At 38.3% G+C, this 256483-nt stretch overlaps 9 protein-coding genes and 1 non-coding gene across 44 annotated transcripts; 4 read left to right on the forward strand and 6 right to left on the reverse strand.

Moving 5' to 3' along the window:
- Nucleotides 1-1081: 1081 nt before the first annotated feature.
- On the forward strand, nucleotides 1082-1163 carry TRNAS-UGA (transfer RNA serine (anticodon UGA)). The gene has a single exon. It is a non-coding gene; the product is annotated as a tRNA-Ser (tRNA).
- A 5218-nt stretch (nucleotides 1164-6381) lies between these two features.
- On the reverse strand, nucleotides 6382-19763 carry DNAJC12 (DnaJ heat shock protein family (Hsp40) member C12). Of its 8 annotated transcripts, none has more exons than XM_048946007.1 (7): nucleotides 19633-19763; nucleotides 17421-17503; nucleotides 15224-15329; nucleotides 12557-12635; nucleotides 10576-10715; nucleotides 9401-9599; nucleotides 6382-7502 (listed from the first exon to the last, which is right to left on the reverse strand). In XM_048946007.1, the coding sequence occupies exons 3-7, from the start codon at nucleotides 15299-15301 to the stop codon at nucleotides 7408-7410; spliced, it is 591 nt and encodes a 196-aa protein (XP_048801964.1). In that variant the 5' UTR covers nucleotides 15302-15329; nucleotides 17421-17503; nucleotides 19633-19763; the 3' UTR covers nucleotides 6382-7407. The 8 variants fall into 8 exon arrangements, with proteins under 8 accessions (XP_048801964.1, XP_048801958.1, XP_048801960.1 ...); XM_048946001.1 differs by having other exon boundaries at nucleotides 15224-15838; XM_048946003.1 differs by lacking the exon at nucleotides 19633-19763 and adding an exon at nucleotides 19380-19606 and having other exon boundaries at nucleotides 15224-15838.
- Nucleotides 19764-20027: 264 nt separating this feature from the next.
- SIRT1 (sirtuin 1) lies at nucleotides 20028-41571 on the forward strand. Its single transcript, XM_048945716.1, has 9 exons — nucleotides 20028-20487; nucleotides 22536-22652; nucleotides 24033-24274; nucleotides 25444-25596; nucleotides 28403-28550; nucleotides 31448-31527; nucleotides 35723-35909; nucleotides 37607-38167; nucleotides 39483-41571. Exons 1-9 carry the CDS (start codon nucleotides 20028-20030, stop codon nucleotides 39800-39802), a joined length of 2268 nt encoding a protein of 755 aa, XP_048801673.1. The 3' UTR covers nucleotides 39803-41571.
- A 4759-nt stretch (nucleotides 41572-46330) lies between these two features.
- On the reverse strand, nucleotides 46331-77816 carry HERC4 (HECT and RLD domain containing E3 ubiquitin protein ligase 4). Of its 5 annotated transcripts, none has more exons than XM_048945224.1 (26): nucleotides 77644-77816; nucleotides 76780-76885; nucleotides 75249-75535; nucleotides 72716-72875; nucleotides 71635-71711; nucleotides 69613-69834; nucleotides 68161-68252; nucleotides 65625-65755; nucleotides 64424-64584; nucleotides 63955-64031; nucleotides 61644-61768; nucleotides 61060-61119; nucleotides 60427-60538; nucleotides 59899-60088; nucleotides 59142-59314; nucleotides 57663-57779; nucleotides 55453-55476; nucleotides 54871-54969; nucleotides 54006-54173; nucleotides 53739-53882; nucleotides 52785-52951; nucleotides 51930-51996; nucleotides 51607-51689; nucleotides 49288-49471; nucleotides 48587-48689; nucleotides 46331-47744 (listed from the first exon to the last, which is right to left on the reverse strand). In XM_048945224.1, exons 3-26 carry the CDS (start codon nucleotides 75472-75474, stop codon nucleotides 47536-47538), a joined length of 3171 nt encoding a protein of 1056 aa, XP_048801181.1. In that variant the 5' UTR covers nucleotides 75475-75535; nucleotides 76780-76885; nucleotides 77644-77816; the 3' UTR covers nucleotides 46331-47535. The 5 variants fall into 5 exon arrangements, with proteins under 5 accessions (XP_048801181.1, XP_048801179.1, XP_048801180.1 ...); XM_048945222.1 differs by having other exon boundaries at nucleotides 76730-76885; XM_048945223.1 differs by lacking the exon at nucleotides 77644-77816 and adding an exon at nucleotides 77004-77509 and having other exon boundaries at nucleotides 76730-76885.
- A 3131-nt stretch (nucleotides 77817-80947) lies between these two features.
- On the forward strand, nucleotides 80948-147042 carry MYPN (myopalladin). 5 transcript variants are annotated; one of them, XM_048943752.1, is made up of 21 exons: nucleotides 80948-81529; nucleotides 105009-105923; nucleotides 115585-115760; nucleotides 117382-117433; nucleotides 118990-119137; nucleotides 120546-120617; nucleotides 120821-120962; nucleotides 121898-121921; nucleotides 124013-124129; nucleotides 124883-125252; nucleotides 127320-127904; nucleotides 127975-128019; nucleotides 129650-129797; nucleotides 137284-137505; nucleotides 138010-138159; nucleotides 139365-139444; nucleotides 139917-140046; nucleotides 141455-141662; nucleotides 142336-142519; nucleotides 144714-144847; nucleotides 146354-147042. In XM_048943752.1, the coding sequence occupies exons 2-21, from the start codon at nucleotides 105010-105012 to the stop codon at nucleotides 146521-146523; spliced, it is 4071 nt and encodes a 1356-aa protein (XP_048799709.1). In that variant the 5' UTR covers nucleotides 80948-81529; nucleotide 105009; the 3' UTR covers nucleotides 146524-147042. The 5 variants fall into 5 exon arrangements, with proteins under 5 accessions (XP_048799709.1, XP_048799708.1, XP_048799711.1 ...); XM_048943751.1 differs by lacking the exon at nucleotides 80948-81529 and adding an exon at nucleotides 94469-94730; XM_048943753.1 differs by lacking the exon at nucleotides 80948-81529 and adding an exon at nucleotides 94472-94730 and having other exon boundaries at nucleotides 142354-142519.
- Nucleotides 147043-157001: 9959 nt separating this feature from the next.
- Nucleotides 157002-157457, reverse strand: ATOH7 (atonal bHLH transcription factor 7). The gene has a single exon (XM_048945874.1). The coding sequence runs from the start codon at nucleotides 157455-157457 to the stop codon at nucleotides 157002-157004; it is 456 nt and encodes a 151-aa protein (XP_048801831.1).
- Nucleotides 157458-169179: 11722 nt separating this feature from the next.
- On the reverse strand, nucleotides 169180-188560 carry PBLD (phenazine biosynthesis like protein domain containing). Its single transcript, XM_048943764.1, has 9 exons — nucleotides 188374-188560; nucleotides 186378-186477; nucleotides 185149-185247; nucleotides 184643-184752; nucleotides 184465-184494; nucleotides 183870-183958; nucleotides 182566-182744; nucleotides 180238-180300; nucleotides 169180-173622 (listed from the first exon to the last, which is right to left on the reverse strand). The coding sequence occupies exons 1-9, from the start codon at nucleotides 188455-188457 to the stop codon at nucleotides 173510-173512; spliced, it is 867 nt and encodes a 288-aa protein (XP_048799721.1). The 5' UTR covers nucleotides 188458-188560; the 3' UTR covers nucleotides 169180-173509.
- A 223-nt stretch (nucleotides 188561-188783) lies between these two features.
- On the forward strand, nucleotides 188784-195525 carry HNRNPH3 (heterogeneous nuclear ribonucleoprotein H3). 8 transcript variants are annotated; one of them, XM_048943758.1, is made up of 10 exons: nucleotides 188784-188896; nucleotides 190123-190258; nucleotides 190761-190899; nucleotides 191428-191615; nucleotides 191983-192069; nucleotides 192275-192390; nucleotides 193308-193443; nucleotides 193669-193749; nucleotides 193833-193919; nucleotides 194217-195525. In XM_048943758.1, the coding sequence occupies exons 2-10, from the start codon at nucleotides 190141-190143 to the stop codon at nucleotides 194291-194293; spliced, it is 1029 nt and encodes a 342-aa protein (XP_048799715.1). In that variant the 5' UTR covers nucleotides 188784-188896; nucleotides 190123-190140; the 3' UTR covers nucleotides 194294-195525. The 8 variants fall into 8 exon arrangements, with proteins under 8 accessions (XP_048799715.1, XP_048799718.1, XP_048799716.1 ...); XM_048943761.1 differs by lacking the exon at nucleotides 188784-188896 and adding an exon at nucleotides 189126-189274 and having other exon boundaries at nucleotides 191428-191570; XM_048943759.1 differs by lacking the exon at nucleotides 188784-188896 and adding an exon at nucleotides 189128-189285.
- A 1612-nt stretch (nucleotides 195526-197137) lies between these two features.
- Nucleotides 197138-236805, reverse strand: LOC125693540 (DNA replication ATP-dependent helicase/nuclease DNA2). Of its 11 annotated transcripts, none has more exons than XM_048945623.1 (38): nucleotides 236708-236804; nucleotides 236328-236500; nucleotides 235808-235991; nucleotides 233905-234050; nucleotides 233411-233536; nucleotides 232723-232942; nucleotides 232087-232204; nucleotides 231607-231772; nucleotides 230623-230817; nucleotides 229582-229812; nucleotides 229093-229209; nucleotides 228893-229002; nucleotides 227552-227661; nucleotides 226309-226533; nucleotides 225605-225798; nucleotides 225417-225506; nucleotides 225104-225296; nucleotides 224553-224642; nucleotides 223493-223675; nucleotides 223203-223351; nucleotides 222523-222551; nucleotides 219403-219576; nucleotides 218872-218989; nucleotides 217725-217826; nucleotides 216399-216522; nucleotides 214322-214383; nucleotides 213748-213813; nucleotides 212166-212235; nucleotides 210927-211028; nucleotides 210111-210227; nucleotides 209341-209508; nucleotides 207950-208047; nucleotides 203913-204032; nucleotides 201994-202123; nucleotides 201280-201374; nucleotides 200292-200340; nucleotides 199483-199560; nucleotides 197138-198748 (listed from the first exon to the last, which is right to left on the reverse strand). In XM_048945623.1, the coding sequence occupies exons 2-38, from the start codon at nucleotides 236492-236494 to the stop codon at nucleotides 198605-198607; spliced, it is 4860 nt and encodes a 1619-aa protein (XP_048801580.1). In that variant the 5' UTR covers nucleotides 236495-236500; nucleotides 236708-236804; the 3' UTR covers nucleotides 197138-198604. The 11 variants fall into 11 exon arrangements, with proteins under 11 accessions (XP_048801580.1, XP_048801576.1, XP_048801577.1 ...); XM_048945619.1 differs by having other exon boundaries at nucleotides 236328-236497; nucleotides 236708-236776; XM_048945620.1 differs by lacking the exon at nucleotides 236708-236804 and having other exon boundaries at nucleotides 212166-212232; nucleotides 236328-236635.
- Nucleotides 236806-238707: 1902 nt separating this feature from the next.
- SLC25A16 (solute carrier family 25 member 16) lies at nucleotides 238708-255438 on the reverse strand. Of its 3 annotated transcripts, none has more exons than XM_048945753.1 (9): nucleotides 255323-255438; nucleotides 254340-254432; nucleotides 251973-252106; nucleotides 250223-250286; nucleotides 244769-244890; nucleotides 244182-244248; nucleotides 243238-243400; nucleotides 242274-242342; nucleotides 238708-240626 (listed from the first exon to the last, which is right to left on the reverse strand). In XM_048945753.1, the coding sequence occupies exons 1-9, from the start codon at nucleotides 255414-255416 to the stop codon at nucleotides 240470-240472; spliced, it is 963 nt and encodes a 320-aa protein (XP_048801710.1). In that variant the 5' UTR covers nucleotides 255417-255438; the 3' UTR covers nucleotides 238708-240469. The 3 variants fall into 3 exon arrangements, 2 of the variants coding, with proteins under 2 accessions (XP_048801710.1, XP_048801711.1); XM_048945754.1 differs by lacking the exon at nucleotides 255323-255438 and adding an exon at nucleotides 254637-255262 and having other exon boundaries at nucleotides 238712-240626; XR_007377178.1 differs by having other exon boundaries at nucleotides 240573-240626; nucleotides 242274-242671.
- Between the last annotated feature and the right edge of the window lie 1045 nt (nucleotides 255439-256483).

Below are 256483 nucleotides of genomic sequence, written 5' to 3' on the forward strand. Positions count from 1 at the left end.
GAAACAAGGGTTATCATAACGCTGAACTAGTGAGCAGGATGGAGGATACAAAGAACCATCCATACGTTCATACTTATAAAGTATGCTTCATTCTCTAAAACTCACTGAACAGCAAGAACACAAACTCAAGATTGAAAAGAAGCTTGGGATTACTTTTTTTTTAAACATACCCAGACTAACTAAAAATGACGCTCAGAGTCACAGGTAACTGACAACAGTACAAAATAAAACAGACTCCTAATAGCTGCTGTCAAATGCATAAAGATAGAAATTCAAGAACTGCAGCTTTCTAACTGTATTAACTCAAATTCAAATGATAAAAAGCATTTACTACGTACTGCTAAAGTAAAACAAGATCACTGAGTTCTTTAGTACTATGAAACAGTTGTGCTTCCCCATGTTCAGCTCTCCTGCATAACCCCCCGCTCAGGTTCCATAGAAAGGCCTTAAAAGCTAACAGGATGAGCCTATTTTAAGATCTGTATAAACTTTCCCCAGTACCAAAAGTATTGCTGGCTTAACAGATTTTTTTAGATCAGTAACTCATACAAAATAAAACGGGCCAGGGTGGAATTACACCCAGTACCACTTTGGCCGCGGTTTAAAAAGTCATATGATAGAGCGCTTTTTTTAATACCTCAAAGAACAGAATTAGCAAAAAACAGAAAATGGTATAAAATAATCACAGTACAAAAGCACATGCTGATACATATGCAGTTCATAGGCTCTCTGCTGAATTCAGAGCGCTGCTCCCGAGCACGCCTGATTTTCAGGAGCAAACAGAGCCTCTTGTCGCAGACTGAATAAGCCAGCGGCACGGAAACCGATGCTTATTTTCCCGAGATTTATTTAAAATAACCGAATCCGCCGCCAAATGTAGCGTGGGCAGAGCGAGGGCGGCATGGCTCCGCCGAAAGCCGAAGCAGGTCGGCCACTGCCGGCTGCACGGCTCGGCCGCTCCGCTTAGGGCGGGGCGCCGAGATGCGGCAGCTCCCATTGGCATGCCGGCACGCTCGGGGAGGGGAGAACCGCAGCAGGAAGACTCGATAAGGATGTGTGCGCGGGGGCTGTGCTACGAGGAGCAGCGATGGCCGAGTGGTTAAGGCGTTGGACTTGAAATCCAATGGGGTCTCCCCGCGCAGGTTCGAACCCTGCTCGCTGCGGTCCGGACGGGCTTTGCTTTTCTTAGGTCATTTTGTTATCTTTGTCTCTTGTAGCTTCTTTCGCTGCTGAACGTGAGTTTATTCTCCTGCAACTCCTTCGGTAGTGATTTCGGAGCACTCCTTTGCTTTTATCAAAACAAAACCAAAAAAACCCAGAAAGCATTATGTCACAAGGCACATTTCCAACATGAGAACAAAAACCACCTGTGAAAAACACCAGCAGAGGAGGGGGGGCACTGAGCTCTCCCCCCACGGCTCATCACAGCGTGGTCCTCTGTGGCCAGAAGAGGCAGTGCCCTAGTGCAGAGCTGGGGTTGTTCTCCTGCACCGTGTCCTACAGCTGACAAAAATAAGTAAGCATTTCCCAGCAGCAAACTGCTCTATACCGAATGTATTTCCTTCATCGCACTTCCTTTTTTCATGAAGGAAGCTGGGCTGATTGCTCCCACATTTCCAGTGCAAGGGAATAAATACAGTGTCATCTCTTCTTATCATTTATAGCTTTCTGCTCATGTGCACATACAATTTTAATAGTGAGTTTCAAATAACAAAGAAGAAACACAAAAATTCCTTTTCATTTAGAAGAGCTGATTTTGTTTAATTCTTCAAGGATGTAAACTCTCTTTTGTTGGTGTTTTTTAACTTGAAGATCACACATCCTGCTAATCTGGAACAGATGTGAGAAGCTCTGTTTTGTGTAATGATGTTCTGGGTAACATTACAAAATAATAAAAAGCTTTAAAAGGAGTCAAGAAGTGAAACACATTGGGTGGGCTGTTTTCTTCTCCACTACAACTCTGAAATTTTTCCCAGACTTTTTTTAGTGACTACTTTAAAAAATCTCATTTCCAAAATGCATATTTTATTGTTTTATAGATCTAAAGACAAAGCACCAACCCAATAATTACTTATCAGAAAGATCTCATCTTCACTATGTCATTCCACTGGAACTTTGCTTGTGATAGAAGCATCAAATGCCAAATCAAAGGGTTATCTTAAATTTTAAATGGCAAAATAAGAAGTCAGTGTGTCAGAAAAGCAGTGCAAATCTCCTGCTTGAAACTGATTTTCCCTAAATTTCGCAGTTGAAAAAAAAAAAAAAAAAAAAAATCAACAAGCAGGAGCAAACACTCAAGTTATTTCCCACCCACACTCTTCACTGAGACTTATGAAATTGTTCCCATCAAGACCCCGTAGGGGAAGAGCCATATGGTTTCAGTTGCAGTTACTTTTTGTAAGGGTATGGTTGTTTTCAGTAATTACAGAAGAAAGAAATTGAGGACTGTCAAACAGACTACTAAGGCTATATGCATATCAGCAGCACTAGAATCTTGGGTTCACATCTCTCCTTTGTTTCCCTTTTCAAAACTCAACAATAAGAGAGTGAGAAAAAGCAGAACTGAATCCAGTGCTGGAGTCCAGGCCTCAAAAGCTACACATGAGCATAGCAACATGCTGTTCTATGTGTCTACAACTCTGCACAATTTTCTGCCTCAAACCTGGCTCAGGGTACATCTAGCAGAGGAATGCTTACGATATCCAAGCTCCTTTTTGTCATGAGCTATCCATCCTGAAGCAAGGAATTTTGTCCTTTGGAAGTAATAGGTCAAGCATAGTCACAGGAGCCCAGGAAAAGACTCAGATATGTCGGAAGTGAGTACAGGTAGCAGAGTACCAAACTCACCAAAGTGTAAGCAGCTGGAACAATCCATTTCTCCTCTGCACTTTACCACACATGATCCAGCTCCCCTTCCCCTGTGTATCATTCGCACATTGTTGTTAGATCAGAAAGGAGGAGAGCTGGCAGTCAGATACCAAGCAGAAATCTGGAGGCACCATAGAAATCAATTGCTAGAAAAGCACCAGCTCTGATAGTCCTGATAAGTCTAGTTTCTGTAGGGGCTGAAATCTGAGTCAAACTACATTTCCTTAGAAGTACTGCAGCCTTTTGGTGCAAAGTCCTTAGATATGTTCAGAGAAGCAGCTTTGACAAAGCAGCATGCAAATCTTTTTATCAAACATGCTGAAAACTACACTGCACGTCAAGAATAAAAATCATCTGAACACTGACAGCAAATCCCCTATTTTAGAAGTAATCCTTCTCATTTGCTGCCACACCAAAAGAAGGGAGCAAGAGCAAAACATTGAGAAGAAAAAAAGCAGTTTTCTGCAACTTCCACCACCTGTGACAGGTTGTGATATACACCAGTGACCTGAGACTCATAAAGCTTCTCAGTCTCCATGCTGTGCAGCATTGTAATTATTCAGACACAATCCTTTCAAAGCTGGGACAAGCAGAAAAGATCATAAGAGTCTTATTTTCATTAACATGAAAGGAAGAAACAAGTATAGCAAAGGTAAAAGAGCAAACATACACAATGCACACGTCAAAGTAGAGGCTTGGTGACTCATAGCTGCAGGACAAGCACATACACTGAGCTGCAGTAAAAAAACAGCATAAACTAACCGATAAGCATCATCTCATCTGGCAGGGACAGAAGCTGATGGCTTACAAGTTGCTTTATCTTTTGCTGTATAATTTCACCAGTTTTATAACAGCTTTGCTGCTTACCTTCCCAACAGTGGTTTCTTATTTCAGGATATTAAAGTGTATGATAGCAATGTTTGTGGTCAGGAAATTAAAGGTAGACAATATCTGTTTTAATCATCAGGATACTTCTATTACATAGCTTATGAACTGTATTATTTTTTTTTATTATTTTTTTTTTTTCCTGCCTTTCTGAAGAATAAAACAGCCATTCAGGAAGTGACCTTACCTATCATCCAGCTGTACTCAACTTGAGCTTTTTAAGTCCTATATTATTTGTATTCATCAACATTTTAATTCTTACATTGCCACTTAGGAAACATTAGCAAAATACTTAGCAAAACAAGAAGTTTGAGAAGGACTAGAATACTCTGTCTTACATAGTCAGAAATTGCACAAATCCAGGAGATACAGGAATTTGAAATATATTAATTTTTATAGTACAAGACACACCAAGTCAGATTCCCCAGACATCCAGCAGTTTCAGGGCTCTTTTTTACCTATGCAAACAATTCATAAGAAGAGCTAAACAGGAAAGTAGGACCTCGTCCTCCAGTCCTTGCATGTGGCCGCCCCCTCCCCAGTTTGTGGCTTACAGCTCCTAATCATCACACACCACCTGTGGCTGTTGCTGGCATTTCACAGCTGTCACCTGCTGAATTCTTCCTTTGGCCACTAAAAAGCCACTGACAGCTAGCTGTTATAATTACACCTTTTCAAAGCTCAAAGTGACACAGCATACATCCCCTCCATCAGTTTATGTCTAAGCATGAGTCTTAGCCAAGTAGGTTATGTGCCTACCAGTGCAGAGGCCAAGGCATTACCATTATCACAAGCAACATTACATAGGCCAGTGCATCTTCCCATGCTACTAGCAACCAGGCTTCAAAACCCAACTAGATATATAATTGAAAAAAAATAAACACCTTCTGTTTGAGAAGGGGTATGGGTAAGGTCCCAGTTCATCAAGCACTGAGTAATTTGTCAGGTGCCCACTGTTTTCCTTTTTATAATGAGGGAGAACGAGGGTGCCCAGTCATTCCAATTAACTGTTCTTGCTGGCCAGCAGGTGACGTCCCACCACTACTGCTCCAGAGCAGAAACAAGCTGCACAGATTCCTCCTGTTTTCCAGTACTACTGGGCTTGCTAGGCATAACACCCAGACGCAATGGAAAGCACAGCAGTAACAGCAGGGCAGCAAGGTCCTGGTCTGCAGCAAGTGAGGATACGCTCAAATGCAACAGCTGTAGTCACAGAAATAAAGAAAAGAAGCTGCTTACCCTTGGAAAGCCCCAAGTACGCAGGGATCTCCATCAAGATACCTTCACCTCCATTGCCAACCCTTAAATGAAGGTTGGGAAGGGGTGGCTCCTGGCTCCAGCCCTTCCAGTCATTCAGCTGCACTGCATGCACCTGAGCTCCCCCGGGTTGGCCCTGCCTTCCCACAAGGTGCTCAACCATAGTTCAAGTTGTGACTTAGCATTTCTGCTACAATAGGAGCAGGTTAATCCAGTTCTAGTTGAAACACAAAAGAATTGGAACTTTTCAAATATACAAGTAAGTGTAAGAAATGTCTGTATCAGCATACTGGAGTATCAGTTAATAATCTGACTTCTTCATTAGGGTAAAATATAAGATTATTGGTCTCTAGCAGGTATGTTACAAAATGCGCAGCTCAGAGTCTTCCTAATATCTGCAACTATTCATTTATAACAAATATCCAAGGGTGTTTTGGCAAAACAGACCACTTTGAATGACATGAGAAACAGTTTTATTGTTCAAAGACCTCCTATATGCTCTCAAGACAGTTAGGTGCCAAATCATCCACTAAAGCACCCTCTGCAAGTGAAATGGGGAGGAAAGGCTGATCCCAAGTAGGCCAGTTAGTTGTATTTCCATCTTTTCAGAAAGGAGAGAAAATTAAATTACTTCGTATTCTTTACATGGACTAGTTATTCTGTTCCTCTCCTTTCACCTTATTTATTGTCCTTCCATGATAAAATGGATTAAAAGTCTTTGTTGAGCAGATACCTTTCCATAGAGAGAAAAGTAAATATGTAATAATATTTAGCAGATATTACAAAGAATTATCACTATCATCTGTTTTCAGCTGCAAAACACACAAGGGAAAAAAACACAATAATTTCGTATAAGCAGGATGATGCATTGTAAAAATAGCTGTCACTACTGATGTCAAAGTAGGATCAATGTAGCTGTAACAATAGAACACCATTACTTTGAGCTTTTATAAACAAGTTGGTGCAAGCACTACTGGAGTTACCACTGGTGTCAGCTCCTGTAAAGAAAACTGACATAATAACAACAATACAAACGTATCTAATGGTACATACACATTATCTGTGTTGCAGTGGCAGGTACTGACATTACAGCTTGTTGCGAATAAACACCAAACAGGAGCATGACAGGACAGTCAGCACATCATATTACTGGCACAACAAGGCCAAATGTGTTTCTTGAGGAAGAACAGATGTCATACAGTTGTCTCCATGTTGAGAAAAGGCCGCAATTCTTAGATCAGAATTTCCACAGAGATTACCAGTATTCATAACTGAACTCCTTTAAGTGTTTCCCTGCTGATGGGACAAGTAATAAGAAATTCAAGAGAGATCTGTGAGGAGCAGAGTATTTCATTAAAAAAAAAAAAAAAAAAGAGAATCCTTTCTGTATGCATGTAGTTTTATTTGTTGCTGTCAGAATCACTTGCCCACACAAAAAACACAATGTCAATTAGCTGATGTATCAGTCAGGATTACAAAAAAAGGAAGCAAATGCAAAATACACACACAGAATTTGAGAAGTCACTCAACATTTCAAAAACTTATCACATAAGATTTTAAACATATTAATGCAGGCTGGCCTGATTCTTCATACTTAGGGTCATATCAGGATTTTGTACGCTGTTTGTGAGGCCACCCAAGGGAAGAAAGTAACTATTACACTAGGACAATGCTGGCATACATACTAGAGGTATCAGATTTCCACCACCAAATCTTAACAAGAAGAGTTTCTGTCCAATAAAGCAAGGCTCTGGAATTGCCTTCTAAAACAAGCATTTGGTGCAAAAAGCTTACCTATTATGATAGAATGAAAGTGATTTTTGAGAGTACTTGATCCACTACAGTCACCTGCTGGATAATAACAAGGTTCTTACTTTATTTATATTGCAAAATTACAACTGTCCAACAAGTTAGGCTTGTAATAGTATTGTGAATGCATGCATTACAAATCACTGCAGTAAGTACAATGCAATAGAAAACCAAAGTACATAGTTTAGAACCAAGCAGTTTTAAATTCATTGTCATACAGCTTTTGGTAGATTGTCATTTAATATAGTAATATCTTGGAATCTAGCATTGACTTTTGGTTCCGCTGAGAATACAATTACTATTACTACACAGTATTTAAAAACACAAGAAACAACATACAAAAAATTAGATAGCTACACCAAATCACTCTACATTAATACTGAAAAGGGCTCTGCTTACTGAACCTTATTAAAACAGACCTCTGCCTGTAATACTCATAGAATGTGTGTTAACAGATACAGACGTTACATTTATTCAGACAACATTCAAAGCACAATGAATGAATACAAAATACAAATAACTTCAAACTACTGCAAAAAATACTGAATTGTTGATTAGATGACCTCACACTCCTGTGTATTATGCATTTTAGATTTCATAGTTTCTGAATTTCCTCAGAAGATCTGATGGGGCATCCCCTGACCAGCGGAAACGTAAGTGCCAGTAGTTTGCCTCTGAAAATCCTGGGGGGGGGAACAAAGAGAGAGAAAGGCAAATAAATTATTACAAACCTATAATACTAAGTTGTTTGAAATAACAAGTTAATCTTCCCCCCAAAAGCAAGTCAAAAATTAATCACTTTCAAGTGTTCTTTACTAACAGGGACCAATCTCTGCATTCTTGGCACCATTTGAACAAGAACCAAAGCAAACACCAAATTTCAATATATATATATATTGAAATTATATATATATATATATATATATATATATCAGCTGGAAAGAGTCCAAGGGAGAACAGTAAGAATTATGAGAACTCTAAAAAGCAGAACTTAGAATGAAAGAGTGAACAAAAAAATCACTTGCTTAATCTGAAGGAGGAGACAGAAAAGGTGACAGGATTAGTCTCCAAGCATGTGATAGGCAGCAGCTTGAAGGGAAGGTGTACTGACTCTTTCTACACACAGGGGAGCCGAGGAGTTTTTCAGCCCTTACCTACATATTTTATTTCAGGCCCAGAACTTCATTTTTATGCTCTATTAGTTTTGAATACTAAAACGTGATTTTCCTACATCAGGAAGCTGAAACCTCTTACTAGACTTACTGTTCAATTATTTCATTCAGGTTGAAATGTACACGTTGAGCTGTGGTCTGTAACTCCTCTGCACTAGCAGACAAATCAAATCTATCTCCATTTAAAATGAGCATCCAATATTAAAAATTTTCCTGGGTGGATCCAAAGAAAGTTATCAGCATGCTAACATCAGGTATGAACACAGTTGTACATATGGGCTCTGAAAAATAAATACATTCTGATGGCCACATTCATCAACACATGTATGTGCCTACTGGATGCACTAAGTAGGCATTTCATGGGTTTGATTTTTTCACCTTCAAATCTATGAAGAACATAAAAACTTCAAAAATTGTAAGAAAGAAGATGCCTTCAAAGAAAGCTTACTATCACAAGGAACAAGGTGACACTTTGCTTACTTTGAAATGTAATTACTTTACAAAAGTCTACAAAGCTGATTTAATTACCTAAATTAACAAGCAGTATAATGTTATAAGTTATTTTTTAGTTACATTTCACCAACATTTGTTTGTAGAACTTTATTTTCTGCATTCTATAAACACTTAAGCTAACTTTCGTTTCCTCCCAGTTTATTTTAATTCCCTGTTCAGTCAAACTGAGAAGAAACGACAGAAATGTTTAATAATATTTCTCTAATAATAATATATATATAACATTATGAAATTGCTAAAGTATGAAACAGAACAGAGGGCAGCCTTTGTGGTAAGTTAAATTTGGTTCAGATCTACTAACTTAAAAATAGATAGGAAATACTAACTGGCCAGATGATAGTTTTTGAAATGCATCACTTATTCTGGTGTGTGCACTATTTAAAAAAGAAATACAAAAGAAACCTTCAAGCCTAAACTTTTAATCCTCATTAGCTCATTAGATACAAACTATGCATAAGTATTGAATGCTGGGTTTAAAGAAAAAAAAAGAAAAAAAATAAAGCAATCTAAATGTTTTATGTAATATGATTTAAAGTTTTGCCGTTTGTTTCTTGTTTGTTTGGTTGTTGTTTTTCTTTAATCATTGAAAATAATTTATTATTTTTACCCACTTCAATCTAGAAGGAAATGTGAGTTTTTCATTTTGATTTAAAAATGACTAACATTGGTTTTACTATCTAGCAGGCAAAGAGAAACTGGGGGCAGGGAGGGAGAAAGGCCTGAAACCTTCAAAAACAAGAAAAAAAAATCCTAACAGCTGTAACAAAATCCCAATCCAAACCCACATTAAAAAAAGCTTCCAGATGTGTTATTCTGGAGAATTCTTCATGACTAGAAGCCTCAGTTTCAGGACAGTGCTGCCTTTGCAGTCTGCTGTAACTGCTGGTTTTACTTACTTGGGGAGTCTGGATTCTTTGAAGACTGTGGTTTTACATCAGGAATTGCAACATCTTGCTCTCTGTTCCCATCAGACAATCCATCTTCATTGTTTTCAGTTTTCTGGGTCCAAATCTCATTAGTTAAGTTGTTGCTATTGTTCAAGTCAGGAGCTTCCAGCATTTGATCCTTCTTATTTTGGACAGCCCAGTGCATTGACTACAGAAATGCAGAGGAAAAAAAATAATGTACCAATTTTTATGCTTTTAAAAAAATTTGATTTTTTCTTCCCTACATTGTAATAAATAGTCAAATACAGTACTTACTAGAGAAGCTTGCAGGTGAACAGGAGAAGGAAACATGGTAACGCACTACAAACAGCATTTGAAAGGATAGCTTGTGCCAGGCAAAGACAAAGAACAATACCTAGATGTATGCCACATGACTTGAGATGCTTAAGAGGGCTTGAGTGACTTCTATTTCCATTTTCAAAGCTGCCTTTGACTGCAGTGTCCCTTTTGAAAGCAAGACAATTTTGAAAGCTTTTACTATTGAAGTCTGCATTATGACTCCTGTTTGGAACTGAGCTATGCTTGGTGAGATATTTCCATCAAATATTTAAACTCAGGCATGATGGTTCAGCTAAGGAGGTTCTCAAACATCAACAGTAAGTAGAATTGAGGCAGGCAGGATTGAAAAGGGAAACATTCATTCACCTGTCTATATTTAGTGCTAGTGGTGCAATGGTGATGAGGAGATAGTTGCACTAGACAATCTCATAGGTCGTTTCCAACCTTGCGATTCTATGATTCTATGATATATATGACCATGTGGATTTGTAACAACCATGCAGAAAGTAATCAAACATCGTGGAATTAGAACCTAGTAGAAACACACCAATAAAATTAGCAGGGAAATCAATCCTCAGAACATCTATTTCTAAGTTGTAAGGTGTAGATAATAGACAGGAAACTGGCAATCTGAAGAATTTACTGTAAAACTAACAGTCTAAAACCAGACTATGAATGGTCTTCTATAGCTCTCCAACATTGTCTGAGTTTCCTCAGAAATCATTCTGCACTATCCCAAAAACCCACCACTGGAGAGCTGTGGCAGCTCACCCTCCCCCACTGGAGGATTTCTCCTGGGTCAACCCAACCTCCTCTCTGTGTGCTCAGACATAGACAACACCAACCGTTTTCACAGAGCTGCTCAAAGCCTCCCACTGCTGGAAAGGAATGGTGATTTTGCTTCTCCTCCAGTAATCATAGCGTGCTCGACTCTCTTCATTAATAAGAACCTCCTTAGCTTGCTGCAGCTTCTGGAAATTCTCCACTAGAAAACAACCCAAAAAGATGCTAAAGCCAATACTTGTTTTCAGTGAAATCAATTCAGGTCTACCAGCAGCACAAGGTTAATTGACAAGCAAAACCAACAAGCACATAGAGGAATCTAAATATAGTGGAAAATAATTAAACTGTGCATTTAAATAGTTAGCTTTTCCACATATGCCAAAACGTTATCTTGAATACCTGACTGCACAAATGAGAGCTCTCACTTTCCCCCACAGGATAATTTTTCATTAAATGATTACTAAGGATGCAGTTACATATTTGTATCTGTAGAAAAGTTATAAAGATTTAGATTTATCTAAGAACCACCTGTGTTACAGTGATCTATTACTATTCGTTACTATTCTGTTATTATTCATATATTCGAGTTTACAAATTAGATTTCTTTTGAAATATAAAGCCCAATCAAAATTGGTAAGCTTAAATCAAACAACAGACGACATGTTGAGAAGGCAGTTCTGCAGTTTCCTTTTCTAGTGCCACAAGTTTTCAATAAAGTTATTTTAATTACTCTTTACTGAGCTTAGTTAAGCTGATGAAATATCAAACCATAAACTTTCATCAGCAATGTGAAAAGGCATTTAACAGAAACACAGAATGTTTGGGTCAATGCAGCACAAAATACTTCTTGATAAAACCTTTTAACGTTTGGCACTTGGCCTCCCCTGAGTTACTAAGCTTCACTGACTTTAGAGGGAGCTGTGGGACTATGACCGTGGAAGTTTCTTGTTACTGCATGAGCCAGAATTTGGTGCAAAGTCTCTTACACTGATTCCGTTGGCACTTGTGTTAATCAGTAAATCAAATACTAGTGATGAGGTTATAGTTAACAGGTGGCAGATTGTCTCTCAAACTCCAGATCTCAAGAGGTTCCTTCTCAGAGAATACTAAAGTGAGACATCCTACCTATTTTGCCTTTCAACCTCCCCTTGCCAACTCACTGAAACAGGATGACACATCAAGAGGGAAAGGCAGTGTGGCTGAGAGCTCTGCTGGAGGCAGCGGGCAGGAGCCTCCCGTAACAGCCTCTGCATTCACAGCTCTGCTGTCCCAGGGGAGTGTTTATAGTTAAACAATTAGGAAGGATACAAATGAAAAGCTTTGTGCATTAACCAAAATGAAAAGTATACTTAATTATTCTACAATTTTTAATTGGGACCATAATTATGATCAGAACAGTTGCAAGAATAGAAACTCAGACAAAGATGAGCACAGATTAGAGCTGTCTTTTTGGTTATAAATGGGTAAAATTGTCTCCAAATAACTCAGGTGCTGCTTCGACGTCACAGGTATAGCTTGGATATGATGAACTGTGTGCTTAATTGAGACATTAGCTGATGTTCTGCAAACAGATGGCTACTCACGTGGTGTTAGCTTCTCTTTATTTCCAATAATTAAATTACACTAAAAGAAACTGAAGTACGTTTAATATGATCCTGATTATCTTGTTCCTGGACACAAATTAACTACTTGACGTAAGTGTGACATTTGAATGCCACTGGGCTTGGAAGCAGTCCAACTTCATAGGTCTAGGAAGGCTACATGCCATAAACAATTTCTGGATTCCTACCATGGGAATAAATTATTAAAGAAAGAAATCCTAGAAATAAAAAACTAATGACTTACTCTTACCACCTATGAGTGTGCAAACGTTGGAACAGAATATTAAAGCCTGCTATTTAAAGACAATACGCTCAATACACATGACAATTAAAACATATTGGGCAAAATAATATTTAGTAAAATTTCAAGGTTGAATTTAATATCTTAGTCATTTTAGTTATCTCGGATAAAGATTATTTTTAAACAGAGAAAAATACATACCTGCTTTGGGGTTTCCTGGGTGTTTGTCAGGATGACATTCAAGGGCCCTAATCTTAAATTCTGCAAGAATTTGCTCAACCTAAACAGGATATCAGATTTGAAGTGAGTAAACACACAGAAAATATGTTCAAATTTGCTCTTTGAAATGGGTTGGAGAACAACAAAGAATGTTGAAAGATTCTTTTCCTATTTACAAACTTTTAATACAGACAAAATAGGCAACAACCACCATCTGTCAGTGACACTAATTTCATTATCCACACTCATCCTTGCTTTTGTTTCAGTGAAACTTGGTCATCCAATATAGTGAGTTAGCTTTAAGAAAAACATGTAAAGATCACATGTGCATATTAAACTTAGCCAGAACCACATGGGTTATCTAGCTCACATACCACAAAGCTAGACAAAGAACAGATCACAGTCTTCCTGTCAAGTTAATTTTCTGGGTGAAGGCTGGTGTGGAATAGAATACATTTGTAATCAACATATAAATATTGACACATATTACTTTAAATTAACTACAAGTTCCTACATTTTATAACGTCATAAGGTATCATAACCTCTGGAAAAGCAAAGAGAGATTAAGAGCTAATAAAACACAGGAAACCACAGTAGCTGGGGTTAGGCTTTGATTTTCAAATCTTCAGATTTTCATAGTATCTTGTTTCTTCCTATAATTCAGAAGCCAACATTTCTTTATTCCATTCTATATTTCAAGCTTAGATAAGAATTCATCCTAAGATATCAGTTAGCTGTTATTTTTTCTATGCTGGAGAAGTTGTTCACATAAATTCAGCATCCTTCAAACTCTGATGTCCATATAAAATTTAAATGAAATATTTTAAAACTAAGTTACAACATCATTTTTTTTGTGAAACAAAATTACATGTCACTTAACTAGCTGGCCAAATTTAGTGGTCATACACTGGGAAAAGTTTGTGTAATTTTTATACAAAAATACATTCAATTTACATTAAAAAAAAAATCAATGATATATTTTACCAAAAAAGTTATCTTATGCCTACTAGAATAACACAGTTCATGAATGAAGGATGTGGAACAAATATCACCTCAGCCTCTCCAATACGAAGAAGCTATGAGCCCAATTCTGCAAGAAACCAAGAATGAACACTTTTTTTTTTTTTTTTTTTTTAATATAGAGAAATGCTGTCAAAATACTTGATGCTATTTGTGTTTAAATTGATCCAGGTCAGATCAGCACAGGGCATAAAAATACTATGAGTGTGCAAGAGTAAATTCACTTCTGTACAGGCCTAAAGAAGGGTGCATAGAAGCCTGTACTGCTACCAATACTGGATGCATACAGAAATCAGTGTGATTGCAAAATACCTGCCCTGCTTCAAATTTCTGTAAATGCTAGTAGTCATGTACGGCGTGCTGAGAGAAGGAATCACTGCACTCAGTCAACCCGTTACCTCAGTTCGCGCTCCCACGTCCAAAACAGTGCTGTCATATCTCCTGTTTGTCTCAATAAATAGTACTTGACAGATTATTTTTTTAGGACCCACTGGCAATTATTCCACCTTTTGAATTTCATTTTGAAGCAATCTGAAAAATCACTGTCACATGTGCATGAACTGTCCATTAATTAGTAAGCCCGTAAGGTAGGAGACGAGAAATAGCATTTGCAAAACAAGCCAAGATATGGACTTTAACACTGCCCTCTGCTGGGATGTCACATTAGAAGTTCTCTCAGGGAAAGCTTTAAATTACCCTCTGCAACAGACCTAAGGTGCTTACTAATTGGCTTTCAGTGACATCAATTTTACCAGCATTTGACCACTACGACAGTAAAAAGCATCTGATTAAATTTACTGAGCAAAATATAGCTTTTATTTACCCTGAATTTACCATTCATTACAGCAGAGTAATCAAAACTCCCTTTTCAAAATCTGAACCTAATTCCAGCAGCTAGATTAAAAAATAATAGCATACCACTAAGTCAAACTATCCAAAAACATTACATGGGCATATTTAGGAAGAAGAGCATTTAAGTACAAATCATACAACTGCTTACATACCTACAGTATGCATCTGCCAACAGCAAAAAAAATTTTAAAACAAGTTGTAAGTCATTAAAATTATCATTAAAAACCATTAATATGACAAATGAAAAAGATGCACTTTCTGTTTTTCTTCCCAATAATGAATACAGTTTTCAAAAATAAAAAAGGGACAAGAAAGGCATATACTTGGGAAACTCAATAGCATCATCAGTCACTGACAACTCTGAACTTTCAGTTAGTTGCACATAGTTAGCTTCTTCATCTTTTAAAACTGCAAATGTATTCCAAAATGTTATTTGCACGTTGGCAAATCTATGCACTTGGCTCACAATTTAAAACCATACCACATGTTGAACTAAATTATTTAATAAGCCGTAGTTTCACATATATCTGTAATACAATACTGTATAAGACATTTTTAATGTGAGCCTCATTCTAAAATCTGAACATTGGCATATAGATCAGAAAAATTCCCCTTGCAAAGGGAATCCTGAAAAGAGAGAAGTGGCAAGAAGGAAGGTTTGCAGTACATTTCAAATAGTTCTACCTTTAGAGATTAATAATTTCAAATCCCCCCGATAGATACACAAGGACATTCAAAATGTTATTAACCTGGAAGGGAGGTGGGAAAGGCTCTTACCGTAGATAGTTCATCACATCCGAGCAAGTTGTAGTAATCTTCCAACTCATCCAGTCTGCAGTTCAAAATTGCATCCATCTGGGCTGGTCCAGCAGGCTTTTTCAAGCTTAGGCACAGCGGGTTTAAAATATAATATCAATACCCAGCTCACAAATAGGTTTAAATGTAGCCTGGGGAAACAGGCGATTTCCACACAGGTCTGCAGCTCTCTCCAGCGCTTTTTAATACAGAGAGCTGACACACATGAATTGTCTTGAATTCTCTGCCTGCCATTGGTCCCTGCAGGATGCCAATCCGCTTGCACAAACCTGCCGATGGCAGTGCTCCCTGGGATTTGTAGTCACCCAAGTCATTCCAACATCAAACTCGGGGTCTCCTCCAAAATGAATTTTGGATTCTCAGTAAAATCTAGCTGTATTTGAGATATGGATTCTGCAGATAGCCAGTTAAAGTCAGTTTCACTGACTTTATGCTCTTATGCACCAGGGCCTATATATTCTAAAAGATATATTCTGCTTTATTTCTAAGTGATTGCTTCCAGAATAATGATGACTGGGCTGCACACTTCTGTGAATGAAGTCCCAACCTTGCCAAATCTTCTGGTTCCGTCAGTTCCTTCAACAGAAAAGGTAAGTCCTTGTGTGTGAATGATAACTAGCTATCCTTCTACAACTATTATTCAAAAACAAACAGTTCATTGCTTTTGTACAGTTGCATGTCTGTCAAAATCAAGCCTATGAAAAGACAGCATAAAAAGATAATAGACTGTCTACTATGAAAAGAAACAGAAGTTCCCAGTTATTTCAAATTGCACCTTAGAGGCTTGTATCATGCGTACACCTGCTTTGTAAAACTCATTTGACTTTGAAATGAAATACATTTTAATTTGAACTATAATTAGTGATGAAGGTCTAAGTCCAACAAAGCCTACATTCATGTTTAACTGTATTCTCCAATGATCTACTGATTTTAAAAGGTGATACCTAGGGGTAACAGCAACCACATGATGAAACCTTTCCTCTGGAGCCTAAGAAGCTATATTTTTACTTTCCATGTTCAAGAGCTTTGTAAAGCAAGATGTTTAAAGTCATAAAATACTGCTGATTCTTTAAACTAACACTACTATTGCCTTGAATATTCATATAATCTTAGATGCAGTAACCTAGGAGGGTCTACGCAAAATAGATACATGGGGTATGATCGAAGCTATCACAGTGCCAAGTGAAGCAGTGAAGGACCTAGTGGCCATTCAGAAACATTCATAAAACATGGAATACATAACCCCCACATTTATAATTGCTGTGGTTTACTCTATGTTACTGTTACACATAACGTTAATCTTCTGAAATTATCTATGTAATCATCTGCTACTTCAGGGCTGTATTGTCTGGAAGTTCTTGGTTTAGTGTATGTTCAGATAGCCTGTTAAGATTATAAAATACATAAAAAGCACATGAAAGAAAGAAGTAGCAGTACCAAGCAGCAAACCGTGAGCCTCAGTGAAACTATTTAAACTAATTAGAAAACATCGGCGTATTTCTCAGAGTATATAAAACAACTGAGTTTTTTCAACAAAGTGAAAGAATGAACAATTACAAAGTTCTCCCTCTTCTCCACTCCTGACTAATGAATCACAAAAGTATAATAAAGAAAGGAAAGTGTTCTAGCAAGAGATCGTGTAAATATTTAAATAGATAGTACTTTGGGGGAGGACAAAAAACAAACAGTTGTTCCACATCCCCAGCAGCACTCCTGACATATTGTTCTTGGCCAAGTATTTATTGCGTGTTTGCATAAGGTGAAAGGGAAGGATCTTTTTAACCCCTCTTCCCTGCAGTTTCAGTGGGCTTTTTTGTGCCACAAAGCGAACTGCAGATCCAAGAGCAGGATTCAACTGACAAAATCCTGAGCCTTGAAAGCTTTTTGTTCACAGGGAGTTTTCCCATCTATACTCTGTTCAGACGGAATGAACAAGGACTCCAATTCAAACCACAGCAGCGGGCATACTTGTTTTCCCTCCTCCCAGGAATTTCCAGTGCTTGGGATACAAACAAAAGGTTTGAGCGTGGAAGCTGCAAAATACTAATAGAGCAGAGTAGCATAGTGAATTGCTGCTCTTTACCAGAACTACTCATGGAGCATCATCAAAAAAGGAGAGGAAGAGAAGCCATGGATAAAAAAAATATATGAAGATTACCTTCAGGAGATAAGTGTTGTTTGAAAGGGTGTCACAGCACAGGAGATGGCACAGTGTATGTGTATTCACCTGTTTTGGTTAGCCTAGCCCAGAATGTACAAACAGTACAGAAAGTGAAGAAATCTCATACTTGTCCTCTGTACCCAGCCACTAACAAAATGTTTGTGTTCATTCCCAACACGTAATCAACAACGTTGCTTGCTTAGAGTCAGAAGCAAAATCAAATCCTGTCTCAGCGTAACAGAAGGCTTGCCATCCACTTGTTGGTCCAAAATGGCTATTTAAATATAACAAGGGAAATCTGTATTTCAATTTATTCCCATATAATCTATCAAATCTTCTAGTACCAGTTCTCAAACAACTTGAGTTGTTTTGCTTCTGAAGGACAGAGCACACAGAATTCAAGGCACAACATAACTTATTTAAGTTCTGCATGCTCCACTTTTGGATGGTCACACGTACTCAGAGATGCAGGATCAGAAGAGGACCCAAGCACTGCCAAACTGACTTCCCAATTTAGGGGCAACTACTGCAACATCATCATTGCATGCATAAATGCTCACAAGGTTAGAGTCAGCTTAGGATCCTCGATTCATTTCCTCAACACTTTCACAGAAAGCTCTGTATCATCCATCTGTGTCAGTTATATGGTGTCTTCCTTAGAACACAGTCTTCACATAAATAAGCATCCAAACACCATTACTAAAGTAACACCTCTCTTTTTATGCCTCAAAATCTGATTCTTGTCTGAACTTCAACACTGAAAAAGAACGCTTTAGCACAAATTCACAGACAACGATAGAAATGTTCTAATTCACATCTTGTTACTTCTTGTTTTGATACATGTGAAGCATGAGAAATGTTACGTGCAACTTAACCAGAAGTATAGATTTAATACAGCTGATGCTATCAAGGTCTGCAAGGCAGAAATTCTACTTGACTAATATTGGTCTTGCCACCAAACTTAAGGATTTGGTTGTATTGAAGTTACTAAGGCTATTATGTAAGTAGTTGGTGATATTAAGCAGTAATATTAAACAAAAAAATACTGAAATCTATATCCATGAAGTTTAGATCAGTATTGCTGTGCCAGTAGGTAATAAAACCAAAGCACATGCAAAAAGAGACAGGCAACATTTCTCTTTTAAAAAACAGATTTTGTTATTGTTGTAAGCAAACTCTGACTCCTATCAGCTCAGAACAACTAAACAAATGAGAGGATGCTGTAAAGCCAATTCAGCCACCGCTTCGCACAGCTGCCAGAGGTTGTTTTAATTCATCGCTGTAGAAGAGAAAGTGTAACACAACTGTATTACACGTTTCTGTGCCTATCTATACAGCAAGAAATACGAGCAAAAGAAACATAAACATTCTTGAATATCTTCCACACTGATACTTCCACTGGAACTCTGCAAAGCACAAGAAACTGAGCAGCACGTATGTCCTCCAGGGGGCTGCTCTCAGTTTCTTTCGTTTCACTTCTAAACAAAAACACTATGCAAAACCCTACCGATCGTGTTAGAACTGTGCCCAGTGCAACATTTTGCCCTCTGAAAGTCTACAGATACAAGAAAATAACGTGTCTGTCCACTACTGCATCTTGCAAGATGCATTAACGATACACGCAAGTGCCAGTCACACCTACCCTCATAGTCGATACCCTCCCACAGCAGAAAAGAAAGGCAAGACAAGAAAAAAACGAATTCACACTAACATGAAGTTTAACATCTAATAGCAGGGCCCAGGCCAACAAACAGCCCCGGCTAACTTGTGCGTGCAGCACCAGCGCTGATGGGAACCAGCGGCTGTGGGTAACGGTACGGCCAGGACAGCGGGGGAGTTCTGTCCGGGCGGAACCTCGGGCGGGAGATGGCAGCCTAAGGAAACCCGAGTGTGTGGCTCGGGCAGAAACGGCTCACAGTTCAGCATCTACCATTAACGCGGCAGAAGACTCCTCACCAACTCTGCCACGAGCTTTGTGCGTCCCGTCTGGGACGAGCAACGTGAAAACGCCTGAGCTCGCGAGGCCAGCAAAGTGCATTTGCTACGCGCAGCCCGGGGCAGGGAGCAGCAACTGTTCGTCAGCGCTGCGTTTTACAGCCGCCTTAGACAACGCTGCGGAGAAGCCCAGAGTTTTCCCACCCCTCCGCGGCACCGGCACCGCCATTTGCCAGCAACACCCCCGCCGGCGAAACGCGCTCCCGCGACGAACCGGGGCGGGCCTCCACCGCCGGAGAAGATGACGGCCGCCCGTTCCGGCTGAGCGGAACGAGGCACCGACTCCACCCCGGCCCCGCAGCGCTCCCCGTGGCCGCCCAGGCAGCGCGGCCACGTGACCAGAACACCAGGCTGCGCGAGGGCCGAGCCGGCGCCGGCCGCCACGTGACCAGAGCCGCGCTCCCCCTCCGCCTCCCCGCTCACGTGACCCCGTTTGTTGTTGTTGCGGCCTCCGCGGGGCGGGCGCCCGCGTGGGCGGTGGCGCGGTCACGTGCCGGGTTTAAATCGCTCCCTGGGGGTGGGGGAGGGGGCCGCGGCGGCGGCGCTGCTGCGCGCTGCGCCGGGCGGGAGGGAAGGAGGGAGGGGGGCGGCGGCGGTTGCTTCTCCAAGATGGCGGACGGGGAGGCTCCGCTCCTCCGGCCCCGCGACGGCGGCGGCCCCGGCGCCGCGGGCGAGAGCGCCGAGCCCGCGCCCAAGCGCCAGCGCCCGAACTCAGAAGACGGCGTATGCGGCCGGGGCGCGCCGCTCGCCCGCCGCCCGGACCGGGGCGCGGAGCCGCCTCCCGCCGCCGCCGCGACGGAACCTCTGGGCGAGGCGGCGGCCGTCAGCGTCGATGGCGACGTCCGGGCGCGGGAGGAGGACGGCGCGACGACGGAGGGCCAGAGCGGCGCGGACAATAGGGCCGCGCAGCGGGGCCTGGCCCGGGCGGAGCCGCCTCCGCAGCCGCGGCAGCGGGGCCGGGGGGAGGGAGAGGAGGCGGCGCCCGGCGAAGACGCGGCGGAGGCGGCCATTGGCTGCGAGCGGGCGCAGCGTTCAAACGGGGCGGCCGGAGCGCCGGCCCCGCAGCCCGGTGAGGACCCGACCCCATCCCCCGTCCCGCCACGGGGCGGCCGTCGGCCGCGGTGCCCCGGGCCTCTCCCGCTCCGATCGGGGCTCGTCACGGCGGCGGTATTCGTGCTGGGCCTCGGGGCGAGATCGCCTCGGCGCTCGCTGCTGAGATCGTCCGTGGCGGCGGCGGCGCGCTATTAGAAATGACAGCCGTAAGCCCCGTCTCCTGACAGCGGTTACTTTCTGAAAACTTTTCTGGAAGGGACAGGAGCGGTCGTGCGGACCGGTTCTTTAGGGAGCCTCGAGTTAGTCTTAGGCTTCAGCAGCTGAAGCGCAAAGTGCTGCACCGTCAGGGAGCTGGCTTTGCAGGTGGGTTTGCAGCAGGGCTTGGGCGGTACCGGCGCTGAGCTCGGTCTGCTGTGTTGGGACCGACAGGCTGGGAGGCTTTGGGGTTTTTAAGGTAGTGCTTTGGAAAGTCCTTTAAAGGTATAAGGTACTGTGCTTTGCCTGGGAAGTGATCTCTATTATAACGCCTTATGTGGAGGCTATTCCTCAAGTTGCTCCAATCCTCAGGCGTGTTTTGGTTTGTATTGGCTATTTCTGGCACGAAGTCCTTTTATTCCTTTGAGGAATCAAGACAACTCCTTGGAGAGTGTTACAATTTAAACTGCTACTTTAGGCTATCGCGTTTTATAAATCTATGATGATGTGACCTGTATGTGATGAGTCTTCAATGACACAGACTTTGACTCTTCACATAGCAGACACAGTGGTTGTTGTAGTAAAGCGTAGTGTGCTGATGTGTGTTTCTCTTATTCATAAAGTTTTTCTGTGTAAGATGCTCACTGACTTCATGTGTTACAAAACAGAAGTGTCATGCTTCAAATATGTAAAATCTTAATAAGACATGATGTCAGAAGGGCACCTGTGCTCTCAGGAGACAGCAAGCGTAGAAAGCAAATGACTGGCCTCCTCCTCTTTTCAATTTAATCAGAATCATTTCTGCAATTTACTTATCCAATCAATTAAACAAATTGGACAACACAGCCTCTGAATAAAAATGTTTTTCTTTAAGAGTAAAGGTGAGGTGACCTAGCTTCAGTACTGCACAGGAGTTCAGTCACTGGTGTTGGGAAGTGATGGCGGTGATTCTTCGCTCCAGAGACTAAGACATTTTCATTTGCTTATAGATTTTCAACAAATTAATATACATGCTGTGCCTATTAATAAAAAGATAATTAAAAAAAAAAAAATAGTAGCCCATATTGTAACAAACTGCTCAGAACAAAACACGGATTTTCACCTTAAACGTTACCTTGGTATCGCATGCCGTGAAACGAGTATCCCGTTCCTCTCCACAGTCCTTATTCTGGGCATGTGATGAAGTTAGATTGGGTTACTCTGGCTTAGGGCCACAAGCAGAGTGCTCAAAGGCAAACCCATCTGCAAGGTACAATGGTGATAAACTTAGTGAAGGTGGTTCAAGGTAGTACGTTTTTCTGTCATAAATGAAATACCCCGTACGTGTGTGTGTGGCCAGCTACTGCAAGTCAGAGGCAACAGCACAGCAAAATTCTCTATTTCTGTCCAGCTGTGTCTTTGTGTGTGTGTTTAAATGCTGGGCTCTTACAACCCCATTGCAGATTGTTCTGTAAGTTGTGGGACATTGATTTTGCCCAATTTCACAGTAAGAGCTGAGTGAAGTGAGAACCATAGGAGAAAATAGGAGAAAATAACGGTAATCTAAAAACGCTTCACTCATTTTGAAGGTACAAATAACCTCAGTAACCAACACTTGATACAGTCACGTCAACGTCAGCCCACTGATACCAGTATTAACACAGAAATTCTGCAGTAAATCAGAGGCCTGAAAATGTACTAATAAGCTAAAAAAAATTAAAAAAAAAAAACAAAAACCAACAACAACTAAGTGGTGAAACTGACTATTTGTATGTGATTGAAGTTGAATGCAATGAATTATAACTTTAGGTTTTGTTATGCATTTAAATATGCATTAACTGTGCTGCTTGGCTCAAGCTTTGTAACTTCCATTGTTGTGCTGTCTTGCAGATAACTTCCTTTTAAGCGATGAAATCATAGCCAATGGTTTCCACTCCTGTGATAGTGATGAAGATGACAGAGCTTCACATGCAAGTTCTAGTGACTGGACCCCAAGACCACGTATAGGTAGAACCCTATGCAATTACTCTCAGATGCTGCTTGCCTCTTGCAAACACTTGCTTCGTTCTTCCTAGTCTTAAGTTTTTTTGAAAATTGTTAGAAGAAATATCAATTATTTATTTTTCAGTAATTATTTCCTGTATCCTGTATAATATTTAAGCATCTTTAAACTGTATTTCAAGAAAGGATAGTCAACAGATTTGTTTTTCTGTAGAAATACTGCCATAATCCATATTAATATATATTATATACATATATATATAGTATATACATAAGCTCAATAATTAAATAAATGAAACTGGCATATTTCTTACCCATTTACATAGTATTACTCTTACTTTAAAGATGTTGAAGCTCATTGTTGTATGATTTTAGCCATATTAATCTGTAGGGCTCGCTGTCCCATGTCACACAACCATTTGGGTGTTAACTAGTCTGCAGATCAGTCTGTAGCATAGGTGTTGGGTAAAAAGCTTTCACCTCACTCAGAGCAATGTACGCTGCTGGAGTGACTGGTGACTTGAGTAGGATGGGCTTCCAGGGCCCAGCGTGGCTGGGACTTCAAGTCTTGTCTTTTACATAAATGTGATAAACCACAGCCATCGCATTGCCAGCACTGATAAAGCATAGCGGCAAGAAAATACAGTATGGCAGCACAGTGCTCCACTTAAAACCTGACCCAGTCTTTACCAATCTCCTCATTACAGGTTCACTGTCAGTACCTTTTAGGTCAATGCATTTGGTGATGGTTGTTTTTCTATGCAATGTAGCTACTTTTAGTTTGGATCCTCTTAGTGTGGCTTCTTAAGATGTACATATTTTTCTTCTGCTGTTCCATTCTTGAGTGCTTCTGGAGAGATTGATGGCTATGATCATCTCTGAAGTCATTAGTTTTAGATGACTAATAGAGCAATAAAAAAACCTCTGGATTGGTAGGCCCTATTTGTCTTTAGTATACATTATAATATGTATATGTATGTGTGTACCCTATGAAACATTGGAAAAACACCAATTAAGCCATTAAGTGGAGAAACATTGTGAAGATCTTGTTGCTAAACGTGTATTTTTAATAAAATAAAACTTATTTAATAAAGATAAATAATTGATATTTCTTCTAACAATTTTCAAAAAAAACTTAAGACTAGGAAGAACTTGCTATGAACTGTGACTTCTACTCTGACTTTTCAAAAAATGCACTGTGGGTTAACATAAAATAATCATAAAACCCTCCCTATGCTATCATTTCCTAATGTAGACCAAGATATATGGGGTTTTTGATGCAAGGAATGAAACCGCTTTAATAAAATGAAGCAGCAAGCATTAATAGATGGAATGATGGTTATACTTGTCTTAGTCAATTTCTGTTTTGTTTTTCAATTTTCTCAGGTCCTTACACTTTTGTTCAGCAGCATCTCATGTTAGGTACAGACCCACGGACAATTCTGAAAGACCTGCTCCCAGAAACGATCCCTCCACCCGAACTGGACGATATGACGCTGTGGCAAATCGTCATAAACATTCTTTCAGAGCCGCCAAAAAGAAAAAAACGAAAAGATATCAATACTATTGATGATGCAGTGAAACTGTTACAGGAGTGCAAAAAAATCATGGTCTTGACAGGAGCTGGGGTACGTATTGCCACAATGACAGTGTGACGGTATAGAGTTGGTTAATTCTTATCCAGAGCTTCATGGCACACGGACCATCTGACAGTGGCAGTATTTGTAAGCAAATAATTGGGAAGAGGAGGTACAGCTGTCCTAGATGATGCACGCTGCACGACTGGAGCTTAAACTGGAAATGACAACATCTCTCTTCTGACAAGAAACTATTCTTAGACGTTTAAACTCTTAAATGATTGCTTCTACGCAGAGTAATTATGAAATAAAATCACATCTACCTATTCCAGAATATTTTCTATCCTAGTCTTTTTTTTTTTTTTTTTATTACAGAGCCAATGACTTTAAGTCTCAGTGAATTTCATAAAAGTCTAATGGAACCAGAGGGAGTAAAAGAAGTAAAAGGGGAGAGGCTAGGTTCTAATAAGAGTACAATTTAATTTTGGTAGACGGGCTTTTATGTCTAAGGTGCTACACTATGATGATAAGACTACTCATTTTCACTAAACAAAACCTTGAATTGTCATGAATTTGCAGCTTTGCACCTGTGTATGAGATACAGTATGAAAGTCGGTAATTATTTACCTCAGTGGGTTGCACACAGAGGTATAACGCTATTCAGAAAAGATGGCTAATCCAACTCAGACCAGCTTTGCAGAAAAGCACTGCTCTTTCTGTTATCCAATGTTCTTCCTATAATTGCTATGCCTGTTTTCCCTCCTCTTGTTACAGCATTCTAGGGTAGCGTGGGACAATAAATTAGCCCTTATTGACTGTTAGAGCAGGGCACAGCTAGTTTATCAGAGGTGTCTTATCATCAGAAGTGAGATTCTATTTTGTTACTGCATTAGCATGTTAAAGGAGCAAAAAAATGAACAACTCTTTGTGCACTTCTTACAAGACTTTCAGTACTAAAAGTTCTCGTGTTCTGTTACTGCCTGTGGGGATTGTGCTGAAGCTTTTCTGGACCAGGTTATCAAGTTGTGTTTCTGTGCTGTATCTCCTGCTTGTGATTTGGAAATTGGTTTGATCAACACAGAACACAACCTGGTTTTGTTCTCAGTGTATGTGAGCGCATGGAGATACGGTTTCCCAAACAGTATCATTGTAGCTCTTGTTATCATAGTAGCTGTTACAGCCCAGTACGTAGTATTGCTTATTGCAAAAATATATTTCAGGTGTCTGTGTCTTGTGGAATACCTGACTTTAGATCAAGAGACGGCATCTATGCACGCCTTGCTGTAGACTTCCCAGACCTTCCAGATCCTCAAGCAATGTTTGATATAGAATACTTCAGAAAGGATCCCAGGCCATTTTTTAAGTTTGCAAAGGTATGGTTTTCCTATTGATCTTATCTTGGTCAGTAAATAAAAAGACTTCAGATGCGTAAATGAGATTTTGCACAGCTGTGTTAACAAAAGGGTATCTGTCTCGCTTTCAACAAGATGGTGTTTAATGAGACACTTAATTCAGTGGCATAATGACTCTCCCCTTGGCAGGCCTTTGCAAACTATTATATCCTCAAAGATGATACTTTAGTCATTGTGTGCAACCACGTATTAAACTTATTAAAAAGACTTTGCAATATTTTATTCTTTTTGAAGCCTTCTTTGGCTGTTCCTGTTTGTAACTCTATATGCAACCGTTCTCTAATTCAAGGGAGGATAAATAATATTTATTTAAATATAAATATTTATTTATATATAAATAATATTTTGTCATAATTTTAAAAGTCTTTGAAATTCTTAGCTGCAGTTACATTCACTGAAAAATAGAATGAGAACTTTTTGAAAGCACACAAGTAATGTGGAAAGCTAAATTTGAATTTGATGTGTTGTAGCATGCTGTTTCATGTCACTCTGCATGGTCACATCTTATTGCTTTATGGTTAGGAGGAGTGAAGCAGTTTCATGCACTGATAAGTTTGATCCTGTTTCAGATTTTGATGTAGCTGACACGAGGATCTGCATTTTAAAAAAATAAGTCTTTTTTGTAGGGACTGTGTTCTGTGTTCATTTCTTAAAAGGGAGGATGGAGCAGTTTTCTGAGAGGTATTTGCAATGCTAAGCAGATCAATTAAAAATGCCTCAGAGACAAGTAGGAAATATAAATCAAAGAAGTATTTTTACAGGACCTGTAAGGTCTCCTGAGAATCCATCCATACACTTGCTGTTTCCTCCTTTTGCTCACAGTTTGTACTACTGCTCTATTATTGATCCAGAGCTTGGAAAAGAAACATGGATGCATTCCTGAGTTGCTTGGCTTTCTTGAAAGCACTCTATCCAAATTCTAACGTATTTTGGTGTCCATCAGTATATACATTACTTTGACTTTTTAATATAGGAGGAAGGGAAGGGGAACCAACTGCCTACATGGACATTTTACCAGAGCAGTTCAAATTTAATTTGGCTGATATTTTTTACTGACATTAATTTCATCTGGTATTGAAAGCAAACAACAGCAGCAGCAACAACAACAGCAACAACAACAACAAAAACCACACAAAACCCTGAAACACAATAGTGACTCTGAAAGCTATTTGCTCTGTCAGAGCAGTGGCTAATTTACTCAGCCAACATACTTGGACCCAGAAATTCATTTTTCACTTTAGTACATACATTTTAAGGCACTGTTACTGTACCTGGGCTTTGCCCTATTTTCAAGGTACTTTTCAACGAGCACTGTTGGCTTTGCCTCATTTCCTGTCTCTTCTTACATCTGTGCCAAGAGATCCACCCTTTATCACTGTTTATATGCGTATTTCTAGTTCTCTAGTCAGTCTTACTTTTCTCACTGTTAGTGCTTTAAACTCATTTTGCTTCCTGCTTCATTGATTCCTCTGTACAAGTGCCTGTTTCCACTTGTTCAGTGTGAAGTCTGTCCTTTATTTCCTATAATTAGGATGGATCCTCTGGATCCCATATTAATCTGTAGGGTTAGTGGTGGCAGAGCATGTCTTGCTTTTTCAGACTAAGATACAAAGTCTCTTAGGATCATATTACCATCTGCTGGTAATTGTGTAACAGCCTAGTCAGAATCTAGGTGATACAATTTAAATCCAAAGACCTGTGTAATCTTCAGAAATTAGAACAACTTGAAATATTTGGAGTGAAAACAAGTACTTCCAAAAATTCTCTTTTGGTTGTGAATGGCTCACTGTTGTGCTCAACTTTTTGGTTCAGCTTTCAGTATCTACTAGTAAAGGTAGGCAGCCCCTGCTTCTTGCTTACTTTCTGTACAAAGGCGTGGGTTTCCCAGGTGAGAGTACAGCGCAGTTGCTGTTCAGTGGCAAAAGAGTGACAGGAGAGCAGAGGGCCTGGAATTCAAGCTTCTCAAGTGGTGCTCCTGAGCAAGAGGGTGCTGCTGTTTCTAGCCTCCTTGTCACAGCAACTAGAGTACTGCCTGGTTGGTCAGTTCTAGGCAGAGGTTCTTTGCATGAAGTGTTTTTTCTTCTGCCAAGCTCCTTTATTCACTGAGGAGATGTCAAATCATTCCATAAAAGGGTGCACATTCCTTTCTATATATGCCTTAAAAATGCCTGCCTCCTCTTCCTCAATTTAGCAGAAATGCTGAGCACCTGTCTGGGCCAGTGGAATTGCTCTTCTAAGCCATTTGGTTTTGCCTTAATGCTGTTGTAACTGGACAAATTGGCAAAGCTGGTCTCAGTGCTCCCTGCCTTCTGCTTTATGTCCAATTTGTACTTCTGTTTGGTAGCTAATGAGAGCCCAGGAATGGCTGCCAGTACAGTTGATGAATAAAAACTGCTCATTTTTAACCAAAAGACCAAAATCCAAGTTCCTCATGAATTTTTTTTTTTTGTCTGACTGCAATAAAATAATGTCTCTAATAAAAATACGAGGAAGAAGAGGAAGAAAACTGTTCATGTTTTATTGTTCTCAAAACCAGAGACGACCTAGACCTTGTTCTTGTGCTGCCTGAAGAACAAAGTACCAGCTACTGCAATGAGCAGTTCATCCTGGTATGAGAAGTTCAGCTGATGAAAGAAGAGTTGGAACTGAAAGGAAAGGGCAAAATGCAAAGGGAATGATTATGAAGAATGAGTACATAATTGCTGCATTTGGAATAAAGATGCTGTGTATTCATATACACTTTCTAATATACTTTTGAATTCCATAGGAAATCTATCCAGGCCAATTCCAGCCATCTCTCTGCCACAAGTTCATAGCTTTGATGGATAAAGAAGGAAAATTGCTTCGTAACTATACTCAGAACATAGACACATTGGAACAGGTTGCAGGAATCCAAAGGATAATTCAGTGTCATGGTCAGTAATTTTAGTTTCCCTTTTCTTATTTCTTATGAGTAGGAACAATGCTTACTAATGTATGTGACAAGGTAATTGCTAGTGGCATTGATATTTTCCTTAAACTGGTATTTCTCAGAAACAAATATTCTGCTTTTAAAGTGGTGTTTAGAATACTAGGTAAAATTACTACTGATAGCTTAACTAAAGAAAACACTGCAGAGAGAGGCTGAGAAGCATTTTCTTGAGATGTATCCAGTAAGACCTGATTCCATATTTGTAGCCAGTGCTCTCATGTTTGGGTTATTTCACGAAATGCAGTAATCTTTCTTTAATTTGAACTTACAGATTTAGTGAAGTTTGGAGTTCCTTTTAAAAATGTTTCTTGGTATGTTCTACTGTGCTTCTTAAATTTAACAGGAGATTGAATGGAAACCTGTGTCCCCAAATCAGTGGGAAGATGAGGGACCAGACAAGGATAAGCTTGGCCAAGGCACGTCTATTTCAGGAGCCCCTGCTGCTTACATGACTGTACTTTACAACTTGAAAATGTTGCCCTTCTTTCCCCCCTTTCTTTCTTTTTTTCTGAGTTAGTTCAAGCATTTAAAGCAAAAGTGTTTGTAGCAGAAATACTACTTTCATAAGTAAGGCATGCTAAGTGGTGGTCTTTGTGCATCAGTGGCAAGCTTAGACCTTAGCCTTTGTTGTGTAATTGGTGGTACTTTATATTCATGCATGAGAACACAGTGTGGAAATTGTCTGATAACTAAATAGATTTAGCTGCTGATTACTTAGAATACCTGTCACTTCCGAGGCTTACCTCAGCTACATCTTATTGTGGATTACCCAGTTGTTGAAATTAACATCATTTTGTTACATTTGGGTGCCAAACATTCTCTAATTATTATGCCAAATTAAATGGAACCTCTTAGGTAATTGTTTGATGTGCTTACCATTTCCAAAGACTTGCAAATGTCAAGTTGAAAGGCCAAGGATATGTTTTTAAGGAAAGAAGGCTTAGAGTTCTAAGGTTCTAGAGTTCTTTTATCAAATAAATTGCTTAAAAGCAATGTTTGTGAGACCTGCCAACGCTGGTGTCAGCAGCAGAACTGGAACTGAAGAAGTTAACCTCTGAGTTAAGAGCAATAACCCTTGGTCTCCCATTAAGAATACAGAGGGCTGCTGCCCTAGCAAGGGGCAGGAACAAATATCAGGAAAGAAGGAAGTATCACCAGATACTTTCCCAACAATCCTAACATCGAGCTAGGGAAGCAATGGTTCCTTTTGCCTGTAACAGAGCCACTGTTGAAGCTGGTACTGTTACCACGATATGCCAAGTGATCTTTGGATTAAGTGATACCCCGTTCTTTTGTCTCAGCTGTTAGCAGTGTGGCAATGGCAGCCTGGTACCAGAGATGGCAATCTGCCCACTGATTACAGCTTTCTTACAGAGTTCCACTTTTCCAGGGATCAGACTCATCTTCCTCATCTACAGAGCTTAACTCAATGGTGGATTTGTCAATCTTCTTCATTTAGAGAGAGTAAATGCAATGCTCTGTCATAGTAACCAAAGAGAACAGAATAGAATCCACCCCACAGAATAACTCAAATCTCACTCTAGTTTTCATATGTATTCAGCATATAATGCGTTTTCTTTTGGATGTCATTCCTAATTAGGTATTTAGCACAAAATTCTTTTTTAGCTGTGTTTTTGCACACACACAAATGTTTTTTTTTTTCAGTTGAATGATACAGTAATTAGATTTCAGACCAGCTTTAGTGTATATGCTGTATCAGTTTATTTTCAAATAAAAAAAATATTTTTTAATTGGTTTCTGAGGCTTTTGGAAGTTAGCAAAGGTTATTTTGAGCCCACTAACTATCCACACTAGAGTTACTCTGCTTAATGCTAGCTAATTGTCTAATGGTAGTGGTTAAAGCGAAACTGAAAGTAGCTATTTAAGGGTGTCCGTTTGTTGTCTAGCTGTGAGAGCTTGACATATTCCACTGCAAGGTCAGAGATCCCCAGATTATTTTTTTAAGCCTTGTTTCATAGCTGGGACAAATCTGACAATTCCTTACTTCACTCTTCAACGTTCTGTCAACTTCTAGCAGTACTCCTTGCACGGGTGCAAGGCCTTGACAGGTAAACGTGTGCACCAAAAGGCCACTCTCGTTTTCCACAATTTCCCTCTGTTAACATGTGTTAGCCAACAGATAAGGTTTGCCTTCAGACAATGAAGACAGGAGTGCTCTGCCAGATGTCAGGCATCACCTCAGCTGTGTTAGAACAGGGCCGCAAGAGCTCCAGAGAGCAATTTTACACAATGTTGCCAAACAAAGAACACGGTAGCCAAGCTGAATACTAAGTTCAGAGTGCTACTCTAATGGAAACAATATAGCTGTAACTATTGACAGTTACTGAGAGGAGCATACTGCGGCTCAGTTGCCTATAATTGTAGTCCTAGTTAATGCATTTTCATTACTTAATGCGTTTCATAGTTACTTTGCTCTTTGAAAGCCAGCTGAGATTGGTGTGGGTTCATGTCCTGCTGCTGATGAGGCAGGGCTGACACCAGTTCTATTAATTGTGTAAAGATGGAAAGTAGGGGAATGATCCAATGGATTTAGTGTTTTCATACATTCAATATATTCTCCTCCTAAAACAGAATTTCTCCTGGCTAACATCTACAACTAGCTTTAGTACCACAGGAATCTCCTCTTAATTTTTAAATTACTTTTTAATGACTTCTTTTGGTGGATTTTGTTTTGGTTTTGTTTTGTTGTTTTGGTGTTGGTTGGTTGGTTGGTTGGTTAGCACTGCTATTTAACAGTCTTTGTGTCGTAACATCTTTGGCAAAAAGACCAAATCTGAAAGTCTTCACTTCTATCATATTTTTCCCCCCCCTCCCCCCCAGGTTCCTTTGCGACAGCTTCCTGCCTGATCTGTAAATACAAAGTTGATTGTGAAGTTGTTCGAGGAGATATTTTCAATCAGGTAAAAACTTACTTTAAATCACTGCAGCTTTCTAATAAGCAACTTGATAACAAAACAAAGCATTGCTTAAAAGGTCTGCATTTTTAAAAGGCATATGATTAAAAAAAACCCTTTCCTTGTTTCCTACATGCCTATCTATCTATTTTAGCATTTGCTCTTGTATTTAAAAAACGTACTCAGGTACTACACTGTAAAAATAAGGTAAAGTGAAAGAAGTAGAAACCAAAACCATTGGAGTCTATTTCTAATGGCAGTTCTCAGAAGAGCAGAAATCAACATGGTAAGTAAAAGTTGGATTTATACCTGCCTTAGGGTAATCTGAGCTCTGAGTCACACTGTGAAAGTATTTCTAGCTATTTATAACATTGGTTGCTCTTAAAGCATTTACCTGCATTCAAAATGTTGAAATTGTAGATGATGCATGGAGAAAAGTGCTAATATAAAGCAGCCTCTGAGCATGTAGGATAAGTGAGATGACTGATTAGCACTTTCAAGAACTGCCAGACTATTCTATGTTCTGATTTCCTCACATTTGGATATGAAGTGATTCATGGCCGAGCCCAGAGTTAGTTCTGCTCCATCAGAGTAGAATAACCTTTGCCTTAATCAGACCCGCTTTGCTTTTATTCTATGTCTTTTGACAGAGACAATTACCTGATAAAAATGTTGTCTATACAAATGAAAAGGCACTGTTTTTCTGTATTTGCATGTTTTTCAATAAATACTTGATTCCGCAATTAAAATTTAAATGAGAAACATAGAGAAACATCTTTGAAGCGTTACATCTGACATATTTTATGAAAGGCTGTCACTGAATTCTGTGTTTGACTTCAAGTTTTATGAAGTGTGAATATCAGAAGATACTTTGTAATATTGAGTACCTACGAGGTCTGTTCTACTCTATGCACGTTATTGTTGAGAATTGTACCTTACAATGTTGCTGCTTCTTTAAAGCAAGTTAGTTGGGATTTGGGCTTTGTTTTTCTTTTCCTTCTAAACACATTCCTAAGCATGGTTTAGTTTTCTGTTTTGATTGTTAGTGGAAGCATTCCTTCTAACAACACTTCAGTCAGCACTTTTGTATGTTGAACTGAACTTGTGTCCTAACGGCATGTCCCTGCTCATGGCCAGTAGTGGGAGCATAGGGATGGGAAAGAGAAGCCTGCACAACAGTACTTCTGAACAAAGAGGTGGTTGCTCAGGAAAGAAACACTCAATCTATCAGTCCTAATCTTACAGTGCTGTACAGGCAGCAGCACCAGTTCCAGCTATGCGCAATGAGAAGATGTTACAAAAAAAGGATGCTCACCTGTATCTGAAGATTCAGGCTCACAAGAAAACCCCACAAAGGAGAGATCTCCAAAAAGATCTTCCTTGGTGGCAGTCAGCCCTTAAGTGAGGGCTAGGAGAGGTGCAGCCAGGCTCCACCCCTTCTGGTCACACAGCTGAATTGCCTTCACCTGTGCTCCTAGGGCTGACAGGGTCCTTTCCTTCCCCCAGGTGCTCAGTCAGTGGTTCAGGCCATGACTCAGCAGTTCCAAGACTTCAGACAGGTATATTTTTCCAGAGCAGGCTGTAGCTGTAATACTGTTATTTCACAAAATGAATACAGTTATTGCTGAATGTATGTGTGTGTATCTACATATATATAACAGGAAATAGCACCATTGGAACAAAGAGTATCCTTCAAAAAAAAAAAGTTCAATTTACCATCGTTATCTCTGCTTCAAAAATCAGTGCCATGCAGTTGGTTTTTCTGTTGTTCTCCAGAATGAATTAATTTCTTAGTTATCAAAAGAAACTGGTTCTGTACTTACGAAATAAAACACTGCCAAATTCCAACAGCTCTGTTTTCTAGAAATGGTCTGGGGAGTTAGTCCCAATAGGAAGCTGTATTCTCTGCTGTCCTCCACTGCTTGGAAGTTCAGTTATATGTGACCCCAGGTCCTGTTTTCCATAGAAGAGATTAGCTTTCCTTTGCTCTGCTCCTTCCTTTGACAGTTTGAAGTGCTTCACAACAAAGTAAGTCTATTTAGCATCTTCCTGGCAGGATTTCCTTTCAGCATACCAGAGATGGATACTTAAAAAACCACCAGTTCCTCACTGTTTTGGTTTTTTTTTGCCAGCTCCAAGGCAGCATGCTACTTACCTGCAGCACGATTCCATTTCTAGGTTGCTGTACACAGACATCCTGCTACACAAGATGAGGCAGTGTCTATAAATCCCACAGAAAAAAAACACTTCTGAGTAAAACTGTTTTTGATTATTTTCAAAAATGCCAATTTCACTGTACTTTTGACTACTTTAAGCAGTTTCAAGAAACAGCAAAGGCATCTCAGATTTAGGATGAAAGGCCCACAGAAACATGCACCTGTTCTTGGATGTTCTTAAATCGACACAATCTTTACTGATCTTGTTTTTGATACATCCACAGCTAATGAGGAATTCTCATTCTATTTCATGAGACAAATACAGCAGCAGAGGTGGTGTGGTTCTGGGCTGTGCTGCCCATGGAGGGAGGGAGGATCCCAGGCAGCTGAGCGGCCAGCTATCTAGCCTTAACTTCTTGGTATCAATTTCAGCTCTTGGAATAGATCTCCCCCTTACTGATGACCTTTCTGAGGATTAGCAAAGGAGCTGGTGAGTAGTGTAGTGCTGAAACCTATTTGTGGGCCCCTTTACAGAAACTCATGTGATTTGGACAGGGACAGCAGTTGCTGTACGCAGATCCATTTAATAACGGTATTGGACTTCCTGTGGGAGATGATGGAAACAATTACTATCAGTGTCTTTTTAAACTAAATCAGAAGTTAGAGATGTTTGCTTCCTTCCTAATACAGAACAAACATTTATTTCCTAGATCTTCCAATTTAAAATGCACATGCATTACTTCCTTCGGCAGAAGAATTCGCAGGGTAAAAAGCATCAGAAAAGTTCCAGATGTTGGTGTGTTGTCAGCTTTCTTTCTAATATCTAAAGATCCAAGGAAAAAAGCTCAAGGTTTTGTGGGTTTCTTTTTTTCCCCTACTCTGTTTTGGGGGATTATTTAGTTGGTTGGGCTGTTAACTCCTTGCCCTGGATAAGGTGATGAAGATTTTCCCTATACCGCTTTCTAGTTCTTGTGCTGTATCACTTCTTTCTTTGAAGAAATCTCCCTAGTAGAAATATAAGATTACATTATTCAAAGACTTGAATTTTGGAAAAGGTTCTTTCACACCATAGAAGCAGCCTTTTACCTGTGATGCTTTCTCCTAGGGAAAGCATTGTCTTTGGTCCTACAACAGTCATAACAAAAAACAGCAGTTACACATTTGTGTTTTTTGTTTTTTTACATTTTCCTATAATAATAGATCTCATACATCACTTCACGCTTATACAAAGCACTAGTTTGCTTGTCATTACTGCTATAGGACTGCAGCTAAGTTTGGCTCCTTGGATTTATTCTGGGGTATTTTACTTTGGAGACTACAGCTGAGAAAATAATTTGCTCAGTAGTAAAGTCCTGTCTGTCTGTTCTTGCATCATCCACCTGTTTGCTTTTCTTCTCCCTGAAAAAGTGTTACGTTGAAAGAGGTCAAAAAACCCTGTGGTTTCATGAGGAAAAGGACTCTGCTTCTCCACAAACATAACTAGCATCTACTTTTGTTCTGTTAGTGGAGGAATTTGAAATTTTAAAATGGAGACCAGGCAAAAGATCTTTCCATGTTCTTTTTCTGTATGCTTTTTGCTGGACACCTGCTACACACTTTATGCAACCAAGAAAAAGCAGAGAGGTAGTGCTCTATAACGTAATGTTTGAGTAGGAAGGAGTACAGCAGATTGAGGAATGGAAACTGATAGCAAAACCGAAGCTTTTGTTCTGATTATACCAAAAAATTATATTCCTCTCCACCAGGAGGTGATTACACATCAGTGTTGAGTGTGACATCTAGACTCTGGCTTAGTTGCTAGCTAAGAGCAGAGGTGTAGACTTTCATTGTTTCTCCATTTTGGTGTAAAAGGACTCCTTCATTCCCGCTGTAGTTCTGTGTACAGACTAGAGTAAGAAATGTATTCAGATGTACATCCACAGAAAAAATTAAATGAGAAAATGTCACTGAAATTTGTCTCATGCCAGAGTAAGTCACTGTGAATTGCTAAAATCTGAGGCTTTTGAGGTTGCAGCCACAATAGTGATATACGCTGTTCTATGCAGGTAGTTCCTAGATGTCCTCGCTGTCCACCTGATGAACCACTTGCTATCATGAAGCCTGACATAGTGTTCTTCGGAGAGAACTTACCTGAGCAGTTCCATCGTGCCATGAAGTATGACAAAAATGAAGTTGATCTCCTTATCGTCATTGGGTCTTCACTGAAAGTAAGACCAGTAGCATTGATTCCAAGTAAGTGACTGACTGGAAATTTCTTCTTTCAAAAAAACTGGATGAAATTAAAATTCTCAGTTAAGAGTTCCAGTTCTGAGTGCTTTTTCTACGCCCAAGGCAGAGTAGACATCTCAAAGTTACGAATTTATAATCCATAGAACTACTTTGCTAAAAGTTAAACTTTATGTTCATAATATGCTTTTGGAATTCTAAGATTTAGTCCGGTCTTGTTCAACATCTTCATCAATGACCTTGATGAGGGGATAATGGCCACCCTCAGCAAGTTTGCTGATGATACGAAGTTGGGAGGATTGGCTGACACGCCTGAAGGCTGTGCTGCCATTCAGCAAGACCTGGATAGGCTGGAGAGCTGGGCAGAAAAAAACTGGATGAGGTTTAACAAAAGCAAGTGTAGAGTCTTGCATCTGGGGAGGAATAATTGCATGCACCAGTACAGGTTAGGGGATGACCTGCTGGAGGGGAGCTCTGCAGAGAGGGACCTGGGTGTCCTGGTGGATGACAGGTTGGCCATGAGCCAGCAGTGTGCCCTTGTGGCCAAGAGGGCCAATGGCTTACTGGGGTGCATTAAAAAGAGCGTGGCCAGCAGGTCGAGGGAGGTGATCCTCCTCCTCTACTCTGCCCTGGTGAGGCCTCATCTGGAGTACTGCGTCCAGTTCTGGGCTCCCCAGTACAAAAAAGACAGGGATCTCTTGGAAAGAGTCCAGCGGAGGGCCACGAAGATGGTGAAGGGCCTGGAGCATCTCCCCTATGAGGAAAGGCTGAGTGAACTGGGTCTGTTCAGCCTTGAGAAAAGGAGACTGATCCAGGTTTATAAATATCTAAGGTGTGGGGGGCAGAATGGCGAGGCCGGACTCTTTTCAGTGGTGAGTGGAGACAGGACAAGGGGAAACGGCCGGAAACTGCAGCATAGGAAGTTCCGCACAAACATGCGCAAGAACTTCTTTACAGTGAGGTGACGGAGCACTGGAACAGGCTGCCCAGGGAGGTGGTGGAGTCTCCTTCTCTGGAGATGTTCAAGACCTGCCTGGATGCCTACCTGTGCTACCTGCTGTAGGGAACCTGCTTTGGCAGGGGGGTTGGACTCGATGATCTCTGGAGGTCCCTTCCAACCCCTACAATTCTGTGATTCTGTGAAAGTAATTGTCTTTTGAAAGATAAACGTAGTATCAAAAAAATGGAACAGCTACATCAGATGTCTGAGCAGTAATTGAAGTCAGTACTTTATGCTAAATGATACAGAGTGGGCATTAGATAGTGTATGACCATTTGGATCCTTAGTTCTTAAAGGTGATAAGAAAAACCAGCTGTGCTATTGCTAAATAAGTCCTTTAGAAGGGCTGAGAAAATACAATTGCGGGTTAATAATTTGCCTATTAAGTGCACAACTTAACTCGTACTTTTTTAACATGCAAGCCTGAGAAAGGCCTGCACCAACCACCTGCTGCTCACGGGGGACAGTGCCACATCCAGCACTTCTATAGAAAAACACCTTTTACTGCAAGAAACGGGGAAATCTAGATAGACTACACAGCCATGGCACCTCACACTGCCACTTCAGCTTTATTACATTTAAGAGTTACTTGTATTCCAGATCTGTCTGAAGACATCTCTCAGAAATGAAGGTTTTTTTGGCAGATCTTTGGCAAAAAATAAAACCAAAATGCCTGTCTTCAAACTGTCTTTTCTATGTTTAGGTTCCATCCCCCATGAAGTGCCTCAGATCTTAATTAATAGGGAACCTCTGCCTCATCTACACTTTGATGTGGAGCTTCTTGGAGACTGTGACGTTATTATTAATGAATTATGTCAAAGGCTAGGTAGTGAATATACAAAACTTTGCTACAACTCAGTAAAACTTTCAGAAATAACAGAAAAGCCTCCACGAATGCACAAAGAGCTCGAAATGCACTCATCTGAGCTACCACCTACACCCTTAAACATTTCTGAAGACTCTGGTTCACCACAACAAATGACTCCACCAGATACTTCAGTGGTGCCCTCAGAACATGCAGCTGAATGTAAGGTAGAAAACTGTGATCCTGCCTCTGAAAATAAAGGGACCTGCACCGAGGAAAAGCTTCAAGACACACAAGCATCCTCTGAAAACCCTGAAAATACTACTAGTGAATTAATGAACTCTGAAACAATGAAGGAAAATGGAACCAACAATGGAGAAAGCAAAGAAAAAAATGAAATAGTGAAGAAGTGCTGGGTAAATAGATCTGCAAAAGAACAGATTAGCAAAAGGTTGGATGGTAAGTGTTAACTTATTTCATTCTCTTGCACTTCAGTGTTTATTCTAGACTTACTTTAAAGCAATAAATAAGTTGCCCTTGAGGGAATCAGTGTTTTTTGGTGGTTATTTCTGCTCAGAAAAGTATCTACGTTTTTCATTGTCACGCAGAGTTTATTTCTTCTGAAGAAGCCAATAGGAAAACTTTCTGTAATTCAGAATAGATTTTATAATCAGTGATTACTGAATAGTTTTAAACGGAGACAGGGGAGGTTTAGGTTAGATATTAGGAGGAAGTTTTTCATACAGAGGGTGGTGATGCACTGGAACAGGTTGCCCAAGGAGGTTGTGGATGCCCCATCCCTGGAGGCTTTCAAGGCCAGGCTGGATGTGGCTCTGGGCAGCCTGGTCTGGTGGTTGGCGACCCTGCACATAGAATCACAGAATGGCCAGGGTTGGAAGGGATCTCAAGGATCATGAATCTCCAGCCTCTCAGATAGCAGGGGGTTGAAACTAGATGATCGCTGTGGTCCTTTTCAACCCAAGCCATTCTACGATTAGAAACTCCCTAGAAAGATCAGAGTTTAAGAGGCAGAAACTAAGTAGCAAAAATAAACCCGCCTTTCTTACATTTTCTAATGAATTTCCAGTAAAACTGTACTGATCTTGGGATTTTAAAGCACCGTGTCCCAACTCAGTCAGACAACCATTTTGTAGGACTGAGGGACAAAGTCACAAAAAGATTTGAAAAGCAAATCACACGGTTGGAGCCAGGCACATTCCAAAGGAAACATCAGACTTTCCAAAGAAGCCTTCCGTGTGCAGTCTGTTAATTGATGGAACAAGTAATTGCGCTAGAAAGTCAGTGAGGATGGAGAACCAGAAAGTTACAATTTCCCTAAAGCAAAGTCAAGTACTCTGTGTGGTGGGTTCCAATTCTGTGGTACAACCAATACACCGCATTCTTGCTGTGAATACGTTTATCAACAAAAAGCTCTAAACATTAGAGTTTAAATGCTACATCAGAGGGAGGGAGGAGAGGGAACGTTTAGCTTCCCAGTAAAGCATTTGTTAAATGTTGTTCCTAACAACACATTGGAGTAGAAATTTCTAGTGTAATTTGTCATGTTAGCTTAACTTTTGAAAATGCATCTGTGCAGGTACTTTTTAACCAGAAGTCTGCAAGATCTTGTCTGAATAATTTCAGCTTTTTGTTTCTGCTGGGCACCCTGCTCTAGTTGCCCCTGCTTGAACAGGGGCATTGGACCAGGTGACCTCCAGATCTCCCCTCCTACCCCAACCATTCTGTGATACTGACTTGCTAAATTCTGTTTCAGGTACTCAGTATCTGTTTTTACCACCAAATCGCTATATTTTCCACGGAGCTGAGGTATACTCAGATTCTGAAGACGATCTGATATCTTCTAGCTCTTGTGGGAGTAGTAGTGAGAGCGGCTCGTGTCGCAGTCAGAGCTTAGATGTGGAGGACGAGAGCGAGATTGAAGAGTTTTACAATGGCATAGAGGATGAGGATGCTCCGGAAAGGGAAGAGGAAGCTGCATTTGGGGAAGATGGGGTTGAACAAGATGCAGCTGATGAATCAGCTTACACAAATGAAGCTGCAGGGAACGATCATCCAACAAGCAACAAGTTGTAAAGCGATCACTGGTTACAGGAATTTTCCACCAGCATTAGGAGCTTTGGCATGTCAGGACGAATGTTTACGTCTGGATTTAGAGCAAGGAAACCATAAGGATGTGGTGTTTATAAACAACTGAAACAGATTTTCATGCTTAGTTTTTTACCTTTTTCAATAAAATTCTCTTACTGCACACTCAACACTAACTTTTTTTTTTTTTAAGGTACTAGGAATATCTAAGCAATTATTACTATGTTCACTTTTAAGTCATCTGTCTGATCAGGCATCCATGTATATAATACCTATTTTGCATAATAAATTTCAGCTTATATTATTTTTAAACAGTTTTGAAAAAGCCATTGGAATGTTAAACTAATATAAAGGGAACAGCTAATTTAGACCAAAGAATGGTATTATCACACTTCTTGCTTTGTAACAGTTTGGTTTATTTAAAATTTTTACGCTTCTGCTAAACCTTTCGTTCTCGCATAGCCTATCATTAAACACTGGCATTTTCTAAGACTGACTGGCAGCTAATTTTTTGCTTTAACAGTTAGTTTGTATGTTTGAGACATACGTAAATGTGAGTAGATAGTTAAAAATGGAAACAAGACAGTAAGCACTTGAAAAATCCTAATCTTTTTTAGACTGATAAGAAGTGCTGTGAAAATGCTTCAGTTACTGAGCTTAATACTTCCTGTGGACATGAAGCTATGTTGACATTGGCTCCTTAGCAATGATAATACTGGAACACCAGTATTTTAAACAAAATGGATTCCCGATGGTAGAAGTTTTTCACATTGTATACAAAATGTCAAATATAGTGCAGCTTGCATTAACAGTAGTATTTGATCAATTGCCGAGGCTGCAACACAGAGGCTTGGCTGAGTACACAATAATGTTCCTACCAGCACGTGAGAAGGCACGGAAACCAAATCTCTTCCTGCAACACTTAAGAGGTAACAGAATCAGAAGAAACTTGCTCAGAGAGCAACAGCCTGTGCTGCTATTGCTGTGTGGGTGAAATACAGATTAATCACCTCACCTGGAGATGTGCTGCTTTGAGTGATGTCCCAGCTGGGGAATGTGACTTTCCACTTGCTAGCTCCAACGTGCATCTTAGAAGCAAAGCAGCTATTCCAATTATCACACTGCGTATTAAAGTGCTAAGCTGCCTTAAAACTGGATGTTGCAAATTTTCAAGTGCAGATTGTTTCCAAGCCTTTAGAATTATTTTGTAAAATTGCACAGTGCAGTAGTAAATGAGTCAGCATTTTTTATATAAACCACTTTTTCAACATTGGCCCATATGAACTCTACGATGTAGATTATTCATATACTTTGCTTTAATATTTATTACATTTTGGAGATGTATAGTAGCTGTTCTTTGAACATAAGATACATCACTTAATGAATATTTAAGAACAGCTTTCTGTATTCATCTAAAAATGTTGGCATGTTGTCTCATTGTCCAAATTTAATACAGCTCTTATTTGGCTACACTAAAGAATGCAATATGTTTAGTTTTCACTTGCATGTTACAATGTATTAGTTTGTGCTATAGGAGATATTTTAAATTGAAATACTTTGTTTTAAATTATTTTTACAGTGAGGATTGTTTTCTGCTCTTTTATATTGTATATAGTGTCTTTTATGTAATCTACTGGCATACGTTTTGTAGAAGACTGTTTAAAATGACCGGCTATCTTCCTGCAACTTTTGAAATACAAAACCAGTGTTTTATACTTGTACACTCTGTTCTAAAGTCTATTAAAATCATCATTTGATTTTTGGTTTCTGTTAATTTCTAGTTAGCTCCTAAGAACTTAACAAAAGATGCCCTATGAAGTTTTAAGTGAGATCCTGGGTACTATGCAATAAATTGCCTTTTCTGTCTACCCCCTATGGGTGCAAAGCCCCAGTAAAGCTACACTGGTGCAGCAACATCTGGAACGACAATGTAGTTTTGTCCTTCAGAAAACTACTTCTCTTCTTTTAAACCCTATGCTGCATTTAGATGTATTCACTGAGCAGTCCTGCTTGTTCCTACATAGTAAGGAGTTCTGAACTAACTACAATGACGTGAGAGTCAAAATAGTACCTTTAAAATAGTCACCCTGCGATTAGCATTTTTGAGATGACACTTGGGCTGCTACAACTTCCTAGGAAAAGTACTGTATGATGGCACACACAGAGCTCACTGTCAAGATGCAAGGCCCAAGGAGCAGCAAGTGAACACACAGGAAGGCAGATAAAATGAAGCAAACCGTTACACATACTGTAATTGTGCAACTTACTGCCACACAACACTGGGAGCTCAAAGTGCCCTGCAAGAGGAATGGAGTAATTCGGGTGGGACAGGGGGGTTCCCAGACAGAGGTCATCCTTTGGGCTCTCCCTGAAGCACCTGGACCACTTCACATGGAGACAGCTTTCAGTCCAGGGCAACCCAGTAGCAGCTCCCCAGCGCTGCTGGGCACTGTACCGACCGGTACTGACAGAACCAACACCACAGGGCACACGTGAGCACGGCTTTCTTGGCCTCGGGGCTGGTGGGTGCACGCACACGACCACGCATCTTTCAAGGACTGAATTTCTTAGCAGACACAAACCGCCGCTCTGTGACAAGGCACCGTCAGTTCCTTCACTCCTTAACCCTGCAGCCTCAGCACAGCCCCAGCGCCGCACAGCACAGAGTAGCGACAAACTGCCCTTAAGCCACAGATATTCCTGAAAGCTGCAACTAAAGAGCTCTGAAACGACACACAGCCATCTCTCACTGCTGTTTTATCCCGTCTCTACTACTCCTAACACCTGGAGGCTACAAGCACAAACTGCGGCCAAAGGAAAGCGGCTCTGCCACACTTCATGGGCGGCTGAGGAAGAGCCCCCGCGTCACCCACAACAGCGCTCCGCTTCCCACTTACCGCATCCGCAGCGGCCCCGGGACCCGGCGGGACGGACCGCCCAGCGCCGCGAGCCAAGAAGCGGCCCCAAGAGCCGCCCCCAACACGCCCAGCTATGCTGCGTTTAAATACAGGCTCCTGAAAGGGAGGCATCCAGGGCAGCCCAGGGACACGAGGCTGCCTAACGGGAGGCTTCTCGCCAGCAAAGTGTTCGAAGGCTCCCGCGAGTAGCGGCAGTCCCTTCCCGCTCCTCCCTCGGGCCGCACCCCTCGCCCTCTCCCTGTACCTACCGCCAGCTGAAGCCCCGCACCTCGCTGTGCGCTGCAACATCCGTACCAGCCGGCGGCACCTCAGGCTCCCAGAGCCGCAGCGTGCAGCTCCCAGAGTACTCGAGCACTGGTTAGGAAGCGCACATAGGTAGCTTCTGTGTGGAATTAAGGCACAAACAAATGAGTTTCAGCCCTACAGTCTGGCTAATTGTTTCCGTAGCAGGCTGGGGTTTAGTACAGCCCACCACCTCTGCTCCAACAGCAAGGCTGGGCTATCTGCTCAAGGGGGAAGGAAACTCACTTCCAGCCTTTGGAGTCAAATCCTTCTGGCTCACACTGCATTTTCTCCTCACTGGAAGTCCCACATACCCATGCACACTGTGAGTACCCGCAGAGAGCAGCTCTGCCCGCAGGCTGGCCCCACCACAAGTCTTGCAGAGAATAACAGTACTCCAATACTGCACACACCCAACTACACCAAATGTTATCGGCCCTATGGCTCACATCCCTGACAAGGTACAGAGCCTTCATTTTCTTTCTTAATACTCCTGAAACTGGTGAAAAAAAATAACAACAACAACAAAAATTAAAAAGCTTTTAAAACCAGCTTACATTCCTGACATCAACAACACACTATTCTGCAGATTTGCAGAAGACCCATACAGTATCTCAAAGCTGAAAGACAGGCCATATACAGCAATTATGGCTGCTGGTGTTACTTTATCAATCCGTAAGAATGTATGTAGTCCAGCAAAACACGGGTGGATTTCTTGGAGGCTCCAGTGTGTAGCATTACAGGACACTGTTACCCAGTCAATCTGGTTTCAGACCATTAGAGGTCTAGGGAAGGTTCTTAAAGCTTATTTCTTCAAACCCGACTAACACTGAACTGAACAGCACGTTCGAAGACAAGATAGCAGCCTCATGATTAGTTCACCCCACTCCAGACTGAGCCACCAACTGAGAAACACCCACTGGTAAGCAGTAGAGACCATCTCTTGTTAGGAGACACAAATATTTTGTTCTTCCACCAACAAACGAGCAATGACAGCTCTGCAGTACATAGTGGTTGCACAAGGAGAAAGCCAGAGCCATCCATGTGGTGCCCACCATATACTACTTCAGCATGATAAAAACTGTGTTATTACAGGAAAGCTTTCACTCTGTATTCATCCTAACTGCAGAAGATGATATGCCTTTAAATAATGAGTTTTGTTTTACAGCTGTTTGTATCTGATGGTACCACACTGCATTCACTCCTGGATAAACCAAGTTTACCGCAACGCAGAGCAGTGCAATGAACTGGAATCCTTCATAGGAGCATAAAAAACCCTTTAGTGGAATTCTGCACCTTGGTGTTTTACATTAGTAACAATGTTAGCAATAGCAACTACTACAAAGTGCTTAACTGGAGCTCAGTTTTAATAGTTGCACTGTCTCAGAGCAACAGCCCTTCGATTTTCCCCTGGAAAACAATGCACAAGTTTCTGCAATACAGGCAAATAAAAGTCCATGTAGTTCTGCCACACAGCTGCAATCTGCAGTTCTGTGCCTGTGACAGGTGCAGTAAATCCACTGCTATGACAAAAACAAACCTTCCTTCAGTAAACATAATGGAGATGGATACAGCTAACCATTCTCCAACAGTAATTATGAACGCTCATCAGAATACTAATCCTGTTATCAAAACTGCTTTAGAGATTTTTAATTATTGTAAAACATTCCCACTGGAGCCCAAAACACTCCTTTCCCCCAGTTGTTCACACAATCCTTTTGAAAGCCTACAGGTTTTCCCTGATTAATGAGAAATGTGAGAAGGAGGAAGGTGTCTTTCTTCCATAACATTGTGGCAATTTTACCTAAGCAGGAAGTTGATTTTTTTTTTCTTCCTCACATGACACACAGCATTCAATACTGTATGGAAAATGCCACTTGATCCAAGTAGGAGAGAAAACACTTCAGCCACCTCCTTTTGTTAACCAGAGGAAACAAGTAAGCATTTAGCTTTGGCTTAAGTCCTCCACACAGCTGTTATGACCATTAGCAGACCTAAGGACAAGGTAAGGACCAACACCTGTGTGACAGAAGTAACATAATGACTAGTCACTGTTCTAGTACTGCATAAAAGTCTTTTACCTTGCATAATGTTTGGTAACAGAGCACCTGTTTCACTGCACTGAATGAGCTAACACCTGCACCATAGTCAGGAGTGTTTAGCAGTTATTATCCTGTTCTGTAGGATCCAACTCCATTTCTTGCAGAGGTGGACACAATCAAGGCTGAAAGTGCAAAAACGTTTCAGGTTAGTGCAGTCTCAAGGAACATGATTCTCATCCTGCTCTGTCAGTGGGCTTCCTTCCACGTGAAATTTAGCCAATCATTCAATCCCACGAGGCTTATCAATTCTACTGAAGTTCTAAGAGAGCACATCTGCCTTTCTGATACTGGAGAAACATGTACTACTTGTCATAGTGATTTTAGTAAACGTTAACTACAATGCCAAGATGCAGGACATCTAAAGTTTCCTAGCACATCCTCAGTGGAGCAAGTGGCCAGTAATGTTAATAAATGAACATTCAATAATTGGATTGAATTCTGTCTCCAACTATCTCATCTACAGAATAAGGCTGTTGCTTATCTCTCAGATTAGTAAGATAAAGAATTCAATACAGCAGAATGACCTTTAGGGAACTAAAAAGCAAATAGTGCTGGATTTACATGATATGCATTAGAATCAGACCTGCACAACTGAACAGAAAAATAATGCACATGTCAACTGGGTACACTGAGTGAAGGAAGGGTCCCATGGACATCAGGGATATAAACAGCATTTACTCATGTAATGATAAACAGGGGAAAATGAGACAGCTTGATGTTTGTCACTTCCTAATTTCCAAGTACTTGCCTTCACAAGTTTGGTGCTCTATAATCTCAGAAGTTTTAATATTACCTGGTAAAATGAAGGCATAATGTACTTTTTTTTTTTCCTCCTTTCTCCCACGCAAAATAAGCTTAAGCTGCTGCAGCATTGGTCAGATTCTCATATCTCACAACAGGGAGAACTTGCCAGCCAAGTAACACATGTTGGAAAAGATGAGATATAAAGGCTGCACGTAAAGAAATTATTAGAGGTTACATTGCATGAGAATGCTTTAAGAACAGTTATGGAAAGAATGCTCTTACCTGCACTGACTGCTTTGTATATCTACATCTAATGACAAGTTCAACCATTTATCCTAATGAATCAATTTCTCTACTTTTAAAGTGAGAACCTGGCACTCTTGATTTACTGCACAGATGTTACCTTTTCATTGAATGCATCATTGATGCATGATGCAAGCATCCATACACATCAGTCAACAAAGGTTTTCATTCAAGACTTTTATTATAGCTTGAATTTTTTGTCACTGCATTTAAAAATCTAAAAAAAATAAATATTTGTTTCACAGCTGCAAGTCACATCATATGCATTAACACCACAAAATCTGGAATTTAACCAGAGAAGGAAAGTCAACTCCAAAAGTGTCCAGCTAAGCACAGTTGTCTCATGGTATTTATACTAAAAATAAAATCTTAAGAAAAGGGGAAAAGGGTGTTAAAGAGTTATTTCAAATGCATTTATCTGGAAAAAAGTGAAAATTGTATTAGAAACCATAAACTACACTTTCAGCATTTAAAAATAAATGTTTAACCTCTTGACAGCAACAACTGTCGGGAGCATCTTTTTCTTTTAAGCTGCATTCTTGACACATGGCTGCAGAGGTTCCCAGTGATAAATTAACCTCCTTTATAATTGCGTCCACTTACACAATCAGTCCTTAAAAATAAAGCAATGTTTTAAGTCAGCTCGTCCATCCATGTATTAAAAATGCCATTGTATGCAGGTTTTTGATGCGTTTTCATTGTTGGCTTTTTTTTTTTAATCAGCATTAAAGTGACTGCTTCATGGAACTTGTTGGATTGTACACTGTGAAGATGAATGTCTTTCAAACAATAGTTTTCATTATTAAGGTTCTTAAAACAAACCAGAAAAATATATCTTCAGAAATCAGAGTAGTCACTCTTTTTGTTAAAAGCCATAAAATAAGCTCATATTTAATTACAAGCAATAGAAACCATACTGCTATTGGAACATAATTATTTTATCACAAAAATTTATTATTTACAAAATGAAAAGTAACCAAGTGAATTTATCAGGGAAAGACTTAAATATTCTTACTAACTGATTTGAAAAACTTAAGCAAGTCTCTCATGCACTCACGCCAAATTGTCTGCATAAGATGAAGTGTTAATTCATGTTAGTGAAACTTGACTCCCACTCACAATACTCTCATTTTATTGCAAGATGAGAAAATCAACATGGTTTTGTACAAGAGTTATTAAGACAGTTCCTCATTTTTGTCCCCCCTTTCTTTTTTTTTTGGCTCCAATGAATAACCATACCACTTAACATTTTGCAAATAATCAATTATATTATCATCTCCATCATTTAATCCACTGAATTTACCACCACAAAAAAGACACAAGAAGTTAGTTTAATGATCCCACTTTACACAGATCTCTCTCATTTCTGAAGTTATACTAAACTGAAACCTTCATAGTGATCTATAGCCTGGATCAGCTTAGATTTTAGCGTTTCTTTATCTGTGTATTTTGGAAGATCAAGAAGATTAAAGCAAGTGTGAGCTACCGGAAGATAACCTTCTCCACCTCCTGTTGGCTGGATGACTAGTTTAAGACACTTCATTCCAAGGATTGGAATACGATCACTGCCTGTCAGAAACACTGCCAAGAAAAAAAACAAAAACAAAAACAAAGTCCTGAAAGTGGTTTAAGATAAAACACTGTGTATTCCACATAGGCTGTTCTAGTCCTTATTTACATTTCTCAATTATTCCAGCTGTACTCAGCTTTTCATGCTGAAATCGTTCAGATAAACTTGAAAACAAGAGATGTCTTAGCCTGATCTCCTTCCTGCAAAGTGAAGCCTCCACCATAACCTAACATGTTGTACACAAAGGAAAACTTTTCATTTTCACATATGAAACAATCTTGCGCCCTTGAGGGGACATAACAAGTGCCCTTGATAGTCAAGATCAGAATTGGTAACTTAAAATTCATTAGCTGTACCTTTAGTGTACTTCTGAGCACCCTGGATTAGTTCGTTCAGTATGACAGTGATTCTCAACATCAGCTCATTCACAAGAGGTTTCCCTTGTCTTAACCTGTGTACTTTCCCTCACATCAGTATCTTTAGGTACTGACAATCAGTTATAACTTCGCTATTCCACCTATTTACAATGAAAAAAACTAGAGAATGTGAACCTGGTGTCAAATCACAGGGAAAAAATTTGATCAGCAGACAGATGCCATCAGTAGCTCACACTGTTGGGCAATTATTTTAAATGCTGCTTCGGCCTATGTCATCTTATAAACCTCCATTACCCAAAACTTTTCAGGACAGCTCCAGGAAAGTCATAGACAAGCTTATAACCAATTGCTTCTACTCTGATTATTTTTCCCCTCCATATGGAGTTAATCACACTGTTACTGTTCTTATTGCCAGAACCTGAAATCAGCGATCCTGTTCAGTTAGAAGGTTTTGCGAAGTACTGTTGAATACTTACACAAAAACTGTTTTTTCTTCTCCAAAGGCAACTGATGAAAAACCTCCCAGAATATTTTAATTGTAGGATGGTCTGCCCAGTATTCTCCTTTGTATTCCGTATTCTAAAATGAGCAAGAAATTCAGTTACTTCTCAGTATGATAATGTCACAATAAAGCATAAAGAATTGTGACAAGGGATACTGCACTGAAAGTGACACACCGCCATTTCCTTGGATCAAATTTCTGCAGCTCTTCAGACTTCAAATATATGGACAAACGGATCTATCTCAAAGCAGTCTCAATTCCAGGGAAGTTGTAACAATAGCTCACAGTGAGTTTCAGTAAGCAGGAGTATCTACTTATATCAGCAGTATGCATTTTGTTCACTTTTCCCTTTCTAACTTAAATTTACGACTGCCTTTAGGTTCTATGCAATTTTTCTTCCTCTTTGATCCCCCCAACTCTGATTTCCTTCAGAAATTAGATGAGAAAACTTTAAAAAGGAAAATGAATAGTATCTTAATGCCTTTGTTCACTGACAACTTAAAACGAGAAGATTCTCAGTTATGCAGTCTATCCAGTAAAGGCTGGCCCTGACATACCACATGCTAACAGAGCAAACAGAGCTTAAAATGATACTTTGAGATTACTCTTGCACCTTGAAATTTAAAAAAATATATATGAAACAAAGAGCCAACTATGTTGTTTGTTTGTTTTTACCTTCTCCAGTTCTTTCCAATCATAATTTGTGTTCCCAATTACCATTGATTGCAACTCGCTGGGCTGGAAGAGCTGAAGAACTTTACCTCCACATACTTTGTGGAAGCCTTCATGGAATGCACTGAATAAGGAAGCTACTGATTTATTGAAGATGTAATCCACATATGCATCTACAAAATCTTGCCTGCACAAAGGAAAAATAATTACGTTGAGAGGAGAGGAAAACAAAAGTATGTGTCACTCTTCTATTTTCATAGAATAGCCATTTCAGTACAGAAAACTTCATGGGAAGTTGAGCAAAAAGGATCTTAGGCTACTATGTTCTGTGCTCCACGTTAGAGCCACAGAGAAGATGACCTGAATGAAAACAGCACATAAATGTACATTTTTGTCCAACATGGAGCCTGTAATGTACAAGACAAAACCAAGAATGTTTTCGTTACTGATTTCAGACATCACTGCATGCCTCACAGTGAACTGGACTGAATGGCAACACACTCAAAGGCTTGGAGTTGTACATAGTGTTCTGAAGCCAACTTAGTGCCAAAATTTGTGTATTTTGGCTTTGCTCTGTTTTTATTATAAAGCGTTACCATACGTGCACTGAAGATGAAAATAAATTTCAAGCAGACATTTGAGTCCTACACACTAAAAAAAAAAAAAGAATCAGGAAAAAGAAGTTAGGATGCTGAGAAACACGCTGTCTTATCTATGCCTCAGTACAAGGAGTTCTCTCCTCTTACTGCAAACACCATCTTCAACAGAAGCTAGTAGTTAAAATCTCCTGATACAATATTGATTATAATTTCATTTATTTATTAAAGGATCCTAGTTAATGCTGTTAGCTCCTGCATTGGCACAGTGACTCCACTTATTTGAATAACATCACTAATCCTTTAAAGAAAGATCAAAGCATTTTGAAGATACACTATTAAGTTGTAGAATGTATCTTCCCTAATTTAGGCACACTGTGGAATATTAACAGTGGACAGAAAACTGACAGTAGTAAACTGATTAACATAATTATACTCTGCAATAGCATTTTTCAAACTGAATTTAAAAAGTCATAGAATATTTGGGCCCTGAGAAAAAAAGATTTCTTCAGACAACCATAGCATTACATTCCATGGACACTCTAAACCTTTTCTCATATTTCAACTCTAATCTTACTGTCACTTTGTGACAGGAAAAAAACACACCTGCAGAACTTAGAAAATATCATGTTTAAGATGAAGCACCATAAATCCTCAACTATCAGCCAAAGATTAAAGAGAGAAAAGCTGACCAGTGTAAGAAGTGACTGCAAGCATCATAGATGCTTACTGTGCTTGTTTGCTTTTCCCTTCAGTTGAAGCTGCTCAGTCTTGCCACTACACTTGGAGCTCTGAACCAACGTTTTTCTCTCCCAGTAATGAGAAGTCAGGAGGATGAAAGCACTCACCGCACAGAGTTTGTGATACCTTCAATCTTCTCTCATTGCTTTTCATCTACAAGGGACTTAGCTACTCAGAAAACACTGCCCCAAAACATACCCGAAGGTTCTTTTTCTCCCTTCCTATGACATACAGCCTAGGTATGTTTTGTTCTCACACAGTATGCCCTTTCCATTTGGTTCTCCCTTCACTCAAGGAGAAGTGAAAGCTCATAGAAGACACAAAGATTAAAACACTGATGAAAATACATGAAGAGAATGACCAACAAGGGACAGGAAAGTGATAATATTCCGCAGAAATATTAGTACCACAGAATACCAGAAATATTCTATCTATCCTCCAAGAGCAGAAGGGGAACACAGGGTGGGAGAAGTGGCTTTTATAAAACAGAATTAACAGAATCCAGGAAAGAAGGATAAAACCACACCCCACATACTCATTAGACAGTGACACTAAAAATAACAGACTAATGTATCTGTTCTACAAAGCGAATACTTCCCTGAAATGGTATTTCACGTACCAAGAGTTGTCACGTAACAGCATTTAAGTTGATGTTTTCACTGTGACTCAGTAACTTTCTGCAGAACCATTTCTGGCCTTCTGAAGTGAAGATAGTGTATTCATATGGGCACTAAAGAGTTTCAAAATACTTCTGAGGCCAAAGTGAAAAAGATATTGCTTACTGAGCCACCTTAGACGTCAAGTCCCTAACTACAACAGTTATTTACTGTTCTTTATAATACACATTAAAACAGCTTGGAAAAACAGCAGTAGCTTTGCCTCCCATCACTAGCATAGCAACTTGGCAAAGGATCTCTATAGCAGCCCAGTTGTGCTCCCAAAACAGACAGCAACATCGAACTACACTGTGATCCATAACACTCACCTATTTTGTTTGACTACAGGAATGTCAGCACCATTAGGAACAAGTTCTTTAATTTCTGTTGTACCAAAATTTTCCACAGTGATCTATTTAAAACAAAAATAGTATTAATTTTATTTTCTGTGTAGAGGACTTCTTCCCACCCCTTCGCTAACAGTATAGTGAGTGGCAGACAGATCTTAGAATGTTAAGCACAGAATGCTACAATTCATGACCATCAGCAGCCAATGCTTCTGCTCAGACAATCCATCAGATGAAGCTGTAATACACAGTACAAGCTTTACCAGTAGAACAAATCAAAGCTTCCAACATAATGAGAAACTTACAGTAAAATTAAGACAAAATGCCTCTTCTATGTCATCCTCTGGATAGTCCAGTAATTGCTGCATTCCCCTGAAAAACAAATTACGAAGTACTTGTACCAGTGAGAAGAGAACAAAAAATTTCTACTATTATATGCTGACTTGCAGGGCAGTGCTAGGAAATTCAAGCAAATCACATTGCTTTCAAAAGCACAGAATGCAAAGCTTTAAATAAACAATGGTTTGGTTTTCCTATTACTTGTACTGTTGTTTCTTTTTATTCTCTCAGGAATTAAGAGAAGACTCATACCCCAATGTCTAGCTTCAGTGCAGGGAAGGAATTCCAAGACAGAGGTGCTAAGTCCTAATTAATCACTGATGGTGTTTCCCATTATTACGTTCAATTCCTCCTAGACCTATGAAAACCTTTTGCATTCACAACACTGAAGCAATCCAACACCAACTCCACCACACCACCTGAAAACCCTACCTGTTCAAGTGCAGTTATTTAGCATGCACTCTGCTAAATATTCAGCATGCCTCTGAAATAAGTGAAAATGTCTCCTCCTCAGACTAGGCAAAATATACAGAACTAAAATTATGTTCACACTTATTTTATAAAATTAATAGCAGAATCTCAAAACTTTCAACTTCCAAAGATTCTTGTAGGACAATACAGCACAGGAGAGATGAATATCAAAACCAAACACTTAGAGAAGCAGCTGCTTAACAATAGCACACATCTGAAATGGCATGATAGCTACAAGTTACTCTAAGATGTTTATCCTGTGTGAATAGCATGCACTTTCTTTAAACCTTCAAAGTAAAGCGTTGAACTCAAAACTAATTCCTAATCTCACTCATTTTTTTCTTGCTTACCTGCCAACATCTGGCATCAACTCTTTTAAATCGTCCAGGGATGGCTTCTTATTCAACAGCTTTTTATACAAAGCCAAAGGGAAGTGAAGGTCTACAATAGTAAAATTATATATTGCTAGCCCACAGACAACACCAATCAAATGAAACAAGTCACTGTCTTCAAAGGTCTAAGAACAAAAAACAGACAAAATATTTTAAAACAAGTTATTTTAATCATTTATAGTCCAGAAAAGAGGTATGGATATTAAAAAAAACAACTGAGATGCAACATGTTTTGTATTCTCAGTGATGCATGCTGCTGAAGCTACCATCTAAAGATTCCATTTTTGTTGGTGACTTACTATGACAGTACTCAGTCCTTAAATACATTTTAATTTAAATTAATGGGGAAGGAGAGGCGAGGAGCTTACTGTTAACTTCCTTGGACTAAACAGTTAAGGCTTGGAACACAACTGTGAAAACGTTAATATCCAGATATAAGTGACATAAGCGAGTGCTAACCGGAGTTAGTTAGCATGTTCCTCTGAAAGAGGACTAAAAAGTCAATAATTGAAACTTCCTAGCAAGTACAAACAGGTGACTACCAAAAAGCAGGCCCATAAATGTGAATGAACGCAGAAAAGGAAGGTTTGACATGCCGCATCAATTTTCTCTACCATTCTGATTCTGCTTTTGGAGTCAGCTGGCACATCTTCCTACCAAAGTCACCTCAACCACAGACAAATGGTGAGGAGTAAAGCAAGGAATCAGGTTGGAAAAAAGAAAAAAAAAAAAAGAAAAGAAAAGAAAAGAAAGGAACGCTTTGATCTAGCAATGGCAAAAATTACACTTTTTTAAGATTTCTTCCTTCAGCTTCTCCTCTCAAAATAAAACTACCGCAAATTCCTATGTCCATACATAATTAACAAAATACTTAAACTGAAAGAAAATTAATGACTGTTGATCGCACCCTACCTTATCAGAGAACCAGATCAGCCTGGACTCTTCATAATACCTGAACATTCCGTATTTGGGATCTAGCAACTCCCTCATTATGAGCAGAAAAAATTCTTTGCGAACACCCCCAACATCAACAGCTTCTTCCCCTACAAAAATAACCTGAAACACATTTCAATTAGCGCAGAATTAAAAATGGAACATGAAACAGTGTTTGTCCAAAATATATTCTTAATTACTAGCACGTCAGTGAAAGACACTCAGATCAGTATGTACTGGCAGTACCTTCAATGGCTTCTTGTAGTCTACACTCTTTGTTTTCCTTAGGACTTCCACAGCATCTCCTACAATATTGTCTCTCCTCACCATTAATATCAGGCATGGGTTAACAGATTCAAATACTGGCAGAAAAAGAGAAGACAAATTCTGCCTGTGAGCTTGATCAACAGCCATCTGGGAGGGAGAAAAAAAAAAAAGTACAATGTAACTGTCAGTAGGTAGCATAAGATTCCTATAAACACTAAACATCAATCACTCTCATCTGAAAGAGTTCAGAAGACATCAGTGTGAGGGCTTTCTTCCTATTTCTTTAACCTCAGACAATATTTTCCCTTGACTTATTAGTCTCATCAACACTAATACACTTAAGAATGACACAGAATACAGCTTCTGACATTCGAGGTAAAATATTTTGGACAAGAAAAGGAAGCAAATAGGAAAAAATATATAGCACCTCCCTCCTTCCAGTAAAACAAAAAATGCATTTCATTTAACAGGCAAACGAAGCCTAAGATGTTTAATATAAATCTGGCATGAAAGAGCTTTTAAAAAGTTATTTTAATTTTTGCTTGGTTTTGTTTGTACCTTATTACTATGGGCTAACATGTGAAAGAATACATCCAGTTAATGAAAGGGGAAGAAGTTCAATGGATGTTTATATAATTATTAATTTTATGTCAGTGAGATTCCTACCAGCTTCAGTCATATACATACTTAGAGGAAAACAACAGATCCCTTACTTTCATGAAGAAGAGGATCGAGTTGGCAGAGTGGGGAACAAATGCAAACAAAGAAGAAAAAAGGGACACCAACCCTCCAAAGCCTCCAACTAAACCCAAAATAAATTACATCTTTAAAAACTGACTCATACCTGCATCTGCATGACTGCATCTGTTTGCAGAAGAGTTGTCTTTGCCTGGGCATCAAAAACAAATGGGTACGTGCAAATGGTAACAGGCATGTCTGTTAACTAGAATGAGAAGAACCATGTCATCATTCTGTTTATTGAAGAAAACCCACAACAGCAGTTAAAAAAGCAATTACATTTATATTCATTTAATACATCTCTTTTACTGAAAAGAGAAATAAACCTTTACTCATTGTCAACAGAGGACCTGAAGTATCTCAGAAAAAGTTAAGTAGATGTTCAATAGTTCAGTATCTCAGCCAAGAGAAGACCCACCCCCACTTTACACGTTTTAATTTCACTCCTTTTAAGTTCACTCCTTTTGTTACAGCCAGTAAATATCACCAAACAACTCTTTGTTTTCAAACTCAGCTCTGAATTTGCAACAGAAAGAATTACATACTTCTGCCCCATAAAAACCTTTTCAGTTTACAATCCAAACAAGTTAAAGCTTTACTCCTAACGGAACACATCCTACAATCCTTGGCACTCCTGTTTGTGATTTCCTTACATTCCAAAAAGAAACCAGATTGCAACCCATCTTACCTCAGTTAATCCATGGTTGACATCCTATGACAGCATTTGCACAAAGGCAGCAATAATTAAGATGAAAAAGCAGCATTAGTGTCTGCATTCATTATTCATCTCTGATGTAGAATTATTTAGCTGTAGCTTCCCCCCAAAAAGAATGTTTACTGAAAAACTGATAAGCATTGTAAACATTTTAATTAATCTACCAAATACAACTATGCCTTTCAACACCCTGTATGTGTTTTTAAAAGGGAGCATTAGAACCTTTTAAATGATTACTCCCACACATTAATCAATGACATTTGCTTTCACATATATTTTCATTCTGAAGTGATTACAGCATGCCACATTAAATTCAAAACATTTTAAATGAGTAAAAATTTAAAGATAACAAAAAAATTGGTCATTAAATTTCAAGAATTATTTAGAACTACAATACTGCATGTAAGAAAATCAACTGACTTCTGCAATTTGAAACAGGCCAATAGACATTGCTAGCACTGTTAGAGACATTCAGAACTAGTTAGGTAACTCTGCTAAGGAACCAAGTCATGCACCTGGTGGATAAATAAATAAATGTGAAATGTGATTATACACAAGTCTCTGAAGTGCAGCATGTAGACACCTACAGCACAGACAAAGTGATGGCCAAAATATCACCTCTGTAAAACGTGCTCCCCTCGTATCCCTAATTCCTAAAGGAAACACTTTTTGCAGTCCATTTCTCACAGGAAGATTTATGCAATGCTTACTCCTGTTGCTGTATTTATTCCTAAAACACTTTTTCCCTCAACTCCTTTAAGGATGCTATTCAGTAACTTCAACATTGCCCAATTTCTCTTTTGTTGAAAGCACAGCATTTTTTTTTTTCCTCTTAAGTTCTTGAAGAAGTCTTACATTTTTGTCTGTTACTTTTCCTTCCACACTTCACTCAAGGAACTGAGCAAACAGCCTTGTCTCAAGATACAGCAATAAAAAAATGACAGTGGCAAAAGAAATTCTGATTCATTACTAGTGGTTCAATAGGCAAGTAGGGCTTCTTATTGTAAAGATACTGCTCAAATCTTGTGATTTGACTGGCAAATGCAGCTTTAAACTTTAAAATAAATCCATTTTCCAGCTCTCATTTTCCTGCATCTCAGAATTCTTTTCTCTGATCATGACAAATACAATTCCAGTTTCTTTAGATCTATTTAGATAGCTGTGAAAGTCACCATCTTTCTAATTCTCTGTACCCTTCACCACCATACTCTTCTCTTATTCCAAATATACAATCCGCCTCTACTTGCAAGACCTTGCAATATTTACCTACACCTTCTGTATCTCATTTAATATATTACCTCTGTCAGAAACCAACACTAGCCTACATCAAGCACGAGTTATTTTTCTGAAAAGCCTGGCTGACACAAAGTTCTGCGATGGCTACAATATCAACTTATTTCCTTACACTCCACAATTTTCCTGCTGTTGCTATTTTACTTTGCAGTTTTATATTCTTTAGTAGACAAGCTATCACTTGCTTTGTATTCATCCAATACAAAGCAAAAGTAGGCCTCCCCTTTCCAGGACCTTCTACATACCACAGCAGAAGAAATACATTCATGTAGATGGAACAAGTTGATTAACATTCTCCATTCTTTCAAAACTGAAGTCAACGAACTGTTTGACAAAATCTTATCCAAGTGATTGTTTCTGCCCATTTACTTCCACTCTTCTATTTACAGATCCAAGAAATAATTATTTCACTTCTTATCACTACACAGCAATAAACAGAAAATTATATTCGTCATCTGTTACCTGTAACTCCCTACTCTGTTTCCTGACTTAGTTTTACAGAACACTTTCAGCTTTAAGTTTTGATTATTCTGACCAAACGTAGCTCACACAGTACCTCAGGTTACTTGAGATGCTGACCTACCAAGAGTTATCACTTCCCTAACTTTTTTGATACGGCAAACCTTACCAGACAGCTTTTTGAGTCACCTTTTAGCTAATGCATTAAAATGTTCAACGTTGTCAGTCCTAAGAAAGATGTGTTTCTTGCAGGGTATCAATTTAACACTTCCTTAACTAGTACCTGACGTAAGTTGAGTCATTCATTATCAGGGTCTGTCACCGTACTTGTATGAAAACAAATTGTCCATATTTAGAGAATCTACAGGCTTCCATAAAAAGACAAAACCAGGTGGAAAAGGAAGATAAAATTAAAGCAAAATAAGCCTTACCATTCCAAATACCTGCTGTTGGACCCAGTTGACGTAGTCATTTCTGATATCTATCAAATCTTGTATTTCATGAATGTAAAATCTGTCATACTGGATAACTTGTCCTCTTTCATTTACCTGAAGAAATTAAAGTTTATCACTTTGCATCATCTTTTTAAAAAGGATTCTCTCTTCTTTATTTTTCAAGCATTTGTTATGCCAGCTACAGATACCCAGCCACTAAAAAGTTTTAGAAAAACAACAATGCCTACAAACAAACAAAAACAGCAGCAAAGATAAAGAAACATGGATTATTCACAATTCCATCCAAGGAGCAAAGAAAAGTAACTAAGCAGACAATACTGCAAAAAACAGTGCTGCAATTCCGACACATCAAGAGATCACACAGAAATAGCATTTGCTTGTGCACAAGTTTAAGAGCTACAATGCAAGAATTTCAGTCTTACTAATAAACACTATTTCAGTTACCTGGGATGCGAGGAACAATTTCTATTAAAAAATACTAAGCTCAAAAAAGTAAGAGACAGAAAGACCCTTACACAAAGCGTAATTCTAACCCCCAGCCTTCCCAGGAAATGCACTAAATTTGCTTTTCAGAATGACAGGTAAGCACCATTAATTATCAAAACAGAAAGACAGGATTTCTTCCTTATAAATGGATAATCTGTGTTCCTTCTCTTAAACAACCACCAAAGAAACCCAATCCCCCCAAATAAGCCCCCCCTCCCCCCCAAAAGGAAATAGCCATAAAAAACAGATAGTAAATTCATGAAATATCCTAGATATGTTTTCTTCTCATTCTCTTCCTCTTACTTTAGCCCACATCTGGTAATTGTTAAGAATTTGTCCATACACCTACCTTGCTGCCCAGCTGTTCATAACTCTATTTCTACATTGTTACTACATATTAATCAAAGTTGGGCTTCAAAAAACCAAGAATTTGGAAGAGGCGATGAGGAGGGGGAACTTCAGCAGCAGTTACACACAACAGTTTCTCAGGCTTGTGATGTTTAGTCAGGTTACTCTGAATCATTTGGGCTATTTTTGTTCAAAGCACAAAAATTCATTAATTTTCATGTATTAAATTAAGATACTAACACCCTGAGTAAACACATCAGAGAAGAAATATGTGCCCTAGTAAAACTGCTTAAACCTACCTCAAAATGCAACGTACTCTTACCTTCCAATTTTGACCTTATTCACTATCATTTCTAAAGAAAATTCTTTCCAACGTGCCCTCACAGAAGCAATTGCTTGGGTCAGTCACATGAAAATAGATAACTCCATCCCCATGTCAGATTGGAATCCAGAATTCTAATATTTTTTAGGTCCAAAACAAACAACTACAGATTCTTCTGTAGATGTCAAGTTTAAATATTTAGAACTGTTTAGTTGTTTAACTTTCAACAACTACACAGCACACAATGTTGACAAAAAACAAACAGATAAAGCAGTCGGTTTAAATTGACATAAACATACCCTGTGCAGTATTTCTAGAACTCTGAAAGCTGTGTGTAGAAAGTTTGTAAATATTCTTCTTTCAGCTGGAGGAATGCCAATCTTATACAACTTCAAGAGGTGGACCACAACATCCTTGTAGAGTTCCACTATTTTGAGGAACAACGGAGGTTCAAGTACAGACCACCAATTTTCTGTCAACAAATGACAAAACAAATATAGTACTTTCCACTGCAACATTGCATTGTTTTTTTAAATCAAAAGAACCTTTCTTATTTGAAAATGTACTTATCAGTTACCAAAAACTGTAAGAAGAGGTGAGCAGAGACAGAACAACATAGTACCGATGTTTTATTACACATTCAGCTCTGTACAGAGCAAGATTTAGAGAAACATCAGTCTTCCAACTTTAAAATGGTTCTGGTGTATAAACTCCATGCCCTTCTCATACACCTTCTCTGCCCACCCTGTTCTGGGATTTAAAACAACGCACGAGCTATTAGCAGCTGAGCACACAACAAGCATTATTAAAATGGGGAAGCTCTGAAGAACAAAAAGAGATGCTCAACAAACTTCTGTGTGCAGAAGTTAGGATAGCTGTTTTCTTTAGTATTATGCAAATTTAACCCTTAGCTTCCTGATTGAAAAATTCAACAGAACTGTGAATAACCAGGATGTTGTTGAGACCATGTCTTCACTGATTAAATTTCTACACGTTTTTATTCCTGTATCCTTTAAGAGTTTAAAAAAAAAAAAAAAAAAAAATTCAATTTCTTACCAAGAACTTTTAAAGGAGCTTTTTCTAATTTCAGAATTGCTGTTCCAAATGGAATAGCTAATGTTGTGAAATTGTTTGCATCACTCATCAACGGGCACTCTGGTAGAGTGAGATACAGCCTTAAAGCTTCAACATCTGGTAAGGAGCTGCTCAATTTTGGAATAAGATTCTTTTCCAAACTAGCTGCCACCTACAGAGCATAATAAAATTCAGTTTACTTTAATACATTTGTACATTTCAACAAAATTTCACCTAAATAAAAAGTAAACTAGAAAATAACAATCAAGGGTTTAAGTTTGAGCTACATTACAATATTTAATTTACTGTCTTGGTTCTGGATTTTAAAATACAGACGTACAGTATGTTGGTGTTACCTTCTGGCACAACACAGAACAGTTTTTATGTATCTGCAGTTTAAATATTATCGTGTAAAGAACACAATTAAATGTGTCCAAGCAAGCATAACAATAGTATTTCTAGATAGGTGTAAAGATGTTTCCAAACATAAAGAAAATATGCAGCACAAACCTGTTGTGATATATGAGCGTGGTCAGGCTGTATAAGTTTGTGAAATAGTAGTCTAGCAGCATTCATATCAACCCCTGAGAATCTAACGCTGGTTTTGTAATGATCGTCATTGCTATGGCAAGGAGAGAAAAATACAGACAAAGACTGAATCCTGTATTCTCAGCACTTACAAGTTTTCCACCTTGATTTCTTAGCTTTGTTTACTGTGGAACTTAAGTTTTATTGATCACAGTATCAGACTTCCATCATACAACCTTCAAAGCAATAAAAAAAAAAAAAACATTCTAACTGCCAGGCAATCATGGAAAAAAACACCAAGATCTAGAGCAGGCTGTACAATATATTCCTTTAAAATCATATGCGACTTGCAGCTGCTAAGTAATGAGTTTTGCTGGTTAACAGGGCAGCAGCCAGGTGGCATGCACTTCTAAGAACTGCTAGCAGACACTCTGCATTTGGGCCAGCTGATAAACTATCTGTAATAAAGGAGCTAGAAAGTTAAAGCAAAAGCATCTGATTAATATTAAGATAAAGAAACTGAGTGAAGGTGTTATTGTTGAAACAACAGACACTAGGAAGTTGGTCACAAACTCTTCTGTTCACAGGAATAGTTGTTTAAAAGCTGAAACTTACCTCAAAGCCAAAAAGCTCCCATTCAGGCATCCAGCTGAGGAGAACGTACCATCAATTTCACTGAAAGTTTTCATATGAAAGAAGTTACATTTCTTTTTCTTTTCTACAAAATAGCATTTTCTATTAAAAACTGTATTTAATCTCTAGAGTTACATTGTACATAAAATCTAATTCTGAGTATAATCTGACATTTAACATCATATAAAATCTTCATTTAAAGACAACGTTCAAATAATGCTAAAAACAAAGCAAGAAGTTCCAGTTCTTTTTCCTTTGCACACTCCTCTTGAAAAGTAATGAAAATAATCTTTGCATTATGCTCAAATTCCTTTACACACACTGTCATTCTTCAATGCACAACTAAATATTTAAATCTTGCATTAAGCTCAGGTGACTAAGTTGTGCCAGGTGAGACATGGACCAAAGGAGCTAAATTACCTTATGTCAACGAAAGCACAGCAAATACTCTGCACATAATAAAAGTCAGTAATTAAAAAAACCTTTGCTATGTATGTTCAAACCCACATTCACACCCAAATCAAGTAAAATTATGAAAGACAACTTTTTTCCTCAACAAAGCTTACTTAGCTATCTCTACAGGAAGCCTTCCAGATGGGAAAGTCAGCAATCTTTGAATAAATGCTTCATTCACAGTCCAGATCTGCTTCAAAAGGTCAGGATACCTGAAGTCATCTGGTGGCACCATGTTCTGAAGTTTAAAGAACACAAAGAATCAGGCACATAAAGCTGATTTCCAGGAAATCAGTCCTGTGGTTAAGCTCTCTTTCTCTTCACTGACCGACCATTTACTTACCCAAAGTATTACTGTGAAATAAGCTAACAGATAAAATTACTGTATTCTAGTAGTTCTGTACTTGCCATGAAAACAGAGTAAGCTATCATAAACTAAAACTACTCAGATTAATGTGTTAATCCACACCACAGGATATCTCATGGCAAACATACAAACACTCTTAAAAGACGAACACAAAAAAAGGCTGTAGGCAAGAATGGCAGACATCTGCTTACTATCATCCACTTAATTCACTGCCAGGCCATGAGCATACAGAAGAGGATCCATTCAAACTTTGGGTAGCTGCCCTCCCACCCCACATCCAGACTCCTCTGAGAATGAATCATGTTTCTTTGTTGAACATTACAGAACTTGCATTCTGATGTGCTGCTCATACTGAATGAACTACAGTGAGATTTCTAATAGAAAAGGGAAACAAACAAGAAAATCATTCTGAGTAGGAGAACTGGTCCAGAGAGGGGGGGCAAACAGCACCAAAACTAAAATAAAACTAGTAAAAACATTTCTCTTGAGGATGCAGGCTGACAAACACAGCTGACTTGGTACAATGATGACTAGCTGTTGCCAAAAATCAGTATCCTGATCCCATCCTCCAGGATCTTGCTGTTTCCCTGTCCAGCAGAAATATCATTTAGCCACATAATGAAACAACTGAGGGAACTGACCTGTCCAAAAATTAACTTGAATAAAAGATCAAGCAGGCCTGGCTGAGACCCCTTAGCTGGCAAGGGCACACAGGTCCCAGCAGTACAGTACTCATGTAACTTTGAAAGAATTCAGTGCAAATTGACAAACTAAGAAGTACTAAAAGGGATGTTTTTGCAGCACCAAGTTCCATCTATTGCTAATGCTTCTTGTACAGCACAATAACTGCATTCATAGAGTCCACCTCTATTAGTCAGAATCTACTTCAGCAATTATGAAACTTGCACAGTAGAATCTTTTTTGAGAAAATAATTTTAATAGAGAAGTTTTGAGCCTTTTCTACCACACCTGCTTAACACCTGTTAAACAAACTTCTATCCCACACAGTAACAGTTATCAAAACTCAATCAGAACTGGAAAACGGGAGAAAAACTTAATTCTTCACAATCATGACAGGCTGTAGGAATAAAAGGTTACTGTAAGCCTGACCTATACTCAGTTTTGCTTGACAAACAAACATGTTTTCTCCTAAAACCTTAATGTTTCCCTTCACTGCCTAATCAGTTGTTTTTCTGTTTGGTTTTGTTTTCCCTCCACATTTCCAACTCATGTTGCTTCATTAAATCCTAGTCAAAAATCTAAATCTAGGCTACTATTCAGAAATATCCCCTATACAAATCCAGACATCTCTCTTCCCAAGCCATTGTCTAATAGTGCTTCCTTTCCATCATACTCCCACCTTGCCATTCCCCCCTCCAACACACACAATAGAATTTACAGAGACCAATTCTTATTCTCTTAAAGAAAGGTACTGTTTCAACACTAGCACAAAATTATCAATACAGACAGCCACCATTTATCATTTTTAGCTCCACTTGTTTCCTCATCACTGTAGAATGCTATATTGATCACAGAGCAGAACACAGCATAGCTGCAGTCAGGACTGAGGGTGGGTGGGGAGGAAGAGCTCAAGTATTCACTCACCTTTTACTTTCCGAAAGGAAAAGGTGATTTTGAGCACTGAAACAGGTTGTCTCGGAGAAGTTATGCAGTCTCCTCCTTGGAAATATTCAAAAGCCACCTAACCTGGCCCTAGACAACCTGCTCAGACAGGCCCTGCTTGAGCAGGGGGGTTAGATCAGAGGAACCCAGAGTTCCCTTTCAGCCTCAACTATTCTGTGATTCCATTAAAAGGAAAGAAAGGCACACATTCACCACTCAGCAAAAAGCTTGTGCCAAAATGCCTTACTGACAGCTAACACACAAACTTTATCCAAGTCTTCACTGCTGAACTGCTGCAATGTCTTGTGCTTCCACGCTATAAAATATTACAATGTAGTTCTGCATCTTCAATATCAAAGTCTCCTTAAGGGCATCAGAAAAAAATGAAGCTGAGTTTTAAATATTTTCATTCTAAAGTATATTTAATTTGTTACCTGTGGATAAAAGTAGTGTGCAAAACTTTGGTCCCCACCAGAGAAAATTCTTTTCACGCAATAATACTGCTCACTGTCTGCAATAACAATAAAACACAGGCAACTGAAAAAGTGAATCTGAGAAATACTCAAGATGCTGCAATAAATGCATTCAGTTGTGAATCAGTTCATTCGTTACATAACTTCAGTGTCAGTAGTTCTTCACAATGCAACCATTAAAGCCATCTTTGACAGAGGTAAGCAACAAGAGCTGTAAGCTAATGTTCTAGTGCTAACAAGGCACCTAACCCAATACCACATTTAAGCAATTTTTGCAAGTACTTCTCTTGAAGTCCATTTCTGCAGTGAGAACAGAGCACAGTGAAAACAAACTGCAGGGAAGGAAACAATTATAGTCTGATCTCAAGATCTGCAAAACACTTACTAAGGAACGCAAGTCCAAAAAGTAAATATGCCAGGTGTTGCTTACCTGCAGGGATCAGGCACTGAGTACTGTAAGGAAGCCAGTTTCCTTTTACTGTGAAGGGACTTTTCCTATTACTGGTTGTTCCTGTACCTAATTGCCCGTTACCTCCAAGTCCAAAAGAGTAAATTCTTCCAGACGAAGGAACAAATGCAGTAGTGTGCTGCCTAAGGGAAACAGAATTCAGTAACAAAACTCTCAGCATCACAACGTGCTTTGCACAGGACAACCTAAGAATTTTGTTAAACAGTATCTGAAAGGACCTGTGAACACTTCACATCTCTATTGGCAATGCACCATCACTGACAACACTGTCAACAGTTGTTCTGGAAATGTTCCAGGAATAATGGAGATGCCAGGTTTTGCCTTGAAGCCTGCAAACAGTCTGATCCTTTGAGCATCTCTCTGGATGTTCAAAAATGTTTAGTTTGTACCAGATTGGCTGCATCCCACCCTGCCCCTGGCTGGATGGGGCTCTGAGCTCCTGATGGAGCTGTAGGTGTCCCAGTTCACTGCAGGGGAGTTGGGCCAGACAGCCTTGAATGATCCAATGATTGTACAGTTCCTCATCCCAACACTAGTTTCCTGCTCTCCTATGCACTTAGGAACAATCAGTATCGAGTTGACCAAATGAAAAAGGTCCAATTTGTTATGAGGAAAGGATTGCATAATACACTTTTTTTTTTTTTAAATCCAAATAACAAAATATGCTTATCTCATCAAGAATTGCTAGAATTAAGTGTTTTGGACAAGGACATTTTCATCTGTGTTGACAGTTTTTCCCATTTCTTGGGTGCTATCATAATATGAATACCACAGAAAGCATTATGAACTGAAGGGTAATTCAGTTTTATGGATCATTCGCATCATGAGCTATGCTCCCAAATCTTATGCTTATCCTCACCAAAGAGCACGTACCTCCCCAGACACCCTCTTTAACAGGGAATAATTAAATGACAGCAATAAGCAAGCACATGATTATTAACATTTTCAATTCAGATAATGAGAGTTCTCAAATAATGAAACTTTCATACTGGTTCTAGTGAATGTTTTTAAAACCTCATTGCAGCATCTATCTTTCACTAGAGACTATCTTCCACAAAAGAAAGGTTAAAGAAAAAAACCATCTTGTATTAGAATTTACACAAAGTATTACACAAAACGAGTGTTTATAAGATTCACAGTGCTTGTGCAAAACAGACCTTACCTGCCACAAGTTATCTGTGTGACAAGACTTCCCATCAGTTCAAAAACTTTCCTTGGGTTTATCTCGTGGCTGGTAGAGTTGTGTCCCAACTGACCATAGCCTCCAGCTCCAAATGTAAAAACCCCACCTTCCTAAACAAATAAATTACGTGGATTAAAATAATAATATGTCTTGGAACAAGAAAATTGTAAGAAAAAGGAGTTTAATAAATCACCTTGTCTGATAATTTTGGAACTGTGGGGAAAGGACAGAAAATAGATTTGCACAAGAGGTCCCTGAGTCACAGAAAGATCACAAGGTTATTACTATCATGAAAATGCAGCATTGCTATCACAGCTATTACCTTATTTGTGTTAAATCTCAGCCTTGTAATTTCACATTAGTATGCAGCAGTTCTGGCATTAACTTGTGTTACTACAGGCACTAACCCTCATCCTTTCCTCCTTTCCAGATTTCATAATGACTGTGACGGCAATATAAACTCATACTATTAAAAAGTGTAGTTTGGATTTTAAACACTGAATGAAATTTTTAAAACAATGATTAAATAGGAAGCTGCCCTCCTCGGAAAGACAATGCAGAGTGAGCAGCATGACTGAGACAGTTAACTTCATTATTTGAAAAGACAAAACAGAAATTTTCAATGCTGTTGTAAGGCAAGTCAATTTTTAGAAGTGTTTTTGATTAATTTATCACAAAATTAACCAAAAACTTAAATAAATGAATATTAAATCAGAAACATTTTCTAAAGTTATACAACTTACCTTACAACAACTTTAAAACTTTCCATTTTGACATGCTTTGAAATTGTAAAGCTGTTTCTTACTCTGCAACAGATTGGACCTCTGCTGGAAATCATCATTAAAATGGCAGCGTCCGCTAAGAAAAACCAACAGGTTCATTAACTGAATCAGAATAACAAATAGTGACAGGTTTTTCTGTATTTCAGAAGGGCTTGAGAAAAGGTCACACACATACAGAGTACCATCTACAAAAGTCAAGACCCCTGGCTCTTCAAGGCCTGTCATGCAAAGGGAAATGGATTCATATAGGTAACAAACGTGTAGAATTTACAGTAAATCCAATATTTTGAGTCTATCAGCTTTAAAACAAGCCTGAAGTAAACTTCTGTACATAAAAAAGGGGAAAAAAAGTTATAATGCAAGTTATAAATTGCTGTTTTCTTTACATTCCCTATTTCCATTGCCTTGTACGATACATAAATATCAATTTTAGAAATGCAAAGTTGCCACATCTTTTCCAGTCAAAAGAAGAGAATATTTCATAACACAAATTCTTTGTGAACAGTTTATTTTTCCCTTCACTTCAGAAACATCAGCTTATGTAAAGTATATAAGATATGGCCACACTTAAGCAGACCATATTCTTCAAAACTCTTCATTTGTTGCAGTGCAAAAATTGAAACACACACATACATTCTCCAAAAGTAAATACTGATCTTCTCCTTCAAAAATAAGACATTTTAAATTGTTAATTCAAAAATTCCAACACCTCTTACAACATCCTGAATACAGACTCGGAAAATAAATGCTTTGTCACTTGTCCAAATCTTCATCAGTCAGAATTTTCTACTAATGCAAGTCCAAAATATTCCGTTTATAAATCGGTACATTTTATCTAAATGCTGAAATTGAACTCAAGTATCAGAACACAGACAGAAAGGCACGGGAGTCAAGCACTTAGAAAAAGATATACACGTACTACTTTACCCACCACAAAGTAAGGCTACATATCACTTGATGCTTGAAATGCACTGCCCAACACTAAGATGAAGCAAAGCTCCACCATTACTTTTCATGTCTCTCCTTGAAGTTGCCACACCTCAAACAAACACGAGACTCCAAATTATGTGTTTAGCCCAGTGATGCACACAGCAGCTTGGTACATCTAAGCTCTCACTTTTGATTCCTGCATCTCTGCATGAACAGAATACTTTTTTTTTTTTTTTTTTTTACCCCCACCCCTCCCTTATCACCACCCTCCACACTGGCCTTGAAATCAATGGCTGATTTTACATAGACCCTCACACTGAAATGCTTTCTAGAGGATTAGGTACATTTCCAATTTCTTAAGTACTTAAGTAGAAAAATGCAATTCAATATGACAACTCTTTAAAAAACCACATACTGTCAACCCCCCTGGGCACGGAGCTTCAATTCAATATTAACCTGATCTGACTGGCGATAAAAGCAATAATGCTGGAGGTGTTACATTTCAAAAGCAGCTAATCTCTTTAGCATACACTAATGTAAATACCTGCACAATTTTAATAATGCAACACACACTGCCTTATCAGAAATACTCTATTTTGTATGCTCACCTTTACCGTGTCTGACAAGATTTTAAAACTACAGATTTTCTGCATTTTTTCCCCAATTATTTAACCATTCTTCCAGTGCTTCCTTGCTTTCATCCAATTAACACTGAAGAAGTTTTATTTGTTATTTCCTAGTCAGGTAGCATTTTCTCTTTAAAATACTGAAAATGAAAGCATAAGCATTTTTAAGAGTTGTACCTTTGTAAGGGCAGCAGTATGATCTTCTCCACAACATATATGAACAACCTTCTGAGTTCTCAGTGACTTCAGCAGGGTAGGAACATACCTGTCTGAGAGGTTTAATACAGCAATGGATTGTTTATTATGAAAACAAAAATCAAAAGACAATTTCACCCATTCATTCTTACTCTGTTTCAAACAAAGAAGTGTTTTAGATTTGTTAACAAGATACAATTGCTGTGGCTGAACCTATACATCTTTGAGGTGGTAACACCACTACAGAAAAAAAAAAACAGAATTACTATATTGAGTTATTTTGTAGCAAATATCCTCATTTTCACATGATTGACCATATGTTAACAAGCAAATAATGAAATACAGAGCAGCGCATCATGCCTGCCATTGACCAGGACAACAGAAAAGAGATGACATGTTTTGAGTAGTTTATGTGCTTCACTATTTTATAGCATTCCATTATGTATCAATCTCTTATAGTTCAATTCTATTAAATGACTAATAGCATGGAACATGGAGTAGTCAGCAGGTATAACTAACTTCCATCCGAGGTGGCAACAGAGTCATCGAGCTGCACAATGTTTCTAAATGTTAATATTAGCATCTATAAAGCTGTCAGATACACAAAGATGTCTGGAAAAAGACCCTATCTAAACATAAGCAAAAAAAGCAGTTAATTTTGTGTAGAAGAAACCGAACTTTCCCACAAAAAAATGACTTCACCAGAAAATCACAGAAAGTCTGCGTAAATCTGTTATTACATAAATATGGCCACATTTAAAGCATGAATTCAAATGTGTTTCTTAATTACAATTTATTTTTCTGATTTTAGAGGGTGTTGGGAACAATGGACCAGTGAAAGAACATCAAATCACTGAACTAGCTACAGATTCTGTAGCTAACTGTATACTGAGGGAACCTGACAGCATATACTCCTGCGCCTTGGTACTGTAATATAGAGTAACAGAACTGCAAGAGAAACCAATTTTTGTCTAACCTAACTGCTTTTTGAAGTTGTTAATGAGTATCACCACCCTAATAGAGGAAATTCTGCAAACGGTTAGCTGAAAAATCACAAACTGTTCACCACAAGTGGCCTGAGAAAGGACAATATCCACATAATGGTAATAAACAATGAAGACATCTAATAGCTGGTACACAGAAAGCCACTCTGAAAGCCTAAGTCACAAAGAAAAATCTCACAGGAAGAGAACACAAGCCAAGCAGACTGGAATTTCAACATAATGCTGCCAGAATTTTCACTACAAAATAGCCATTGGAGCAAGGAAAAAAAAAAAAGCCTAACTCTGTCCTCCTTATGTAATCTTGCACAACATTGGCACCATCAAATGTACTCAACAAAGTTTGTTTTGTCCACTACTATTTTAGGAATACCGGTAGCTTCATATTCACAAACCAGGACTTTAAGCATGATGCTTTGCAATGACTACTCACCATTATCATCATTAAGACCCAGCTGTCCAAATTTGTTGCGTCCCCATCCAAAGATGGCTCCAGAAAGAGTTAATACAAAACTGTGAGCTCCTCCTGCTGCAATCTGTGCAAAAGGGATTCCCAGCAGAGATTTAATCACATGTGGGGAGTTTTGTTTTTTATACTCGTAACCTAAGCCCAGCTGGCCATATTTATTTTGTCCCCAGGAAAACACTTCACTTCCTGTTCAAATAAGAAAAGAAATACAGTCAATGTAATTTAATTATATAAGATTTATTTACTTCAAGAAAATGTAAAAGCTAAGTCAGACACTTACTTTCAACTATTTTTCTGTTTGAAAATGCACGCAAATCACTGAACACTTTTGAAGCAAAGCGTTCTCTTGTTCAACCCAAATATTTAAACAACGTTTCCAACCCTCAGCGCTTTTCTCAACATTCCAGCTGCAGCAGTGACAGATAAACGGTGCTCAGTTATCAGGAACCAAGACGCTCCTCCATGGAGAGTTCCATCACCACACACACTCTAATGCAGAGAACTTGCCAAAGCTGCATGCCAAACATGCAAAGGCTTCCTATTTCCAATCGCAAGCCTCACTTAAGCTTTCCATACAGTAGCAGACTTCTTTTTCACATGCAAATATTTTAAAACATTGTATTAAATATATAACTGATGAAGAATAAAGTAATTTGATGCCTTAAAACGTTAAAAACATATAATTTTATTTTCACGAAACACAAGTCAGAGAGCTATTTATGAATTCATTATCCCCAAAAGAAAATAATTTAATGAACAACCAGTGTTCATTATCATTAGGATGAACACCTAATAGCAAAGATATGGTACACCTTAGCTAACAGGCTGATTTTCAAACAGTAACATTACCTGTGTCCCTTCTATCTCCATTTTTTCCAACAAAGTGTTCATCAAGATACCAAACATTCAGGTCTATCTCTTGAAATGCAGGCCATTTTGTTTATGCTGTATTTATTTTATACACACATATATATATATGTCTAATTTAAAATACATTATATAGACATATACACAGAAATATAGAAATATTTTAAAATATATTTCATACATATATAACTCAGACAAAGGGTTAACTTTATATCTCAGAATATATCCTTTATATCCTCAAAATAAAGGAATGTCACTAGATTATACAGAGCAAAGCTACCAGAACAGCACAGAAATCAATACAAGTCCATGAACAATTACACAGAGAATCAAGGCACAGGTAGTCAGTATAAATTAATGCAAATTTAAAGAGATCAGCATACAATGAATACCCCTCCTGTCCACTTTATGCAGCTGAAATTTTACTTACACGAAACAGAAACACTGTCAAACACTACCATCCTTCAGTAATCTGCCCTCTTCTCCCCGCCTTAACACCATGGATTTCCACAATGAGCATTAACTCTGTCCAGCAGCCACTTGTTTCAGAGTTTTTGGACACAACTCTCATTTGTCACAATAAAAACAAACAAGAAGTAGATTTAAATTCATGTTTGTCTTTATTGGCAGTTACATTTAATAGATGCTGTGGTGCTGTGACACAAGTGAAGCCAACTAAGTATATTCACAGACCCAGAAAAGTTTTGAGAAAACATTTAACTATCCAAAATGTGGGTTATCATAGAAAATTAAATATTAACTTTAGAATCACCAACAAAAACCAACATTTACAATAGAAAAGCAGATGGCATTAAGTGCCTGCGAGCCTTGATAACTGTAGTTTACAGGCTAAAACAAAAGACCAGTGACAAAGCAGAATGCTAGCAGGGTGAAAATGAAGTGAGGTAAGAGAAAGGAAAGAAAAAAAATAATTAAAAAAGAAAATTACGTGAAAGCAAGACAATAAATAAAAAAGCACAAGAAAAAAAAGAAAATAATCAACACTGCCTCAGTTTATACATTTGCTCTTGAAATTTAAGTCTAAGTGAAACAGAACATTGAAAACCTTAGAACTACCAGGTAAGAAATTATATATAGCTCCAGAAGAATCTTGCTTACCTTTTGAGAGTGCAAGTGAGTGATAATAACCACAAGCAACTTGCACAATTTGTATCTCTGATAAGCTTTTAATATTTCTATTGGGGTAAGAAAACAGAGAAGGAATTAAGCTGCTAGATCGTGGTATGAAATAACAAGTCACATTAAAGGATAAAATCATCAAATGTGTCCTTTTCACTGTAATAATGTACATGAAACTAACTTAAATGCTCTAAAATCTATTTAGTTACATCTTAAGTCAAAACATCTTCTTTGCCAACATCTTCAGTGATTGTCTTATTTTCAAGTTAATCAATTCAGTAAGAAAACAAATGAAAGATTAGGGAGGTGTATGTACTTTAGAGATGCTAGAAGGAGATGCCATTGCTGAATGGAGGCAATGAATAAAAGAAGCAAGAAGAGACTCTCCTTTTTTAGTTCTCAAAATGAAAGTAGTTTTACAACATATTACTCTTTCCTGAAATTAATGTTAGCTGTAAAGGCTGAATTACATTCTAAAACTTGAATACTATTTTTTTAATCTCTAACATCAACTTCAAATTTGCTTACAAGCAAGTAGGCATCACACAATATAATCAAGAAGCAGCAAATACATACATTAAGCTACAGTAAATCTAGTACACTTTCATTTTGATGAGAGAAATGGGAACTCCTGAAAGGCCCGGGGACTTGTAAATTTGATACAGAATTGAATAACCTTTAAATTTGTTATTCCTATCTTCCACACTTACACAAGTCACAAACAGTCACGGCCAAGTTAAGAATTACTCATGTTCTAAAGAATTGTCACTCAGGTTTTTATCTATGTTGAAAAATAACAAGCATGTTACTTTTCCAGTGTAACTTCCACTCCTAGCAGATGACTATTTATAAACTACCTTAGCAAACCCACTGCACACTTCTCACCTAAACTGACTATTTGAGAAAGGAAATAAACAGTCTGAGGCAGCAAGCATAACAGCTAAAACACATTTCCTAATGAGTGTTCTTAATTATAACAGAATAGTCTGACTAGTGAAATTTAAGTACACTTTTTCAATGAAAATAACTTTACTATATATATATATATATTGGTTTTAACCTGGGCACTCTGATGCATTCTTCTGTTCCAGGCAAGCCAAGCTGTCCATCAGTAGCCAGACCCCAAGCATATACCTGACCCTTGTCATTTAATGCAAGAGTGTGGGCTTCTCCACATGATACAGCTACAATATTTTGGGCATCCAGGGCACCAACGTGCTCTAAGAAAATAAGAAAAGAAGTCAGTAATAAAAGAAAAGCAATTAACAAGCTAATGCTATCCACAACAGTTAGAGTCATTTATCTCCTAGATGTCCATTGAAATGACACCAAAGCAAGCCTAGAATTCTGCCAAAATAGCCTTATCTTACAATTATAAACATGCTTTCTAGGAGAAGTTAAGCTTGCCACTCAAACAAGAGCTCTTGCAATTAACCTGGCACGATCACATACAAAACCGCACAAACCCTGCAGATTTTGTTTTTCAATGTCTTCTTCTAACCTTGCTATCTGAGAACGAATAACAACATTCACTGTCAAATGACAACACATGTAGACTTCTGTACGTGGGAAAACACCTCAACACAGCAAGTTGAATTCACCTATTCATTATAAACAAAAAGGAGCTGCAAAACAAGGCAGGACCAATTAAAGACTGAAGCTACTGATTTTGCAATTAGCTGCACAATGTCCTCTTTATAAAGCAAAACACTGTAGAAACAGATCCTAAAGCTTAATTTTTCTAGACGTACAATTCTCACCTGTGAAAAGCAAACACTAAAGTACCTGTGATTTTTTTTCCTGTACACAGTTCCCTCCTTGAAAAATCTTATGCCCAGTCTTCAAACGCGTGAATTCTACTACTGATCAAGAATCACAATAAAAACTCCTGTGTATCATCAATGTAGCACAGAAACAGCCTAGTGCAGCCTAATTCAGTTCCAAAATGGTAGTTAATGGTATCTGCAACGTGACAGACACTCAGCTTACAAAATAAAATTTAAAAAGGCAGCAAAAAATCACTCAATACTGCTACCAGCTGGTGTTATTAAAGAGGTTGCCAGCCCAGTTTAGCTCATAAGGGTCTTGACAGCTCTGCCAGTAGAAGAGGTAACGTTCACACTTTCTAGTTCAGGCAACACCGTGTACATTAGGGCAGACCATCCTTACCAGCTGCTAACCTAGCCAGCCTGACTTTGCTAACTAACATGGTTTTATGAATAATTCATAGAACCTCTGTGACCAGTAGAGCTCTGAGGGAAGGCAAGAGGTAAGAGAGAGCTAAATAGCACCGCTGGTGACACTGGTGGCAAAGACAAGCAGCGACAAAAGTATCTTTGTACAGCAGAAATACACCCAGAAGAGCATGCACCCATTTGTAAAGGCACTGAGCCTCTCTAGAATGCTCAATTAGTTACCCCATTATATTTTTTAAGGGTTAAAAGACAATTCCAGCATCATTTTCAAAGTGTGACAAGTATTCAGAACAAGTTTGACAAGTTGAGTTTCTATTCCTATTCACAAAACAGAGTTTATGAGTTTATCAGTTTTAACACCCGTTTACTGTTTCCCAACTGAAGTCCAAATTAGTCCTAAGTTACACATCAACTACATGAAAAATCTTCATTTGGCATCAAATTCAAAACTCTGAACAAAGAATGACTAGAATATTGCATAATAGAGAGGTACTATCTTTCTTGTTTCCATATGAACAGTTTGTATCAATTATTGTGCCAAGTAACTTGCAAAACTCCTTCACAGCTATCAGAATAAACTCTTACTAAGGCTTTTCAGTTTGCTTACAAGATGCTTATTACAGAAGCACTGTCAGATGCACTGTTCCATCTCTCTCAGTAGCATGCAGATATGACTCACATGCACAGCTCTGAGGGGAGCCCATGTGCACACTCCTCTGCAGTCCCTACAAGATGTTTGCCAGCTCTGCTATAGAACCGCACCAGGGAGAACCAAAAACTCATAGTAACATAGAAAAAAGGAAAAAAGCCCCTTTAAGTTTTACACTGCATCCTTTAGATTCTTCCAAATTCTATTGCTCTAGCAACGCATTTGTACAGAAGTTTTTCATCTGTTTCTGTTTTTTAAGAAAAGAAGTATTAAATCACACTGCTTTAATCAGACGTGCTCCATACAATACACTGCAGTATTAAAAACACACAACGTGCTTCTCAACTGTGGTATGCCAGATATTCATTTCCAGCACGTTCCAGTAGCCAAACCCATCCATACGGGACAACACTAATCCATGTACTGAAGAAGGTCATCTCCCCTTAGGCTTACAGCCACTCAGTGAGTCTTCTACAGCCTTAGGTAAAGCAATTCCACACTGAAAACACTGAAACTACTGAACACACTGAAAGCTAGCTGAACTGGCAAAAATACGGGGACACAGCCACGCAAACCAAGCAAAGGGATGTTTTTTCTGTTAAAAACATGACCGATCTTGGAAGAACTACTGTGCATACAATTCAGCACACACACAAGCACTGACAGCCTTGGGCTTGATGCAGCATCACAAAGAGAAAAAACACACACAAATACAGGTATGCTCTGTAATTCATTTCTTCTCAACTTACCGGGTCTTTTCCTGGCTTTTTCATGCCCTAGTTGTCCTAGGTCATTGCAACCACATGTATAAACAGTCCCATCATCCAGGACAAAAACAGTGTGTCTTAGTCCACACCCCACATCTCTGATCCTTTTATTTAAGAAAAAGTCACTTTTTCTGGGTTCTAAAACAATCTCTTCATCAATTCCACCCAGTCCAAGTTGTCCAAACGACGCATTTCCCCAGCACAACATTTTTATGCTCTTGATTGCTGATCTTCCAGCTTCACTTTTCTAGAATTTTCTTTACGCGCAGCTGTTCAAAAAAGGGAAAATGGACAGCTTTTCAGTATTGTGCCTAGGTAGCACATAATCCACAAGTACACACAAATAATACAAAATATTTGTGTTAACCTCAGTAAGATCCTTTACTGGTCACTTCAAATTTCAGTTTTAAAATATGCAGGGAGTTATCAAAGTTTATTTCAAAATTTTAAATATTATCCTCTGTGGCACTTCTATAACTACTTATTCTAAACTATTCAAATTACAGTCACTGCCATTTCTAGGCAGTGGAGGTGACCTCAAACATCTTCTAAGCTACTTCTAAGTACAGGTTAGTTTATTAACCCGGGGAGCTGCCTGGTTCCAGAAAGCTCTCTGCATGGCTTTGAAAAGATCCCCAAAAACAACACTTGACTCACAGCTCGGAAAAAAAAACAACACCATAGTCAGCTCTGATCAATGCAGTTACACAACATAAAGAATAAAACACGTCAATCATTATATTTAAACAACTGTGAGTCAACCGAACTTACAATTCTAAAGAAGAAACAGCTCAAACAGAAGTCCCAATTTCGCAATAAAATTAATACAGGGCCACAGCTTCACGGTTACTTCTGCAGTAGAAGGAGGCCACACATACAAACTCATTCATGCCAGCTCTCATTGCTAGCATGACTGGGTTGCAAGTATTTGTTTCTGTGCTGACAAACTTTGTGCCTGTCTGCACAAGATACAAAAATTACTCTTCCCTTACATTTTCAGTATTCTGGATTAAGACCTCAGAATGACTTTTTCACTACTACTTTTGCTATACTCCCACAACATCAGTTTCCCCACGTTTTCAGAGAAGTTTAGGAATCAGTGCAACACAGTGTAAAATCACTTCAAGTTTTCATCAACAGTGAGAAAACAGCATCAATAGCACGACCCGCAATACAACGCACAACCAATGCACTCTATCATATATTCTGCAGGATCATGTATATATCGCTTCAGTGTAAACTCGCTCAAACAAGCCAGACATCAGCTAGCACCGGAGTGTTATGTAAGCCAATGGCATGACTCCTGGCAGCATAGCTATTGGTGAACTAGGGTGAACTATTTTCCTTTGCAGAAGTCAACACAAAGTAAGCAAAATGCCTCTTGTTATGATCTCGCAAAAACAAAAACAAACATGCAAACAAATCCCAACCAAACAGCTTAAAATACATTGTGCTCTGTTTACCTATCTCGGGAGGTGACGCATGATCAAATATTTCCCTAGCTATATCCTACCACGTTCAGAAGGGAACACTGAATGGGAGAAGTCTTCAGTTAAGATACAGCCACACAACAGCAACTTTCACATGTCCGTAAGAGCGACTGCAGCACGAGCTTCAACCTGCAACACAAGTGAGGAAAAGGTGTACGGATGTAGCGCTTCAAGGCTCCCACGGGCAAGATTTACCTTCAGTCAGGAAAAAATGAAATTCCTGCTCTCTATCCAAGCAGCTACGTACTTCCACACACGACTCGTTCGTTTAGTGTTAGAGCCAGAACCAAACCGGCGCTGTACTTTAACCTCACTCCCAGCAGCGCTGCTTCCCTGGCCGCGGGCACCGCTCGCGTTGTCAGCCGCAGGGTTCTACTATGCGTGACGTCAAGGCCCGTCACACGCCGCCACCGAACAGACGGCGAGGGTAAGGCACGGCTCGTTTCCCTCTGGCAGCGGGGCACAGAAGGCTCTGGACGCTTCCCGCACGCACGGGCGCCCCACGCAACTCCGCTCGACACGGGCACCGCCGTTCTCCCGCCGCCCCGCCCGGCTGCCCTAACGGGAAACGGCCCTAACGGCTCCGCTCCTAAGCACGGCGCGGCAGCCCGCCTCGCAGCGGCCCTCCGAGAGCGATCCCGCCGTGGGAGAGAAGGCGGCAGCGGCACACCGGGTCCTTCTCCCGCTGCGACGGGGCCGCGACGGGGCCGCGCCCGGCTCCTCGAGCGGCTCCTCGAGCAGCTCCCCGGCGCCGCACAGCCGCCCCGCCCCGCCCCGGCTCCGCAGCCACCTCCCACCCACCGGCCCCGGCCGCTTTCCCCGCGGCCGAAGGGCGGCTCCTCGGAGCGGCGGCCCGGCAGCGCGCGTCACGACGCGACGGAACTCACCGACGGCCGGACGGGGCTCCCCCGTTCTTCGCGAGGCCGCGCGCCGCGGCTCCCGGCCCGACCGCCTCGGACTCCCACCGACCGCTCCCCACAGACCACCGCGAGGGCGTGAACGGCCCCGGCGCGGAGCGCTGACAGGGCCCGACCGGCGCCGCCGCGCAGGCGCGAGATCCGCGGGCGGGGCCGCGGCGCGTCCGCTCTACCGCCCCCCTTCGCCCCGGCCGCGCGCTCGGGGGCGGCGGCGCTGCGTGACGTCACCGGGCCGCCGCGCGGAGGGGCGTTGAATGGCCGCGCCCTGCGTCGCGTTGCTGTGGTGCCGCCGCCGGGAAGGGCGGGGCGCGTGCGGCTGCGAGGAGTGTGAGCGAGAGGGCGGGAAGCCGTGGGGGCAGACGAGCGATGTAGTGAGGGGGTCGCCACGCCCCCGTCGGCTCCGTAGAGCGCCGGGCGTCGGCGGTGCTTCCGGCGGGGGTCCCGGCGAGGAGTGGAGAGCGCGGGTTCGGCGTGCTCGGTTCCTGACATCCGAAACGTGCCTCCGGTCTCTGTGCTCTGTTACGGAAGCTGCGTTTCACAAATGGAAACGAACGCAGTTCTCTGAGTTGCGCGTTCGGTTTCCGAGCTCCTCTCGGCGTCGCGTTAAAGCACTCGTTTGCGCTGAGCGCGTATCTCCAGTGAAGCAACAAAATGCCGATTAGCACAGGAGACAGCTTGCTTAGCCTGTTTTTTCCCTGAGAATTTGCTTACGTCGGGAGGACGGCTCGCTGCGGTTCGTGCAACGGGGTGGGGAATAGAAGCGGACCCGAGGGATGGGTCGGGAAGGCGACGGGCTTGGCGTTGCTTTGCCCTCTAACACAGTATTCTTAAAAACGAAAGCAAATGGGATATCGTGGCCCAGCCGTCACGTATCCCTTTGTATATCTGTACAGGCGAGGCTCCATAGGACTGCTGAGGACTTGTGGCTCTAATTGTGTCACTGAGGATCCAAAGCAGAAATGTTCTGTTCTTACACGGAGAAAACAAGATAGGAATGTCTGCTACGCAACCAAGTGATGCGGCACTTTGCAGCGTGGCAAATACACAGATGTATTGCTTGAAGGAGAGATGCAAGTGATTTGCCTCCATCCGTTTTGCATACAGAAATAGAAAGTTAGCAGTGGCTGCCATACATACCAAGTAGAGGATGACATTTTATTCATTACCTTCTACACTTCCTTTTATGCAGAGACAAGCAGGACAGTAACTGAGTAATCGCACTGCAGAGTAGACTTTAAATGTTAGCAGTCGCTGTGCAATGTGCCCTCTGGCCAGCATGTGGGGATATGTCCACGTGCTTGAAGATAACAGTGATATTCCCTGTGCAATTTTTACATAGGAAAGTATTTTTATTTAACTGGCCTTACAAATCAGAAACATGTGAAGCATGAAACAGCGTAGAATGTTATCCAACAAATCTCACCTCCTTTGTGTAACAGACATAGCTATTTTATTTAAAAGAATTACTTCAGTTTTATATTGCTGCAAAATAAGTAAATAAAGTGTGCCTTGAACTAAAGTACAAATGTATTTTGACTCCACTTGCTACCTAGCTTGAGAACTTCTCTGTCAGATGACCCTCATCCTTCCTATCTTAGTGCCCTGAGAAAGTTTCTTCCTTTGTGGGACTAAAGATGCAGAAGCAGTGGGGGAAAGGGAGTGCCACATCACTGTTTGGACCCCCTGCACTCAATACAACCAGTTCAGCATTCACCAAATGGCCAGTGTAGTTCCGCAGCAGCACCAAAGAGAACCACATGCTCTCGTGGGTGACCATGCTTGCATCTCAGCATTCTCAATATCCTTGCAGTACTTGTAGAAAACAGTATTCTGCAGTGATGCAAAATCCAGTGAATACAAGAAATGTAAATACAGTTGACTTCAGGAAAGTGATTTAGTTCTCATAAATGCTTCATTATAGAGGGCTAGCTATGACAGTTGCAGTCTTATTGATGGTCACGACAAGTAGGAGACTCTTTGCCATTATTAAAATAGTAATGCTTGGTTACTGCCTGGTGATTGCTGTCAGCACAATTGTTTTTTTAATTTGTATTCCAGTTAAACGCCTATTTAGACAACACAAAAATGAAAAAAAAAATCATACATGCTAACTATCCTTATTGTTAGTACATTCGGTGTGCATTTGGTATTCATGTTAGTATGCATCCAGTAGAGCATACTTTGCTCTAATACTGAGAAATACTCAGTTAATACATGTGTTTCTGATGCTACTGTGTAAAACTCTCTGAATGGCGAATATAGGGATGAATTCTCTTCCCTCTGTCTCCGTTTTCTCCCAGCAGCAGTCAGTACGTACTTTTTAAACATTAATTCCTCACTTCAAACCCCCTCCCCCTTTTTTTTTAATACTCTGATATGTCACAGACAACAAAAAATAGAAACATGTGTCCAGAGCAGCTGATAACATGAAATTAGAGGTGTCAGCTTTTTGCAGTGAGAAATTGCTAACCTTTGCGATAAGCCTTTGTTTAGTGGTGTGTTCTTGATTAAGACAAAGGAAAGGCTTTAGAAAGCAAATGGCATTACAGACAAGGCAGTGACAAACCTTTTTATGTGATTTCAGTTTTTCTGTGTTATCCTCACATTTTTCACAATGTCAATATTGGATGTTAGTGAATTAATGAATGTGCCTATGCTCTGCTGCTTTACAGCTGAGCACGTGGTATTTCTCTGCCTGCCCACCCTCCACATTGTAGTGATTCTTGCTAGCTCATATGTAAATGTTCTTATCACTAAGACCAATTATTTGGTAACTGATGGCAAAATAGTGGGGAAAAAAATGAATTTTCTGACACGTTTTTGAATGTTTTTGAATCACTACATAGATGCTAAATATGAAAGATTGCAAGCTCTTTGTCTAACCTGAGGCATGTAATTAAGGGAGCTGTTAATGAGAAGCAGAGGAGTCATACCTCCAAGTAGACAAGAACAAAAGGCTACATTACCCTTCATGCCTCCAGGCCACAAAATATAGCTAAAATGAAGCTACTCATAGGATGACAGATGTACAGAAAATGGAAAAGCAGTGAAGGACAACCATGGATGCTGGACAGGAAGACCACACCGAAGGGAACCTGACCTTTGCATGAGGTATGCAGTTCTTGTGCTCACAAACTTCTAAGCAGATCCAATATCCCCAAGCCCACACAAAGAACAGCTGGGACTCAGAGCAACTACCCAGTTTCCTTGGCAGTGTGGCAAAAGCCACAGAAGTGCCAGGTCATTTGCAGGCTGGGGCTGAAGATGCTGAATATTTTCAAGCATCCCACACAGAGAGGGTTAGGAGTACAGTCCCTCCTGCATGTGACCCATTCTCCTCCTATTGCTGAGATATTTCACACTATTACATTAAATTTTCTAGTATATAACAACAATAGAACAGCAGGCTAGAAGCTGAATGAACACCAGGAAATTTCCATGTTGTCTTTTGTTTGTTTTTATATTTGTTTGTTTAAGTTGGATGCTGACACACCAATTCCCATGTCATTAAACTGGGCTTTTGGTCAGGCTGGAATACTGAACTTTGATTTTTAAGGTAAACTCCTCCAGAAATACAAAGATAATATTTGAGCCAGTTCAGCCCTGCAGACACCGAATTGAGGACACACTGAACCTCAGCTTACAAAATAGCAGCTCCAAGTGGTGCCACATGTAGCTGATTCTGACATGACACTGTGTCTTTGCATGGCAGGATGATGAAGCACCCTAAAATTAGCCGTCTTACTATTTCGTAAAGAGCAAGCAGAAAGGTAGCAGGCTGCACTGAGGAGAACAAAGAGGCACAGGAGAGGACCAGAACTGACTCCCATGCACAGACAGGTCCCACCACTTCATGGTGAGCACTCTTGGCTTCTTTGCAAATTTCCATCTTGGACTGTTTAGTGTAATTCCTTTTCCTAAGCACAGGGTGACCTTACTGTGAAAGAAGAGTGATTGTGCAAATGGTGGGGGGATCTATTCTCTCAGTGGGCTTGGGAAACAGTTGGGAGGAAAATTTGTGATGAAAACAACAGTGATGATCCGTTTTCCTTTAGGGGGAGAAGGGGGACAGAACTGGCATGTAATTCACAGAATTAAGCTTCTTGTTCATGGAATAGAACTGATAATAGGAGGAAAAAATAGTACTGTTATGGGATCCAGAAATATCATGATAAAGCTCCCCCTCTCTGCTGAGCCAGACTGATAGTTTCCAGACATTCAGCTCTATTTCCACCCCATTTCTTGGGCTTTGCAATGAGTAAGCTTTGAGAGAAATAAACTGTAAGGCAGTGGGAAGATGGGTGTGGACGTGTTTGGGTATGAGAGTAAAGGAAAAGGTTCCAGAACAACAATGAAATTTGCAGATGAGGAGCAAAAAGAAACTGTAAGGAAACATTTGAATACCAGAGGGCACAATAGGCAAAATAACTAATGGATGCTAAGGCTGATTGCGGGGAGAGAAGAAAGCGTGATTCCCTAGGAAGGAGAGGACTCAGCCACCAGTTCTGTGCAATAGACTATGTGGCTCCGTGACTACATGAGAGTCAGGACGTGCTTTTTTCTCTATTCCTATGATAGGACACTGTGGAAGACTAGACGGGAATGAAATAATTGACTGTGAGACACAAAATGTGACCAGAAATGCTTCTGCTGGTAGTTCTCTCTCACAAATATGGGACTGTTTTGTGACAGAGATATTTCTGTTTGGTAAAGATGGTTAGATAGTACTGTTTGCAGCTTTCATAATTTAATTCGGGATGAGACTAATGATTTCACAGGTATTACTGAAACCCAGAGGGACACGATACTTTAAGATCTATTTTGGTGCAGTTAGCAAATGATATTTGGTACAGCATGGACTGTGCCATTGGTATCAACTTCAGTATAGGAGATCTCTGTTCAAAAGTGGATTAAATATTTACTGTGGATTAAGACTCTTGGATAGGTGGAAAATTAGATTTTTCTTGCACAGTTTATGAAGGGCCTCCAGAGAAATTATATGAGAGCAGTCAGAGACTGGAGTGCTTGGAAGAACATAACTCTGAATTTCCTACAATATAAGTCTGAATATTAGCATTGGAAATAGAAGAATTGCAAAAAAAGTTGATAGGATTTTGGGGAGAGAAGCATAGTAAGCTGCACAAGATCAACAATCAAATCCTTGTAACTACATGAAAAAATGTTGCTTCCCAGTGCACAATTTGCATGCAGAAAAATTTTATGGCTGCTCATGTTCCTGGAGATCTTGCATCCCCATAATTAACAAGCTACCATTTAGAAAAGGAAAATTGCCACAAACAAGGTTTTGTTTCTATTTAACAACACTGGAGTTGTGCAAGATGCTGACCATTTTGCTGTTGATTTTTTAATGAGCGATTTAGAGACTTATCTCCAGAAAATTGTGGGATAATGTTCTTAGAAGACTGTTCCTTTGTTTATTTGGTCTGCCAGCACAGGAAAAATGGCTTCAGTTTAAAACTTCAAGCTTGTAAGAGGAGGCCAAAGCAACTATATATCATTTTCAAGCAGAAATAGTAGAGCAGTCACCTGTGCCAAACCTCCATTGCATTTAGCTGGCATTTTTTTCTTGGATAAGGAGGGTGGTATCAGTGACTCATCACCCTTGTCTGATTGACGAAGGCTTTCTTGTCATTAATGTCAGCAAGCCACTAGGGCACCACAAATTATGATCATTGATCCCAGAGAGAAATGATTATTTGAGGGGTACTGGATAATCCCCACTTAACACAGACATATTTACTTATTTCCATAAAGGAATAATACACAGCTATTTCTATATCTTCTAGGCAGGGCTCTGGAACAGCAAAATGACCCTTAAACACACATAGATATCAATCTGAGAGTACTCCTAGGGCTTGGATCTCTGGAGATGCAAGAGAGATTGATTGTTCCTGAGTCTCCCTTAGGAAAAGGCACAGCATTTCCACACCATCAAACTGAGACACAGCAGCTTCTCTACGCCCCATGACCCAGTGGAGACATCCACCACCATACAGATCGCCAGCATGAAACTCCAATTTCATCACAAAAGACTTCCACATTTTTTATCTTGTAAATTTGTAAAGTTTTTTGCTTCTAGACTTGTAAAGCTTTTAGCTTGCAAACATGTACAAAATATTGTGACCAGTGTGACAAAACTTTTGCAGATACAAGCAATTCAGCGCAAGGAATACTGCATGTTGATAAGCTTGCAGCAGTTTCAGCCAGGTAAACACTCTTCAACAAACAATATAAATTTACAAATTAAATTCTTCTCAATGTAACAATATATATATTTTTTTTCTTTATCTTTTTTCCTTATTAACTTCATGCTTATTTGGCCTGGTAGATAAGTGGTTGCTTTGTAATAAATAAACCATTTTTTGTATAAAGAAAACACTTTTCCTAAGAAGTAAATGACATATGATCTTTATATTTTTCCTGGCCTCTCGTTCAAGCTTGAGCCTCTAAATAGCTCCTCACCATTATAAATATGCTTGGGTTATCTTCTGAGTTTATAATAACCATAAGCATTAAAATAGTTTGTTTGTAACTCTAATAATCCCTACTGGCTTCCCTGCAGAATTATAATAGACATGAACCTAGAAGCATTTTGTTTATGAGCACTACAACTAATCATAATTTCCAGTGAGTTATAACAGCAAAGAGCTATTGTTCAAGATTGCAGTATCTGCTCATTTTCAGGGCAAACTGATGGCTGAGGTTTAGTTTGGAATATTTAACAGAAATAGATAAAATTCTGAAGTTTTCACTTTTGCATTTGTTCCTGTGTGCCATTAGCATGACAGCTGATTTTAGCTGGATACAGAGCTCACTATTTGCCCCAGTAACAATTAGGCAGATACTGTTTTTATATTAATTTTCCCAATGTTTTCTAACAAAACCACAAGCTGTTTGACAAAATTTTACATTTACATATTTTAAACTGAAATTTCAAGTATAAGAAATATACAGGTTTATATTCCTTCTGTGCAAAGTCAAAAACTTGAACGTACTTCTCACAAATTCTGTCCATGACAATACAATACCAGCAGATCCTTCTGCTTTACAACAAATATGTGAGAAAATTGAAAATATATGTTTTAAACTATTTTATGACAGCATAGGCTTTGTCTTCATATCCTGTCTTTGAATTTGCAAACTAGTAAATATTTCTCCACAAATCTATGTTTTCCTGATTTAACATTAAGCACATACTTTAAGAGTGTGTCTAAAATTTTGCTCAAACATCAAGTTTCCACAGTCCCACACCATTAATTAAGCATACTGTAAAAGATTTTTTTGTGCTTTAAAAGCTTTCACTAATTAGATTAAATGAAAAACACTCACCATAATATTTGCATTTTCTTTCTCAGTGTCAGTTTGGAGTTTTCCAATATTCTGTGTTTTCTAAAACAAAAGGAAGTAAGACATTTTTTAAGAAAGCATATTCAAATCCATGATAGACAGAAAGAAAATTCCTTTTTATAACCTGTGTGATAACACATGGCATTACTACATGTCACAGAGGTACCAGCTGGTCAAAGTAGGCTTGTAAATGCATGGTTTATCAGACTAACAGAGGTGATATGTCTTTTGACTCCTTTTACTGAATAAATTGATATTTTGACTGTTCAGAGACTAGACAGTTCTAGAGACTAGCACAAGAAATAGGAAAGGTATTTTCCCTCTCTTGCTCTTTCTCTCATGCCTTGTATTGCTCTTAAAACAATGAAAAGATCACAGTTGGCTCAGGAAACAATCTTCACAGCCAGTCTGTATGGACAGAATGGTCAGCACCTCATGCTGTTGCTTTACTTTAGTAATTTTCTGGATCACAATCCTTACTTTGGTAAGTGAGCTTACATTACCTGAGTCTCACTTGTTCTTTACCAAGACAGAGTGATTCAAATACTGCTGGTGTTCAATATGCTGATCCTATCAAATGACTTGAGTTCTCACATCTACCCATTCCGTAAGTTCATTTGTGATTTACCAAAAAAAAAAAACAAAAAAAACCCAAAACAACAGTTTTTGTAATTAATTCTGTCAGTAATACTGAATCCTAAGAAAAAAAATTTTGAAGTTTCACTAGCATCTGTAGATGTAATTTTTGCAATGCATCTTCATATAAATGTTCACAAATTATCTTATAATGGCAGTGAGTTTAAAATTGCAATGAAGAAAGCAACATTTAAAGTGGGAAGATGACTCAGTGGCCTGGGGAAAAGGAGTTCCAGACAGATGAGGCAGCATAAGGGGCAAGAGTGCCAGAATAACTGGGAGGGGCAGGTAAATTGATCTCAACTGAGTATAATAAGGTGACACTTCAAAATGCTGGTAAAATATTAACTATTTCTGCTAGCAGTCACCTAATGAGATTCAGAACCTGAGAATTCTAACCAAGATGTGTTTTTATTAAAAAATGACTCTGCTTTAATAGGAAGGGGGGAAAATTTAGAAGCCTTAGAAATTCTACAGAAGTTGTTTCTTTCCCTTGTCCGTACAGTCAGATAGCGGGGCAGTGTCACTGCTTTTGAATGCTATACACAAGGGATCAAGTAATAGCATTCATCCCACTAGCTACAGCAAGGCAATTCCATGCCCCTAACCCCACTCACTACTACTGCCATACTTTTCTGCTGCCACCGTGTGTCTACATCATAGCTTCCATGTGAAGTGTGGATATGGTATCTCCCCCCAGCTGTAGGACTTTAGACAGGACTGTTTGGCAATTCATTCTGTGACATCATTCTAATACACTATACGAAGTCTTTCCACTGAGTTTGTTTCAGTAATATTTTAGCAAACTCTCATTTAAAAAAAAAAAAAATTCCTGGTATCTGATTTATGCTTATAAAGCTCTCTGCTTTAGTTAGTTCCCTTAGCCATATCACTGGTCAGTCATGGTGCTGTCCTCCAAATTGATCAACTCTGGCCTACCTGCCTGCCATAAACTGCCATAAACATTGCTGATAAACCACTGAAACTCTCATCTGCATGTGCTTGGGAAGCAAGGCGTCTCTGGAAATTATTTTTTAAGATGCAGACTATCTAGAGTGCCCTCTCCTTTTCTCCTTTTCTCTTCTGGCAATGAGCCTTTAGCTAGGGTACCAAGTTACTGAATGTTTCATCCTATTAAGCATTTGCCTAGAGCTGATTTTCTCTGCAAGTTTGTTGTCTGTAACAGGTGCCAAAACCTCTAGTGTTCACCAGACATTAATTCTGGTTTGAGTTCCTCTAAAATTCTGAGGATCTTGATCTGCACTACCATTAGGCTGAGCTGCCTCTGCTTCCTACCTGTTTGTTTTGTAGATAATTTGCTGTGGGCCTTAGGGCCTCTAACATAAAACAAATAAATACATTGGAAAGCGTTCTATCTAGTTACAGAAAAAGACATGGAACATACTTGTATTTTATATAAATTGTGTATGTATTACAGGTGCAGACAGAAGGCAAAAGCTGGAGTGTTTTTTCTCATTACCATGCAACTCACATTAATAGGCTTCCACAAATAATGGCAACGCTTACTTGGCTCTTTTTTGTTAGAAGCATTTATAGTTTCTTAGTGAAGCCTCTCAGTTCTTCAAGGATTTTGGAATTTATTTGTAAGAGGCCTGGATGAAATTCTGTGCGATGCCATTTAAGAGATATATAGTGATATATGAATAAAGACTGCACTGTCAACTGTTGTTAGACAAATGCATTATTGGCAATGTGGTTACAAATACACCTCAGTAGACTGACTCTTAATCCAATTTTAAAAATACAGTCCATAATGCATTGTTGTGCTAATCTTAACCCAAAGTCAAAAGGCATTCATGTGTATGACCCTGTCACCAGACAACATTACGCAGTTAACAAAGGCAGACACTGTAGATGTCATGTCTGCTTAATTTCAACCATAGAAATAGCTGCTATGGAAATTATTTAAAATTATTCACAGTACAAAAGGAGAAAAAGCTCAAATATTCAAAATATTAAGTTTACAATGCATACTTCACTTTAGTTAACCATCCTATGTTTCCTTTTCCTTCAGACTCAGATAACAAAATATCTCCACTATTTTTATCAGTTCTAGTGACAGTCTGTTCAGTTGGTATTTAACATGGCTATAAACAACCTTATTGGTATTTTTGGATGTTTATGTCCTAGATAAAGGTAAAGAAGCTAATGGAAATGGATAGATCCGTAGCTGCTAGTGTCTAAATATGTTTTAACTGAAGATCAGATTAGATGAGCTGCAAAAAGGGGAAACAAAACTTCGAAAAGAACAGCAAAAGTGAAAGCAGTGTTTGGCTTAGTGCCTTCTCTTACATATAATCTGAAGAAGACAAGTCCAGACCATTGTTGTGTCAGCTATACAAGATCTGGCAAACTTGTCCCTGCACCAGACGTGATCTAGGAGAGAGTAGGAATGCAAATCTTGCAAAGCACATTAGTGCCCCAAGTTAGCTGAAGACAGCAGACAGTTATTGTCAGATACCCTTCTCTGGTTTGTTTTGGACTAGACACGCCTTGCAATCAGGACAGTGAAACCTTACAGTGTCAGAATAGGTCCTGTAGTCTCTGAAGATGCTGGGACTATCACACCACCTATAAATTTCACACCTTTCAGTCAAGCTTTTTTTGCCATCATTGTCAAGGGTTTTTTTGGCATCTATATCAAATCAAGCTTCCTGATGTTTTGCTTGCCCAAAGAAAGTCATGAATTAAACAGCGTACCCCCTTGATATTTTTTTCAGCAATTAAATCCAGTTTTTGGGGTTTTAAATTTTAGTCCAATGACTTCTGATCTCTTTCTCTAATGATCACTAGGCATAGTCTCCCCTAAGTCACTAGATTTTGTAGGTAAGAGTCCTCATCAGTATTATTTCCATTTCTTTTCTGTTTTTTTTTTCCTTTGTTTTTTATTTTTCCTCCACTTTTTTTAAAGCAGTCTCACATAACAGGTTTTATCAAACTTTTGATTCTTTGGGCGACTGTCAGCCTCTATGTATCAGTACTTGTTGTATGCTCTACAGATCATTTGGTCTTGTAGCAGTGAGCCTGGTCGAGAATGAAGTTTGATGTGAGCCAAAACCTGTATCAGATCGTGGTAACTTCAAGGAGAGCTTGTGCACTTTATATTTGAATCACAAACAATCCACATTAAAATTTGAATGCTTTCAAATTAAAGAGCACGAGTGCTTGTAGAATGTTATTGAGATATTCTGACTTAAAAATAGAAATTCCCTCACAAAAGGAAGAACGTAGGAGAGCTCAGTAAGATATTAACTACACAGGAAATCGTAAAATGTGAACAGTTTTATCTCAATTTTTTGGTGTTATATATTATAAAAGATAGTATTGTACAAAGGACAGCAGTGCACAAGAAAGAAAAAATAATTTGAACTGTAGACTTGGTGTTCTTTTGTTTTTGAGGCAGAGAATCCAAGTTAAAGAGACACTTTCAAAATTGTGTACAAGTATTACTTTTTTTAAATGAAAAAGGTGTGTTACAAATCCCCGTTTACAATCATCACCCATAATGGAAATTATTTCTTGCTGGGAATTATCTCTATTATTTTCTTTATTGTTCTGGGGATTATCTCTGTTATTTTATGGAAATACTGATAACATCTTTCAGCTGTACCATTCCTACTGTATTTTTTATTTATGGACTCATTTTGAAGGGACAGAGATGAGGGAATGTTTCAACGCTAATATTTGAGCCTTCTGCAGAAAGGAACTACCATTTCTTTCATCATTCTGATACGTTTCCACTTCTAAAATTCGAATCTGATTTGGAATCACACAATACCTGGCAGGCTTATGCTAAGATATGCACTGCATGATGATATGAATAGGAAATATCCAACTGACATTGTTTGACACAAGGCTTGCAAATCACTTACGAGTTTTCTTCCTTTATGTACCCTTAGGTACCTTCTCAGTAGCTGTGGTTGATTCTTAAGCAAAACTATACCAATTCACAACAGTAATAATGTAATAAAAGGCAAACAAAAAAACATACAAAGCACATAGCACAAGAAAAGATACTGCCCTTTCATGTCAATTCCTCATCCTTTCTGTGCTTAACAAGCATCTTATCCACTACCATATACACCAAATGGTGTAGTAGCACGCTTTATGCACAGTCAATGCTGTTTGTTTTTTAACTTCTAAAACATACCCACAACGTTCCCTTGATCATTTTTATACCCAAAAAAGATGCATTTTTAAACCTCTGTGAAAACAGGATTCTTGAAATTAATTCAATGTTGTTTCATTAGTGTCTGGTTGGGAAAAGTAGATTGTTTCTGGTTTACTGTAAAGGAATTGTGAGAAATTCCTGTGAGAAATTGAAAGTGAGTATTGTGAGAAATACTATCGAACGGCCATTAGCTCACATGCTAGAGATGAAGGCATTTATAAAAATTTAGGTAGATCATCAGATAGGCTTTATGGGAATAAAAACAGAAATAGGTAAAGCATTTAATTTGTAAGATGGCTGTATAAGCACTGTCTTCCTGCTCTGTATAATTGAATGTCACAGGTTCATGGGCAATTGTCTGCACAGTCTGCTGCTGTATCAAATACTGAGTGTTTACCATCCTTCACTTAGAAAAACCCACAATAAAACTTGTGAGTTAAATGTGTTTTCTTGGTCTTCTCTCAAAACATTTTGTTATGTATGAAAATAGAAAACAAAAGTATAATATCATAGTTTCTTTTGAATGTATTTTCTTTTGTAAACTGAGCTTTTGAAACCCAAATTGTATCTACAGGCAGTATTTGATTTTAAAAAGCATATATTATGTTCCTCTAAATCAACAGCAAATTGATGCTGTTTTGTATATCACCTTTATCAGCTTAATGGCAAGAATCAGTGTTAAAATGCATACTTCCATGGACTCATGACAGCATGGTGAGAAGTTTTTATGACATACATGATACACCTTTTCTTCATAACAATTCAATAGATGTGAACCTTTGTCAGCTTCAGAGAGGCTGTGGGCCATGACTTTGCTGACAATCCAAACATGGATCTGTCATTTCTACCATTTGTGTATCAGTTCCTGGTTTCCACACATAACTGGAGGATTTTTATCAACTCCCAGTTATACAGAAAATGCAGACATTCACAATAATATCTAGTCTCATTCTCAAGTGTCCTTTTAGAGCAAAGAAAGTGCCCGCTGCTGCTTGTAGTACAGAAGTCTACTTGCTCTTCACAGTGCAGAAGCAGCACCAAACCACCATCTTCTTTTGTTGTTATTTTTGTGCCAGTGCAAACGTGTAGGCTTTATCAACTATCTCTGGATCTGCCTCAGCACTCTTGCCTGTCCCTTGCAGAGGCAGACGTGGCAACAACAATCTGTACTTGCCCATTGGCCAACACTGAGTACAAAATCACAACCTGTGACATACCTCTATCTTTAACCATACTGCAAATTCTTTTTGATCCTTATTGGTTTAAGAATTAAGCCAAGAGATTGTAATAGATAAAAATTATCCTGCAGACACTGGTCACACTTTCTAATTCTCCAGAATAAGTATACTGAGCGCTGATATGTTCTTCTGAAATAATAACAGAACAAAGGTGAGAGGATATTAGAATGAGCTGTCATTACCAGAGACACTGCCACGTGGCACTCACAAACTACTCTTGTAAGCAAAGACACCGAAGTATATCCAGGCCCTTGACGATGATAGGTATTTAACTTAAACACTGGACAGGCTGTGAGGACCAGCACGGTTCTGGGTATACAGGGGAGTGGTAGGCAGAGGTTGCTCACAGTGATTGATCAGTTCCAGAAGGAAGCGTAATTGTAGCGCACTCTGTGACTTGTGGTTTTGAGATCTCTTTGTGACTTTGAAGTTTGTCCAGCAGTTTTTCATCGCTGGCTTCTGTGAGAAGTAGCAAACTAATCAGGGATGTCCAGTAATGTATGTCTGAAAGCTTGCTGCCACCCTGCAGCTGTCAGCACTACTTCCAGCACTAACCCCTAAAGCCAAAATAAAGCTTTGTAGATGTGTAACTGTGAAATTGAGGTAGCAAGAAGCAGATAATTTCTTAGTACAAACTAATTTGGCAAATATATACTATGTGCTAGGTAGATGATACTGTCTTATCTGTGGTTTAACAGTGACCCTGGAATTATTGCAACCTTATGCCCCAAAGAAGTGCTTGTGTGCTTCTGTTACACTGGAACAACAAGCTAAGCCCTGCTGCTTCTCTGAGCTGTTTCAAAAAATGATTGCTGTTGGAAAGGACAATGACTTCTTCAGATGCTTTTCTTTTTTACTTTCCAAAGCTCTAATATTCTCTCATACCATGTTCCAAGAGGTACTTCCCAGTCACAGCTGTATTTGCAGGCTTACTGTCAGACCAGATAATATGCGTGGTATTAAGGGATGTTTTCAGGTGGCCACCAAAAGAAAGTGTAAGCCCTTTACGTAATTTTGGGCAGTCCACACAGATATCTACAAGTTGTCTTCAGCTGAATAATGTGTAACCCATCTCTTTTTTCAGTGAATGGTTCAGCACATGCTATTAATAGGATTGTAGTAACTCCCATCATAATATCTAGAAAATCAAGTATTTTCCAATAATGATAAATGCTGAGGGTTTACAAGTACTGTCTGATAATCCTACTGTGGAATTACAGTCAGCCAGCTACATACCAAGTTCTGCTTCAAGACTCACTCCTTGTACTTGTAAAGGTACTTTGGGCTTTGACAGACAAGATCTGGTGAGAAGTAGTGCTCACATATTTTGTTCTAGAACACTAAGCCTAATGGTAGAGAGACAAATGTTCCCTTCCTCCAAAAGACAAAACGACATAAAGCTGGAAGTCATGTTATCTTCAAGTGCCACAGTATGACTTTTAGTACTCGGTAGACAAAGGCCGCAGCTGCTTGTCCTCTAAAAGCAGTCTCTAAGGTACAGAAATATTTTCATGGACTCTGTGCTGTTATTTGCAAACCGAAATTTTCTTATGTGACTTTCTGAAGATGATGGCTCTGTAGTGACCTGCACATTTAGCACATACCCTGATATCTTCTGCTTCCTGGAAGTTTTACCCTTGTACTGCCTGGTGTTAGTCGCTCAATTTTAAGGTTTCTCAGTGCTGTACTTTCTGCATAACCCTTAGTTAATTTGTTGTACAGATTGTTAAATACTTTTGAAATTCTAGCACCTTACATAAAATTCTCTCAAAGTGAAATATTTTTGTGGTGTTGTGGGGTTTTTTTGTGTGTGCGGTTGTTTGGGTTTTTTTTAATCAGATTGAATAGCTACTTTGAATTGTTTAATTTTGTGTATCATACACAAACACCAGCTCACAGCTCCACAGGACTCCCTGCACATTTTGTAATAATTCTGTCTTAGCCCAGGTCCATATGGATTTACAATCATTTTATCAGGTATGCCAAACTTTATTTTTGAGCTTCAGACTTTGTAGCTTTCATGTACAGATAATTTAATGTTCAAGCCACAGTAGTATGCAGTACTGTATCCACGTGCAGTTCCTGTCAGCACTCTGTGGATCACATCTACTATTACAGACATTATAAAAGAATACATTAGGTCTGTGATCCACGTATAGCGTTACCTTAGACATCACTGAACCCATAAAATGTCTATCTTGTCCCCAAAAGAAGATCTGACTTCAGCTATGCAATTCTTCCATATCCCTGAAGAAACCACATCACGGGATGAGGTTCACAAGCTGTTCTGACAGTGGTATTTACAAAAAGAGAGGAACAAAAGATAACCACCTGCAGTGCACCAAGGAAAATTTTCAGAAGAGAACTGCCTTTACCTCTGATTTTTCATATTGCTACACCTCATAAAACACCTCTCCGAAGAACCACGGGAGAATCCCTTTTCTGGCAAAAGAGCTCACTTGGTAACGCTCACTTGGGAGAACGAGGGAAGATCAGACAGCCTGTTAGTTACATCACTAGTTGTCAAAATGGCTATAATTCAACTCTTCATAATATGTGCACATCATTTTATTAATATTTTAAAACTAGTGTTGTAATGAGAATTTTCAGTATTATATCAACAAGCAAGCAGCATTTTTTGTAAGCTGAATGATGTAAAATTTCAGATTCTGTTATTGCTGCTGCTGCTGCTGTCTAAGATGATCAGTAAAAAAGAAAAAGTACTCTGCATTTTCCTTTTGATGTGGCAGGTGTTAGTCACTCATGGTTTTAACTGGTAGCTCAGTTTTGTAAACTATATTCTTTGTACTGCTTAAAACATTTTGAAATTCTTCCACATCTCTGTTTCATTTAAAGCCAAGTTTCATTTGTCTTCTTTAATTACTTTTCCCTCAGGAGTTTATTTCTGTGCACTCAATAACAAGTTTAGAAACAGTATTTTTAGGATTTGTAGTTATAGGCCATCCTCAAGGAATTCTGCATAGTTGTTCTACGTGTTTATTAAATTAAACACTTAAAGAAGTCAGAAATATTCTACTATTAAATCACATTTGCTGAGTTTGCATGTGGAGTTGCAGAACTTTTATATTGTAACTCACTAATGTGTTTCCCAGTGACAATAATGTTCAAGTTCTGATCAAATTGTAAAGACAGCAGCAGTAATAAATAATCCTAAAAGGCTGAAGTATAAACCAGATGACAAGTGCCTCTTGCATGCATCTGCAAAACGTACGTAAGCATCTGTAGGGTCTGTTTCATGGGTGAGGAGAAGGCACTCGGTGCCCATAGGTGCTGTCGGAGCAGTGGATTCCCTGTGCTCAATATTCTCCTGTCCAATGAGGTGGAATGCTCTGCAGGCACATGGTTTACGCTGCTCAAAATAACTTGGGACCTGCAACTGACAAATGCTATTGCTCCGGTGGTGACAGGTTGTCCAGCTTCTTACAGCCATCCTCATAACAACGAAGGTTAACTTCTTTCACTGTATGGACTCCTAGCTGTTTGTGTTCCTGAGGACTGGAAGAATTCCCTTGCTTCCTTACCTTTAATCTCACACTCGTGGATAATTGTCATCGCTACTAACTGCCAGCATTGGGCAGCAACACCTGGAGGAATTTAAAAAGGTAATGCTTCAACTTTAGATTGGTCTGCATTTTGATTTTGCAGCACAGGTGCAGAGGGGTTTGATGAGCATGTATCTTTAAATGCTAGTTATTGCTGATAAGACATATACAGGGAACAAATCATTTTTAAACTGACGGACTTAAATTACGCTGAGACGTGTGTATTACAGTGAAAGAGAAACAATGTTCTGCAGCATTATAAAGGGCTTGAATAGCATTGGTGGGGTTCTCAAAATCCCTTGGAGCCAGTCTGACTCCTCCAGAGTCAACGGAAGATAATAGTGACCTGAAAAGTTCATTGCCGGGACAGTATTCTTCTTTCAGCCTTTTTTCCTTCCACTCTCTGAAATGTTTACAATCTGCTGTTCAGCCTTAAACTGAGATGCCATAACATGGGTTTCCTTCTTAAACAAAATAAAACCTAATTTAGCATGACCCCCATAGTGAAATACTTTATTTATTTATTTATTTATTTATTTATTTCTCTATTTATTTATTTATTTTGTCCTGTAAAATGACCCCGCTGGCTATATTTAGTGCTGGGAGATCTGCTCTCTGGATTAATGTACACAACAGCTGCAGAAACAGTCCTGCTAGAAGGGCATAGCTCTCCCCCTTGAGCTCTGACTATCTCTCCTGCACTCTTTTTCTCTCTCAGAGAGTATTTGACTGTCAGTAGCAAATGTTTGGCTCAATATATTGCAACATTAAGCAGTAATCAGAAGCCCATCTTGAGTTTTACAAAATAATATGCCAACAATGGAGAAGACAGCAGATTAGCTCCAGTTTACGCCAGCAGAAAATTATACAAATCATGTTAACGATACTGGTTACTTTATCAACAGTTTTGTTTTGGTCATGAGGTTTACATTTGTGAAGACGCTGTAAGGGTTTAAGAGCGGAAACAAAATCAGCAAGTGTTAATGGAACAATTTCACAAATGTCAGCACTGCTCTTCTCCCACTCCTATATCCCCTGAAGGTTTCTAAGGTCAGAGTATTTCCTTCTTAATTTTTCTGGGTTTCTTTGTAGGCCTTTTTTTTATTTTCTGAAAAGGCTACAAAATTGAACAATAAGAAGCATGTTAGTTCCCACAGCTGAGCAGTATGAAAGCAGTATATTTGACTACATTTATAGTCAATTGAGGAGATAGGTTTTATATTTGGTGGACTATCATGGAGAAAGAAATGCATTCTGTGCTGTTTTGCTACTCGTATTCATTCTCTGGAGATTTTACAATATGTCTTACTGTGCTACTGCAGAAGCTGTTTCTTATCAACAGCTACTAAGAATTTGATATCTAGTTGTGTTTGTAAATAAATATAAGATTAAGGTGACTTGTTAAAAATGTACACAGAACTATAAGAGCAGATGGACAGTACACCCTAAATTGGCATCAAATTAACTGGCCAAAAAAAAGTTTACTTTGGTGTACTTGTTTTCATAAACAATAATATTCTATGAGTATGGGCAAATTATTCCACTTAAGTCTCATTTAAAGCATAATAGTTTATAATTATGATTGAAAAGTGGAAGTTTTTATGTTACAGTGCTCTGACTGGTGAAAAAACATAAAAGGACAGAACAGCAGATAAAAAATACAATGACAGTTTGAAAAAAAAAAAAAAGGCACACAACTGGGCCTTGTTAGAAAAACTACAACCGGATTTCTTTTGTGCCTCATTTAGGACTTCAGTTCCCTTTTTCACTAGGAGCCAATATCTATATGAAAACTGAATGGCATCCTAAAAACAAAACAGCCAATAGATTTGAAATCACCAGACAAATAGATGTGCAAAGGCACATGTATTTTGTTTGCATACCATTGCTTTTCAGGGCTTTTCTTTGTCCAGTTTGTGCTTATTCAGGCTGGCTACACAAGCAATCATTTGTCTTGTCTTCAGATACATGTGCACAATTCCTTTGACATCAGTGCTGCTTACACGCATGGGTAGAATAGAGAAATCTGCTCAGCATTTAAGATGTGCAAATTCTCATTACATTCATCTTACGGAGTGTTGTATTTTGTCAGAGTAGAGTGAGGCTATGCAGTACTCAAATCACTTATTAACTATCAGAGCCAAAATAAAACTGGGGGCAGTAGCCCTCAGCCTCATGCATTTCTGGATTTTTGCACTGCTTACACATATTGATAGCAGGAATAATAGAAATGACCTAGTTTAAATCATTGGGGTCACTGTCCATGAAAGTGGATTTGCAGTTTTAGCCATGAAAGGCTTGCAGTGTGACTGTCTGGACCCGGATAAAAGAATACTGTCGCCTGTTTGTTGTATTTTCCATTGTGGACCTTTGCAAGCACATTCAGCACCAAACTATGGACTTCTGCTCTGTCTTTTTGGGCCTGTTGTACAGACCGTTTCTCACATGGGCAATCTCTGAAGGAATCTGGGTTGCATACTTAATAAAAACTTGTCCTGTATTACTGGCATTTGAAGTACCACAATCAGAGCTTGTCCTAGCAGCTGTGGCCCTGCCTTCACAGGTCAGTGGGAGAGGAAGATCCCAGGCAGTCCTCAAAGACTACCTTCATCTCTTTTTCTTTTCAACCTTCTAATTTAAAAATCAGATGCAGTTTCTTTCAGTTTCAACTTGACTTTGCATGGAGTCTAACAAAGGTATTGTTTAACTTTGTATCAGGTAGATTCACTAAGGAGCAAGAGAATTTGAGGCATTGTTTAAAAATGGATCTATGTTCTCATTATGAGTATATATATATATATGTTCTCATCTATGAATATATATACATATATATATACAAACATATTTGTGATCAGAGTAAAAAAAACAATGTTTCTTTCATTATGATAGTATGAAGGAAATGTTGACAAAGTTAGAAGTCTTTGCCTGTGCTTTTTATGTGAAGAAGAGATGGTTATTTTACTGTGCAGAGTGCCCACTGCTGCAGCACTGAGGTCACGGGTCAGGTGAAAAAGTATTCAAGGGCACGAGTCCAAGTGCACATAGGCCTATTGGAGTGTCTTCTGCAGAATTATTTGGAGGTGGGATTAGGGTTAGGTTATCTCATCTCATTTCTAAGTTGATAAATTCCATTTTTTTCTGTTGTGAGCTGTGCAATTATGCTATCAGTAAGAAAAGGAAGAGAAATTAGGGACAAAATACAACACATTTCACCTCTCACTTTTCTAGCACTATTTGCTTGCAAAACAAGTGCTCATAAGTCTTATCAGAAGTTTCCTAAAGCAAAATGAGTGCTTGTAAGGCTCCAACATCTGAACGTTTTGAGTTGCATTCAAATGTCTATGAATGAAATATTGAACTTCTCCAAACAGAAAAGAAGAGCTGTGTTAAAGGAGACCAACATCACTACAAAAAACATCAAGGTAGATTCTCCACTAAAGTAATCTAGAATCTTAAATATTCCAAGCTACAAATCACTTGGATTTGGTTTGATATTATTTATGTCATGTTCATAAAAAAAATCACACTGCATTATATGTGACTATATTAACATTTAATTATTTATATTGTTTAATATAGATTACTTATAAGTGCATTTAGATGGTTATTCAATTCTGTATTCTTCAGCTCCCGAGCCATTAAATATTAAAAATAATAAAATTTTCCCTGAATTCTAGAGAATGGATGCTCGATTGCTACCTTTTTTCCTCTCTTTAGCTATATATAGGTAGCACTTCTCAAAGTTTAAAGATTTAAATTTGTAAAGAATTTTGCACATTACCCAAGAAACAATTAAAACAATTGATTGGCATTTACAAAGAGAGGGGCTGTGAGGCTGGGGTGGGTAATTCTGTTCAAAGCTGCTTCAGGTAAATCCTGGGCAGCTTAAGTGAAGTCAGTCCAGATTTGTGCTGCAACGTATCAAGGGAGAAGCTGGCCTATCCAAAGTGCTATTTACAGAAGGGAGCCTGACCCTGCTCCTTTATTGAGCAGAATCAGTAGTACCAATACATCAGCTATAACTAAACATTCTTTAAACCGTCGATATTTACATGAAAGCCAAGTGCAGCAATGCGTGAAGATATTTGTTAACACCACACCTGTTAGCAAATTAATGTTACAATGAGCAGTATAAAGCCACCAGCCTCTTTCAACTTGAGATCAGATGAAGCTTTAAGATCTGGAAATTATTAAATGGAAGAAAAAATATTCTTTGAATATTAAGGAATATTAAGAATATACAGGCTGTTCAGAAATACACATGAAGTAGAATATTTCTGAAACACAGACCTGTAGCATGCTTGTTTTCAGGTGTTTTTATTTTTGTCAGAAGCTTAGGCATAGATCTCTCTTCATTTTCCATTATGTAACTACAACCCCTTCACTTACTTGATTCATTACAAGGAATGGAATGCAAAAGTACTAATGTGTCTAAAACAGAAAAGTAAATCACCTTCTTGTACACAGCTTTCTAAATGCAGTGATTAAAAGTACCTTATTCTCACATCCCCAAACACACACGACTGCTAATCTTGTTCCACTCCTCAGTTCCAGCCTAACCTTTTATATTGTAGAGTCTCTATCTGTCCTCCAGCAGCTATCATCGCACATCAACAGACAGCAACCGGAAATGGTGACAAAGGCAACAGCCAAGTGAGAAGCATGAGGGGAACAGGCTTTATACGTGGGCAGATAGTGACAGGACAAGGGGGAACAGCTTTATCTAAAAAAAAAAAAAGGAGATTTAGGTTAGATATTAGGAGGAAATTCTTCACTCAGAGGACAATGAGGCACTGGCAGTGCTGCCCAGAGCTGTGGGTATGCCATCTCTGGAGGTGCACAGTGCCACAGATGGGGCCCTGGGCAGCCTGAGCTGCTGGGGGGCAGCCAGCCCACGGCAGGGGCTGGGTGGGCTTTGAGGTTCCTTCCAACCATTCCATTCTGCAGCTCTATGATTTAATGATAAGTGAAGGAGTGTTTGAAAAGGACATCTTTAGGGCAGTAAGCATTCAATACCATTTCTAGCCAAACAAACTACAGGACATGCACTCAGATATACCTGTGATTCCTTTCAGTTTTGCTTAGATTTCAGTACCACCATTTTCTTAGGAAAAAGCTTCAATTCTTTTAGTGATGACTCAGCAATAGGAAATGAAAGGGTACAGCATTCCACTGCACAAGTTCCCTGGAGTGATTTTCCTGCCTTCCATACAATGATTTTCTAGTTAAACTATTGCCTAAATAATCTTTGGAATCTAATTCTACCTCTGTGCGTATTTTATCTCAAAGACCACTTGGCTAATAAAAGAACTGCTGTAAATGTTCTGTGTAGGCTCATAGAAAATCCGAAAGCTTATGCAGTTAGTTTTCTCATGGAATCTGATTTAGTGAACCGCAGAAGTAGACACAGCCAGTTTATGCAGTCAGTTTTGTTCATGACATTCTCCAAGGCCTTTCAAGGTGCCCAGTGTCACGGCTGTAAGTGTCCTGGAAAAGCAAAAGAAGCTGCCCCCTGTGTATTTGTTTACTGCTATAGGTAATGAACCAGTTAAAACTGGAGAACTGCTGACTGCTGAAGTCAGTCATCCCATTTTCAATCCTAAGTTATTCATAACTATTATTCACTACTATTCAAAACTAAACATTGCAATTCCTCCCCTTGATAGCAGTTCATAAATAGAGACATTTTTCCAGTTTGCAAAATTCTTAGAGCTTTCATTGACACTACAGATTATTGCTTACTCTATTTGTACTAATGTCTGTCCTCCCTACTGATGATTCTTTACAGCTCAAGATAGATACTTGCAGTTATGGTGTACTTGTTGTTTGCCCTGTGATATTGCAGACTCATGCCATGCACTGACTCACTCCTAGCAATCTGTGCCACTGCTGGGGGAGTATGGGATGATTTTTATGTAGTCACAAAGGCACTTTTGTCTCAAAGCCCAATTAGGAAAAATTAAAGAGAAGGCTCGGGGCATATTGAGGCCAGTTCACATCAAAACATAAAAACATCAAAATCTAAACAATACAAACAGTCCAGGAAAGAGAAAGACTGGATTCAAGCCCAAGTCTTAACTTTGGAGCTTAAATACCTATTTTGACTATATAAGGTCTTATTCTTGTATTAATCAAACCTGTAATACCATAGTTTTCTTCTGGTTATATATTTTTGCTCACTGGAAAGACAGTTCACATATGTATTTTAGAAAATATATTGAATTTGGCCTTATTGCTATCTGGCCCCCAGACCTTGTCAGGCTGTATGCTTGGCTCATTTCAAACAAAGCCAGTTTCCATCAACTGTGAAATCTGAATGGCCTCAGCCTACCCAGTGCTTCTTTCCACCATCAGACTTCTGTAGTGCTTGAAGAGAATAACTCCTTTTGGGGTGGGAAGAAAAGGACAGAAACTGGGCATCTTGTATGGCATGCTTGTAACTGGATTGTCCGTCAGTCTCACAGCAACATTAGAAATATCACATCATTCAAAATGTCTTAAAACTTCAGGTAGCAAAGCACTGCTTTAAGGTGCTAATTTGACTAGTACCCAACTTCTCCCTTACTAAAAATAGAATTTAAAATTGTCTTCTACACAAGCTGAAAATAGAGTTAGTTATATTCTGACTCTGAGTGAGCTAAAAAACAAAACAAAAAAACAAAAAACCCCCACAAAACCTACCACCAAGACTCTCTAAGCACTAAGAATTTGGCATCAGATTTGTTTTCATCAATATCTTGCTTCCCACCACCAGAAAGAACAATCTGCTCTTTTCTACCCCTGTTCCAATGGATATAAGGAAGTTGTTCCAGCTGATTTCATGGAGAACTGTTTGTTTTCTTCCACTCATATCTGCTCAGCTGTCCTCAGATGGGCAGAGACAAGTTTGAAACAGTGATTTGTTCATTTACTTCCTACATGTCCTCTCAGAACTGTGACAGACAAACAGACAAATGATTTTGCTCTGCCACATATGGCTGCACAGTCTAGCCTGGTCACGTGAACAGAAGATGCTTTGTCCAATTGTATTACAACTAGTCAAAACGAGCCATCAGTGTAGGGAGGTTTTTGTTTGATCACTTTCATTTCCTTTATCATTTTATATTTTCGTCAGCTACAAGCATTCACAATTTTGTTATTTTGCAGTAATTTACATGTCTTTTCCCTCCTTTGGCTATCAGACACTTGCTTATTCACTATTCTTTTTCACAATCTTGAATTATAAAACTATTTTTCCAAACCAAAGACACCTGCTTTGAGATTGTCTCCCTATGCCGCAGTAACAGTCCTTAAGAAAATTAGCAGAAACTATTTCATGTTTCAGTGCATTGTTCAAAAGATGAATAGGAGACATACAAGACTCAAAACCAAGTCTCAACTGTACGGAGCAAACAGTTGCTTTACTATGGCTAAGTGCAGAAAAGCTGCACTGTGCTTAACAACCTCTGCTGAAATAGACATAACCCCTACATGAAAAATTAATTAAAGCAATATCTTTACAGCAGAGGAAAATGAAAGCCTGTGTAGACAGATGATTTTTATAAACTCAATCAATAATATCAATGCAGAAGTTTTTTACTTGATTTCAGCAGGTTTTGATCACACATTTGCATTTCCTCTGTAGACTTTCCACTGTTCTCTAAGGAACTGCATAGCCCTTCCTCAGCTCTAATGACATTTACAGACTCTGGAGATCAAAGTACAACATGCCATTCTGAAATGTTTCAGCCAAGAAAACTAGCAAGCTAAATTTTGCAATTACATTATACCTCTTCAGCCTCATAAAATACAACCTTCAGCTGCAGCATCTAAAAGTACACAAAGATACCTACAGCTAGATGTTCCCATTCAGCCACTGCCATGCATAGAGGTTAGTGCAGAGCTGTGTCCTTCCAGAGGAATGTAGAGTGTACTTCCTATGACACTCACCTACAAGTACACGCTGCTCTCTTTTTTTTTCAGGCTAAAACAGCTGTATGGTGCAGAGAAAAGAGCTGGCTATGACTGTTTCTTTCCCTCTGTTTTTAAGTAGAAGGCAGCACATGGGAAGCAGTTTGAAAGCCAATTTGGTCCTTCATCACAGCTAAGCTCTATGTCTGCAGTTCATTCATGTGCAAGCAAGGTTTGCCTCCCAAGCTATGAACTCTTTACATTAGAAGGTATTTAAACACTTCAGAGCTGAAACCATAGATTTAGCTTTGACCTTTACAGTACGGAGTGTGCAATCAGCATATAAACAACGTAATATAGCCCTTTAAAAACATTCAGCTACAGTAAGGTTGCACAGCTGTTTAAGAAGTAAAAGCTGAGCAAGCAAAAGTGGTGCCCATAGAACTGGAACTGTATGCCTTAGGGAAACCTCTTTGTTCTCCGATGAGGTTATGTTACATACTCTATCCAGTCATGAAGCAGCTTATAGCATTACCTCACGTGGCTTTCCCAAATCAATGTTCTCTTATGCACCACAGCTTCACTTCACCACTGTGTCAGATAATCTAACACCAAGCATTTGATCAGTATTGCAGACCCTGGCTCAGTTGCAAGAGTGAGGCAGGTGTTGCTTTACAGCTGGAATTTGCACTGGGGACCAGATGTGTTATTTAGAAGTATATAATTTATACAGTATTTGAATTGTAGTTTTTCCTATAGGCACAAACTTATCAATATGATCAGGTGCCTTTATTGTCTTACTGAGTTTGATTGTTTCATATTACCAAAACAATGAAATCAATACAAACTAAAATGTTAAATATTTACATAGGAGATAGAACTTCATCACAACAAATTGTGCATCAGCCAGAGGGATTTAGGTCTCAAAACACACATCAGAATACAATAGCTTTATGATCATTCACTGATGAAGTGTATCTATTTACACAAGAAGTGTAACTAGAATATTTGCACAAGAAGTGTAAATAGAAGCTTTCCTTTTTATAAATAAGGAAAGGCTATTTTTCATTGTCCTGGAACAGATACTATATTAGTACAAGATGTTACAATCTCATTTGCTTTTCACCATTCCTTTTCCAGGGAGAACTGTTCCTCTAACAGAGCAGAAAGCCTTTTACAGCAGAGATACCTTTATTACTTCTCTTTCACTGGCAGCTTAGGTTGTCACATAAGGCTATGACTGGAAATGGCTGAGGAAGTGCATACACAATTCCATTTCTTGATGCCACTACAGCAACAGAACCTGCAGTGTGACAAAGCAGATACCTTGGAGTAGGAGTATTAGAAAGCACCACAGCAAGGCTTGCCAGGCCATAGATGAAGAGATCCTGAAAGAGATATTGTGCACTGCCCATGTTCTGAGAGACAGATTCTGCAAAAACTCATGCATTTGTTTCAGCTTTTTGAGATGTCAGCTCTGAAAGGTTGTGAACATATTTATTTTTCTCCATATTTAAGCCACCTTAAGATTAGCACATTAATAAGATATCTGAATCACTCTACATTTAAAATAGCTCTTATATAAATAAGAAGTATAATATGCAGAAGAACTGAATTAGGTACTAAAAGGAATAACTTAGCTTTACTTATCAGGAATGCAGGTTAAAAATGGACTTCATCTTCTCATCTGTGGTACATTTTTTTTCAAAATCTGATGATTTTGAAAAGGATGACCTAAGATAATGATTTTAAAAACCCATGGTACAAATTATGTTTGTATTGAATAATGACAAAATTCTCTACTTTACTTGAAATAGATAGCTTATTAGAAACAATGTTTAATTTAAGAAGGCATAGGACATTTAACATCATTATTGTTTCCTATAATGCAATATGTTTAAGAATTTTAAATGAAAAATTGTCATTATAGAATATATTTGTTCCTCTCTCCCCTCCGTCTTCCTTCCCCTCATCCCTCAAACGTTTTTTGAGGATTCATTTACTTACTACTTCAATGTCTTTAAAGCTAAAATTAAACTTAATTTAAAAGTACTGTTGTTCCTCCACAACTCTCAGTCCTTGAAATAGCCAGCCATTTAATCTATCTGATGAGGTTGTTTCTAAGCTCACACATCAGCAATGTGAAAGATTTGGCACTGAAACTTAGTCAATAACTCTATAATTGAAGTTTTGCCTGGAACAGCGTATAAATTATCAAGCAATACAATAGCAATTCAAGGCTACCATGGTAGAAAGTTATAAATGATGAATTCCTCTGTGCAAAGGTGATAGTATCTGGCAGCACGTACTGAAACAGGGCTTTAAAACAAGGCCAGTTAATATCTAGCAAACAGTTGCACTTTGAAAACGTGTTCTGCTTTTCAGATTCTGTGCGATCGACAAATTTGCTATTGTTAAGGTGGTCCTATTTGTCCTTTTTATTGGCAGCATGCAAGACGACAGTTTAGAATCCTCAACTTCAATATCTCAACTTCTGAGAGAAAGTTATTTAGCTGAAACTAAACATCAAGGGAACAGTGAAAGAAGCAGATCAGAACCAACTTCACATAACTTCCTCTACGGCAACAGCTCTGGTGATTCAGATGAGGTAGCTGCCCAAGATGACCTTCCAGATCTCTCTGCCTTTTTGAGTCAAGAAGAGTTAAATGAAAGTGTAAACCTAGCAAGACAAGCTATTGATCAGAATCCACTGGAAGCTAAACAGGATGAGCTTCATCTCCCAGATCAACTGAAAAACACTGGAAAAAACAGACAAATGGCCCACTCTACAGCTTTAAAAACGTCAGACAATGGCCTGCCTGCAAACTTTTGCCAGGACCGTGCCACAGATATAAAAGGTTCCAAAGGGAGCCCTCAAGATCTAAAGAAACACCTTCCTTCTGAATCAGAATCAAAGAAGGAATTCCTAAACAAGGCAGCAGATTTTATTGAGGAACTTTCTTCACTTTTCAAAGCTCACAACTCTGAAAGAATAAGACCCCGAACCTGCAAAAATTACAGGAGCAAAATTGATTCTAAGAGCAAGTCTGCTCAAAAAGCTAGCTCTAGTCTCTCCGGTACATCAGAAAACAGAGAGAGGCTTTCCATTCCGCTACCTCTAGACTTGGAAAACAAATCAGAGGAAACATTTGAGAAAATAGATGGTCAACTAGCAGAAAACTTGGAATCTATCAACCAACTGACAAGTGCGGAACTAAAAACAGAGTTAGAATCTGCATATTCTGATGAGCCTATTGGACAGCCACCACGCTTCACTCAAAAACTGAAGAGCAGGGAAGTTCCTGAAGGAACCAAAGTGCAATTGGACTGCATTGTAGTAGGAATCCCCACACCTGAAGTCAGGTAAACACATTCTGCGTAAACATATTGTCATTTTGTATATCTGTAACAGTAGGTGTATGCCTTATTCTTTTCAGATATTTTAATGCATATATTCCAGGAATCTGTAGCAGAAGTCCCTTAATCTTCATTATTAAAATTGATTACAATGAAGAAATGCGTTCTTTAAATCATAACAAAGAATAGTTACATTTTAAAGTGATGCATTCTTGGGCATATTATTTTCTTAGAGTTTAATAGAACTGTTTTTAAATATTGTATTTTCACAATAGAAAGAAATACTAACTTCTGAGTGAGAAGTTAACAGAAAAGGCTGATCGTGTAAACTGGCTAATAAAAACACCACTAACTGATCTGAGATCAAGTGCTTTAGTCTGGAAGAGGGTAGACTGGACAATAGGAAGAAGTTCTTTACCATGCGGGTGGTGAGACAATGGAACAGTTACCCAGAGGGGTCTTGGGGCCACCTCCCTGGAGGCATCCAAGCCCAGTCTGGATGGAGCTGTGAGCGACTTGGTCTAGTGGACGTGTCCCTGCCTATAGCAGGGGGTTGGAAATACATGATCTCAGAGATCCCTTATAATCCAAATCATTCTATGGTTCTGTGAGCAAACAGTTTCCTATATGTCAAAGCCTTCCATAAACGAACAGAAAAGAAAGAAATGCAACTGAGTTATTATACAACTATCAGCATCTCAGTTCTAAGTCAGATTCTAACAAAATTCTGCCATGAGCTCAGAAAAATCAGATCTATTCTATCAAGAGCAGGACGCATTAATTGACACTTATCCATATCGGATGACTAGCCTGCTAAATCTGACCACTTAGTTTTCACCTTTATCTATGAGAATTTTGAAGGTTAAATAGGTAACATTTGCAGAGATCACTTAAGGTGAAAGGAAGTGTGAAAGAGCTGCATTTTACTCATCAATGTCATAAATGAAATGAGAAATAGATTACTATGCATTTTAAAGTTACCTTGAAAATTCTCAGTCTCGGTGTTTTGAAATCTGAATTTGTTCTCATAGAGATAATTAGCCAAATTTACCCCTCAGTGACATTGGTGGAATCACATTTCCTTTGCTGGGACTATACATACAACATTAAGGAAAATTCTATCCACTTTCTAGAGAAGCACAATACTTATTTGCAAGCTAGTGTCTGCAGTATCAGAAATAGATTCCTTTATGGGCATTCTAGAGTTGTGTCATTTTTCTAAACACTGAAAAGAACTGTTTGTGTTCAGCATGTAATTAAGGGGCTGTGAGTTTCACAGATGGCCCACATTCTCCAATTGTCAGCTCATTACAACAGTCCTTGTCTTCCTAATATACTCAGACAACTCTGGATACAGCACTGCTGCAGTCAGCACTATTATCGTCTTTCCCACCAAACTAATATGCAACATTATCAAATGAAAAATATTTGATTTTACAAAGATGGAAGCTCCAAAGATTTCTGCAGTAAACAATCCTTGTCTTTCACTCTCTTGGTTTTCTGGCACATCAGATACTATTTTTCAGAAGAAAGAATATTTTACAACACATTATTGAACTGTGACTAACATCATTCTACCCCACTAATGCCTTCATAAAAATTATGTAGGTTCCCAGTACCTAACACAACTTTGACACATGGTACCACATAGTTTCTCTTGCCCATGACAGTAATAGGAAAGACTCAATGGTTTGGTTTTAAAAAGAGGTATCTGAGCTGAAGTTGAAGAAATAACTTGTTTGGGAAGAATACACTTTCCATCCAAAGTGACTGCTGAAACGAACCTTTTGAGGCATACTTATGGCGGAGTTCATGCATTCAGCCCTTAAGTACATAGAGTAGTCTGATCAAAGAAGAAAACGGTGCCAGAAAATAGACAGGAAATATAATTCCCTAGATATTAGCTTGCCTTTCTGGATACATCAATTATAAAGGCTTTGAGACTTATCTGTCTGAGCACTTGCCTTGACAAATCTTTTTGATATTAAAAATGCCTCTAGGATCCATGGACATAAGCAACAATTTCTTTTTCTTCTCTCATTCATAACTTATAATACAAAGAGAATAAAGAAAATTTTCTCTTATGCATATAAACCTGTATACAAACCCAATCCAGTTTTTTTTTGTATTTAAAGGTGAACACCAGTTTATTTGTTTATGGCCACATGCTTTGATGCACAGTATTAGTGAGTGTTTCTCCAGAAAGCCACAAAATCATCCTTTCCAAAGGATGTTATACCCATGCCTTTGACACATACATAAAAATGAAAAGGTATTCATGCCTTCTAAGTTTGGGTGTTAAACAAGTATCTGAATTAGAAGCTGACACTATAAAGTTACTGAAACCTCACAAGGGCAAATCAAAGAATCCAAGAACAGTGACTGATCCTATGGAGTACCCATGTACCTGCAGAATGCCTACCCTAACTCAGGGACCATTCAATTCCATGGAATTGAATTTTTGTCCCATCAGAGCAAAAGGTTTTCCATTGAAATTTGTTTCAATGTTTAATTTTATTTTAAATAATAATCTACATAAGTGCATAACAGTCAATATGGGAGCTGTTACATTTTCATAGAACAGGTATCTGTCAGAGTTGTCCAAGGATAAAACACTGCTGTCACGCATTGGACTTCTCCATCACAAGTGTGTACATGGTTTACTGGCTCTTGCTTGTAAGAAGGGTAGGGTTTTTGAAGAACGGAGAACAGAAGGGAAGGAATACCTTCCTAGGGACATGGACACACAGACAAGTTACTGGAGAATACAAAGCATTTATCTACCAGTTGCATTAACTGCTCCACTGAATGCTCCTACTGTGAAGTGACAGAAGGGAAGGTACCTTGCATTCAGTGCAGCATGTTAGGGCATGAGGGTTTGAGTGTGTGACAAAAAACAGAGGTTACTTTGGAACTACCCACTCACATGCTGAAATCCCAAGGCCAAGGTAAATAGAGACATGGAGAAAAAAATCCCATAGAGAAGGCAAGTCCCAAGCAGCCAAGCTCAAGAAAAACATCAGGCTTCACTTCACAGTTTCATAATTCAAACTAAGAAATTAAAGATTTACCACAAAAGGGTGCAAGTATAAACGGTCCCTTTTTGTCTGTGTATGTATGCATGTGTTGTCAGCTGGGAGAAAGCTGGGAATGTTAGCTGATCATAATCATCTGTTATCAAGATTTGTCCTGTTCATCCAAGATTCTTTCAACTCCACCCATGCGTAGGAGTTACGCAAAGAATGAGTGTAAAAAAGTCATTTGCATGAGTAATACATATTCATGTGCTTTCCCTCATCATAGCCTTTTTAATCACTGCCACAAGAGGAAAACACAAAATGTAACAAATTCTGGGGTATGTGTTCCATTAATCACCAAGACTCTGAATGCACGTTTCTTCACTAAAAATAGTGCTCATCTTTAATCTGCTGTGTAGAGCTCCCAAAACAGTGATGAAAGCATCTCGTTGGCCATAGCTGTGGAATTTGTGGAGCTGTGCTCACAGCTGGCAACTGCCCTGCTTTTGGAGTTACAGTTTTCTGAGGTTTGTGGTGAATTAGTTTGGTATGCATGAAGCTGTGCAAGAAGAGAAGAATTCCAATAGATAGATAGCCAGATAGCCAGACAGACACAAAAATCATTAGACTGAGGAATTCAGTAGTTAGCAAGGTGGCAAATTGATGAGAGAAAGCTAAACGGTGGCTGTTTCTGAAGTATGATTTCTTCTTTCCTCCATCTAGCTGAAGGCCCACAAATAAACAAGTATTCCTTGGACACTTCTGCTATTTCATATTTGCTTGCTTCCTGGGACTTACACTGGACTTCTGAATCACAAAAATGAATCCCAAGTTACTCATAAAGCTTGTAACATTTACACTTATAATGTTGTAGTGGTATTTTGGGAACCCAGAGCAGTGTGAAACAAGAAGATTCAGCGAGTTCTACGATGTTATTTCTCAGTCACCACTTGTAGAAATCATGTAGTTAAACTGTAATGGTAATTATGAGGGAGGAAATCAGAGAGAGGAGATTTAGAGAGAAGCTGATCACAAGAATGGGTAGGACTAGAAAGTATAATGAACATTCAGATATCACATTTGAAAGCACAACAGTACAAAACCAAGTGGATGACATAAAAACTGTAAGTTCCTTTCAGGATGGATCAGGGTCAAAATATCATTGGCAGTGATAGAGCAGTATAACTTACAGGCTTGGTGGGCAGCTAACTAGTGCATAAGAGCTCACGAAGGGGCAGAAAATTGGATGGAGGAGCAAGAGGAGAAACTGGAAACTGACAGAAGTACCTCTGTACAGAAAGCTAAAACCTTCCTGAATTAATCCAGATAGACACATCCAATTACTTTTAAGATAACTCAGCTTAATCTAATGAGCTATTATGGTAGAGGAAGCCTGTTGAGACTTCTTTCTAGATAGATAGTCTCAATTAAATGTTAGCCTTTTTCAGTATCATCAATTGAATGCAGTGACACAGAAGAGACTAAGAAAGACTGATACTATGGTATAAGGGCCTGCAGCTGGCGCAAACATTAGTTCACATCTAAAGAGCACTACTACAATTACTGTTAGATTACTGACTATAATGCAGGTAAGGAATAAGTATTTAAGAGTCATGCATAGCATATTTGCTCCTTCCCATGCTTCCTTGTATAGCTCTGTTTCTTTATGAGTAATGATAGGTATGATAGTCACCTCTTTCCATGAGGCAAGCACTCCTTATTTTCTCAAGCTCAGAGGTGCCTACATTTTTCCAAACTGTTTGGCACATCACTCTTAGGTTAATTTTATTTATGAATCACACTGCATGGCATACACAGCCATCCTGGAAGCGTCATGAGGATTTAAAGTTCTAAAAACAGGCTGTATGTCATAAGGTTTCCATGAAAGCATTCTTTAACGTAGGCATACAAAGCTTAAAAAGTGTATTTTAGTGCCGCTTTGTTTGAGACTAGATCTGTAACCAGTCGCTGATTTTTAAGATTCTGGAGTCACATCAGATTGACTAATTTTTTTTTCCTGGCTGCCAAATGAAACCATTTATCTGTTTTAATGCTCAAAACCTAGACAGCCGAACTTCTCTTACACAGAACTCCAATCAAGTAGATGGACTAATACTTAGGATGACTTTGGCACAGCAGATGACACTGCTTGTGCTTCATGTGAATCTGTGTTGTATGATGAAGCTATCGCTACAATTTGCAGCAGGAATGAAATGCCAGTGACAGAGAATATTGCTACTTCAGTCATGCCACGTATTTCAATGTCAGAGCTCCCTTCGTAACCGACATTTAATTGCTACCATGCACAACATTTTTAATCATAAGAATAAAATAAAAACGTTAATAAGCAAGGAATACAAATGGCCACACCAAAGGTTTACCTAAGGTCTAGTTTTATAGGAGCAAATTGTTATTTACATCTAAGAACTGAAAGCAAATAACATAGTCAGCACACAATCAAATTGAAAATAATTTCACACTGTGAAGATAGTATCTAAAAAACACACTGCATAGGAGAACTAAATCCAGATTTGAAACAGAAACTAAATGCTGAAGTTTTAAACAACTTTCATTGCAAATTTTGGAATCAAAGGGAAAAAATAAGTTTTAAAAAATAAATCATTCTTCATCATTTGCATGAGTCTACTGAAGGAATATTCTACTTATATGCTACTAACATAACTGCAGAAAATAGCTTACATGATGCGCTTAATTTTGTTTAGAATTTGCCTCACAAAGTCATGCACTACAGACTTATCTTTACACTAACACAGCTGGAGAAGCTCATCAGGAAGAACACAAAGTTCTTACACGTTACTGATGATTGTACTGCAGCATTGTGTGTGTTTTACATTATGGGTCTTGATTGAGGAACAACGTTTGGGTGGACACAAAAATATAATATTATTTTAGTATGTAAGTTATTTTAATGTTCTGGAAAGATGCTGCTAAAATGAAATCATGTTGTATAACATGGATATTCTCTTAGATAGTTTTTCATATCTGCTAAAATTAACATGCTAAAACAAGACTACATTGTAAGGAAGAGGTATGAGGTAGGTATATAAAAAGACACGAGTAAGCGCCATGACTCAGCTCCCAAACATACACAGTTGCCTACATGAATTACCTTTCTAAAAGTCTGCTTGTACATCCAAGCACACAATATGTGCTTGCAGTAACTCAACTGTGTATGAGCATTAAGTTTTCTCTTCTGAAAACATAAACATTGCCAATTATCACCAATTGCAAATCTTAAATCATGTTATATACAGAATTTTAAAAAAACCCTTTGAGACTCACAGGAATCCTATATGATTTCCTAGTCTGGAATCTAAAAATGGCACTAATCAATTTCAAAGTATCTGGTTAATCAGCTCTCTGGTGCATATTACTGCATTTCTCCCTTGGGATTGCTAAAAATTTCCTCTACTTACTCACAGCTGCAGAGTTATTCTTTTATCCCAGGCATTAGAAGTTTGTGTTCTGAATGACAAGGGCCCTGCATTTCATCTCCACTATGAACTGTTACGTCTGTATCTACAAGTTTGAAAGGGCATCACAGAACAGATAAGCAAAGGTAATACTCCTGGGGAGCTAGTCAAGAAGAAAGCTTTATCTAATTACTCATAGGACAAAGACTGCAGCTGTAGCCACCTGACTGTCCCACCCCTTCTTTTACGGTTACTTGCAGGTATCAGAAGTGGGTTAGAAGAGAATTTGTATAATTCAGTTATCCTAGATCTGCATGTCCAGTGCTCTTGTGCAAACCCATTTTCATCGGGCCAGACCAGGGACAGATGCGACCACAAATACATTGGAACCTGTCATTCTTTCTTCACTGAGAGGCTTCCAGGAAAGAAGCGAACATTAACATTTTAAAGTAATGCTGCCAGTACCTGCAAGAGCTTGTCTATCAGAGCTCTATAGGCTCAAATGGAAGAGAACTGGATAACCTTGGCTGAAGTTCTCTGTGTAAAGCAGCACCAGTTTCACTTTGGTAAAACCCTGCAAGGAGGATGTGGATATATTTTATTGTAGTAAATCTGTACTTCAGCTGTGAAATGTCATGAAAGAGAGATAGGGCATTTCACACCCTACTGGCATTTTCTTTTAACATGGTGATATTTACTACATATCTGCCTGCTGCTAGTCAGAAACATCAATTTCACAAAAATTGTTTTATTAGAAGAACTTTCATTTCTCATTACAGTGGAAGCTTGTAAAAGAAGATAAGCAGGCAAATGTAAACACAAAACAAGGCTTTTAAGTTTTAGATCTATCTATCTATAGTGGATTGCCTTTCTAAAAGGGAAAATTGTGTCAAGCAGTATAATTCATTCTACAGTTCAGGAGATTCCCACCATAGCAGGTGGACATGCACAGTTTCCAGGCTGTCAGTGAACTGTACAGCTACAGATTACAGTAGCATGCAACTTGAGGTGGACTGGGGAATACCCTGCCTACTTTAAGAAAGCCATGCTGGGCAGCTGATATTGATGGTGCACAAATAGTACAGTACACTTCTTATCTAATCACTATTTAAGTTCCAGTTCTGTACTCCTTTATACCTCACAATCCTTTTGAGGCTCCTTTTTCCGATTGCAAAATATGCTTCTATTAAGTACTGGCTTTCCACACTATGGACTTCCTTATAGCTTTTTTCTTTTATCCCCAGCATATTCATTTGGGGTTTTCTCCATGCACAATTTGCATCACAAACTGCCATAAAAAGTTGTTTCCAAGAGGTGAATGCAACTAACTGGTTAGACAGACTCGTGTTTTTTATATACTTAAGGCAGAATTGTACCAAAACAATTTACAGTATGAGCTTGAAAGTGGGAAATATTACAATTTAGTAATCAAAATATCCTTAGTCTTTCTTCAACAAATCCTATTTGGTGCAGCATATAACAGTAAATGCATTTCTCATTGCTTTGATAGCATCTCAGAGGGGCTTTTTAAGTTTAGCTACTTATTTAAAAACAGCTGTATCACTGAACATCATCCCAACATTTTAACTTTGGATTTCTATACATAGTACTACACCTTCTCTATAAAACCTAGGTTGTCCTATAGAATTTGAGTCTGGTTCTGCAAATCCACATGGTTTTTCTCCTTTTGTTATGTATTTTTCATTTTATCAAGCAATAATCACAGAATCACAGAATTGTAGGGGTTGGAAGGGACCTCCAGGGATCATTGTGTCCAATCCCCCTGCCAAAGCAGGTTCCCTACAGCAGGTCGCACAGGTAGGCATCCAGGCAGGTCTTGAACATCTCCAGAGAAGGAGACTCCACCACCTCCCTGGGCAGCCTGTTCCAGTGCTCCGTCACCTCACTGTAAAGAAGTTCTTGCGCATGTTTGTGCGGAACTTCCTATGCTGCAGTTTCCGGCCGTTTCCCCTTGTCCTGTCTCCACTCACCACTGAAAAGAGTCCAGCCTCGCCATTCTGCCCCCCACACCTTAGATATTTATAGACCTGGATCAGGTCCCCTCTCAGTCTCCTTTTCTCAAGGCTGAACAGACCCAGTTCACTCAGCCTTTCTTCATAGGGGAGATGCTCCAGGCCCTTCACCATCTTTGTGGCCCTCCGCTGGACTCTTTCCAAGAGATCCCTGTCTTTTTTGTACTGGGGAGCCCAGAACTGGACGCAGTGCTCCAGATGAGGCCTCACCAGGGCAGAGTAGAGGGGGAGGATCACTGACTGTTCTCCGCTGCTGTTAGTTCTCAAAAATTGAGCTGATGGTTTCTGTCATGAACACATCTCAATGAACTGTCTGTTCGGGGGCTGCTTTTTCTTTTCCTTGGGCTCCTACATTTGCTGAAACCAGCCTTCTGAAAACTGAGGGAATTAAGAGCACTTAGGAAAGTCTTAGATGAGAATGTGAAGTCTCTAAAGGACCCAAAACACTTGCGGATATTTAGCTGGGTTTCAAAGAGAAATAGAGCAATGTCATGCAGAAAAGAATTCAGGATCCAGATTTCTTACTGCTGTTGCCCTGTAAGGAAGTATCACCATATTTTAATAAATCACTTCTCTTTCTGTATTTATGTGTGGGGGTTTTTTTTGTTTTTGTTTTTTTTACCAAAAGCAGATTTTCTTACTTTTTCACAAAATGAAGAGTAATATGAAATTTCCTGTAAGTCACGTTCTGAGACAACATGAACTTTGGAATCAAAAATTCAAAGGAAATTTGTTTCTTTAAGGATTATTTTGTGGGGTTTTTTTGTTTGTTTGTTTGTTTGTTTTTTGCTACACTTTAAGCTACAGCACAGATCTAAATGCACCTTAAGAGAATTCAGAGCTGGACTGATAGTGTTCCAACCTCATAGCTTCATTTTCTTCCACCCTACTATTCTATAAATCAGGAAAAATACATCCCTTATATAAACTAGTTTGTTAGTATGTTTAAAATACTGCAAAGAAAGGAGCTCTATTATTTGCTGTACCTGAATATTGTGGAAGCCGTAAATATTTTATTTCTATGACTGTTGATCCAGCTTGTCTGCAATATTCTGCTTGGACCTTCAGGCTAAAAACTACCCATTTTATCATCAGAAAGACTTCCAGCGTTGTCATTCTTGTTGTCAAGTTGCTTTTACTGATAAAACCAAATTTATTTATTTATTTATGTATTACCTTGCAGGTGGTACTGTGAAGGCAAGGAGCTTGAAAATTCACCAGACATTCAAATTATCCAGACAGGTGATCGACACTCACTGGTAATTGTTGAAGCTTTTGAGGAGGATACAGGACGTTACTCGTGCTTTGCTTCAAATATCTATGGAACAGACTCCACATCTGCAGAGATTTACATAGAAGGTAACATTATAAGTTGTTTCAGAAATGAAGTAATACAGAAATTTCAGTTTCTGAAATAAGTAATACAGAATTAAGATAAAATTATGCATTTTGTATGTTACGTGCTCATTAGATTTATCACAAAAATACACAGAAGTCATTTCAGTCACTACTAACATACTTAGCATCTCTGTAAAACATCTTTCATATAATTGATTGCTCTTTACTTATGATTTTATTATGTTGCTTCCCAGAGATTTTACATATTTCATTGCAAGATCAAAGTCTAAAAACATTGAAATTCCAATATCAACAGATGTTTTTTGCACGTGGTTACTCTAAATAAAAGAAATCTCAACTTTGTGTGTAATTTTAATCAGCCCCTTTTCCCTACAGTCATTATTGTAGATTGAATATAGGTTAGCTCGTCAGAGCTGGTCTTTTTCCACAAGAAAAATTTTCAAGTAGCTCAATCCTAACTTATTATTGGGATGCTGTAACCAAAATGATAAAGTACACAGCAGCAATTGGATCTTTTACCTGCACAATAGATGCTGTAAACAAAACAAAATATATCTCTGCATATAAGTCTATTTTTTTTCTCCCCTCCTTTTTCTACCTAGCATTTTTTCCTACCTTTCCTAAGAAAGGTCTATAAGTTATCTCTTTATAACACCTTTTTGGTAAGGTTTTAGATTGTATCCATCACCACATTAAGAGGATTGCAAATTTAAAATAAGCATGTAGAATTTTCCTTTTTTTTTTTTTCCTCAGACAGATGAATATATTAGTATGTGACATCACTGACAACAGTGTGACCATTCATAAATTAAAGCACCTACCCTACTTAATACAAGAGTACTTTCACTCTATCATTATTCTTTGTTCACTTCTCTAATCTGACAGCAAAAGGACGAATCCTTTTTTAGTATCAGCACTGCCCCAACATTAAAGAGAGATGTCTGTGCTTGGCAGAGGTTTCTTAGTCCTTAACACTGGGGCCAAGGCCTGCTTTTATCTAACTCAGTGGATGCTGGGTGGAACACATGGCAGATGGAGGCGCTTATTAGCAGAAGCCACTGAGAAAATGACAATTCCAAAGTCAGTGAAGACTGAATTAGAAGTGTAACATGTCTCAAGAAGACAACTGTTAGTAAACCGTGCTGATATCTTCTCTTGACTGTGCTACAAGGCACCAATGTATGAACAATAGTTGTGATCCCAGGTGTGTTTTTTTCCCCCTCCTTTTCTTCTAACAGGTGCTTGAGAAAAGCAGCTCTTATTTGATCCACAATGGCAATTAAAGACTAATATAGTAGTGGCATTTTAAATAGATCCTGAGGAGTACTCAGGTATGCATTCACTCACAGATGCTGTTTTGCTTATTTCAATTGATCCTCATTCTAAATCTGTTTTATGTCAACAGCAGTTCTGCATCTTGTACTCTATGTAATGAACAGCATGGTTCACATCCACTGCAACATGATCTTGCATTTTGGCATACCTCTGTAATAAATATTGATACAGCATTCTTTAAATACTCTATGGGAATTCTTAATACTGGTTTGTATGATTCTTAGACAAAATTCTCCAAAAACCACACCACTAAGTGGTTTTTTTTTTTCTTTCTGGGTTTTCATAGGAGCCTCTTCTTCTGACTCTGAAGGTGAAACCATCAGAGACGAAATGGATCAGTAAGTTTTATTTGGGCTTAGTTTGGTGTCAGATGTAATCTAATATCTGGGAAATTGTTTTCTAATTTTTCCTAAACAAAATCCATTCCCTGTGCATTTAGAACCTGATCCAATGCTGTTAGTCTTTCAAAAATCAAAGTTTTTCTGTTAACTGGAAATGGAATCAGGCAGGTGAATAGCCAAAATAGTCACTATTTTAAACTCCTTCGTATGCACCAATTCAATATAAAATGCAACCAATGCTTTATGAAAAGCAAACTTCAATTAGATAGACTTATGCACTCTGTTTTTCCTCCATAATTTATCAAGAATAAAGTATTCATTTTAAATCAAATACAAAACATTGCAGTATGATTGAACTACTTCATAGCCTGACATAAAGCAAATCTTGTCTTAGGTGATTTTTATCTCAAAGTCATAAAATATACCAGATTGGATTGATTTATGGACTGTGATAAGCTTAGAGGTTTCATATAAAACTTAAGATTAAGAAAATCTCACAGGTTTGGGGATCAACTGCTAAGTTTTTCCGTTGTTCTAGCTTAGAGCTTTCCAAGTGTCTCAGGAATAGCAGTTTTTCCTCAATTAACTCGTTAGTGATTAATATAGTATTGATCCTGATCCTAATTCTGATCATCATCCTGATTACTTGACAGCATCTCTTGAGTCTGCTAATATCATTAAATCTTGAAGTAACATCACATTCTTCATTACTTAAGAAAAAACAAGAATGCTGTTCTGACATTGTACACAGACGTCCTCAAACAGTAGAATTCTGAAAGATCAGGTATAGGTATAATCAAGGTGTCTTATTTTTGCTTAGTTTCCAGCTCTTACCACATGCATCTGAATACCTATAATATCTCAGACTGCCTCCTGGGGTTTGAAGGCTGGCTTTCCTGAAGGGATTTGTGGTGCATTGCAGATCAGCCAGCACATAATTCAAAATGAGATTTTTTTTATTTTTATTTTTTTTTAATCTTAGTTCTCTGCATCATTTTACTTCACCAGAAAAATAAAAAGTCAAAATTTTTACTTCCCTGTAGGAACAGACAGAAGAAGTGAATAGTTGTCAACCCGTACAGTAACTCTGAATGATTTGTTGGTCAGAAAACACACCCCTCTCATTTGGTTGGGGTTTTTTTGTTTGTTTTTTAAAACTTTTCAAAGGATTATTGAATCTGTATCTAAGTGGACCACAGTATTTTCATTACCTTATGAGCCCAGATCTGCATACAAACTTAGTGAGCAGTGCAAGAGAAACTGCCATCACCCTTTCATGCTACTCAGAGCAGTTAATAGCAGTTTTCAAGCTACAGCTGGGCTAACTCAGGCCATTTTATTACATTTGGAGTATCAGAGCAAGACAAGCGATTAAAGTATCAAGATATGCAGGCTGATTCTTCCAAAATGAAGTCTACCTGGTTGTACATACTAGAACTCAATCTCAGAAGTGCCGTCAGGGTTGACGCATAGCTAGTACAGACATAACCAAAGGAAATGCACGTAGCTCTAGCTTCCAGTTAAAAAATTTCTTTCTGGTTAATATTACACAGCAACCTAAAGCCAGCTGACACCTCCATGAAGGTAGCACCTCCTGCTACCAGAGCTGCAACCAAGCCTCTAGAAACTTCCAAGGCATCATCTACTGCGGTCCAGCCTTTGTCGGCACCTGTCCAGACTGTGTCTGTGCCAGTTAATCAGGTAGGAGAGACAATATATTTCATTTCCAGAATCAAAAGCAAGCTCTTAAAGTGGTGCTTAATCCACAGCCTGAGGCTCAGAATCTCAACATTTTCCAGTTTTTGCTTCACTGGTGCACTTCAGCTTTGAAACTTGCAGCCATTTAGTAACTGCATATGCAGACGAGATGTCCGGGCTGCCAGCTAACCTTTACCACCTGGCAAAGGGAAGGGAACCTTTCATCCCTGGGTACAGGCATCTCTGCAGCAGTGAGCAGAAGGAGCAGCTGCTGCTAGCTCAGCCAGCCGCAGAAGCCTGTGTGCACTCCAGCAGGTCAGACACTGCATGCCACGAAGGGCACTTGGAAGCATAAGTCAGCTCACTGGCGTCTTCACATTGCAGACTGACTCAATCACTTTCAATACCAGCAGCCTTTTTTCCTCTCCCTCTCTCACAGCAGTTTCTCATTAATGTTAGCATGCAGTTCCGGACCTTTTCATTCCACGCTTTCAGAATAATCATAACAGATTTCTTCCTTAATAGGAAAGAACAGTGATATTTATTTAAAAATGAAACTTATTTAAAAGTTGTTGAAAAGTTAATGAGAAATTTCCTCTATATTGCCTTTGCAACATTTACAGCCTAGAAATAGGTGGCAATTACTAAAGAGATGGTACAGATGAAGCAATGCGGTTTTACTTTTGACTGCAAAGAAAACAGAACTAAGCCTTTGTGATGCATTTTGACAGAGGTATCCTAACTAAGAAATAATTATAATTTCTAAAACTTATTACCACATTCAAGCTTCCTGGCCTGTAAGACACCATGTGTAAAATTTGGCTGTGTTCACTTGAGATGCTGAATCCCTAATTCTGGTGTTCCGGGGCAACTTTTATTTCAATTAAAAAAAGAAATTCTGCTAATCAAGTTATATAACTAAGTTTTCCAATAGTCAGCAATGGAGCAACATTTATTCACTGCATTGTAAGCTTTGCTCTGGAATTCGCTCACCAAAATCTCTTTTTGTATCATTCCATGAGCATAAAGCACATTTCATACTCCTCAACGACCATACAGTATTCACCTATCAATCTGACACTCACTTAAGTTTCTTCCTCCTTTCAGAACCTACATTTTCCATGTTTCTAGTATACAGCATCTGAATAATTCTCTCATCTAGGATTTAGTAATAGCAATGCTTTGTAAAATTGATGTATTGCTCACTACTCAATCCCAGAAATTATTTAAACTAGAATAAAATTCTTACAGGAAGCCCTCTTCATCTAAAATTCAAGGGGGGGTTGGGGGGGTGCCTGAGCCTTTCCATTTTCAAATTATTTAATTAGATTGTAAAGGATGTGTCACATCTCTCCTACATATGGAAAAATCTTTTTTCCCCAAACATCATGTGGTATTTTGCAATCTACAGGCTGAAAGCCCCACTAACTATTTGCAAGGATTGGATGGAAGACCTATAGTTGCTGCTCCTGTGTTTACAAAGGTAACTTGTTTCATGACATATTTCATTAAGAGATAAATTAACTGTATAGAGAGGACTTTTCAGCTGTGAAAGGAAATACAGGAATTATGCATTTCTTAAGGCATTCAAGCACTCAAGTCATTATATGAAACCTTACTGAAATCAGTATTACTTGTAGTCCAATAAAACGTGTACTGACTGTGTGTATTCATTTCCTTTGTTAGATGTTACAGGATATTTCAGCTTCTGAGGGGCAGCTTGTAGTCTTTGAATGTCGGGTGAAAGGAGCGCCTTCCCCAAAGGTTGAATGGTATAGAGAAGGAACACTGATAGAAGATTCTCCAGATTTTCGGATATTACAGAAAAGTAGGTTTCTTATAGGCAAGCAACAAAACTGTTAACATAGGAACACTGGGTTTCTTACTACAGTGCTAAGAGCCTTATAAGCCATATTTACAGCAATAAATGTGGGTCCCAGAAGCCAAAACTGTGGATGAATTGAACTGCTGACAGGTAGTATCTGTCTCAGATTCCCTAAACTACTGCATTGTTTTGCCTTCTGCTTTGATCTCCCTTATACTATAAAGTCCTTTTCTAACTCAGCCTCAATTCTGCTGTTTCTTTTTCTTTCTGCACCATTTATGTAGAGTTCTGTTGCCTATGAAGAGCCTCATCTTTTACTTAAGTGCCACTACATTAGTGCTTGCAGACAGAGGATTGCTTACTTCTCCACAAAAGTAATGTGATGAACCCATTAGCATTCTCACATGTACCTCTTTGCACACAATACATGGTTGGTTATAAGTATATACTTCTATTTCCCTTTTCTAATACAGCTGAAATGTCTGTGGCTTTCACATAAGTCATTAGAATGCTGAATTTGCTAAAACTCAGTAGAACAATCCTTAAATATCACACTAAATCAAAACTAAATGAAAGGCTGTTTTATCACAACTTGATTTCATGTGTGTAATAGCTTCAGAAATCATCAACACACACTGAAGTAAAACTAATAATGCAAAAATCTCCTTCTTGCAGAATTTATTTTCTGTTTGTAAGTGCTCAAAGGTGTTCATAATGTACCAAGGATTTGACATACTGTTGAGTAGAAGGCTTAACTGTCTCTGCCACCCCCTAAACAGAACATTGCTCCAAAGGGAATACTCTGTTATACAGGGGAGATCAGGTTGTAGAGTTAGCGTTCAAGAAAATATATATATATATATATATATATATATATATATATATATAGGCAAAAGAAAATATACTTGATGTACTAATTCTGTTATTCTTCCCTTTAGAACCACGATCTATGGCTGAACCAGGTGAGTATCATCAAGAAGGTCACACTTTATTCACTGTATATCACTATGGTGATTTAACCTCACAAAATATTAAATAATTAAACTCTATAATGTAATTAAAGCAATTTCTTAATTTACTTACATCCAATAGCTACTAGTGAGATATATTTAACTACAGAATGTTTTGTAAACATAGAACTTGAATTAATTACATCACTTTTGAAGAAAATAATGTTTCCATTCTGGTTTGACCCAGTTCTGTCCTAGGGCCTAACCATTACATGTTTACATGCTGAGGATTAACAACATTAATGTATGAGGGTCCCCTACATCTGAGGTTAAGAAGTACACCAAATGATGTAGGTCTGCACTATTTTTATCTACTTCACCAGTTGGGGATATTGCATCAGATGTTTAGCCATGTCAGCCATTCCCTTTGCTCCCTACCACGGTAATCCGAGAGTATCACATCAGGTGTTCCACCCCTGATATCAGCAAATCCTAAAAAAGTGACTGGATTTGCTCACTTTAAGGGTCAGAGCAGAGCACAGACTACTCTGCTTGATTTGAGCAAAGGAGTCTTATAGATTTTGATTACTTCTCCATAAAATAGTCAGCTTCTCTGTTATATTTTTCACTATTAAAAATAAAGTAGCCTCTCTTGAGACAAAAAAATTACCAATCATGGAATACAGGCTTGGGTAACTTTTCTCCTTGCCATATTAAAATATTTTTACCCCCAAAAAGTCTTGAAATAGACTCTTGTGAAATTTATAGGATCATCCCTCTCTCTGCAATGTCTGTGCCTCTTAGATTTAGGAATGAATAAATTGAACTTCTACCAGAACCTACTGATGCCATTCCTTTACCGTCCAGTGGCATCACTGCTGAGTAATGTGAAGCAGTTTTTAGTGGGTAACCAGTTGGGTGCAGTTGTCACTGCCTCATCACCTGCTGCTCATTCAGAAGGAATCTGGATTTCCATGCATGCAGTGGTTGGCAAATCCAAGTACTATAAACTAGATACTATAATGCCTTAAACTAGTTCTTATAATCCTACTACTATAATAAACTATTATTCCTCTGTAGTTGTAAGCAGATAACCTCTTCTCTGCTACTAGATTCTCCTTAGGGATGACATGAAAATCACATTTAAGCATGGTACAGTCTTCTGCAGAAATACTCATAAAATATTAATCCTGTGAAGCTTAAGGAACATTTCTTGCAAAATGGTAGCAAAGTAGTCACTGACTAAAGAAAAAAATGCTATCAGTCCATGTTTTGGCACCCTTTAGATGCTACCCTCCCTCCCCTTCCCAGCTGCCTGAAGAAAAGATGTAATAATCAAAGCATCAGGGGTCGAAAGAGACCTCTGGAGATCATCTAGTTCATTTGCTTTATCATATGTATTTACCAGCTGGTACTGCTGCCTGGATGTCAGATACTGCCTTGGATGTCAGATACTGCTCAGGCAGTAATCCCTGATTGACTATTCAGGACATGATTTGATTTTTGTGACAAAATTTTTCACTCACATTTTTCACTCCCACAAGAGCTTTCTTCACAGAAAAGAAAAAAAGCAACTTTCTAAAAGCACAGTCACCTCTATCTGCAAATCTTCACTAGTACTTTTGAAAAATGCTGGCCTTAAAGTATGTCTCACTTTTCTTCATCTCACAGAGTGACTCTACTTGGATTTTCCCAGTTAATTATACCTAATCTTTCCATTTGCATACATATATATATATTTTTTTTAATTACTAGTGAAGAGAGTGCATGATATTTCTCCAAATTCAATTTTAAGTTATTCACAGAGAAAGTCTACTTTACATGATTAGGAGGACATTCTCCAATGTTTTCCAAACATTGCTGCCACCTGTTCTCCACTTTTGTTGGGCATGCTGGAGCACAGAGCGTACCAGTTGCTACAGACAATGCTGATAACAGCTGCTGCACACAAAGGCTGCCAAAACTGATAAAAAAGGTGAAACAAAAAAATCAAACTGAAAAAGGTGGAAAACATTACTGTAATGTCGCCTCTGGTAATCAAAGCTTTGTGTTTGTTCACTGTATGCTCATTACAAGTAATAATATTGCTCCGATGTTTTGCAGAGGAAATTTGTACTCTGGTTATTGCTGAAGTATTTTCAGAAGATTCTGGCAGCTTCACCTGTACTGCAAGCAATAAGTATGGCACAGTATCTAGTATAGCTCAGCTAACCGTCAAAGGTAAGAAATTGCTTTAGTTATTTGCTTGCTAGTGAATATGAGCAGGGCACACTGTTGCACTGTGTGGTCCAAGGAGCATATCCAGATCAGAAATACAGAATGCTACATCTTTTCAAAGAGTCTTTCCCCAGTTAGAAATGTGAAGCAAATAGGAATGTTAGGAAATGAATGCCCCACAACCCTTCCCACAGCAGGGCTTTTGCTAACTTTAAGATCTGTGCAATAGCCATTTCTGGAATCTGAAGGGCTGTCTGGTTGGCTGTTTCAAATGTCCTTTAGCGCTGAGCCAAAGGAGGAAATTCCCAAACAGATTCTTTTATGCTGCCAACGGGATTCATGCTGTCAAGGCACTAAGCAGATAAGCAAGCAAAGAACCAGTACAAAAAACAAATAACACAGCACACTTGACTCTAGTTCAACTCAAGGCCTGTGAAAGTACTCTTCACAACTAATGAGTTAGAGAATTCTGTGAAAAGAAAGTTTGTATTTCAAAGACACTGGTGGAAATCACAGGGATGTGGCTGTAGAACACTACTGGATTTTCCAAACTAGGGCTCTGGCAGCTCCTCCTGCCTCTTCCCCCTTCCCAATATTTCTTTAAGGGAGTTCATTGTTAAAGGAATAAGGTCAAATTACTCTTTCCAACAGCTGGCAAAAACATTAGAGTGAGTTTTTCCAATTTTAAATTCCCTAATTTCAGTTCACCATAATTTATGGTATTTATCATGAAAAGTTTGGTATTTATTATTTCAGCACCTGAAGACAGTAATAATGCTGCTGCCCTTCACACAATGAGCTCAATCAACTCAATAGCTGTTGAAAATCAATCGCCCCCACATAATCCTTCCCAGCGTGTGGTAAATGAAAACCCCAAACCTAAACTTGAAGGTGTTCTTGTGAACCACAATGAACCCAGATCGAGTTCCAAGATAGGCCTCCGTGTGCACTTCAAGCTGCCTGAAGATGATAAAGGAAGTGAATCGCCACCAGAAGACGGACTTGGCACTACAAACAAAACCAGACCCAGCTATTCTCATGACAAGATAAACGGACAGCCAGTGAAAATACCAGAGCCAACATCACCATCCAAGGAACCCCCTCCAGTACTGGCTAAACCAAAGCTGTAAGTAAAAGGTATTCTAAGCCTCAGGAGCATCACTGATATTATTTAATATCTGCATTATCAAGTGTCTATTCATAGACCAAGAGATTGTTGCACTAAGGCACAAGACTCAAACATGGAACAAGCAATATCACACAGTGCTAATCTAATTAACTGTACTCTCAGAAAACATGTTCTAAAGAGATGTATATCCCTCTTGAGAAAAGCGTTCTCCAAATTTATAGAAAATACTTACCCCTTTAAGATTTATTTAATTCTACACTGTTTTCAGCTGCAAACAACAGATAACATTGCTTCTGTGCAGGCAAAATAGAAACAGGCTTTTCAGATATATCTCACTCAATTCTCAGTATGCAGTTTTGCCAAAAGCATTCATTTTCAGTCTTGCCCGCAGTTTGGGCAGGCAACTAGCTAGCAATCAGAGTCCCAAAGGCCATGCCTCATGACTGTGTCTTACAAACGTAACTTTCCTTAAAAAAAGAAAAAAGAAAAAAAAAAAAAAAAAAAGATAAAATACTTAGTGTGTGGTAATGTGAAATCAACTGAACTAAAAAGCACCCGCATGATTAGTGCACTGAGTCCAAGGGAAAAAATTTTAAACAGCTGCGTAATTCTCTTAGAGAAAAATCTCTGGAACATACACTGCAGTGTATTAAGAATCCTTTCAGCATTTTTAGAACCTCCAAAATCTAGCTTACCAAAGAGCACACTTCTTAAACAGAGAGAAGCTTAACTAAAGGCTAGGGAAGGAGTTTATAAAGTAATTCACCGATGCTCTTAAGCAGGGATGTAATTTCATAGGATGAAACATTGCAAGCAAGAAAATAACTTAACAAGTGACAGAGGAAGAACCTGGAGCAGAATTTTTTTATTATTGTTATTATTTTTGAAACCCAGCCTCACGGTCCTATTGACTTGCAGAGCTACAGTGTGTTTAAGAGGTGAGCAGAAGCAGTGTTTATGTTGGCCACAACTTGCATCTCTGCTTTCATAAACCATGATTTCTCTCAGGAAAAACCCACAAACTGTAACAAAGGAGTGCGTTCATATGCAGATGTATGTGAAGGAGACAAAAAAAAAAAAGTCAGGATTGCACAACTTCTTTCTAGTTTTGGAAGCTTGAAATTCCTGTCTTAACCAGAATTTAATGTGATTTTTGTTTAGTAAATTATAGAAACAGTAATTTCTTAAAGTAAAAAGTTTGGTTAACTTACTTGGTTTGGCAGTGCCATTTAGTTGCTGCTTCTATATTTTTCACTTTTTGAACTATTTACTCAATACTGGACAACACATTACACGATCAGTTTCTTTTAAATTTTTTTTGGGGTTTTTTGGAAGGGTAAAAGCTAGAATATTTTCTGTATGCTGTATTTCCATGTATATTTTACATTGTGGTTTATTTTATTAAGTATTTTTTTCTTAGTTGCAAAGTAGAAAAGCCTTGAATACAATATGCAGTAGATAGTATCTAAGAAATAACAATTGCATGAGCATTCTCTAATTGATCACTACTGCCTATCATCAAGTGTCAGTGTGAATTATCACAAAGCCTTATCAGCTAAAATACTGTTCTCAGAACTCACGTGAGCAGGAAACGAATAACTGCATGCAATTTCTGGCTTGCAAATTCTCATTCCAACAAACCCAGTCCTACTTTTTTTTTTTTTTTTTTTTTTTTTTTTAAACACAAGCAAAGATGTACTAAGGTAATACACAGCAGAACTGGACGATAAATATTAATATTAAATATTTTCAGGTAAAGTCTTTAATTATATTTTATATGTTGAAGTGCAAAAACCATCTTCAGCCAAATAATTTTCAAAGCACTTCGATCACTGTCCTAGCAAGGAACAAGGAGGAAGGAAAGTATAGAATCCAACTAGCATAACATTCTTCTTGTACTGTTAGAGAATGCCATTTAGCAACTTGCCCTAACTGTTATTCTATCACAGGATATAGTCTTTTCTCTTGCAGTTCACATACAGAAACATCAGAAACATAGCCAGTACATTCAAAGTTTTCACCCCGAGATATGACTAATCTTGCTCATCTTTGTTTTGTATGCAGCGATCTGACCCAGTTAAAACAGCTTCACAACCAGGTCTTGCTTGAGCAACAGCAAGTGCATCAGACATCTACAAGAGATTTGTCATTCAACACGACTTCATTGAATTCTGCTACTTCACTCAATCAACAGTCCACCTCAACCACGTACAAGCAAAGCAAAGCCTCTGTTTCACAAGCGTTCAGCTATACCCGACCTAAGCAGTTCCTACCATCGCAGACCACACCACCTATCATTTCCTCTTCTAGCTCCTCAGTAACAATATTCAGCAGCGTCTCTCAAGGAATGCAAAGAACAAATAGCAGGGAAAATATCACAGGAAATCCTCCACCTGCACAATCGAGGTCATCAGGAGGATTTACAGGCAAAAGTGAACAGTCTTCACCAAGCCCTAAAGAATCTACGGTCCCATTAACACTGTCTACATCCAGTGTAAAACAGGTTCAACCACAAAGCGTGACTCCTGCTCCTGTCTCCCCAACTGGCTGGATTCAGAATCCAGTAGCTTTCCTTAGCGCTGTGCTTCCTTCACTTCCTTCCCCACCATCAACCAATGCTATGGGGCTGCCCAGAAGCACACCAGTCACGTAAGTAGTATTAACTGTACGTGCAGAAGCAGAGACATTAAGGAAAACTAAGATGCATTTCTGTTTGAAGGTTCAGTGAAGAGCTTCCTGAAACGCGGGTCATTCATAAAATAGAGTGAGTGACATATATTCTCATTATTTCTTCTAACCTTTACATTCAGTTAAGAAGAGAGAAGTTTCTATAAAAATAAGCTTATATATTTTATTTATCTTCTCTTCAAAGCAAGATAAATTCAAGCTATAGAGAATTTTCAAGTAGATGCCTACAACAGTATGGGGGCTCAGTCAGAGATTAATAGGACTATTCTACTGGGGAAAAAAAGATTTAATGAGCTTGCAGGTTAAGTCACTGTAAGACTATTTGCCTACATCAGCTACAAAAGCATTCTTACGTATTGCAAGCACTGCGTGTTAGCACTATTGTAAGCACAACTTTTAAAAGGTACCTGGCAACATGCAATTTCCTACACATGGTAGATCTAAAGGAATAACTTATGGAAAATTATTTTTCTGGTTGCAATACTTCCTGTATTTAAGACCTCATTGAAAATCTCAGAAGAATTAATGGTTTGCACAGATATATTTTAACTGACAGCCAGCATGATTTCTTGACAAAATGACAATAGCACCATACAAGCAAATCAGGGTACTGATATGCTAGAAAGATTGTGGCCTTTACAGTTCCTTTCTCACATACAGAGTTAAAATTACTATCCTTTTTGCAGAGACTGAGTTCTGTGTTAGCATGGTTAGCATCTGTACAACTCTATTCTTACAACTCCAAATCCCGTACAAAGCGAGCAATATCTCCCACTTTACTAACGGTACACTTCCAGTTAGTGATAACCATCAGTAAGCACAGACTCCTACTTATCTTACTGATAATGCATCCATGGATCTGCAGTTACAACAGAAAATGCGCCGCCATATACACAGCATTCACCACCTTCTGTGCCAGGAAATCCTGGCTTCAAATCATTGTTGCATCCCTGCTCCATCACTTCCTAATTGCTCAGCACAGGTAGGTCATCAGAATCACTCTGTGGCACATACTTGGAATCTTTTATGCAGAACAATCCACAGGGAGATACTTTGCACAGCAATTGTCAGTCATGCCTTTTACCTAGAGCTGTTATTAAGATCTTAACTACTGGAAATCTAGAACTTTGTACTCTAGTATCATGTGACTGCTGTGTTTCAGTTCTTAAACGATAGTCTAGAGATTGCTATTTTCAGACCTCACCAAAAGAAAACATGCTACATCTACAAAATCAAAAAGAACTGCTTTATATGTGTGTCATAAAAAAGTGAGAGAAATGAAGGAAAGTGATAGAAAGTAAGTCATCACTGAAGATGTGAGATAAAAGTCAATATGAAATTGTACTAACTTACCAAATTATTGCATGATATAGGAAAACCTACTAGTTGTATAATCATGGCATTAATCCATTGCAACATTGTTCCAGGATACATCAAAACAGAACCTAGAGTTTTATTATAATACTGTAACGTTTATTCTCTTTAAAATGTATTTCATTCTTGATAGCATTAATCAGAATGAGAAACACCACAAGAATAGTACCCCCCCCCTCCCCCCCCCCTCCCCCCCCCTCCCCCCCCCCCAAAAAAAAAATTGTATATTATGCTTTGGCTTATATGGCTTATATTCAGATAACTGAATCTTAATATATCATGCAGGTGAATATATGTGTATTAGTATGCATATAAGAATGTTCTTTTAATAGCTCAACCCAGGGAGTAACAAAGAAAAATCCAAAGCCTTTGCAGTTACCAACAGATGAATCTATTCGGGAAAATAAAGCTGCACTTGTGAAGGACCTGGAAAGAAAACTACATTTCAGAGATGATACTAATCAACAAAGTAGCCAGCAGGTAAGAAAATCAAGCATTACAAAGTAATTTTTTCTTGTGAACTTTGTATGTAATGCAACTTGTGGCATAAATGGTGTTTACACAATTAAAGCTGCTATACTACTTTGCCAAGTAAGCTTTTGTGGTAAGTAGTGTTTTGGAACAGCAAAGTGAAGCTTTAAGAGGGAAATACGAGGGGATGCAGCTCTAGAGGTTTTAGTTTGTGACATTTTAGCATTTTTCATTTTGATCATCTCTATTAGAGAGTGGTAGGAATGCAAAACTCTTCTTCTCACAGAAGCACATTGGATTTCATTTTTCTACTTTGAGTTGTTAAAGCTCAAGGAAGTACTAATCAGTTCATTCTTAACTGGAAGCAATAAATGCGCCAGTCTGGGCAGTGTCTATAAAATAACAAAAATTAAAAATGAAATAATATTTTGAGGTTAAGATCACGATAAGTCAGGTTCATTCACCCTTGTAGAGTGTGCTAAGTACTTCCAGATAGCTGGTGTGGCCAGAAGCGATTACTGTTCTCACCTCAGCAGTGGAGTCCTCCATAGTCATCCCACCAGCACAGACTTAACATAGCAAGTAATGGTTTATCCTGATCTGTCATCAGTAAGGTAACTTTTCACATTTATTAGCCCTTCTGACAAGGAACATCCAAAGATAAGCAAAAAGCCATGGAACTTCTGGAATAAGTTATCCTCTCTGAACAACTGCAGTGTAATACCTGTTTTGGGTGGATTTTTTTAGCTTCGAGTAAAACAACTGGCAAGCACTGTGTTTTGCAGATGAATCACGAGTGTTACAATTTGTACTTGCTCTGGTACTAAGAGAAATTATATGGAAAGCTACTGTGAAATACTGATCGGTCTTTCAAGTTAACTGCATGATAATCTCTTCAGAAACAGTGATGACCACTAATGTCAAAGCTATCTGCTGACACAGAAGTTATTTATATACTTACTATTCCAAATGACACCAAACAAAAAACTTAATTCCAAAATCCCTGAAACGCTGAAAAAGTTTGTCTAATTTTTCTCCTCAGTGAAAGCAGTGATTATTTAAAGAGACTAGTTGTGTAGCATTGTTCAAAATTCCTACTGCTTTGCCATTTATAAAACAATCAACAATATGAGAATCACATCTTATAGAGCTGGATTTGCATTCATTTTGTTCTGTTTTTACTTCTTGTAGTTAAATTTTAAACTGAGACATTTTCATCTCATGTGTTACATGTTTGCATTAAATTGATTGTTATGATGCGAGAAAAGAACCTTATTCACTTTCTATTAAGTACAAGTGCAACTCTACTCTGTTTAAGAGATGATGGAGTTAAACATCCACTAAGAATCCTCAACTGTTGGCTTCCTTGTATCTTCTACATGCAATTTCAAAATCTCCTTCTTATAAAAAGTGTCCTATAGCATTACCTTTAGTATAACACCAAAATTCAATAGCAGCATTTGACCTCATTGACAGTATCTGCAGAGCACGTAGAGATCACCCAGAATAAAAATGCAGATGACCATGTGTGTCTTAAGGTAAAGGTATTTTTTCTGTATTACTGTATAAATTGCAGTAAAGAATGAGTGATTTACATACTGATGCTCTATTTATTATCTATCATTGCCTTCCATGCGAAGTGTTTAGCTTACAAGTCAAGATTTTCCTATGTGTCAGCATTATACACTCAGCATGGTATCTAATAATCCAGGTGTACTCCTTTTGTTTCATCCAGTACATCATTCATCACCACCACCAAAGAAATCCAGAATCAGGATGTAGTTGGTAATCTTGCTGATGTTGCATAAAACAGATTAGTCTTCAGATTTGTACAGCTATGGTAGTCAGGCAGAAATACAAATATGATTTTGCTAAGATTCTAACCTGCAGTTTTGATGAAGCACATCAATAACAAGCTGTCGTTTTTACTAGAAAAAAAAAACACCATACTTGTGACTTATGTGGATGGTAGCATATTATACTGCCAGGTAAAAATTTGTACAATTAGGAATGTTGAGAAAAAAAAGTGTGGTTCAGTTATTCTAAACATCCAAAATCACATTTGCTCAGTTCTTTCAAACAGAAGATACACTATTTGAGTATCAGTTTTATCCAATTGCAGCAAGACACAGGAGACTTAACTCAGTTTCTTCCTTGATCTGAGGACAGTCAAGTTTACAGCTTTTAACCCCCAGAAGGACAGCCTAACTTCTTGCCAGTGGGTACAGCATTATTTCAGGCTGTAGCCCAGACAATTCTTCACTAGCAGGATAGAAATCTAGAAATTCCACCTTTCAGAACAGCTTCCTGACAAGGATACTTAAGTCTGTCTCTCAGCTTTTACAGCTCAGTAACAAAAACAAAACAAAAAGTTTCAGACAGTGTGGAACAGGCCCTCACTTAGTGGGGCATTTCAGCTTAATGGTTAGGGTTGTCTAAGGAAGCTGCTAGAATTCTTCCAGTTTCTGCTGGAGAAAAAAAAGACAGATACAAAGAGGGACATGAGAGAAAGAGGACTCTCCTGCCTAGGAACTAGGACAAACACCTGGATTCTTCTCCTTGCTCCAGTGGTTATTTCAGTATTTATGCACAAAGAGAGCAATAACTTCCCCGTCCATTCATCTCTACCTCCATAATGCCTTAATAGAACGGAGCTTAGAGGTTCCTCTTGGGAACCAAGTTTGAAACAAAACATCCAAGACTCATAAGATCAGTGAGCATCCAGGCCACTGTGCTATTTGATGAGCAAGGAGCACAGCCACTATTACGTGCACTTCCCCAAATTTTCACTCTAGTCCATTGAGCCTTTCACCTTCCTTGCAAATAAGGTATCTTCACAACATTCAATCGGAATATACCACGTAAAAACAAGACTAAGCATGGGAAGAAAGGGGCAGACAATTTTAGGACATTTTGGCAAATTGAAAAAAATATATAGATCTGTAATGAAAAGTGATCATTCTAAATGGCTAAAGACATTTAGTCTTCACACAAGTGGGACAAAAAGAGGAAATTATGCTTTGTGGACAAATCCTAGAAATGAATGACATTATCTCCTTTAAAATTTGCTACACAAGTAATATACAATAGAAAACGGAGGTAAAATAAACCTCAGCATTCTGTACAATGATAAAATTAAAGGAATCAGTTGTGCAAAAATAAAGACTAAAGTATTATGCCTCTTTTAAACCATTTTTTCCCCAGAAAAAGAATATTAAGTTGTGCCCACATATCTATGTCATTTCCTGTGAAGAACATCACATGGCACTGCTCTTTGGTGTGTTATGTAAGACCCAGACTGCCTTACTTTTAGGGCAAAGAGTAAAGCTATAGCTGTTTAGAAAATAATGCCGTTATTCCCAGCCACCATATGTATATTCTTTACTTCTGCTAATGAATACTTCACAATTAATTTGAGAGTTGAATGTATACAGGGTTTGTCCAAAAATTTTTATATCATTAAATAGCATGGCCTCTAAAACTGTATGCAGAACCTAGTTGATCACACAGACCACATCACCACTAACACTACAACACAGAATCATTTCCTTGTAGTTCCCATACTAAGTCAGCATCAGAAAGGTCTCAAGAATCACAAAGAAGTCTGTTCCTTGGAGCATAATAATTATACTTAATTCAAGCATTCCAAAAATCCTGCTCAAAAATATACCCATCATATACTGAAGACAGCAAATGCAGGTAATTTTGGACTATAGGTGGGAATTAAGTCTCATGGAATCCTTACTGAAGCTTGTTTGCTCTAAACTAGAAATGAAAAGGGATTTAAGAACCCAAAGAAATTATGAGACCCTGGTATTAATAGGCTTAAACTCCCAATAATCATAGCAGTGAGTACTTAAACAATCACTTGCAGATGGCTTCTCGAGACCTTGATCTAATCAACAAAGTACAGATACTTTCATTTCTGGTAAGGATCCTGGCTTGAAGAACTCATCACCTAGGGGAGGAATCTTGAGCTGCTCATGCTCTCAAGCTGATAAGCTCATGGCAGTTGGAGAAATAAACTTAATTTGCCTTTTCTTCTGTTTTCATCTTGTTCAATCACTTTGAGCTGATCTGTATTTTGACAATTGTCTGTGTACCACAGATGAATAGCTAGATTCTTCAAGTATTCATATTCACATGTGGATACTATGACATTTGTGCTCTGTGCCATGTAAGAAGACCAAAATAAATCATTTCCAAGTAATAAATTGCTTGAGTGATAATGATCAGTGATTAGCTGTTTTTTATCCTGACTTCCAGGGCAGTGGTATGGGGGAAGACATAGAGGGAACCCAAACTAAAAAGGAGACTTCAGTCAAAAGACTTTAAAGCCAAGTTGTTACAGCTTGGAAAAAGACACTTAGATGCAATATATGCCAGCTTCTTAGACAAATTGTTAACTGGATTTAGAATAATTCTGCCAAAAAGCCAATCTAATATAAGTTACAACACTGAGATTGAACTGGGGAACTTGTATGGAATTGGCAATGAGTGGTAATCAGAATAAAACCTTTATATAGTGTATCTGAATCATCATTCAATAAAACTTCTCTAACCTTTACATCAGTAGTAATTTCCACGATTACTTGACCGCAACATTTTTACATTTCACAGAAGTTGCCAAAATGTAGCTGGCTCTCTATGTTTTTGACCCAGAAGCAGAGCTGGAACCTTTGTACTCATTCCCTTAGTCTCTTCAGTATGCTGAACTCTAGCCCAGTATTAACAACGTACCCACTGACCAAATTGATTTGTTCTGTTCTTGTTCACTTGACAAAACACTTGTGTAAATCACATCAGCACACTTTGCCCTACTACGCTTATGTAAACATATTCAGAAATAGTTTTATGGCTTATGTGATGAAAACAGTTCTTCAGAAAGCCGTATTAACAGGCATATTCTATCCTTGATAATCCTAGAAGGCAATCTATCACCTATGAAAAAAAATTATGAAGATTATGTTCCGTATGCATTTCTCCTTATTTCAGGGATTTCTGTTCTTTAAAGGAAGTTTAATGTAACTGCTTTGATCTATGTATGCTGGTGTTAAAATTTTAAACAGCAGTGTTAATTTAGCCTTGTTGGTTTATGTGAAAACATACAAACACATGTATGCACACTATCAACACATTTAAAAGACTAAGAGTGAAGTATAAATATAATACACTGCAAGAATCCTAATATTTTACAATAAAAAATGTTATATGTGCCCTTGATTATAAGTCCTTAAAACAGGCAGTCCAAACACATGCAGTCAGCCCATATAATTCCCAGGCCAGAAACTGTCTTTTCATCTGCATGAAAAGATAATCATTCTTGTGGCTTCCATAGACGAAGATGCAGAAGCCAGTGAGAAGAGCCCAGTGTTGATGGAGACAACCTGTTTCAGTGCCTTATCATCAATAATTTCTTCCTTATTTTTAATACTTTTATATCTTCATTCATTTTATTCTAATCTGAGCTCAGAGGCCTTATAAGAGTGTAAAGTCACCATGGATTTACTGTGTCTAGTTTCTGAGGTGACAGATTTGTGGGTTACCTCACCTCCTGTTCATCAGCCCTGCTGCCCTTGAAAAGTACTTAGCAGTACCGAAGTTCTAGACATAACAAGTTAGAAACATAAAGCCAGATATGGCATTTCTGATATAATTATGCTATCATATCAGCAATATCCAGAAATAGTTACACAATTGTTAAAGGTTCTTTACATAAAGAGAACTAACACATTTAAACAGGTAGGCTACCACACCTGCTATATTTTATCATGTGACTGATCATTGGTTGAAGGGAAAGAGAGAAAGAGATTATATCTAGCTTAATTAGTCCTTAATTAGCGTACACATTTCCAAAGGCCACACAGCATGTGAAAGCACTGAAAATAATTTTGTTCTTAGAATTATGTATAGAATCAATAGGTACTATTGGCTGACCCAGGGAAAAAAAATATCCTCTGTCAGAAGAAATTTTTTTTCCACAGACTTTGCTCTCTGCTGCTAAGGAGTGCATGAGCAATGTGAAGGAATATATTTAAAAGTTCTCAAGGGAGTGGAAGGGAAAAAGCCTCCAAATATGTTTTCCAGTACATTGGCTGCCACAAAATTTACATCTGAATTACTTAGTTTATGGGAGACTAGAATCAAAATATGGCTGCAGTACCTTCTGGTGACCAAGATGTTTCTTAAAACATAGGAGTCACTCCCAGATTCTTACTTGATTCTTCCTTCCTGAAAACATGCAGACCTTTTCTTAGTATCAAGGCTAAAAGACTGATTGCTTAACTTTCCCCTTAGAACACTATAACTGGCTCTTGCTATCTAAAGGGAAAAATGATCGTATTGGTTGAACAGAAATCAGATTTTTACTGTCTTGACTGATATCAAAATTTGATCTATTAAAGTGATTTTTTGAGCTATGCTGTGTGAAACAAACAAAAAAAGATCAACATTTGAAACTTAATTGTTTCAAATCGTTTGCTGACCAGCAGCAGCTGATCTGCCCACAGAGCAAACAAAGCCTACCAAGAAAGTGGATGGTACCACCTAGTGGCTGACTTCCACTCTGTCGTGAATGTCTTACACGTTCACACAGATTTTATTTTTTATTTTTTTTAATGACTTAAGTAAGATATTCTCGCAGCTGTCTGTGTTAGTGTAACTAAGAAACATCCGCTCCCACACAAGTCCATTCAGGACTATCTGTAGTGCTTCACAATGCCCAGGATAAATACAGGTATGGTATTACAAACTGAACCTGGTAGTTAATGCGAAGATTAATGTCATAGCAACACATTTAATCAAATGTTTCTTGGTCTTGACATGAGACCTTCTAGTGCAGAACAGCGCTGCTAAGAATGAGAGTGTCTAGATGACATCAAGGGATTATGGAAGATGCTCATAATAACAAAAAACTATCTGGAAGAGGTCATTTATACAGAGATATACTAGTGTCCTATCTATTCAGTGCTCTAAGGGTTTACGGGCTTACGTTTTGCTTTCTCTGCTACAGCAGTTAGGAACTTGTCAGGTTTTATCCTGAAGGTAAAGTACTCCAAAAACATTTGACATTTTTGCCAGCTTTCTCTTTTAGTAGGTATGCTATGCCTTATTTAGCTCTCAATTGAAATACGTAGCAGTATTCATTTAAATAACTAGCAGGTGACTAATTTTTGAGTTCCTTAAAAATTCTGTTTCAAAGTTCTTTTTTTGATCGATGGTGTAAAACTATTTAGACTTTTCTTGGGAATTTTGAGAAATGATTTTTTTTTTTTTTACTGCCTTAGAATATACTTAGTTTCATTAGTTAAATTTCACAGACTCCAAATGCAGTGAGAATCCACATCTGCAGAATAAATTCAGACTTTTTCAGAAGTCTTAGTTTTATAGGCTTTTTTATTTTCACCCATTTATTGTTAATCCAAAAGTGCAAATGACTGAAAATACCACATAACATGACTCATCTTGTTCAGATGCTATGCCTCTCACTCTGCAGGAATACAGGATTTCAAGTTTTGAGCAGAGGCTGATGAATGAAATAGAATTTCGCCTTGAACGTACCCCTGTGGATGAATCAGATGATGAAATTCAGCATGAGGAAATCCCTACAGGCAAATACATAGCGCCCATCTTTGACAAGAGACTCAAGCATTTCCGGGTCATGGAAGGATCTCCTATCACATTCACTTGCAAAATTGTTGGGATACCTGTTCCCAAGGTAAGTCATTCTCAACATTAGCAGTAAAGGAATAATAATAAAAAAAAAAAAAATCAACCACCTGATATTTCCTGCACATCTCTGGAAAGTTGCATTGGGAAGAACATATTTCTGTGAAGAGAGCTCTAACGCAAGTTATTTCCCCCAAACTGCTAAAGTAGCAATACCTGCTCCTGAGCCTGGATGCACTGTATGGACTGCATCACAACCACATTACTTCAAGACAATGTCATAAAAACAAAAAAAAACTTCTTGAAAAGATGAGAGCTGATCTGAGGTAACCAAAAGAGCCTGACAATCCCAGCTGTATGAAGGAGCCATACACCTTTCTCAGTTCAGCCTGGAATCATTTTATTTCACATTGTGACCCATCTGTAAGTTTTTTTTAAAGATTCTAAAATTTGTACAAGCAACTGGCAAGATCCTGTCATGTTTTTAATCTGTTGCTACGGTCACTATTTCACTTCAGAGCAAGCATAAGCCACTGTTTTTTCCCCTCATCAGATATACTGGTTCAAGGATGGCAAGCAGATTTCAAAGAAAAACACGCATTTCAAAATGAGCAGAGAAGAAGATGGAACATGTTCTTTACATATTGAAGCTTCTACTAATGATGACGATGGCAACTATACTATTATGGCTGCAAACCCACAAGTAAGGCATTTTATTTTCCTCCTTTAAAAACACTTGCTTTGTGTATATGTTAGGAACATAGATCAGGCCATCTAGTCTGAGTGGCGACCATATCAAAATTCAGATTTTTCAGATTCTTCAATCACTAAGGGCATTTCTTCACATAGTAACTCCTGTCCTACTTCTGACATCCTCACCCTGCCATTGCATTCAGATATCTTTTGAGATATGGTGACAAGGCAGTCATAATGTTTCAGGCAGAAAGGGTAGAGCAAGGAAAAACAAATAAAATCAAGTCTGAAATCCTTACTAAACAACTATTCTTTATCTAGGCTGCAAAAATATGGAACTGCAAATAGTCTTCTGCTCCAAACTACTCCCCTTCACTCTGTGCTAGTTCAGCTTGCTATTTAGTAGTACAGACAACTACATCAGGCTGCTTCTTCCAGTTGAAGTTTTCCCCTGAATTCTAAATTATACTTCCACCCAACTATTCCTCAGTTTCCACATGGCTGCACAGACAAAAAAAATTACACTAGTACAAAGTCAGTATCAGACAGTACCTGTGGAAATACAGCAGCAGGAACAAACAAGTAGGGACAGATGCTACTTAAGGTGGTGTAATGCTGTAATGTGATAGAAAGCACAGCAATGATAGCACCATAGCAAAGTTCTAGGCTGCAGTAAGGATATGCTCAAATGCAGCAGCTTCGGGCACAGAAATAAAGGAAACAAGCTCCTTACCATTAGAAAGCCTCAGGTACACAGGGATCTCTATCAAGGTACCCCCCCCACCTCCACTGCAAACCCTTAAATAAAGTCTGGGAAGCAGTGGATCCTGGCTCCATCTGTTCTCAGGTTACTCAGGTGGACTGCATGCACCTCAGCTCCCCTGGGTTGGCCCTGCCTTCCCACCAGGTGCTCAATCACTGGCTCAAGCCGTGACTTAGCATTTCCACTACAGCTGATTTACATAGAGTTGTTGCCAAATGTATTGTTGCAGACTTGAAGAGTTGGAGGAACACATCACTCTAAGCAGACAAAGGGACCCCTGCCTTATCTGCAGTCCAACGCACGTTGATAGAACTTGCTTCTAAAAAGCAATTATACTTATTTTGCACATAATGAAAATAAATTCTAATGCATTGTAAATATTAAATATTTGTGCTTTACAATTGAATGAACTATTAACCAACTATTAATTCTTTTTCCAATGTGATTTGCAGGGAAGAGTAAGTTGTTCAGGCCACTTGATGGTTCAGAGTATCCCTGTTCGGGGCCGACTATCAACACTTCAGCCTCACAGGTAAAGGCATTCAAAATAAGTGGCAGCTATATCTCAACACGTTCTATTTCATTTCTCAACCCAAGTGTGAAAATAATGGCAGCATTTCCCTCCCAGTATCTCAGTTCTAGAAAGTAACGTTTTTGAAGGTCATCTTCAAACAGTGGGGTAAGCTATTATTTCACTTGTTGCACTGGAGTTAGAGGAAAGGGTTGGATTAGAAAGATGAAATTCAGCCAAAAAAGGCAAAAAGAAAGAAAGAGCAGCTTGGAAACCCAATGATACTATATGATATAGTTCATTTGATAATCTCTCTAAATAGAAAATATCCAATATTCAATCGTAATGTAATTTTAAATTACAATCTATGCATTTTTGTCTGCCCTTTAATTTAGCTCAAGCTATCTTCATGCTCTTCTACAATTTTCTTCTTTATTCAACATTAAAGAAGGATTTGGCTTCCAAATGTATACACACAGTTTTTGTGTTGTAGAGCACGCTCCCGGGTGCCAGAAGGAGGAGACAAAGAAGCAGTTCAAGAACGCTTTTTCAGGCCCTACTTTCTACAGGCTCCAGGTGACATGGTAGCACATGAAGGGCGACTTTGCAGGCTGGATTGTAAGGTATTAACTCTACTCTCTGTTCTTTTTTATTTTTTTTATCCCTGCTTCTATATGTGTATTGTTAAGTATTTTAATTGCTAGCATGATCACTTTATGTTAAAGTTTTAATACTTCCAAGTTTAAAATTATGTCTTATTGCCATTCTCTCTGAACTGATTCAGGGGATTTCTTTTCAGTACATGCTATATGGTATGAAGAATGCAAAGAATACAATCCCCAAAAAACAAAGGTTCAGTTAGGGGGTTGTTCAGACTGCTAGATTTGTTCACTATGTCCTTTGTCTGTATTTCCAGATTCTTGAACTTAATCCATAATAACATAAATTCACAAGAAAAGAGTGTTCAGCACATTGTGTTCTGTTCAAAATAGTGTTCCCATTGTATTAGACTGAAGATTAATACTCCTGAAAAAGAGGGAACAAAGCCCAGTTCATTTTATGCTTCCCTAGCTTGAAACATCCCAATTTACATATTCAAATCCCCACATAACAGAGTTGTTACAGGTTACAGTATGCATAATGAGCATCCACTTATTAAGCAATATAAAGAAATTTGTCTGCTCCAACAGAGATTGGTAGTTCCTCTATATCCCAGTAGCACAAACAAGAAGGTGGTGGTAGTGCTGACCCTGACCTCTTTGAAGCTCCAAAATGTCTCCTACTCTGAAGAGAGTAGAAGCTATAGAACAGATGTTAATACTTCCCTGAAGATGAATAAGGTCAATTACTACTTAATTTATAATGTGAAGTTTGCCAGGGAATGTGCCAAAGAATTTAGCTATTCTTAGCTCTGCTATCCAGGCAGAGCTTGTGAAGCCTTAAAGCATGTCTGGTATTGCACAGACCTGGAAGAAAGCAGTCCTCGTTCAGGCAAATTCCACTTCCTTCTTTCCCTAGTTTGTAGAGTATTGTATGCAAATAAATATTTTGGACATGAGCAAGTACTTTTATCTGTTAGAAAGATCTTGAAAAGTATAATACAGTCTACTTTCTAAAATGCTTCATCTTGTTACAAAGCATGCAGCTTAACAGCTACAAATAACCTATATTTTTCACCAAAAATTATGAAATACAAAGACATTTGTATAAAATACTTTATAATGTCTGTTAAATTGAATGGGTTTGATTTATAATCATTTACAACCAAATTACAACCAAAAAAGTAGCATATGCTTAGGATGGAATCTGATTATATAATCAAGTTTTGTCCTTTCTGACTAAGAAAAATATGGGCATTGCAATGTATGTTTCTCCTGAGATTTGTTTTTCGCTTTTATCCTTTTTGGAACTAATCAGCAAAAAACAGAAGCTGACACATTATTCAGATTGCATCTGAATTCAAGCTCACCCATTAACTTAATAAAATATGCCAGTTTGACATTTGCCTCTATCTATTTCATTGCCTGTTAGGTGAGTGGATTACCAACGCCAGACCTGACGTGGCTTCTGAATGGCAAACCTGTGCTACCAGACGGTACCCACAAGATGCTGGTCAGAGAGACTGGAGTTCACTCTTTGCTTATTGATCCTCTCTCACAAAATGATGCTGGAACTTATACTTGCCTTGCCACTAATAAAACAGGACAAAATTCATTTAGTCTGGAGCTGACTGTTGTAGGTAAGAATCATTGGAAAACTACTCACAGTACTGCTGTTATTTTCAGAAATCCCCTGCCTAATCTATCTACCGAAAAGTATAAAAAAATATTTAATTCACTTATAGTGGAGCTGTTAAAGAGCAGTGTTACAGCTGCAGGAGGCAAATGGACCTGGTAGGTACATTCCTATTACTAGCAGAGGGCTGTAAGAATTCTGAATCTTCATTATTTTACTTCTCTTGCCTTGGAAAAATAACATTCTTAATTTTCTTCACAGAAAATGCCAAGAATCTGAATTCATAAAATATGCATAGTCTTCTAGATGCCTTTCCCAGTTTCATTGATTTTAACAGTATATTTGAATAATAGAAATTCAAATTTGAGTGTTTTTCTATCATAAAGCCTTGCAAGGTGTAAGCTATTGAAACCAATAGATTGGGCATTAATTTCCTGCTATGGTAGTAGGTTTAGACCCAATGCCTACATACATGCATACATTCTTTAATGAACAACAGCTCTGCATGTTACTTGTTTTATGTTCTCTTACAGAGCCTACAGTCATGGCTTTTCACTTTCCTTCCACTATCGCATTAAAAAAATTGCAGCCTATTTCACTACCACAGTTTTTTATTTCATTCTTCTACATTGTTCAATGACAATCAGAATCAGAATACAGTATCTATTGTTCACTAGTTCTGTTTCTTTTTCCAGCAAAGGAAGTAAAAAAAGCTCCCATGTTTTTGGAGAAGCTTCAGAACTGTGGTGTTCCTGAAGGGTACCCAGTCAGATTAGAGTGCAGGGTGGTGGGAATGCCACCTCCTGTGTTTTACTGGAAGAAGGATAATGAAACCATCCCATCAAACAGAGAGAGAATGAGGTACTGTAACAGCATATCCATAACTGAAGTTTCTTGTAGCCAGACCAACTGTTTTTATCACACAGCTTTTTACTGAAACAGGTGTTGCTCTTCTTAAAACTATTTCTCCCACATAACGTTTTAAAATGCTGGCTTCGCTGTGTGACATGAAGAGCTATGTCCTTGGTACAGAAAAAGGCATGGAGCATAATGTGCCAGTGCCTCAGAGGGTAGCAATAAGCCTTTTGGGCCACAGGCGTGATAAATATCTTGTTATTGAATTTATTACAGTATTTTTTCATGGGCTTTAGCAGCTTCTTTGCTCTCTAAACTATTTTTTCCCCAGTTAAGCTCTAAATATAAATGAATTCAAACTCAACAATTAGATTATGGCATGAATGCTACACAGCATGGAATAACTGAGAGCTTAGCACATCAGATATGGAAGTCGATAACAAAGCTTGGTCACAAACACAGGCAAAGGCTTTGATCCTCTCTTAAAAGATGCAACAGTGATCAGGTTCAGCTCTTCCATTCAAATACATTGATATTTTTTATTTTTCAAAAAACTTATTAGTGTTTGCAGCTGTGATTAAAAAAATTGTTTGTTTGCTTAAAATGGTTGATACTTCAGCACAAATATGATTTTAGTTGGCTCCAACTACTGATCTTATGCAGACATTGGCCGTTTGCTATCAACTACAAAAAGCACTACATTTTCACATATGTAGCCTGCAGTCTCTCTGCAAAGAAAGCTGACTCAGCAGCAGCATTTGTTGTGACAGGAAAGTTTACTTGATCCAATCTTCCAGTGAGTTTTGGGCTCCTCACTACAAGAAAGACGTTGAGGTGCTGGAGTGTATCCAGAGAAGGGCAACGAAGGTATGAAGGGTGTGGAGCATATGCCTTATGGGGAGTGGCTGAAGGAACTGGGATTGTTTAGTCTGGAGAGGAAAGAGGTTCGGGTCAGACCTTATCGCTCTCTACAACGCCCTGAAAGGAGGTTGTGACAAGGGAGTTGGTTTCTTCTCTCAGGTAACAGCAACGGGATGAGAGGTAATGGCCTCAAGTTATGCCAGGGAAGGTTCAGGTTGCATATTAGGAAAAAATTCTTTCCACAAGCGTGGTCAAATATTGGAATAGGCTGCTCAGAGAAGTGCTAGTCACTATCCCTGGAGGTTCAAAAAGCACGTAGATGTCATGCTTAGGGACATGGGTTAGTGGGAATGGTGGTGATGGGTTGACAGTTAGACTAGATGATCTTAGAGGACTTTTCCAACCTTAATGATTCTATGGATCCAAAAGACCTTCTTTTGTATTAAGATATAGACACTCATGACTTTCTGTACTACTCTGTCTTAGCATAAAGCAAATTATGTAGTGCTGATAGCAGAGGCTGAATGTTCCTGTTATTAGGAGCTGCCTAATGCACAAATTGTCCTCTTTACCTGAAATTTTGTATTTTGGCATTTCATTCCAGTTTACATGAAAGCATAATGTCAAATTTCAAAACATCCTCCAATTTCAAACATGCTGATGTGCTTATCTCCCACTTCTTCCCTTATATCGAGGGAAACATTTGAACTGATAAGACAACCAACCACAGCCTGGAGAACAGAGGAACCTCAGTTCTCTGACATACTATCAAATGTTATTTTTTCCTGAGAACTGTGGCCAAAAAGTCACAGTCTACTTAAGAGCAAATGAAGAAGAGGCAATAATGAAACAAATTTCACTCTGAATGTTGTCCAAATTAATCTTCGATTAATTAATTTTGCCTTTCAGGCATTTCTCTTGGAATGGAAAAGGGTGCCATGAGGAAATTTGACTAGCTCTGATTACTGTTGTGAAAATACCACAACTTTGTACAAATGTTATTCTTCTAGATTCTGTGCTTGAAAAAAAGATACAGTATGACTCACCAGCAGCTTTGCTGGGGCTTATTTCACTGGAATTCAATAAGCAATTCCAATATTAGCACATACAGAATAAAAACACCATGGCTTTTCACAGCTGAAAGGAGCAAGAATAGATTTCAGCTGCTCAGATTATTGTCTGGGGCTATCCTGGAAGTCTATTGAGTGTAAAGGTCACAGTCTGTTCTTTAGGAACAGAAGTTGTGATTTTTTTATTTCATAGCGGATATACATATTGCAAAATCTCAGAGATGACATGCTCCTGACAAATTCTAAGCCTAAAAAACTTGTTTTCCCAGCATGCACCAAGATACAACAGGGTATGTCTGCCTTCTGATTCAGCCTGCCAGGAAAGCAGATGCTGGCTGGTATACCTTGTCTGCAAAAAACGAAGCTGGTATTGTCTCTTGTACTGCTAGACTTGACATATATGGTAAGTACTGGCTAGTAAATAAATCAGAATTTATTTTCAGTGACAGTCCTAGCTCTCAACTAATTCTTTGCTCTTACGTTCCCAGTTTTGCCATGGATTAGACATTACGCTATCACTGCATGGCTCCATTTTAACATGGCCACCAGGAGGAGATAGAACAATGCAGTTAAATTATGAGATTACTTGCCATTCAACTGATGTGGGACAGGAGAAACGTTGTACAATATTTTTTACTTCTGCTTTCCACCTTTCACAGACACATAGAAGTACAATAAATGTGTATTCAGATTAAACCTTACCTCTGTTCCTTTAGAGGCAAATAGTAGTGCTTCTGCACTGAGCTGAGAAAGAATAACAAATTGCACATTTAAAAGCCCCTTCTTTCAGGGAGCCTAAGTAATGCAAGCTAGCTAAGATGGTAATGTGCTGATTGAAGACTCAGAACGCTTAAGCCTAGTTCAAGAACTATGGCACAATATTTAACTTCTCTGTATCTATGCAAGATGCATATACTAGCTAAGGTAATTTGTATACATCAACAAAAAAAAACTTTGATTACTTAAGCAATAAAAATAAAAAGAAGACAGGGTTATATCCATGCCCTCAAAAATAGTTTTCAATCTTGCTTTTTTATTAAAAAAAAAAAAAGTGGAATAATAAAACTTATCAGGGATAACCGTAGGTCATCAGCGCATCTCTGTACGTTTTCTGCCATCTTGTGGTGACACAAACAACAGTAATTCAATAATCAAGAGAGCTGAGCAGAGATTGATTCAAAAGCAAACATACAAAATGAAAAGTAATTCCCCAGGTGTCTAAATGTGGGGAGACAGAAGTTAAGGTTTTATATGAAGGATGAACACTAAAAGCCAAAAAAAAAGAAAAAAAGGGAGGGGGGGGGGAGGAGTCAGAAATGTGTCCTGATTCCAGCTGTATTTTCTTAAGAGTCTACATGTCTTGTATGCCAGAATGACAGAAAGTACTTTTCTTCATGCTATTTCAAGTGAAGGTGTGCTCTAGTATTTACAGTTCTGTTTGTAAAGAATGAAGTACAATAGTGAGAGTATTGATTTCAAAAATAAATACCACCAGAAGAAAAGCCAGAAAGAAAAGTCCTCCAAGGAATGGAATAGTACAGAATGATAGTTACTTCCCATTTGTTTATCTCTGCTCATGCTGTAATGTGTCTTTTCTTTTGCTTGCAAGAGCTTGGAGAAAGCTTACAGATTAAATGGTTCATTTGTGGACTTACTGAAATTCATGTAAACGTTCCTATTGAATTGAAAAGGGGTGGAAATTTGTCTATTAATATTTTAATAAAAGTACTCAATGTAAACTATACAGATGGCAATATTTGAAGGAACAGACTCTAAGACAGGGAACAAACTGCTGTGCTCCCTTCGAGGATGTTGGAAGGAACTTAGCAGTTGTGCACGTTGACTTCTGTTGTTTCATTGCTAATTTATTCAGAGGTTTATGCAGCCTGTTCTGTTTTTGTTGCTTCAGCTCAGTGGCATCATCAAATTCCACAACAAATAAAGCTTCGACCTGGGAGTAGCCGGTATGCAAACCTTACTGGCCAAGGACTCGACATGTATTCTGGCTTCCCAGCTACTGAAAGCCCTGTGTTGTTTTCATCCCCAACTCAAAAGATGGTGGAAAGCGATGAACTTTGAAACGGACAGATGAACAATGGTTCCAGTTACACTTGCAGAAATACTAGAACTGAAAAAAATAAAGAGGTACAAGTCAAGATGCTCAAGGTTTACAAGCAACCTCTTTGTAATTAAGTGTACTGCTGCTGCAGATTTTGCAAGTAACATATACAAGACTTCTGCATAGTATTTTTCTGCAGGATAATTGTGGTATGGAGTGTTGTGCAATAAATTCAGTACTGTGTAGTTTGCTAAGAATTACATAGTAAACATAGTTTTCAGCACTTAAAAGCCAATACCACTTCTACTGCTAGAATTAAAGCTACCCTCCTGTAGCAAGCTACATTAAGGATTGATGATGTTTTGCTGGAATACTGCCCAGTGAAAACACTGATATTACAATAACAATAATCCTGAATGAGGGTAAACAACATGACTTTGAATGTAATTCTAAAAATTAAAAAAAAAAAAGCCAGATAATCACAAAGCACAAGTACAAGGAAAAAGATGTAACTCATTTTTATATATGATTAAGCCAGATAGACTTATAATTGCTGAACTCAAGTCTAGATAAGTATAGAATTCCATGTAGGTACAGCTGTATACCTTATATATTTATATTTGTGTGCGTGTGTATACTCCATGAACTGTGTACTCATGGCATAATGATCATAAAGTAAGGTATAGGACATGTGCCCAGGGCTCTAACATAGGACACTAATCTTCCTGTAGTCTGAAGCATGTTCTGTAGAACTCGTAGCTGAAACTATTTTCCAGATGTGCTTTGTATTTTATTTTTTTTTTTTTCCTTACACTGGTAGCAATTCTCTGCTTTTGAACATAAACTCATACCAAGCTTGTAACTTCAGAGTTTTCAAATATCAGTCTCTTTCTTCCCATTTTTAATGTGACTGAAAGAAAAGTATCTACCATATACCTCATTTTTTCCTCTAACTGAAAAGGAATTATGATCTGCTGGAAATCAGCAATTTCATCAATATTTAGGAAACAATGACAAGTATGGCATCTACTGTTAAGACAGAAAATTTCATTAATAGACAAAAATCTATGGACTTAAATTCTACTATAAATAATAGGAGTATATAAGAATCTAATGAAGATGCAACAGAAGGTGTTAAGAACACTTAATTGATTTAAATACATTTAGCATCTGCACAGTTGTACAGCATTTAGAATCTGTGACTAAGATTATTTCTTGCCTCTTTAAGTTACTGTTATTCCTCTTCTTTGGACAAGTAAAATTAAAAGATGAAAAATGAAAAGAAAAATTAACAGATACTATCGGGTTAGATCCTATTTGGACTTCTTGCAAAGTTAAAAGTGTAACTTAACTTACAAATGCAAAGAAAACAATGAGGAATTATCTTAAGAACAGAAGGATACTGGATATGGACAGAGACTTGAGAAAGAGAAAGCCTTTCATTCCTGATTTCCTACAAAAGCAACTTAATGATATCACTGACTCTTAGTTCCCTGAAGATTCATGGGAAGTGAATATACTGTACTATTCCATTTCCTATGTGAGTACCATAACGCACATCACAAAACCACCATAATATAAACTCACCATTATAACTTCCCTGCTTTTGTTAGAAATCTCAGGTATGATTCACCCCAGACTGAGCAGATCAGGAAGCTAAAACATATTCTTATCCTGATAGACAATACCAGAAACAGTTACTTCAGTGAGAAAGGAGAAATGCCAGTTGTTGCTGATGTTGTATCTCCTTTCCAGCAAGTAAGATACAACTAATTGGTATGAAAAGCAGTATGTTAACTCAAGTGGATTTCAGTTACGAGGTGCTCAGTGTAAGACAAACTGTGGGCCTCTGGAATAGAGAAACCCTTATTCCTCTACTCTTCACTTGTTTTCAGGATGGCTCAGTTAGTCAAAGTTGGTTTAAAAAAAAATAGTAAAATAATAATTTTAAAATTCCCATGTTTGTAAATATGCTTGAGAAAATAATCCAAAGAAAGTTATTGGATTTTATTTAATTCAGTGCTGTTGGGAAAGATGAGAGGAAATTAAGACATGAAAGATCTAATTCCAGTCTTTTCATTACTTCATGTCAGAACTGAAAACTGGATTTTGACCCAAAGTATTCAAAATTGGCTATCATTCCTCAGACTTTGTTAGTCAAGCTCTTTTCCTCTTTAGAATACAACAGTGGGCCCCTTACCTAGCTTTAAGGGGTTGGATGATTTCCTGAGGTTCCTTCCAACCTGAGTCATCCTATAATGTCCTACATTATTTTACTTTCCTCTGCCTGTCTGAATGTCCTATATGGATAAAGTTTCCTATTGACTGAGTAGAAACTAAGAAATCAAGCAGGCACAAGCTTCTCCTTTGGGCTGTGATATATCCCACTACGCAATTCTAGCAAGAAGGGTAAGCATGCTATCTGATATTTTTTACATAGTTTAAAATAATAGTACCTATTATTTGCAAATACTTGGTTACCAGTTCTAGAATCATACCTCTGAATATTACTGACATTAGTAGTGATTCTCACATTTCAGACATCATGTCCAAAAAGTTGGCACAAACCAAAAGACAGAGAGCACAGATAAAATCTCTCTTGACTTACATAATTATAATTTAAGCAGACAAGCTGAAGGATAAGTGCTACATTTTTTTTAAACGTACTTTTTGTTCTTGTTGTTGAGGCAGACAAAAGCTACTGCTTTTCCCAGAAATCTGTATAAGAAGGATTAATTCTAAGTCATTAAATAAGACGACCCTGCAGATTCACAGCAAACTAGGCTACAGAGTGCATCACCAAAATCTGTCACCTGAACTATAAATATTCTCTCTTTGACAGTATTTATTTGCAGAAGGATCGAATTTTTATCCATCACACTTCCCTACATAATGTGTAAGTCAGAGAAATTACTTTCAGTGCATCTGACATAAATAAAATCAGAATCTGATCCCAAGTAAATAGTCTGTAGTCATTAACTTTTGCTTTTTAATTGCTACAGAACATTTGTCCTTTGCATATTCTGAGCCTAGACAATGAGTGTGTAAACAAAGCTTAGTGAATGGATGTAAATGCTGTTAATTAGCAGTACTAATGTGCTCATCATTAAGAAGATGCAAAAATGATGCTTATATTGTTGACTGATGGAAAAGCCAACGGGAAAAATTGCTTGTGTAAGCAGTAGAGACAACACTGAGTTGTCACAAAACTTGATGTTGTTAGAGTTCATGTGCCATGAGGGTATCATACTGTGTCAAGAGGCACTACACGCTATGCAGTTGTGCTCTCTTCCTGAACAGCTTGACTTGTCATTGTTTTTGTTCAATTGAATAGCTGATTTGATTTCACACTAACATGATATTTCATTCTCTTATTTAGGGCAGGCTCCTGCAACAATAAAAATCAATGTTAGAGCATTTACTGGAATCAGTGTTAGCTATTATCTTCCAAAAGTCCATTAAATCACAACACTGTGAAACATAACATTGTATCAATGAGATACAGAAATATTCATTTTTGTAAATTCTCAGTAGCAGATCATTTTTCTGATTCAGATGCTTGTAGGTTTACTTAATTTCTTATTCCCTTCCAGTCCTGTTTTTGTATGTGACCAGATGCACAATACATTTCAAAGAATGGCAGAAATAACTTCTTTTCTGTGATTCTAAAAAGCAGAAGGATTATCTTCGCTTTAAAATTTTTGGCCCACCTTGGTGCAGACACAGTCCTCAACAGCTTCATATAACAGTTTGCATTAATACCAATAGACTTCTCCCCTTAAAACAGCTAGACTGAGATAATTTGTTTGCATGCAGACAATGGAACATACCTACTGAATGATTCCCATACACTAGTGTGAAGAGGAGAGCACACAATCTAAATTATAAAAATCAAGCCTGCAGCCTCTTTCATAATGTCTAAGCAGTTGCCAATTGCAACTGTTTACAGTAACAGATATTGCAAAGAAACAAATCTGAAATCAGAGTTATTAAAAGAACTGTGCTCTTACTGCTACAAGGTTAAAAAAAACATTCATTTCAAGACAATGTCTCCATACAAAATTATTAGTAAGACCTAATTAATTTTTTAATTGTTAAATATTGAATGAGTGATTCACTGTTATTTGTATTAGAAATAGTAAGGCGACTATGTTTACTTTGAGCCTCAAAATTCTATTTTATATTTTTTTCTTGATTAAAGTTGATAATTTTTATTTTTTGATCCAAAGTCATTCTCTATGGAAAAATAGTGCTAACATCAGTTTTAAAGTACATTAAGTGCATACAAAAGGAAGAAACAAATGCCCAAATGTTCAGGAATGTATCTCTTTTCATTTCACCTTAAATAAATGCTTCAGAGTTGCATACAAGAATGTGTCCTTGATGTGTTCAAGCAATTGCAAGTGTGGAGCAAAACCAGAGGTTTCTACAGAACTCAGCTGTGACAGGTAATGAAATTAATGCATTTAGGCTTACATTATTTGGAAGAAAATCATAAAGTACTGTCAAGTCAGGGATATGGTAGATATGATGCTAGCACATAGCTGTGACGTACAGTTGCTCTTTTTTCTAAACAGTTTGCTCTTGGTTTAAGTTACACTTTCTTCATCCAATAAATTCTCAATCAAATTTTAAAAGAGCAAGTTTTCTCAGTGGAACCAGAGCAGAAGCTAAGGAGTCTTCAGGACAATCTGAATGTTCAAAACATCTGTAGGGTTGTCAGATTATCAGCATCTTGTACAATTCATCCCCAACACCCGTATTTGGGCATATCCTTCTATTTTACAGACTGGCAGAGATGAACTCCATTGTGTCTCATAAATTCTTGTACCATGTTGCTTCACGTTCAGCCAGCACCCACACAACACCCACAGAAATGCCCAGTTATTGGATCTAGGACCAAAGCTCCTCTGTGTGTAAGTAGGGCACTGGAGAGTGTTACAGAAGACTTATTATTTCAGCCTTTAGCTCTGTATCCAGTTCTTCAATAAGTGAAAATTGAATGAAGCTGCAGAAGCAAAACTAATACTGCAAAGAAGATGGATTTTATAGTCTTGACAACAGGAAAAAAAAATAAAAATAAAAAAATAAAAGGTTCATTCTATTACATTTGCTGATCTTGATTTTACTGTCCCATTTAACCATGTTTCTCCATTCCTGCACGGACTGATTCTTGTGTACATCTGTAACTGCTAGATCAGAGGCAATGTTCATAAGAACATTTTAGCCCTGTTACAGCCCCATGAGCTAAAGCAGCTCCCACATGTAATATCACTTCTTCTGAGCAGTAAAAGCTGCTTATAATAATGCCTTCATACTTCAACTCCATTATAGTTATGAAGAACTAACATCGTACAAATAATCCTTGGGCCATACATGCTACAGATTTGAGTGGAGGTCTCCATTTATTTCAATGTGAAATTATGTTCAGAAACAGACCATTCACTAAGATTATACCGTCTTCTAACAATATGTGACTACTTTTTTTTCTTTTCTAAATAAAGAAATGGAGAATATCAAAGACATTTTGAAATTTTGAAAAACTGACTGTGGATTTCAGACTGCAGGAAGCCATTCTAACACGGACTTCTCTTTTTATTATTTGGAGTTACATATGCAGACATCTTAAGCAAATTCTGTGTAAGTTCAGATTTACTTTGCGTGTTAATTTCTGTACAAATGAAAACTGAACAACAAATTGGAAAAAAACTACTAGTATACAAAATACTAAAATGTATTATTTAGAAAATATTTAAATATTATACATATGGGTTTTGCTTTGGGTTTTTTTAAAAACTATGTTTTCTTGACACTTAATTAAATTTAAAAACATTAAGCTTTCTTTTTTAAATGAAATCAAATGTCTTTAATATCTATGTAGAGGAAGCATTGGACTGTTTCTTCAATGAATAAATGTGTTTTTGTTCTCAGTGCATTTGCTTTATTTCCTGGGTATTTTAAAGAGATGCAACAACTTAGCAAAAAGAAACTTTTAAAAATTCTTAATGAGTTTATAAAGTCTAGATAAAGCCATTCCTAAATTAAAACTGAGAATTGCATCTATATTGCCAGCCAAAATCTGTATTGCCAATATATGCAATGATACTCATATCTTAAGGCAGAAGCTTATTTTGAAAGATTAAGAACATGGCAGGAAATCATGTTCTTTTTAATTTCTGCCTAGCGAATCAGATCACAACAGTAACTTCGCTGAAGATTTCACTACAGAAGTTCTACTTAACAGGGTAAAGAAAACACAGCTAAAAATTTTTTAAAAAGCAAGAAACAAACAAACAAAACCTAACTATATCCATGCTTCCCCATGCAAAATAGTTGCAATGTCACTGACCTTACAAGGCTATCACTAGAGCTAGCAACATCTTTATTTTTCATAATGCATGTACTGCAGCACCATTTAGGCATTCCAGTCAAGAACTGAGCTTTGTTCTTTATGTGTGTATGGTACTGAATGGTCTGTGCTTAAAAATGGTGTAGCAGAAAAGAGAAACCTAGAAAGCTGGAATTAATTGAAGCGATAAGACACAGCCACTGGTAGCCGCAATAGCTAGGCAGGAAGAAATCACTGCCTTTTTGTTGCTAACATACTTTTATGGAACACACTACCCTAGTTCCATTTCCAGACCAAGAAAAGTCACTGCATTTGAAAACATCTCTCCAGTTCAAATTGAAAAATAACTCTGGCCACCTTGAAAGAAAAAAAAAAAAAAAAAAAAAAAGCGAAAAGATTCAAAGAATCATAAGAATAAGACCACCTGTGCTAGCTCAAAGAGTAAAGAGCAGGATGTAGTTTGAACCTTCTAGAAGAATAGAGGTTAATTTCCCACAGATAGTTCATTTGAACTGCACACTGAATTTCAATAGTGAAAACATGTGTTTAGCAAGCAACAAGTATGTAATGAAGAAATAATTTCTGATCCTCTGTGTGTTCATAATGTAACACTAGAACTACTATGTACTAATATTACAAAAAGAAATATCTCAGGCTTGCACTTCTCCCTGGGACAGAAATCTGTAAGCAGAAAAAATTCTACACATAAGAGCACATCAAGCTCTGCACATCTGAAGTCATTTGGAGGCAGACTGGAAGCAATAATTTATTGGGGGGAAGTGGGGCCATGTCTTAAGGACTAGTACAGAGGAAGGGTCACAGTTATTATCTGACAAGCATCGAACAGTCAGTGGAAAATAAATACTCTGGAGCAATGATGAAATTCATGTTAAATGGTCAAGTGATGGTTTCACAGAGTCGCTGAAATATTAGCGAAGAAAAGCAATCAAGAGAAGCCAATGACTTCCTGGATGGTTATTGAGTTTGAGACACCTAAACCGCAGCTTGCTCTTCACATTGCAGTCAAAAAGAACTTTTCATGTTTAAAACTATCTCCTCCAGAAGAGCTCTGACAGATAATACATAGACAGCTATGAAGAACTTACTCTACTGTCATCAGTGCTGTAATAAACTAGAAATCCCAACTTCCAACTCAACACTGCACACTCCCCCCCAAAAAAAATTTACTGAATTACCACACCATTCTGTAAAAGCCTGTTTCAGTCACTAATTAAATAGTTACGAATTATTATTTGTTAAAAAAGAATTAGACAGTTCTCACTAGCAAAATCAAATTTAAGAAAATGAGGATTGTATTATTCAATGGCACAGGCTGATCTATAAAGCATTCAAAAGGCTATCCTCTGCACTGAAGTGCTTTTTAAGGCTTCACTTTCAATTGTTAACAGTTCAGGTAACACAACCACAGATTTGGTTTGCTCCTCTTTGTGTGAGCTTACCATCGTTTAAACATTCACATCACAAAAACATTCACTGTTCTTGTGACTATTTCTGTCATCACATTATCTACTATTAGTACTATTATTACTATTAGTAGTGTATTACAATGCTGAATGGGAAAAACAAAACGGATGAAACATGGTGGTTATATACTTTTATGTATGCTACATATAAACTGCAACATCACATCCCAAAAATAAAATTATATGCCAGCAGTGCAGAAACACATTGGTACAGTTCTTGTACACTGCCCTGGTGTTTTACTTTCATATAAATTTGTACACTCCCCACATAGGGCTTAGAAGTCTATTTCTCACTAAGCCAAGATCTCTGTGTCACAGAATTCTACAGACTATTTGCTTTATGTTCCTGTTTCAGGATGGAAAAATCCATTGCTGTGCAAGCAGTGCAGTTAACACAATTTCTGCCCAAAGTTTACGCTAATAAATTAGTCTAGGATGGCACATCATTCATAACATTTATTTGAGGACTGCATTGATTATACATGAATACAACAAAAAACTTCTTTAACGTGAGGGTAACAGAGCACTGGAACAGGCTGCCCAAAGAGGCTGCGAAGTCTCCTCCTCTGGAAATATTCAAAACCCGCCTGGATTGCCAACTTGTGCAACCTACTGAAGGGAACCTGCTTCAGCAAGGGATAGAGCTTGGCAATCTCCAGAGGTCCCTTCAAGCCTCTACAATTCTGTGATGCAGAGAAATTGGTCACTTAACAATAACAAATTTTCCAGCGGTATTAACTCAAGTGCGTAACAAACAACTACTTCTATTCTCTCTGTATAAACTTCTGTCAAGAATCAGCAAATAACATGACTTCGTATTCCCAGAAGGCTGAAACTACATAAAGAGCAAATGTAATTCAAAAGAAAAAGCCCACATTTTAATAATTACCCTAATCACTACTGAACTTAGAAAAGCCAAAATATACATTAAAAAACATTCTTGAATACCAATGATTAAGGGAGAAATCTGCTCAGAATATATTTGTTTTCTCTATTTGTTTAACCCAGACCTGAAAGTCTGTCCCAGCAACTTTTACTCCAAATTCAATCCAACTTGTGGCTTTGGAAGTGTACTATTCCACAAGACACTGATCAAAGGCAAAACATCAACAAAGGTTCAGGGAGATGACAAATACTAAGGTCAGGTCTCTCTCTCTACATATATAACAGCTCCTGTAGCAGAGTCCCAAAACAGCGCTTAGTTCCTATTGCTGGTTGTATTTTTTTTTATTTTTATTTCCATTGAAAGCTGCTTAGTTGTTGCAAATAGCTCTTCTCAAAACTTCCACTTTTATTTTAGGATTCTTTCAAATTACAAGATATGGCAGCAGGGAACCTGCCAGCCTTCCCTGCTGGAAATCCACCACCAATTGTTTTGGGACAGCAGCTCCTTTTCTCCTTCTCCCAGATGGCTAACATCAGCAAAGGGCTCGTTTCTGGAAACTCCCAACAGTAGCACCAGCAGAAGCATCCTTCATCTTCACAGTCTGCCACCATCATAACAGACATCTGCAGTCAGGCCTTTGTGGATACATCTGCTGTTCTGCTCCTACTCATTTTTATTTATTTATTTTCTACACCTTCCCAGTCTCCTTTTCCTAACTCTTCTGCCTTTTCTATCCAAATCCTTCTATCTTCCACAAGCACAAGCAGAAAATAAATAAAAGACAACTGAGGACATCAGCAGGGCTGAAATAAAGTATACATTTCAACAGGACTTATCTTTAAAAGCTGTTTTTTGGAGGGTACACTAAATACACATCCTCCTGTAACTGAGTGACAAACATCATTTGCCAGTTTTTCCTGCACACTAAGCTGTCAGGGCTGAGGAAGAAGTGGAATACTAAGGAAAACAAAGTAATTTCTAGAGTTGGAAATTTAAGGTAGTATATGAGCACATATCATAGAAAACACTTTATTTATGACTTACAAAATCTGTCTCTAGGTAATGTAAAATTAAGAAATAAGATGCAAACTACAAAATCCAGATGTTTAGATTGTTTTCACATCAGCATCTCATTCACAGTATATAACCACATGTGCTTTTACAGCCACTAAAAATAAAAACATTTTCATGACTTGAAGCTAGCTCTTTTTCGAGCATACAAGAGACACCCTAAGTTGGATTAAAGCAAACCTACACAATTTTGGAACCCATATATCAAACTTACAAAGTTTAAGACAGTTAGTTCTCCAAGGACTAGAACTCCAGTATAAAACTTGTTCCATGGGAGTCATTCAAGGGAAAACAAAACAAAGAACTACTTTAAAGCTGACATTAAAATAAAAATGTAGAATGAAACTCATTTGTAGTCTTACTCCATTCAGTTATAGCAAGGGTCAATTTGGCCCCTGACTGGTAGGAAATACTATCATGGATCATAATTAAATAAAAAGACTTATTTAATTAAAGGAGCCAAATTAACTAGCAAGCAATAGTCTGTAAGATTTCAAACAACTTTCTATCAACAGTAAAGAAATTCATACTTCTTAAATGCATATTGGTTTAAGTTCTCAAAGCAAATTTAGTTTGTCAAATTAGTGTAAGACACAAACACGAATAAGCTATTGTAATGCCAATATTACCTTATTCAAGCAGATTAACTCTTGCTAATTATTAAATTACACATCTGGCCTGCTGCATATTTTTAGCTTGTAATAAGTTCTAATTAGCTATTTGAAAGTGTTCAGGGTGATAGCTGAATATTCGCTGTGCATAAGGATCACTGTCTGTTGCCACTTTTTGTCCCGTATAATGGTGGTAGCTCTCTGGATGAAAGTGTTCACAGTGAAGGTTAATCCATTCCCTTTCAGTACTGTATCTCTCTGCTTCAGCAAGTATTCGTGTTAGAGCCATGATGTAACTCAAAGCCATCTGAAGGGTTTCATATTTGGAGAGCTTCTTATCCTGACCCCACTGTGGGACCACCTTCCTCAAACGATCAAAGGCTGTGTTCAGCCCTTGCATCCGTCTTCTCTCCCTGGCATTGGCAGCCAATCTTCTCTTGGCAGCACTCTCCATTCTTTCTGTGCTGCACTTCACAACGCAGCCTGCTCCACTTCTGCACTGGATGTCCGATTCTACTCCTGAATCCAAATGACTGGATTTACAGGTTTTCATATTTATTGCAGCTGCAGCTTCACACACATACAGAAAAAAAATTACACTTTAAAACAGAAGCGTCTGAACAGTTGTAGAGAAAGTACTCCTATAAGTAGCCTGTGTACCTCTTGAATCTTTTTCCAGATACTGTCGATGAGATATTTATCTTAGTATAAAAAATAAAAAAATAAAAAACTCTTCTGGCTCTTCTGGAAGTGTCTGAAAATTGCTTATTGTTTAATGAAAGAATAAAGAGTTCTCAATGCCTTATGCTTTCATTCTTCTCATTTCTGTAAACTCAATGACATAGATAAAAAAACAACAAAATCTCCATCCTCAAAACACGAGTTAGTGAAGAAAAAGGTCCTTTTAAGCCAGAAAGGATATTAATGGATTAAAAAGACATCCACTCCAATGGCCGTTTCACTTGGAAGGAGTTCTGATGCAGTTTAGGAGGATGTTTTGATAAGAAGAACTGTTGCAATCTGAAGATGTAACTTCTAACAGAAATCTCTCCCCTCTTGACTGCCGCCGGTAAGCAATGATCATGTCTTACAGGCTCGAAGAGGCTTTATAGAAATTGCTGAAGCTAAACAGGTGGTAGCAGGTGGGCGGGCGGCACTCTGCTTCCATCCCAGTACCTTCCCAGCCTGGGAACCACAGGGGGAAGAAAAAAAAAAAAAAACCAACAGTAAAACCCGAACATTACAGCCTTCATCTGTTGAGAAGTCTTCCAAAGCCATTCTGTCCAGCCCTAACAACTTGCCATCTGGAGCCGTGTCTGGCTGGCCCCACAAGACTCTGGGCAGTTAAGCAAAAGATCCTTTCAATTGATAATCTGTTGCAACTCAGGGACGAAAAAAAACTCTCACTGTGCATTGTAGCATTTGCACTTCAAAATATCTGAAAATTCTGGTAGATAGTATTAGGAGTAAAAAAATTGCTCCAACAAAACAGAGAAGAATTAGCTTGGTGTTGTGTGGCAGAGAATAGTACTGTGCTTTACTGTACAAGACTAAAGCAAACAAACTCAAATTATCGGGAATCTTGTAGGACTCAAATACAGACCAGTGAGAAGAGAACAGTATCTCGAGAAAAACTGAGATTATATATTTGCATGTCAGCAACATTATGAAAATAATTCAGAACAAGTTTAAACAGTTAAAATGTAGCTATGGATTTATCTAATAATTTTTAAAGTATTTGGAGAGGTTGAGATACAGACACACCAGTACAAACAGTCTGAAAACTGTTCTTTTTAACACGCTCTGTGTAACGTATATATGCATATTTATGTGAATGTAAACATAGAATGTGCCCTCTTAGGAATATCCCCAAATAAGTAACGAGAATAAAAGAAAGTGTGGAAAAGATGAATCTGCTTTCTGGCTGTAAGAGCTTGTTTGTGCTACTAGCTCTAGTGACAGTTAAGTCACCATTCAGGCACACAGAATATAATCTTGGTTTTACAGTACTTGTACTGTTAAAACCATTATCCACATACATTACAAGGAAAAAATCATATGAACATGTTATCTTATACACAAAAGGTTAAAAAAAACTGCCACACGATGATTTATTATCTGTATTGATTTCAGACTTAATTACACTGTTACCAGCATTCATAAATTACTAAGTTTTTTCATTAGAGACTGAATACTGTATATTTATTTAGAACTATGACTCAATCGTTTTCATTACGACTCTAAAACTTGAAGTAGTTGTAAACAGCTGATTAATCTCTAGCAGAAGCAATGACAATGAAATGAGGTTGAATAATCCAAAAACAATAGGATGCAATTGAACACTAATGGACTCGAGCACGACAGATGTTGAACGTAGGCTGTTACGCCCAGTTGGTCTGCTCTTAATATTCTGAATCCTAATGGTCTTGAACAGAGATGATGGTTGGGGTAGGGAGTCTCCATTATTCCATTATCAAAATGTACGATGCATCTTCAATATTTAAAGAAGTACAACTTCATCACATTTCATTATAATATTCAACATTCCTATTTGTGTGCGCTGACCTGTTCTCCCGAATATTAAAAAAAAAGCACTACTGCACATTAATGTGTTCCCTTCTGAATGACAATTTCTGAATACTTGTGAGTGTGAGAGAGATGAAAACAGCACATTTCCAAAAACCGCATAACCATATGTCTTTCACAGAAGGATCAGCAATTAGACCTCGTGAGATACTTCTTTTTCTGAAGACATTTCATGGGCAGCAATAAAAAGAAAAAACAACCCACACCTTTAATCTTTATGCCATTGTCACAGCATATTGTAGCACTGCAACTTAATGTGCTCAAATAATTTTAGTTGAATCCTTTGTCACTTAAAATGAATCTCAAGGGACTTTCAATGTGTAAGAAAACAATAAAATTAAAGCATTCGGTAAGTTAATAAATATTGTGCATTCTCATGGACATTTACTACTCAGTTCAAATTATTAATCACTCTTACTATGAAAATAGTGCTGCTAACTTAATGTCTTAAGTATGAAAAGCATTTCTAACTTCATGTTCTGCAAGTATGAATTACAAAGATTTCAAATATAAAAATCACAATTCAGAAAAACCTTCTACTTTACTCCACTAATGAATAGCAAGACAGCAAATGACAGTACCATCAATTTTCCTCCTTTCTAATTGATCCTCCATGATTACCATTCTCTGAGTAACACAATGATATCATCTCAAGAGAGGAGCTGAGTTTTATCTCTCTTCAAGAACAACTAACTTCACTTTGTGCGAATTACTACAAAATCACAGAATCAGGGCACAAGTCCATCTGGCTGATGAATCTTAGGGCTTACAGGTAAGGTTAAAAATTGTTCCTTGGAAGGTCAAAATGGTTGCTTTTCATGTCTTTTTTTTTTTTTTTTTTTTTTTTTTTAGTTTCTGCTTTAGATAGAGAAAATATATATTATTCGAGCATACACTGTTTTTGTTTGATGATATGCATAAGAAAAAATATTTATGCTCATCTAAAAAGGCTATATTTTTCCACAGAAAAATGAGTATCAGTGTCTTATCCACACAATTTAATTATTTGTTTTATTATTTTAATTATTATTATTTTATAGTCCATTAGCCATATGAAAATACACCATCTCAAGCTAGAAAACAAACTGCTTTACTGCTCAGATAATAGGAAAGGTATCAGTGACATTTTCCCAAGTCTCCCTCACCTGGCCTGATTTTCTCATTTTTCTAGTTTGCCCTGAGTACAGCTCATGCAATTCTACCCTCTTCTCCCTTTATTTTCACTTATTGCTCAGAGATATTCTTTTACAGTTTCCCCTATCACTCCAATAGAAATACTTCCCTATAGGTCTATCAGCAAAGAAAAAAAAAAAAAAAAAACTCTCAAGTGAATGCTGGTGTCAAGAGAAATTTAGATGCTTATTCTTATTGGGAAGTTTAATAGCAATCTAGAGCAGTAAAATGAGTTTGCAGTAATTTTACCTAGAGCTTCCCAGTGCCATACTGCACACTTCTCAGCATGTTCTTACAACAGTTCGTTTTTTTCTAACTGCTCTCTGAGGTGATCACTTCCCTCAACAGTTCAACAAGAAAATCTCCCAGCCACATTTAAAGGTCATTGGCCATACTACCTCTCCACTATAGCTTCTTGTCAATTTATCTGTTTCTCTTTGCCATTCATCCTTTTCAATGCCACACTTTCTAAGTAGCTTTCCTTCAGGTGAGATGTGAGACTTAAAAAACCCAGTGTTCCCAGGGATCCTATAGAGCAGCCTTTCAACGTAGCTTTGTTTTAAAGCATCCTTCTACAACAGGAGGACTAAAACAGACTACAAGTAGTCAAACATCAAAAAAGAGAGAGGGCTTGTTTTACCAAGGTATGACAGTAACATGTTTTGCACCTTTAACTATCAAAAGTGTTACTCCCTTATATTAGGTATAGATGATGATTACTATTATATACATACAGATATACACGCATATTTAAAAAAAGACAGGTCAAGAAAAGAAGAAGTTACCACTGAGGATGATGTTGTTACCTTCTGCACTGCTAAAGAAGGACTTAAAAAAAAAACCACCTTTAACCAAATTTCACAGATTCTGTAGACATGGTGGGAACTAAGGCCCAACAATTTATGAACCAGCATATGAGAACTAGGATTTATTTGACCATTTTCAGAAATTTATAAATGTAAATCTAGTGAGATCTCTGACACTGATGCAGTACCAGTGTTACAAAACAAAACATCTTAAGCTTGTTACAAAGAATGGGTGAACAAAAATTCAACAGGAAAATCAGCTTACTGAGTTTTTCTATAATCAAAAGATGCGGTCAGACAAATGTAATGCAGTTTAGGACAACTGATCTTAGGACATCTGATCTTAGCAGAGGATGTGATTTGGTACTATTACATCTTACATGCTAAAACTTCAGGCTTTCACTGAAACAGGTCGTCCTACTCCTTTCCTATTCCTAGGGGCTTACTTTGTCTCAAACACTGGCAGTGTAAACCATCACACAGTCATAAAGCAAGTCAGTTCCCAGTCTGACTGAAACACTACTCCCTTACAATGTAGTAGCGTTCTCTACATTGACCATTTGCTGTACTGATTTAGGCAGTAAGTCACATGGCCATTTGTTTCAGTGTGTAGGAAGTGGCAGCACCATGTGGCTACAGGAAAGTAGGGATGGAGCAGAAAGTGTAGGCATTACCAGGATATGCCCTACTACAGCTACATGACACTAGGTTTAATGTATATCACAGTCTGAGACATTACGATTGATCATGTGTGTCCTTTTATCCCTCTAATGTAAATCAAAGAAGTCAGTAAACACTATCAGGGAAAGCTGCTATTTGTTAGTCAACCTTTTCAAAACAATTCAGCCTCAGGCAGATATCCAGAGACAAAATTTCTGACTGATTTAGCAAAATTATAAAGAGTAGAAGAAAGGAATCTTTTAAAAAGCATGCAAGGATGATCAAGTATTTACTACTGGTAATCAGAGGTATGGAATGGATTTTGCAGGAGGAACAACTAAGTTAGAATGGACTCTTCAGGCTGGAAAAGAGCCAGCAAAGCGGGGATTTGAGAGATGCTGGCAAAATATAAGAAACAATGAAATAAGAAACGAAGTGCATCAAATGAGGTTAATTAGAATGAGGTTCGAAGCAAAAACAAGGTAGGTCTTCACACAGTTAGTAGGAGATACGTGAATTTCTCTGCTATGTATCTGTGGATACTAACAGTTAACATAAATTAGATGATGGACTAAATAAATTAGAGCCAACTCAGTGAACCAGACAGAGCAGAATACAGCCAGGCTGAAGAGCTGAACAGACCTAACAGCTTGTGACTGTGGAAAATAGGAGGTCTTATCATTCCTTCCTCTCTACCCATTCCTCCTTTTTTTCTTTTAAGGCTATACTCCCCTTCTGCACATTCTGACGCTTATATGACTGGACAGTCGCATTAATCTCTCAAGACCAGTAGAAATATTTTTTTTAAGGGTTGGTTTTCTGCTAGATTAATAAGTTAAATCATCTGCCCATGCAGTCAGTTAAGTAGGTCTTGGTGGGTTGGTGGGACCACCTGGCAGATAATGGTAGAAGAATAGGAAAGGTCTTCCCTTGATGGCTCTAGTAAAGCTACTAAACATACACATCTGAATCTCTTGAACGAATAATGCAACTGACTGCTATATGATCCTGTAATTCCTACGCTATTTTCTATCTGAACAATAAGAGACACACTGTTATTGCAGAAAATCACTGCTAATTTTTTTAAAGTCTTAGTTGTACTATTTTTTTTTCTACTAAAGATAATAATGCCAAGATCATTAACAGGCTAATCCCTAAACCAGATCTTTGATTTGGAATTCAGAACAAAAACCATAAGAAATCCCAAATTTAAAAACTGAACAGGCAACAATGCTGAGAAACAGCTTGGAATTTCATTCTGAAATGAAATTATTTCCCTCGAGGTATCTATATATTTCTTTCTTTTTTCAGTATATTATATTTACGATATTCCTCATAATAGTACCTAAAATGGTAAGTGCTGTAATTTCCAATTCAAATATGTCTGTAAGCAACCAACTTGCTAATAATTGTAACAATGGATTACTTGGATTTTGTTGCAAGCACTGAGTTCCAGCCTTCACAAGTCCATGGACAACAGTGCTACCTGTATGTGGCAGACAACCTGGTGGCAGGTTCTTAGCAGTTGTTGGGCATTAGAGCTCTCCTAAGCTAGTTACTGAAGATTAATTATTGACATGTGAAAAGACAACTTGTTTTTTTTCAATTTTCTTATATTTTTATTTTCTCTTAACACGTGGGGATTATCTTCCTGGCAAACAAGAAAAAGCAAAGAAAGACAATGGAGAAAAATAAGGGTAGGGAGATAGAGGGAAAGATACAGGCAAGAACAGAAAGTGATATTAGGTAAAAAAGAGGAAAAGTAAGGTAAGGATTCAAGTGGGCTGAGCAACATGAATTTACAGTGGCTGGGATCTAGAGTCTATAGCATCAGGGGTTTTCTTATTTTTTCCTTTCTGACTTGTAATCTGAAGAAGAGAATGTAATCCACCTTGGAAACAAAACTGCAGTTATAAATCTGGTACCTAACCAATGAGGAAGAAGACTCTCAAAATTCTCTGTCTTCAAAACATAATTAAAGTTGCAATTACTGTTGTTTGCCCAAAACAAAATAGTGTATAGTTTGTGCCATTCTACTGACTGGAATAAAAATATATGAAGTAACAATAAAAAGGGTGATGACACATGATAGTGTAAGCTTTTTCTGTTTTTATTATTATTGTTTTTCACTTCAGGAGGAACTACTTTCTTGTGCAAATAGGCATAAAATTTGTACCAATTGCCCTGCTTCTAATCGATTTCTACTTGGCACAGTTTGCCAGATGCTGTTTGGTCTTAGTGTTGCCTTGACCTCCACCGGTGACACTGGCCCCTTTTTGCTTTGTTGCCCAGCATTTTCCCAGCAGGGAGGTCCCACCCCTCTAATAGTTCAGTTGCAACTTTTGCTGAAGGCTTATAGGTTACCCATATGTTGTACTGGAGGGGCCAGCATGACAGGAATTAACTCAGAAGTGGCGTCCAGCATTGTCGCAGGAGCTTGCCCAGGGGAGATTATAAATGCCCCAAAACTAATTAAATATTTTGTCTCCTGCTGGTAAACAAAAGCAAATGAGGGCAAAAATATGAAATGCCTGATTTAACATGTATCTATAAGTAGCTTGACAAGAGCAAGCCTGAAGTCAGTGATGCATGATTTAAAAGCCTGTAATGGGTCAAAGCTGTTAAATAAATGAGACTTTTGTCTATTATTCTTCACTTTGTATACTTGCAAAATGTACTTACAGTTGGTTTTCTGAATATTTCACAACAGCATTTCTGGAGGAACAGCTACACAGTCCAGGCTTTTAGAAATATTCAGAACTTTCAGTTTTGCACTGAAAAGAATTCAAAAAAAATATGACCACTCAAAGACATACATACAAGGGGGAAGTGATTGTGTTTACAGTAATGTTTGCAGACTTAAACTGTCAAATGCTGCTTCATAAAGATGAGATACAATAATTCTCATTTAATAACATGTTTAAGGACATGTATTTTTTTAATTAGTAGCCAAGTGACTTTTTCAACGAATCAGAATTATTTCAAAAATCAGTTAAACTATTTCAATAATGGTTCAAATATTTTTGATACTTATTATTTAGTAAATTAACAGTCTTAAATAATATATAGGGATATTATTTAAAATACACTACTGCAGACTGAACTTCTTTTACTAATACATAATAATAACAATTATCATCTAAATATTCCATGAATACATTTTAGAATGTTAAGTACTGTCTTTCCAAAAGCCTAGTAGTTAAGATGTTAATTCTAAACAGAATTCCCACATGCTAATTTTATATACATGCTTAGCCATGCGTTTATATAATCCAACTACAGTTAATGAGACTAAACAAATAAGCAAAACTAAAAATAACAGTAAGATTTGGTCATCATCAATTCATAGTGCTGTTAGAGTGAACCAGGCATGGACTGATCTAATGAACAAATAGCATTCACTTTTTCTGGGATGCTAAACTCTTTCTGTTTTCCATAAGCATATCTTTACTTACTTTAAACATTTTTTTTTAAATGATAAGAAGAAAGTTATCTTTATTTGCTGAAAGATGGCAAGAATCACAAACACGGGTAAAAGAAAAGGAAAGACAGAAAACAAATTGGTGTACACGAATATATGTGTATTTTTATATATATACAAGCATATCTGTTTCATTTTTAGTGGTACTTTACCATTGCATTTTGACTTTATAATTAAACTATTATGTAAATTAAGTAATGCGCATTCAATTAAAAAAAAAAAAGTTTACACTGTTAACTGTAAGGCTTGATGTTGTAATTAATGCTTTCCAACTTAACAAGGAACTTTTGTAGCTCTATTTTTTGTATCCTGCCATAGGCAGATGAGCACACACGCATTCACACATACAACACATCTGCTCTTTTGTCCAAATGGACAGCAGGACGCCACAGAGGTTTTTCCATCAAAAGGAAATGCAGTCCTGAAAGATTAAGATGTTGTAGTCAGGCTCATGGTAACGTGTGATGTTTCAGCTTTTCAGATCTGCCAAGTGTCACATTTCCAAACTAACGAATTAGATGTGACAGATATATTTTAAAAGCCAGTACTGAAGACAGTTGTGAATAGAGGAGCAATGTGGTAACTGGTCAGACATGAGGCTGGATGGACTTAGAATGCACAAAGGACAATGTTTCCCACTAGGTACAAACTGATACAGAAAAAGGATTGAATATTTAGTATCAAAAAGCTTGTTATTTGTTTACTGTTCTCCTGTGGAGCTAGCTGTTTTTTTTCATTCCTTACTATTCTAGAGATATCAAGAATCTCAAATGACAGCATTATATCAAATTTTACCAGCATTTTCTCTTGAATGATCCAAATTCCAAGTTCAGGAAGTTTCCTCAGCCTTAATTAATATCACAGTGGAAATTTCAAATAATAAAAAAAAATTCTACAATATAAACAGCCACTTCTGCTAAATATGTGTGCTTTGAAATGTACAAATAATTGTGTTCATTCAATTGCTTGTATCATCACCCACTTGTGGACTTTAATTCCTAACATAAAAAATGCAGTAAGGCAGCCACATTTCTACTGGAGAAGCTGGTCTTCTTCATGTGCCATCGAGAATCAAAAAGATATGTATCACTTTGGTTTTCCTTATAGCTCAAGAAATGTTTGAAGATGGTAATAACTACAGTTCTGTAATCCAGACTGGCTGACAAATCTGCATTTAATAAAAGTACTGTCAGTTAAAACAATTAGTCTTTCTTTTATAATGCAACACCAGGAAACTGTCCAGGCCAAGTTCTAACACATCAAAATGTCAGGAACGCAAGCTTTAGAGCAACCGCTGCTTAATCTAACAAACCAACAACAAGTTCCAACGTGCTCAGGACAAAGTTGGAAGATTATAAACAGAAAACACAAAATATAACTTATCCAGGAAATGCAAACATTTCCAGTACAGTTTATCAAGCAATATAATAGATTCTTCATAAGCTTACATTTTCATACTAAATTTGGATGTCTTTCTGATATACATAAATCACAACATGCCGGCTTCAATACCTAGATTTCTCTGTGAAATGTTACCTTTTGTGAAATGTATTGAGGATACTTAGATAGTGGTCTTCTATCTGTGCAGCTATGAAATGCAGAAATGACTCAAAATTACCTAAAAATCCAAGACAGCAATCCAACAGATCTGAAACTATGAAGAATTCAGGCAAACTGCTCACAGCTCAAGTTCTCCTGCTATCTCTATCTTCTTCTTTAGGGAAAGAACACTCCTTCTTTAAGCCATTAAGTGCAAATAAGTCATTCAGAAAATTTAAAAAACCTGTAAAATTTGAGTGAAAAAGAAACAAAGCCAAATTTTGCTGGTATCACTGAAACCCAAAACACACCAATATGTTATTCATTGTCTTCCTCTGAGATTTGCACAAGATAGGAACATAGAAGACTGCACAGGGAACACAAACATGTGTCCTTTTTGTTTTCCAGGAAGGATTTAATGAATTCTACAAAGATAAATGGATGTAAAGATTACATTGGACTCAATAAATTGTACAAGGCTTCTAGGTAAGTGCACACTGGGTAACACACGTGAGAAGGTTTGTCTCAGTTAAGAAAAAATCGGCATAATCAGTCTCAGGCTGCAATAAGGGAAGTAAGATACCTGAAAAGAGAGAAAAAGACAGAATCTAGGACCTCTCTTTTTCTTGTCTGGCAGGGTATGAATTCATACTTTACTATTTTAGTGATCAGTGTTTCACCAATTTTTTGGTTTTTTTTTTTTTTTTTTTTTTGTTGTTGTTGTTGTTGTTGTTGTTGTTGATTTCATAATCCTGGGGCACAGAGCAAATTAACACATACTCCCAGTTATCAGAGAAGATTTTAACTTTTAAAGTACAACTCCCAGGAATTCTTCCTGGACCTGTCTGATTTCACTGTCTTTCCGTCAGTGTTGGTGCTTAGGAGACAACTTATCCTTAACTTATCCTTAGGAACTTATCCTAAAAAATCCTTTGTTAAGAACTTCTAAAATTGGAAAGAAGTACCAATTAGTCAGTATTCTGACTGGGAATAATGCAAAGGTGTCTTCTAGTACCCTGGGATATGGTGTGCGCTACTTTGGAAAGAATCAATCAGTCAGAGATTGATGAAGGGGTGCTGAGGTCAGGTTTGCAAACACAGAACCATCTGCAAAGTCTCCTGGGTTGGTACCTGCAGCAGAGTAATTTACAAGAGCAGGTGTTTCCTTTTAATCTTTTTTTTTTTTTTTTTTTTTCTGCTGAAATTGTAACTTTACTGAGAAAATGCCTGCAGTTGGTTATTAATAGCAGACTTCATCTATTGATGCAATTAACTGCTAAGGTTTCTGAAAGTTGCAGTTAGCGCGCTACTTAAAAGCGCAGGTAAGAACAGAGACTGTGATATTAAATGCCTGCATCAATCAAATGTGTTTTCAGAAAGTTACTACACACAAATCTATTAAAGCCCAAAAAGCTGTTTATAAAACAATGATTTTTGTTCAGAAAGGTGACTTAGAAATTATCATAATTGTCATTTATTTCAGTTTATGGCTGTAAACTGAATATATAAAATAATAAATACATTTATGAACAAAGGAATCTTTCTGAAACAGAATAAAAATTCAAGAATGCCAAGTGGAATTTCCCACCTGAATTGAGCTTGGCTGATAGGCACTCAAGTAACACACCTTTGGCTTGGATCCAAAACGCGTAAGCAATAGGACAGTAGAGAACACCTGGATTCAAATTCATGTTTCTGGATTTCTTGTACCTCAGAGTTCGATCCAGCTCTGCTCAGCCTATATTCCCCAAACATCCAAACAGTCAGAGCATCATTAACTTCAGCTAGTGACAGACACAGGGAATATGCCTAAGACTTCTAACTATACTTACATGGTAGTCTCTATACAGAGATATATTTTCTTTTCCACCACACAAAGTCAATTTATCCCCTACAAGTTCCTTCTGCTCAGTTACTGAGATATTTGAAACTGCCTTGTGTTTGCTTAATGTATTTTATCTATGCTATATAGTTTCTAACAGGAGAAAAATAATGTATGGGAAAGTGGTTCTTTGGTTTGAGAGTATTACAAAAAAAAAATCACGTAACACTTGGAAAGTGCATAAAACTTACCTATATATGACTGAGAACACTGTACCCAGGTGATGTTCTATCTCACCAACGAGTAAGGGAAAAACAACAATCAAATTTAATTTCTCTCTACAGAAACCAATGAATTTAGAAACATTTAGAATTCAGAGTTACAGTACTCTGCTTTAGATGCTAAGTCTAAATATCAAAGGCTACAACTGACCTCCAGTCAATTTTTCTCCCATATTCCTACTACTGAGGATGGTGATACTTCATGTCCATATTCTTTTGAAGCTTTACAGGTAGAGTTTGCAGCAACTTTTAGGAAATGAAGGAAATAAAGGAAAATGAAGAAGGAATAAGGAAAGAAGGAAATTAAAGAAAGGATACTGACTCAGCAATGACAGAAAATAAAATTCTTTGTTCTGTCCTATTGTATAAGGTTGGTAATGATTTTAAGACAGATCTACCCCTCTGCAAACACAAATTAGTAAAAAGTTCCTGAAGTCAGAATCAAACTGCTTAATTTGGGTATTTCTCAGTTAATAACTGAACTAATTTAATTTTCATTTGATACATCATCGCCCTCAATTTTCTTCTGTTTTCCATTTCTTCTCCTGGGAAGGTTCCCTCTGTTCCTGGCATGTTTCCTCATCACTCTAATGAGTACTGAGACAAAGAAATCTTTCATTTCTCAGAAATAACCATCTCATCTGTTGCTAATTTCCCTTCCTATTCCTTGTGAACACATGGCTCCTGTCTACAGCCTCTTGTTATGCATACAATTGTGAAATGTTCTATTTCAACTTCAAGCAAAATTTTCCAATTTCAGAAAAAGATTTTAATATATGCCGTCATTTTTCACCCTGTTAACACAGAAGAAATGCAAAGGATTTTCATTAATTCTTGAAGAAAACCTGTTAAAAGGCTTATTATATACAAAACTGGTTTTCTTTCTTCCCTTTTATCTGCACTTTCATTTCTATAGCAGCAGATTAACAGTTTCTATTGTTTGATTGATTATTTTCTTATTCTGCTCTCTTCCTCTAAGTCATTTACATTTTCCCATCTCCTACATGAGCTGGGCTTCTGAAGCACACAACAATGAAGTAAAGTGAGCAAGTGTGCTGAAATTCTCATGTCTTGACTCCTGGATCCAGCCAGATCTTTATCCAAAACATGGAGAGCCTTGTAATGATCCTATTTCAGAAATCTGCGCAGTAAACACTTGAGTTTTACACTGATCATTTAAATCATACTATATAGTCTGTCCAACAAAAATGTTTCTTAAATTAAATTGTATTTAATTAACGTGAAAGACCTAACAACTTGCATAAAAAAGAAGGAAGTCCGCAATGATGGCATCTCCATGAAGTTCTTGCAGCCAAATCTTGTAGAGTTACAACAATCTACAAATCGCGCTGCTTAAGCTGAGGATGACTTTTCTTCCCAGAAACCCATCTTTAAGTAATGTCTCGTTTCTGCTTTTTCCATGCTAAATTTGGCTCCTAGAAATTAATTTAAATTTCAGATTTCCTCGTTCTGATGCAAAACTCACGTAACTTTGAGTCTCAGTACTTATTTCAAGTGCAATGAGCATTACACTTGGCACCACGGTAAGCTAGCAACTATCAAGTAGCATCCAGAATCTTGTTCAAAGTTAAGTCAGTTAAGTTTCATTAACGATATATCACTAGCAAAACTACTGGGTAAAAACTTTGAATGAAAATGTGAAACAAGACCACGCAAATACTAACTAATTTTGTTTGAAGTTCACACAATATACTTTTTCCATTAGGAAAGTCAGACAAAATTTGTTCCAACAATTTTGTTTACCGTTGACTGAAAATGTGCAATGTGCTAAAATAAGTCTTAGTGAGTAATTAGGATCACCAGGTCAACTGTACAATATTTCATTATAATAAAGTTGCTACTTAGAAAATCAATGCTCTTTTTCTTGCCACTCTCAGCAGCCTTGCTTGCTTTGCATATGGCTGCATGTTTAATTAGCGATCCTTCTGTAAGTGTCTGCAATTAGCACAATGATGATTAATAAAATAACTCCTTTAAAGCTCAATTTAGGCAGCAGAACTGCACAATAAGGTATAATTAATTCATCATTAATTAATCATGGCTGATTAACTAATCTGTTGATTAAAAACACATTACGGCATAGTATCCCACCTGAGCTCTGGTGATTTTTCTATCCAGAACTGAAAGAGACTAAGTAGTAGTAAACCATTAAAAAAAATGCATCAAGCAGCAAGTTTATTCATTTAGTCAGGAAATTTAGATAGCAGAGATACATAAAATTTTCCAGCCTTTGTTCATTATTAGCACCCCCTGGGAAAATAAAAAAAAAAAGAAAGAAAGAAAGAAAAAAAGTCCTATTTGTTAAATGTCAACAGATGAACAATAATTGCTGTTTTAGATCATTTATATTCTTAAAGAGGTGGGTTGTTGTTTTTTTTTGAAAGCATCTCAGACAATGGACTAGACTCACACTTTTATAAACAAGACTAAAGGAGCAAATGCAGCAAAACAAGCTTGCAGGAGGGCTCAAGGAGGTCTAAGGCACTAAATGGAAAGCGGTGATTTGCTTTATGAGAAGACAAGATCAAGGTGACTGCAAAACATGCCACTGCGACACTGCTGTTGAGCTGTCTCCATTGCAGTGCCTTGCCTACAATGACTCCACGTTTATAAATTGTATATCAGGTCCCTGAACTTCAGCAAGCCTGAACACAGGAAAACATGCATTTCAATGTGTTGATTTGCTTGCCACCTAGTTCTCAAGCTTTGTGGCATTTAAATCACATACTCAATAAGTTCTGTGCAGTCACAATAACAAGGAACTTATATTTTAAATAAATCCTAGGATTTTCACACTGTCATTTGCCCCCAGATACTTGGGCTTCAGTGAGTTAAAAATGTTGAAATTCAGAATATCTGGAACTACAATAATTTGTCACAACTAAGTTCTTCAGCATTTATAAAGGACTGTATATAAGATTCAGCTGTTCCCACACTGTGACAATGCCTTTGAATTCACAACACATTATTTTCAGGCAATGGAATGGGCTGCCCAGGAAGGTGGTGGAGTCACCAACCCTGGAGGTGTTCAAGGAATGTTTGGATTTTGTGTGGAGGGACATGGTTTAGTGAGCACTACTGGTGGTAGGTGGATGGTGGGCCTGAATGATCTTGAAGGTCTTTTCCAACGGTGGTGATTCTGTGATTATTTTCAGCAATGCCCAGCTACAGGACAAGGGGCAATGGGCACAAACTGGAAGCTCCATCTGAACACAACAAAGATCTTCCTTACTATGAGGATGACAGAGCACTGGAACAGACTGCCCAGAGAGGTTGTGGAGTCTCCTTCTGTGGAGATAATCAAAACCCACATGGATGCTTTCCTGTGCAACACACTGCAGGGAACCTGCTTCAGCAGGGGATTGGACTCTATTAAGGAATTAATTCAAAGTTTAGGAAAAAGGTGATCTGAAAGGGAAAACAGAACTTCAGCTGGAGTACCTCAGTTACTTCGGGTATTCCTAATAAACCCAGAAAAAGATAAGAACAATAAAGGAAAAAGTGACATCTGAAGCAGCATGCTCACTGAAGAATATTAAAGAACAAACTTTTAATTTATGAGTAAACCCTCAGTCCTTCAAAAGTAAGTGACATTACAGTGATCAATAACATTTTCTTTTTTTCCATTTTTTAACAGTCTTCAGGGTATCACTATGCCAATCTCTTAAATTTGTTATAAATGTGAAGTGTTGAATAAGCAGAACTGTAAGTCACAGCAATTACATTTACCCATTAAAAGTACTATTCATAAAAAAGAGCTCTATTTCCAAACCTTTTGTATTTTCTTCATGTTTTAATTCAAGTAAATTAATGAACATAAGAATCATTCCAATATGTGGCAGAGAAAGGAAGCTGACTATAGTCATTTTGATTGTTTTGTCACATAAAGAAGTTTATAAATCAATCCAGAAGGTCAAGTGACTTTTAATGTGGAAACTGGGAAAAAAAAGAAAAAAAGAAAAAACGAATTATTTAAGAGCAGAAAAATAAGAGGGATGTCCTTGGACAATTTCTGAGATCAGTTTACAGATGAAATCCTGACATGAAAGTGAAGGAAACGATACCAGGGATCTTCAAGATTAAAAGTGAACGTTTTCAAGCAATTTTTAAAAATGGACAATAAGTAATCAAAGATTTTAGAGGACAGTGGTAGTGCTCTGCCTAAAACTAAGATATAATCAACACAATATGAGTAATATAAAGGTGTGATACATGATACTGTTAGTGTCAGTTTCTTCATAAAGTCAAGTTTCCTTTCAATACAATAGCAAATTGCCCTGCAATTTCAACTCTTCCATTATCATGAAGTGAAATCTTCAACTCTCCTCCACGTCGAGAACATTGAAAAGCTGAATGGAAACAAGAATAACATGAATCCGGAGTTAAAACTTTAGTATTACAAATCAATTTTTATAAAATGCATGAAAATTCAGGCTAACACGGCCTCTGTATCTCAGACTAGAATTTGACATAAGTGTCTGAACAAAGTGGTATGTAATATCAAGTAATGAAGGATGCTGGTTTACTCTGTTGTAATGAACTGAGTCTTCTTTGCACATCTAAAAATGTCTTAATGTACCCACTCATGAGATAGACCACTTCCCTAGACAAGAAGGAAAAATATTATCTGCTTAAGAAGAAAGAATCACTTCACAGGTAGTGAACTAGAACTAGACAGTAGCTTCTAAGAACACATTTGGTTAATGAGTAAGTAAAACTGAAGTAACCAGCAGAAAAAGTCTGCAAAGAAATACAGATGCTGCTTCAGCTGTCACAAACTGAGACAGAAGTCTTACACAGACAGGAACAAATTTATAACTTCACATAATCCCGAATATATCATTTAATACACTTGGATAAAGTTTAATGATGAAAGCTTTCCACTGATAAATAATCATAAATCTAATTTTTTTAATGAAAATGTTTTTAGTCATACTCAGTTGAGAAGATAATGCTTGGCATGCTGACTCTGCAGTCTTGTTTCAGTCAGTCCAATGTTAGTTGCGGAACTACTTGGTCAGAGAGCGGCCTGGCTAGGATTGCATCTAGCAAAGGTTAGAGTTTCATAATGTTTTGCTTTTGTAAAAGGCTGCAAATGGATGACAATTCACTGATGTTTAGTCTCTCTACCTAATGAAATTCCAGCTGCAAGAGTTGTTCAAAGCTAAAGGGAACATGATATCCTCATGATATCCTAATTTACAACAGGGTAGAGATTGTATTTGGATCCTGGCAGTGTACGAGATCTCTAACAGATGGTACATATGCTGTACACTGTCAGATCATTTCTTAGCCACGGTTGACAAGAAAGCTCTTATTTATGCAAGGATTTCAGATTCTTAGACTAAGCAAAGGGTCCCAAAACAGTGCAAATAGGAGCTATATGACTGCTATGGATGCTTCCTGGTCTTTTCTCTTTAATGAATTACCAGTTATTGATTTTAACAAGAGCAGTATGTATGTACGAACAAATGCTTTCAAATATAATATTTTGGGCTGTTAATGGTCCATGCCACACTAAATTTGGTGAACTACTATTGCCAAGTACAGATACACAGCTGAATTTTCCCACTTCTTTGAGATAGCAGATCTAAAGAAAAGAGCTAAATTATTTCTAGTCTTAGAGGTTGGTTAGATTTTGTTTTTCCTTCTTTAAATGTGGAACCAGTGCTGTCTCTTTCATGGCAGACTTACTAATTTGATTTTGCTCCATTTTGTTTTATTTAAAAAAAACCCTGCAAAATATAAGAGGAAAAAAGCCACAAAGATCTTGCTCAAGACTATATGTAAATAATATTTGATCATCTTCTCCTTCTCTCACACAGAAACACTGATATTCCACACTGTGACTGAAAGAAAGCAGACCTGCACAGAATATTTAATTAATCAGATGATTTCATTTAATAGCAGTATCTTCAGAGAGATTCAAGCATCTCTCATGCGTTTTGGATCATACAGCTATTTCAGTATGTTATGATCTGTAAAAATTATCTACAGTAATTCAATTCAGTGCCCTAAATTCCTTTGTGATTACCCTCAGATAGAGGAAAGTTCAATAGTATGTACAAAAAACTTCAGCACACTTACGTGTAATGTAGCGTTCAGAAGGGGGCCAGTGACCTCACACCAACATCAACCCATTGTTTTGAGGAGCCTCTTATTAGACTAGGCCCATTTACATGAGCATTGGTTACAGAATTTGAGAACTACTGGATTTTATTTGTGATGTCATGATAATGACAAATCAGGAACAAGTGCTATGCTTGAAAAAATACCTGGTTTTAGAAATCATCATTGTTTTGACCAAATCTCTAATGCCTACAAAAGGATTGAGGAAAAAGTCCTTGTACTTAGGCTTTACTCAATATCACTTAATGAAATTAAGACCTCTGAGACTTATATTCCAAAAAATAAGGTCAACAAATCTTCTGATTGATGGAGTGAAACACCTCTCCTTTGGCAGAAATGCTACACTTGTGCATAAATCTGACGCGGCCCAGTGAAAAAGAACACATACCAAAAAAAAAAGCAGTGAATTCTATTGGTCTGTCTTTCCAGTTAATCTCATCATTTAAAAACTGTGATTATAACTGTGCAAAACTCTCTACTTCATGGATCTTTGAATGAGCAAAAACCTGACAAATGTAGATTTATTCTATCTCATGAAGCAATTTCTTCTCAAAAAAACAGAAGAGACTAAAACGTTAAGAGACAGGACCTTAAGTTGAAAGAAATTCTGGCAAATGTTTTGAGAAGGTGATCTTACAGTTCAAGTAAGATCTGCTTCCTCCCACTCCTCATAAACCCCAGAAGCAATCACAGAAGTTAGAGGCAACAACAAAAGCAATTATTTTCACACATTAATTTAGTTAACTGGATTAAAGAGGTCCAGAAAGATCCCCCCAGCTTTACCAAGCATTAAAAATTGCCCTGAATTAAAACTCTTCTCTTTAAATAAATTTGGAAAATCTTTCACAATACGTTTGGGTGTACTAAATTTCTTATGCATGTTTATAAATGACATAAAGATACACAAAATGACATAAAAGATACACAAAAACTGTATACAGATACAACTGCTAAATAGTGTAAATACTACATTCACTGGCAATTATGAAAGTCTAAAATATCTGACATTATAAATTATCTTTATTAAAAACATATTTAATACTATTTCAGGAATTCCTCAAATGAAGAGAAGGATAAAGACTGATAGCAAACTCCCATTTGACACATCTTAAATATATATCTCCAGGAATAATGAGTAAAGTATCTCACCTTGTAAAAAGACTGGAAAATTCTGTTTGTACTTATTGAGAGTTTGTTGTTTGGCAGTTTGGTTTAATAAAGATAGGAAGAGAACCCAAACACAGGATATTATGTCTGATACTTCAGCAGAGATGTAGCTGACCTCCTCCTAGAGGTCACAATACCCAGAAAGAGCTGATAACAAATATAATGTTCCTCTTTTTTTTTGTATACAATTTCATATCTCATCTATTTTGGAACTAAAAGACTTTCAATTTTAAATGGAAGAAAACCTTTATTCTTGCAATAAAAGATACTGCAGAGACACTGCAGAAGTTTCTAAGTAGTCAAGAGATGCTTTAACTTATCAACCTTCAATGATACATTGACTGCCACCTTCTCTAAATAGCCACATCACAAATGGAATTCACTCCCGTAATACCTGATAACCTTCCATGCACATGGAAGGAAAAGATTTTTCTGAACTTACCAAAAAACCACAGGTTGATAAGAGGCCATATGAATTTGTCCCCTTTAAATCTGTTTTGCATCATTTCTACCACACATATTAAAAACAAACAAACAAACAAACAAGGCATTGATGGCAGCAGTCATAAAAGATATTTGTCTATTATGGGAAAAATACTGACAGCTAGCCTGAGAACAAGGCTTGTAAGTCAGGAGCACACCTAGAAAGGCACAGCTGGCTTTTCCAAGGCTGAATGCCTCAGAACTGTGGACATGCTGGAAAAGTCATCCATAATGGAAAAATAAGGAACTGTAATTGCAAATTATTGTCAGGAGAAACGGGACAACAACCTGGGACAGTAGGAATCAGCAACTGGTATTGGCCACTTTAGCTAAAAGAAAAAAAAGTGGGGAGAAAGCAAAATGTCAGAGAGGATAGGAAGCTATACTGGCTGTCTCAGCTGAAAAAAACAAGCAGCGCTGTACACCCTAAACTGTATGCTCATGTGTCTGTCATATTAAAATCTCTTATTTTCTAAGCAAAACAGAACCTCTTTGAGTAGTTCCTGTGTTGCACAAACTTTTCCTTTTCCTAGAGAATTTCCTAAACAAACCAATCTTTGCTGGGAATGACCCCAAAAGCCCATGACACAAGGGTGATCACCTTCAAAGTGAGACTGTCTATTATTTGTATGATCCTACTTGAGGGGGGCAAACTCTTCTTAATTAGACCCTTCTGAGGTCTATTTGACACCCACTTCTGGGAATGGTTTGATAGCACTCACTACCAGTAACATTTTAAATATATGTGCACATGTAGGCAATTAATTGTAAGCATTATTGTTATTTTACTAGTGAGATATTTTTAATAACCTGCAATACCTCAGTATGTATTTGCTGCTACGTTATTTGCTGCTGCTATATTCATCTTATATATATATATATATATATATATATATATATACACAAAATGCATCATATATATATATATATATATACACAAAATGCATGCACTTTCTTTCTTGTTAAGAAATCATAATAGGTTGATATACAGTTGCATTACTAATCATAGGTAGAATCTTCGGAGTTGATTTGTACTCAAGTAGAAAAATACAGGAAATAAAATTAATGTGTCTTTGTATGTAATAAAATTCTACAAACCCACTGTTGTGATCTCCATCCACCTACTTGCCAGGTAGCCCTTTAGACTGTGATAGGTATATTTGCACAAAAAATGAAAAAATCCTACCTTGTGGCAATATGGGACTTTTTTCTTTTTTGCTAAAAATATTAGAGGAGATGGTTGCTGTATCAGTTGCCTTTGCAGCTTAAGACAGTTTCTCAAAAGAGGTAAAACATGGTACACGTAAAATACATGAAAACATAAAAGTAAAAAATGCCACCTAAAAATGCAGACAGAATTTCTGACTGATTATTTAATGAAACACTGTCTACAAGTGGGATGAAAGTTTCTGATCTCCACACTACCATCTGGAGGTGCTCAAGACCTGGTTGGATGGGGCCTTGGGCAACCTGCTCTAGTACCAGGTCTGGAGGTTGGTGGCCCTGCCTATGGCAGGAGGTCAGAACCTGATGAGCCCTTGGGTCTCTTTCAACCCAAGCCATTCTATGATTCTATAATCTCAAGACAGCCAGTCCATCTGGATACAATGACAAAGACAGTTTCCCTCTTCTTTTCAAAAAGTATGGTGTTTCCCTCCCCCCTCCCCCACCCCCAGCTTCATGGAAATCATAATAGATCCGTATGATACAAATGCAAGCAAGAGATCTTCAGAACAGATTGCAAAACTTTTCCTTCAACTTGTGATGGAAAGGTCTCAGTCATTGTGGATTACCACATCAAGCTACGGAGGTCTAGCAGATCCTTTAAAGAGCTTATCAGTGTCAAGTCTCAGATTCATTTGGCTAAATATAGGAAAGCTTATATTCAAGGTAGCTGTTTGTTTTGAAAGACGTTTCCTTTAGGGAACAAGGAATCCTGTTAGATTAAGGATCCAACCTTTGTTTTAGACTAAGTGACAAGAATCATGTCTTTGAGAACAAGCGCATAAAAGAACAGTATTTCCAACACCAACATCACCACCCTGCAATGGAACCAGAGGGTTAAGAGGGTATTTCACACTGCTTCTGTTCTTCCACTTTCTAGCAAAGCAACAGAAACATGAGAAGTGAAGAAGCACTCAATGTCTCTCTATCTAGCCTTGTCAAGTGTAACCGTTTCTCCCAGGTTTTCTTCCCCCATCACGGTCTTCATTATTTGCTTAGCAGTAAACACGTGATCCACTAAGCCTAACTTTTCCAAAGACAAAACAATTATCAATAATAAATCTGCTCTTTCACTTAAGATCCGGTCATCTCAAGAGTAGAACTGCAAATCATACTCATTACAAGCAAATGAAGTTGCCAGTGCCTATGCACCTTGTCTCCATTTAAATATTTAATATTAGATACATTTAAATTAATTGCTTTTTGTTCTTTCCTGCTACCATGTAAAACATCATCATATGAGAAAACTAATCTTAGGACAGAAGAAAAAACTGTGCCATAAAGCATGTCCTTTAAGTACAATCTGAATGCACGTCTCCTCTTATCTAGCTATAAAAATACGAGCCACTTTAAATCATGAGTTTCCTAAAGAACTCATTGAAGGAATTAATCTCGAGTAACTAATTTCCCTTTAAAAATCCCTAATTCAGATAGAAGCATTTTTTTCATCTCAACACATACATGAACGGAAAGGAAAACTCAGTGATCCCTATGGGCCCCATCCAACACAGGAAATTCTATGATTCCATGCTTCTACATTGTACTGAGACGTATATAGATTGTGAATGAGAATAGTGACTGATACCTCTTCCCAATAAGAAAAAGCAAGCCCTAAGGAGCAAGAAGCAAAGTACAATTCAGTCAAAACACACAGTGAACATCAACTAAAGTTCACCAAGCTTTAGTCATGATGAAAGTTCATGACAGTAAAAATACAAAAGTTGAGATCAAAAACCAACCACAGAGTTATGATCCACACACTTCAGATTCCCTACAGACTTAATGTGTCACATTGGGAGGTAGGAAAGAAAGCAGTTACTTAAGGATTACCTCTCAGAAAAAATTTGAGTATTGAAGTTGAGAAACAGATAAGGAGTTATTACAATATTTTGGATTGTAGTTTTTTTGTTTTTGTTTTTTTAAATAGATGAACAGCTTTGCAAGAAAACAGTTCCTCTTACCAAGCATTTCTTTCTTTCCCAGCTGCTCTGACCAGTAGCTGCTTAGAACAGCATGGGCAGATCCTTAAAAGAAATTGGAACGAAAAGCACAGAATTAGAATCACTATTTTATAGAGCGATTACATTCAAAATGCAAATGCCATACACAGATTGAATGTCCCATGTCTGTACTTAAGTGTAAAAATGCCTAGATTTTGCAAAGCAAACAGAACTTAAGGCTTCTGCATTTCATTTGTTTACAATCAAGCAGTATTACTTCCTCATCTTCCAACTTCAAGGGAAATTTTGCCTAAGGGCTTTGTAATTAGCCTCAGGAATAACAGGTAGTATAAGTTATAACATTTGAGCCAAAGTACTGACTTCTGGTAAACAAGTGAGCTTTCTTAAGAACTGGATCTTAAAACATTAAAATTCAATAACATCATTTATCTAGGCAGTATGTTATTCGATGGAACAAATAGCAAAAACCACAAGAAAAAAAACTGAAATGATTTTTGGATATTTTTTAAGACTAGGAACAGGTGGATAGAAGTCACTATGGAAAAAGAAAAAACTCCCTCCCTTAACAGTTTTCACAAACAAAACTCTGTTTGTTCTTTTTTCCCCCAGTCTTGAATCACTGTTACGTATCAGGACGTAGCTCAAGATCTTTTAAGATCTTGCTACAGCCTCTGGAAAACCAAGTTACTGTATCCCAATGGGCAGATACCTTAAAACCCCAGAATGACTTCTCAGATTCATGTTGTGTCAGTGCAAATCAGCTGCTATGAGCAAAGATTCTGCTGGAAACCCAGATGTGAAGCTAGTGTAATTATCAGGGCTCAGGGACACCAGGATATATAATGATTAAGGAATTATTGCAAAAGAAAGATAATACAAAGTCATAACACTGTTAAAAGTATAAATCAGCTATACAGTGAAGAGGTTGTTTCTATAAAAGAACTTACAGATGCAAGACAAGCAACTATGAGCTATAAGGAATCTAGAATCTCAAAGGTTCAGCAAACATCTAGCTTTTCCTATATAACAATAATAAACAAGCTCTGGGATCAGATACATCTACCACTCTGCCTCCTGGCTGTAACAGAAAAGTAGGACTGGAAGTTAAAACAAACAAACAAACAAACAAAAAACCTGAAACATGTGGCTTATATTTCCTTATAAAACCTTCTGCTAGAAGTGTACTATAACCACCACCACTCCAATAAAGAAGTTTTCTATTCAGCAAAATATGTAATGAAACTTTCTGATCAAGTTCTCAGCGGACTAATTATTAATCTGTGATCACTTTATGCCTAAGCAAATAACATTACTTTATTCTGCAGCAAACATCACAGAACATAAAAGAAACTAGAAGTTCTGCCTCTAAAAGTATAACTAGCTAAGTTTGTATTACTCATAGGGCTCAGAACATCCACAATAAAGAATCCTTAAACTAGAGGAGATCTCAGCTGAAGCGCCACAAATACAAAACAATGACAGAAGTGTATGTGAACTTCTTCTATAGTACTTGCTGAATTGCACAACAGTCTTTTGCTTTTCTCTAATTGTCATGGTTTTGTGATTTTTTGGCTTTTGGTATTCCACATCATAACATCATGTGGGGCACTGGGACTTTAACTGTCAATGCTCAAATCCTGCGTACCTGCCCAGAAGAGAAGAACTACATTCCCCAGAGGACCTTGCGGTCAGGGAGAGGAGGTTTAACTCCTGGCAAGGTCACCTGATGTGCTTTTTTTCGCCTGCCCTTCATGGTGGGCGCTGCTCCCATCTCCCTGCTGCTCAACTGGACTGCGCATCTCACCTCAGCGTTGTGGTGAGGCCTATCCACCTTTCGGACATTCTCTCTCTCATTTTATTTGATTTATTAGCTTCAATTCTGATGATACTGTATTATAGTGTGTTATCTTGCATTCCGATAATACTACTTAGTAAATTAGTTTGTTTCTTCTCAGATCAGTGCCGCTGTTTTTAATTATTTTGGGGCCCCCTGTTTCCTTTTTTTCTGGAGGCGCAGATCTGCAGATCCCTCCGCCCCCCTCGTCACAGAACTGGGCTGAACCAGCCCATAAACCATTGATATCTAATTGTAATATGTCAGGAAAAAGTAATGAAAAAAGAGGCAGGAATATCTGGCCTGATGACAGCAGGAAGCTGAATTTTTCTGAACGAGGTTGGAATCAATAACGAAAGTTTTCCTGCTGTCCACAGAAAACAGTACTTCATTAGAAGAGATACTTTGAAGTATAAAGGCACATGAATCAAGTTCAATAAACACCTTTAAACTGAAACAAGACTAAGCCATTTCCCATGCATGTGCTCACACACCTGTAACAGGGTCTTCCAGCACGCCGTACCAAGGTGCAAAATATCTGGAGTAAAAATCATGGCCTTTGTCTTTTCCATTGGGCTTTCCCTTCAGAGTGAGTATGAGTCCTTTCACTTTCCCAGTTTTTTCAGCTGACAGAAAACTTTGTGCACCCACTTGTAGTTCTTCCAGCACAGACCTTGAATTTAATTACAGAATTTGAATATTCCATATTCTTCATTTAACACGAGTTTAAGTTTTGAAAAGCATCAAAAAACCTTAAGATTGTCATCCCTGCACTCTCCGAACAGCCACAGTAAAGTGCTGGATTAGAAAGATCCCTAGCATTGTCCTCTCAACACCATTTTATATGACTGCCCAGAACGCATCCTACACTCCTAGCAAGCAGAGGAAAAAAGATCAAACCATGCATTTCTTATCTACTTATGAAAACAGAGTGCCCAAGAATATAACCTCCAAAAATGTATACTTTCATGTCAACCTTTTCATTACTGAAAAAAATATTTCATCACTACACAATGCAAAAAATAAGCATTCCACCTACTTTCTGAATGAGCAAGCAGCTTATATTACTCAGATCAGAGAATTCTAAAGCACTCTACAATTCTGTAAGTTGCAGATATTTCCCTAAAAAATGAAATTTTGGAAGAGTAAAAATACTGAGTACTCTGCTAAGAATATTTCTTATTTGCCCACTAGTTCATTCTATAGCCAGTAGTTAGGCCAAACTTCAATTGCAATCTAATTAAAGAATTCAGGTCTGGACAACACGTATACAAATTGTTAAGTATAACAATGAAATTCAGGTCTCCGAGATTAACAAATGCTGCGAAATGACTTGAATTGGAATTTCCTCTGTAAAGCTACTTATGATGCTGTAAAGTATGTGTAAGCAGATTAGTCAGCCATAGGGGCATAGGAACCCACAGCATTCTGTCTGCACGTCCTGTCTCACAAAGTGCACCTGTACAGCTATGCAACGAATACTTCTTCAGCTGAGAACCAAGACCCCCAATTTTCTGTTCCACTTTTGACTCAGGAGATTGGCAAAAAGACACCACCACCAAAATTGTTTCCTAAGCCTCCCTTTCTTGAAGACAGTTTTCCAACTAATCTTGTTTAGCGTTGCCGATTCCATAAGCTCACAGGGAAGATTAAAGAATTATTTAACATAGGAATTTAAATTTGTGTTTTCAATCTCCACCTGTTTCAAAAATAGATAAGTGAGCCATGTGTGTAAAGAACAGTGGTTAAACAAAAAGAATCAATTTCTGCACACTTGCTCCAAAAAAGTACCAGATACCTTTCATAAGCATCACTGAGACGGACCAGGAGTTTCTTTGTGTCAGGAGAATAACGGAGATCTTGAACAATCATGTCACCAGTGGCAGCCTGGTACAAAAAAAAAAGAAACAAAAAGAAACAGTGTCACTAGAAAACAAAATATTTACTTACAATTTTCCTACAATAACAAAATCCCTGCTAGAATAGGGCTTATGCAACATCCTTCATGCAACTTTCCAGTACATACAAGCAAGAAAAGCAAATGCACTGTGTGCATGAATGGATACGATAGGTGTTAAGAGCTCTGTGTATGTCAACCTGGAAAGAAATCCAAGGACTAAGAACAGGGCAAGGACACTAGATTGCCCTCACAAGCATACAGCAGGCCGAAAGTGCCCATGAAATGTGACATTCTAGCCAGCAGAAGGCAAAGCTTAGCTACAGCATATTGAAGAATTCCATCTCCTGAACTACAGGATTCAGAGTTTTCAGTTTTGTCAGCCTCCGTGCACAGTGCCTCAAGCAAAGTGAATTTACCACTTTCCAGCCATTCTAATATACAATTATAGCTCATTTAAATGCATTTCTAAGAGAACATCTCTCATTATATTTACCTTTATTAATTCTTCTACTTCCCGAAGTTCCTAAAGGAAAAAAAGAAAACTGTAGATCATTGAGTACTTACATGTATCTATCTACCCAAGTAAAAATAGGTAGATATGTATCCAAACACACATACAAGCAAATAGATGCTTTCCTTGAAAACCTTTTATGAACAAAACCCTGCCTCACCTGTGGGTAGGTTGAGTAAAGCGGTAAGTCCAGCACAATATGGTCTTTCTCTTGTCTTGTTTTCAATTCCCCACTCAGAGTCACAAAAGTAAGAACTGAGTTTGGGTTTTCTAGAGAGAGAGAGAACATTATCAAACATATCAGTATGTATCAAACATAAGAGCTTGAAATAAATTATTATAGCTCATAAAGTAGCCCAGTATGTTCAAAAAAGTTATGCAGCTAAAAATCCAATAAGTTCAGTAAGCTTGTACTGCAAGGCAAAATTCCCAGATGACATTTGCATGTTCAGCATTGTTCCTTAGGAAGAGAGATAGTGGGGCATCAGAACAAATGTAGACATCAGACTGCAGCCTGACAGCACTTGGTAAAAGAAAATACCTAAGGTATCTCCACACTTGTTCTCTAAATGTTCTGAAGACTTAATTGTACAAAAAGAGAGATTTTCTTAATTAGAAACAATTTTTATAACATCTACTATAATAACAAATAGCTTGTAAGCCTACTTTTTATGTGAAATAAAACAGCAGCTGAGGCAAGTGTAGCATGACCACAGAGAGGAACTTCATTGGCCGGGGTGAACCATCGGAGTCCAAAGCGGGAACCTTAAAAATAAAGTTTGCTTTTAAGTGGAATTGTCTTTTCTTTTCAACTTATTCCTACAGTTTCTAAGGATTAATGGCATTTCAGTCAATCGAAACGCATGTTATAATCAGTCTTGGGCTCAAAGGCTCCTACAACTGCCTTTGAATGATTTTTGGAGTACCTACTGCTCTCGAGACCCCTCTACAACTGCGGTCTACTCCTAATAGAGCAAAGCTACTTTGTTGCAAGATCAAAGAGTCAACGCGGCAGAGAAATCGCTCTGCTTAGAAGTGCAAAAACAAACCTTTATCCCCCTAAGTGAAACAAGGCGTGCCAAGGGTTTTGCTGGCATACTGGAATCTGCGCCGCAGCTAAGTCAGTCATGAATTATTTTGCTTAAGCCACCAGTTGGTACTCACAAAAGACTAAAGTATGGTAAGCCTTCATTTTACTAAAAATCCTATTGCTATCAGTTGTTTAAAAAATAAAATCTAAGAGCAAGTATGCTAATAAAGTACCTTAACCTAAAATGAAAAGCCAGGCTATAGCCATGGCTGCAAAGTGAGCAGGTTCAGCAAGCTGATTCAGCTGAAAACTAATCCACCAAGTGATTCTGGATGGGCTCTAGGTACAATTTCAGGTTCCTTGGTTTTGGAAACCTGTTTGTTCCAGTACCACCTCTACAGAATCACTGAGACTTTGTGGCAATCTCCAGTAAGTGATGATTTCCTGAACAGCCAAGCCAGATTCCCTTTGCAATCTTTCGCATACAGAATAAGCTTTGTGTCTCTCTTCTCCTGCTTGTACAAGAGAATTATCTCAGGAGATAATTAGCAGGAATAGAAGTATTAACAGAAGGACCTTTGCATAGCATTTTCAGGAGACTTTCTGCACACAACCTGCTTATTTTGCAAAAGGCACTAAAACAAACAATCAGATATATGAATAATGTTTGTGTACTGTAAAATGAATTGGAAAAGCTGAACAAATGAATCCATGTGCAAAAGGCTTAATAATATTATTAAAAGATGCATTACAACTCCACAATTTTGCTTTTGCCATCTTATACATTAGCATCATTCTTTATAAATGCACCCATAGTTTCTTCCTGCTTTTTCTAAGAGACCGCAGGGCAAACAAAGCCACTCACTTTTGGTAAAGTCATCCGTAGGGTGCAGTTTTCTGATGAAGGCAGTTTCGGAAAGGTTCATTTCTGTCGCAATTCTTTGGTGCAAATTTTCATCCAAGTCCTAACAATGAGATGACAAACCCATTTAATGACAACTCATAAAAATACAGAATCAAACTGTCTTTCAAATCAATTCAGTCATCTCATTTTCCTGTGATAATGAAGCAGATTCATTTTTAGTTCAAAATATTTTGAGGGAAAAAATACAAAAAACCCTTGCAGCACAAAATAGGCTAACTAGTTCAATCATTGTGGTATGTGGCCATTACCCATACCTCGTCTGTAAGCCCACAGATCCTTGAACGACATGGGGGATAGTTACAAAATGCTAAAGTCAGTCCTTCCAGAAGGACTTTCTTTCCAGAAGGACCTTCCAGAATCTTTCATTTTGATTGAAGGCACAACAAGAAGTCATTGCTAACAACCTAAAAATAGCTACAGCTCTCCTTTTTAACTCTGAGAAACCCATGTTAGCAGGGGGAATGTCGCAATGGCCAGGACAATAACTAAGGCATTTTATCAGCACTTACTGCTGTACCCTCAACATTACTCCTTGAGCAACAGGAACAATGTGCTAAGTCAGTAAAAGTTGGAACAAGAAACTGAAGGAAGAAACATGCTGGAGCTCACTGCATGATAGAAGGGCACACGAGGTATAGCAACAGTATAAGTTGTTACTTCACTCTTGTTCCTTTCCCCCTGGTCACACAGACCAACCAGGTTCAAGGGTCTGGTCTGTAAAGAACTAACATACAAATGAAAATGTACTAAGCGGACCTGGTCAAGTTCAACCTTGGTCAGATCGAACTTTGCCCTGCTAACTTGACTTTTTTCCCTTAATAACCTTAATCCTTTGAACCAACGATCCCCTGCTATTGCTGCAGAACAGTTAGTGATAGGCATAGCAGATCGATCCTTCCATGGTGAAACCTACACGATGAGACAACACCCCAACCTTTCACAGTCTTTGCTTTAACCCAGGAAATTAGCGCTTGCTACAGAAATACCAAATTAGAACAAAGACCAGCCAACATTTTGCTGAAAATAATAGAATTTTATTGAAATACTGCCATCATGTGGCACTTCTCGGGAAGGGTTTGTATCATCACTCGTGTACTCCAGTTCTTAAAAAGCAGCTGCTGCGGCTTGGGAAGGAACAGAGAACAGAAGCAGCGCTAGCTGCTCCATATGTTCTTGGAGCTCAGAACAAAATTAATTAGAACTTTAGCTTTAACGACCCTGAAGCCTCTAGCCTGCAGAGGAAACGTTAAAACCTCAACATGCCATAGGCAACACGTAAGTCACCTTCTGAACGTATTAACAAGTTTACAAGTTTAAGGTCAGTGCATTCAGAGAGGGGGGTGTTTAGATTTTAGATAGCCAAAAACAGCTCTGAAGCGAGATGTTGTGTGCCAACTTGGCTGCCTTTGTAAGCATGCTCCATCGTATGAGATCTGTGAGGGTTCAGGAAGAGCTGAGCAGGATTCAGAGGGCCAATGTGAACCACTAACAGACTGCTACATTTACCTTCCCATTCCCATCAAGTGATACCACACAAATAAGACAAGACATGTACGTTTCTAATCTGGTCTAACAGCTGGTTCTGGGGAGCGGTGAACCAATCAGCACCATCTGCTCAGCACACCTTCACGAGAATGACTGCACCACAGGCACAGTGCAGCCTGCAGCAAAACCTGCCTGTCACAGGGACACGAGGCGACTCAGTCACAGGGCTGTACGCGTCTCTCCTCTCTTTCACAGGAAACAAAAAAAAAAAAAAAAACACCTCGTTGGGAAGGAAAAAGGAGAACCTGTTATAACGGCTAAGCCGCTCCGCCCGGGGCAGCGGCACAAGCACGCCTTGCCTGGAGGCAGCAGCCCCAGGCAACCTCGCAACAACGGCAGCCACCGCTGCAGCCCGTCATTGAAGATCCGTCCGTTTCTTTTTCAGACTTACATTTTCGAGCAGACAAACTGCCGCGGGGTTTCCACAAAACGGCCGGTTTGTAAAGGCATCAACCGTGAAAACGGGGACCTGCATCGCCGCAGCGCTCCCGGCCTTTGCCCGCTGTCTCCCCACGGCGCCCTGCCCGCAGCGCGGCCCCGTTTATGCGCCCCGACGGCGGGAGGAGCCGCTCGTCACTTCCCAGCCTCCTCCCGCGGCCTGCCGCCGGCCCTGCGCGCACCTCCCTACTCCGTCCCTCGCTCCTCTATGCCCCAACGGGCCTTTCCGCCGCCTCGCCCCAAGGCGATTCCGCAGGCGGGAGCTGGTGAGGTTCCCCAGGCCGATCTTAACATCGCACGGCTTTGCCGCGGCCGTAAAACTGAGGGGAAGAGAGCGGCCGGGCTTTCCCATCCCCTTTCCCGAGCCGACTCCGGGAGCTGGAGCGAGCAGCGCCCGACGGGCCACAGGCATCTGCGCGTGAGGCACCGCCTGCGTGAGGAGACTGGGGGGCACTCGCTGCGGCTGTTTGCTAAGGGTATGTGTTTGCTACGGGTATCTGACTGCTGCGGGTATTTGCTGCATCTCGCGCTGCCGCCGGGCGGACGGCTTGGCGCCAAGAGAGCACAGCGCGCGAACGGAGCGCGCGTGCGCCTGGTGACGCTCAGCCGCGCTCGTGAGAAGAGGGAGGAGGCGCCGTTCGCCGGCTCTTGTTAGCAGAGGCGCGCATGCTCCGCTGTCGTCCGGGCGGGCGGAGGTGTGCGGCGGTGCTATCGCGATAGCCGCGCGGTTGGGACGCCATCCTGCCAGTGGCGGTTGCGTAGGCTGCTGGTCGCCGGCCGCTCGGAAGCGAGGGGCTTCCTTCCTGGCTGCAGCTCCCGCTGGGACGCGTCGAGGAGCGTACGAAGGTCTCCCGGTGAGCGCGGGGTGAGAAAGGGAGAGAGGGCGGCACCGGGCCGCGGCGAGCCCCTCCGGGCCGCTCGCAGGGTGGGCGCGGAAGCGGCCCGGGGCCTGGCCGTGTGCGCGGCGCGGCCCGCGGGGGGGCGGCGTGGCGCCGCGGGTGGGGGAGGGGCGGTGCGGCGCGGCTCTCGGAGCCTCGCTCCCGACCGGCCGCCATTTTGAGCGCCGGAGCCGAATGCGGCCGCCGACCTGACGAGCCTCGGCGGCGTACCGCTTGCCGCACCCCGAAGCCGGGGTTGGGCAGGAGGGAGCTCGGCAGTCGTTCCGAAGTGGAGAGGTGGCGGTGGTGTGCTTGGCGGGGACGGCGTCGGTGGCGGTCGGCGGTGGGGGGGTGGCTCGGGGAGGCGCGGTAAATGGCGGCGGCGCGGGGTGGGGGGGGAGGGAGGGAGAGAGCTCCCCGCCCCCAGTCCGAGACGGGCCGCGCTGCGCGCCCGCTTTGGTTCGGGATTAACGGCCGTGGTTCTGGAAGGGGAAAAGGAGCGGGAGCGCTGCTGGCTGGGCTGTGATGGCAGACAAAGGAGAGGCGGCGCTGCGCGGTTGCGGCCCCTCTGCCGGCACGCCGCGAGAGACAAAAGGTTACGGGCCGGGAGCGCGCCGAGAGGCTGGTGCGCGCCGCCGATGCCCGCGCTGCTGCACTGCCGGGGACCGCCGCGTCCACGTGCTTATGTACGAGCGAGTGAAATTGAAATATCCAGGGAATTGAACGAAATATCCATAATGCTGCCGAACGCCGCTTTGTTAATGAAAACCTACCCGATTTGTTGTGTTTTTATGTCTCAATGTTTTGTTTTTTCCTTTTGGTAGCGTTTGATTTAGACAAAAATGGACTGGAGTGGAAAGCACAACGGGCCCACCGATACAACCAACGATGGCACGGTGGTGCGGCTCCGAGGGCTGCCCTTCGGCTGTAGCAAGGAAGAGATCGTTCAGTTTTTCCAAGGTATCTCTAGTATAGTCAAAGCATAAAGACTGTGTGAAAGATAAGTCGATGCTTTGCAAGCCTGTAACTTGTAATGGCCGTTAGCGGGGTGGAGGGGGGATTGCTTTGACATAAATTGCCTTGAGTAAGGTGTATGCCCTGTTCAAATAACTGTAGACATAGCAAAGTTGAATACGTGTCTTAATTTAGTGAAGGTGGTGAATGTCTTGTGATTATAACCTGTACGTTAGTTTGGAGCGGTTAAATTGCTTGATTGGTAGCTTTGTTTTCTTCATGTAACCTAGGTGGGTGTATGTTCACATAGTTAAAACAAAAAACAAGTATGGCTAAATCCATAAATGTTTAATGAAAGATCGTTGGCTTGTATTGTTGGGTGATGGGGGAACTTAAGAGCTTTTTTTCGTTGTTATTGTTTAGATGCTTTAAGTATTTTCTACAGATGGGAATGTTTCAGCCTTTAACACTGTTCCCCTTGATGGGGTTATTTGTCCTTGGGTTAAAGGGTTGGAAATCGTGCCAAATGGGATAACATTGACGCTGGACTACCAGGGGAGAAGCACAGGGGAGGCCTTCGTGCAGTTTGCTTCAAAGGAGATAGCAGAAAATGCTCTGGGGAAACACAAGGAAAGAATAGGGCACAGGTGGGGATGGAGAGTTTGGGATGGTGTTAAATGGTTATTTTTGGGGGTTGTGGGACAGTAATGCTTTTGGGGGGCTGGGGACTATTATATGGAATGGGGTATTTTAAAGAATTTTTATAACTGATCCTAAATTAACTGGGGAAATACGGTAGATTTGGGGGGCGGGGGAGACAGTATTACTCTGTGTAGATTGCTAAACTTAGAATGTTGTTTCAGTCGTTTTTCATGTAGGGTAATTTGTGATAAGTGCTGCCATAGCCAGACATTGTTTTTCAACAGTATGTTTCTCATACTGAAAAGACATGTTTTATACTTAATTTCTACAGCTAGAATTTTCATGTTGTAATTTTTGCCGTTGTAAAGTTTTACTTTGATACAATTAAGATTCTTAACAGTTTTGAGGAGGAACTTAAGTTCTATGGTATCTGTAGTCATTTTTATCACATTGTACGTTTAGTTATTTTTCTACTGTTCAGACAGCTTATACGTGTATTCTTATTTCTACCTTGAAAATCCTCTCTTATTTAGATACATTGAAATCTTCAAAAGTAGTAAGAGTGAAATCAGAGGATTCTCTGACATGCCGAGAAGAATGATGGGACAACAACGGCCTGGACCATATGATAGACCATTAGGAGGAAGAGGGGGTTATTATGGAGCTGGGCGTGGAAGTATGTATGACAGAATGCGTCGAGGAGGTGGTGGATATGACGGTGGTATGTTTATCTAATGATAGAGGTTCTGTTGTCAGTTTCATGTTTCTGACGTCTTTGTCAAGAAATAAAGAAATGGCAGTAGCTTCCTGTTAGGTTTGACATGCCTCTTCAGAAGGAATTTTTTACTTGTAATTTTTTGGGGAAGAAAAAATGCAGCTTAGTATTTAACAGTAATGGATGTTACTAGAAAATTGTTTTTTCAGCAGAACTGGATATCTCAGTTGGATGTGTCAGTTCAGAAATGAGTGTTTAATGCTTTGCAGTGGCACTTCCAGGTGCCCAGAGACTGAAAAATTGACTCTTGTGTATCACTTTGTAATTTCTCAGTAGTAACGTAATTGCTCTTTTCCTTCTGTCCATTGTATAGGATATGGTGGCTTTGATGATTATGGTGGTTATAATAACTATGGCTATGGAAATGATGGCTATGATGACCGAATGAGAGATGGGAGAGGTAAAAAATATTTTTTTTTTAACAGTAAAACATAACGTTCCCAAGGCATACATAGTTCTGTTTTTATTTTCTTCATATTATTTTGTAAAGGAAGATGATTGTGTTTGTTTTGTCGAGGTGGGGGTGCTTCTCTTTTTCTAATTTATTCAAAAAAAAAAAAAAAAGGGTGTGTGTGTGTCGTTCTTCACTTATTTTTCTTTCCTAGGCATGGGAGGACATGGCTATGGAGCTGGAGATGCAGGTTCAGGTTTCCATGGTGGCGGTCATTTTGTTCACATGAGAGGACTGCCTTTTCGAGCAACAGAGAATGATATTGCAAATGTAAGTAAAATAGCAAAATCAGGCTTTCTGATCCCAAGAATCTCTATTCCAAACTTGCTTACGGCTCGCCAGTGAGTGATAGCTCTAATACATAGTAACTAAAGTCTTAAGTTACTTATGCAGGTTCTACAATACTTAATACATACTTAGTGAGGTTTTTAAAGGTAATGCCTGTGGTAAGCTTACTGAAGAAGCCACCCAAATTACATTTAACCCCTGTATACTTTTTTATTTCCAGAAATAAGAGACAGATGTTGAAATTTGTATCTTCATAAGACTCAAAAGTTTAAGCTTAACTGAAGATATTAATGTTATTTTGTAGAAGACTGATAGTAGATGTGATTATGGTTTTCACATTTGTATGTGGCCATAAGCCTTGTTTTAGGGAGACAAGGTGGGAAACCTGTAGGGTGCTGTGTTTGTTCAGAGTGGAAGGCTCACATTTACCCATAAGAGCTCAGTTAAAGGACTTCTACAGAATTTCAGGAATGATGGCCTACTGTATCTTTCTAATAACTGCTGTAGGAAGAGAAATTGACAGCTTTTTCTTCTTAGTTCCATAATTGTCCTTATTTTGAGAACCTTGTTTGGCTTTTTTTTCCTCAAAACGAAGTAATGATCTTCCCTTTCTAGGGTGGCATCATATTAGAGCATGTTTCTTAAAGAGAGGTGTGTAGACAAGTATTTTTGTTTGCATCTCTTTTTAAAGAGAGCTTGTCAAGCTCTGTAGCTGGAGTTCTTCCATTTGTATAACAGAAACCTCTAAGTAATACCTTAGAGACAAGTAATTACATTTGTGTGACAGGATGAGAGAAAATTAATACAGTGCTTTGCAAACTACTGGGGCGCCAGAAAACATACCTGGCTTGAATTCTAAATTCATTTGATTTTTTTTTTTTCTTTGTTTTTATTCTTAGTTCTTCTCACCCTTGAATCCTATAAGAGTCCACATCGATATTGGGGCAGATGGAAGAGCCACAGGCGAGGCAGATGTGGAATTTGTAACACATGAGGATGCGGTAGCTGCTATGTCCAAGGATAAAAATCACATGCGTGAGTGTCGTGTTCAGTTGGGGGTTTAACTGAGTTTATTTCAGTAGGGTGTAAATCAGGATGAGGATTCAAACTGAAGTTACAGTGCTTTAAATATGGTACTAATAATGGACTTTTTGTTGATGATCAGAACAAGTAGATCATCTCAAATTCTTTTCTCCAACTACTGTATGCAGGGTAAACTTTTTTACTGTGTTTTTTGAGAGTAGATTTTATTTCCTACAGAACATCGATACATTGAGCTGTTTCTGAATTCAACTGCTGGAGGTGGCTCTGGAATGGGAGGCTATGGCAGAGATGGAATGGGTATGTATCATTTCCAAATATAGCTTGTTTTGCAAAACGTGATGGAGTTGCAAGGTTATAACAGTGCACCTTCTGCTTTTCAGATCAAGGTTATGGCTCTGTTGGTAGAATGGGAATGGGTAATAATTACAGCGGCGGTTATGGAACTCCTGATGGCTTGGGGGGCTACAGTAAGTAGATATTCTGTCCTAATGATTGTGTTATGATTGTCTTTGTGATTGTGTTACTGTGTCTGTGTGTATGATTTGGAAGGGTGGGTTTTGTGGGCTGGGAGAAAGGAAAGGGGGTGGCTTAAATAGTAAATCACTGGGGCACTTTTTCATAATTTGGCTATTGCAACAAATATTTTTTTAGAAAAATAGTGCTGAAGTATATCTTAAGCTGATGCTGAACAGTTTTTTATTACCCATCACGTTTTTTTCTCTTTTTAAGGTATGTATACGTGACCTTGTGTCAATTGTTTGCAGGTCGTGGCAGTGGAAATAGTGGAGGATACTATGGGCAAGGCAATATGGGTGGAGGAGGATGGCGTGGGATGTATTGAAGGATAGCCTTGCTTCTACAAAATACCCTGGAAGAAACAACAGTCTCTGGTCTACTAGACTTTCTTACAAAATTTTAATTTCTTTTGTATTTTAAGAACTTTATAATGACTGAAGGAATGTGTTTTCACAATATTATTTGGTAAGCAAGAGCTTGTGAGGGGAAAATCTGTTTTCTGTAGGTTTTATTTGTTGCATACTCTGACTTTAAATAAATTTTTATATTCAAACCACTGATGTTGATACTTTTTATACTAGTTACTCCTAAGGATGTATTACATATTCAAGAATACAGTTGGTTTGAGATGTTGTACTATGGTTCAATAAAGGTGGTTGTACTGTAACTCCTATGAACACTGAGTTCTATGTACTCTTGGTGTAGTAAATGAGTTTGATACATTCTCTTGTTTAAGGGGAAAAGGGTAGATAGTAGGTAAGCTTACTTGGTAGCAATCCTTCCTAAATCTTTTTGATAAGTTGTATGTAGTAATTTCTCAACATAGCATTAAGCTCAAGCTGTGGAGGAGTCATAGATCTGGCTTTCCTCCCTGTAGTATCAGCAATGCTCTGCAAATGGCGCGATTGCACAAATGCATACTTCCCAAGTTCTGTCATCCACACGCCCAGGCTACAACTGTTTGCTTCCATGCTTTGCTGTAGAACTCTTAGATACTCATTTCACACGTTTAACTTGCAACGCTGTTGCTAATCAAACACTAGCAAAACAGTCAAATGCTAGCAAGTTGAAAGGTACCTTTGCTTTTTTTCTTCACAAACTGCTTTGGGAAGACAATTATTTGAAGCAAGCTAGAATTTTCCTAACACTTGTGTTTCAACACCATTGAGTTTTCTTTTTTTCCCTGCACATAGCTGGTTTGTCTGTATTTGTTCAAAACATGGCAACCATTATATGAATGAATTTGGTAGAAGCCAGGCATCTCTGAAAATAACTGTAAGCCCAATATTTGTTAAGTGACACAACCCCAACCACACTGAAAAAAAGTTTTTGTGCATTTGTGACATGTAAGATGTGTAAGAAAAAATGTTTGAAGACACTTACCATACCTGATGTGTAATAAGGTATTTATTCTTCTGAGCCAGTGTGATCTCCCAAATTAACTGCTTTGTCCTCAACGCCTCCCTTAAAATGTCAAATGTAATCTTGGGTATTGAAAGTCTGTCACCTGTTTTGCTAGTACTGTGTTATATATGTAATAAATGTCTTGCTCTGGGAGATAGTAGAATGGAGTTTATTTCACTAGAGAGTGTGCTTGTGTCAATGGTATCGGAAGTAATAGCAGCAGGGCTCATCTGCAGTAGGAAATATTCCAAATACTCAAGTATGGGGCAGAAGAAGGGGAGGAAAGATGACTTGAAGTCAGCCTAGCAGTGATGGTGCAGGAAAAAATACCTTTACATCTGACAGATTTCTCTATCAGCTACCTAAATAGGTATCACAGCTCTAATAATTCCTCAAGTATACTTTGCATTCTGTTTTCTGAGAAAGAACACTTACTATTGATTTAAGACTGACATACCTGAGAACAAAGTAGTTGCACTTCAAGCTATTTGGCATCACCAAGTAAGTTACCAGAAGTCATTCTGAATGACTCTCGAATAACACAATTCTGTTCTGGAGAGTGAATGCCTTATGCTTGTCCAATCCCTGTTTACACATCATCCTGTAACGCGAGCAGCATACAGTATGGACCCTTTCAAGGAACTTCAGCAGTGTTTTGAGAAGAAAAAAAAATGATTTTTGAAGTTCATACTTGTATGTAAAGCTGAAATACTTGCTGCAAAGTGTAGTTCTTTTGAAGTGGTTGGTTATCCACTGAGAAGTACTGACTGGTTCCTGCAATCTCTTGTGTGATGAATGCTGGCCATCAAATGGATTTTCCTTCACTGTCAGAGAAGGAGATCCAAGTACGTTCACCACCTTTGCAAGAAGGTGAGACAGCCAGTATAATCAGTGGGGGGGAGGGGGGGAGAAAGGAGAAGCATATTTTCTATTTGTTAATGCCCTTATATTGTTAAGTTAGAAGGAAATCACCCAAAGGTTGCTCTGATGCTGTGGGAACAATTGCAATTTCTTTTGAGGTACACATTAGGTACACTGCATACGTTCATATGCTTGGCTCAAGGAATATTATTTAGAATCACAAGATAATCTGTCACAGAACAAAGTTTTATAGAAAGACAAAATCATTACATTATTAATGGAGTAATGGTAGTGTGGTCCAAAAACCTGCTGAAAGTGAGCCAGATGCATAGTTTGATGCCAAAGGAAACCTGGATGCCACCTGGAACAGTATACAGCATTCACCATTTTGTTCAAGGCAGCAATTTCTCTCAAATAAAAGCAGTCTAAGTAGGTTATATGCCATTCAGTGACATTTTTCCACGTAAACAGTGTGGTACAGAGGAATGGAAGAGTTCATAGTTAGGCAGTAGATAATTGACTGCATCTGTATATTACAAAAATTTCAGCACCGGCAGTAACTGCACTGTATTCTTGTTTTAAACAATTGCCCATTTTAAATTGTATTTGTTCAGTTGCATAATTTTTGAAAAGATACTGAAGCAGGACTGACAGGCATGCTCTATATCCTACATCAGTTTGCCTTCATACTGGGCCCACAAAAAAACAACACAACACTTCAAAACACTCTTAGATCAGAGTACCTTAATGAAGCAAGCAAGCAGCATTTCCTTACATAATTAGCAGGGCAGCTTCCCCATTGCCCAACAAAGGCAGAGACTTTTAAAGCAACATGAGCAAGTCAATAAAACATTCAAAGTATTCTGCAATACTTAAATAAAGAGATGTTACTCCCAACATTACATTGAAGATCAATTAAGTTTATTTTTTTCTAAAAGCTATTTACATATTTACAAACATTTGTATTTTACAAAATAGTTATACTAGATAATTTTAAAAACTTTTTTTTTTTTTTTTTTTTACAAAGGCTACATAAGCAACTACACTGACGTGTCAAAAAGAACAGTTAGTTAGCTCTTGGAATATTAGCTAAATACTAATCCTCAAAAGACACAGCTAAGCTAAACAAAGTGCAAGAATGACTAAAAGAAAGACCTGTTTCCAAGCTGCCGTGCTCCTGTCAGTAGGAATTCCAGGCCCATAAATGAACTACAGCTGATTACTGCTAACTGCTCACCAGTACTGACCAGAGTGGAAATTCCATGGCTGGACCCATTCACACGAAGGGCTGAAGGGCAGAGGGCAGGTTGATTCTAGAGCAGTGACACGACAGCGAGGGCTGCTGCTACATACAACCCATCAAAGGCTGTATTTTTATTTGGCTACTAGAAGAACTGAGATGTACATTCCAGCAGAAGTTACCATGGAACATCAACATGAACAGTGGTGGGATGTGTCAGACCTAGCAGAACTCAAAAGCTCTCTGGAAAAATAGAAAATGTTTAGGAACAAACTGACCTTAGAGAAATAAGGCAACAAAAAGACAAACTTTCTGGTCCAACACAGGCACCACACAAAGGACACGGTCCACAGCTTTTAGTGTCTCTTGGCAGCAGGCTGATGCTGCTCTAGAGCTAAGCATGACTTTCCTGAAAATAATACAAAGACACTTCCTTGAGGCTACAGACAACATAAGGCATAAAAAAACAGGATGGACATCTCTCCATGACAACACTGATAAGGTCAAATTAATAGCTAATTTTGCAAAATAATTTGGCAAAATGCACCCCCTTTCTCCCAGTGCCTAAGGACACAGTTTCTCACCTATCTGACACCATCTCCCCCTACTCCTCTGACTATAGAATTGTCAGTGCAATATTCTTGGAGGTATCAAATCTTGATAACTGAGAGGAAGCAAATGACAAAGATATTTGGCAATCATTTCCTGGGCCACCTCCATTAATTTCTTTCCTTACTTTAAAGTACAGTTTAAAACCATTACTTCCATTTTGCTTCACAGCAGCATACTACAGGCAAATTTTACATCACAGTTCAGTTGGACTAGCCTGTAAAAGCAGGTAAATAAGTCACCCTTCTCAAGATCGTAATGACTAAGATACCTATTAACACTGAATCTCCTCTATAAACTGCCCTTCCTTCCTCCAGAAGAGCTTCCAAGTCATTTGTTAGACTAATACTGCAATCTGTAATTTTAACATGTTCATTTTTAAGACATGCATTTTGTGGCTTTGGGTCCTGTCCTCTCTATTTGTATCAACAGAAGTAGTGCTGTACATTCTGTAGCTGGTTCTTGTTTGTTTTGTTTTACAGAATTAGCTAAATACACAGGGTAATAACTTGTAAAATAATCTTATGGCACATTAGAAGAGCACCTCTGTATAAGGATTGCATGGCAGGAATCACAGACACGAACAGGCTTTGGTGAGGAAGGCAGAGGCAGTTCGTTGTCGGAACAAGCATTACAGAAGATCTCACCACAGTTTCTACAATGGTGCTAAATAACAGGGAGAAGAGCAGAAAAAAAAGAATCACAAAATCAAAAATATACAGCAGAAATATACTTGGTAATTGGGTATCAATAAATCACACAGAGAACAATCTGAATTCTTTCCAATCATTTGGTCTGGGCACGGAACCAGTTTTCAAGAGATAATTCATCTAAACCCAAATTTATGGTGCGATCCTAGACAGACCAAACATACAAGGTTTGAATCCCTAGAATAAGACAAACTAACGTGCTTTGCCAATTAAGAATATAAACAATGACAATGGATGAGAGCCTGTCAAGCAGCTCTTAAAATTTAACATAAGAAGTAGGTGAAATAAAAATTTCAGCATATGTTAATAAAGCTTAACAATTAACACTGCTTTAAAGCCCCAATAAGCTCATGATTTCTTAAGTCTAATATATATTAAAAAAAAAAAAATGTACTAAGACTTCCACGTGTCAAATTTTAATGGCGGAACTGCTGCCAAGAACATGAGACAATGATTCCACAAGGTTGGTTGAGTAACTTTAAGTATGGTCCTCCACAGCACTACACTAAACAAGAACATTTCTTTTGAAAGTAGGGCCCGGTTGTTCTTTGATATGAGTAGCACATCTCAAAGAATACCTATACATTCATCTGAAGGTTGACATTTCATGCTGATCTCATCTGTAAGATAACTGACATATTTCTCATGCTACACATAAATGAGCTGGAAGAAATTTCATTTGAGTTTTACCTTCCTTTTGGAAAGTGAGAATTCCTTTTCACATAACTTGCAATGTGTAGCCTCTTTGTCCTTCAACCAAACCTGCCCCTGGAGAAAAAATAAATGACCATAAACACGTGTATATGATAAAGGTAAACTTTGGGTTCAAAAGGACAAAACAAATCAATAGGAGTAATATTTACTGCCTGAATTGCTGAACGTCCTGAGACCACTACAATGTCACATAGACACTCTGAGGCAGGACAAGCTTGCTCCAAAGCACTGCTAACAGTGGGAATAGGTACAAAGAAGACACGCTGGAGGCACTAAAGCTAGCCTATGGCAGAGCTGGGAAAAACAGTAAGCTATCCAAGTCTCAAAGCTGAAACCTATTTCCCTGCTCAATGAAGGAATATGTGAACTCACACATCTTATGATCAAACATATGCAGACACAACCTCTGCTCTCAAGATGCACAATGCTCAAGTTCCCAGCCTTTCAGCAGTATAGTTCCTATTTGCATAGACTTCTGGATGATCAAATATTTATTTATAGTTAACAAATGCCATATTGGTGCCTACATACACGGTCCCAAACACATTTTGTAAAATAAAAAGGTGCACCTTTGCAATAAAATGTAGCAAAATGTGTAACTTTATATCAAACTGAGTATTTTCTTTTGCTGAGTCTACGGGAATTCTGTGCTTCCCTCCCACCAGAATATAATAAAATGAGTCTCTTCTGAATAGCTGCTGTTGAAGAGAAGCTTTTTCAAGCTTGCAAAACATTTCAATGGAAACAGTAAACACCAATGTTTCTTTCCTCCAAATCCTACCAACCTGCAATGCTTTGTTCGCTTCTTTTATATCTTCTATTTTCAGCTTGGATCTAAAAAAATAAGATAATATTTCAAACTGTTATATTTTCACTTGCAGTCTAAAAAACCTTGCAAGGTTTAAGTATTTAAAAATTAAGTGATGTATTCTGAACTTAGTATTTTACATCACAGCAGCATCTAGGAGATGTACTAAGTACTACACAAAGACAGGCTCTGCACTAAGAGCTAAGAATCCCTGAATGCAGGTATGTTTGAGGTTATGCAGTTAAGGGCACCAGACAAGCACACAGCATTGGTGCAAACTAGGAATTCAAACTTCTGGACTGTCTTGCTGGGGAAATCAGTCTTCCCACAGCCACCCAGTGCCACTCAGAACTGTCTAAACTGCAACACTGTACAGGGCATAAAAGCCCACAGCAGTTATGGCAAAACAATTTATAAAGCACATCCTTAAATGAAGTAGAGAGATATGGAGAACAACAACTACTGTGCTCAGAGCTTATTGCTCACCATAGTCTGAGTGGGTTTTGATAAGGTAATCTTTTACATAGCCTGAAGATGTAGCAATAAACAGTGGTCTAAGACTAAGACGAGAATCCTCATCTCGTTAAAGAAAGGAACCCATGAGCACGCAACCTTATAAAAAGATAAGCACTATCTTGTTGAAGTATAAGCTGTTATCTTCTACTTGGATTGTTCTTTAGCAAAACCAAGACATGCAAACTAGTCAACTACTTTCAATGCAAAAACACCTCCTAAAGCCCTGCAGGCCTTAAGATCTAGCTAAGATTTTCTTTCCAGAACACTATAACTGCATATGAGGTCACAGGCACAAACCAAAACATTTCACCTAACTAGAAGTATTTCCTACTGATAACTGGCTTGGTAATACTGCTTTCTACACAGTAGTTTGCACGATGGCCATCCTATTCTTTTTCTTAACTCGTGTTTATGAGACAAATATAATCATTCAGGAATAATGAAATTACTCGCTCAGCTTGGATGCCAGTTCTTGGAGAGCAGCTTCTTGGTCCTGACATATCCTTTTCAGTTGCCTGTTCTTTTCCTGAAGTTTAATGAACTCCTTAAAATAAATAAATAAATAAATAAAAACAAAAAAACAAAACATATATATATACATATATATATATAGACACACACATACATACACATACACCTAATGCCTAGAAAACTGGTCCTAACCAAAGCTGATCTTACTGAGAAAGCCAAGTGGCTGGATGACTCATCACCCTCACTATGAAGATTTCCAAATTGAATTCAAGCAGCAACACTTGAGATCACACTCTCTTAGGCCCTAAGAGATGACACCTACTTGCTTCTTCAGAAAGCAAACACAATTCACTGCAGACATCAACAGCACCATGTAGCCACGCGCACCAAGTTAGAGAGAACCTGAAGCAATTTCTGGCCTAACACAAGAGGACAGAGTCTTCAACAAAACTGAGAAAGAAAAATAAGGATTCTGGTTTTCTTTAGCCAAAGGACAGAGTTTTGATTTGAAGAAGAAAGGAGTAAAAAGAGAAACAATGTTTCCAATCTTTTTTCTTATCTACTTGCGAGAATACATTAATCTAATCTTTCTTATCTGGTTGCAGAAATTCTTAGAAGTCCCATGTCTAAGTTCATAATTAACTTTTCAGTTAATTTCCAAGTTACTATTCAAGTTTTATTGCAGAACTTACTTTTTTAAGGTTAATTATTTCTTGAGTCTCTATTCGCAGGTGAGATACAGTTTCTTTTTCCTTTTGAAGGTCATCCTCCAGAGTTTGCCGCCACTCCTTTTCTATCTTCAAATCTGTTTCAAGCTGGAGCCTAAAATATGCAAAACAAAGAACACAATCACTGTGCAAAACAGTATCACTTTAAAACATAACAAAAAAGAGTTCATTTCTGGATGCAACATATTGTTGCCACAATAAGCAGCCCATCAGCTGACCTGTTTTTTAAAACAGAAAAAAATGCAGCAATGTTGCAACATTTCAGACATGGTAATAGTTAAAATGTTACCACTTAGAGAGTGCTTTTGAAAAGAATCACATTTAGAAGGATCAAGACTGTGGCAACATTTTGAAAAGCTGACCTTAGTAAGCAAGAGAAGATCAACCACAACGTTCTAAGGTGCTTTTAATTTGTGAATGAAGGGAAGCCCTCCTTAACTCTACATAGTTTGTTTCTAAAATAAAAAGCCAACCATAGTGTCACTGATGACACAAAGAAGGACTGCACGCATCCCTGGTGCTCATAACAGTGATTTAATATAATATTTTCAGGTGTTAATCTTTTTGTCTAGACTAAGGCTTATGGAAATTTGAACAGAATCAAAGATAAGGAAGGAAAGACTTTAATGTGCTATTTTAACTGAGCTTCCTACATTGCTGAGGTTCAACATGAAGAAGGATCCAAACCCTATTAGTTTAACTGAAATCCAGCCATTGGCACAAGGATTATTCTGACGCAAAATCACTCCAGCTGGAATTTCATTATCCCGGAAGAGCTGGTGTTTAGAGTGCTACAGAGCAAACAGGACGGAAGCACACGGCTCAGCCTTCTACATCTAAATCTTGACAAATCAACAGAAAAGGAAAAAAACTGAGAGTTGTCATGCAAGGTTCTTCTGATGGAAAAACTTGTAGCTACGTTGATTTTCCTGTTTGTTTGTTGTTTTTTTGAAATCAAAACCATTTTTAAAGGAAAGACTTACATTTGGGACACTACCTCAGTACCTGGTTGGAAAAGATCAGAAGTGAAAATGACTTTGAGGTTTCAGAATTGCACAATTCTGAAGTAGTAACAATAATAAAATAAGGTTGGGGTCTGAACTGTTCTTTTGCCAAAATCTGCAAAGATGACTGCAGCAGTAAAGTGAACATTTGTCATGACAGTTAAACCAGTTTACTGACATTCAGAGTTGTAAGGGAGGCAGGATGGGCTAGTAATCAGATTGGAAATCACTATCTTTTAAGCTCCAATCTTTGTGTCACAGATTTGCCCTATCTTCAATAATGTAGCTGTTATCTCCCAACAGGATAAACATCTGCCCCCTGCAGGGAGCTTTTTACACTAGATACCTATTTAGATCACTAATGAAGAACTTACCAAGAGGAAGGGAGAGGGTTGGCTTTTATGTTACATCTTATTATTTATAATTCCCATGGATTATTTTTTTCTGCAGTGGCAAATTAAACAATTTTTAAAGGATTTTACCTTATTGATAATCTTGATCAATTAAACTATTCTCACACCATTTCTCTTCAGGTTCACACTATTACACTGTTGTGGGCTTTATTAAAAGTGTGGGTTACTGCTACTATACTAGATATTTTCTCTTGCTTACAATAGTTTCCTCATGAAGTAAGCCAGCACCTTCAGACGAAATATACTGTAGCTCCTCCCCCTCCTTCCAAGCTGCACAGCACTTCAGAGGTGCCCAAAGGTAGCCTGACCTTCTTGGAACAGCGTACTTTCTTCCATCTTGCCAGTATGCAACATTAATATCTTTAGTATTTACATTCTGTTCACAATCAGTTATCAACAGCCAACTTGTGTGAATGCACAAAACATTACTGCTAAATATTTTTTCAAACAGAAGAGATATACTTACAGCTGTTTCTCCTTCTGGGAGAATTCTTTCTGCAGACTTTCAGACTTATTCACATATTCCTGTTTAAGTTTCTCGTCCTCATTCTCAGCTTCCAATTGAGCCTTCTCTGCTTGCTGCAATCTGGTGTAATTCAAATCAACTTTGGGTAAAACTGAAGCTAGAATTAGGGTGTAGAGGGTGAAGAAGACAAATAAAAGAAAAATGGGGAAATAGAAACATTTCTAAATAAAAACAAAGTTTGGGGGAAACTTACAAACTCAAACGAGAAATCCATACAATGCCTACAGATTAGCTCCTGTTTTTCATACAGTCAGAAAGCGATCACTGTAAGTAATCAGGATTTTTATTTTATGCTAATCGATAACAGATGCCAAAGCATGACGATACATATTTTAGAATTGCAGCATATATCTTAATGCTTTTTTTTCCTTCCTCTTTAGCATATGTTTATGTGTTATTTTTGGAAGCTTTTTTTTTTTTTTTTAATAGCCCCAGCAGAATCCCTTTGCTTGTACTTATCACCCAGGGCAGGACGTGTATTGTGCAAAAGCAGCTCAAAACAATTCAGGCATAAGGCTGAATACAGAGCACTGCAATCAGACAGCAAAACACTCAACTAGCCTAACACAACAAGACATACCCCAATAGGTCCCACTACATTTGCAGAACTACTTCAATTACATCACATCTGTAAATGTAAACAGTCTGTATTAAAAATAATGCATTCTTACATTAATTAAAATAGCTCCATACTACAGACAATTTAAATAAAACTGATCAGTCAAGAAGTGAGGGGCTGTTTTCTAAATGTAATCTTTCCTTTCTGAATGCCAGGGGTTTGTTTCTGCTTCAGGTACCAATGCCCTTGAAATCCATTAGCCCACTCCGGTTTCTCTCTGCTTTACCACTTCCTCAGTCCAAAAAAAGGTAGGGGTACTGTTATAGAAGTAAAGGTGCTAAGACAGAACTTGTCCTGTTGTGCCTATACTTGCTCTGAAGAAAAGGCAGGAAGTAGAAGTGCCTGTAAAATACAGGCATTACACCTGTAAAATAGTCCCCACCTGCTGCATCTTGTTTAACAAAAATTCTTCAAGTGCCCGCTCAGGGAAGTGGGGCAGAAATCTCTGATTCATTCTGTGCTTGATTTCCCAATTACCAGCAGCTAGCTGAATGCAGAGTCAACTCACAGCTCCCAGTGTCAGATAAGAAGATATCAAGTCAGCCACATGTCTACATTTGTGCTTCAACTGATAACGTTGCCCTGGTGGAAATTTCCGAAAGCTGCTAGCAAACAAGTGATACAAGCCTAGAACTAAATACTTCACAAAGCGTGCACTGTCCCACTCTACTATACCTGCTGTTGTGAGCATCTTCCCAGACACATTTGCAGTGGTAGAGCACACAGGCCCAAACCAGATGTCTGGAAAGGAGTATTCTAGGACAAAGCAAGGCCAATTAACTGGACAAAAGGCACTACATCAAGCTGCACAAGTCTCTAAGTTACAAATTAAACCACAGAGCAGTTTGTATAACCAAGGTAGAAAGGGAGTTTGCTGCCCAAGGAACATGCCAGCCAACCCAGGCTACAGCATTGTATTCTAAACTAGCACCAAGAATGACAACACAGCTGCAGTGCAGACAAAGGCTGAGTGGGACTGAAGTCTGCAGTAGGATTTTAGATTCAGATGACACTGACAGATAAATACTTGTTTGCATAGAGTGACTGTGAGATGGTTAATGTTCCCATTTCTGCTACAGCCTATCCTTGTTTTATTCACTGGTTCTGTTTTTTTCGAGGCAGGGGGATATTTCTTTCTCTCTTTTTAACACAAAGATGGTGTTAAAGGCTCTTTCTGGTTCTTCCAAAGCAAGGAATAAGATTATATATAATCATGCAGCAGAAACCCTTCCTGTATTATGGTGTTTTGCCTCCGCTTTTGCAAATATTCCTTCCTGCTGAAAGACTCAAAAGATTATTTTCCAAGTCAACTCCAAGTTTGCTTTTCAGAGGAAACAAGGGGAAGTGCATCAAAGGCAGCCAGCAGCTAAAACCCTTATTTCAGCAGCACAGGCAAGCAGCAATTCAATGCAGAAATAGGATTTGTAAAGACTGCCTAGCAATGGGTGGAGAGGGAAAAAAGGTTGGGCAAAACCACGGGTTAGGATTACAGTACTGACACAGCCACTGACAAACAAGTTAGACAGGTACCCTACATGTAAATCCCATCTATTACTACTGCTGCCACTCAAGCTGTCCTGGAGCAGCAGAGGTAAGAGCTACAGCCACATCATTCTCTAGGCCCTGCTGCCCTTTCTGGAGCCCTAAGTCCAGGCTCCAAACACAGTGTGATCCATGAAAATTTGCTACTCTCCATCACATCAGGAGAATGGAATTGTGCTGTAACTGCTTTATTCTCAAACCCTGGAATTCTTCTACCATACGTACCGAATGTATGCTTACACCTCTTCCCTTAAAGCTACTACTGTGATGCAGCACTCAAGCCCCTTTAACCCTTTCCCCAAAAGCCCTGTTCATGCTGTTCAAGAAAGCAGTGCCAGTCACAAGTGGAAAAAATAAATAAGAAAAAAAAAAAACGAGCAGAGAGCTTGCTTTTGGGATAAATATAGCCCTGAAAGCGAAAGAAACAAGCAGAGATGAAGAGAAGTACTACTCAGGGCAACTTTTAAAATCTTTTAGTGCCATAACGAACAGGAAAAATTGCCAAATAAAAAACAAATGTCAGCAGTAAGTCCAAATGAAGATAGTTGATAAACTTTTTGACAACAGACAAGTGAATAAATAACATTAGAAAACTAGCATACATTTTCTTAACAGTAGTGCAATAATTTCTGTTCTCTCTCTTTCTTTTTAGAAGAGGAGTAAAGCCAGATCAGAAATGATGATCTTACAGAACACAAAACAGAACCCAGCTACAATCAGTTACAGTGCAGGATTTCTAGTTCCACTTTCTATGTCAAATTGTCACTTTACAATTCTGAAGTTGCATTTTATCAGTAATATTTAAACAGAAGAGAGCTGGAGGAGCTTTCAGAATGATATATCTTTGACAAGCTTATACTGGTGCTGAGCTTCATTGCTGGCACATTTGACAAATGACATTGCAATAGTCCTAGTTTGAGTTAACAGATCTTTGTCACTTCACGAATGCAGCGGACAAAAATCAAAGACAGATGAAGGCAGCAAAATAGTAAAAACAAAAATTAGGATAAAGGATAAAAGAAAAAGAAAAAAGAGGAAAAAGGATGTCAATAAAAGAATATTCATGTCACTAATTTTTTTTTTTAATATATAACCATGTTTTTAATAATCAAATTTAAATGAAAAAAAGACATGTCAAACACCACGATGACAGTGCTTATGGATGTTATATTCTACAATATAGTCTATTAAAAAAGACCAGTGTTGCACGTAGGCCACTAAATTAAACACATGAATCACATTTCAATGCTACGTTATGCATGCAGTCTAACGACAACGGAAGCGCATATGGCAGATTTTTAGTCTTTCACTTTTCAATCTTTCAGTGTAAAAACTCCCTATAATAAAAATAAAAGTTGCTAAAGCAACTGAATGATTTTCAATAGCTTCAGCAAACTCAGCGGTGATTCATTAAGGCAGTAAATGCTTATATCAAATAATCTTGCTTATGGAATAAGCAACATCAATGCTTTGGTTACTATTGCATTTCATTCAGATGGAGAAAAAAAAAAAAAGCTAACATCGAATCCACATTTTTAACAGCTGAAATAACAGCTTTTGCTATTAGCACAAAAACTGAGGAAAAGAAGAAAGATAGCAGACAAAGAAAAATGAAAGATTAAGTTTTCACTTAAAATAAGTGCATTTGCTAAAAAGAAAAACAAAAATCAATCCATAAAGCACTAGTTACAGTTTCAGGAATTTTCCTTTAAAATTTTCTAGTTTAAAGTTACATTTCAGTGGCAACAGTGTGGGAATGCAGTAAAATATACAGGGATGGAGAAATGAATGAAGGAAAACAAAGATGGATCTGTACCTTTGTTCTAGTTGTTTCATAGCAGCATTAATTTGATTGGTCTTATCCTCTAATCGACCAATTATTTCATTCTTTTCTTTCATAGCATCTTCAGAAACCTGGGTTACAAAGAAGATCAAAGACAAAGTAGTTTTGCACTGTTACTCCAAGGAGACTTTTTTTTCTCCTGAAAAGAAAAACTGTTAGAATGGTACTGACACTGAATTTCACACCTAGCAAACCTGTAGTTTACTAAGGAGGAACTTTTCATTTTTGTTTGCTTTCTTAATCATTTTGTAAGTCAACTTCAATTCACTGATCACCTTTTTAAGTTGTTCATTAGACCCTTACCAATAACAAACCAAGATACTGAGTCCTGGAAATGACAAAGGTTCTCTGTTACCAGACTTTACCTAATGTGCCTGCAAATATTTCAGGAATTTTCCTACCATGCTGTACAATTTTGATTGCTTGCATAGCTATCACAATCCCAGCTGGAAGACCCAAACACAAGGGTGAGCTTCACCCTCACAATACAGATCAACACTATTAATGGATCCCTGAAACTGTTTTACCTGTTTAGTTGACTCAAAAATGAGAATGAACATTATTATATAAAATCACCTTCCCTAGAAGCACAGCTTCAAAAAACAAAAATCTACAAGTCCTGATTACATTCCCATCTTCCTTTTCTTTCTATTCGCATTTCCTCTCTTGAAATCCAGCTTCCTCACTGCTTTCAGTGGAAAAATAACATCCTCTGTCCACTACCTCGCTTATCTCTCTGCAGCATTCTTATTTTTCCCCACTCACTCTGCCAGAATTTGACTGTTTTCTTGTGTTGTTTTTGATTATTTCTTCCCTAAATCAAACCTTCTGCATAAAGAATTTAATGCTCAATTTCCCTGGTGCTTTGTTAAATGAACATTGGGTCTCTGAAATCCATACTCTCCCAAAACATTTTTTAGCTTTGCACACTACAGATTTTCTTTATTTGTTAACAGCACACAAAATCTTGTTTCCAAAATGCTTTGCATTGCTTCGAATGCTCACATCTTCCCTTTAATATCACTATATGACTGCACCTTTTGTATTTCTCATTTTCCTTACTGGACAGGTCAAGGAGTGTGAACACCACTAGGTATACAACTATTCTATTCCACATAAGAAGTTAAAAGGCCATGCTCTTAGTTTTATGATTTGCTTTCCCATAATCTCAAGAAAATGAAGTGATGAAGTGACTGCCTTTAACAACACCTTGTGTTAAATCACACCAGCATCAGTAATGTTCCAAACAAACACGCTGACCTAGGAAGCCGAAAGAAAGCAGTAATTAGACAAATGGCAGTATCTATAATGGAAATGCATCTCTCTTACTGCTGTCGTTTCATCACATTAACAGCAGACCTTACCTGCAGCTTTTGGTACATTTCCATGTTAATTGCTTTAACTTCATCAAGCTGCTGCCGAAGGCCTATGAGCGTGTCCTGCTTTTCGTGGATGTCCTTCTCCAGTAACTTCATAGCAAGCTCTATCTCATGCTTCATGCTAACTTGAACTACCAGCTCATTCTCCATATCCTACAAAACACACAGACAACACGACACAAAATCCTTCACCAATTATGCAATGTTTTATCTACGTTTTAGAAAGACAAAAGCTAACAGAGCTGCAACAACATCATTCCAACACAAAACTCTCTGTAACTGTGCAAAGCAATGATCTACTACAAGAGCATTACGCTCCTGTACTTAGTGACTTACGCTTGAAAAAAAAAGAAAAGAAAAGAAATAAAACACTTTTGGATAAGAGAACTCGCAGTACACAATACCACATCATTTCTCATAGACACAGAGCTAAGTATTAATTTCAAAAATAGAGCTACAGCGTTTCTATTTTTGCAAGAAAAACTTAACATACGTACAGAACATGCAGTGCTCCCCATCTAAAACATTCTCAAAGAAATTCTATTTTCCTTACTATGTTTTAGCAACATTGTTACAGAAATACTAAGGCACTGACTGCTTTTTTAGAAAACCTCTCCTTGTCTGCTGTTATGGAAACAACACTGCATTAAAGGCAGAGCTTAACCTGAGCCAAACCAAAACTAGAAATAATTATACACTGACTCGAGTATCATCCTTCCTAGAAATGCTGGGTCCATCAATGAAGGAGCACTCACCTGGCGGAGCTGTGACTCCTCTCGAAGCTGCCTCCGTGCTTCATTGTACATCTCATCTAATCCCTGCCTGGAGTGTTTGTACGTCTGAAGTTCTGCTTCAACATCCACTTTAGTTACCTAGGAGGATATGCAGAATCTTTGTTCATTATAAGTTTAGCCACTAATGCCATAAACTCCAATCATGGTACAAACAGGAAAATAGCTTCTGTTTCTGCTTAGTGGTCATCAGTTTTATGAGAACTGAGTAAACTAGCAAAATAAACTGTACTACAGTATGCCTTATCCTTCAGTCAATCCAAAACGCTGCTATTTCAATATTCAGCAATCCAAACACACAACAAATCTGTACTTTTACCTGTAAAGGGTGTTTACCTCTTATCCTGTACAGGGATTTACATAAGGAGATACAAATTACAGCTTAAAAAGCAATTGCACACACATTTATTCTAAATGATGTATCATTCTTTTAATAAGAAAGGTCACAACACAGTTCACCAGCCAAAACACTCTATTTTGACAAGATTCTCAGATAATACTCCTAGATGCCCTTAAGATGCAGCTTAAATTAAATATACATATATATATATATATATATGTATATTTTAATACATACATATTTATAAAACAACCTAGAATCCTGTACCTTCAACCTATTTAAACTATTATAAAGCTTCCCAAATCTAACAGATTCTTCCCATTAAAAAAAAAAATAAAAGAGCTGTTTTAAATTTGGCCAACTAATGGTTTCTTCAAGCTGCAAAGGAAGGACAGTCAAATGACAACGAACCACACTATATTAAAGTAAAACTTCCATACCTCTAGATGATGCTGTGTTTTCATTAAGATCAGAGTATTTTCACTTCTTAATTGATGATTTTCTTCCTGAAGTTTAATTATATTGTTTTTGGCTATTGCTAACTGCAATAATGATGAAAAATAACAAATAGAAAGTGAGCACTGTTATAAGCGGGGAAAAAAATCAAAGCATTCTGATGAATGTGAGACCAAGAATGCTCTGCCCTGTTCCTGCAGCCTAACAAAGAAAGGTTTAATTCTTAACAGCATGCATATCCAAGATACTTCATTATTTTATGTCTGACAAAGAAAATATGCTTTCTTTTCATAGTTTCATTATGATTCAACAAGGCTCAATCCCCTTTTCTCATCCTATATTTTTCTCTTTCTGTTTGAATTGAAATATATCCAATTTTGTTCTTTCTGGACAACTTAATATATCATATGAAGCAATTTAAATAAGAAAGGCTCTCCCAGACATAGAGAAAACATATATACAGAAGGGAAAACATTATAACTGGACCCTTTATTATATACCCTTAACATTGGGCCTACAAGCCAGCTGATCAGAACAGATGGATAGCTAAAGATGATGGTTTGTAAAGGAGACTGAAAACTCAGAGAATTAACACTCAGGACAAAAAGTTTTCCTCTCTCTGAACACATGAGCACCCACCGTAAGCTAGCTATTCCTTCCACAACTGAATTCAGACATTCACAGTTTCCACCTCATTCACTATTTCTCAGTCAGCTTGTGTTAAAAAGAAAGGCTCTCACTCTTACAAAGCTAAAGAATTTAGAATCTAGTGAAGTATCAAAGGTAACCAAAAATATAAGAAATAAATGCAATACCAGATCCAGACAAATGTAAAGACTGCATATGGTAAATAAGCAAGGAGTTATTCAGCTAATGCTGAGAACCGTAAGAGAAATTGCTTACTGAACCACTTCCTGTGTATCAACTGGTGTCATCCATCAAGCACTAATTGGCTGCACAAAATCAGCCTGACAGCTGGCCTGAAGAAACACTTACTTTCTGTTGCTGACCCAAGTGGGAAGTTGTCATGCTCTGTAGAAATCATTTACTGATGCTGCATGCTACCTAAGCAAGCTGACTGCAAACTCCTGCAGCTACTGCACCTTTTCTTCAAGATAAATTAAAAACATCTGAACATATTCTAGACTAAAATAATTTAAACATCTTTATTAAAGAAGTGTGATATCAAAGCACATGTATTGTATGTTACTAAAAAATAATACCTCTTCAATCAGTTTAGTGTTTGACTTCTCTAACGAATCAACTCTTGCATGTAGGCTGCTAACTGTGCTACTGAGAGAGAGAAAGAAAGAAACCATTACTCAGAATTCTATCAAAACCCACTTAACCAAGCTCAAAAGCTTTCTTGTGACATACAGTCATTAACCATTAATAAGAGCCAAAAGATCTTCTCCCATTATTTGAGATTTTCTTAAACAGAAGGAAATCACGCTCCTCTGACAAATGTTTATATACTTCTGCCCAGTGCTCAATGTCATCCTGGTCACTTGAACCAGTTTTTGGATCATGTTGTACCCAAATGCTTAAGGAGTTTGCTTAAAAATGGATTTGCAATCTTGTTTTCCCAGCCCCCCAGCCCATATATAATGAAAATCATGCTCTGGATTCTCTTTCTCCAAAAATTCATTTTCCTTTATAAATTCATTCGTCTTTTATAAAACCATCTGTTTCTCCACAGTCTTTGATACTATTCTCAGAGTCCCTCCTTCTTGCTGCTTCTCGCCTTAATTCACAACACTTGTCAAAAAAAAAAAAAAAAAGAAAAGACATCCTTTGACCAGAACTTCTCCATCACCTGACAGCCCATCTCTGCTCTAAGCATAATTTTATGCTGCCCTTTCTGCACTGAAAAAAACACCTATCCTGAAACACCACTGACTTTCCCACCTATTTCTGTGGTGGGGTCTACAAAAGCCATCAGTGCATAAAGAATGGCAAGGTAGAGGAAATTGACACATTTCATGATGTGTGAAAAGAAATAACCAACCTTAAAAATGAAGAGAGCTGTCGAAGCATTGGTTTGCAAGTAACTTTGTGCATAAACCAGTGTACAGTAACATATAGCAGCTCTCACCTGAATGATGACAGCTATTACTAAGCAACCACCCCCATGCTTAACTGTGACAGTTCTTTTCTCCTCAATACAGTATAATTTTGCTTGTATTGGATGCCCAAAGATTCTGTGTCCTTTAGGACGCTTCTGCTCAGTGACTGACACTGTTTCCAATCAAAACATCCACACCCCAACTGCAGCCACATAGTGACCAACAGTTGAGATCATCAGCATCACATGAATAAATATAATTGCATGTCAAAAAGGGACCAAGATCAGCTACACTACAGATTCTACAGAGGGAGATCTGAGCAGTTTGGTTTTTTTTTTTTTGCCAAGGCAAGATGCAAAACAAAGATTCATCCACAACACACAATAATAAACTGACAATTGTTATACAGACTGTAGTTAAAATGGTATGTCTGACAATGCACCCAGATCAAATTGTTCTTTCATTTGAAGTTATAAATCCTGAACACCACAATCAATTTTGCCCTGCTATTTCTCTCTCTGAAGGTTCTGACTATCAAAAATAAAGCATGAAAACAATTTCCTCCCTCAGTCTTCCAAAAGAGAGACTTCTTTCAGCCTCTCTACATCCTCAGTTTAAACATGAAAAATATTCACCCATTTCCCTGAAGTTCTCTCTCACAAAGCTGTGGTAGAAAAGGAGGTAGAGGCATTTTACCTGTAAGCCTGAACAGACATGCATACTTCAAAGTAATACTTACTTCAGTTGTCTGTTTAGTTCTTCAACGTAATTCTTTTGGTCCAAAATTGCAGCAATCTGTTCATTTCTAAAGCAAGAAAACCATAAATAGAGCTTTAACAAAACGACATAGTGAATTATGTTCTGAAAACTTCAAATGCAAATGTTCACATTTTGTACTTTAAAATAATAATAATAAAAAGCAATTTCATCTCACAGTCTTGAAGTGAGTAACTTACATGTTGTGACAACATTGAGAGACAAAAAAAACCCCACTGCTTTAATTGCAAGTAACTTCTGTTTACTCAGTCATAACTCTGGTTCTTTGAAATATGCTCCTTTACTCAGCTACCTTGCAATCCTTCAGTACTGTCCATCAAGGTCAGTGCAGTAGGTGAAGTTGCTTAGCTTGATCCAGCCTGCACACATTCTGATAACGAACCAGTAATAGGGAACAGTGTAGTGTGCCATTCTCCTCAAGACTGTGAGATTATAATATTTTGCTTTTAGGAAACTTTGGTTCTACAAAGGACAGCTCATCAATCAAGAAATTATTTGTTAATATCCCAAATCTGAGAGATTTACGGAGGACATACCTTTCCTTTCCTCCAATGTCATCGTCACTCTTTAAATACATAGAGAAATCGATCACACCAACCTAGGAGCAAACAAATGTATACAGTTTCATATGGTGAAAGAAACTGTTGTCCACATTCAGGGTTTTGTATTCATTTCCTAAAACCTAGGTTACATCAGCTTTTCAAAAGGTTTCAGTTTATTTAAGTGAAGTTCAGAAGAACTGAACAGCAACATTTTGAACCAACAGGCCCAGTCTCATTGATCTGTTCAAAATGTTTCCTTGGAAACAAAAACAAACCGTGAACCTAATCCTTCTCAGTATGAAGAAATGATGACTTCCCAAACCTGAATGAGCTTAGCCAAGAGCTTATAGGAAAATTTCCAGTACTGCTGAACCTTATAAGTGACTGAGGAGGCTTGAGATAATTAGTCTGCGGTATTTCACGTAACAATCTTCCACAGCACACCACCCATGATGTTTCTCCCATGCTTAACTTCTCAAAATTCCATGCCCAATAGCACTACCTCTCTGCACTTGCTGACTACCAGGTATGCACACACTACTTTCCATTTCTACTTTTAAACTTTGCTAAATCTTAACCTTTACTTTCTATTCAAATGTAATTCAGTCATATATACCATAATTATTATCACCTTGAGCTCCGCTTCCAAATCTATTCACAGTTCCGTACGTAACTCATTTGCTTTACCAAAAGTATTCCTTTCTTATCTCTAGCACCACCATTACAATCATATTTTCCATTTCTCTGATCTACTTCTTCTTTCTTCAGCTCCATTTAGCTTTTGCATACAAATAACTCACTACATTTCCTTGGATTGTACATCATTCTCCCATGCATTTCCTATCATAGTCTTCTGTCTGTTCTTTCCACATCTTTTCTATAGTCTCTCCTCCAAAAACTTTTATTTAAACATATTTAGCAAAATATTACCTAAGTTTTCCTTTAATCCTCAATGTGAACACACATTTCTCCATTGAACAGGAATCTTCCAGTACACCAGAGACATACTCCCAGATGTGATTCTAACCATCCTTTAGAAGTCTCTTTCTACTTAATTCAGCTTACCACTTCTGGTTTCTCTGAAGAAAATGTCTTATTTATGCTACTCTTCACAAAGGAAATTCCTATAAAACCTCACCCTGACATCCACAATTGCCTTCCCAAAATGAGTTTTCTCTCCCCTCATGGAACTAAGCCACTGAGTGACCTAGATAGCACAGATGCAGCTAGCAATAGCTACTTTGTAGTTTATAACACACAGTAATTCTCAGTACTGAGGAAAGCACACTGATAAGGCTTCTATAGTCACATGTTTTTCTGTATTGTGCCTTCTGGTAGGTAATACCAGTACTTAAAACCTTAGAGAGTTACTAGCACAAACTCTGTTAACCCTATGATTCAAAACACACAAAACCTATTAGCTAGAACTTTTCTTTGACAGAAAAATTGCTTTTTCAATCAAAAACTTGAAATAAACAATTATCATTTAAACTACTCAGAAATTCCCCAAATTATCTGGCAAAAAAACAATCAGGGCTGAACACAACTAACACATGTTTATAAATACTTGCATGTATGCCTTTAAAAAGATTCCATCAAGATTCACTTAGAAAAAATGGGAGTTGGAATTCAAAACAGCCTGCAAAGCACACAGAGCTCTACTGATACGCTACTGATACTGCTTTGTCAGCAGTCTCCCCCTCTTGTAAGGTCTTTTATTACACTAAGTGAAGCATGCTAGTTTTTCTTTTATTCGCATTCCCATTGTGTTCCAACAATAAATGGATCAAACAGGATAAACTGAACGTGGAACAATGCCCAAAGAAAAGGATGAGCACAACTAGAACAGAAACAACTCTCCCATTGCTACTACTGCATCCATTTGACAATGAAACCTTTGCGCTCTGGTGATTACCACCATCCAAAGGTCTGATCCAACTGATACTGAGGCTAACACAACATCCCCTCTGACCTAGGATCATGCCCTGAGCAGTCTGCTCAGATTTCTAAATTCTCTGCACACAAAATGCTCGTTGACTGCACGCACGTTACTTTACCTGTAATGACTTACTTGTGAATCCAGGTCTTCACCCTTTACGCAGAGGTTAGCATCTATTACATTTAGCCCAACCAGCAGTCCAACAATAACTGCTCCTTCTTCTTCCATCATCAGCGCATGATACTCATAAAATTCACTGTTACATAACAACACAGTCTAAATTAGTACACTCTGTATATCTACATGTAATAAAATATAATTATATTTTATATAATATATAATAATTATATATAATTATATAATATGTATAAGTGACTCCTGAATCTGAACTTTCTTTGATTCTCATCTTCCTCCAGCACTCTTAAACACTGTGCACATTTTGCTTCCATGAATGTTTAAAACTAGGAAGCACAGTTTGCCTCAGAAGCTATCAAAAAATACAGACAGACCCTTTGGATACAGAAATCTAACCCACAAGCTGGTGGAGGACTGGAAAGTTTTGGCAGGAAGACTTCTCTTGCTTTTAAATAAGGGTCTTCCCTATATGCTTGTAGTAGCCACTCTGACAGAACTCTTGTGATAAAACAGTCTGGACATCAATGAAGACATACTTGAAATTAAATAAGCAATGTAAGAGATTAAAGGGTTTAAGAAAAACAGGAAGAAATGAAATTATGTAAAGGTTTTTAAAAGAAAAACACTCCAAGCCTCAGAATATCAATATCCTCCTTGCATTCTCTAAATAAACTTTAGACCCTATGAAACAAACTGCTCATTCAGTGGAAAAGTCCACCACTGTTGACCATCAATGTCACCCTGACGCATCAGCATTATCTGAGGTAAACAACAATTCTTCAAAATATTCACAAGTGACAGAACTGAAAATAAGATGGTAAGTCCTTCTTTCCTTTGTGCTTCACTCAGCTTATCACAAAGGAGAAATTATACTAGAAGAAAGCAGCGTCAGATTTAGAACTGTGAAAGGAAGGGCAAATTCAAGTCAGCAATCCTCCACACAATGGCTGATTAAGAGGAAACCATGCACATGGTAAGGGTGAATTAATCTTCTCTTCACTTGCTTCCAATCCACATTCTGCATGGCTGAGGAACACAGCAGGAGCCCTTCCCCATCACCTCATCAATGAAAGAGCAGTGAAGCACGCTGCAGATGATGGGGGGAGACATCTCTTCATCCATCAGCTGGCCCTCAGTCTTCATGAGACAACAGGGTTTGGTCTCTTGATCACAAGGACTGGAGGAAATCAGCCCAGATGCCAGAAGCCATGTCTTGTTTGGTTTTTTTTTTTTTTCAGGATATATTAAAAAGCAGCAAATAGGAAACACTATTTTTCAGGAGACTACATGTATAAAAATAAATTCTAAACAAAATCTATTTACCTGAGAAGCTCTCTCTGAATGATTAAACAGCGAAGATAGTCAGCCATTTTCTTCTGCATTAGTGCCAACCGTAACCAGGCCCGGGCACGGCCCAGTGGTGTTCTGGAAAAAGGGGATGGAGAAAACAAACAGTCCAAAATCAACAATATATCGATTAATTTACTGTCTTGATTATCTTATCAGTCTACCGATAGAGCAATTAACATTTCCAAAACTATTCTGGTTTCAGAAATTGTTTTTAAACTACTGAACAACACAGTACAACTCTACACAACACACACCATGTTCAAACTTGAAGTTGTATATCTTCAAAAACTGTGGTACCTTAATAAGATAATTCAAAGAAAATGATGGCAAATTTAGCTAGTAAACATTAATATCTAACAAATTAAACCTGAACGTTTTGCTGTAGGTATGCACTTACAAAGTGATGTGCACAGAAGCGGAAAAGGGAAAAAAAAAAAAAGTCAAAACCCACATTGATATGCTATATCAAGATGGAAAGTACAACAAACATAACCAAAGCTTGATCATCAAGCTTGATACAAGAGTAAATAATAATTAGTATACCTATATACTTTAGATGAGGTCTAAAGCTAAAACTTACAATCTTAATGCTAACCACATAATCACTCTCAATGTAAACGAGCCCTTTCAGAATTGAATATGCAGTCAGCTACACAGCTAGATGCAAAAGCAGAGTGCAGAGGGATGGAAAGAGACTGTAGCCTACAGCATAAATTCATATTCCAGAAGGATCCTGCGCTGGAGGATATTTCTATGAGAATCCAAAGAGCCATCCCATTCTTTTCACTTCAGTATGGTACCTTTTCTTTTTGTTCAGAGTACGTATTTGCTACAGTTCTAGACTGTAGACTGTGATACAGAACCTATTTCTTTTTGTACTGGTTTTGTCCGTTGCTCAGAGAAGTTTTCTCCCAGAAATATCAGAAAAGCACATAGAATTCCCACTTTCGTAGGTCTTTCATGTGGAACATAAGTAGCAACAAGATCCCCCCTATGCACTCCCCCAGTATCTGGTGATAGCTGTTCAAAGGCTTGATTAAAGCCAAATTAAATAATGACAACTGTAGATTCTCATTCAGATCCTGTATTTCTTGCAGTATATTTTACCAACACAACTTACTTGAGGCCGGGCAAATCTCTGACACTCGCTGCTATTTCCTCAGCTTCTGGATATAATTTCTCCACAAGTTCCAAAGGACCCCAGATAGTTTTATTGTAACTTAAAAAGGATTTTCTTACTAGAAAACAAAAAACATCACTGAGTTAATTGAAATGCTGGAGCAGTTTCCTTCAAAAATAGCTGACCAGTTCGCCAGTGCCCAGTCATCTTACAAATTACTTTGCTGTGAACATTAAACTGCTGCTGCTAGAACAAGACAATAAAAAAAAATGCCTACTTACATGCTACGCACATACAGATGTTGAGTTCCTGGATCACTCACAATAAACAGTTTACAAAGCAAAAAGTTGGCAGATGCAGAAATGCAAGTTGTGAAGTACTAGTGACAGCATCGATTACAGAAGGAGAGAATTTACATACTTTACTCTCTTCTTAAAGAAATAGGCACACACTTAGATCTTATTCAACAGAGGAAGGAAGAAAGACTGCATGTTTGGGATGAGAAACATGCATCTAGAATAACCACCACACCTTTAAGGCCATGCTTCAGACAGTGCTCCATGACAACAAAGAACTGCTGCAGAGGAGGGTAGTCAGAATCCAGAGTACGGCCAAAGCTCAAAGCTGATTCAATGAGTCCTTTGATACTCAGTTTGGCCATGTTCAGTAAATTTGCTCTTTCTACAGCTGTTGGATCTTTTACAGCTAAGGCAAGAAAGAAAAAAATGTCACGGTTCAAGTTTTAGAAGGATGCAAAACGATGAAATGATTCATAGCTGCCTTGCTCAAAGAAAGCTTACCTTAAACTAGGTAAATTCAAAGGAATAATTCAGTAAGTGCTACAGGCCACCACGTCATAGAGAGGTGGATGGTCCAGAACAAACACCTTCACAGATCCTATGCTGTTGTAACAGGTGAATCAAAAATGGAGGCCAGAAACATCAGTTCTCAGTTACCTTGTTGTCCTTGCTCCTCTAGGTAGCAGTCAGAAACAAGGTAGCATGATCATCAATGCTGCGCTAAAACGCTCAGCTGCTTAGGGGCAATCAGTGCCCTTACCACCACATCTAGAAAGCATTCCTGCTTGGTATATTGTAGCATAATAGGCTCGCAACAGTTGTCTCCTCTATAGGATTATTCTCCATAGTGGCTCTACTATCCTTTACCTGATTAAAGGATATGTTTTCCGTTTGAGGCTGGAGCTACTCTCAGTGAGTAAATCTAGAGTGGTTTCATGAAAACATAATGTATGCACACTTGTGTTTTTTTTTTTTACAACAACAAAAATAAGTAAAAATGAAAACCCAAGATCCTTGTTATAGATACAAAATATTTCCTAGGCAGAAAAAAATCTAAGTGTAGGAAATAAAGCTTTTGCCAATAGTTCTAATTAAAAACGCACTGTCCAGAACGTACATGAAGAAATTTACGTTTAGGGATTAAACCTTATCAGTAAGATTCCCACAGCTTTTCAAAGTCACTCTAATCAGACAGAACAGACAAGGTTCCTCTCTTTAGAGCTGCAGCTAATGAGAGCAGTATTCGGGAGATTCCTACTTCATTTTCACTCATAATGAAGCATCTCAAACACTCAGGCTGCCATCTATTTTACCAAATGGAAACACGAGACAAAGCCACACTGTTCATTCACCAGGATCAAAAGGATTGGAAAGAAGGAAAAGAAGTTTATGATTTATTGCTTTCTGCTGTTTGCAATTAAATATTATATATGTGTGTGTGCATTTTCTTTAGAATAGCCAGTTTCTCACTGGGTTACTCCAAAAGCAATCAAATCACTTGTCTGACTTCTTTAATGGCACCACTTTAGGCTTTTAGACATCAGAAGCTTAGAAAACTACCTTCTTAATGTTCTCTATTCCTAACTGCCCATCAAACACCAAAGTAGCACACAACCCAGCCTACCTCACTTCTTCTAGAAAAGCAGCATTGCTGAGGTAACGCACCTAAGACGACCTTAACGATTACTTCCACGTAGCCTCAATTTACAGGCACTTCAATAGAAAACACTGTCACACAGCTGGCAGCACGAACAGCCGGCGAGGTGCTGAGCAGCCCCAGCCCTGCGAGAGCACGCAGCCCCCCGCTCAGCGCCAGCCCGACCCACCCGCACGGCGCTCTTTGCTTTCACGTGGCTGCTGAGACGCAACGCGCGGGCTGCACGGGCCGCCGGCGGCCGCTCCAGAAACACCGCGGAGGGCCCCCCGCCCCGCATACGGGACGAGCCGCGCCGCGGGTATCGAGCGGTCTCCGCACCACGGATGCGGCGGGGTCCCGCCCGCGCCTCCCACCGCCGCTCCGCCCTCCTCTGAGACGGCGGAAAGCCCTCGGCTCCCGCGCAACAATCGCCCGCCGCCACGGCCCCGGCCGCGTTGCCGCCCCTCGAAGCCTGACAGCGGACATTTTCTGCTCGCGCCCCCAATGCCCCGCAGCCCCCGGCCCGGCGCCGCTCACCCATGGCTGGAAAGGAGGAGGAGGAGGAGCCGCCGCCGCCACCCCGGCCGCTCCCTGCGCCTCCTCCCGCCCCACCCCACCCGCTGCTGCCGGAGCCCGGCCCCAAGGGCGCCCCCTGCGGCGGGAAGACCGCCTCCCACTGCAGCTCGCAGTTATCGCGATACTCCAGCCCTGCGCGGGATGTTAGCGAGCCTGGCTGTGGGGGAAGGAAGGCGCGGGCATTTCAGGACGGAAACACGCTGTTTCTGGTCACGCTCGTTTTTACTTTTAGAATTAGCCCAGGAAAGAGCAGAGCACGGAGGATTGCTCAAAACCTGGCATCACGGACTGTGCCTGTACGAGAAAGTTTCAGAAGTGACACAGCTCAAAGGAATGCGAACCACTTGGTTCCTCGTTCGGTGGATTGAAACAACTACGAGCCCCAGGCAGAGCTGCAGCTAGGGAGAGCTGTTCCAGTTCCTTTCTTTCCCTCGAACTGCTCAGAAAAAGGAGTTCAGTGCATCCGTATCACCCTTGTCCCACTTGCATGGAAAAACCAAGGGATTACAGAAATAAGCAAGGGAGCTTCAGCTGAGAGATTCATTACATTATATATATAAAAATTAAAATGTTCTATACTTAAAAACAAAAATCAAAGACCATGAGGCTTTTTTCCCCAAACCACACAACACAGCATTTTAATTAGGAATGTTAATAAATGGGGTTAGTGGATGTGACCTACATTTTAATGTGTAAAATCAAACTGAGCGCAGAGAACGCAGTAGTGGCTCAGTACAGCACTGAACTCTGCCCAGGCCTCCTCCTCAAACTTATCCCCCCATCCATATAAGCAGAAATGTGTTTATCAAAATTAAAAATGAGCATAGAAACAGCTAAACAGTACCTGAAGGAACGAAATACTTTACATTCCTGGTTTGTTACACGTCCCCTGGTTCTAAAAGGACCAACTCCACAATCAGTTTATTAAAGAAATGTGTATCGTTACTTTTACTGAAAGAAACATTTAAAATCATTGAAAATAATTTCAATCTGAATGAAGCCAAAACTGAACTGTGCATGTCAGCACTCACATTCCACTAAGCAATAATTTACATTCAGCAGCACCAGAACAAAATATACAAGAAATATCTTCTAAAACACTCAGTCTTCACAATCATAAAATGTTACATTTGTGGATACCTTCATGAGCCCCTGCGGGAAGATTGAAGATGTAGGAAGTTAAGGAAGTAGCTCGTAAGCATCTTAGGGATGTGCTGCTTTCAGAAACAAAACAAACAGGAAGTGTACGAGTATGTACAGATGTCATCTGTAAAGAAAACATCTAACTTTCCTATTTAAATAGGAGATGTAAGGAGCTGAAACAAGAACAGACTTGATACAGTGCCAGAGAGAATGAAGAAAAAGATGAACAGGTCACAGGTTAAACAATTTTCTAAGTTAGGAACCTTAATCCTGAAGCATTCTCTCAATAGGTATTTAAATAAATGGCTCTTCCAAAAATAGTCATCACACTGACGTGAAGATACCCTGAAACCAAGACAATCAGGAAAAAGAAAATGCAGAAAGCAAAAGCATTAAAAATGTACTCAAATTTTAAATAAAAAGCTATATCAAAGTTGATTTGCAAATCACCATGGAGTTTTATTTCTACTTTTCAAGACAGAATGGAAGTCCTAGATCTGCCTATTAGCTTGTCATCAAAGCCTGCTCCTGGCACACGCCCACCATGCGTGCATGCATACCGTTCTGACAATTAGCATTACAAATATAATCTAAACGATCAAAGGTTTTCCCATTCTTACCTCCTATCCAAAGTAGTCTTACCTTCCCCCTTTCACAAAACAGTGTTGAAAAAGGATATCATTGCCTCAGACTGCAGATGGCAGAGCAGCTTCTCCAAAGGAGGGTAGCGGCGGAGTGATGGAACGCAGCCCACCATGATGAGTTTGTGCTTGGCTCTTGTGATAGCAACATTGAGTCGTCTCCAATCCTTCAGGAGGGCACCAAGCTGATAAATAAACAATCTGCTTTTATTTTTCCCATGTAAGTTGCAGAATTAGAGGTGGATAATTTTCAAAATGTATCTAAGTTTAAGGTTCAGGATAGTTTTTAAAGTGGAATGAAAGTCAGGTTAGGATGAACAACTCACATTTTCATCGTTACTGTTCCTAACAAAAGACACAATTATGATACTTTTGTCTCTTCCTTGGTATTTGTCTATAGTGTTGACTTCCACTCTGCTCTCCTTCAGTCTTGCCATCAAATCAGTGATTACTTTCAACTGATGTCTGTATGGCGATATAATACCAATGTCTGAAGGCTTACAGCCAGCCTAAGTGAAGCAAAAACAGAAAATAGTCACTGTAGTTAACTTGTTTTTCTTTTTTTTTCCCCAGCTGAAGAAGCCTGTAGGATTTTTTTTTTTTTAAATAGTGTTGCAAGCTATCATCTCTGCAGTAAGAAATCAATGGAACTCTAAATGAGATTGGTATAAATCAAGGAAAATATTAATAACTGCAAGATCCCAAGCTTTGTCTTCACCTAGCATAGACAGGCATTCTCAAAATCCTCATTCTTCTTTCTTCTTCAGACTGGGAAGTCAATATGCAGAACTATTCATTAGTCTGCAGCACTCCTCAAGTTGACTAGATTACGGCCTCAAGTTGCTCTAGGGGAGGCTTAGGTCGGATATCAGGAAAAACTTCTTTACAGAAAGGGTTGTTAAGCAGTGGAATAGGCTCCCCAGGGAGGTGGTTGAGTCACCATCCTTGAATGTGATTAAAATCTGTTTGGATGTGGTGCTCAGGGACATAATTTAGCGGTGGGTGGTTAGAGTTAGGGTAGTGTGGTTAGGTTGCAGTTGGACTTGGTGATCTTTTTAGGTCTTTTCCAACCTGTGCAACTCTGTGATTCTATGAAACAAGGGAGAAAGGCAAATCCCTTCCCCTCCCCCTCACAAGAAAGCCCATCCTCATCTCTTAAAGAATTTAGCACTCAGCTTTTATTTCACCCCAAACTCCAACCAGGCATGTGACAGGGAATTGAATGCAGACTTCAGATCCCTTATGTAGCAACACAAAGCCAACCATGAATTTACCCTCACAGTTATCCCACCAAGAATAACCACACACATGTAGTCAGAATTTCCACAGCAACGTAAGATTAATTACAGAACACTCCCTCTTAAGCAACATTCAAGTAAAAGATACCTTAATGAATAAAGTTGTGAGGAAGAACACTAGTTTGGCTTCTGTCACATTACATACACCACCTTTTTCTGTGTGTTCTGGTGCTGGGACCTTTAAAAATATAAATGGAAAATAATGAGCATCTCTGAAGGTGCACTGTATTCTGATCCTTAACTCATTCTATCATACAGTGTTCATGCTATTTTTTTTTTTTTTTTAAGGTAGGGGTAAATGCTAAATTCTACAGAGTACCTGTATCAAAAATTAACCTCAGAGCATTTACAAAACATGCTGAAACAATTAGACAGAATTTGTTTCCAGTAATAGCCATTTCATAACTCCAAATTTCTAGTAAGAGCAAGTCACCTCAAGAAACTGTCAAGGCTCCATCATCTGATTTTACATCTATACAATACATATAATAAAAATAGACTTTTTGTGGTGAGGATTCTTTTCATTTTGCTTGACTGCTGTAATACATGAATCTTATATTGAAGATGGACTTCTACGTTTGAGATGGATTTTCTAGCATATAACAAAATTTAAATGGAAGAGAAATAAATGAACTTGACCTTTTCAGTGTTCAGAAAACATACAGGTTTGTCTGGCTCAAGTACTTCTTTCAACCATATTTTTGAAGCATCTGCAAGCTCCAGTTTCAGCATTTTTAGATTTGGCAAATTAGCAGTGGCATTTGACACCTTCTCTGATCCACATTCCAGTTTGCCTTCATACACTAGCTTGTTACTCAGTGACATAATTTTACTAAGGATGAAGAAGAAAGAAGTGGTGTCAAATCTTGTAATTTCAATCTCATGTTTAAAAAAAAAAAAAAAAAAAAAAAGGAAAACTACTGTAACAAATAAGTTTAACATACCAACATACCTGTTCATTCTGTATTGCACAGTCAACTGGACAACAGCATTTTGGTTTTGCTCCAGCCTTTTAAATAAACTTTCACTCATACCAAGATCTCTAGTACAAAGTAAACAATTCACAAAAGCATGTCAGACAACATACTGCAAAAGCCCTCCCAAAATTCATATTACTGGTACTTGTCCAGCGAATCTCACCTTGCTTCTGAATTCTGTACAAGTGGAGGCAGCTGCTGATGGTCCCCCACCAGCACAAACCTTTTGGAACAGAACAGTGGCCCCAGACAGATGGGCTGGCTTATCTGGGAAGCTTCATCAACTATACAGAAATCAAACTGCTTCTGAACAAAGATGGGGTGATTTATGCCCATGCAGGCTGTTGCTACCACTGGCTGAAAAATCAAGACACACTAATAAGAGAAAGCTTCAATCCCTGCACAGAACATTTTTCTGGTTAAAAAAAAAAAAAAAAAAAACCAAAAACATTTAAATTAACTAAAGATAAAACCAATAAATTTTAGCCCTTTAAATCAATGCCATTCACACTGCAGACATATTGACCTTGTGTTCTTAAAGTCTAGCAATCTTGAAATCTCACTCTTTCAATTAATTTACTTTGAAGTTGCCACCACCTGTTTCTCCAACTCTTTGGGAATTATTAAATGTAATTATCAGTTATTTTGTGTAAACATAAAAAATGCTTTTCAGCTTTTAGACTACTACAATTAGTCATTCTTGGCTGTAATGAAATTGCAATGATGCAGGAATTGAGCATCTGTTTCAGCACAGATTTCTCCTGCCAGTAACACATTCTTGAGATGGGTTCCTAACTCTACAGCATCTGACCAACCAGAATACTAACATAATATGCATTGCAGGCCTTGCAGAAACACTTCTCTCACCTGACTGTTGTAGAGCTCTTCCAAATCCATTACAGATTTAATTGATTTGGACCTGCAAATTTCTTCTTCTGTAAATTTCCGTATATCTGGATGAACCTTCTGAGCTCTTCCCAAACGCAAGAAGCCTACTTTGAATTTGGCTAGCTTCAGCAGGATATTGTCCACAGCAGTGTGTGTAAAACTAGTCAGAAGAACACTGAAGCCACAAGCAGAGAGAATTCTCACCTAGTGAGTGGAGAAGAGGAAAAAAAAAAAATGCTTTTAGCTTACAGAAAGACTTAGCGTGACCAAAGCTGGGGTGGAACACTAAGTTTTCAGATGGAGCCAACAGCCAGTATGACTTCATTAATATAATTCTTCCCAGCCAAATCAGCTAGTGTGCTATTATCAAGGGAATATGAGCAACAGAACTGACGCATCTCCTAAACAGCAGGCTTACTACACGTGATACAGAAGAGTAAGAGAAGGACATCTACACATGCTTGCAAACTACATTAAAAAGGCAGTGTGCCAAAGAATATCAATACTGTATGCAGAAGCCTTCCAGACCAATTCTGGAAATAATTTTCCGCATGAGAGTTTAACATCAAATTCAGTGGAATGAGCTGATCCAGTAATAGCAGCAGCTTGCTCACTCTTCATCTTCCTCTTGCCCCACCAGTTCTCATGCAGCAGGGAAATGAAAGGAGGCAGAAGACAAAACACCCGTTCAGGAAAGATAACAACTGGATGTGAAATATCACTTCTTTCAGGAACAGCTCAGCCCACAGCCTGAACCCAGTAAGTTCCTGCAGCCCATTTCTGGGGAGAGAAAACCACTCGCCAGAAGGGTCAGTGACTGGACCACACAGCTTCAGCACCTTGGGTTTATACAGCTCCCATTGGGCAAATTGTAGACTTCCCCAAAGAGTCCTTTTTTTGAGCTGCAATTCAAGGCTTTAGGACTTGTTGGCATTTAGGGACAAAAATTGTATCATTAAAATGTCACAAAGTGATCAAGTATTACTTCAATTTTTTCCCTCTCACATATTCCCATAGAAGCAAAAGACAATCCTATTCCACAGAGCAAGTTTTCAGTTCTACCAAATAAAAGTTCTTAAATTGAAACAAAAAAATTTCCTTCTTTGAAATTACACCAATAGCAGTACACTGAGTTAGGGCCATTACTCGAGAAGAGCATAAAACATGTTTAATGCTCTCCAAATCTTACAAATCTTTTCAAAATCAAAGCACAGGATCTTACCAAAGCGCATATTGTAGTTGTTTTTCCTGTTCCTGGCATACCCACAATAAGCGTGTAGTCTTTTGAAAGCAACACTTGTTTCATTGCCTGTTTCTGAGGCTTATTCAGACCTTTAAAGCAGAAAAAATAACAAGAAAATGTCTACACTTCATAATTGTACTTGCTAGAGCAATGATGTTCAACTTTGCAATATGCAGACAAGTGGTACAGGGTCTGTACTGCTATCTCAGAAACACATCATTGAAGATGTTTTGTGACCTTCTGCAGTTTATTTTTTCTGATAGCCTAAATGTGATTGATATCTTGTTGCCATTTTCCATTTTTCTTTTCATCATACCCATTTTCATATTCAAACATGCAAAGTGAATTGCACAGATAGCATCATCTTGCTCAGAAAAAAAAAACACCACAGGAAGAAACCAGAGCTGTGTTTCCCCAGTCTGATGCAGATGAGCAGTACAGTCTGGTTATTTGGATTAGGCAAAGCTCAAGCAAAAGCAAACAAACAAACAATCAAGGAGCATGGAGAATTATTGGTGTCTTACTGAAAGCCAGGATTTGTTTGCAAGTATGGGGAAGGAACTGTTACTCCCTGTCTTCCAGTATTTGTTAATCCATCATTCTTCAGTTCTAGCACATACACCTTCCTCTCATTTCCTTCCCCTTTCAGTGGTTTGCTAGAAGGCTGGGCAAAATTCTTATTTGAAGCAGACCTCCAAGCAACAAGGTGCATCTTTTAGTTTTCAGAAAGTTTTTATAAGTAGTTATTTGATTTAAGACAAGTGAGTTATGTTTTCAAAGACATCTCAGTCAGCAGTGACTATTTTCACTGACTATGACACTATCACATACATCCTCTGTTCAACAAAAAAAAAAACAAAATCAGGAGTGCCACAAAGCTTCATATATTGCAGAGTAGTCAACAAGTCAATAGAAGAGCCTATAGAAGTGAATGTTTACATCAAAGCCTATCTCCTTTCTTCCACTGCCTCAAAGTCCACTTCCTCTATCACAAGTCTTCCTTGTTCCCAATTTTGTAACAATTAGAGAATGCTAAAACTGCAAGCTACAGGAACTATTAAAGTAAAACAAAATTCTAAGCAGACATCTGGTCACATCTTCCAAGTAGCTCAACTGATCACAGAAAGACATGTAATGTAATGTAATGAAAGAAATGTCACAGAAAGACATGTAATGCCAGAATTTATTTTTAAACAAAAAACTACTACTAGACCCTGATGTAGAAAAAGAGAGCTTGTATCAACTGTGATAAATGCTTTGGCAATAGAAATATACCATTAATCATAAGACTTTAGGAGGAAAAAACCAAAGCCTTAATACCCTTTAAAATACTTGCAACAGCTTCCTTTGCTTCTGGAGGAAGGACTGAGCTCAAATGCTGAATAAAACGAGGTTTGTGGAAGTCAATGATCAAGTTGCGGAGCTTTTCACTGCAGATGCAAAAATACAAGAATCGTGAGTTTCTCATTGAGAAAAACCTAAAAATACTCAAAGTGTGAAATTAATTTGATTCTTCATACCTGACTGGGGAATCTTTCATCAGTTTAGAGAGGTTTTCAAAGGGAACTCCTATACCACAGTCTCCTTCTTCATGATCCAACCTAAAAGTGGTACTCTCAGGGAGCTTTGATAAATTCCTGAAGGACAACAGTAAGATGCACAAATTAATTGTGCTTACAAGCAGTAAGTTGATGATAAAAGTCTCGTTAATAAGGGCACATTTCAAGGCAGTGTAGTCCAAATAATTAAAGTTACTAATAACAAAAACAACCAGAGTATCCATGGAAACTTATGTTGGAGATACACTTTGCAGGTATGTTTTTTAATCAGTCAACATAGGCATAAGGACACCGATCTGCCACCTTCAGTCATGATTTTTAGAATATACCTCCATGAGCCAAGCAAGAAGAGTCAGACCATTTCAGAGCTTTTTTCAGGCCTGGGAGTGCCTTTCTTGAAGCCCATATCACAGTGCTGCCAAGCAGATGTTTTTCCTTTTATTCTATTACCTGCCCAACAAACAGGAGATCGTTGTTGCACTGATTTCTCTCACGTAGCCAGTAGCCAAGCCAAGCAAACCATTTTCTTCTCCACTCACAACAACTCTATCACCAACCAAGAGGTTTGCTCCAGGTACAACACCATTTTTACGTTGGAAAGAATGCAGATATTGTCCTTCGGAAACTTCCTGAACTCGATCAATTCTGATCATGTTTCCAACACAGTCTCCAGCCTTCTCTCTGTGAAGATATTACAGAAAAATTAATTTTTCAGTGTAAGATCCCCACAGTAAGACAAATATTTTATATATGTAAGCAAGAAATAAAAAAATTTAGCCAGTTTTCAATAGCCTCTATGACCAGAGAAGAATTGTAAAGATATACAAACACTTTATACTTGCTTCAGCTGATACCTAAAATAAAATTACAGATAACTTTGTTAAAAACTGAACACTAAAATATAAGGATGCACTTCACTGAAATGTTTGATATTTGCTTAATAAATTGCTTGTTTCACCTAAAACACCACATAAACAAACTCATTTAAATGGGCCCACAAACCACCCATTAATTTTTGTATAGCTACTATGTCCAGGGATGTAAGACAGAAAATACTTCAGCCAGCAAGAGCCCTTAGTGTTTATCCACATTCTCAGGCAAGCATAGGAGCAGAGCCCAAAATACATCATTATTTGTCAATAATACCCTCAGAAAAGCAGTGCAGTGAGCTGGACTCACAGCCAACATCCAGTGTCAGCCTTCAGGAACTGAAACAAAATGATACAATTTCTACTTCTGAAGGCTGAGACTGCAATTAACTTACTGCTTCCCACGCCTGACTTAACAGCAACAGAAAAACATATATCAAAAATATATAACCTGTAAGTGTAGCAAGCTAATGATTTCATCAGCTCACATCTCAAGCTCTACTTTACAAGAAGTACATCTGATTATTTCTACAAGCAGTAGAAAACATCTAGGTTCCCTTGTGAGGAAAACAATGCCTCGCTTCCAAGCACTCATTTGTACCAGGTTAGAAATTCATCTTACCTTTCCAAAGAAGGTATCATCCATATATTTTTATACCCCTTTTTACTGTCTCCACTTTGCATCTCCAAGGTTAACATCAGATACCACAGACTGAAATACTCTAAGTGGGAAGGTTTCAGGTGCTGTGTCTCTTTTTCAATAATGGGTATCATAGCAGGAGGAAAAGACACACCAGCCATCCTTTCTTCTACAGCTCTAGGAATAAAACCAAGCACAGGAAAGAATCAACTTCCACCACATTTCCTGCAAGTCAGTTTGTACATGAGACCAATTTAAGTTTATACTGAAACACTGAAAAATATAGCACTTAATTTATCATCACTGAAATAAAGTTGATTACATGTCCCTTGTTCCTACAATCTCATTTAATAGCTTCACATCATCTGTATGACTTTGAATTAGGAAAAATAAGTAGAAGACCAATTGAAAACCTCCCAAGAATAATTCTGCAAACATTTAAGCATTTCATCTTCTATTTCTTTTTTAGTAAGATATGAATACCATGGTGGTATTTACTTAAGCAAAGGGGATTTAACAGTTAATAAAAAAGCAGACTTCAAGTCAACTCACCTTGGAATTTAGCATCAATAGGCATTTTACATAATCGTGCACTTAAAAATGCAAACCAAGTGAAAAAAAGTTAGTTCAAAAGTTGTTAAAACAGCTGGTGACTTAGGAATAACATAATGCCACAGTACCTGAATGTTATAATGATTTATGAAGCAATTACTAAACCATATTACACTTATGCACAAAGCCAGTTCTCTCAAAATTTCATTCCTACAACCTGAAAAAACAAATGGTCAGATCAAAGAAAATGTAAGTGTTATTATGCTGGAGTTTATGGAACATTGTTTGGGAGTGCAAGAGTTGTCATGAAAAAATAAAATCAAATCACAGAAGTCAAATAATAGTATCAAAGGCTGAAGTTATTCTTATTTAAAAAAGAAGTATCAAACCAGGGTGGTGGGATTTTTTTCTTACCTGCTATATAGAAAGCAATTGTGTATTTGGGAACAGTATTTACAGGCTTGACTGTCATCAATTACAGGAGGCAAAGCAGCAAGCTGTGACTGCTGTCTTCCCACAGCAGATTTATACATACTGTGCATTAAGTAGAAGGCCACCTGGTTTCTTAGCTTTATTAATTCTGTTAAGAAAAGAACAAACTAAGTTGATACTTTAAGTGTAGCTTTTAATCATTCTTAGTCCAAAAGAAACCAGGCATCACACTTCAGTCAGCTAAGAAGTAGATACTCATATAGCAAAGTCCTAATGAAGTATTAATAAAACATATTTAAGTTTTGAACATCAACTTCATAGAATAAATAAAATTACAACAAATGATACAGCCAAGTATAACTTGCTCCATGAGAGAAAATCCTGCTAGTTCAACTATTACTGAAATGCTTCATTATAATTAAACTAATCAAGTAGGTTTCAAGGGTGGGAGGATAACATCACCTCTTCTATCCATGCGAGTTCCAGTAACAGGATACATAGTACCAGTTTTAAGATAAAGAAGAAATCCAGCTTCAGGATCCATTCTCCTTTCTAAATTCAACAACGTATACAGGATAACCTGCAAACATTTTATATGAAACATACTGCGTGTCATGTATATATAAATACTAAAACAGCTTCATAAGATAATTTATGTAGCCATTACTATTACAAATAATTTAGAAAGCATAACTAATAAGCACCTAACCAAGCATTTGACTTAAAAGGCATCTTCCTTAACAAAAGTTTATACATGACTGCCCCTCACTCAGACCAGCTATCTGTCAAGATGCACAATTATAGTTCTTCAAGCTCTTTGCCTCGAGCTAATACTCAAATGTTTAGTAAGAAGAGACTAATCAACAGTTTTTCAGGATAAAAGCCATAAAGCTGTTTGAAAGACTTAAATAAGCATATATCCAACACCTCAGCTAATTTTTAAATCATCAGCTTTGAGCATGCCAGGGTTGCTCATCCATAAATCCAGATTACATCACATACAAACCAAATGTTTCATATTCTTGAGACAAAGTCAGTCATTCTAATAAGACAGATTGCTTATAGCCACCAGTAGTCAAATTACACTTCTTTTTGTACCTGACTCCTGTGCTCTATAGAGTTTGATTCCTTGCCAGATTTGATCTCTAATGGCATTATCCTGGACTGTACGCCGCACCGACGATGGATTTTCACCCTGGCTGTAACATCAATCTTTCCCTTCAATCCAAACCTGGGAGACCAAATGTTCTCTTCAACGTCTAAGATATCTACGATTTCTACCTTAGAAGAGCAATCTCCTGTTTTCTCGTCACTTGGCCTAGGAAGAAACCAAAGGAAGGGGGAAGTTAATGATTTTCCTTAATATTTCAAGATTAAAACACATTGCAGTATGCGTGTGCTGACAAACTATTACATCTGAATAGTAGTTTAATATTCCAGTTTTTAGTCATATTTACAGCAACTTCTACCTTAGCCAGCTGATTAAAAGACAAGGATGTTTAAGTACTAACGCATCTACTCTCTACCACATTGTTCACAATGATTTTAACATCACTGTGATTTTTATGTTAGTCCTCCCTCAGCCTTGTAATAATCATTCTTGATGTCTTTCCCACTACTCGTAATTGCAACTAAATACGGAGCTCAATGTTAGCCATTTAGGTATCCAGGCAATTAATTGCTCCATGTCAGTTAAGAGATTTGTATAAAAAGCTCTCTTCTAAAAATTGGAAGTGTCCCAAATAAGATACACAAATTAGAATCATTTCTAATTCTGGATTCTTACAGTTTCAGTTGCATTTGATTTTGGTTAGCTGGATTGCGCATGAACTCTTCTGTCCACTTAAAAAATGAAGGCAGATATTCTTCTATCTCCTGCATTACCTCTGTTTGTTTCAGCTTTAAGTGATACCTACAAAACAAAGCCATTTACATTAGGGCAATGGCAAAATTAGCTTCACCTTTGGTATCCAAGTACTTCACATTCATGGAAATAATTGTCAAGTTTAAAGAACCATCTTCAAAACACAGATAGCAACACATTCACATAACCCTATTAATTCATAAAACTACAGCTGAGCACCCATTAAGAGAAATAAACTACATTTCCCATTTAACTCCAGCAGGGCAGGCATATTAAATTACATTATAGAGCAGGGAAATAAGAGATACCAAAATTTCATTAAGATTGTTTGGTAAGATGCTCTCCTAATAACAGTAACCATTTGTTAAAGCATCTAATCTCCCAAACATAAAACCAGATCCTTGAAAAGTACTTACATTTCTCTGAGATACTTCTGCCCAAAAACAATTTTATTTGCTAGTTCCTCCACTTTTTCAGGTGACAAATTATTTGTTACGGATTGCTGGAAAATTTCATGAAGAATTGTACCAATGAGAGTTGGCCGTGAACCACACTCAGAGCCCTGCAATACAATTGCACAGTACAAAAGGTTTAAGATTCATATTCACTTCATGCAGATTTTCCACAGAATTTCTGGGCTTATTTGTTGCATGTGACACATCTCAATTGTTTTAATAGCAAAATCATTAGATCTTTTATCTCACTTATTAATATGGATTCAAATGTGACTGCAAATACAGACAAACTGCAGTGAGTGTCTTCTATTGCTTTATCTCCCATTTTTATTCCAAATCCACTGTTAGGATACAATCCCTAAGCAATTAAAGAAGGAACAAATTCACATTTTAAAGTGTATTTCAAGAAGGTTTTCCTTGTGAACAGCATTAACAGCAGCATTTCCTAATGCAACAATCTTTACTATCCTAGAAACACTATGTTTACATTATCCATATTTGAAGCAATTTCCTGCATTTTATGAACTCACATAAAATTATTCCAACATCAGAGTGGCTCAGAAACCCACCTAGTTCACTGCCAGGAATGGATAAATTATGACTTTTGCATAAGCCCCTACCAAACAGCTGGAAAGATAATCAGTTTGTTTGGAAGTTAATGGTATCTTTCACAGAACCAGTGGTGTGGAACCTGAACACAACTCAAAGAGTGGCGTTATCAGAGTCAGGACCCTTTGTGTTGTCCTGTATGGGAACTGCTGAATCACAGCCTGAACCTCTGACTGATCACCTGAAGCGAGCAGTGAATCAGCCATGCGAGGCAATTCTCCTGTGCTGCCAGAAGGGTGGATCCTGGCTCCATCTCTCCTAGACCCCTTTAAGAGCTGACTGCCAGTGGGGAAAGATCTCTTCTGGAGATCCCTCCTCTGGCATTTTGCAGAGAGCCCAGGAGATGGGTAAGTTTTCTATCTATTTTCTTTTTGTTATTATAATCTACTCTGTCAAATTCTCTTGCTTATTTCATAATTATAACATCTTCATATTCATTGACCATACGTGTCCCTTCCCAACAATTAATCTATTCCCGTTACTTCTCTAATGAAGGCCTCCTGTTGACATCTCCTTTCAGTCTGAACGTCCTGCACTTTGATTTCTTGCTCTGGTCACAGTTCCCCAGCCAGCCTGTTTACTACTTCCCTTGCCCATCTGGATTAACATGCTCCTCATGTCTAGTTTTCCTCAGCTGGAACTGGCAGCCATTGCTACTCTACCACTCACGTATCAGCAAGGACAACCACAAGAAACCTTTTCTCTCTTTGAGTTCCAGCACAGATTCCAGAATTAGCCCACACCAACCCTGACTATAGTACAGGCATACAGTAGCTAGATCTGGAGCTAACACATGCTTCTCATGGGGTACCAGAAAAGCCTTTGCTGAAGTGGCTGATGTTTCAGAAGCTTTTTAGTAGCCAAATGAGACTACATTTTCATATAGCCAACAAGAGGTGGACATCTAGCAAAAACTTCTTACGCACAAGAAAACATGGCTAGGAACAAGAAGAGTATAAAAGAAGTTGCCAGAAAACTAGAGTGAGAAGCATATTTTTGTCCCCATTTTCTGTATTAACAACTCAGAATAATTTCAACTGAAATTCTGAGAAACAAACATAACAAAAAAAAGAAAAAAAAGTAGTCCAAAAAACAAGTTTTCCCTCTGAATTGCTCTTTTTCTGTAAACATTATGACTAGCTACTGACATTTTACAATATCACATTTCAAACAGTTTTAGTATTGAGCTAAGCCACCATTCTCAGCTGAAACATTAACTTATTAATGCTACAACATCAGGTGTTTTAACACTTACCCTAAACCTTTCACTCAGCACCGCTTTTCTCATACATCGAATGCTACTGGATATTGTAGTGCCAGAGAGCAGCAAATCTGGGTAAAGAATGAGATATCCAGACTGCTCATTTATTATCCAGGTACCGGAGCTACAGTCCCCTTCTAAATGAACAATGTCTCCTGGAACAACTGGAACAGACTCCCTGTAAAGCAAAACATTTCAACAACAATTTGCAAGCGCAGGATACCACATGTAAGAAACTAACAGATTCAACATACTTCAAAACCTGAGGTTACTATGAGCTTTTTACTGACAAAACTTTAATTCTGAGCACTAGGTCACGGATCAAATCCACATGAAGAGAAATCCTGATGACTACAAATCATTCCAGATTCGTCATTACAGATTTATCCTTTCAGCCATTTTAGAACCGATACATTTTACACCGACATGCTATACTTGATGCTTATAATATCTCCTCATATTTAAGGGCTTAAACTGCTTCAGAAGCTCAGCAGAATCTCAAAGCACCGCTCACCAGCTGTTCTGAAGGACGCACAGCTCCGTATCTCCCGGCGCTGTGGAAGCGCTGACCGCCAGGTGCTTCTCAGGGTCGCGTCCGTCCCGCCGCACCAGGCGGACCTCCAACACGCGGTACCTGTTGTTCAGCCCGCTCCTGAGCGCCGCATTACAGGGCTCGGTCATCGTCTTCTGAAAGCACAATTAACGCTGCCAAACCCACCGCAGTGCTTGATGAGGAAACAGACCGGCACAAACCCCCCTCCACTGCTAGAACGCGTGTCAGCGCGGATAAATAGACGACTACAGCGTGCTTTTTAAATTGCACGTAAGCCTTTTCCCTTCTCCCTCCCGCCGCCCAGCACCGCAGTCCCTCCGCTACGCAGCAGCCAGCCTCACCTCAACCCTGCAGCGCACCCCCAACCGAATGCCGCGCGCCGCGCGCCGCGCCAACCTCCGCGCAGGCGCAGCACAGCCCGCCCCTCTCGCCTGCCCAGAGACTCCACCCCCAGCTCGATCATTGGTGGGGACGAAGGCAGAGCAACCAATGGGAGTTGCCGGAGGGCGGCGCGAGCTTCCCGCGCGCGGGATGAAAAGCAGAAGCTGTGCGGGCGGCCTGCGCTGTGAGGAAGCCTAACAGGCTGCGGTCAGCGCTCCTCACAATGGGGCTGCGGGAAAAAGCAGAATTAAAGGCGCTTTTCTCTCTCAAATGTTTGTGGGTGAGCCTCAGCCCAGGAGTTGAGCTTTCCTTATGACAAACACGAGCCGGTGCAACCAAGCAGCAGCTCTCTGAGGCGCTGCAGCAGTCTCAGACGTGCACGGTTGCCCCCTTTGCTACTTTTTGGTCACAAGAGCACTACTTGAGGAAACCGTTCTTGCTCCTGTCAAGTCGAGCTAGGACTAAAGAACGCAGGTATTAAGTTTACTCTCGATATATCAGTATTCTGCACTTAAAATGCCAGGAAAAATAACAATGGAGTAATTGGAGTTTGGCCTTGTATTCCTAATGTAGCCAGACACTGAGAAACAGGACTGTGCTCCAGCCCTGGGAAGACAACATGAACAGGGGTCAGGTATCCAGCAGGAGGATCCAGCTTGACATTTGAAGGGTAAGATGGCACTTAAATGAGCCCCTTTTCTTAGGGGTAACCCTCAAGTACACATAGCCTATGTTTATAAGCTTTCCCTTGCAGTACTGCTAATATTCAAATGGAATAATTTGTTCTTTTAAACACACAGGCACACAATTTAGTACAGTATTAAAACAGATTATTGTACAGGAGCTTTTTGCTTTGTACATGTGATAGAGGCTGCAGAATGCAAGGTTATCTCTACATTCCTATGCAGAGGGAATAAGACAAAACAATACAGACACTGGAAATTAGCAGTCTAAAAAGAAGATTCAAATACAAGTTTTTGTGTGAAGTAACTGCAAACTACATACGTAAAGCATAAACAAACGCCTCCATTACAGCAAGCAGAAATTTCCATTGTAAGGATAAGGAATTGAACTCTATTTTAAAGACAGTGTTTAATAACTGGAAACAAAACATCATCTGAGATTTTCAGGAGATAGTATGGATAAGAGATTCTGACCTGAAGGAGTTCTGAAATGGAGAGACCTTTTCCACTTCTATATCTAAGGATATTGGAAATAGCTGAGAACAGAATATATAATATTGGAATGGCTGGAACAGAAAATAAAAAGTAGTACCCAAGGCTGCATTACCAATTCTTCACAGAAGGAACTGTTTCACTGGGTAGAACTAAAGTTACAAGACTCCTAGGAAGCAGGTTTTCAGGAAATATGGCAATAATAATTATATCCACTTCCATTCAAGCCTCTCAGTATAATAAAGTTGACATTTGGGATAATCATCTACACTTGCAAATAAAAACTACACTAAAAACATCTTGAAGTTGCAAAAAATGTTTTCTAACATGGTTGTTTTGTGGGGTTTTTTCCCCCACACAGAGGAAGCTTTTAAAATTGATTTTGAAGCAATTGTATCAATTTATAATAACTTCTAAAGTTCCTAAAAAGGATGTGTACAAACCTGTTCAATTGCTATGCTGTGAAATCTAAAAAACTAGAACTAGATCGAAAATAAAACCATGAACTAATGACCACTAACATTTAATTGCTGACATTCTGATAACTTCAGCGCGGTAACAGAGTGGTCCAAAAGAAGTAAGCTCACCTTCTCAAGGAGAGACAATTTAAATGGAAGATGAACTCAAATCCAGCATATTGACTAATGAAAATGTTCTTCAATAGCAATGAAAAACTTCTCACAGCTTACATATATAGAATATATTTAAATTATGTGTGTATTCATTAGTATTTTAAAAGCAGAAAATAGACACTTCAAAGTCATAGAAAAATGGACTACCAGGGAACACAGCCAGTCAGATATATGGAACACATTAGTCAGATACTCAAAATAGTGTGCTGATTAAGAAATATATTTAATAATAATCTTTTCAAAAAAGGTTAGAAATATCTACCAAAAAAATTAGAAACAAGTCTCCTCCCTTCCAGCTCCCTTTTTCCCTTCATACACCTTTCTGAAGTATTTTAGTACTTTCAAGTAGAATTATTAACACACTTGTAAGCTCTGTTTTGAAAAAGTAATGCTGAAGATACAGCACTGTAGGGCTGTTTTTCACATTCAGTATCCTACTCAGTTGTTTTGCTGACACATTCTACTGCTGCTTTCTTCTCAAGCGTGAGTATGCTGGACTCTGCTTTACACACACACACAAATCACACAAATATATTCATTCAAAATTTTTAATAAAATAAATTCAAATATATCTTGTTCTCTGCCCATAACTGTATTGTTAAATATAAAAGAAATAGATACTTTTAAGAAACCAGAAAAAAAAAAAAGTAATAACAGTTGGTTTGAGATACATAACTCAAAATCCAGTCTAATTTTTCAAAATTAAGTAAATTGATCACATAATCCACCAGTTTATTTAATACAACCATTACCAACTCTTAAAGGACACTGCTAAAAATATTGCAATAAATAAATAACTTATATCACATAAGTAAATGCTTTACAGCTTCCCAACTCAAGTGAATAAAATCAGGAGTACCAATGCAAATTATGTATAAATGAGTCCGAACAATAACTTCTCTACAAGGAATTGAAGGAGAAGAAGTATAATAATGTATTGCATACCATACTTTAGAAATAACACATACACACATATACAGACTCTAATATAATCTTCATTTTCTTCTCCATGTGCCTAAATGGTCCATACGCCTAAATACATAAGTGCAGCAGCATGCAGTCCTGTTTGTCCCACGTTTTAAGGTAGGGGCAGACCTGTTTACAAGAGCCAGTCCTTCATGTACTCAAAGCCTTCAATAAACTGAATTGAAAACATTAAGCTCTACAGAAAAGGTACAGAAATGCCTTGTAAGATTACATGCTAACTGCCTTAAGATCTTTTCTACCACTTATCACTGTACAAGTTTCCCATTGTTATTTGTGTAGATTTTTATTTTTTTTAAGAACAGAATGCATGCAATGAAACTGGTTTCTAAATTGCAGGATTACCAATGATTTTAAATACATCTCATCATTTGTTATTGAAGAGGCTGAAAAAACTCCCATATATACCCACACGAAGATACATGCTTTGTTCTTAACAAACAGAAAACTTGTACAAAAGGCAAAAAGAAAAAATGGTTAAGTTGTGGTCTACCAAGTTCAGCTTCAACAGAGTTGGCAAGTAGTTGAATAAGAAAACTGTTCCATTTTATTCAAATAAATTTAATCAATTAAAATGTTAAGGAAGAACAGATGTCTAACGAGTAGCTCAGAAAGCAATATAATCATGTGTTTAACTCCTGGAATGGTGATAAAGCTAAACAACTAACAGCTTGAAACCTGTATAAAATGTGGGTGTAATTTTAAAACTGTGCAGTTCTTAAGGTTTATCTAATGAAGCCTGTAAGATTAAGTGCAAAAAATGTTTCTCGCTAACTAATGCTTATTATGATCTGTCTCCTAGTTTGACTCCAATTTAATTAAATCTTGGCAATTAAAATTAAGTTGTCCGACAACAGCAGTGCCACAATATATATTTAACTTCAAGTAGTTTATTCACCAGCGTAACTTTTACATTAAAGCTTAAAAAAGTTCAGTTGAGGCGCAAGAATTGTTTCATAAGTTCATACGTGGTAAAAGCCACAGCCTGGGAAGGGATACAACGAATGTAATTCAGTGACAGACCACGGTACAGTCCTCTTCGTATTCCATGTTGTTGATACACGTATTTCAGTGTCTGCACCATTGTACTGGAAAAACAGGAACTTGGATCATTATTGAATACACACATTCGATAGTTAGAGTCACTTTCTTAAATATAAGACGTTCTTTTACTTGGTTCTTAAAAGCGACATATGGAAAAACATGAGACTCCATATAGCAGAGCACGACAATCCTTTTAGGACTCATAAAACAGACTGAGTTTCTGCCAGAAATCTGGGCTCAAAGGCTGGAAACTGGAAAGAGGATGGTGCAGTTCCATCTAAAGAAGCTTCAGCCTAAAAATAATCTGCTCTAAAAGACATAATCAGAAATTTTATACCAGAATGGTGACTACACATTATTCTCTATCTGTCAGGAAGAAGTTGAGAAGCACCATTTTTGTCTTACAGAAGATGACAATAGTTTAATATTACTCCTTTGTAATATGGACTAACAAAAACAAATTTGCCCACTGCAGTGCACACTTCTTACATTAATCATCAGTATTCAGGTTTTGCATCCCATTCTTTTTGTTTGTTTGTTTGAGCACAGGATCGCACATTAAATTTCTGCAGATAAAGTTTCTGTTTAGCCCTGTATTCTATAACTCGCATGTGTAAGCCTCCCTGCTCCAAGCAAAAACTGTTTCTTCTTGAGATAAAGGCAACAACTTGTGTGAAATACGATATTTGACCTTATTTGAAATACAATTTGCAGTAGTTATGCCAGCAGGAAGATTTTCCTCACATACCTGTACTGAAACTGAACAAGTAGTCATTAAAATGCAAAGCCTTTGAGTAAAAATCTGTAAGATGCTCAACATTTCCAAGCTATTAAAATTATTACTCCTTGAGAACATCTTCAATATGCTTCAAAACTTCAAGGTTTCCTTCTTCTATTAATCTACCATCCTCTAAAGATAAATGGCTACTATCCTACACTCTCCAAACAATCATAACAGAATTGTTAAGTGGGAAAGTCTAATTGTAAAAGCGTGAGTTCTTACAAATGCAGGAAGCAAAATCCAAGGACAATTAGCACATTCTTAGTTTAGAAGCACCTGGACTAGAAAGCAGTCAAGGGAAAAACCTTACTCCGCTAATGAAAAACAGTTTGAAGCTCAGAATGTTTTCCACCATGATGCCTAATTTAATACTATGATTTTAAGAATATTATGATACTTCATCCTCTACTGGACTCACGCATGTAACTAAAAACGTGTAGGAACTCCAACTACAATCAGCGTGTGCAATGTTACTGTAATTGAGGTTAATCAAGCAGGTTAAATAAAGCAGTATTATATAAAATAATATTGAGAATAGATTCTGAACCACTAAAAGTGTACCTTGAAACAACACATCGTTTCAGTAGAAGCAGGTAGTTTGTCCCTCAGGAATCTAGTGATGCTAAGGATCAGTTAGTTGAGTAAAAATGCACATAACATCTTTTCATATACAGTATTAGTAGCAACACAAAAGTGTACTTCAATTTTGGTGTTTCTTTTTGAACCTCGGCTTTTGTCCAACTGTGTGGAAACGTAACACATCTCACTAAAAGCATGAAGAAATCAACAGCACAGGAACTCTTTTTTTAAAACAAAACAAAAACAAACAAAAAAAACTTTTAAACCAAGAATGCAACATCACTCAGATATCAAAGAATTCAGTTACTGAAGGTGAAAAGAAAATACTTACAGGCACTTTTCAGAGTCCGGGAGAACTGCTCCTAACTGCATTCGCCTGCGAGTTACATCAAGGGGATATCTACACAGGAGATATTTGAACAGCAGTTCAACTAGATGTGTGATGACTATACGAATACTGTTGTGTTGTTTGTTTGTTTTTAATTTTAAATACATATATATATATAAAGAGTCCATCTGCAAACTCCAATCTCCCTTTTCAATGAGTCATGAATTCGGCTTAGATTCTCAACACAGCTGAAAGTTCTCCAAAAAGGGAGACTCCCTCTATACAACCAAAACCAGCAAATCAGATCTCTTAATATATTCCATTTGGCACGAGTAAGGAAGACACATGAAGATCAGATGAGAGTATAAAACAGTCTGTAAAACACTGGAGGGAGAAGACGCCTGAAGCAAAAATAAAATAAACAGTTTAAAGATTAACAGAAAATGCATGTTACATATGTAATGTAATGCAGTCAGTGATTCAGTGAAAAACTGATGCCATAGAAGTCTACCAGATCAATTTGATTTGTGGCCAAAAGAAAACATGGCAAGGACAGTATGAGAATGGAGGAAACAGGCAAAGTAATAAGAAAGTAATGCCAAGCACAATATCTTAGGCTTTCTTTTTTCAATTCTTAGAGTTTGCAGGTTATACCATCTTAAAATAAACTGGAATAATACAGTTACGCAAATGACGTTAATGGTCCAAATTTCATAGCATCCCAAACAAGATTCCAGCTGATTTTAGTTTTGTCTGTTTGTTTTAATTGACTCAGTTTATCTGTACAGCTGCTGAGGATTAGATATTTATTAAGTGAAACGATATGAAATAACTGAATCACAGTCTGACTGAAAAAAAACCTTATTGACACTAGACTTATTTTTAAAAAATCATATTCTCAGACAAAACACTTTTTTCTAGAACAAATATCTATATAAAAAAAATAACAATCAATACCCAAACTTACGATATCGTCTGAGCTATTGCTCCAGCTATGCCACCACACAGCAGATTTATATGTGTTTTCAAAACTAAGACATCGGGATTATCTAAGGAAGGCCGTCCAAGCAAGTTAGGTGCTTGAGCAAGTCCAATGCTCTTTAAGGTACCAAAGGTAAAAAAAGAAAAACCTAAAAGGAAATTTAATTTTATGTACTTTCATAAAAGAGCAAAATATTTGTTGATGTACTTATCATCATCATAAACAAAAAGCTGCAATTACAAAAATAAGTTATTTTCCAATCCTATTAGTTTTTCTTAAGTAAGAGAAACAGATAAATAATACTTAGAGCTTTACCATAATTTCTGTTCAAATTAGTTACTGGTTATAATTAGCATTAAGAGTGCTTTAAATAACTCAACTGTGGCTTTCAAATTACTGGTTTGCTGTTAAAAGTAACCCCTAAGATCTGTTTAACCAAAAAACAAGTCTCATCATCTAAAGATGAGTGCAGTTTCAGCAGTCATTTCTGATGTTCCTCCATCCCACGTCATCCACTGCTTTAGCTTGGCTAAGTATTTATACAGAAGTCACCAGGAGATGGAGCCAATAGAGAGCCTCTAAGACTCGACTATCTACAGGGCTCTGCTCTCTTACGGATCTATGTGGGAGAGACAACCTGCACACCTTTTGGGGGTTAAAACTGGGAAGCAGACAAAAGAACCACTACTTTCTCTCTTTCACTCCTGATTTCAAGAAAACGTAAATTTTGCCTACAGAAGGGACTTCAACACACGCTGATCAATTTAGGTAAAGACTGAACATCCACAAATGCTTCTAGCTCTCCTTTCAGTAAAATACAAAAGCCTTCATTTTAATGTAAGCTACTTAATTTGATGTGCAAATATATTAAGCAAATTTAGTAGTGCACATAAATGCTGAGGGATTTCTGTGTTCTGTTTTTAACTTACCCGCATATGGAGCCATTCCTACCACAGTTGGCATCAGCCCTCTGTAGAACCCAATAAAACCACCTTCCTTTGAAAGAAAAATACATTCACATTTGTGGCAAGAAATACAACAAATGTCTTAAACTACACATCTGTTTGTACAGATTCACAACAGCAATCTGACTAGCATCATGTAGCAACAAGGAGCTAAAACCAAGTTGCATTTCTTGTGTCTGAAGAATTGATGGGACAACTACCTAGCTACACAGGAGATACAGAAGGGAAAATGAAAAAAAATCTGCATCCGGCATCATAACCTCCGAGACATTTTGGCATTACACATATCCCTCCTCCCCAAATATTTTGGTAACACTTCTATGTGCTACTGAAAAACAACTTTTCTTTGTTTTCATCTCCCACTTAGATAAGTCTTAGCTCCATCTTAGCAGCCTAAGTAGAAGGAAGCATCCAGATAGTTTTTTACATTAAGTTCAATGTACACACGCAGTGAACTCATTTTCCACCAGGTAATTAATTTCAGTGCAGCGCAACATCATTTAAAGAGTATATTTTGCTTTCATAGGACTGAAGATTAAAAGAAAAAATACCTTTGTGTAAATCATCTTGAATGCATGGATAATTCCCATGTACTTGTGTTCCCCTTTTACTTGGAATGCCAGACGAACTCTAACCATATCAAGAGGGTAAGTACAAATCACTGCTGTAATACCTTTATTAAAAACAAAAACAAAACAAGCAAACAAAACTCACCTACACCTTATCTGTTTCTAGGATTATTTTGAAAATCAGAATTTCCTTTTGTGGCAGTGAATGTAATAGCATACACAAGATTATTTTGTTGAAAAAGTACTTGAAAACCCACTTATCAAACAGGAACCTCAGCAACACACAAAGGATTTATGTTTATACTTGGTGTTCACTGAAGCTGCACATTTATGCCTTGATTACAGACTTAACTGTTTCACATAAGGAGTCTTCTTCATAGCTCACAAACATATGGCTAGTCAAGTGCATCAGCCTTTACTGGACTGCAATCACAAAATCTAATCCTACATTATCTAGAAAATAAACGAAGCACCATTAATATGTTTAATTTCCAAAAACTTGTGTCAAAATTCAAATATGTGATTACTGGATGTATTTATTTACTGCACCTGAAAATACAGTATTTAAGTCCATTCAGGAGCCTAGTCATGAAGAGTACTGAACTGCACTGCATTGCTGTATTTTTATAGTTCACATTACACTACCTGTTTTTCAAGCTTTAACTAAAACAGCTATTTCTAGACTTAACAAGATGCTTAAAAAAAAAAAAAAAAAAAAAATCAAATCTTAGGAGTCAACTTATCATTTTGTAAACAGACCTCTAGTACAAAGAATAACTCCTCTAACAGTTACCTGAACACCAAGTCCTTGCTACTGCTAGTCTTTGAGTTAAGCCACTCAGTTACTGTCAAATTACATGGAGGGAATGGTTAAAACAGATTATTAAAAACAGATTATTTTCTGGTGTTCTAACACTGGCATTGATAAAAATAAAATAACTGAAAAAAAGAGAGAAAGAAAGCAAAAGTGTTTGTGATTTACATTCTGCTTTCTAGCAGCTGCTCTTCTGTATCTAAAGAACACCCTTAAAATTGACCCTACAGAAGATGAGCACCTTTTGAGCACTGGTAGGTAATTGCACTTCCTCTCAAGCTTTAATAGTCTGTTAATCATATCTCTTTTTGTATGTGCACAATTTCCCACCTCTTGCATAAGGTCAAGAGAAAGCCACAACAGGAAAGAGATGAAATTGAAAGAAAGATTTAAAAAAACAGCTGTTTCAGCAAAGTGTGCTAACTTTCACATCCGGAGAGAGAACAATCGCTGAACAGTGGCAGGAGGATCTTGACATAAAACATCAACATCAAATGGGGGTTAGGAAAAAAAAAAGAACACTATGAAGAGGCTATGGAAAAAGCTGATACTGGTCAACCATCAACTGAGTTTGTGTCTTTCTGGAGTTTCCTACCAGTAACATTTATTCTAGAAGACAAAAAACATCTTTTTAGATATTTTGGACCATTCCTCCACACACAAAAAAGCAGGCAACTGCAGCTGATTTTTGATACAGTCTCACCCACAGGATTCAAAAGCTGGAAGCTGCAAAACACCAGAGCAATCTTAGGACTCTTTCCACTGACCTACATTATTAAATTCAATCCCTGCACCCTTTTCACAAGGAATTTTCCAAGATGTCCAGAAATACTGTAAAATTGACAATTCAAGCAATTTCAATAAAAGAGTGGAAAAAAAGAAAAGGCTTTTATGGAGCTTCAAGAATTCACAGGAAAGTTATCCTAATACAAAACACAAACTTATCCCCCTTCTTTTTTCATGTCATGCACTGATAAGCATCCAGGAATATTCTCTGTACAGAGACAAGCAAACAGACCAACCAAGAGTTAGTAGAAGTACTAATACTCAACGCTAAGTCCAAAAACAGCACAAGTCAGAAGAAAAAGAAATCAGACTGGACTGAAAGAAGTCATATCCACTAAACAGGACCTTTAAATAGGACTCATTTTTTCACTTTATTTTAAAATTGTGTAGAGATGGACTCTGGAGAGGAAAAGAAAAATTAAAAAAAAAAAAAAAAAAAAAAAGGATTTCTAACCTTTGCAGTTTGAAAAAGCTACAAAATATGCTTTCCTGAAGGAACTCAAAGTGGCATGTTACTGCTTACTGTTCATAAGAGCTGAATGTTATGTCCAGGAAGGATCCACACTTCCTTTGAGGCTCAGGAGAGACATCATCTCTCTGTGAGGAACAGTAGTCAGGTTTGGAGAAGTTTACAAAAACACTAATCTCATCTCTGCTCCCTAAAGACTGTGACTTAACAGAAGACAGACCAGAACACCTTAAGGCTGATTCTCTCTCCAGAGGAAGCAGTGCTTTTCAACTAATGTAAGTCTATCCAGAAATCTCTCCCATGGTTGGTTTAATAGGACAGAATTGGAAGTCTCTGCCCAGTTCAGAGTCAGGTACAGCAAATCCCATCTTATCTTATCTGAAGATATCTTATCTGAAATCTTATTTGAAGTAATCCTAATAGGACAAATACCATTCCTCCTCCTCTAAGGTACTACTTTCTTCAAATACAGCAACTTTTTCATTGCAAATGTTGACTCAGAAGTACCTGCCCCGCTGAAGTAAAAAAATTGTCACAGAGAGAACATTTTACTGAATCACTGCTTCAAGCACCTCTGACCACTCTTGGGGACAAGACACTGGGTTACACAAACTTCTACTGAGGCTTAGCACAAATGAAGCACAACAGGTATTAGACGGTCCATGCTTTGGAAGTTGACAATGAGATTAGCTGTATAGGCAAATAGCTGTCTCACAATTTCCCTACTATTCCTCATTTTCTTTCCTTGAATAAAAAATAAAATACCCAGGGTGAAGAAATAACAAGAGAAACAGGCTTACAAAGATCAGGTATCGCAAATATATTTGATGCACATGTTTTTTCTGAATTCTACATCATGCTCTACATAGACCAAATTAGTACTACCAAGTTATTCTAAGGTGTACAGTTTCAAAAACTACAAACAGAAGTCAAAGCCTTCAACTGCAGGAGACATATTCCTTCACAAGTATAAAAGAGATTAATTTATCAAGAAAGCATGTTCGTAAAAAGCAAAGCTTCATGAACTATATGAAGACAGAAAAAGCTGATGACAAAGAACATGCATCAGACAGGTCAAAGAACTGCATGATTTACAAGTCCAGGTATGTCTAGACACTTAGCACCTGCTTGTATTTCTTGCTAAATTGCACCTGAAAAAGTAGACTCAGTTTGTTTTAAAATGTTGACTCGACTAAATGACTTATTTACATCCCATTTAAAATTGACATCGCATTATTCTCCTAATCCACAGCATTTTCCAATTGCATTTATTAAGTAAAACAAAATCAAACAACAACCACCAGGCTTCCTGTATTAGGGTCTTTGTCAGTTCGTTTGTGTGGTTTGGTTTTTCGGCTTTTTTTTTTTTTTCCCCTCCCTGGTTAATCAAGTGCAGGGGAGAAAAACAGGCATTTCTGTATTTTACTTCACTTTTTTTTTTTTTCTGTAGGAAAATTGAAAGATTCAGAGTTGCAAAGCCTTTCTGTAATACAGGCATTAGCTGACTACTTTGTTTCCTAGACCCTACTAACATCTATGATTTCTGTCTTCTCCTCAGCTCTGCTTTTACTTAAAAGCAGTTATAAGTAATTTATCTGTTAATGAGGTGTTACAGCTGAAATTTGAATCACACAAGACTCAGGAAATTCAGAGTTGAAGTTTCCCCAGTAACTTTAGCTCGGCCTCCTTAAACGTATGCATTACAATAGCTTCTTCTTGACTCTCATTCCACTACCTCCCCGCCTTGCCTTTCCCTGTGGATAAGCCTTTGATCCCGTTTATCAGTTACAAAAGATACTAAAAAGTTTCCCACCATTTTGAAGCTGATTCAGGTCTGATGATTGTTAGCAATGTTGGAAACACTGACACAAGCAAGATTTAAGTAACTGTATCATGCACTCATGTGAATGCAGGCAGCTGGGCACAACAGGGACAAAAAGAAACACCCAGCCATTTTCAGCTGCACAGCCTTACCCCTCGTGAAACTGTAAAGACTTCTCTCCACCAACACTAAGGTGCATGAAGCACACTCTCCTTTAGTTATTTAAATACGGATGAAGCAAAATAACATCCCCTTACGGGCGCCCTAAGTCGTGGGAGTTAAAACAAGAAATATCTCTAGCTGCTTTTAAAAGTCTTCTCATCTCGCTTGCAATTCCAGAGAACTCGTACATCTAAAATTCTGGGCTGTGCTCTTCTTGGTAACATTTTCCTCCCCTGTATTTTGCTGGCATACAAACCCTCCTTATCTAATGCCAATGCTACCTGGTAAACAAATACCTTACTTATACTCAGCAATGTCATGATATTACTCTACCTGTGTGCTCTATTCATTTTCACTGCACACCTATGTCTAGCTCATACTACTAGTAGAATGTACCACATTACTCATGTCACTTGATCAAGGTTACCAGACAGCAATGTATATTGATTTTACTTCTGTCACTCTAACCACACAAAACTGACTTAACTAGAAAATTACTCAAAGCTACACCAGATCCTAGAAATTTATCTATGAATTCCTGCATGTCAACACTGACAGGGTTAACTGATTTTTCCAAGTTTTCCTAGATTTTAAGATCTCTGAATTGCCTCTCTTCATTCTCTTACCCTTTTCTCAGATGGCATGCAAAACAAAATGCTTTCATGCTTCTTTCTAGTTTAACTAATAGTTGCATTTGTTTTTTCCTTTTCTCCCCCTCAAAAAGAAGCTACATTTTCATACATCACAGCTAATGAGGGACTGTCAATGGACAGTATAAACACTGCTTTATGATGTCAAAACACATACAAAGAACCATGCTGACCAAAAATTTGCTCACTACTGTTTAACTTCCTCTGTTTACTCTGAGCTACTTTGGCTGAGAAATGACCAGCAGGAGAAGAACAGACACATACAATTACTTTATATACTGGCAGCTTACAATCATTTTTTCCTATTGCTACTGCACAAATTCCTACGTCGCACGTCAAAAATATAAACATTTCTGGGAAACCAAAAGAATCTCTCAACTTCTCTGGGTTTACGTTCAACTTAACAGCAATGGCTGACTGGCTGATGAGCCAATTCTGCTAAAACCTCCATCTTTATTCTTCATCCTGATGGCACTTGGATTGTTCATTTTTCAGAAGCCACAATGAACACCACAAATATCACGCTTTACATTTCAGCAGGGAATTCAGTGTTTGAACAATTTCAAAGAATACACATTTTTCAATTAGGTACCTGTTACATTAACCATTTACAAGTATTTTTACTCAATACAAATTTGCAAAAGTTAGACCTGAAAACTTATTAAATCACCCTCTGAATAAACATTAACTTTTCAGTGAAAAGGATGTCTGAAATGCAAGTCCAAAGCTATACCTGCCATGGATCCAGCCATCAATCGATGCACATGCCCTGAAATCCCAAGGTGCTTCTTTATTACCTACAAAATATGGAACATTTGTGACAGTTTTATAGGAGTAAATACAGGGAAATGCATCACAACGTTTTACCAGCACATGAATGCAAACTCTGTGGCTCCTATAACAAGTTTACAACTCTACAAACTCAAACCAGAGCACTTAATCACTGCTAAAAACTTTTTTGAAAATTTAGGTTGGTACCAATTTCCTACTAAGGACACCAAAGGACCAACATTCCTCTAGCTAGGCAGAATGATCAGTTGAAATTATTTGTACTTCAGAAGCTTATTGACTGCTTTTTGAGTTATTAACCTGGTTCAACCAAGGCAAACTGAATACTATCTCTTTCACATTATAGGGTGCGAAGAACACTGTGCAAAGTTGAAGACTTACACATTTAATAAGAAAAACTGTTTTCTCGTGCAGAGCATGTGAAACTTACTCTAATAAGGAAACTTTTATGAATTCAACTGCATTAAAAAAAAAAAAAAAAGAGGGAAACTGAGCAAGTATTGAGAACAAGAACTTCCTAAACTACATTAAGTCTTGCAAGAAACTAGCTTTCAGACTTACATCAAGTAACTCAGAAATATTAAGAAGTGGTTAATCTTATGACGAATTATTCATAGGATTATTTCACATGTTCTCTCTTTAAGAACTGTTTTGTTGGTTTCGTTTTTGCCTTTCAAACTCCCCTGCAAAGCATCTTTAATGTCTGTTGTTAATAGATAAGAGAAAGTGCTATGAAATTAAATGTTTTCTTGTAATTTGTGGATTATTAAACCACCTCCTTATAAAACATACCACATACTCTTTTGTTCAACACAGCATAAAACAAGCATAGTGTTTTGATCAAGAGCATTTATAATTACCACATAAAAGAACATACCAAGCTCACTGCAGTTAGCTCTTTGTATCACCCTGCTGGAATTTGCTCTTTTGGAAAAGGAATCCCAATCTGAAACTTACTCTCTAGTGAAGGTTTTATTTACTTCAGTGGTACTAAATTTGTGCTTTCAATATGAAATTCCTCACAACTAATGTAACATTGCATGTTTCACCATGTAGAAGCTTAAGAACACAGTCATGCTAACATCTGACATTTCACAAATGATGTTGATGAATTTATTATGAATGCATTAGGAAAGAGTAAATGCATGAGAATAGAAAGGAACATGCACATTTTGCAGGCCACTGAAATAAGCATATCTTTTCTTCCAGCTCATTTTTATCTACACTGACAGTCATTTCTCAGGTAAAACATAACAGTCATTCAGCCAGACAGATTTGCAAGTTGAAGTTATTCTACCCATCAGGTACTAAGAAACTCCAACACAGTATAATAAACATTAAAGAGCTTACATTTTCTATTTTGTTCCTATTTCATTTACAAACCACTGTTTTTTAGCAACACAACAGCAGATTTAATATATATATATACTTGCACACACATAGGCACACATACAATATACAATACAAAGCTATAAAAACTGTTGGGAATTTTGTTTTCCTTAAACACTGCAAGCTGTTTCACTGCTGCCCTGACATTTTTAAGGGTTAGATTCAGATAAAATCAAGCAACCTTGTGGAACATGTACAGACTAATAAGAAGACATAGAAGTTTCAGTGTTAGTTTTTATCACTTAAAAAATATCAGTATTCACTGTAACCAGGGGAAAAAAAGAAAACAAAATAAATTCCACTACCTTTTTGTATTGATCAAACGCCATAAATTGAATTGCACCATATGGAAAGATTCTAATCATCATGGCCCCATTTCCTTTATACAGCCCAAGGTAACCTTCCTTTTTGGGGACAGCACACAGCGTAGAAAACACTCCTGTTAGCAATGCAAAAAGAGGTGTTTAACAATTACATTGGGGAAGAAAAAGTCAAGCGAGTATTATTGACAACAGGAAAGCATGCACAGTAATACAGCCCAACCTCATTGCTCATGTAACGATGGAGAGTGGAAAAAGCACTTTTCCATGCCCAGCCACTGACAGAAGGAAGAGGTTTAAGGTTATTACCAACTTTCCCACCTCCCAGATTCAGTGAGCTTTCTGAATTCCTGCATCTCAAGTCCCATGTTTACTTGACTACCAGCAATCCCACTGCAGATGATAATATTCACACACGAAAGCTACAATTAGCAACAGAAGGAAGCAAGCTGAGTTGCATTTCAGTTAAATCAAAAATCAATTTAAAATAAAAATAAATATCTAAAATAATGGGCAAACATTCAACTGTTGTTACATGCCAAACTAGAAAGCAAATACCATCACTGAGGAAATTAATTAAACAAGTTTGAGACTATCATTATTTACAACTTAGGCATTTTACACTTCCTGTCCCAGAGACATTGTAAGAAGAAGCAATCCTACTCCCTCTTAACAGGTGTTAATGCAAGATCACACAAAGTTAGGGCAAAACCTACAGTTTTATGTTGAACTCATTTTTAATTATACACAAATGCTATCAAATTGACATGTCTGGGGTTTTTTTTTTTGCCTTTTTTCTCTCAAGTAAAGGAAAAAAATATAATAGTAGATCTGTTTTCACATTCATACACAGCTACTTAATAACAGTAGAGCTGAACCTGAAAAAAGCTTACACATTTCTTTTCAGGCAAAAAAGACAAGGAAGGCTGATGATAAGCTTCCATTTAAAAATTAAATCAAGCAAATGTTAGTTTCAGGGGTTCCAAGAATACAGTATTAAACCTATCTTCAATATTTTACACTTATTGCATGCCTCTAAAAATGCTTATGCCATGACTAGAATTGATGAGATACTGTTTTTATTTCTTACAGCAAATGCTCTGAGATCCACAATGCCATGAACTCCATAGAGAAAGGGCAGGAAACAGATTTACTGAGGCCATGATGAACCAACCTACTCTCTCTGCACTAAACAGGTATGTCATCCACATAATTTTCTTCTTTGCCTACACATAACAGGAACATTAATTCAAGTCAAACGCATTTCTAATGATCAAAATCACACATAGCACTGTATGTAGGAACAAATCTAAGACTTAGCTTGCCAGCTATGGCACTAAACAAACCAAACAGAAAATAATTATTTAAAATATTAGTCAAACCAATTACTTCAGCCTTCAGTTGTCAGGCTGCACATTTGAATGCATACTTAAGTGACTGTGTTACCGAGCTGTCATATGCCTCGTCTTCCTTCCATTAACGTACCACCCTTGTATTTCATTTCAATATTTATTTCTCCAGCCTTTAAAACATGATCTTTAAATTAAAAACTTCTAAATTTCATGACATGTAAGAAATTAACTAAATCAGAAACATTTCTTCTTGATACACGCTTGACTTTCTGAATGTAAGTTATAACACATTTGCAGAACGTATGACATAAAATATCTCCATATTCCGCACAAGAGGGCACTGTTACAGCCCCACAGAGACTAGTTCTGAACATGCTGCCAGTTCTGAGTTTATTCTCTCACCATGATGCAGCACAGATGCTGAACACATCAGCCCATGCAAAGCACAAGTCCGCTTTTCTTTTCAACTTGGATCGATCACACTTCTGTCTGCAGCAGTAAGTGCAGGAGTCTTGCAGGTCTCAGCACTCATGGCTCTGTAAACACCAGCCCCTCTGCAAGGACTTCCAGGCTCTGGAAAGCACCTGTTCCCACAAGCGCTGCACACTAATACCACCTATAAGGATAGCAGTTACCAGTGGTGGCAGCTTTTACATACACAGTCTTGAGCTTGAACCTCTGATTACCAATCTCCTGCTGACTTCAGTAAGAAGAGGATCAAGCTACAGCTCTTACGCAGTATCAAGGATTATTCTAACATCTCTAACCTGTCAACCAGTACCACTTGTACATGCTCAATGCCTCTTATTTAAGGGTGTTCTTCAAACACTGTTGTGTTTTTTAACACAATATATGGCAAAGGGACGAGCCAGCCAGAAACAACCTACTGTCTGATCAGCACTTCTCTTTATCACAGTCGGATCACGTAATAAATCAGCAAACCTAAATGATACATACCACACTTTAAAAATGCTGATGACGCAGGCAGCATCCATCTTACCTAGATGTTTGTAATGGTGGTTATGAGCCTGCAGCAAGATCTTCACTCGATCAAGTGGTGCAGTGGTTGTTTTGGCACAGCATCCCGCAACACCTTTCCAAAGGGAGAGAAAAACCAATGGGATGCCAAAGCCCTTTGACTCAGCAGATAAATAATGGATTTTTGTAAGCTATTTTCAAATGGAGTAGGTAATGAGAAACTTAATTAGTAAGTCGAGAAAGCCCCAATTAGGAGCAAAAGGCTCCTATTAAAAGTATGCTACACAACTCTTCAAGCTCGACTGAAAATCAGCACAACCTGCTTCTGCTCAACCACAAAGCCGAGGCTGGCCACTCAGGTCCCGGCAATAAATTCCAGAGAAAGCTGCCGCAGAGCAACGCCTGCTTCCTCTGTACCAGCCCGAGCCGTGTGTGGGCAGAGCAGCTCCTCAGAGCGGCAGCCTGCGTCCGCACACGTTCCTCTGGGGCTCCAGGCTGAAAGCAAGAACCGCAGCGAGAGCACGAGAAAACCTGAAATAAACCTCACGCCTCCTTGCCACGTTACAAGACACCTGTGACAACACCCCGCAGGGAGAACACGACGTGCTTCTGCTGCAAGGAGCCGGCGGCGCGGTTTGGCGTTGGCTTGACTTCCTTCGCACCACCGCAGCCCGACGGCCGGCAGCTCTCGGGGCACCGATAAGCGGGCTGCCCCGGAGTCACAACGGCGGCACGGGGCCTTGGCACGCTCAGCCGGCAGCTACGCTGGGCCTCTCACCGACTCCAAAACGCACGCAAGCCACCCGCCTGTACGAAGTCAAGTGCATTAGGGGCGAAAATAACAATAAATTTTAAAAAGCCCACGCTTCCCGAGGTCGCTCTGCCCCGGCAGGAGCGTCACGGAACCCCGACGCAGAAGCGGCCCTGCCCCAGCCGGCTCGCAGGACGGGCCCAGCGCCGAGCAGAGGCGGCCGGGACGCCGCGCTGCGGAGGGCCCGCACCCACCTCCGGCGATGAAGGAGCGCAGCCAGTAGAAGTCGCGGCGCGCCGGGCCCGGGGGCAGCGCGGCGCCGGGCCCCGCCGCCGCCGGGGAGGCCATAGGGCAGCGGCGGTTCCCTCAGGCGGCGAGCGGGCAGCGCATGGCGCCGCGCGGGGCCGCCGCCGCGGAGCGAGGGCGGAGCCGGGGCCGCCCGGCACCCTCTCTGCGGCCGCGCCGCGCCGAGCCACGGCCGGGCCGCCCGGCCGCGCTGCGGCGCCTGCCGATAGCGTCAGAGGCTGCGGGGAGGCTCGCGGGAACTGCGTCTTGGTTCGGTCGGACCGTGAGGCTCGGGCACGTGGCAGGCGTTCCTTCAGCGTGTACGTGACCGCCTCGCCCTGCAGCGCCGAGCTTTCCTAGGACTTCGTGCCCTGCGAGAATGGAAACGTTCGGTATCCGTGCGCAAGTTTCAGAACGCATGAAAAAGGGAAGAAGTTATGTTTCACAATCACAGTGATAAACGCCAGAATCGTCTCTGCAGATATCAACATTTTTCTTGGCAATTTTTCTAGCTGCCCGCAACGCCTTTGCTGAACACTTAGGGCTTACCAGGAGCCATTCACTTCAGTTTATTTTCAAAAGCCGATGACAGAAGTTTGTCCTCAGGTGAGGACAGCACACCTACACAGCACTGGTCAGAAAGCCAATGCTGTGACCATTGTACTGATCGCACTTTTTGCCCCATACTCATCAAGCCAAGTTTCAAGAGTTCAACATGTCAAAATCTCTTTTTTAAAGGTCAGTCTTTCAATAAGAAGAAAACAGTCAACACTTGTACAAGAAACTAATTTCCAAACAAATCTGCTGGAACATTTTTCTTTCTGCTGATGTCAAATTGCATTCAACAGAAATTAGTATTTTTTTCCTTTAACATTCCTTAAAAATTAAGTTGTGGCATTTGGAAAACTTTACTTTGTTTTGTTTGATCATTACTTATTTGGGGAGTGGCTGCTGTAATGTGCATTTTTTTTCCCAGCCATAAAAAATACTTAGCAAGGGTGTGCAAGGACTTCTCTTGCTGGGAAAATCTGAAACGTGTCCTTTGCAGCCACTAACTCAGCCTTCTTATGTTTGTAATACACCAGGGAAACTCATAATTTTTGCTCAAGTTGTCTAATCAAGTTATTCTC

Source organism: Lagopus muta, chromosome 5 (assembly GCF_023343835.1).
Source record: "Lagopus muta isolate bLagMut1 chromosome 5, bLagMut1 primary, whole genome shotgun sequence".
NCBI lineage: Eukaryota > Metazoa > Chordata > Aves > Galliformes > Phasianidae > Lagopus > Lagopus muta.

What these genes read in the sequence shown, in the direction of transcription:
- DNAJC12 (XM_048946008.1), bottom strand. Translation starts at nt 15,301, where the DNA reads ATGGATGCAATTTTGAACTGCAGACTGGATGAGTTGGAAGATTACTAC. An exon ending in CCCAGGAAACCCCAAAGCAG is followed by an intron (nt 10,716 to 12,556) that starts GTATGTATTTTT and finishes GTTGTTTTCTAG; the next exon opens with TGGAGAATTTCCAGAAGCTG. An exon ending in TGAGCAGCTCTGTGAAAACG is followed by an intron (nt 9,600 to 10,575) that starts GTTGGTGTTGTC and finishes GCATTTCTGTAG; the next exon opens with TCAATGCACTGGGCTGTCCA.
- PBLD (XM_048943764.1), bottom strand. Translation starts at nt 188,457, where the DNA reads ATGCAGGTCCCCGTTTTCACGGTTGATGCCTTTACAAACCGGCCGTTT. An exon ending in AAGTAGAAGAATTAATAAAG is followed by an intron (nt 183,959 to 184,464) that starts GTAAATATAATG and finishes TTTTTGTACCAG; the next exon opens with GCTGCCACTGGTGACATGAT. An exon ending in GGGAAAGAAAGAAATGCTTG is followed by an intron (nt 173,623 to 180,237) that starts GTAAGAGGAACT and finishes GTTTCCATTCAG; the next exon opens with CTTTTCAATGTTCTCGACGT.
- ATOH7 (XM_048945874.1), bottom strand. Translation starts at nt 157,457, where the DNA reads ATGAAAACCTGTAAATCCAGTCATTTGGATTCAGGAGTAGAATCGGAC.
- SIRT1 (XM_048945716.1), top strand. Translation starts at nt 20,028, where the DNA reads ATGGCGGACGGGGAGGCTCCGCTCCTCCGGCCCCGCGACGGCGGCGGC. An exon ending in GACCCCAAGACCACGTATAG is followed by an intron (nt 22,653 to 24,032) that starts GTAGAACCCTAT and finishes CAATTTTCTCAG; the next exon opens with GTCCTTACACTTTTGTTCAG. An exon ending in GATTAGCAAAAGGTTGGATG is followed by an intron (nt 38,168 to 39,482) that starts GTAAGTGTTAAC and finishes ATTCTGTTTCAG; the next exon opens with GTACTCAGTATCTGTTTTTA.
- SLC25A16 (XM_048945753.1), bottom strand. Translation starts at nt 255,416, where the DNA reads ATGGCCTCCCCGGCGGCGGCGGGGCCCGGCGCCGCGCTGCCCCCGGGC. An exon ending in CGTTTGATCAATACAAAAAG is followed by an intron (nt 250,287 to 251,972) that starts GTAGTGGAATTT and finishes CATATTTTGTAG; the next exon opens with GTAATAAAGAAGCACCTTGG. An exon ending in CCGGACTCTGAAAAGTGCCT is followed by an intron (nt 240,627 to 242,273) that starts GTAAGTATTTTC and finishes CTGTTTTTCCAG; the next exon opens with TACAATGGTGCAGACACTGA.
- HNRNPH3 (XM_048943758.1), top strand. Translation starts at nt 190,141, where the DNA reads ATGGACTGGAGTGGAAAGCACAACGGGCCCACCGATACAACCAACGAT. An exon ending in CAAGGATAAAAATCACATGC is followed by an intron (nt 193,444 to 193,668) that starts GTGAGTGTCGTG and finishes TATTTCCTACAG; the next exon opens with AACATCGATACATTGAGCTG. An exon ending in CTATGGCAGAGATGGAATGG is followed by an intron (nt 193,750 to 193,832) that starts GTATGTATCATT and finishes TCTGCTTTTCAG; the next exon opens with ATCAAGGTTATGGCTCTGTT.
- MYPN (XM_048943752.1), top strand. Translation starts at nt 105,010, where the DNA reads ATGCAAGACGACAGTTTAGAATCCTCAACTTCAATATCTCAACTTCTG. An exon ending in ATCCCCACACCTGAAGTCAG is followed by an intron (nt 105,924 to 115,584) that starts GTAAACACATTC and finishes ATTACCTTGCAG; the next exon opens with GTGGTACTGTGAAGGCAAGG. An exon ending in TCAAACAGAGAGAGAATGAG is followed by an intron (nt 142,520 to 144,713) that starts GTACTGTAACAG and finishes TTGTTTTCCCAG; the next exon opens with CATGCACCAAGATACAACAG.
- HERC4 (XM_048945224.1), bottom strand. Translation starts at nt 75,474, where the DNA reads ATGTTGTGCTGGGGAAATGCGTCGTTTGGACAACTTGGACTGGGTGGA. An exon ending in AGCTCCTTTAAAAGTTCTTG is followed by an intron (nt 59,315 to 59,898) that starts GTAAGAAATTGA and finishes ATTTGTTGACAG; the next exon opens with AAAATTGGTGGTCTGTACTT. An exon ending in CATTTTGTCTTAATTTTACT is followed by an intron (nt 51,690 to 51,929) that starts GTAAGTTTCTCA and finishes TGTTTTAAATAG; the next exon opens with ATCACTGTGGAAAATTTTGG.
- LOC125693540 (XM_048945623.1), bottom strand. Translation starts at nt 236,494, where the DNA reads ATGACCGAGCCCTGTAATGCGGCGCTCAGGAGCGGGCTGAACAACAGG. An exon ending in CTGCAGTCTGAGGCAATGAT is followed by an intron (nt 222,552 to 223,202) that starts ATCCTTTTTCAA and finishes AACTTCCTACAT; the next exon opens with CTTCAATCTTCCCGCAGGGG. An exon ending in CTGGCATCCAAGCTGAGCGA is followed by an intron (nt 200,341 to 201,279) that starts GTAATTTCATTA and finishes TTATTTTTTTAG; the next exon opens with ATCCAAGCTGAAAATAGAAG.